This window comes from Musca autumnalis, unplaced genomic scaffold (genome assembly GCF_047663935.1).
Source record: "Musca autumnalis isolate F117 unplaced genomic scaffold, ASM4766393v1 scaffold_3, whole genome shotgun sequence".
Lineage (NCBI taxonomy): Eukaryota > Metazoa > Arthropoda > Insecta > Diptera > Muscidae > Musca > Musca autumnalis.
Genome location: NW_027411866.1, coordinates 95,031,898 through 95,320,255, shown reverse-complemented (window position 1 = coordinate 95,320,255; position 288,358 = coordinate 95,031,898). Strand labels below are relative to the sequence as shown.

Sequence of the window (288,358 nt, the reverse complement as noted above, 5' to 3'; positions counted from 1 at the left end):
AAAATTTGGTTCAAATCGGTTGATCCGTTCGAGAGTTATCATTCGCACCAGCCAGCCAGACAGACAGACGGACGGACATGGCTAAATCGACTACAAAGTATCTGAAATGAATTTCGTCCAAACATACTTGGGGTCTAAACCCATTGTTTCGATGAGGCACATTTTTGGTCGTATCAAAGTGTATATAGGACCCTTTCTACCCTAAGGGCTGAGGGTATAAAAACTCTACGGTCACCATGTGTAGTGGCTGTTGGTGTCTTGGATAAAGTTTGAAGATGGTACTTATCGGTCCACTTCTTCCAACACCTTCCCCACAAAAGCACAAATTTCTGAAAATCCCCCAAATACAAAATTTACGGATTTCGATTTGTCGATAGATAAAATTTAAATTCACAAAGACTGAGGGTATACCCTTTCGGAAATGTCACCTGATACTTTTTTACTTGTTGAGATTTTGAGGAAAAAGGATCGGTTTCCGACAGCTTTGTATGATTTATCTTCGCAAAGTCCTTTACTGAAGAAGGAAAAATGCATCCATTGGAAGCACTCCTTTGTTAGCTCCCTTTTTTACCCAAAATACAATACACTATACATATCTCGAAAACTTATTTGAAATAAAACAAATTTGTAGCAAGAGACCAGAAATTATATAATAAAAAATGTTTGATATAGTTTTTTTTTTTTTTGTAATTTTTAATTGTTAGGATATACAAAATAGTTCATTACAAAAACGTATTCTTTTATGAATTGTTGAATTGCATCTATCACAAATTCCAAACCAAAAAATCGCAAGAATTTTTTCTAGATGTTGTTCGTAATCCAAAGTATTAGATGTTATATGCCACAATCGTCCAAATAATAATGTTTTAATATCAACTATGCAGAAAATTACTCAAAAATTAATTGTTCACTATTTTTATATTTTCTTATATTTTGGGCAATAACTATACAGATAAAGTCAAGTCATTATCTGTAATATTTCCTCTAATACTTTTCATATTTCTTGATAAATTAAAAACAGTTTAAAATTTTGCTCAGAAATTATAAAAATTGTAGCATAAGCTAATATCCTATAAAAACTAAAATCAACAACTTGATATTAGAAATTAAACAATGTTATGATATGATATGCGTTGAAATGATATTTAACATCTCAAATTAACAATTTAAAACCTACTCTTGAATTTCCTCCAGGCAGAGACAAGGTAAATTTCTTAAAAAAAAATCCACAACATACGCCCCTGTTTTACCACAACGCACAGATGACTGTAATACCATGTCCATTTGTTTTTCACCAACAACTGAACCCTATAACAGCAGGGATAAAAATCAATTTTAAGCTTTTAAATAACAATTACATATTGCGTATTGTGTTCGCAGGTTGTATGGGTATTTTTTCGGTTGGCGTTTCTTTTGTTATTATTGGTCGCGAGACCACACTATCATCGGCTGAATATTAAATATGCAATTGGAAGGTTTATTTATCAACGTTTGTGCGTTTTTTTATTGGCAACTATTTTTTAATGGGAAAATGCATCAATAATCGATGGCATCGTTTAATTAAGTTTACATGTTAGTCAAAACAATAGCTCGTGTTGGACAATAGACAATGAAAATATGCGATTTTTTGTAGTAATTTGTTCGGTATTAAATTTCAATAAACTATGTAAATTGCTGCAAATGGACAAAATAATAAAGCGTTTTGAATAAAACAAAACATTATTTACATTAAATTGTTTTGTTATGATATCCTTAATTTGTTTTCAATATCAAAAGAAAATTTAACAAAATGACTAAAGCAAAAATATGCAAATTCATAGTTGTAGTTGTAGATTTAGCTTCAGCTTTACTCGGAAACCGTTGGACATTGTGTTCATCCTGGGAAGGTTGAAGATGATGATAGATTTTTAGGGGTTATTGCATGACGAATTGAAGATGAAATAGGACATACGGTAGTGATTATGAGTTTGTGGATTTTGCTCTTTGTATTTATGATAAAGAAGAAGAGATTACCAGAGTATTGCCGTGTTGTTGATCGATTGTTTTGATGAAACAAAGTGCAAGGAAAATTAAGTAGCTATGTACCTTAGGTGGCCCAAAAAATCACAAATTTGTTAGCGGAAGAAAATGTAAGAAAGATAGGTCTGAACTATTCATCTATTTTATGTAAAATTCACATAAAAACGCACTTGTTATTATAATCACTTCCCGAATACACGCAAAAATCTTGCGGAAGATATGAAAGAGTTAAAGTAAATGTTGGGTCCCTTTTAATAAGGAAGGAAAACTGTGCATAAGCTTATAACTGGTAAAATTCAAAATATTAATCTTGGGATAGCTTAGCGCCTTTGCTCTGAATGTATTCATTAATACAGGTCAATTTTGTTGAAACGCATTTAAGTGCATCGTCAGTACAACTCGTATAAAAATGGAAAAGTGGGATGTACGCCAACCATCAATAGGCTTCTTTCTCTGTGAGACCCCCATCAAACCCCATATATTCGTGAGGATCCGATCAAAATTCCGACCTGTAGTGTGATTGTACAAAAAATGGAAAAAGGGATGCATTGCCGACTATTGCGATATCTCTGTTGTTTGACCACCTGAATAATATCCAACCATTACCAAAATCAGAAGTTTACTCAACTACAGTGAATGTTATGTAATTCAGTGATATCACTTCTGTAAGACCAAAAGAAAGAGTATACAATCGGAAACCCTTATAAATATCTTAACATTTATATTTGTTGTTTACGCGAATGTTTAGGACCCTTCCTTTGTTTTCTACTTCACAATAGTTCAAAATCACTACTTCAATTTTCCACTCTAAGTTTATTGAGTAATTTATGGAAGAAAAATGGGATTAGTAGGTGATTGATTTATGCAGATTTATGTCGCCCAATCGTGCATCTGTCAATAGACTATTTTAGCGTTCAATCGTCGGACTTCTCTTATAGAAATTCTGGATTCCTATCGTGGATTTTCTCATAAATTGATAAGGAACTAGGAAAAAAATTGTTTTGTCAGTCTTGGACACTTTTAAAATGAAATTCTGGCGCCCAAAATTTTAGCAAAAATCCATAAACACAATTTTTTCCACTCTACATTTTTATACCCTCCACCATAGTATGGAGGGTATATTAAGTTTGTTTTTCCGTTTGTAACGCATTGAAATACTCATTTGCGACCCTATAAAGTATATATATTCTTGATCAGGGTAAAATTCTAAGTCGATCTGAGCACGTCCGTCCGTCCGTCCGTCTGTGGTAATCACTCTAGCATCCACAAAAATAGAGATAGGACGCTGAAATTTTGGGAAAATGCGTCTTTTGTTTGCAGGCAGGTCAAGTTCGATGATGGGCTATATCGGTAAATAAACTTATATAACAAAACTTGTGGACATAGGTCCACGTTTTGGTATAGCCCCCATATAACGGTACCCCCCCGATTTACGGTATTTTGACGGGTTTAGCTACATTTTCAGACCGATGTAGCTATAATTTGACATTTGGGGTTCTTAAAAGTCAATAAACTTATATAACAAAAGTTGTGGACATAGGTCCACGTATTGGTATAGCCCCCATATAACGGTACTCCCCGATTTACGGGATTTTGACGGGTTTAGCTACATTTTCAGACCGATTTAGCTATAATTTGACTTTTGAAGTTCTTAAATGTCAATAAACTTATGTGACAAAACTTGTGGACATAGGTCCACGTTTTGGTATAGCCTCCATATAACGGTACCCCCCGATTTACGGTATTATGAAGTTTTTAGCTACATTTTCAGACCGATATAGCTATAATTTGACATTTAGGGTTCTTAAGTGTAACTAAACTTATATAACAAAAGTTGTGGTCCTAGGTCCAAGTTTTGGTATAGCCCCCATATAACGGTACCCCCGATTTACGGCATTTTGACGTTTTAATCTACATTTTCAGACCGATTTAGCTATCAATTGACATTTAGGGTTCTTAAATGTCAATAAACTTATATAACTAGTGGACATAGGTCCATGTTTTGGAATAGCCCCCATATAACGTTACCGCCCGATTTCAGGTATTTTGAGAATTTTACCAACAAGTTTTACCCGAATTATCTGTAATTTGAACATTTGTCATTTCAAATTCTTAGTGGTCACCACACCTCTCCACCAAAAATTGTCAAGAAAGCCCCCATATAACGGTACCTCCCGATTTTCAGTAATTTGATGATTTTAGCTACAATATTAAACCGAACAAGCAGTAATTTGACATTTGAAGTTCTTAGTGGTCACAACAACTCTCCATCAAAAATTGTCAACATAGGTCCATGTTCGGATATAGCTCCCATGTAACGGTACCTCCCAATTTTCAGTAATTTGGCAATTTTAGCTACAATTTTTAACAGAACTAACTGTTATTTGACATTTGAAGGTTGTAGTGGTCACCACACATCTGCATCAACAATTTTTAACATAGCCCCAATATAACGATACTTCCCTATTTTCGGTACTTTGAGGATTTTACTTAAAATGTTTAACCGAACGTAGGTCCATGTTTTTGTATAGCCCCAAAACAAACCTCCCGATTTTCCGTACCTTAGCTTTATTTTTTGGACGAACTTTCTGTAATTTGAAATTTAAAAGTCAACAAAAATTGTTCATTTGAGTTCATATTTTCGTATAGCCCAGATACCTCCGAACTAGCTGTTAATGACATTTGAAGTTCACACGTTATGTACCGATTTTCGATATTTTGAGGACTCTAGCTAAATTTTTTAACCGAATTAGGAGTTATTTGACATTAAAGGCTCCCATCAAAAACTGTCAACATAGGCCCATGTTTTATTATAACCCCTATATAACAGTACCTCCCAATTTCTAGCCCACCAAAAATTGTCAACAGTTAGTTATAGGCACCATAAAAAAGGGTCTCCCGAATGAAGCATTTTATGTACATTATCTGACATTTTAACGTACTCACTTAAAGTTGGGGACAGGAATGAATATTTTATGGTGGAGGGTATGAAAAGTTCGGCCCAGCCGAACTTAATGCTTTTTTACTTGTTTATACTCTCATCGAAATAATTGTTTTAGTGCCAAAGTGTGTTTGGAAGAAATCTGTTTCAGAAAATTGGGAATCGACTTAGCTATGTTCGTCCGCCTGGATAGCTGCCTGGAGAACACGATAATTCTCGAAAAGATCAACAGTTACGGTCCAAAATTTGGCCTCCGTGATATTTTGTCCAAATATCGATCCACTGTTTCAATAACCTTCCACAGAGTATTTCAAATATTTTCAGACAAGTGCAGTTTAAGACCTCTCCGAATAATTTGTAAATACACCTGTGTAAGCTTAAGACCTCAGTAGTCATGGCTTCACTTCCTTTATGCTAATAATTTAGTTATAAGTAAAAATATGAAATTAATAAATAAAAAGACCTCTCTGGAAACGCTTAGCTATTTTGCAATAATTGTTCTCGGATAGATTAAAGTTTCAGTTCACACAAGCTCAGGGTACATTACTGTTTGCAAAGCGGACTGATACTTGTTGAGATCTTGATGAATCCGAATTTGTTTCCGATCAGTTTTTTCTTTCTTTTTTGATTTCGTTTGTCGTTATAAGGTCCTCTGTCAAAGAAGGAAAAAGGAACAATTCTATAAATGTGCATCCATTGAAAGTACTTCCCAAAATATAATTCAAAGAGTAATCGACAGAAAAATCCCTGAAAATGAAATTCAATGTAATTTCCAAATATTGGAAATAATATGCAATAAATAAAATATAATCATTGACCTCTATCACAATAATCTTGATTTTATTAACATTCGAAAGGTCGAACAAAACATAAAACATACGACAGAAAAATTCCTTTTTGTACAATAGACATTTACTAATATGTAGGACGACACTGCGGTGGAATAGAAATTATATCATAAAAAATGGTCCTATGGGGGCAACATCAAAACGTGGACCTATATAAACAAACTTTGGTATAAATGTTTTTTAGCTCTGGAGACATAAGATACCAAATTACAACCAATTCGGTGGTAAAATGGGACAAATATTTTAAAAATTCCTTAAAACAACGACGCGTCACGCCTCACTTTGTATGACCAAAATACCAAATACCAAAGTCCTACGTACATATAATAGAATTTACCAAAATTTCATCCACCTACTTCAATCCGTTCGGACGCTAGAGTGATTTCCACATACGGACAGACAGACAGATGGACGGACGGACGGACATGGCTATATCGATGTAGAATTGCACGCTGATCAAGAATATATATAGTTTGTGGGGTCTACAATGATTATTTCGAGTAATTACCAACGGAATGACAAACTTAATATACCCCCATCTTATGGTGGATGGTATAAAAACATTGTTTGGGGCCTGCGGGTCAATTCTCTTTCTATGAAAATTTCAAATGAAAAAATTGCTTTCATTTACGTTTTCATATTGAATTTTCATAAAATCAAATTTTGTGATTCTGATTTATTTTATGTAAACAATGTTTCAATTCCATGTAGCAATGAAACTTTTGTAATATTGTTCTTCAATGAATAAGCAATCATTAGACAGCGGAATTTTATGCAACCCTTATTTTTGGTCCGATTCATGTCAAATTTTGAGACTGGGCATATTTTTGGCTTCTGATTACATTGCAATCGAAACATATGACATATGCAAAATTATGCAAAATGCATAAATTTTTGCATATGCAAAATTTATGCATTTTACATATTTTCTTATGCAACAAATATTTCAATAATAGGTACAAAAATGTTTGTGTTTAAAATTTTTCTGTTTAAAATTCTCTTCAGACGAGTCAATAAAATAGAGAAATGTATAACCACAGAAACAACCTTCAAAATACTGAAAATCGGGAGGTACTGTTCTATGGGGGCTATATGAAGACGTGGACCTATACCGACAAAATTCAGGTGGAAAGTTTTATACCCACATCGAAGACAAAATGCCAAATTTCAGTCATTTCGGTATGATATTGAGGCCACAACCTTCAAAATACCGAAAATCGGGAGGTACCATTCTATGGGGCCAAATGAAGACTTGGACCTATACCGATAAATTTCAGGTGGAAAGTTGTATACCCCCAACGAAGACCTAGTACCAAATTTCACCCATTTCGGAGGGATATTGAGGCCACAACCTTAAAAATACCAGAAATCCGAAGGTACCGTTCTATGGGGGCTATATAAAGACATGGATCTATACCGACAAATTTCAGGTGGAAAGTTTTGTACCCACAGCGAAGACAAAATGCAAAATTTCAGTCATTTCGGTATGATATTGAAGCCACAACCTTCAAAATACCCAAAATCGGGAGGTACCATTCTATGGGGGCTATATGAAGACGTGGACCTATATCGAGAAATTTCAGGTGGAAAGTTTTATACCCCCAACGAAAACTAAATACCAATTTTCAGTCATTTCGGTGGGATATTGAGGCTACAACTTTCAAAATAGCTAATATCGGTAGGTACCGTTTAATGGGGGCTATATGAAGACGTGGACCTATGCGGACAGGTTTCAGTTGTAAAGTTGCATACCCCTAACGAAGACTTAATACCAAATTTTAGCCATTTTGGTGGGATATTTAGACCACAAATCCTTGAATATATTTTTGCATATGGTTTTGCATATGCTAATTTTATGCACATATGTACAAATATGTCAAAATATGCACGATATGCAGAATATGCAAAATATGCAAAAATTTCTTGGCCTAATTCGTTTTATTTTGTAATAAAACGAGTTTCTGTCTAATCAGATTTTCTCTACGACCATCCTAACCATATATGCATTTGCATAGGATTCCGCTGTCTAGCAATCATCAAACAAATTAGTAATATTTAATTTTTCAACAACAAATTGTCGCGGTTTGACACACCGCTCGAAATAGTAATTGCCATTTTTGATGGAATTTAGCAACGATTTACCCGTCATTTTGGCTCTTTGTGAGCAGGTTCTCGACGAAATGTGTATAACATACATTTGTGTTGTCGTTCGTTTTTTTAAAGTATGACCACAAAGGGTGTAAAATGCGTTTTAGATATTTTACTGATCGTTGTTTATATACACATGTTCCCAAAAACATGCGCAAAGGGGCTAAGGAGATTTTTCTGATACCTATGAGTGGGTGCACTCTATGCGTATTATCTAAATGATTTAGGATAAATTAGGAAGATATTTCATAGTCATATGAAATATTCGATATTTCATAGTCATAGATTTACAGCCTGTTTATGTATTTCGAAACGAAAATGTGTGCGCATGAAAAACTTTAGTTTTGGAAATATTATTTCCTTTGCTTCAAAACAAAAACCAAATTTGAAAAGGACACTGAAATTTGGTAGTATTTCTTATGGATTAATTTTCTTATCGACATACATAAACAGGCCCTTCTTTTTTCACTTAAAAATATTTATGAAAAAAAAAATATTTTCATATGATAAAGTTTTTGAATTTTTATTCACAGTACGTCCATATTTATATTAGGCAATTTTCCTTGCGGCAATTGTCATTTTGTAGGAGAGAGAGGTGAGACATATATAACCCTTTGCCTCTCAGAACCCTCTCTCACCTACAAACTGACAATTGCCGCAAGGAAAATTGTCTAGTGTAAATATGGACTAACATAGAAACGGAATAGCTTTCTTTTTGAAATTGTGAAAAAATTTTCCATTTTCCCATTGTTCCTTTCATATGAAAACAGCAAATAAATTTTCAAAAATTATTATTTTTCTTGTGTTATTTAGTGTAATATACTTTTGTTGAATGGAGCGTGACTACAAAAGTTCCTTTTTTCTTCTTTTTTAACAAATTAAATTGGACTTCCTAGATTCCGAATAACCAAAATTTGGCTGCAACTAGACGCAAGTCTTGCTGATAAATGGAAAATGTAGTTTAAATCCTCAAAATACAAAAAAATAGGGCGGTAAAGTTAAATGCCAAAGCCAAAATTCAACTTATTTGGTCTGAAAATGTGGACAAAATCCTTAAAATACCGAATATTGGGAAATATCGATACTAAATTGTTTACGCCAATATCGACGAATATTTTTTATATCGATGCTACCATTTTGACATCACTAAAGAAAAGCCATAGAAGCAATAGCCAGAAATGTTTATACCCTCAGCTGTCGAGGGCATATACACTTTGATACGACCAAAAATGTGTCTCATCGAAATAAAGGTTTTAGACCTCAAGTATTTTTGGACGAAATTCGTTTCAGACTATTTGGAGTCGATTTAGCATTTAAGGCCTCGTCACATATTCCCCGTCACATAAGCCTGAAGAACATGCAACTTAATGAATTAAGCTAGAAATGCTCCCATGTGACGAGGCCTTTAGAGACCGTCTGTCTGTCGACTGTCGGCTTGTGATCACGACAACTCTCGAATGGATCAATCGATTCGAACCAAATTTTGAATTTCGTAATATTTTGCCCAAACTTAGTTTAAGTTCGAATATGAGCCTCATCGGTCCAAATCTTCAAGTACCTACCCCACAAAAGTTCAACATTTTCCTGTAAAATGGTGTGAACGATGACTATCGAAGAAATCAATCGATTTGTTCCAAACTTTGCACATCGTATGATTCCTTCGAGATATAGATCGGTTCGAATATGAATTATCACGGCTTACTCCTTCAGGTAGCTCCCATAGAAAATTCGGAACAAGTGAAGTTTAAGAGCTCCTCTCGGATCGTTTCGAAATTATTTTCTGCATTTTCTTATAAAGGTATTTAAAATCAACGCGGGATCCAACGAGAAAAACTGCATTTTTTGTGCCAAGTGTTCATGCAATATCAAATGTTAGTTAGTGGAATAAATGCCAAAGGATGCCTTTATGCCACGGTACATAACATGGCGATCTTGTATTGTCCGTTCACGCACGGCTTAGTTTTTTCTTACACAACGACCGTTTTTGGACGACCCTCAAGAACTTCGTTTTTTTTGGCGAATGTCGGCCACGATTGAATTCATTAAACCAGTTTTTCATAGTGATATAGGATGGTCGTTTATTGACATACGAAGATTTAATTTGATCGATGCACTCTTGCCGCGATTATACCCTTCGAAAGTTGTGAAAAACTATCGGACGAATATGTTCACAAGTAAATTCAATTTTTTTATGCAAAGTGATTTTTTTAAGTCACTGTAAACATCACAACAAATGGTCGTATGTCAAACTGTCCTGAGTACGAGTTTGCTAAAACTTGTCACAATTTCCAAAAAAATGTCAAATGGCGACTGGAGACACTCACTGCGCGTTGCTTAGGCCGTAAACGTTTCTAATTCGCATCGTATTTCACTGACATGCGAAATGTAAACAACACACATTTGTCGGCCATTTTGGATTCTAAATAAATAAGAGTAGGAAATCTACGATAGTATCGATTTTATCGATATTTTGAAACGGAAATATCGAAAAAATCGATTGGGGACGATATCGATAGTTTGCTAGCTCTAAGGTACCGTGATGTCCACAATTTTTGGTAGAGAATCTTTGTGACTACTGGGAACCCCAAATACCAAATTACACTTTATTTGGTCCGAAAATGTAGCTTAAATACCCCAAAACACAGAAATCCGGGAGGTACCTTAAAAAGGGCTTTGACCCAAATATAGATCTATGTCCACAATTTTTGGTGGAAAAGTTTAGTGACCACTAGGAACCCTTAGTACCAAATTACAACCAATTTTGAAGAAAAATGCGGCATAAATCCTTAAAATACCGAAAATGTCGATGTTGTGCATATTTATTATATCTATTCGTTTGAATGTTATTAATTTCGCGCCGCTAGATCAGTGATTTCGACCACTGTGCATTGGTTCGCTCCAATCCCTTCTCCTTTTTCAACTGGGCTTTGAACCGGTTTCGACGGAGTTCATTGTCGTATATTAATTGCAGTTGTTTAATTCGCTCTTTCGAAAATTGTTTCTTTCTTATCGTAAAAATTTACACAAAAGTGACAAATATAATTATCTCCACATTGCGATCCTTTACCAATATATTACATAAAAAAGTCTAATAAAATACCTATGTACCTTTTTATTCATTTAATTTTAAAGTCACTAAGAAGCCTTGTCCCGAGTCTTGTTTTACCTTAAGGAAAACTCCAATCAGCCTCTTTTATTAATTGACAGTTTAATCTTGGACTTTTTATCACAGCCAAGGTATAGCTATTCACTTTTTACTGCGGCACACACATACAGTTACATATTTATTGATTTTTCATAAATTTTTATAGAGGACATGACCTCAATGCTGATATGCGCGAACATGTGCACTGTTAAATCCAAGGGAGGAGGGCTCCGTCCGTTAAGATTTTCATTTCCCATGTTTCATTATATTTCCCAGTTTCACATGTATTTTGGAATGGCGGCGGCCAGCAGCAGCCAGCCAACCATATAAAAAAATCGAAGATAATAATAATTTCCAATTGCCATATTGGGCGAAAAGTAATTTCGTACATTTTATATGTTTTGAGGGAACTTTTACAACACATTGCAGAACAACAAATATCGACAGATAATCAAAGATGCTTACCGGGTGGTCGGTAGAAGCAGCACAGTGAGTTGTAAACATTGTTCTGACCTTTAAAACCTCCGGTTTGAGGTAGATGGTTTTAATAAATGACAACGCGTTTGCACAATACACACGGAAAATACATAATAAATTTGGACGTCAGAAGGATAATAACATACAACGAGTCACGTATCTCATAACATAGTTTTAGGATTTCATAGGTGAATCAATTAACACGGAAACACTATTTTCCTGAAAAAACATGTTTAACTAATGTTTTAATACATTTTCGAAGCAACATTTATAATTGGTCACCGTAGGATTTGTTTGAGCTTTTGGGTCATTATGTCGGGAGGCGTGGACTTGCCCACGTAGAAAATCATATCGTTGTATTCAGAATCACATGAACTACTTCGATGAAAATTTTTAAACAATCCTCGAACTCGGAGAGTACCCGATGTTGTCCGATATAGACCTTCTTGGAACATGATGATCGTTTGGAAGAAAATTCGCTATGTGTAATGTTTCGAAAAATGGGAAGTCGTCACATCAATAGTTTTAGCTGGTGCCGACAGGTCTTTAGAGCTTTTGGGCAATTATCTCAGACAATACCGAAAATATCCTGCTGCAAAAAATCAAAACAATTGGAAACACGTCCTTACATTGTACTTGTTCGAAAAACGTTGACATTTTGTGTGGGAGATACCCGAACGATTGCATTAATATTGTTAATAATCGAACCTAATCCATGTCAAAAAACATATATTACGAGAAAACAAAAATGTTTGATTCGTTTGGAAGTGATCGTTCACATCATTATAGCAAAAATTTTGAACTTTTGACATATTCCACTCAACTGGCCCAATTGCTTAATCAAAGCACTCCCGATAACATATCAGCACAATGGGAAAGCTGAAGACGACTGATAGTGATAGCAATAAGAATGGTGGGGACAACCAAACATTTTAGCACGTTGGCGCCCGAAGTTCAAAAACGTTTTATCGTTGCATCTCTTGTGTATATTTTCTGGAATATCCTGTGTTTGCTTTCATCCCCCTTTGCTTACAAAAAATTCTTACATCCGTTCCTATTTGCAAATCAATCGTGCGTAATGGAGCTTTTTCGTTTATTTTCGTCTACGGCATTCTCAATGTTAAGGATTCTTGTAAATTTCCATTTTCTTCATTTTATGACTTTATGTAAATAAAGTGCGTTTTCTTCTTTGGTTGTTTTATGAACCTGGTGTAAAATCATTGCGTGTATATCCTGGGCCGCACAATTTCTTTTACGATTAGAATTAAACAACAAAACCTACCGAAGATGTAAAACAGAAACATAAATGTCTTTAAAGCTTCTTTTTCGAACCCTTTTTTCTTAACCGGAAGGCAGCAACTTTTAGAAGAGCACAAAAGGGATACACGTAGCCTTTAAGTAAGTAAGAAGGCGACTACAATATACATAAAATTCTTAATTTAAGTACTTTTAATTTTTATGTTGGGAAATGAACATAAATAAAAAACAAGTAAAAAAGTATCAGTCGGCTTTGCCGACAGAGGTATACCCTCAGCATGTGTATATTGAAACAATTTTTTCCGAAAATACGTGTGTATTTAGGGGGTTTTAAAAAAGTTGGGCGTTTGAACCGACAAAAATGTTGATTAGGATTAAAGATCAACAGTTTTGCGGAGGAGATACTAAAAGGAATGGATCGACATTGACCATTATGGAAGTGGATCTCCAGCCACAACATATGGTGTCATAGGGGGTTTTCACACTCTTCGGGCTGTTTGCTCAAGAAGTATGGACTTCCCCCTAAAAAAACTTTTAATATCGTAATTGAGGCAGCGAATGCAAGTTGCTTCAACAAAAATCAAAGTGATTCGATATCAGGTCTTAAAGTGAACTTATCCGAAAATTTTGTGTGGGAGGTACCGGATGGAGTGGACAAATATAGTCCATATTTGAACCTGATCTATATCTGGTAGATATATTAGGATGTGTAAAGTATAGACCAATTCGGCCACTCCCTTCAAGAGTTACCGTACGAACAATTTTTCCGAACATTTTTGAACTTTTGTGGGGAAGGTACCCGAAGGAGTGGACCGATATGGCTTATCTTCAACCTTAAACTATGTTTGGACAAAATATTACTAAGGCCATATTTTGGACCGAATCGGCAGATCCGTTCGAGAGTTATCTTGCGCTCCAACCACCTCACACGGTGTCATAGGGGTTTTTCTGCAACTTTCATGCTATTTTCTCAGGAAGTATGGACTTGCCCCAGGTGAAGCTTGTACCGTCGTATGTAGGGCAGTGAATACAAGTTGTTAAAACAAAAATCAAAGCGATTCGAGAGATGGCCCTAAACTGAACTTTTCCGAAATTTTGTGTGGGAGGTACCCGAAGGAGTGGACCTATTGAGACCATATTGCAACCTCATATTAATCTGGTAGAAAGTTTACGCTATACAAAGTATGGACCAAATCGGTCACTCCCTTCAAGAGTTATCGTGCGCACAAACTTTCCGAACATTTTCGAACTTTTGTGGGGGAGGTATCGGAAGGTGTGGACCGATGTAGCTCATCTTCGAACTTAAACTAAGTTTGGGCAAAATATTATGAAAGCCAAAATTTGAACCGAATCGGTTCATCCGTTCGAGAGTTATCGTGCGCTCCAGCCAGCAGGACAGACAGACAGACGGACAGACAGACGGACGGACATGGCTAGATCGACTCCAAATTGTCTGAAACACATTTCGTCCAAACATACTTGGGGTCTAAAACCATTATTTCGATGAGGCACATTTTCATCGTATCAAAGTGTATATACCCTCCTTAGCCTAAAGGCTGAGGGTATAACAAGATGTAACAAAGATTTTCGTTTTGTGGAGAATGAAATGAAAATTATATTTTATGTTCACAACATATTCGCTGCATGGGCTGTGAAAAGATAAAGTTTAAACTCTAAAGGGGCTTAGTAGGTTTATGTTCATTAGAAAATCATTAAATAATTCTAAACACTATAATTCAATTTGAAGCTTCTAAAAATTGGAGTCATAAAGAAAATTTAAATTGTTTATTGTTATTTAAGGTATATTAAATTTAAATACAAATGGATATACAGTAAGTACTTAAATAGTCTGACACAGAAATTTTGTCTCATAAGGCGAATTAATAAAAGATTCCCAAACCCTTCTGGACTGGTTGCGCACATAAATAATCAGCAGACAGGTGAGTAGGTTTAGCTGGGCAGTTAAAATAAGTGAAAATCGTTTAGTACGGTCGGGCCGAACTTTTTATAATATCCACCATAAAATATTGAGAACTAAAATGGATAATTTGTTTTCTTTCCTGTCCACAATTTTAGGAGAAAACCCCAAATATCAAAAACTGCAAAAACATAAAATAGGAAATGTATCTAAAAATTACATCAATCGGGCGGCACTTTTATATGGGGCTATAGCAAAATGTGAGCCTATGTCGACAATTTTTGGTGTAGAGCATCAAATGTCGAACTACCGAACTAACGATCAACAAATGGAGGCGAACTCCTCAAACACACATCTAATCGTAAGTTGACAATTTTTGGTTGAGAAGTTTTGTGACCAATGGCAACTTCAATGTTAAATTAGAACTAGTTCGGTCAAAAACTGTAACTAAATTCATCAAAATAATTAAAATCGGGAGGTATCGCTATATGGAACCTACTATATCAAATCATGGACAATTTTTGATGGAGAAGTATTGTAACCACTGGGCAATTTTAGTGATGAAGTTTTGTGACCACTGGGAACTTCGAATGTCCAATAACAGGTAGTTTGATCGAAAAATGTAGATAATATCTTCAAAATACCGGCTGAAGAATAACAAAGCAGCAGGAGCCGATGGCTTACCAGCCGAGCTGTTTAAAACCGGAGGCGACGCGCTGATAAGGTGTGTGCATCAGCTAGTTAGCACCATCTGGCAGGAAGAACGCGTACCCGACGAATGGAACCTGAGCATCCTATGTCCCGTCCACAAGAAAGGAGATAAGACTGTATGCTCCAACTATAGGGGCATAAGTCTTCTCCCTATTGCCTATAAGATAGTGTCAGGAATATTGTGCGAACGACTAAAGCCATTGGTCAACGAAATAATTGGACCCTACCAATGTGGCTTTAGATCTGGCAAGTCCACCATTGACCAGATATTTACCCTGCGGCAAATCATAGAGAAGACCCAAGAGATGCAGAGCGACACATTTCACCTTTTTGTCGATTATAAAGCAGCATTCGACAGTCCCCTCCGATCAAAGGTATTCCACGCAATGTCTGAATTTGGTATCCCCGCAAAGCTCATCCGGCTTTGTAAGATGACTTTAACTGATACTAGGTCCTCAGTTAAAATTGGAAAGAACCTCTCCGAAGAATTTTGTACCAAAAGAGGTTTCAGACAAGGAGACAGCCTTTCGTGTGACCTATTCAACATTTTGCTGGAAAAGGTAATACGAGATGCAAATGTCAAAAGAAATGGCACAATTTACACCAATAGCCACACGTTACTTGCCTATGCTGATGACATAGACATCATGGGACGATCAGTAAAGGAAGTAACTGATACCTTTAGAAAGATCGAAGCAGAATCTGCGAAAGTGGGTCTGGCGGTAAACGGCGAAAAGACCAAATTGATAGTGTCGACGCGCAAAGCGTCCATAGAGCTCGGACCAACTGTGGAAGTTGGTACCTACAATATTGAGGTAGTTAAAGACTTCGTCTACCTCGGCACTGCCATAAACACAACAAACAACATCAGTTGTGAAATAAGAAGAAGAATTGTATTGGCCAACAGATGCTACTATGGTCTAAGTAAGCAATTTAAGAACAAAGCCACATCTCGTCAAATAAAAATAACACTATACAAAACGCTGATACTACCCGTGCTAATGTATGGCTCCGAAGCATGGGTACTTGCGCAAGCAGATAAGGCAGTGCTTGGTGTGTTTGAGAGGAAAATTCTTCGAAAGATCTAAGGTCCGATTTGCGTTGACGGTGAATATCGACGTCGTATGAACCACGAGCTATATAAGCTATACAAAGACATGAATATAGTTAAACGTATCGAGATGCAAAGATTGCGTTGGCTAGGCAATATCGTGAGAATGAGCGATGATGAACCCGCTAAAAAGGCGTATGAATACATGCCACATGGTGGTGCACGCAGAATCGGCAGGCCAAAGCTTCGATGGAGCATACAAGTGGATGAAGAAATGAAAAGGCGCGGTATTCCAAAAAGTCAAGCGAAAAACAGAGAGGAATGGAGATCTTTTCTTAGTTCGGTCTATGGAACAACTGTTCTGTAATGGGCCAACTAAGTAAGTAAGTATCTTCAAAATACCTAATATCGGGAGGTACCGTTATATGGCGGCTATAGAAAAACAATGACTTATGTTGACAATTTTCGGTGGAGAAGTTTTGTGACAACCGGGAACTTCAAATATCAAATTACAGGCTGTTCGGACAAACATGTAGCACAAATAAATTAAACAGGTAAAGAAGGCGTTAAGTTCGGCCTGGCCAAACTTCTTATACCCTCCACTACGCGTTGTATTGAAGTAAAACTGAACAATAAGTTTCCTTTCGTTTATTATGAAGACTAACTACCATATAACTATCAAAACACCGAAAACTGTCAGGTACCGTTCTATGGGGGCTATATGAAGGCGTGGACGTGTACGGGCAACGAAGACTAAATACCAAATTTCAGACATTTCAGTGAAATATTGAAGCCACAACCCTCAAAATACCGAAAATCGGGACGTACCGGGGGCAATATGAAGGCGTGGACCTATCGACAAATTTAGAGGGGAAAGTTGAATAGCCCCAATGAAGACCAAATACCAAATTTCAGCCATAGAGGACACAAGAATTCAAAATATCGAAAATGGGGGGTAGTTGGGAAGTTTTACACCCCCAACGAAGACTAAATACCAAATTTCAGCCATTTCGGTGGAATATTGTGGTCACAACCTTCAAAATACCGAAAATCTGGAGGTACCGTTATATGGGTTCTATACCAACACATGGACCTATGTTGGCGATTTTTGGTGAACCTCAAATAATAAATTGCAGGTAGATTGATAAAAAATGTAGCTAAAATCCTCAAAATACCGAATATCGGGAGGTACCGGTTTAAGTTTCACTAGTATGGTTAAAAATTGTAGCTAAAATACTCAAAATCCCGAAAATCGGGACGTACCGTTATATGGGGACTATACCAAAACATGGACCTATATTGACGATTTTTAGTGGGGAAGTTTCGAGACCACTAAGAACATCAAATGTCAAATTACACCTCGTAGTAGGTTAAAATTTGTAGCTAAAATCCTCAAAATAACGAAAATAGGGAGGTACCGTTATATGTGGGCCACACCAGTTAATGGTTTTGGTGGACATGTTTTGTGACCACTGTGAACCCTAAATATTAAATTGCAGGTAGATTAGTCAACAAATATAGCTATAAATCCGCAAAATACCGAACATCGGGCGGTACCGTTATATGGGGGCCACACCAAAACGTGGGCCGATATAGCCCATTTTCGAACTTGACGTGCTTATGAAAAAATTACACTCGGGTGCAAAAATACAGCGCTCTAGCTCAATTATTGTGGACGCTATAGTGATTTCAGAATCACCATATCAGAACAGACGGACATGGCTATATCGACTGAAAATTTTATCCTGATCAAGCAGATATATTCTTTATAGCCTCGGAAATGTATATTTCAATGCGTTACAAACAGAAAAACAAACTTAATATACCACATTCTATGGTGGAGGGTATAAAAATCACCTTCATCTGCTCAATATTCTTAAGGAGGTTTTTGCCTCTTATTTAAATAGCAATTTTTGACAAATTGCTGAAGGATTTTTCGTGCCTTAAATAGACATAATAAAGTACATGTCTGACGTACATACACCCAAACTTATTTATCTACATATGTGTGTTTTGACTCTCTATGTTAAATGTGTATCAATTTACCGATACTGCAGATATAAATCTATTTGTATTTTTTACAGCAGACAACTTCAATGATGGGGATGTGCAAATTTATTGTGTCTTATTGGCAGCCAGACACTATTAAATCAATCGAGAAGTTTGTTGACATCCTTTTCTGGCTATACAAACAACAACAAAAAGGAGAGTATTTTATTTTGTCCACAGCTATTTTGTTGGAAATGCATATGCCCTCCCAATAATTTAGATTCACGTGCTGTAAATATTGCTACTGAACGCTCCATTAGAAATTCGGGTAAAGTAAATAAAAAATAGTCTTTAAGTAAAAAAATAAATTGATAGAAAAATAGAAAATTAATAGCCAAAAAAAAATGAAAAGAAATTCAGGATTCTTTTGGGTTATTTTTGCCAAACAAATACTAGCAATTTTTCGTAACGTAGATTGTTTAACCGTAATGGTTTCATTTTACTCAGATGTGTGTGTGTGACGTAGGATAGATTCCAGGATCAAATGCCGATTGGGGTCAGTCCCTTCTTGTAGCAAGTGTAGCAATAAGATAGCAAGAACTATAGGCAGCCGCAGAATACTCGAATCAACTTATCCAACTTCTTAATGAAAGCACTTTTCAACCTACCGAAAATACACTTGGCTATAGGAAGTCTAGGAAACCTTGGTATGGCCAGTAGCGTTGTTGTGCTACCAAAAACGCGACTTATTAGTCTACTCTACAATGGGTAGCAATGGAAAGCACACGGAAGATAGGAAGAGAAATATTTTTCTGCAGAGAATATATAGAAATGGAATATATAGAGATGTGCAGGAGTCCGAATGAAGCAGGAATATTCTACTAAAATGTGAAACATCATATTTATGACTTTGAGGTACTTGCATTCTCCTGCAGAGATGATCACGATAATCTGATAACAAATACAGATAGGGTTTTGAGGGTATGGAGAAAACTTGAACATTACACTCTAGGTTAAACAGACCATTTTAATGGCCAAAAGTCGGATTTCGCACTTTGTATATTCACTTATTTGGTGTTACTTTCTTGTAAGGAACACTTCAAAGATAATAAAAATAAATTTTGTTTTTGTGTAAGGAATTATGCCGTTGCATGACAATCTGGCAAATGTGAAGTATCCTAGTATCTTTAAAAACTTGATAAATAAATATATTTACTTGTATATGCTCAGGGTGAAACAAAATCAAAATATTAATATGAGTAACGAATTGATAATAAAGTATTCGATATCTAGTTATCAAAAATGTGTTTGCATCTTTTCGGTATTTCCAGTGAACCTTGCCTCGACGTACATTTTCGCTTTTTCCTCCTCGTTGTGGAATCTTTCTGCTTTTACCCAGACTAATTGTCGACGGCTTCTACCTTCAGCACACGGACGTTTACGTAAATTTCGGCATATTCTTCACTCGAGCGGTTTCTGATCTTCTTCTCGTTGTAACCCACATTTATCGGTATTTCCACATTGCATGTCCCGATTGATGTCGAAGGCAATCAAGAAGTCTACACCAAGTATAACTTCGTCTACTGAAGGGTGTCCCAACTAGAACGCAATTTTTAATTTTTAAATAGAACTCAGATATTAAAAAAAATCGTGAAATTATATTATATCGTAAAGTAGACAGAATGTGGTTATGTATGGAACAAGATATCGTGCAGCTTTGCTGGCACACACGCGATCTTTTAATGAAATTTTCAATGACTGTTTTGCATAAATGCTGCGGTATTTCATTAATGCAGCGTCCAATTTCCTCTTTTAAGGCTTGAGTAGGCTTATTCGTAAACCATCCACTTCAAAAAACCCAAAGAAAAAAATGTAAAGGTGTTAAATCGGCGGCCAATTCTGGTCTCCAAAACGCGAAAGAACTCGTCCGGGAAATGTCTGATGCAGCAATTGAATTGTTCCTCTAGCTGTATGCCATGTGGCGCCGTCTTGTTGAAACCACATGCCCTACAAATTCATTTCTTCAATTCTATGCAAGAAAAACCTGGTTATCATTTCACGATACCGAACACCATTGACTGTTTGCGCTTGACCAGCCTCATTTCCTTAAAAAAGTCTGCCTATTGACGAAGCCATCAAGATGGAAATGGGCCTCGTCACTGAAGATGATTTTATCGGCAAAATCAGCATTTTCACATTGTCTCTCCAATACCCAATACCCTTCGCTGTCCATGGTCAGTTGGCTTCAGTTCCTGAGCCAATTGAACTTTGTATGCATGAAGATGGAAATCTTTCATTTTGATGAAAGATTTCCTTCAGAAGATTATTCGCTGCATAATAGATTTGGAGACACCAATTTGCTTAGCACGGTGTCGAATCGAGGTGGATGGAGTTTGAGCGACATCATCACTTACAGCTGTGATATTTTCAATAGAAGCACCCTTTCTTTCAGAAATGGTCTATAGAAGCACCCTTTCCTTTAGAAAGGGTCTATAGAAGCAACCTTTCTTTCAGAAAGGGTCTATAGAATCACCCTTTCTTTTAGAAAGGGTTTATAAAAGCACCCTTTCTTTCAGAACGGGTCTATAGAAGCACGCACAATAACAATTGTTTAACTTTATCTATTACCCGCTTTAGTGCATCCTTCATCAGGTCGACAACGTTCTGTGGATTGTTGTCCTCAACTTCCAGTTTCCGCACGTTGTAAGCTTGAGGTTTCATCATAAACTTCGCGGTTTCTTGAGGCAGCGCAAATGACACGGTTTCGCCAAATGTTCCCATCGGTGCGCATATGTCGCAAACTTTATCTCTGGATCACGAATGCCACTAGCAAATGTTTCAATCTTTATGCGGTTTACCAATGGATGTATTTCTCCTGGATATGCTAGCTGCGCCAACCGCTCTACTTCAGCAGCAAAGTCTTGTAGGGTTTCATTTGGCTTCTGGACTCTTCCCCTTAGTTCATTCGGTAGATCTCTTTCTTATGTTCGATACCGTACTTACGTTCGAGTGCAGCAATTATATCTCCACAGTTGTTCCTAGAAGCGGCAGGAATACTCTATAATATGTCAGCAGCATCCCCCTTCAATGCCTGTTTCAAACTGTAATTTAAACATATTAATGAATGTAGACCCGTCGAACTTAGGAGGCTTGATTTTTAGAGTGTTATCAATAACTCTCACTGGACCACCTTTGGTCCAGTCTCTTCTTCTCTAAGTTCACAAACTTCTCGTCATGGGCCAGAACTCTCTCGTCTACAGACAGGATCTTATTATCCAACTCTTTAACTTGTACCTCAACGTTTTCTACTATCTTTTTAATTACTACCGTGATGTTTTCCAGTTTTTCGCCGATTTTTCTAGAGTTTTCTTCTAAATTATATTCAAACATTCTAGAATTCTCTGTCATTAAGTCTGCCTTAATTTCCGTCGTAAATCTTCTGGAATTTTCTTCAAACATTCTAGTATCTAATTTCTCCATCATTTTGGAACTTTCTTCGCTCTTTCAAGATATTTCTTCTAACATTTTACTGGAATTTTCCATCATCATTGCTAGCATTGCTTTTAAATCGTCACCCCCGGCAGTTACCGATAAAACTTCTTCAACGCTGGATTCGACCCTTTCCATAACTCGACTTCATCATTACTGTCGAACTCATATCCGTCGATGTCCATTCTACAGCGCTCGAACTCTTCCAGCAGGCGTTTTTGTAGTTCAGGCTGGTTGCCTGTAGATGACAACTTCCATTTACTGAGCTCCTTCTTCAAGTCTTCCACTCGCAGATCCTTAACACGTTCGCGGGCGTGAATGCTATAGGATTCCGATGCAAAATGACGTGAATGCTATAGCATTCACATTGTCAGCCAATTTTTGTTCATTTACTTGAATACAATCTTAAGTTTTGGTGATTAATATACATAAAACGATTTATTTCAACAACATACATTCTATAATAAACTAGCGGACCCGGCGAACTTCGTCTCGCTATTAAGGAATTAAATTTCATACAAAAACTCAATTTTCGATTTTTCCAATTTTCCGACTTTTCCAGAGAGATTTTCCAAAATTTTCTTCCGTAAAGACCTTCTCCTCGAAAATACGAATAACTGACAACAAATTTTACAGAAATCGGCCTAGCCGTTCTCATTTTATGTATTACTATACATTTTTTACACCATTTTTATATATATAAGATAAAAAATAATAATAATAATCAATAACACTGTGCAACACTGGAAATGCAAACAACTTCTAATGGGTATTTTCTGAAAGTAGATATTGAGACTACAAAAACCTTAATTGGGATTTGTGTTTTTAGATCGGGTTTAGATTTTATGGCCTCATCTAAACCGACCTAAAATGAGCCTTGTTTCCAGTGATCGGACCTTTATCTCCGAAACTAATAAGAATTTTGCTTTGCAGTCTTCAGCAATATTGTAGCCCTAAAGTAGTAGAACCTATGCGTTAAGCAGATGAACTAGGAAAAGCTGCATCGAGCGCATCCAACTCGTTAAAATATAGAAATTTTACATAATTTCTGAAATTCTGGTCAGTAACAACTAAGCTGTTGGAAAACAAAACAAGTAACCATTCTAAAAATGTTCCAAATAATGTGACCATCAATTCTTTAGAACATTCTAAAACTCTAAAATTGTTATTTCACGTTGTTTAAGGGGTATTTCATAACATACCTTTTACAAAACTTATTTCAAACAATGCACGATGGGGCCAATGACAGGTTTTCGAGGCAACAAATCACTGGGGCAAGCTAGACCTTCTAAATTTTGTACAGATGTTTATAATGGGCTTAGAAACTAATATGCCAAATTTGGTTCATATCGGTTCATATATACATATAGCTGCCGTATATATGTTTGCCCGATTTCAAGCAATTGATGTACCAAACACGCAAATTCTGCCCAATTTTTATGCGATTTGGAAAATACCACGGAATTAGGACTACAAATAAGTTTGCCAAGTTATATTGAAATCGGTTCAGATTTTGATATTGCTCCCATATATATTTTCGGCCGATTTTAGGTATTTGGTGCACCAATCCCGCTATGTATGTCCAATCTTGATGAAATTTGAAATGTGTGACGGATTTTGGTCTAGAAACATTTTTGGCGTATCATATAGAAATCGGTTCAGAATTGGATATAGCTCCCATATATATGTTCGCCCGATTTCAAGAAAATTATTGACCAAGCATGCAAATTCCATCAAATTACAATAAAATTTGGAAAATGTTAAGGAATTCGGACTACAAATAAGTTTGTCAAGTTATATTGAAATCGGTTCAGATATAGAAATAGCTCCCCTATATACATATGTTTCAATTTCATGGTTTTGTCTGTGGTTTGTTATAAGTTAATAAAAAAAGGTTCCAAATTTAGTAAAAATCGGCTAAGATTCCGCCACAAAAGCCAAAGTTTGCGATATCTTTGAAATTATATATTATTATTATTATATACGTCTATTAAATTTTTCCGAAATCCAATTGGTAACATTAATGGGTTTCCGATTATTCGCCAACCAAAACATAAAAATGTCCATATTTTTAAGTATTACGACATCTGAAATCAGATTTTTGTGAAAAGGCGCAGATATGCGCAGCTAATTTTTTCACAAAATGATAGTACACATTAATACCTTTCACCACATATATATAATATCCTAGATCTACCTAGATCTCAAAAGTTATACTCCAGAGAACACATGGATAACAAAGCAAAATACTCCAAAAAAGACATAACATCTTAACTCAAAAATACATTTACCACACATAACATTTTTATTATTTGTTAACACTATATTATTTTACATACCCATTGAAGAGCTTTCCATGTTTAAAAAATATAAAAATGTTGAAATGTTCTTTTTGGCGCCTAAAATGCTTTCACTACTTATTTATAATGAATGTCGGAAAATGATGCATAAGAAAATATGTCACCATTGCCAGATCAGTATGTCGCTATGTGATGTTACCAGATTGATTTATTTTTTTATTTTTAGTGATTCAGGGTGTTGGCAATCGAAATCCGTTATTATATTTTTCAAATTGTTCACTTCAAAAATTGACTTTTTGCGTCGAAAACCTGCTATCGGCCCCATCGTGCAATGTTCACACAGGCTGTTTATTCTCATGTTGGGGATTTCAATGAATTATTGAAATATTTACCAAATTGTTGTTGAAAAATTTGCTATAAACAAGGCGATAGATGCATTTTACAACAATATAATGTTCTGAAGAGTTGTGTATTACATTCCAGAGAATATTTTCCCTAAAGGTAACATTAAGAAGAATTTAACATTTTGGGAGATACGTTGCGAAATATACACAAATTATAGAATTTTTAGATATATTATAAAATTTGAGGCAATAAATGCAGTTTTTCGAGTTCACTATTCCTCCAAATATTTTCTTCTTGCTCTTCTCTACAAGTTTGCTGCAGATGTCAAAACAAAATTCGTATTGGTTTCAGAGATACAGCCCAAATTTGTTTTAAAAATTTGATCTTTAACCATGTTTTTAGATGAGGCCATAAAAAAGAAAACAAAACCCAAATATGGTTTTTGTCTATTGGTCCTCTACTTTCATAAAATTCTGGGCAGAAGTTGTTTGCACGCGATTGGCTCAAAAATGTTGCACAGTGTAATCTTTATATATAAAACTCAATTGTCGTTTGTTGGTAATTGAATCAGTTGAAAACGGCTGAAGCGATTTGGATAATTTTTTGTGGAAATATTAGTCATAGTCCAGTTTAGGTTTTTATGCAAAGAAAAATTGGCCACGCCCACTTTTCCGCCCACTTTTATAAATATGTTCTATCTACGAAACTACTCAACAGATTTTCCTGAAATTTTCAGGGAACGTAGATTGATGGCTCCCGATTGAAATAGGCTACATAGTTGGTTGAATTTCGGATCGGGCGGGGTACGTCCCCTATGCCCTATTTATGTAAAAATGCAATATTTGCAACAATTACAAATGTATCGCTTTGAAAATCAATTTCCGAGTCAATGGCGATTGTGTCTCCGACCTTACGCGCTTATTTGGACAAGACTGGACAACGACCACTTTTTTAAATATGTTATATCTACGAAACTACTGAATCTATTTTCCTGAAACTTTCAGCGAATCTACAGGGTTGGTCCCCGATAAAAATAGGCTACACATTTTTGGACTTTCGGATCGGGCGGGTACCTCCCCTATGCCCTATTTTTGTAAAAATGCAATATTTGCATCAAATACGAATGTATCGGTTTCGGAATTTAGTTTGGGACTTAAGATCCGACCATGCTCACTTTCTAATTAGGTTATATCTAAAAAACTACTGTAGGGATTTTCAAGGAAATCGCGATTTGTCTAAACTTTTAAATCTTTAAAAATAAAAATCAAATGTCGTTCGTTGGTCAAGGCATCAGTTGAGAACGGCTGGACCGATTTCGATAATTTTTTCTGTAAAATGTGCTCCATAACCCGATTTGGGTTTTTATGCAAAGAAAATTTACGACCACTTTTTTCAATTTTCAATTTTTATCATTCTACAAGAAATACTGAACCGATTTTTCTGAAATTGCCAGGAAATGTACAAGGATGGCCCCCGCTTAAAATAGGCTACAAATTCAGTTGAATTTGGAAGGGGCGGGGTACTTCCCCTATACCCTACTTTTCGAAAAATGTTATATTTACAATAATTATGAATGTATCTAATCGGAAGATCTTACCCACTTTTTTAGAATCTAATGACTTGACCACACCCACTTTTTAAAATATGTTACATCTACAAAACTACTGAACCGATTTTCCTGAAAATGTCAGGGAATGTACGGGCATATTTTCTTGAATTTTGAAGGGGGCATATTTAAAAAAACGCCTTACCTTTATGAATAAAAATCAAATGCTGTCATAACCCAACTTAGGTTTTTTGGAAAGAAAAGTTTACCACGCCTACCGAAAACAGGTTACATATTTTATTGAATTCCAGAGGGAGCGGGGTACCTCCCCTATGCGATATTTTTAAAAAACGTTATATTTGCAAAAATTATGCATGTATCGGATTAAAAATTTACGGATTAATCTACAATCTAGGTACTTCTTTAGGGTCTATAGGCCCGACCACGCCTGTTTTTTTTTTTTTTTAATATGTCATAACTGAAGGGATTTCTACAAAATTTGCGACAAAAGCTCAATGTTTGCCGTTGTTATGTATATTTTATGAATTTCGGAAGAGGTGGGGTACCTTCCGCATGCCTTTCTGTTAAACGCTATACATATAAGCCAAACGTATGATTATATCGGTTTCAGCATACATTTTGGTAGGCAATGAAGTTGTGTGCACCCTAGGTACATATTTGTAGCCAAAATACCGGACCAGGCCTACTTTTTTTTAATATGTTATATCTTGAAAACAGATGATCACGCCCACTCTTTTCAAAACATTATTTTTCCAAAACTACTGAAAATGTTCAGGAATGTCCCGTGGTCCAAAATGCTATATATTTGTAGACGAATTTCGGGGCCTAATATTTTATAATCACTATATTTGCTAAACTTATGAGTGCATCGGGTTGCAAATTAGTTTTCCTGAAAACGGTGGTTGCGCCCCCGATCAAGAAAAACTATATATTTACAAATTTACTTGAATGGTGAGGATCAACGGTCCATCAGCCATGAAAAGCTAAAACATATAAGTCTCAATAAGCGGGAGAATTCGATTTAACCATTTTTTTTAACTTTTATAATTAGATCGCTTTAGGATAAAGACAGGGACATGGACGATAATAAATCCTAAAAAGCATAAATTGGCGAAAAAATCCGACAAAGTCCGTAAGAGAAAAGAAAGGCTACAGACAAAAAATCCTTCTCGGGTTGACAATGGAGCGAAGAAGTGAGGTAGAAAATACCTATTTTTGAATTGTCAAGCATAAAGTCGATAAAAAGTTGTCATTAAAACTCATTACGACGGGCCAGCAACGCGGACCGGGGTCTGCTAGTTAATAAATAAAAACAAAATAACTTATTTTGAAAATAATTGGGTGTCATTTTTTACACCTCTCTGATTTTGCTTGCGTCCGCGAACGTGTTAAACTTCATTGTAGGATTATCGATTTAGATTTAATTTCTCCGTGTAGACGTTGTTTTATTCCTCGTTACGATTCGTACCAAATAAACCAGGTTTCTTTTTAGAGTACGGTTCTACAATGCTTTATTTACTTTATTACTCTTATTCACAGACGAATTTAATTACTATGCACACAGCGTTCCTTCTCTATTAAGCTCACAGCCTTCCTTTACTTCTTTATCCTACTGTTCAGTTTGACGTCTAAAACACAACTAACTCACTGTTGCTAAATCCCCTTGAGTTTATCCTCTGGTTCCGATATTTCTAGACGGTCTATACGATCTGGTAGCTTTTAGAACACTTAAGCAGTGCGACAAGCACACAAACATGCACTGAGCGTACAACACACATACATACATTGGCGAAGAGCGGTAAATACAAGTGTATCCAAAGCACAACAATGACGCCACTGCTATCAAAACAAACACGAAAGAAAGAACAAGAACAACGATAGCGGATACTAAGCGATAATTGCATGACAGATAAATGTACACCAATAACAAAATGAACATGGAAAGTAAGAACTAGAATGATGGAGAGAATTCTATCTAATAGTTGTTGTTGTAACTCGATTTAGACAAAGTAACTGCTCAATAGAAATCTTCGTTACAATTCAAATTAACGGAAATTCAACTAAATTAACTTAAACATAGCAATTACATTCGTAACAATATTTAATATATATGGAGACCCTATAAAGTATACCCAGCAAAATTTGACGGAAGGGGTTCTTTGCGATGACGTGATTTCATGTCATATTTTGCATTGGTTCAAAGGAAGTCGTGAAAGATCCGATCTTTTCATCAGCATTTGTACCCATTCCATCGATCCAATAGAGATGATGTTTGTGTTTTTATTTACACACCTGTTTATTTTCATTTTGGTATGTTCCAGTACTGCAAAAATCTACTAATTTTTACTATTTTTTCCGATAACATAAAGGAAAAATTGTTATCGTAGTAAAAATAAGTAGATTCTTGCAGTTTCTGGAACAAACCAAAGTTGTTAGAACTGTCGTCGTGATGTTGTCTTACATTTCCTGCATATCAAACAACTAAAACTTCTAAACAATTGGTATTATATGAAGTCCCAACCATCGAGCTAAAAATAGAATCGGACTGCACACATTGCTATTTTGAAAGTTCCCTTGTCTGTTCTAAATCTGACATAGAATGAAATCAATCAAATCTCGCTTCTTGGAATTTGAAAAAAAGTCCGAAACGAAAAGGAACAAGAATCTGAAAATAAAGAAGAAACTACTTTTGGAAAGAAACAATTAAAAATAAATTAATTAAGCATAAATGGTATTTTCCATAAAAAGTCTCTCCTCCCCGTTCGTTACATTTTGTTCTTAGAGATCCCTAAAGCAAGCCGGGTTGTAGATCCCTACATATTTCCGTCACTAAACAAAAGAGTATAAATTACCAAAATGTTGTTATAAAGTAACAAAATTATAAAATAAAAGTAATTAACGAAATAAAAATACTTAAAGGAGTACATTTGGAGTCCATGTTGAAATCTGAACTGGTGATGGGAAGATAATTGAAAAAACCTTTTGTAAGATGAAAGAATATCAGTTGCGGAGAACGGAGGAAGTAATCTTTTGCGTTGCAGCGGTGGTGATTGAATTGCAATTTTGGATGTAAACTTTTGAAAAACTAAACTGATAAATTTATTGTAGCTATTTCATGAATTCGTTTGAATTAATAAAGAGTTTTGTTTTTCATGAAAACCATATTTCAATACAGCATTTCCATTTTCCAAACAAGACATGAAAATTTCATGCCAAGGGGTTGGTGAAAATGACATGCCAAAGCATTGGTTAAAATGACATGTCAAGCATGCATTGGTGGAAATGACATGTCAACCCATTGGTTAAAATGACATGCTTAGGATCCAGAAAAGAACGTCATCTTTTGGGGTCCACGCTCATATAAAATTCATCGATGAAGATGCTAAAAAGATGACATGCTAGATCACTTGCACCCATGATTGAATGTCATCTTTGGCATCGAACATTTTGCTGGGTATATTCTTGATCAACATATGGGTATAAACAAACATATAGCCCCCATGTAACGGAACCGGCCGATTTTTTCGTATTTCGTGGGTTTTCTGTCACATTTTCGAAGCAAAATGTGTATATGTTCCTCCATGGTGAAGAAGCTTAGTATTTTCAATAACTAACACAAGTATAAACAGGACCGAACATTTTATAACCACCTCCATGAAATATTATGTACTAAAATAAAATAATTAAGGAGTTTTCTGGCTGCTGTGAATCCTAACAATTAAAATTTACAGGAAATTTTTCCGTAAAAGTAGAATAATACTATAGAATACCTCAAATCGGTTATATGTATGCTATACCCTATGTCCACAATTTGTGGAGTAGAAGTTTTTAGATCACTGGAAGCCAACTGTCAATTTACAGTCAATTTAGATCGAAACTATAAATACAAACTTCATATTACTTGAATAACAAAACGTGTACAATTAGCGCTGGAGATTTTTTGTCCACAGGGAACCCAAAAGTGCAGCCCATTAAAAAATGTAGATGAAAACATCAAAATACCAGAAATTGGGCGGTACTATAATATGGGGGCTATTCCAAGCCTTGAACCTATGTCCACAATTTTTGGTGGGAAAGTGTTTTGACCACTGTGAACCATAAATGCCAAATTACAGCTAAATCGGTCTGAAAATTTAACTAAAATCTTTAATTGGGAGATATTCTCTCAAATATCAAATTTCAGGTAATTCGGTCAAAAAAATTAGCTAAAATTCTTTATACCAAAAGCTGGGCCTATATTGTTACGGAATTAGGGTTTGAATTTAATGGCGTGAAGACGTTGTTTTATTCCCCGATACGATTTTTACCAAATAAAATAGGGTTCGTTTTGGATTACGATTCTATGATACAATGCTTTATTGACGTTATTCACACAAGACTTTATTTCTCTCCTAGCACACAGCTAACTCTAGTAACTAATAAGCAAACAGCTTTACTATATGCAGGTTACTTCTTAACTTACGCTTACGGTTTAAAGCTCGCGGTTTATTAGCAACTAACTCTGCCCACTCCCGACACACTCGTATTTATACCCGCTTGCGTATCCATAGATCCATAGTTCCAGTCCCCTAAATCTGGGAGGCTCTACAATGATCAGGCGAAACGCTAATGCTTGGCAAATACACACATGGACGCACATACAAACAGACGAATTAATGTAAACAACGCATCAATTGGAGTTGTGCCAAATGAACTATATGGAACTATCTAGTTCCTTAGCAGTTCCAATGGCCCACATCATTTGTATGAACAAAATACGTATACATAATATCACACGTTAGATTTTATGACGTTACCCATACATTTTGGAACTAGTACAGTGAACTAGGAACTAGATTGCCCAACTCTAGCATCAATGCGCCAGCGGCAGTAAATACGAGGGGGTACAATGCCGTCGCAATATCGAAGCATAAATGAATAGTCAAAATGAATGAGAGAAAGAGAGAGTACAAAAACAATTTATTTAAGTAAAGAGCGCAAATCAGGGATGCCAGGATGGTGGTTTTCCCGCTACTTGTGGTGATATTTGACGTACAAAAAAACACTTTTTAGGAGTTGTAGCGATTTTTTATTATAAATCGCTACAGTATCGATCTTGGCTGTTTAAGGTAGTGATTGTAGCGATTTTTACGCAACATTGTTTACTGTCACCACTGTTAAAGCAAAACAAAAATAGTATATTGTGCAGCGAGTGAAATATTCATACATTTAGAGGCGAGATAGCGTTCAAAATACAGAAGAGCATGGGAATTGAGATATTTTATTGAAGAAATGGATAAAACATGTATGTGCGATTTTTTTAAATGTCTCTCCTTCTGTGTAACAGTTGATAATTTCTGCGGTTTTTATACATTTTCGTAGTGCTTTTCGGTCTTGGTCAGTGGAGATTTGTGGTGGTTTTCAAAACAATTTTTCTGTAGCGATTTTTGCTTCGGAACAGTTGGCATCCCTGGTGCAAATTATGACTAAGCTATAATTTCGTGATTACAGTAATAGTTGTTGTTGCAGAAATAAATAAGAGAGAAAACCGAAAGCGTACAACAATAACAAGATCATAGCCACATAGAAAAGTAGTGAATGGAATTCTTATAGACTAATTATTGTTGTAAATTTGATTTAAATAAACTAAACGCTTAAAGAAAATTACGTTACAATTAGGGTTTTTCTTTTCCCGGACTTTTTCAATCTCCGGGAAATTAGAGTTGTGTCGTTCCGGAACGAACTAGTTCAAAGGAACTACTCCATAAAAGGAACGACCGGTCCTAGGTCCGACTATGCGGTTCAGCTAGTTCCTTTTGCTCCCTCGTTCGCTTTTCTCCCATTGTTTTTGCTCTTCTCTTTCAGTTAGTTCCATCAGTTCATTTAACATCAGGTGTCTCTCTCTCCCTGTCTTATTAGTGAATAAGAAATCTCATAGTGTCATTTCGTTTTTCATTTCTTACTAAACTGATCTTTGCCGAATTAAAAAAAAACAATTGAAGTATTTTTAATTAGCAAAACGATTGTAAATTTGTTTCAAATATTTTTAATCTTCCATGAAGAAAGCCGAAAACAATTTATTTTTCTTTTGTTTTGATGAAGAAGAAGAACGAACGATATGAACTGAGTGAACGAGTAAATGTGTGGTTACACATATTAAGGTTGGTACTAAAAGGAACTATGGAACTAACTGAACGACCTAGTTCCTCTTGCGGAACGGAACGGAAAAGACCGAACCGCAAAAGGAACGAGATTGCCCAACTCTACGGGAAATCGGGAAATATTTTTCAATCCCGGGAATTCCCGCTCAAATATACTATAATGATAAATCGCAGTATAAAGGCAATAAAAAGGTATTATCGAATATATGTACCTAAGCAAATTATAGTTTTTTAATTAGCTTACTGTTTATGTCTAAAATTTTTAGAATTATTACAAATAATAACAATCTTTGTGGAGCTTCTGAGCAAATAGGCAATTCATTTAAATACATTTAAAACCACCGGTCTGTTAGACACTAGTCGATTATCCCAATGTCGAGAAGAAAATAAAAACAAAAGAAAAATACCAAACTTTTTTGTTTTTTAAAAGGACTCGATGCATAAGGCATGTCTTTTTTGCTTATTCGAACTACATATGTTGATTTTAAGAATTTTACCATAAATAACACTATGCAACACTGAAAATGCAAACAACTTCTAGTATGGATTTTTTGAAAGTACATATTTAGACTACAAAAAACCTAGTTGGGTTTTGTCCTGTCAGATCCAGTTCGGATTTTATGGCCTCATCTAAACCGGGCTAAATCTAAACTTTTTTGCATTTATCAGGCCTTTATCTCAGAAACGAATAGGAATTTGGCCTTGCTGTCTTTAGCAATATTGTAGCCCTAAACAAGTAGAACTTATCTTTTGAAGAAACCACATAAGAAAAACTCCATCTAGGGCATCAAAATCTATAAAATATAGAAAATTTTACATAATTGCTGAAATTGTGGTTACTAACCGGCTAAACTACTGGGAGTTGAACCAAGTAACCTTCTAAACAATTCTTTAGAACATTCTGAAACTCTAAAATGCTCACTTCATGTTGTTTCAGCGGTATTTTGCATCATATCTTTTATAACACGTATTTCAAACACAGTTCACACCAACAGTTTATTCTCGCATTTCGGATTTCCCTACATTATTGACATTTTTATTAAATCGTCGTTGAAAAATGTACAGAAAACAACGGTATCGAGGCATTTTACAACAATGGCATGTTCTGAAGAGCTGTGTATTACATTCCAGGCAATATTTTTCCAAAGGTAAATGTTCAGAAAAAACTAACGGTTTTGGAGATACGCACAGAGGGGAAATGTGTGTTAAAAGTTGATCAAAAGCCCTAGAAAGCTCATTTATAGTCCGATTGATATAAAATTTTGCAGAAAGCATATCTTCTGTACAAGGATTAATCCTATAGAAAATAATGAAAATCGGTCCAGATTTGGATGCAGCTTCCATATATATTCGCATCTGATATAAGATAAAAATGCACCAAAATCACTGAAAGTTGACAAATGCAACCTGAACTAGCCTTAAAAAACATTGAGCCAATTTTCAAACAAATCGGTACAGATGAATATATAGTCCCATATACATATATTTCATTCCAAATTATATTTTTTGAAACTTACTTAAATTAAATTTTTCTCAATTCACATGAGAAAAGCCGTGAATGTTTCTGAATAATGCAAACATATTTGATAGGTGTTGGTTTAGTCTGATAAATAAGAGCCCCGGTTATAAGGCGGAGCAAAATTTAGTGTGAATAAACCTTGCAATTCCATATAAAAATATTTCATATTTTTGTTGAGAAAAATTCGATTTTTTCGGAATGGCGCAAATATGCGCAATTTTTTATGATTGAATCTGATATTTGAGACTCAAGCGCATAAAACATTAGAAGAAACTATGGTCGGGAAACGACGGGGAAAAAGACTTTTTCACTATTGAAATTGTAGTAATCTTAAAAATTATCATAAAAAATTTTCATAAAGAGGATATGTATCACCATTATTAAAGAGCAAAGATGTAAATTCAATCTGCAAATTTTAAATGCTAATCTTGTTCGGAGACTGTACAAAAACAATAAATCTTGAAAAATATAATTTTTCGCGAAAATAATGTCATTATAATGTTCACCTAATTTCTTAATTTTCGAAAATTTATTTTTTGTTTTCAGTAAGGCTAAGTTCAATCGACTGCTGCATTGGATTGGTTAATCTTACAAAGTCGAGGATGGTTATAGCAAATGTAGAAAATAGTCTGGTTGCCGTTTATCAAAATTTTTTCATAAAAAAACGATTTTCATATATTGAGTTTTGAGCAACTTTAGGCCTATGTTTCCCCTCTGTGATACGGTGCGAAATGTATAAAAACTGTGGAATTTTTGCATATATTTTGAAATTTGAGGCAACAAATGCAGTTTTTCGACTTCATTATTTCTCCAAATATTGTATTCTTGTCCTTATCTAAAAATTTGCTTCAGAGGTCCGAAGGAGATTCGTATTGGTTTCAGAGATATAGCCCCGAATTTCTTTAAAAACTCAATATTTAACCATGTTTAGATGGGGCCATAAAATCCAAACTAGGGTTTCTTGTCGTTTGGGTCTGTACTTTCAAAAAATCCTCAGTTCGAATTGTTTGCACAAGACCACCTTAAAAATGTTGCACAGTGCAATTTAAACAAAAAAGCCGCTTATGTGCCGAGATCTTAAAACTGTATTTTTTCTTCCACTTTCATTTTTTTTTTTCGTTATTAGCTGTTTACATACACTGTGCAACATTTTTAAGGTAATCTTGCAATTTGAACTGTGGATTTTTTGAAAGTACAGACCCACACGACAAAAACCCTAGTTGGGTTTTGTTGTGTCAGATCCAGCTTGGATTTTATGGCCCCATCTAAACATGGTTAAATATTGACTTCTTAAAGCTATTCGGGGTTATATCTCTGAAGCCAATGCGAGGACAAGAATAAAATACTTGGAGAAATAGTGAACACGAAAAACAACATTTATTGCCTCAAATTTTATAAAATATCGAAAATTTCCATAATTTGTATACATTTCGCACCATATCTCCAAAGGCGTTAATTTTTTCTTTATGTTTTCTTTCGGAAAATATTCGCTGGAATGTAGTACACAAGTCTTCAGAACACGTCATTGTTGTAAAATGCCTCTATCACGTTGTTTTCAACGACGATTTAATAAATATGCCAATAATGTGGTGAAATCCGAAATGCGAGAATAAACTGTTGGTGTGAAATAAGTATTGTAAAAGATATGATGCAAAATACCGCTGAAACAACATGAAGTAAGCATTTTAGAGTTTCCGAATGTTCTGAAGAATTGCTGAGAACTTTATTTGGAATATTTTTGCAAAAGGTTACTTGGTTCAGCTCCCAATAGTTTAGCTGATACTGACCAGAATTTCAGAAGTTATGTACAATGTTCTATATTTTATCGATTTTGATGCCCTAGATGGAGTTTTTCTTATGTTGTCTGCTCATATAAGTTCTACTAGTTTAGGGCTACAATATTGCCAAAGACAGCATGGCTAAATTCCTAATTGTTTCTGAGTTAATGTTCAGATAAATGCAAGAAATTGCAGTTTTAGCCAGGTTTAGATGAGGCCATAAAATTCGAACTGGTCCTGACAGGACAAAACCCTAGTGTGGTTTTTGTAGTCTCAATATATACTTTCAAAAAATGCTTACTAGAAGTTGTTTGCGTTTTCAGAGTTGCACAGTGTTATACACAAAATGTCAAAAGTCTTCCCGTATACCACACAATTTTCATCAAAGCAACCTCTAGTAAGGACTAATGTAAACAAGAAGAAAACACGAGATTCTAAGCCTTTTTTTGGTATGTATGTGTCCGGGTTGAATCCACTCCGGTTTCGAAATGTTGAAAACAATGTCTATATACGGTCGGACAGTAAGCCCAGATGACTACTATAATAACTGATAATGTAAGATCTATCAAGTTTACTATCAAAGTAGTAGTTTTATAGTATGTATATGTTTTAACTTCAAACCTGTAATAACTTCAGATACTTCGAGGTGGAACTTCTTGAAAATTTTAGATAGAATTATAAAGAATTTAATAATTTTAATTTTAAGACCAAAACCAAATAAATATTGAAAAATATTTGCAATTTATTTTTGAATATATTCTTTTTACAGCCCGTTTTTAATATATAAAATTTCCCGGGATTAGCAGCGGGATTGCGGGAGTTAAAAATGAGCGGGAAATACGGGAATTACCGTCCCGGGAATTCCCGATGAAAAACCCTAGTCACAATTAAAACTCTCAAATTAACAGAAATTCGTCTAAATTAACTTAAATCTACCAGTTACTTTCGTTACAATATTTACAATTTTTAATCAAGAAGTTTTGTTGGCATTGGGAATATCAAATGCCAAATTACAGGTAATTTAGCTGTCAAATTAGAGTAATCTAAAAATGCCAAAAAATAAATAGCAAAAATGTGAATACCTTAAAATTCCTAAAAAAGGGAGATACGGTTATAGCCCCCCATATCACCGATAATGCTATATGGGGTCTATACCAATACATAGACCTATGTTGCAAATTTTTGATGGGGAAGTGTTGGGACCACTAAGAACCTCAAATGTACATAAAATTACAGCTAGTTCAGCTAAAATTGTAGCTAAAACCCTCAAAATACCAAAAGTCGGGAGGTACCGTTATATGGATACTATATCAAGACGTGGGCCGATTTACCTTTTTCAGAACTTAATGTGCCTATGGAAAAAATATAGCCTTCTATCTCAATTATTATAGACGCTAGAGTATTTACAACAGTCGGACAATTGTATACTTTATAGTGTCGCACATGATTATTTTACCGTGGTCACGAAATTTTTGCATTAAAAATTGCCAACATAAGTCCATGTTTTAGTATAGGCCACATATAATGCCTTTTAAATAAATCGCGATTCAAGTTGACATTTTTAGGGGCTTTTTAGGTCTTCACGATTTTGCTTGGAAACCGCAAGACCTATCGAAATGGGACTAAAAAAGTTTTAACTATGAAAATTCTCTACAAGATTGACCTTTATAATAATATCGTAGGTTTTACCGTTATTGAGATATAGAAGTTCAAATTAGGACAATGCATTGACTGTATCGCCTCCTTATAAAACAATGACATGACTGCAATTTCCCAACTTAAACTTATATATCTCGAAAATGGTTCAACCTAGGAAACAGTTACGAAAACCAATCTCTCTAGTCCCATTTCGATAAGATATACAGTTTTCAATCAACTCGTGAAAACCTAATAAAAAAGCTAAAAATGTGACTTGAACATGAATGTATCTCAAAAATGGTAAAACCTAGGTTCAAATCATATTGGTCAATCCTCTAGAGAATTTTCACAGCTACAACATTTTCTTTAGCTCCATTTCGTTAGAACTTGCGGTTTCCAAGCAAAATCGCGAAAACCTAAAATAAACCTAAAAATGTGAATTTTGACTGCGATTTATTTAAAAATCCCTCCAGCGATTTTTTCTTGTTTTTGGATTTTTCTCACCTATGAACATTGCTGTTTCAAAATCCGCAAAAACTCCCTAGGTGTAAGCGGTGTAGCGGTACAGTCAATGTATTGTCCCAATTTGAACTTCTATGTCTCAATAACGGTAAAACCTACGAAATTATCATAAAGGTCAATCTTGTAGAGAATATTCATAGCTACAACGTTTTCTTTAGTCCTATTACGATAGGACTTGCGGTTTCCAATCAAAATCGTGAAGACAAAAAACCCCTAAAAATGTCAGCTTGAATCGCGGTTTATTTAAAAAGCGCTTGGATGATTTTTTTGCAGATGTAAGCACCTTCCATTTAAAGTTGCTTCAAGATCACCGTGGCCACCGTATAAAGGTTGTGTTCACAAAACAAAAAAACTTATATTCCAAAAATTATATATGTCCATGTTTTGATATTGCCCCCATTGGCATTGGTTTTCAATGGTCACGAAAGTTCTCCACCAAAAATTGTCAACATATCGCTCACTTACTCAAAGAGTGACACATCTCAAAAAATCTTGTTTCGAGAAAAACACATTTTAAGTTGGCGATTGAAATTTTACCCTCGAACTTACAAAGTTTATTACACATAAATACAATAACTTCTTGGACCATATATTGCAAACAGCTATTGCAAACAGTTAGCCAGTGCTAAATTTCTGTGCATGATCAAGCATGATTAGAAGTGTCTTGTGCTTCATAAACTCAAACAACATTTTTGTTAATTTATGCCAAACTCGTAGTAAATGAGCTGTAACTCGATGAGTTTCAGAGATATCAGCATGAAAATTTGACATAAGATAAAGTAGAAGTCTTAGAAAAAATAGAAATTGCTAACTCAGAAAACGCATTTTTTGAGTTATGCCACTCTATGAGTAAATAAGCGATATGTCCATTTCTTGATATAGTTCCAATATAATGGTACTTCTCGATTTTCGGTATTTTATGGAGTTTACCTTCAATTTTAACCGAACTAGCAGTAATTTATCATTTTATGTTCTCAGTGGTCACAATAGTTCTCCACCAAAAATCGTCAACATAGATCCATGTTTTGGTATAGTCTCCATATACTAATGTACCTTCCGATTTTTTGGTTTTTGAGGGGTTTAGCTACATTGTTTAGCGGAACTTGTCGATATTTGACACCGAATATAGGACATATCGTCGAACATACGCTAAGTATGGACAAAATATTACGATACCCAGGATTTGAACCAAATCGATTTGTCCGTTCGATATCGCCAGCTAGACAGACCTAAATCAACTCCAGATTGTCTTAAACGGATTTCGTCCAAACTTGGGGTCTAAATAATTATTTCGTTGAGGCACAATTTTGTTGGAGATGTTTTCTGGTCACTAAATGCTAAATTATAGCATTATCGAATTAAAAACCTGCACACGTTCCTACATATAAACTGCCTTTGAAAGTTAACGCACATGTAGAGAATATCTATAAACGTTATTCTGTTTAGTTCTAGTTTTGTTATTAGCAATCTACTGCAATCTTTATATATCTCTACTACCTCTTTTCCATTTCATATGCAAACTTCTCGGATCCTTTAATATTAAAAGTGAGATAATATTGCAATTAACACACACAGATACAGACGTGTGACCATTGCAAAAAAGCCCTCAGTCCAAAATATGCAAATCTTCCATTCAAATGCTATTCGAACCGTTTAGAAAATCAAATAAACGGGCTTTTACGCAAAACTGAATGAAATTCTAACCAAAATTGAATTTGTGTCAGGGTTACGTGGTTCTATAGCCTAGACAGATGTGGTTGATTTTTTGCCCAACACAAGAGTAACCCAATAGCAAAACATTTAAAATTGTTTTAATGATATAAATTCTTTTCGGTTTTATTTTCTGCAGGACAAACACTTTATCCTTACACAGACAGCCACACGCATACAACCACAACGATATAATCGAGTGTATGTGTATGACTATAATGGGGTTTCTGCACTCACCGCATGAAATACGAACTGGCTTTTGTTCAACTGTGCGTTATGTTTGGTAATGGTATCGTGTGGCATCGATAACAGCATCATTGAAAATCATAACACGTTCATCGCAAAATGAAACACTGGATACAAGGTATGTATGTATTCACTTCCTAACTCTCCATTTACTTGCACATACACACACACACTGAAACGAACAAGCCCCATGGAAAATTGCCATTAAAAGTGGGACAACATAAAAACCAAGTATAGTTTTGTCAATAATACAAACAAATAAACGAACAAATATAGATCCTAGTGAAACTAGCCAGAGGCGGAATAAGTCGGCGGCAGATTATCTCACCTACATTCAGAATATATGATGTACATTTATTGTTAAATTAAAGTTTTGTGTTTATAAACGTTTCTTAGTTTTTTCGTAACGCAAATGTGCGGCATTATTATAAGGAACATTTAAATCAAGTAAAAATGAGTTCATTGCGGCCTATTGAAATTTTTCAGTTTTCTTTTTCTTAAAAAAATCATTGTTCCCTTATAAAGAACTAGTCGAATCGAATATTGGCATAGATTCACGCCTTCTGTTATATGATACATATTTGGTACTGATTTAAAGCCTTACTGATCTTGTTTAATAGCAGCTTACATGTTTTGATTACACTAAGTAGAAGCAGGGATATTTGTCATTTCAATAACAAGTAAAAAGTCGTTAAATTCGGCCGGGCCGAACTTTTTATAACCTCCACCATAAATTAATTTTAATTAAAAACGAATAATTAGTTTTTTTCTTTTAAATTTTAGGCGGAAAAAATGTTTCGACCTCTAATGCATAAATTATCTAATCTAATCTAAAAAATGAGTTCAGCCAGGTGAAAGGTACGACCTACGGTGCTATATCAAAGTGTGGACCAATCTTTAAAATTTTTTGGTGAAAAAGTTTTATAACTACTGGGGGCCTTAAAAATCTAATTAAGGGTAGTTTCTTCAAAGAATGTACCTCAAAATACCGAAAATCGGGAGGTACCGTTATATGGGAGCTATACCACAATATGGACCTATGGACTCACTGAAAGCTTCAAATGTCAAATTACAGCTAGTTCGATTTTTGGTGAAGAAGTTTCTTGACCACTGAGAACCTCAAATGTCAAATTACAGCTAGTTCGGTTAAAAATTTTAGCTAAAACCCTCGAAATACCGAAAGTCGGGAGGTTCCGTTATATGGGGCTATACCAAAACATAGATCTATGTTGACGATTTTTTGTGGAGAAGTTTCGTGACCACTGAGAACCGCAAATGTCAAATTACAGCTAGTTCGGTTAAAAATTGTAGGTAGAATCCTCAAAATACCGAAAATCGAGAGGTACCGTTAAATGGGGGCTGTACCAAAACATGAACCTATGTTAACGTTTTTTCGGTGGAGAAGTTTCGTGACCTCTGAGAAACTCAAATGTCAAAATACAGCTATTTTGGTTAGAAATTGTAGCAAAAATCCTCAAAATACCGAAAATCGGGAGGTACTGTTATATGGCGGATATACCAAAACATTGACCTATGCTCATAATTTTTGGAATATAAGTTTCGTGGTCACTGAGAACTTAAAATGGCAAAGAACAGCTTGTTCGGTTAAAAATTGTAGCAAAGATCTTCAAAATTCCGTAAATCGGGAGGTTCCGTTATATAGAGCTATACCAAAACATAGACCTATGTCGACGATTTTTTGTGAAGAAGTTTCGTGACCAGGGAGAACCGTAAATGTCAAATAGACGGACAGTTCGGTTAAAAATTGTAGCTAGAATCCTCAAAATACCGAAAATCGGGAGGTACCGTTATATGGGGTCTATACCACAACATGGACCTATGTTGATTTTTTTTGGTGGAAAAGTTTCGTGATCGCTGAGTACCTTAAATGTCCAATTACAGACAATTCGGTTAAAAATTGTAGCTAAAATCCTCAAAACACCAAAAATCGGGAGGTACAGTTATATGGGGGCTATACCAAGACATGGACCTATGTTAACGATTTTAATGGAGAAGTTTCGCGACCTCTGAAAACCTCTAATGTCAAATTACAGCTAGTTTGAATACCGAAAATCGGGAGGTACCGTTATATGGAATTTTTATATTTTTATTTTTAGAATATAAGTTTATTGATCACTAGGAACCCTAAATGCCAAATTATAGCTAAATCGGTCTGAAAATGTGGCTAAAAACGTCAAAATACCGTAAATCAGGCGGTACCGTAATATGGGGGATACACAAAACGTGGACCGATATAGCCCATCATCGAACTTGACCTGCCTGCAAACAAAAGACGCATTTTCCCAAAATTTCAGCGTTCTATCTCCATTTTTGTGGATGCTAGAGTGATTACCACAGACGGACGGACGGACGTGCACAGATCGACTCAGAATTTTACCCTGATCAAGAATATATATACTTTATAGGGTCGCAAATGAGTATTTCAATGCGTTACAAACGGAAAAACAAACTTAATATACCCTCCATACTATGGTGGAGGGTATAAAAAGCGTTAAGTTCGGGCCGAGATTTTTATACCCTCCACCATAGTATGGAGGGTATATTAAGTTTGTTTTTCCGTTTGTAACGCATTGAAATACTCATTTGCGACCCTATAATCAGGGTGATCAGGGTAAAATTCTGAGTCGATATGTGCACGTCCGTCCGTCCGTCTGTGGTAATCACTCTAGCATCCACAAAAATGGAGATAGGACGCTGAAATTTTGGGAAAATGCGTCTTTTGTTTGCAGGCAGGTCAAGTTCGATGATGGGCTATATCGGTCCACGTTTTGGTATAGCCCCCATATAACGGTACCCCCCGATTTACGGTATTTTTACGTTTTTAGCTACATTTTCAGACCGATGTAGCTATAATTTGACATTTAGGGTTCCTATGTGTCAATAAACTTATATAACAAAAGTTGTGCACATAGGTCCACGTTTTGGTATAGCCCCCATATAACGGTACCCCAGATTTACGGTATTTTGACGTTTTTAGCTACATTTTCAGACCGATTTGGCTATAATTTGACATTTAGGGTTCCTAAGTGTCAGTAAACTTATATAACAAAAGTTGTGCACATAGGTCCACGTTTTGTTATAGCCCCCATATAACGGTACCCCCGATTTACGGAATTTTGACGTTTTTAGCTACATTTTCAGACCGATTTAGCTATAATTTGATATTTAGAGTTCTTAGTGACCAAAAAACGTATATTCGAAAAAATTATGAACATAGGTACATGTTTTGGTATAGCCCCATAAAACGGTACCTCCCGATTTTCGGTATTTTTAAATTTTTACCTACAAGTTTTAACCGAATTAGCTGTAATTTGAACATTTGACATTTGAAGTTCTTAGTGGTCACCACACCTCTCCCCCAAAATTGTCAACATAGGTCCATGTTCGGATATAGCTCCCATATAACGGTACCTCCCAATTTTCAGTAATTTGGCAATTTTAGCTAAAATTTTTAACCGAACTAACTGTAGTTTGACATTTGAAGGTTGTAGTGGTCACACACATCTGCATCAACAATTTTCAACAAAGCCCCAATATAACGATACTTCCCGATGTTCGGTACTTTGAGGATTTTACTTAAAATGTTTAATCGAACGTAGGTCCATGTTTTGGTATAGCCCCAAAACAAACCTCCCGATTTTCCGTACCTTAGCTTTATTTTTTGGACGAACTTTCTGTAATTTGAAATTTAAAAGCCAACAAAAATTGTTCATTTAAGTTCATATTTTCGTATAGCCCACATACCTCCGAACTAGCTGTTAATGACATTTGAAGTTCCCACGTTATGTACCGATTTTCGGTGTTTTGAGGATTCTAGCTACAATTTTTAACCGAATTAGGAGTTATTTGACATTAAAGGCTCCCATCAAAAACTGTCAACATAGGTCCCCTATATAACGGTAGCTCCCAATTTCTAGCCTACCAAAAATTGTCAACATACATAGTTGGATAAAGGCACCATAAAAACAGGGCCTCCCGAATGAAGCATTTTATGTACATTATCTGACATTTTAACGTACCACTTTAAAGTTGGGGACAGGAATGAAAACTAATTATTCCATTTTAGTTCAGAATATTTTATGGTGGAGGGTATGAAAAGTTCGGCCCGGCCGAACTTAACGCTTTTTTACTTGTTATATATGTAATTTAAATCGGGTGAGAGGTTTTTAACACTAGAAACCAAGGCACATTTATATAAGGTAGATGCATGAATTAAAACAACTAACAATTCTACAAAAACAACATTGTTGTTATTGAAAAAAAATGTCTAAGAAAGTATTGAATAATAGGGTCGTTCTTAAAATTTTCTCAGAGGAAACATGAATACATGCCGAAAATACTCTAAAATTAATATAAAGCATTCACAACTGTCGTAGCACCTTTTTACACCCTCAGCATTCATGCTAACGAGGGTATATACAATTTCATACGCGCAAAATGTGCCTCATCGAAATAATGGTTTTTGACCCCAAGTGTGTTTGGACGAAATCCGTTTCAGACAATTTGGAGTTGATTTAGCCATGTCCGCCTGTCTGTCTAGCTGGTTGGCTGTAGCGCACGATAGCTCTCGAACGGATCAACCGATTCGGCCCAAAATTTGGCTTTCGTAATATTCTGTCCAAACATAGTTTAAGTTCGAAGATGGGTTATATCGGTCCACTCCTTCCGGTACTTACCCCTCAAAAATTGGAAAATGTTCGGAAAATAACGATAACTTTTGAAAGCAGTAACCATACTTTGCACATCGTGAAATTTCTACCAGACTTATATTAGGTTCTAATATAGACCCAATCGGTCCACTCCTTTGGGTACCTCCCACACAAAATTTCGGAAAAGTTCAGTTTAGGACCTGCTCTTTGATTTAATTTTTATTGTAACAACTTGTAATCACTGCCCTCCATACGACGGTACAAGTTTCATCAGGTGCAAGTCCATACTTCCTGAGAAAATAGTCTGAGAGGTGCAAAAAAACCTATAACAACGTGTGTAGTGGTCGTATGGCAAGATAACTCTCGAACGGATCTGCCGATTCGGTCCAAAATTTAGCCTTTGTAATCTTTTGTCCAAACTTAGTTTAAGTTCGAAGATAAGCCAAGTCGGTCCACTCCTTGAGGTACCTCCCCCACAAAGGTTGAAAAATGTTCGTAAAAATTGTGTTCACGATAACTCTTGAAGGGAGTGACCGATTTGGCGCATACTTTACACGTCCTAATATATCTACCAAATATAGATCGGGTTTGAATATGAACTATATTTATCCACTCTTTCGGGTACCTGCCACACAAAACTTTGGATAAGTTCACTTTAAGACCTGCTCTCGAATCACTTCGATTTTTGTTGAACCAACTTGCATTCGCTGCCTCCATTACGACGGTAAAAGTTTTTCAAGGGCAAATCTATACTTTTTGAGAAAACAGCCCAAAAGGTGTAAAAACCCCCTATGGCACCATATGTAGTGAGTGGCTGGAGAGCACGAACTGATCAACCGATTTGTTCCAAATTTTGGCCTTTGTCATATTTTGTCCAATCTTAGTTTCAATTCGGAGATAGGCAATATCGGTCCACAACTTCCAGTACTTCCCCCCAATATTTACAAAAATGGCAATAAAATGCTATGCACAATATCTCTTGAACGGGCTGAGGGTATATCTCCGATACTTTTTTACTTGTTTCTTATATCTTTAAAATTTGTCAATAAAATTTTTCCTATATACCACTGTGCGAAATTTGTTATTTTAACAAAAAAATAAATAAATAAAATATTGCATTTATTAACATTAAAATTAAATGGCAAACAAGGTTTTTATAAACTCCCCCCTTCTCTAACGACATGTACAATAACTTTATTAGGAAGAGACAATCAAAACAATGCATTATAATCATCATTTATTATGCAAAAGGCTGAAGCCACCGTGAGATACCGATTTGGTAGGTATGTACAACTTTCATTAGGTTTGTTTAGCAGTGGCAAAATACCAAAAAAAAAAAACGCTTGCTCCTTTGCAGAAACAAACAACATAACAGAAAAAAAGCGCCTAACATTTATTGTTTGCTTTCATTTAAGAATGCAAATCTACATGTGTTTGTTAGAAAACAGAAGTAAGTTTTAGCATTTTGGCACCATAATGGGATTTTACTTATACAAATCTCTTTTTGGGTTGGCCTAAATGTTTATTCGCACATAAATAATGTTGTGCATAAGTTTAGTGACCATGGATGTGTTACAAGAGAATAGTATTCTGGGTATGAATTTTATTTCATGAATGGAATAGTCATCGTTTTTTTAAGCATGAACAAATATTTACTTTTGAATTAATTTCTAAAAACAATTTGTAATGGAATGCAAATGCAATGATTTAAACAAGAATAATTTTAAACGAAGTTTTATTGCATAATGTTAGCCGACTTTAAGGAAATATACAGTTGTGTGGGAATATATAGAGCACACATGCAATGAACGTTGAAACCTTTCTTAATAATTGGCTTGATGATTATGGGATATTCTTTTATAAATAAAATTATCTTAGTTCTTATCCAACATGAGGATTGACGATATGTAAAGATAGAAAGAAAGCAATAAGTCTCGATTTTGCTTGTCTACTAATGCAAATACCGAAATCGGAATGTACCTTTATATGGGGGCTATACCAAACCAAGGACCGATGTTGACAGTTTTTGGTGGATTACAAATAGTTCGGTTAAAAATTGTTGCTAAAATCTTCAAAATACCCAAAATCGGGAGATACCGTTATATAAAGGCTATACCAAAACACGGATCTTTGTTAACAATTTTGAGTGGAGAAGTTTTGTGACCACTGGGAACTTCGAACGCTAAACACGCTAGCTAAAATCCGCAAAATACCGGAAATAGGGAGGTTATATGGGGGCTATAAGAAACCGTGGACCTATGTTGACAATTTTTGGCGGAGATGTTTTGTGACCACTGGGAACCATAAATTTTAAATTACAGGTATTTCGGTCAAAAATGTACCTAAAATCCTCGAAATACCGAAAATCTGGAGGTACCTTTATACGGGGGCTATACCAAAATGTGGACCTATTTTGACAATTTTTGATGGAGTAGCTTTGTGACCACTGGGAAGTCCAAACGTCAATTCACAGGTAGTTAGGTTAAAAATTGTAGGTAAAATCCTCAAAATACAGAAAATAGTGAGGGGGCTATACCAAAACATGGATCTATATTGACAAGTTGTGGTGGAGAAGTTTTGTGACCACTCGGAACCTAAAATATGGAATTACAGATAGTTAGGTCAAAAATTGTAGTTAAATCTTCAAAACACAGAAAATCGGGATGTACTGTTATATGGGGGCTATACAAAAACATGGACCGATGTTGACAGTTTTTGGTGGAGATGTTTTATAAGCACTGGGAACCTCAAATAGTTCGGTTTGAAATTGTTGCTAAAATCTTCAAAATACCCAAAATCGGGAGGTACCGTTATATAAAGGCTATACCAAAACATGGACCTATGTTGAAAATTTTTAGTGGAGAAAAAAATTTTTTTTAGTGCGAAATGTAGCTATCATCCTCAAAATACCAAAAATCGAGAGGTTATATGGGGGCTATAACAAAACATGGAATTATTTTGACAATTTTTGGAGCAGATGTTTTGTGACCACTGGAAATTTCAAATGTTAAATTACAGCCAGTTCGGTCAAACGTGTAGCTAAAATCATCAAAATACCGAAAGTGGAGAGGTACCTTTATATGGGGGCTGTACCAAAATGTGGTCCTATGTTGAACATTTTTGGTGGATTAACTTTGTTATCGTTATATGGGGGCTATGCCAAAACATGGACCTATGTTGAAAGTTTTTCGGAAGATATTTTGTGATGACTAGGAACCTCTACTGTTAAATGACAGCTATTTCGGTTAAAAGTTGTAGCTAATATCCTCAAAATACCGAAAATCGGGAGGTAGCGTTATATGGGTGTTATACCAAAACATGGATCTCTGCCTATAATTTTTGGGATGTGAGTTTGCTGATCACTAATAACCCTAAATGCCAAATTATAGATTATTCGGTTTGAAAATGTGACTAAAAACGTCAAAATACTTGTACCGTAGCGTTTACACGAAGTGAGGTATTTTATTTTTCCTCAGGTACTACTAGAAGTTTTAGGGAACAGCATGGAACAAAGTTTCGTTTTCGCAGAATAATGCCTGAGAGTGTCTTCTTTTAGCACATATATAAAGGGTGATCCATTTAGAGGTTCCTGCTTTCTTAAAAAAAAAAAAACACAGAAACATCAAATTGAATGGGAAATGTTTATTATTATTTGAAAGAAATTTCGACGACTTTTTTGCAGATTATGTCTAACAAATATTGGCCGAGGCTACGTACCAGACGGTCCATCCGTTGGGTCCAATTTTCAATGACTCGTTCAAGCTTTTCGACTGGTAACTGGCGAATGGCACGTCTGGTGCTTTCCCCCCAAGACCGGAATCGAAGCGGCTTCATGCGCGTATAATTTTGACTTTACATATTCTCACAGGAAAAAGTCTAACGGAGTGATATTAGGCAATCTTTGTGGCAAATCGACTATTCCAAAACGTGCTCACCGAAGTGTTCTTTCAGTAAATCCAATGATTGATGCGATGCCCCTTATGGTCTTTACGTCTAACAGGCACCCTACAAATTTCCTGCTAATCAATATGTGGTCTGTTTGTGGTTACACCGTCTGGTGATTCCCACGTGTACTTATGGATGTCTCGCTGAGGGAATCTAGTTCCACCGACGAAAAGTTGATTGCCCATACACAGGTGTAGAAGATGGTTACTTACTTACTTACTTACTTAGCTGGCCCATTATAGAACATTTGTTCCATAGACCGAACTAAGAAAAGATCTCCAATCCTCTCTGTTTTTCGCTTCGCTTTTTGGAATACCGCGCGTTTTCATTTCTTCATCCACTTGTATGCTCCATCGAAGCTTAGGCCTCCCGATTCTGCGTGCACCGCCATGTGGCATGTATTCATACGCCTTTTTAGCGGGTTCATCATCGGTCATTCTTATAATATGGCCTAGCCAACGCAATCGCTGCATCTCGATACGTTTAACTATATTCATGTCTTTGTATAGCTGATATAACTCGTGATATTCACCGTCAACGCAAATCGGCCCGTAGATCTTTCGAAGAATTTTCCTCTCAAACACACCAAGCACTGCCTTATCTGCTTGCGCAAGTACCCATGCTTCGGAGCCATACATTAGCACGGGTAGTATCAGCGTTTTGTATAATGTTATTTTTGTTTGACGAGATGTGGCTTTGTTTTTAAATTGCTTATTTAAACCATAGTAGCATCTGTTGGCCAATACAATTCTTCTTCTTATTTCACAACTGATGTTGTTTGTCTCACATTATTATCTTAATATAGCAAACAAACAGTCATTAATCGTTCCGAGATTGGTCTTAAGTCCAGCATAGACTTTCGCATTTCATCAGTGAGAGGCAGAGCGTCTCCATTAAGGTGATTTTTCTGATTTCCAAAAGAAAGTGATGGCCCGTGGAAGTTCTCATTTCACCATTATTGTTCCATCTCACTTCACATAATCCTGGGAGGTCTAATCTATATCGACTCATTTCGCGGCATGTTTGAGCCAGCCGAGGTGGTTCCAGTAACGGCCTTACATTCCATGATCCGAATCGTGTCCGTGTTTGAAATCCAATTTGTTTTACCATGTTTACTAATCCATTTCTAATTATTTGTGCTGTTTCGTTGATAATGTATTTTTGTGCTTATCAGGCCTGCAAGCAACCTACGTTTTCCCAGAAGGGATGCGTTGTTTTGCCATTATTTGGCTTAGACACATTTGTATAGCGAGCCGCATGATGCATGGCAAACGCCCGCGTAGTTCATAGCCGCCCCTAACCTGAGAAAACAGACGCTGACCCGAAAGCCGCTCGTTCCGAGACAGACAATCTTGGGATTCAAATGGGATCCGCGGGTTCGTTACGCCCGTCATCCCTTTTGCGTATTTGATGCATCGCAAAGCTGATTGTGTTATCTGTCGAACAAAAAAATATATGAAAATATCTCTATCCTTTCAAAATTTACAGATTTTTGACCAGGAAAAACGATTCTGAACCAATGTGCACCGTTCTTACTTATTTATAGTATTCGTAGAGACTAGATTCCTTTATTTTGCTAGTTCCTACTTATGTTCTGAAATATTGTTCCACTCTTTTGTTTCCAATTCAATTAGAAATGTTAGAAACTAAAAAAAAGTCACACATCAGAAAACTTTAAATCTCATTTGAAACAAAGTTATTTTTACTGGAGTGTTAACATTTCCTGTTTCGAATTGCAACTGTTAAATTTAATTAAATACAAAACCTCCATACAGCAGTTAACTGGAGCTACGCACAAAAGCTTCTCATGGAGAAGGGAGCAAAATCTTATTCAGCCATAAGAAATATACAAACCCTGTTTCTCTTTAAATGCCACAAAACACTACTCTCTTTCCAATTCTCTCTGTTTTTCATACAAAAAATATTCGTTATCTGAATTTTCTTGCTGGGCTTTTCCTCTACCCGGAGTGTTTTGTGTTGGGCAAAACAGAGAAAAGCTTTGACGACATTCAACATGTTTGTGGCCACCGACACAGAACAAATGTACCAAAATGCTGGATACCAAAACAGGAGAAGAGAGGCGGGCAAATGAAAATAACACAGAATTCCATCCATACATAAGTTTGGCATTACACATGCATCAAGTGAAAATCAGTTTTTCCCGGGTATTCAATGCGAAACGATTGAAATTATCCTTTGAGCGGAAGTGTGAGCGAGCAGTTATTGTAGTGAAAGTGTTATATTTCTGTGAGTGGGAATGTGTATTTCAGCCAATATCCTTTTGTTTAAAATATAAAAGTGAAAACATTTGAATTTGAAAATTGTATGGAAAAAATTGTCAAGAAAAATTAAACGTATTAAAATTGAAGCTCTACCTACCAAAAGAATTTAAAAGATTTGTAAACCAAATAAAAAAGCGAATATAAACAAATCTTTGAAAATTGTCAAAAAAGAAAAACAAATCCCACGAAATTTACCTTGGTTCCTTGTACGTAGTGTGGTGTGTGTGTGTTTTGAATGTGCCGTGTTGCTTACTTGCTTGAAATCGTGGTACATTCCCAGTATTAGTGTGTCGACAATTCATTCATTCATCGCCTGGTTCTAAAGGGAATTCTTTTGTCATATCACAACTCACGCCTGGTTCAAAGAGATTTATTATCAAAGGTATTCTGACATTCTTGCTTTTGTTGTTATATTTTTTTTGCATATGTATGCAAATATATTCACATACATTTGAAATTGAATTGGCTAATGAAAAAGAAAACGGAAAACGTTTAGGAATTTTTCATCATATTCTCCTTTTCAGTATTGAAATCCTTTCAAAAGTAAAGAATTTAGAGATGACTTGTTGAAACACGAATTTACATAAAATACGTATAAAACATACAATGTACATTGTATGTTGTATATGTAAATACATATGTATGTATGTACATACAAGTATATTCTTATCAGTTTACGATATATTTAGTCTTGAATGGTTTTAAAATAGCTTTTACCCCTCCTCCTCCTCCAGACGATTAGCAGGCTTATCTTCTGAGAGTTTTGACAGCTTCCCAAACCATCAGACGAATTTGCAAAATGATACATCATCATCGTCATCATCGCCAGGGTTATTATCATATGAAGCCAGTTAATGATGATGTTTATTTTACAGTTGCTACTGAGATTTCAATGCCAACATGTCTTGTGAATGTGTGCTAATGATTAATGAGTTAGTTGATTTTGTGGTTCATCTTTAAAAATAAAATTGATATTTTCAAATTAATTTTAATTTTTTTTAATTTCTATGTAAAAAACTTGATTAGGATTAGTCGCTGATGTCTATCATATTTAATGAGGATTTATAAGACCGAATAAAAAAGATAAAATATATGATCTGGACCCGAATTGCAAGAATCTACTGATTTTTACTACTTTTATTCGATATCAGGTTGCAGGTTCAGAAACAGAGCATATATTTTTTATTTCTTTATAAATTTAACAACTACATAGACCTATATATCGACGCCTCCAAACAATAGTATGCTAAGTCGACTTAGCATGTTTTCAAGTTCTTTACATTTTTATATTTAACGTCCTTTAACTTAAATTCTGTAAAATTTTGGTAATAATCGGACAATCCGAACAGAAGTTATAAACAAATATTGACTTAGCATAGTACTGAAGTTCAAAAAAATTTCCAAACTTTTAGAGCTTGTCCTGCAAAACTCACTGTTCAGAATTAGCAAACTATTATTTGGAGGTGTCGAACGTCCTTTAACTTAAATTCTGTCAAATTTTGGTAATGATCGGTCAATCCGAACAGAAGTTATAAACAAATATTGACTTAGCATAGTACTGAAGTTCAAAAAAATTTCCACACTTTGAGAGCTTCTCCTGCAAAACTCACTTTTTAGACTTAGCATACTATTATTTGGAAGTGTCGATATCATCAGCAGCCAAATGAAGCACCTTAAGGTGGAATCTTATTTGTATTGCATGTCAGTCATACTCGTACTGATACTGAACAAACCTTTTGCCCCACCGTTGAGTTTTTATACCCTATTCCACAATGTGGTAAGGGTATTATAAGTTTGTTTTGCTAAAAATTCATATAACAAATATTCCTCGTAGACCTCAAATGTTATATACCATTTTTCATATCTCGGCGAGATAAAGCGATATAGCGATGTGCGTCAGTCCGTGTGTCCGTCTGTCCGTTATAAATTGTAATCAAACTCCAGGCTGCAATTACGGACCGATCTTCACGAAATTTGGTATGGAGGTCGGTTTCACATCAGAATAGATCGCTATTGTTGTTGATGATGATCGTGAAATATTTAGGGGGTGAAATGGACCAAAAGCAAACATTTTATCCGAATTTGTATCTGCTCTGTAGGTCACAATCATAGTTCGATCAGCGCGAAATTTTAAATATGGTGTGAGCTTATGACAGGAAAGAAGCTTGCAATTTTACATGATGATCAGATAGTTTTTGGCCGAAACTTTTGTGTGAAAATTGGAGAAAAGTAATATATATCTTATATCTTTATTCCTGGTAGACACATTCCGCCCATTTGATTTATTTTTGCAAGACGATCTCTCGTCCTTTGCATAGATGCCAATTATGTTGATGTACGTGCTCAGATAACAGAGTAACAGTCTAGTATATACAGAAGTTCCACAGTTTTAATTGTGTATAGTAACCATAACCACGCTAGAGTTCGCAGTTATAGTTTAATACTGACAACTTTTTACAGAGGTAAGAATTTTAGTCAAGGAAGATGCCGACAATTTTGGATAATGTGCGGATAGTTCGTAGCGGGAGAACTTTCGTGGGAAAAATATCCAATTTCAATTTTTTGTATATATTTTAAATTGTTACAAATTACAATGCTGCACGGGGTCTTGAAGTTTTTGTGATACCTTTGGTAAAAAGTAATGTAATAGTACCTCGAAATATTTGTCTGTTTTTTCATTGATCGATTCGATAAAAATCACCGAAAATTATTTCTAAGATTCTTTTAAGATTATCGAAATAATGATTTTAGACCCCAAGTATGTTTGGACGAAATCCATTTCAGACAATTTGGAGTCGATTTACCCATTTTCGTCCGTCTGTCTGGCTGGTGCGCACGATAACTGTCGAAGGATCAAACTATTTGGATCAAATTTTAGGTATCGTAAATTTTGTCTAAACTTAGTTTAAGTTTGAAGATAGACCATTTCGGTCTACCCCTTCCGTTGATTACTCCCACAAAAGTTAAAAATTTTCGTTAATATTATTCGCACGATAGTTCCAGAAGAGAATAACCGAATTGTTCCAAACTAGGGATGTTGAAATATTACTTCCATGTGCAATTTTTTGGGGAGGGGGGTGGGTCAAGTCCATACTTCCTGAGACGACGCCAACTATACTGACTAGTGCGTAAGATAACCCTTGAAGGGAGAAACCGGTTCGGCCTTAATTTTGTACATCGTATTATTTCTTAGAGACTTGGACTACGTCCGAATATCGGCTACATCGGAACACTCCTTCGGGTGCCTCCCACACAAATTTTGAAAAGAGTGCCGTTTAAGTACTCTTCTCGGATTATTTAATTTTTTTTCATTTTTTGTCTTTGTGGCACTTGTTACGACAGTACAATTTTTTTGGGGGTCAAAGTCCATTCTTCTTGGGAGTTGGCAAAATTAAAAAATAAATAAATTAAAAAATAAAATAGTGCCCAGGTTTAGGGTCGGCCCGGTCCGACTACAACCCTCTCTTAATTGTTAGTAATATTTTTGGTTTAAATTTGTAATTAAAAACTGCATTTTGAGTAGAAAAACTTGCTTCGAAAAAATGACTGGATTAAAAGTTACGAAAACACTACTGCGACAAAAAAAAACTAAGATTTTATGTGAAGATCAATGTCAGAATTGTGTGACAGAATGCGGATGAAGTTTTTAATTAAAAAAAGGAATTACAGATAGTTCAACCAACAAATGTAGCTAAACTCTTCAACAAACCTAAAATCGAGGGGTAACTTTATATGGTGGCTATACCAAAAACATGGACCTTATTCACAATTTTTAGTGGGGAGGTGTTGTGACCGCCATGAACCTCAAATGGCAAAAAAAGGGAAACTTCGGTTTAAAAATGTAGCTAATATACTCAAAATATCGGAAACAGGAGGTACCGTTACATGGGGCTATACCAAAACATGGACCTATATTGAGAATTTTTGGTGGATATGTTTTGTTACAGGTAGTTAAATTACAGGTAGTTCGGTAACAAAATTTGCTGAAATCCTCAAAATACCGAAAATCGGGAAGTACCGTTTTATGGGGGCTACACCAAAGCGTGGACCTATGTCGAACATTTTTTTTATTGTCCATTCTCAATTTACCCGTTTCTTTCTCAAAAAAACCCGTATGTTTATGAATTTCGGTACATTTCGTATGAGTTAATTAAGTATGAAATTCGGATGGTCATAACGCAGTACACTTTTTACATCCCCATATCATATTTTGATGAGCTTTTACATAAGATTAGATAAAAATCTTAATTATTGGGTGAATCAATGAAAATCTAGTAAAGACCAAAACCGATTATGACCAAAACCTTCCATTTTAAGCCAACAATTGAAAATTTTACTTTTTCTATCCATTACCTCCCTAAAATCGAATATTTTTTTACACAGTCGATCTATGAAGAACTGGTCTTTGCTGTCCTTGATAAGCCCACAAAAATATATATTATATTCGAACGAATGCCCTTTCTAAAGAATATGTTAGGTAAACCCAACAGATTAGCCTATATGGGCCCAAACATAGGAACAAGTTAAAAATTTGTACACATTTTATTCATTTTTAGTGGTATAGGAATTTACACTGGGAGTCGACCGGGAGTCGGAATTGGAGACATGATCTTTATTTCCATAGCACATTGTATGGGGGCCAAAGGCGAATTTTCAGAAAATCGATTTACATGTCACTATTATGTTCCAATCGATGAAAAAACTTTACCAGTTTGTTGTTGTGGCTTAAAAACAAATCCTACAAAAATTTATGAAAATTATGGGGGTTATACCAATATGGACCTATGCATATTTTGAAATAAGCTTTAAATTTAATAAATTCTTCAATATCGAAGAATTCTACATAATTCTAATTTAAGATTTTGGCCAAGATGGCGATATTTTAAGAATTTATTTTAGCTTATAAAACGCAAATGTATATGAAAAATGTTTGTTCAAAAATTAAATCAACATTTTTATAAAGAAAAAATTATAAAAAAATATGGCGGCTATATGAAGGCGTAGACCTATACCGACAAATTTCATATAATACACCAAATAAAGACCAAATACCAAATTTCAGACGGGGGAATATTGAGGACACAACCTACAAAATACCGGAAATAGGGAGGCATTGTTCTATGGGGTCTATACGAAGGTGTGGACCTATACAGACAAATTTCGAGGAGAATGTTTTATACCCCAACGAAGACTACATACCAAATTTCAACCATTTCGGTGGGTTGCTGTGGCCACAACCTTCAAAATACCGAAAATCTGGAAGTACCGTTCAATGGCGGCTATATGAAGGCGTGGACCTATACCGACAAATTTCATATGGTACATTAAATACACCAAATGAAGACCAACTAATAAATTGCAGGCATTTTGGAATATTTTATAACTATAACTAGATTAAATAACAAATTTAAGGCTTCCGGTGAGATATTGACGACACACCCTCCAGGATAACTAAAATCGGAAGGTACCGTTCTATGGGGGCTATATCGAAACGTTCTATGGGGGTTATATGAAGGTGTGGATACTTTATAGGGTCTCCGATGAATATTTCGATGGTTTACAATCGGAATGACAAATTTAATTAAACCCTTCACATTACGAAGGAGGGTATAAAAAAGAGAAAATCTAACAAACGTGAATCACGAAATTTGGAAATTATGTTTTTTTTTTATCAGACCTCGAATATGTGCGCTACATCTAAATCTGAACCGATTTGAATATAATATTTTATATATATATATATATATATATATATATATATATATATATATATATATATTTTTAGAAGAATTTCCGTTACACATTTCAAATTTCATTAAAAATGAACGTAAATAACGTGTTTGCTGCATCAAATACTTGAAATCGGCCGAAAATATATATGAACCGATTCTCACCAAATGCAATAGGGTTCGCCTTTTGGACAAACTACTTACATCCTCTATTTTCACTGGGATAGGATAATAAATGAGACCTGTACTTCGACTACAAAAAATACATGGGTCGGACCGACATATTCACATAAATCAACTCAGAGAGTGATTCTTTGTATATCCCTATTATCCCTATATTTCCCCTCCTTATGCACGTCACATACAAATGCATAAAGACGTCAAACGTAGAGTTGTGCCAATATAGTTCAATTAAACTCTATAATTTGCTATAGAAGTTTCTACAAAACTTTTCACCTCTTCGTATTGCACCCATAGAACGGCCTCTCCCGATTTTCGGTACTTTAAAGGTTTCAGCGTCATTAACAAACCGGAATGGATGTAATTTTATATTCAGTATTCGACAGAAGTATAAAATAATGCTGAAGATTATTATCAATACATGTCCACGTTTTTATATAGCCCTCATAGGAAGACACCTTTCAATTTTCGGTATTGTTAAGGTTGTGACCTCAATATCCAACCAAAATGGCTGAAATTTCGCATTTATTCTTCATTGTGGCACAAAACTTTACAACTGAAATCTGTCTGCCCCATAGAACTCCCCCTCCCGATTTGCAGTATTTTGAAAGATGTAGCCACATTATTCAACCGGAATGACTGAAATTTGATATTAAGTCTTCGTTAGTCTTCCTACAATTTTAAAATTTATTTATTTCTTTTGTGCTCTGTTCCAGAACCTTTAAGAATTTACAAATTTTTACAAAGGAAAACAAGTTTTCCTTTACGATAACTAGTAAAAATTAGTATTGTTGTGTATTTTGGTAAGGGTTTTCTAAACAGACCTAAACAATTTTACTATATTAATGAACTAATTTTTTATACCCTCCACCATAGTATGGAGGGTATATTAAGTTTGTTTTTCCGTTTGTAACGCATTGAAATACTCATTTGCGACCCTATAAAGTATATATATTCTTGATCAGGGTAAAATTCTATGTCGATCTGAGCACGTCCGTCCGTCCGTCTGTGGTAATCACTCTAGCATCCACAAAAATGGAGATAGGACGCTGAAATTTTGGGAAAATGCGTCTTTTGTTTGCAGGCAGGTCAAGTTCGATGATGGGCTATATCGGTCCACGTTTTGGTATAGCTCCCATATAACGGTACCCCCGATTTACGGAATTTTGACGGTTTTAGCTACATTTTCAGACCGATTTGGCTATAATTTGACATTTAGGGTTCTTAAGTGTCAATAAACATATATAACAAAACTTGTGGACATAGGTCCACGTTTTGGTATAGCCCCCATATAACGGAACCCCCCGATTTGCGGTATTTTGACGTTTTTAGCTACATTTTTTAGACCGATTTAGCTATAATTTGACATTTAGGGTTCTTAAGTATCAATTAACATATATAACAAAAGTTGTGGACATAGGTCCACGTTTTGGTATAGCCCCCATGTAACGGTACCCCCCGATATACGGTATTTTGACGGTTTTAGCTACATTTTCAGACCGACTTAGCTATATTTTGACATTTAGGGTTCTTAAGTGTCATTAAACTTATTTAACAAAACTTGTGGACATAGGTCCACGTTTTGGTATAGCCCCCATATAACGGTACCCCCCGATTAACGGTATTTTGACGTTTTTAGCTACATTTTCAGACCGATATAGCTATAATTTGACATTTAGGGTTCTTAAGTGTAAGTAAACTTATATAACAAAAGTTGTGGACCTAGGTCCACGTTTTGGTATAGCTCCCATATAACGGTACCCCCGATTTACGGAATTTTGACGTTTTTATCTACATTTCCAGACCGATTTAGCTATCAATTGACATTTAGGGTTCTTAAATGTCAATAAACTTATATAACTAGTGGACATAGGTCCATGTTTTGGAATAGCCCCCATATAAAGTTACCGCCCGATTTCAGATATTTTGAGAATTTTACCAACAAGTTTTAACCGAATTATCTGTAATTTGAACATTTGACATTTGAAATTCTTAGTGGTCACCACACCTCTCCACCAAAAATTGTCAAGAAAGCCCCCATATAACGGCACCTCCCGATTTTCAGTAATTTGATGATTTTAGCTACAATATTAAACCGAACTAGCAGTAATTTGACATTTGAAATTCTTAGTGGTCACAACACCTCTCCATCAAAAATTGTCAACATAGGTCCATGTTCGGATATAGCTCCCATATAACGTCACCTCCCAATTTTCAGTAATTTGGCAATTTTAGCTACAATTTTTAACAGAACTAACTGTAATTTGACATTTGAAGGTTGTAGTGGTCACCACACATCTGCATCAACAATTTTCAACATGGCCCCAATATAACGATACTTCCCGATTTTCGGTACTTTGACGATTTTACTTAAAATGTTTAACCGAACGTAGGTCCATGTTTTTGTATAGTCCCAAAACAAACCTCCCGATTTTCCGTACCTTAGCATTATTTTTTGGACGAACTTTCTGTAATTTGAAATTTAAAAGTCAACAAAAATTCTGCAACAAAATTTGTTCATTTAAGTTCATATTTTCGTATAGCCCAGATACCTCCGAACTAGCTGTTAATGACATTTGAAGTTCCCACGTTATGTACCGATTTTCGATATTTTGAGGATTCTAGCTAAATTTTTTAACCGAATTAGGAGTTATTTGACATTAAAGGCTCCCATCAAAAACTGTCAACATAGGCCCATGTTTTATTATAACCCCTAAATTGTCAACAGTTAGGCACCATAAAAAAGGGCCTCCCGAATGAAGCATTTTATGTACATTATCTGACATTTTAACGTACTCACTTAAAGTTGGGGACAGGAATGAATATTTTATGGTGGAGGGTATGAAAAGTTCGGCCCGGCCGAACTTAATGCTTTTTTACTTGTTTAAATTATATTGGTTTCAATATTAATTTATGTTCTAAGCAATCACTCCGACATTGAATAGTCCTTTTTACAAAATAAGGTACTCATGACATGCAAGGCTTTAAATCTTAAAATTGTTTATACCATACAATTTCCAGTAGATTAAGACAATTTTAAAAATGTTAGTCACATCTTGTCTTCTAAATCCCAGCAAATTTGATGGTGTAATAAAAAATCCATTGGTGGTCCTATGATATTTTCTTTAATTCCCCGCAAGCTTTTATTTTAATCCACAATTTTGTCTGTAACATATTTTCTATAAGTTCCCTGTGGGTTTTTGTTTTAAATACATACTCTACTGTGCATAGATGTACATATGTACATACATACATAGCTATTTGTGTATACGTTTAGGTGCGTTATTTCAACAATAAATAAAATAAAAATATGAAAACCGTAACTGCAAACGACCAACCTGCGAATTCACATAGTATCACAATTTTCTCTTTATCCATACATTGGAGCATATTTATGATAGATATGTCATGGCAATTGTGTTTCCCTTTCCCCGTTTTTCCTTTGATATTTTACGTTACGTTCAAAGAGGAAAAAACGGATCTCAACATTTTGCTGATGGCATAAGAATTTTTAATCCCTTTCAAACTTTTTTTTGCCCCACCCCCAAACAGTTTAAGTGCTGTTGGGTAAGGTGTTGCTGTTTTTTGCTTTTTCTGTGTTGAAGAAAAAAACTTCTGGTGAGTGTTCCTGTCGTATCCGTATTTTATTTGCTTGCCACGTTTCTATTTGCGGTTAGAAAGCAAATTATGTCTTTATTTAACGGTTGGTTTAACATTTTAAATTGATCTGGTTTTTGTACTAAAATCCCAGTTCTTATTTGGGACTTAGTTCAAGATTTCACTTAACATTTCAGCTATTTTGAAATAGAATTTTAAAAAGAACATCATTACGTGAGAAATGTTTTCAATTGTTATAATAAAATGTAAGAAGTTACCTGAAAACCATATCTGTGGTTGGGTTGTGAGAATTTCTATTGCTTAGATGATTTTATGTGGGTTTTGGAATTTGTGAGTTTATGATGCTGTAAAATTTTAGAATATACCATACCGAAATGTTGTAATAATTTCGATGGCAACGAATATTGGAACAAGAAATGCGACATTTTAAAAATGATAACCTTGAAATAAATTTTTTTTGGTTAATTCGCAGGGGTAGTTGATATTCTGGTTGTGTGGGACTAGATTTACATTCCTTATATGCTGGTTAAAATTCTGTATGAGTAATAATTATAGGAGGGTTGGCGTTGGCGTTGGCGTTGGCGTTGTTGTTGTTTTTTTTTTTTTTTTTGGGATGACCACTTATATTTTACTTTTCAAAATAGTCTGGCTAAATCTCGCATTCGTTGTTTTAATATTTTATTAAAACAACTTCATTTTAATAGTGGGAAAATTGGATAAGGAAGACTATAGTTTCCATCTTTTCGCCACAGAACCTCATAAGTTACCTTCTTTGGCACTAACTAAACTCGAGTTCGGTAGTGCCGACGAAATTCTCGATCAGAGTGCTTCTTTGGACACGTATCTATTTCAACGATCAATTTACACATGGGTATACAAAGTTTTTTTGTTGAAAAAAAAAAAAAAAAAAACAAAGAGACTGATGAGGATCTGTGGCGAGATCGGAAACTATAGTCCCTGCCTTACCCTTTGGAAAACATCGCCAATCTTTTCCACTAATAAATCAAAGTTGTTTAAATAAAATTTTAAAACAACGACTATGGGATTAGGCCTGACTATTTTGAAAACCAGAAAAGTAATAGTTATAATTAAGACTAGTGTTTGTCGCCGTCTACCCAACATCAAATCCAGATAAGTCCGAACCACGTCATATATATAAATATATTTTTTATACTTTGGTATGATAAAACATGTAAGACAGGCGTTAAGTTCGGCCCGGCCGAACTTGTTATACTTTCCACCACGAGTTTTATAGAAGTAATACTGAACAATTAGTTTCCTTTCGTTTATGAAGAAGACTAAATACCAAATTTCAGCAATTTCGGCAAAACAATGTGGCTAACCTTCAAAATACCGAAATTCCGGAGATACGCTTCCCTGGGGGCCATATCAAAAAGTCGATCTATTTCTTGCGGAAAGTTTTTAGGCTGAAGAAGACTCAATACCAAATTTCCGATATTTCGGTAAAACCTTCAAAATACCGAAAATGAAGAGGTACGCTTCTATGGGGGATATTAGAACCCGAGGGCCTATACCAATAAATTTCTTCTGGAATATTTTATTACCACGTGGAAGACTAAATAACAAATTTTAACCTTTCGGTGGGATATTGACGTCACAACGTTCAGAATCTAGAAAATCGGGAGGTACCGTTCTATGGGGGCTATATCGAAACGTGAAGCTATACCGACGAATTTTAGTCAGAAAGGCTTTTACTTCCAACAAAGACTAAATACCTTATTTCAGCCATTTCGGTGGTTTGCTGTTGCCACCGTTCTTTGGGGGTTATGCGAAGACGTGGACCTATGCCGACAAATTTTTGGAAAAAAGAGACTAATTACCAAATTTCAGCCATTTCGGTGTGATAATGAGGTTAAACCTTCAAAATACCGAAAATCGGGAAATACCGTTCTATGGGGGTTATATGAAGGCGTGGACCTATACCGACAAATTTCATATATAACGTTTACCTCAAATGCCAAATTTCAGCCATATGGGTGGATTATTGTGACCACAACCTTCAATATACCGAAAATCGGGCAGTACGGTTCTATGGGGACTATATCAAAACGTGGACCGATATAGCCCATTTGCAATACCAAACATCCTAGGAAAAACAGAAAACTCTATACCAACTTTCAAAGCTCTATTAAAAAATTGCGAGCTGTATTTTGATTTCAACAAACGGACGGACAAACGGAAATGGTTATATCGACTTAGAATTTTACCCTGATGAAGAATATATATAATTTGTAAGATCTCCGATGAATATCTCGATGTGTTGCAAACGGAATGACAAAATTAATTATACCCTCCATATTATGGTGGAAGGTATAAAACTAGTAAGAACGGCATTAAGTTTGGTCGGGCCAAGCTTTCTGTACCTTCCACCACGAGTTGTTTAAAAATAAAGTGGAACAATTAGTTTTACTTTCGTTTATCAAAGCAGCCCTTCCGCCACGTCGAAGCTTATTTCGAAGAGAAGAGGAATATTTTAACCGCTTCTCTTTTTGGAATACCGCGTCTTTCCATCTCTTTTTTCGCTCATCCTTATGATATGGCCCAGTCAACGCAATCGTTGCATCTCGATACGTTTATCTATCCTGATGTCGTTGTATAGCAGATACAGCTGGCTGGTTCATACGGCATCGATATTCACCGTCAATGTAGATTGTTCCGTAGATCTTTCGAAGAATTTTTCTCTCAAACACAAAAGCACTGCCTTTTTCGGTGTTTTGTAAAGAGTTATTTTTGTTTGACGAGATGCGGCTTTGTTTTTAAACTGCTTACTTAAGCCAAAGTAGCATCTGTTGGCCAATACAATTGTTCTCTTTATTTCACAACTGATGTTGTTTATTGTGTTTATGGCGGTGCCGAGTTAGATGAAGTCTTTTACTACCTCAAAATTATAGAAATCAACTTCCACTGTTGGTCCGAGCTCTATGGACGCATTGCGCGTCGACAGCATCAACTTTGTCTTTTCGTCTTTTATCGCCAGACCGACTTTTGCTGATTCTTCTTCGACATAGTTATAGTTATCAGATACTTCCTCTACTGATCGTCCCATGATGTCAATGTCATCAGCATAAGCAAGTAACATGTGGCTGTTCCTGTAATTTGTGCCATTTCTTTTGACATTTGCATCTCGAATAACTTTTCTAACAGAATGTTGAACAGGCCACACCAAAGGCTGTCTCCTTGTCAGAAACCTCATTTGGTACTGAATTGTTCGGAGAGGTTCTTTCCTATTTTAACTGAGGAGCTAGTATCAGTTAAAGCCGAATGAGCTTAGAGGGGACACCAAATTCAGACATGGCTTGGAATACCTTTAGGCTGTCGAAAGCTGCCTTATCATCATCAGACATCAGTTTGATGTTTCTCTCTCTGGTAAAACTTTCGGACTTCATTCTGGCTCCTGTACATCTCGACTATTTCACTCCCGCTTTTCAATTTCTCTCTATTTCCTGCGGAAAAGGTATTTTCTTCCCTTCTTTTCTTCCGTTATCTCTTGTGCGCTACATTACTACTGACTGTAGAGCATCACATTCCTGGTCATACCATGGGTTCCTGGGATGTTTTTGGTATCAAAGTAAGGATTTTGCGGCTGTTTGGATGGAGTGGGCAATATTTTGCCATTGTGCTAATATGTTATTTGTGCGAGGAGTGCTTTCATTAAGCAATTGGGCTAGTGGAATATGCTGTAGCTATCTGTTGTGTTTGCAGCTTACCGATGTCCAGCTTCCGTGGTGTGTCTGTTCGTGCTTTATTTGCAACGTTTAGACGGGAACGTACATTTGAAGATTTTCTACCAATTGAGGAACCGATATACCAAGTTAAACTCACTTCAGTAGAAAACTCATTTGACAGACTTCACATCGAGCGGTATTGTTATACCTTCCAATTTGAGAAACCGCAATACCAAATTACAGCAATTTCGTTTGGGACAACCGTTATAGGGGGTTATACCCAATATAAAGGTATGTCTAAAATTTTTGTCTAGCAATCTTAAATAGCAAATTGGAGGTATTTTGTTCGGAAAGTATAGCTAAAGTACTCAAAAGCTAAAATCGTGAGATACCGTGATATGGCAATTATACCAAAATGAGAACACATGTATGGCGCAAATGTTGATTCATTTTCAGTAGGTTGTCCTAGCAGTCCCATTTACAACGGTAAAATTTTTTCCGGAGTAAGTCCATACTTCCAAAAACTAGATATAGATAATAGTCAAATCCAAGCCGATTTTAGCATTTTTTGTAGGATTAGTTTTTTAGCATAGCAAAGAACTGGTAAAACTGTTTTATCAATTGAACAATAAATGTGTTTTCTAGAGCAATTTAGTGAAAATTCGCCATTGGCCTCATACAAATTACTGTGGAAACTTTAAGACCTTAGAGGAACATGTTAACATATTCCGATTGTGATCAAACTTTGGCTATCATAAAATTTTACAACACTAAAAACTTTAGGGGGGCTTCCGCCTAAAAAACCCGACATCGATTGTTTCCCTTTGAGTTAAAACCACATTACGGTACTTACAGATTCCACTTGTTTTGAAGGAAACTCGTGATACAAAATTTGTATACGGCTGATGATATATCTCCGTCAGGTCAGCTGACTGATACTTTCTTAGTTGTTTTTTTTTTACATCACTCACAATTATTCCTTTAATTCTATTCCTCCACTTTTGCCAAATCATGAATCAATTTAATTGAGCGAACCCACGTTAAGTTTCCCACCTGAACACAATTACATTTTACCACGTATAATAGAATTAACTATCACCAAAAACCATGAACGGTAATGTAATTTAATCGCTCACATTGAAACACTTTGTGGCTGAATTTAATGGTAGCAGTGGGTGTAATTAAAAATTAATCGCACATATTGTACTCGTCGCAGAGATGTCTTACGCTACCGCCTACGTGATGTTACATCCCAAAATAAATGTTGGCAATTCTTAACGATTTGGTTGTATCCACTTGGGTGGTTTTAGGAAAAGTAGGAGTAGAGAATCTGGAGATTGGTGCAAGACGATGCTCGTGAGTTTTTATTTTAAATATTTAAAGTCGTAAAGGTAAACATCAATGATATACGAATTAAGGTTTAGACAAGTTAAGTAATCTATTTAAAAATAACGTCTAAGAAAACGTTGGCATTTTATTGTACACAATAGAAAAATAAGACTTTCTTCCAAATGTGGGTGTGCATTCATTTTATTACTAAGAGGTTTTTTTTTAAGGTCAGGCAAGCATTATATTTATTTAATTGAAATTAGCAGTAAAAAGTATTAAAGGTTAATGGCCAAACGTGTTTTGATGAATTAATAGCAAGAGAAATAGGTTAAAGTCGCAATGCGGGCACTGAACCATAACTAAAGCAGTAAGGAACGGATCAAAGCCAGACTAATATCATTGAGATCCGAAATTGTAATAAGTTATATAATAAGTAACAAACATAATCAAAATGTGTATATATCTGAACATTGCTCTGTTCTGATTGTTGTTTTTATATCCTCGAACATTAAGAAAGTAAAGCTAAAGTACTCGTACTCGTGAGATACCGTGATATGGCAATTATACCAACATTTGAACACATGGCGCAAATTTGTCGTCATTCCGTTTGTTATACATCGAAATATTCGACGGAGACCCCATAATGTATACATATTTTTGATCAGCATAAAATACTAAGTCGATATAACCATGTCCGTCTATTCGTCCGTCTGTTAAAATCAAGATACAGTTCGTTTTTTTTAAGATAGAGATTTGTAATTTGGTGTAAAAGTTTATATTATTCTTAAGATGTTTGTTTTGATATAGCTCCCGATTTTCGGTATTTTGAAAGTTTTAGTCTCATTATCCTCCCGACATGGCTGAAATTTGGTACTTAGACTTCGCTGGGGGTAAAAAACTTTCCACCCGAAATTTGTCGGTATAGGTCCACGTCTTCATATAGCCCGCATAGAACGGTAATTCAAAATGTTCGGTATTTTAATTAATATCAAACCGAAATGGCTGAAATTTGGTATTTAGTCTTCGTTTGAGGTGTAAAACTTTCCACCTGGAATTTGTCCGGACAGGCCCACGCTTTAGTTTGGCCCCCATAAGACGGTACTTAAAAATGTTCGGTATTTTGAAGGTTTTAGCCATGGCTAAAATTTGGTATGTCTTCGTTTGGGACGTAAAACTTTCCAGCTGAAATTTGTCGGTATAGGTCCATGTCTTCATATGGCCCCCATAGAACAGTATATCCCTATTTTCGGTATTTCGAAGCCTGTGGCCCCAATATCCCAACGAAATGGCTGATATTTTGTATTTAGTATTCGTTAGGGCTACAAAACATTCCACCTGCAACCTACAAAACATTCCTCCCGAATTTCGGTATTTTGAAGGTTGTGGGCTTAATATTCCTCCGAAATGGCTGAAATTTGGTATTTAGTCTGAAATTTAGTATTTAGTCTGAAATTCGGTATATAGTCTTCGTAAGTATAGTACACGCCTTCATATAGTCCCCGTAGAGCAATACCTCCCGATATTTGGTATTTTGAAAGTTGTGGTCTCAGTATTCCACCGAAATGGCTGAAATTTGGTATTTAGTCTTCATTTGGGGTATAAAAATTTCCATATGAAATTTGTAGGTACAGGTCCACGCCTTTATATAGCCCCCATAGAACTGTACCTCCCGATTTTCGGTATTTTGAAGGTTGTGGCCTCAATATCTCACCAAAAAGGCTGAAATTTGGCATTTCGTCTCCATTTGGGGTATAAAAGTTTCCATACGAAATTTGTCGGTTCAGGTCCCCGCCTTCATATAGACGTCGTAGACCAATACCTCCCGATTTTCGGTATTTTGAAGGTCGTGGCCACAATAATCCATCGAAATGACTGATATTTGGTATTTAGTCTTCATTTGGGGTATAAAAATTTCCATATGAAATTTGTAGGTACAGGTCCACGCCTTTATATAGCCCCCAATAGAACTGTACCTCCCGATTTTCGGTATTTTCAAAGCTTTAGCCCCAATATACCACTAAAATGGCTGGAATTTGGTATTTAGTCTTCGTTGTGGTATGAAACTTTCCGCCTGAAATGTGTCGGTATAGGTCCACATCTTCATATGGCCCCCATAGAACGGTACATCAAAGTTTTCAGTTTTTTGAAGGTTTTAGCCTGAATATTCCACCGAAATGGCTGAAATTTGGTATTTAGTCTTCGTTGGGGATACTAAACTTTCCACCGATTTTCGGTATTTTGAAAGTTGTAGGCTCAATATCCCACCGAAATGACTGAAATTTGTCGGTATAGTCCAACGACTTCACATTGCTCTCATAGAGCGGTACCCTCCGACTGATATTTGGTACTTAATCTTAGTCCAACAGTATAGGTTCACGTTTTTGGTATAGCCCCCATATAAGCGTAGCGACCATTTAAGGTTTTTGTAGAGTTGGGCAATCTCGTTCAATTGAACGATCCGGATCACTGTCCTCATTCAAAGACGAATAAGTAACATCATAAAAACCAACCTGTGAAATTAAGTATACGCAGTTTTGTCAAAGATATTATCGGTGTCTATTGAACGAGATAGTGATCCGGATCGTTCAATTGAACGAGATTGCCCAACTCTAGTTTATTTTTTTTTTTTGTAGATTTTAGTCACATTTTTCTACCGAATTGTTCGTTAATTGAATTGTTGTGTTCCCAGAAGATAGAAAACTTATTCTCAAAAAACTGTCCATATATATCCAGTTTTAAGTCTATCCGGTACTGCCCCATTTTATGTATTTCAAGGGGTGACGCCCTATATGAGCTCTTTTGAAAAGAGTATTATCCTTCAATACAGTTCGCGGTGGAAGATATAAAAAGTTCGGCCTGCCGTTCATACTTGTTTTATTTTAATTTTTCTGTGTAAAAATTACCCAAAGTTTTTATTTAAATTCAACAATTGTCTCGAAACAATACACATTGCTAAAGTCCACAGTGCTTCTGATTTCGATATTGCAAACACCTGCATTATCTAACAGGTTCTATAGAAACTAACGAGGAACAAAAGTCGATAACAATAAACACACTTATTAGGCATTCGAATATTTACATAGACTGATATATTACAACGCTCATTATTTCCCTTGAAGTGCTTTTATTTACTTGCGGCATTTTGATAGTGTTATCACCGCTATTTCATTAATAACAGCAACAAAATGCCCATAAAAATACAATTACAACAACATTGGTAATTTGAGTTCTATGGAATTTGTTAAGCTATTAGCAAATAGAAGGAGGTGTGATAAAAATTAATGAAATATTGATTGGTAATGAATGAGTCACTGACTCGTAAATAACAACAACATGTGAGATGGCAATGGAAGGGGTTAAAAGACACACACACGACCTTTCTATTGATGGATAACAGAAATTAGCAACTCAGAAAATAACAACCTAGTAATAGGGGAACAGTTTTCATAGTTCATATAGTCATGAGTACAACATGCAATTTGAAACACTATGATGTGCTTAAAAAGAAAGGGGTCTATATTGTCCTAAGCAATCAAGCTTTCAAGAGTGAAGGTGACAGTAGAACAAAAACTAGACAATCAATAAATGATGGTAGGACATTGCCTGCATAATGTGAAGAAGCGAAGAGAAACTAGAGAATCACATTTCCTTCCTACATGTAGCACGGCATCAACAAAAACATGAGGTGTTGGAATTGTCTCCCGCATGTTAAATGAGTGCTAATCACTATGTAAGTGTGAAGAATTGATTTCCAACGGTATTGAATGAGGTACTGAAAGTGCTGCAGAAGGCTTAATGGTTTTGTGGGAATGAATGGATAAACAGGGTAAACAGTAATCGTAATACATACATCTACAGGAGTTGAAGTATGGACTTTAGGGTTATGGACTTTTCGACATTATTTCTGCAAAATTATTTCCTGTAGCACGGATGAATGAACTTTTGTCTAATAATCAATCAATTTGTTTATATATAACGTTTATTCCATTGAAATATAAACAAATTTCACGCACAAATCGATTTTAAAAAAATTAATTTTTTGAAAAAATTATGAAATCAAAAAAATATAAAAGTTATTTCCTGTTGCAGGAATGAATAAACTTAAGTCTACTAATAACTAAAATAACGTTTATTCCCTTTAAATATTGAAAAGGTCATGCAAAATTTAGATTTTTTCTTTTTTGTTAAAAAAATATATCTTTGAAAAAAAAAAACGTTTACGGTATTTTCATGATTCTCAGAATTAAAGAAAATTAGTGAAAAACAAATGTTATATCTGTTAGGTTATATCATGTGGCTCTAAAGTTTATTTTCAAACATATATCTGGTCACAGTGACTTCAAAAAATTGCCATAATTCTTATAAATTCAAATTTTAAAATCATTTTGTGCATGAGGTTTTCACCGAGTCACCTAATAGCTAATATTTTATGTAATCTTATGTAAAAACTCATAAATCTCTGACACAGGGATATGAGGTTGTAAAAAAGTCATAACCCTAATGGACATTCATCGTTTTACTACAATCCAACAATACGTAGGTGATGTGTTGTTCCACTGTAACTATTATTCAGGGGAGGGACTTCATTGCGGACGAGGAGCTCACTTTGATTAAAAATAGTGAAAGTTTGTTACTTAAGAATATCCCAGCAAAATAAATTGGAGGTAGTGCAATGTATACTAGTTCTTTCACGGCATGTTTTTATGCAGTTCAAACGGTGTCGTGAAAAAGGCACTCCATTCCTCACATTTTAATCGCATTTGGATGCAATCCAAAGAATCACATCCATTCGTCACATTTTAACAACATCCGGAGGCAGTTCAAAGGAGTCGTGAAAAAGGCACTCCAATTCCTCACAATTTAACAGCATCCGGATGCAGTGCAAACGGAGTCGTGAAAAAGGCACTCCGTTCACTACATTTTATTAGCAGTTGTTAGAGATCCCTACGTGTACATAAATCAGTTTATACATCTCTACAGGCAGCGGAATAAAAGATATAATCGCGTTAACATTTCCAAACATTTTTTAATACAAACTAAATAACATTTAATTTGTGAACATTTTTCCGGTAACTCACGAGAAGAAAATTTCCCAATGGGGTGCTGTTGGAGTACATGTCGAAATCTTAACTGGTGATGGGAAGACAATATCAAACCCATTTAGCAGAAGAAGCAAAAGCACTTAAGCTTGGATTAAATAAAGAGCGAAGGAACACACATGTTTGCTATTGAATTCAATAGAGAATTTTCATAATTTATGTTAATTTAATAAAGTTATTAATATTTTTGTTTTACACAAATAATAAATGCATTTTATTTTGTTATTCAAAACACGTGCTCTGGACTGCCTCCTATTCTACCCTAAAGGGTCAGTTAAAATGCAATGCCAAAGGTTCAGTTAAAATGCAGTGCCAAAGGTTCAGTTAAAATGCAATGCCAAAGGGTCAGTTAAAATGCGGTGCAATGCAGTGCCTCTTTCCGGGGTCACTCCCTTGTAAAAATCATGAGTGAAAATGCATAATTTGATGCACTTCCAAATCACTTGTACATATCATTTAACTGCCTCTTTGGAGGCAAACTTTTCGCTGGGATATTAAAAGTTCTTTAGTCTCCTATTTTATATGAAATATTAGCACAAAGTATATAAATCCAAAATAGAGTTCATAATACCTATGATATAACATAGAACTCGGTACAGAGTTTTATATACATATTAGTTCTTTTCAAAATTGATCGTATCGGACCACTTTCGTTACGGTCCCCAAACAAAGATTTTTCTCGGTTTTTGATATTTCTAGTTTTTTGACCAAAATGTCCTTCAGCATTGACGAAGATTTTGGATTTCGCTAGCTACGAAATCTTTCAAAAGAAAAGTTCCCCATATAGCCCACATTTTCCTACCACACTCGCACATATTCTACTTTATATGTTGGGTTTTAATTCCCATAGAGAATTTCCAATAGCAGGTCCGTTTTTCGGTGACGCAATATTTTCAGTATTTCGAGGATCTTAGCTTAGTTTTTTTTAAGAATATCGACTGTAATGTGAATTTTGGGATCCTTTTTTATGTTAATCTCCAAGCAGAAAATTGTCAAAATAAATACACGTTTTGATGCAATTCTTATATATGTAACTCTTAGTTATATAGGGATTAACCTGACTTAGAGTTCGGCCAGAAAATAACAACCTATTTTATACCCTCCTCATAACATGGTAGGTATAATTAAATTAGCCAGCTCGCAATTTTTAAGATAGAACTTTATATTTTGGTATAGAAGTTTCTATTACTCCTCTGATGTTCGGTATTATAAATTGGCTATATCGGTACACGTGACCTCAATATTCCTCCGAAATGGCTGAAATTTAATATGTAGTCTTCATTTGGGGTACAAAACTTTCCATATGAAATTTGTAGGTATAGGCCAACGCCTACATATAGTCCCCATAGAACGGTACCTCCCGATTTTCGGTATTTTGAAGGTTGTGACCTCAATATTCTTCCGAAATGGCTAAAAATTAGTATTTAGTCTTCATTTTAAAATTGTCGGTATAGTTCAACGCCTTTAAAAAGACGCCATAGAACGGTACCTCCCAATTTTCGGTATTTTGAAAGTTGTGACCTCAATATTCCTCCGAAATAGCTGAAATTTATTATTTAGTCTTAGCTTGGGGTACAAAACTTTGCATATGAAATTTGTCGGTATAGGTCAATGCCTTCATATAGCCCCCATAGATCGGTACCTCCCGATTTTCGGAATGTTAAAGGTTGTGGTCTCAATATTCCTCCGAAATTTTTTACTTGGTCTTCGTTGGTGATATAAAAGTTTCCCCAGAAATGTGTTGATACAGGTCCACGCCTTTATATGGCCCCATAGAACGGTACCTCACCATTTTCGGTATTTTCAATGTTATGGCCACAGTAGTGCATCGAAATGGCTGAAATTTGGTATTTAGTCTTCGTTGAAGGTCTTCAACTTTCCCCTCTAAATATGTCGGTATAGGTCTACGCCAGTTGTAGGTCACGGTGCTCTTGAACCAAATTTAAATGGATGGTGCTTACACCTGGGATGTTTTTGCGGATTCTGAAACTACAATGTTCATATATGAGAAAAATCAAAAGACAAAAACATCGCCGGAGCGCTTTTTAAATAATCGCGATTCAAGTTGAAATTTTTAAGGGTTTTTTAGGTTTTTACGATTTTGCTTTGAAACCGCAAATCCCATCGAAATGGGAATAAAGAAAATGTTGTAGCTATAGAAATTCTCTACAAGGTTAACTTTTATGATATCTTCGTGGTTTTTACCGTTATTGAGATATAGAAGTTCAAATTAGAACAATGGATTGACAGTATCGCCTTCTTATAAAACAATGCCATGACTGCAATTTCCCAACATAAATATCTATATATCTCAAAAATGGTACAACCTAGGAAAACATACGAAAGCCAATCTTGTAGAGGCTTTTCACAGCTACAACATATTCTTTAGTCCCATTTCGAAAGCATTTGCAGTTTTCAAGCTAAATCCTGAAGACATAAGAAAAAAATCTGAAAGTTTGATCTGAACCTCTATATTTCAAAAATGGTAAAACCTAGGAAAATATCAATAGCCAATCTAGTACAGAATTTTCACTGCTACAACATTTTCTGTAGCCTCATTTCGATAGGACTTGCGGTTCCAAAGCAAAATCGTGAAAACATAAAAAAACCCTTAAAAATGTTAACTTGAATCGCGATTATTTAAAAAGCGCTCCGGCGATTTGTTTGTTTTTTATCTTTCTCATCTATGAACATTTTAGTTTTAGAATATCTAAAAACTTCCCAGGTGTAAGCACCTTCCATTTGAATTTGGTTCAAGAGCACCGTGAGGTATTTTGATGCTTGCGATCTCAATATTCCACTGAAATGGCTGAAATTTGGTATACAGTCTGCGTTGAGGTTGCCAAACTTTCCACCTGAAATTTGTAGGTATAGGTCCACGCCTTCACATAGCCCCCATAGAACTTTATCTCCCGATTTGCGGTATTTTAAAGGTTGTGACTTCAATATTCCGCTGAAATGGCTGAAATTTGGTATTTAGTCTTCGTTGCTAGTATAAAACTTTCCTTGCGAAATTTGTGCGTGCAGGTCCACGCGTTTATATAGCGCCCATAGAACCGCACCTTCCTATTTTCGGTATTTTGAAAGTTAGCGACATTGTTTTACCTCATTGCTGGAATTTGGTATTTAGTCTTCTTCATAAACGAAAGGAAACTAATTGTTCTGTTTTACTTGAATACTACTAGTCGTGGAGGATATAACAGTTTCGACCGGGCCGAAATTAACATCGTTCTTACTTGTTCTTCTTTACAATACATTTCGCGACACAGTCTGTGCAGTCAAGCCGTTTCTTATCACACCCTAACTAAAACTTTTTTAGCTGTAATTCGAATAATTTTAGTTGTATTTCGAGAATTTCATTTGTAATTTGTAACATTTTATTAGTAATTCGAGAATTCTATTTGTAATTGGAATCATTTCATTTTATATTCGAATTATTCTATTTGTACTTCGAATTTTTCCATTTGTAAATCGAATTATTTTATTTGTGATTCGAAATATTCCATTTGTAATTCGAGTTGTTCATTTTGTAATTTGTAATCTACAACAAAATATTTTGCAGTGCCCAATACCCTGAAAACACAAAACCGCACTCGTCCGCTATCGTACCGATGACACAACTGTCATCCTTTGGAAGATGATAGATCTTTATTAAACTCTCAATTTTGCCTTTAACGGATTTTGTCTAGCACTTGAATCTTGCGAGAAAATCGGCGCTGGCGTAGCAGCCCCAGTGGCGAAGGCGCCCCATGTTACCATATATCACTAAAAGGCACTATGGGTCTATCTCGCTTCTTTTTGTATGTAACATACAAATTCACAAAAACATAATACCATAATAATACATAATATAACAAGTGAAAAAGTATAAGTCAGCTTTGCCGACATAGATATACCCTCAGCCTGTGTATATTGAAATAATCTTTTCCCGAAAACGTATGTATTTAGGGGGTTTTAAAAATTTTGGATGTATGAACCGACAAAAATATTGATTAGGATTAAAGATCAAAAGTTTTGCGGAGGAGATACTTAAAGGAATGGATCGACATTGACCATTATGGAAGTGGATCTCCAGCCACTACATATGGTGCCATAGGGGGTTTTTACACCCTTCGGGCTGTTTGCTCAAGAAGTATGGACTTGCCCCTGAAAAAAATTTTACCATCGTAATTGAGGCAGCGAATGCAAGTTGCTTCAACAAAAATCAAAGTGATTCGATTGGGAGTACCGGATGGAGTGGGCCAATATAGTCCATATTTGAACCTGATTTATATCTGGTACATATATTAGGATGTGTAAAGTATGGACTAATTCGGCCACTCCCTTCAAGAGTTACCGTACGAAAAAATTTTCCGAACATTTTTGAACTTTTGTGGGGGAGGGACCTGAAGGAGTGGACCGATATGGCTTATCTTCGAACTTAAACTATGTTTGGACAAAATATTACTAAAGCCAAATTTTGGACCGGATCGGCAGATCCGTTCGAGAGTTATCTTGTGCTCCAACTTTCAGACTAATTTCTCAGGAAGTGTGGACTTGCGCCTGATGAAACTTGTACCGTTGTATGGGGGCAGTGAATACATGTTGCTGAAATCAAAGCGATTCGAGAGCATGTCCTAAACTGAACTTTTCCCAATTTTTGTGTGGGAGGTACCCGAAAGAGTGGGTTGAGTTTATATTGGAACCTCATCTAACTCTGATAGACATTTCACGATTTGCAAAGTATGGACCAAATCGGTTACTCCCTTCAAGAGTTATCGTACGTACAAATTTTCCGAACATTTTCAAACTCTTTTGGGAGTTGACCGATATAACCCATCTTTGAACTCAAACTAAGTTTGGACAAAATATTACGAAAGCCAAATTTTGTATCGAATCGGTTGATCCGTTCGAGAGTTATCGTGCGTGAGGGTATAAAAACGTACCGGTACAGATTTTTTATACACTCCACCATGAAATTATCTATGTCCATTAGGGATATAACTTTTTGCACTTTTTTGCAAATATCAAAAATACCACCACATAGCCGTATAGAGCATAAAAAGTTTGGTGGGAAAGTTTCTTGTCAACTTATATAACAAATTCAAAATACCTTAAATTGGATGGTATAGTTATATGGGAGCTAAGCCGAAACATTAAAGCTTTGTTCCTTTACTTTTTGATGATGAATGTGGTAAAAGAGAAAACTGTCAAAGTTGCTTTCTCATGAAAGGAAAAATGGTAGGTCTGGTAAGAATGTCAAGAAGAAACATAAAAATACAATTTTCTTACTTTATTTCACTGTTTTTCATTTTGTTTTGTCAGCGTTCGCTTTTGTTTTTGTTAATTTTTTCTTCATCGCCAAATAATCGCCAAACAAATTTCGAAAAATCAGTTCTACCATATTTACCCGAAAAATTTGCCTGGTAGGCTGTGGTAGAAGAGAATGCCATTTTTGTTCTCTTTCTCTCTCTTAAAAATTGTTTCCAGTTTTTCTATTTTTTTGGGGTTAAGGAACGCTTTGCAGGTTATTGTAAATGGTAAAAAACGTGAGGCAAGTAAAGAAACACAACTTATATATGTCCAAAACTTTGGTGGAATGTTTCTTGATCACCGGGAACCCTAAATGCCAAAATAGAGATTAGAACTTTGAAATAACTGAAATCGTCTGGTATCATTATATGGGGCCGTACCAAAACGTATTCGCAATTTTTGGTGGAAAAGTTGTTTGACAACTGGGACACATAAATGGTAACTTACCAAAACATTGACCTCTGTCCACAATTTTTGGTTAAGCAGTTGTGTGATCAGTACGTACTCTAAATGCCAAATAAAAGCTAATTCGGTTCGAAAATGTAAATAAAAACTTTAAAATACTTGAAATCGGACAGTGCCGTTTTTTTAGCACTTTGAACCCTAAAGGCCTGAACCCTCGCCTGCTTGCCTTGCTTGGCTGCTTCATTTCTGACATATCAAAAATAAAAGAATCAAGAAGACCGATCCAATTTCGAAATACGTTGCCCTTTCTTCTTTATTATTTTATTTTTGGTATGTCCGAAATGAAATAGCCAAGCAAGGCAAGCAGGCGAGACAGCTTATCGTCACATGAAATGCCCAAAGACGTAACACTCAACGTAATACTTTGAGGGTTACGTCTTTGGGCATTTCAGGTGACGTTATGTGTCCAGGCCTTAAGTGCCAAATTTCATGCGTCGAAAAATTCTATAAAAACCTCAAAATGTTTAAAATCGGTGGTAACTTTATACAGGGGCTATACCAAGACGTGGACTCATGTCTACAACATTTTGTGGATAAGTTTTTGGTCTCTTTCAACCTTTAATGTCAAAATGTATATAGTTTGATCAGAAAATGTATTTAGAAACCCCAAAAAACCTGAAATCGGGCGGAACAATTATATGGGTGTTATTCCAAAACGTGGAAAAAATATATGCACAATTTCTGTTGGAGAAGTTGTATAATCGCTAGGATCATTAAATGCCAAATTATGACTAAATTAATTCTTATTATCCAATGCTTCTTTTATATGCTCGCAAATCGTACAAACATAGTTTTGTAATAGTTTCTTTTTGGTGTTATTACGCAACACATAAAAAAACAATTTAATGTTTGCAATTTATGTATGGATTATATTTTAATCGGCTTAGAAAATATTTTTTTTTTGTTTTTGTAAACGTAAGTGTGTATTAAGAATGACAAATTACTCCTACAGGGTATGCAAAGATAACCCAGCAAAGTATTTGAAGTCAAAGAAGTGGTTCGAAATTTCAGCCAACATATTTTCGTGTGAAAAAGTCATGTTTTTAGCAAGATCGTGTTTTGCACTACCGTTCTGGGGAGAATAAAAAGCACTTCTCAAAATTGTTTTTTGAATTGTTTTCTTGGTGCCGGTTATTGTTCAATTAATTTCACGATATTAATTTCACGATTTTTATTTACTATTTCTGCAGCTGCCACAGTCGCCATAATGTGATAGATTTAGGCTAATCAGAGAACTTTGTATGTTTGAGCTGTAATGTGTCCATGTAGATTTCGATATGAGACATGGTGCAGTCTTATATCATCTGATTTTTATTGTGATAGACAGTACTTGAAGATATCATCTTTAACTAATTCCGTTGAGGATATTCGTGCTCTTAATTACTTGTCTGCTTTTTCGTTACCAACAAATCCCTAAAGACCTCGGATCCATGTAAGAACTGATCTAGCAAGACGCCCTAACTTAGTTTTTCCTTTACCTTCTTTAAATCATCATAACTCATGTTTTTCGTTAAGGTTTTGTGGGTGCTTGAGTTGACCCTGACAGCCACTGAACATACATCAGCCTTAGTAAAAACCCTCGTTATACCGTACTCCAGATTTTCAATATTTTAGAAGTTTTAGCCATATTATTATTCAACTAAAACAACTGAAGTTTGGTATTTACACTTCGCTATGGGTACAACACATCCCCAGAAAAAATCAGACAGTATAGGTCCACATTTTGGTACGCCCAATATATAAGGGTGGTACCGATTTAAGCTTTTTCGATGATTTTCGTCAAATTTTTCTACCAAATTGGTTATTATTTGGAATTTTGTGAACCCTTAAAGATAGAAAACTTAGTCGGAAAATTTTTTTTCATAAATATGTTTACATCTTGGTTTTAGTCTAGCTCTCATGAACCGATAATTCCTAATTTTTTGTATTTCGTGAAATTTTCTAATCGATATTGCTATAATTTAGTGTTGCGTATTGTCAGCGGATACAAAAATTTAATTCGGAAAATTGATTACGCTCCATGTAAGCTCTTGTAAAGGGTTTTGCTACTTTGTCCTTCTGAGGTGGTATTTTGAACCCTTAAGGGTAGGACGCCTTCACGCAGAAAATTAGTACTAATATAAAGTAATTTTCATCAGTTAATATATATTACTCCTCCAAAGAATATACCTTAATGTGGGGGAAGGGTTTGATACTTTCATAAACAGACGGAAACCAATTGTTCCTATTTACTTCAGTACGGTTTGGTTAGTAAAAAGTTCGGCCCCACCGAATTTAACGTCGTTCTTACTTTGTATTGTTGTTTGTATCTGAATATTGCCAATTACTTTTGGGTGTAGTCCATTAATTAGAACGTCTAACCAAATAATAAAATATGGATGCAATGTAGACGAGACATATTGGGGGGAATATTCACAAGTTATACAATCCACATTACACGAAATCTATTTAAATTCGCTGGGAAATTTTTATGTAATAAGAATTAGGAAAAAAACTTAACACATACATATGTATAACACTTTTCGCAGCCTCGAGATACAATTAAAAGAAATGTTGCACGACTTGTGATTATTTATTATATCATCAAAAGATAATTGGGGTGTTAATGGAACTACTACTATATATAGTATCTTACATCAAATGGCAAACATTCCAACATCTGCGTGTTAGTACATCTCTTTAATATTTAATTAAGTGTACACTCACATAGCTGCCAACAGAGCAGATAGCTCCATAGGACAAGAAGGACAAATATGAAATTTTAACTATGAAAATATTGTTCCAAAAAATGTTTCCACATTTCAAAATCTTATCACCAACAATTCAAATTGAAAGAAATAATTTTTATAAATGAACATATGCTCTGTTCGTTCATATACTCCCTCTCTATCACTACACATTAACGTATGTGTAATCTGAAATGGCGAAAAAACTCATTAATATCCATTATACGCACCAATGGCAGCAGTAATTAAATATGGATTACTGGCACGCGTTTTACAACGGGAAAATGGTCAAATGATGATTCTTTCGCGTGAATTAACGAATAATAACGAATAACAACAACAATAACAATAATAACATCAACCATAACAATGCATGTATCAACATTTGGTTAGATGTCTCGTTAACAATGGGAATACATTTATGCCAAAAAGCACACACAATAAGCACATTATAGGAAGTTTTTTTTTAACAAAAAGTAATTAAATGACTTAAAATTTTTTCTGCAACTCAATGCTGTTAAAATTCTCCTGAGCATGAAGTAATTTGTCAGTAACGAAATCGCATAAAAATAATTAAGATAATAGTAACAGTTAACGGCAATGACTTCGTCGCACAATTTATGCAAATCCATGAATACGATAATTCTATTTAAATTTTTGAGTAGTTTAAAGAACATTGATTTTCAAACAAGTTACTTATGGTAAATACTTATTTTCTTTATTTTTAGATATAAACGTCAAAACTACATTCATAATACAGGTAATTATTTTATAAGTAGCTCTGATATCGTGTTCATATTCGTACGAGTTATAATTAAATCACAATGTAAATGTCACTTATCCATACACAGAAAAAAGTACTGCATTTTAGGAATAGTGTTCCTAAAGTCATGCAAAGTTTCAAATTTCTGCATTTCATGAAAACTACATTCATAATACAGGTAATTATTTTATAAGTACACAGCAAAAAAAGTCCTCCCAAAATCATGGGTTTTGTAAGGGATTTTTGGCAGCCGTAACTACTCGCAAACCCCCTTTCTTCCCCATTATTTTTACAAGGGCATGTCGCACTTAGTTTGTAGTTATTTTATTACCACTAGAATAACTAGATATTCTGCGGCCACTAGAAGTTGAAAAGTAAGTTGAAAAAAATATATATTTTTAGAACAGTTGATGTAGAGATTTTTTTAATTTCATCACACTTCTTACTTTTATTTTACTTTATTTTATTTCGCTCGCTGTGCGAGTTGAACACACGAACCCTCTGATTTCTAGCCAAAGAAACTACATACTATGCCACGCACACGAACATTAAGGGTTGCTTAAGAACTTAAATATGCAGTGCACATGTTCACCACGAACTGTTATTTTTTAATTAAAAAAACTCGCGTGCCGACAGTGAGCGTTGAACACACAACCCTAGGATTTATAGTCGGACACACACTCACTGTGCCACCGTCCTCATTACTTAGTGAGGAGCAAAGTAAGTAGGTTTACCTTGTAATTTTTTTTAAGAAGTATCCCATTACTTTTCGGATTACTTGTAATGGGAAAAGAAGCTTACATTACTTTGTAATGGGTTACGTAATAACTAATGGACCGAAAGTGTATATGAGAATTATATACACCCAAACCGTTATGTTAAAAAAAAACAAAACAATAGATGTTTAATCACCTAGCTGTTCAAAATATGATCAGAAGATACATAATTATAATCACTTTTCAAACACCTGCACGACTCTTTTTTGATTAAGCATTTTTCAATCTTCAGATGATCAAAATGTGACAATAAATAACGAAAAAATAGTCACATTTTAAACGACTCAATGATTTATTTGTGATTGCTACACATTTGTTGTTGTATTTTAAATTGAACTCTTTTTAATCATTACAGGGAGTCACTTTGGAGTCCCCTTCTGATCATACAAGCGACTTAATCAGTTTTTGATCACGAAAAGGACTCTAAAAAGACTCTGGAATATGATTTTCGAAAAAATAATCTTCCAAATGCCAGAAATAAATGGAATAAAAATTATATAATTTTTGACATCTTGGCATGTCGTCATGGGCCGTTGTCAGATTGTAATTTTTTGGTTTTGAAGGTTTGAAAGTGTTAAGCATGTTGGAAGAAACAAGGTGATACAATAATACCAACTGATGTTTTCATTTGCTGTCAAAACACATTTTTAATCAAAAATAAATAACAAATATTTCGGTTCTATAAAGAATATCTCTGTACAATATCTTTATTTAAGTTTCGCGAAGAATATTTTACAGTTTTCTTCTACCTTTTGTGGATATTTTGCGCAAAAAAAAATGTTGACAGCAAATGAAGACTACGACCTGAATTCGCCATTTGGATCACCTTGTTAAATTCGCCTTGGTGTTATGAATATAATTCCGTATTTTAGGCAAAAAGTAGATTTTTGCACTTTTAATAACGCGAGTTTTCTAATTTGATTCGTAGAAAGAACATGTTAAATTCTAAAGTCACGGTATAATTCGAAGTTAAAATCAAAATTTGGAGGACAAAATAAAAAATGTTAAAAAAGATTAAAACTCAGAGCAGAATTTAAACGCAATTTGTAAGAGTTTGGTTATAATCAAATACATTGATATGATATTCAGTTGAATGGTGGCGACCCAGCTAGCATTTGGAAGACTGTTTGTTCAAAAATCACATTAAGGAGTCTTTTTAGAGTCCTTTCGGTGATCAAAAATTGATTAAGTCGCTTGTTTGATCAGAAAGCAACTCGAAAGTGACTCCCTGTAATTATTAAAAAGATTTCAGTTTAAAATACAACAACAAATGTGTAGTAATCACAAATAAATCATTGAGTCGTTTAAAATGTGACTATTTTTTCGCCATTTATTGTCACATTTTGATCATCTGAAGATTGAAAAATGCTTAATCAAAAAAGAGTCGTGCAGGTGTTTGAAAAGTGATTATAATTATGTATCTTCTGATCATATTTTGAACAGTTAGGTGATTAAAAACCAATTATTTTGTTTTATTTTTGTTTGTTTGTAAATAATTCTCATATACACTTTCTACTAAACTTTGATATAAATGTAACATATAATATTCAGTTTATAGACAAACACAACATATGTTCAGGTTTTGCCAAGTGAATAGAAGAAGCAGTACACTCACCACGCAACATAAAGGATAATTAAAAGACATAACAAAGAAGAAAAGACAACAAAACAAAAAAGAATAAAGAGAAAATTCTTTTATTTTATTTCGTTTAAAAAAAGACTCATAAATGACTCCCTAAAGACTCAAAAACGATTATTAACATGACCCAAAAAAGACTCGAAAAAGAGTCAGAAATTAATCAACAAATCAAAAATAAATGATTGAAATATGACTCGAAAAAGATTTTATATACCATCAGAAAATGGGCAAAAATGACTCGAAACTAATGCAGAGGAAGACTCATTTGTGATTTGCTTAGACGAGTCGTCTGAGGTTATGTTTTCCTACCGACAAAGGAGTCATTTATGATCAGAAAATGAGGTCATATTCCAGCTTTTTAATCGTGCAGTCGGATCAAAAAAGACTCGAATTTGACTAAAATTTACAAAAACTGCTGGCTGGGGAAGTGTACTTTCTGTTTTAAGAAATACTTTTCTTCAAAATGTTTGTTGCAAAACATTGTTCCACAACATTCCATACGGGACAAGGGAGACTTCTCTCATATCACTGAGTGCACCCCGATTCATATTTAGCTCAATGATATGGGACCTACTGTTTATCGCCGAGTCCGAACGGCGTGTCTTAAGACACCACTTGTGGAGAAGTTTTTCAAGGCTGAAATACTCAGGAAATGTCGCCAACATTACTGAGGGGTATTATGCCACCGTTGAAAAATGTTTGATGTTGACTGGCCGGGGAGTCGAACCACCGACCTTCTGCGTGCAAGGCGGGCGTGCATACCATTGCACCACGGTGGCACAGCAGAAAAAATCGTCACAAAATTATAGTTTTATATTATAGACTTTTACAAAATTGTCCAAATTTGTCTGAAATTCTGCCACCGGGAATGTCTTCAGCAAAGGGTTCCGAATCAACTACATAATTACCAAGGTGCGATTTTTTTGCGTTTTTGAGTTATATCACTTTTTTAAAGGTGCACTCCTTGTAGAAAAAAAATATATTTTTCTTAATTTTTTGTTTGGTGAAGGAAATATTAAACACAAAAAGCATCCGATTTGAACTAAAAAGACATTTTCTTTAAAGAAATATTCAACATTTTGGTAGATGATGGTTTGGCTGAAGGTCATTAAAAGGCTGTTGTTTCTTTTTGTTGGTTTAAATTTTATTTATCATTTCCAATATTTCAACTGTCAAACCATAATCTACCAAAAGTAAAATTCAGCAGGTAAACAATAATTATAAAACAAATATTCAAGATGTTTTCTAAAAATGTACGGACGTGTTGTGGTCAAAATTTTTGTTAATTATAGCCGTAGAACGTTCCAACTAGTGATCATGATTGCGTGATTTATTTGGACCTTTTAAAAAATAATATTTATAAAGACCTCTTTGCGAATCAATATTTTAAACATATCAATGTTTAAAAAAATCTTTTGGCGGATCATAATTTAGTTCATTTAATCGCTTTTCTTTAGTTTTAACCGCGTTCATTGGGTTGGAACGAATAAAATAGATAAAATGAGAATAGGAAGTAGGAAAATAGGTAAAATGAGAATAGGGGGTAGGAAAAAGAAAATTTATTCGTTATATCCGGCGTTTGTTATAAACGTGTTCATCTGTAAAATTCGTATTAAAGCATACTTTTAAATATCATATGTTAAAATATTTGAAACAGTGATCAAATTCGTCGCTATCCGCTTGTGCTTTAAAGCGGACCTGTAAATCCTAACAAATTGTAAAAAATTCTACACGCGGGGTAACAATTTTTGTTCGTTATAATCGTGGTCATTTTTAGACGTTGAATATGTGTGCAAATATTAAGAAAAATTCCTTGGAAACACAAAACTTTGTTCGCTATAAACGTAGTTTCTTATAACCGATGTTCGCAATATTTGAATTTTACTGTAAAGCACTAAAAATTTATAAAAAGCCCATAAGCCAGCGCTATTAAGTGTTGCCTCAAAAACAGGCCAAATTTATAGTGCACTGACTTGAAAGAATGACTTTTTGCCTCAAAAACCTGTCATTGGCCCCATCGTGCAATGGGGAAAAATCTGACAAAGTCCGTAAGAGAAAAAAAGGTTACAGACAAAAATCCTCCTCGGTTTGATAATGGACCGAAAAAATTAGGTAGAAAATACATATTTTTAAATTGTCAAGCATAAAGTCTATAAAAAGCATACGACAGGCCAGCAACGCGGACCGGGGTCGTCTAGTAAATATATAAATAAATTTACAACAACTATCACTGTCCCACTTAAACTATTAACTTTGCTATTGTATCAGCGAAAGATGCTCTGAATTTGTTTAACTGTTCTCTGAACACTAGTGGCAATTTTCGTCGTTTTTAGTTGAACAGTAGTAACCTTCCTCGTTCCACTGATATGATTTATGTTGTTGGATAGAGTGGAGTACAACCTCATGTGGCGGTGAATGTGAAGTGGCGCACTGTTGTGTTTGAGAAAGTCAACGACCACAAGTTCATAATTCAATTTTGCAAATATTTACATGCAGAGCCATAAATATGCTCTGCGTTGAACTTTCAACACAGTGAAGGACAGTTTACAATAAAAACAAGTAAAAAAGTATCAGTCGGCTTTGCCGACAGAGATATACCCGATATACCCTCAGCCTGTGCAAACTGAATTACTTTTTTTTAGGGGGTTTCAAAATTTTGGTCGTATGAACCGACAAAAATGTTGATTAGGATTAAAGTTCAAACATTTTGCGGAAATGGTACTTAAAGGAATGGACCGACATAGACCATGGGGGTGCCATAGGGGTTTTTACACCCTTCGGGCTGTTTTCTCAAGAAAAATACCCCTGAAACAACTTTTACCATCGTAATTGAGGCAGCGAATGTAAGTTGCTTCAACAAAAATCAAAGTGATTCAATAGCAGGTCTTAAAGTGAACTTATCCAAAATTTTGTGTAGGAGGTACGGGAGGGTGTGGACAAATATAGTCCATATTCCAACCTGATCTATATCTGGTAGATATTATGAGAATGTGTAAAGTATGGACCAAATCGGTCACTCCCATCAAGAGTTATCGAGCGCACAAGTTTTGCGACAATTTTTGAACATTTGTGGGGGAGGTACCTGAAGGAGTGGACCTATATGGCCCATCTTCGAATTTAAATCGAATCTGGACAAAATATTTCGATACCCAAAATTTGAACCGAATCGATTGATCCGTTCATGAGTTATCGTGCGCACCAGCCAGCCAGACAGACAGACGAACGGACATTGCTCGATCTACTCAAAATTGTCTGAAACGGAAATCGTACAAACATACTTGGCGTCTAAAACCATTATTTCGATGAGGCACATTTTTGGTCGTATCAAAGTGTTAATACCCTCTTTAGCCTAAAGGCTGAGGGTATAATTACAAAAGAGAAAAACAAAACTTAAATAGTCAATAAGTTTGTCGTATACCCTGCACCAAGAAGAAAACTTAGGTCGTTAACACCGACTATTGCATCTCACCCAAAATCTATTACATCTGACAGAAGCTTGGTTTTGGGTGAAAATGCGGATGTGACAAACCGAGCACAAATGTAGTGGTCGTCAACACAGAAAAACGATACAAATACAAACAGCCGCAAGCCGTAACACGGTTGTTGTTTGGTTCCAGGTCAATCCGGTATCGAAGAACTCGTCGCCGTGGGATTGATCTATTTTCAATCAATCAATCAATCAAAATAGAAGTAGGTTGATGAAATTTTGGTAAAATCTATTGTATGTACGTAGGACTTTGGTATTGAAAACGAGCTATGTAGGTCCAGGTTTTGGTATAACCCCTATACAAAGTGACGCGTGACGTGTAGACGTTTTAAGAAATTTTTACGATATTTGTCCCATTTGACCCCCGAATTGGTTGTAATTTGGTATTTTGTGTCTCCAGAGGGTAAAAGGCATTTCAACCAAAAATTGTTTATATAGGTCCACGTTTATATATATATTTAGTCTGGTGTGGTACTACAAAACGTTCTCCCTGAAATTTGTCGGTATCGATCCACGTTTTGATATACCCCTGGTACATCCCAATTTTCGGTATTTTTAAGGTTTTAGCCTCATTATCACACCCAAGTGGCTGATATTTGGTATTTAGTCTTCTTCGGGAAACAAAACTTCCCCCTAGAAATTTGTCGGTATCGGATATACCTCCCACAGAAGCTACATCCCGATTCGATGCGGTATTTTCAAAGCTTTAGCCCCAATATACCACTAAAATGGCTGGAATTTGGTATTTAGTCTTCGTGGTATAAAACTTTCCACTTGAAATTTGTCGGTATAAGTTAACGTCTTCATTTAGCCCCCATAGAACGGTACTTCCCGACTTTCGGTATTTTGAAGGTTGTGGACTGGTTGTTAATTGGAATTTTGTGTTCTCAGAAGACAGAAAACTTACTCTGTTAAAGAGTATTGCTACATTTTCTTTCTTATGTGGATGTAACTTGGTATTTTAGGATCTCAATGGGTAGAAAACCCCCACGCAGAAAATTTTCTGTAAAAAGTGATTACCATCAGTTAGGATATTATTCTCCTCCAACCAATTATACTTAACGTAGAGAAAGAGCTTAGTAGTTACTAGTTGTTTATATTTACTTCAATACAGTGGTGGTGGAGGGTATCGGCTCGGCCGAACTTAACGCCTTTCATACTTGTTATACCCTCAGCCTTTAGGCTAAAGAGGGTATTTACACTTTGATACGACCAAAAATGTGCCTCATCGAAATAATGGTTTTAGACCCCAAGTATGTTTGTACGATATCCGTTTCAGACAATTTTGAGTAGCTCTAGCAATGTCCGTCCGTCTGTCTGTCTGTCTGGCTGGTGCGCACGATAACTCTCGAACGGATCAATCGATTCGGTTCAAATTTTGGGTATCGAAATATTTTGTCCAGATTTGATTTAAGTTCGAAGATTTGCCATATAGGTCCACTCCTTCAGGTACCTCCCCCACAAAAGTTCCAAAATGTTAGGAAAATTTGTGGGCACGATAACTCTTGAAGGGATTAACCGATTTGGTCCATACTTTGCAAATCGTGAAATTTCTACCAGACTTAGATGAGGTTTCAGTATGGACTCAATCGGCCCACTCCTTCGGGTACCTCCCGCACAAAATTTCGGATAAGTTCAATTTAGGACCAGCTCTCTAATCGCTTTGATTTTTATTGTAACAACTTGTATTCACTTCCCGCCATACGACGGTACAAGTTTCATCAGGGGCAAGTCCATACTTCCTGAGAAAATGGCCGGAAAGGTGCAAAAAGACCCTATGACACCTTGTGTAGTGGTTGGAGCGCAAGAAAACTATGCAACGGATCTGTCGATTCGGTCCAAAACATACTTTAAATTCGAAGATGGGCTATAGTGGTCCACCCCTTAAGGTACCTCTCCCACAAAAGTTCAAAAATGTTCGGAAAAATTGTGCGCACGATAACTCTTGAAGGGAGTGACCGATGTAATCCCATCTTTTGCACATCCTAATATATCTACCAGATATAGATCATGTTCGAATATGGACTATATTTGTCTACTCCTTCTGTACCTCTCAAACAAAATTTCGGATAAGTTTACTTTAAGACCTGCTCTCGAATCATTTTGATTTTTGTTGAAACGATTTGCATCCGCTACCTCCATTACGACGGTAAAAGTTTTTTCAGGGGCAAGTCCATATTTCTTGGGAAAACAGCCCGAAAGGTGTAAAAAACCCATATGTCACCATATGTGACGGTCGGAGAGCACGATAACTCTCGAACTGTTCAACCGATTTGGTCCAAGATTTGGTCTTCGCCATATTATATCCAAACTTAGTTTCATGGCAATACCCGTCCACAACTTTCGGTACTTCTCCTCAATATTTAAAAAATGTTACTAAAATGCTAGGACGATATCACTTGGATGGGGCAACCAATTTGGTCCAAACTTTGGATCTCCTAATATTTTATCAAAATTTAGTTTAACTTCTAATATGGCCCATATCGGTCCTCCCTAAGGGTACCTGCCCTACAAAAGTTCAACAATTGTATCTTAGTGCAGTTTCCTAATCCACATTTTTGTCGGCAAGTTCAAATGTCCAAAAAGGGCCACCAAATTCTGAAGAGACCTTAAATACATTCGATCTGTCCGGAGGTGAAAGTTTCGCTTCACATTAGCTGAGGGTATATATCTGTCGGCAAAGCCGACTGACACTTCTTTACTTGTTTTCTAACAACAAAGCTTCATAACTTTCAATGAAGAAGATGGTGCTGTCGTTTTTTCTACGTATTTTAATTTTTGCAATGAATTAACGCAGCCAATGCAATGTGGTCGGGAAAAGCGGCCAAAAATACTTGTTGTGCAGATATCAATACGAAAATTTCAGTAAAGGTTAGTTTAGCAACACAAATGAAAAAAAGCAAAAACCAAAAATCAACATAGGTCCAAATTTAGGTAGCCCCATAGAACGGTACCCCCAGATTTTTGGCATTTTGGGGGTCTTGACCACCCTTGACCCTTGTGTTAGAAAATCTTCTTGCAAACAAATTTTTGAATTGGCTCCACGTTTTTATGTGGCCCCATATAATGGTACAGCCCGATTTTCGGAATTTTGAAGGTTTTATATAAATTATTAATTCGAAATGGCCGAAATGCCATTTAATCATTCCTGGAGGTATCGTTGGGGGGAAAGAGTGGGAACATAACTAAAACGTTACAAGAAATTTAATTATACTGAATTACACTGAAGAAATGATAGAAGTCTCCCTTGTCCCGTATGGGATGTTTGTGGAACAATTATTATTATTAAGAAATGACATTAGAAAAGTACTTCAGCAACCACTGTGCAATGTGAGTACATAAGAAGTGGTTTAAAGGCATGTACCTCCGCAACCGATATCAAAAACTCGTTTGCTAACAGTAATGATCTGTGGCCCAATTACAGGTTGTTATAGTTCTTGTAAATAAAAGTATTACGACGATAAGACGATCAGAATCGATTCGTGGTATCTGTCATCCCAAATATCTTCCACAGTTTTACAAACACTTATAAGAATATTCTCAATTCTACACCAACATATCACTTGCTTTTCTTTAACAAATCCTCTGTCATCAACCAAATGCTTATTTCATTGAATTTACTTCTTCTGTAGCCCAGAAGTAGTGCCTTAATGTTGATGCCCTATGAACATAAGCAGATTATATGCGAGTATATCTCACAAGTCCTATTATTTAAGTTTAGTTTTCAACATATATGTCCCCCATATGACATGTCCTCGAACTCGAATAAACAGTAATTGTACATTTGTGCATTATGTGGGGTGGAAGTTCAACAGCTTCTAGCGACACTTAGGTCACTTGAGGGGTGGTGGTTAATAGCAATTGCAAGGAAGAATTAAGTAAAGTTGGTTATTGGGTATTTCTTGCAATTTGTTAGGGCAAAGATAACAAAGACAGTTGACATTGTACCCCACATTGGATATGGCCTGCCTTAGTTTATGTATGCAATGAATGTACCAAGTGTCTCGTATATTATTATTAGCTGCTATCAAAGAAGTTTAAAAATAAGAATTCGCAATTGTCTTAACATTTGGGGTGTGATCAGTTGGTGTTATAGGTGAAATTGGGGGAGTGAAAGTAATTTTCCTGAGATTTTTTTTTAATAGTTTGATATTGTAAAATATGCCAACTAAAGTATATTCTATAGTTAATGTTCAGACGTTTCAACACAAACGGCTAGTGAACACACATTTTATATATTTTTACATTTGCAACATTTAATAATCATAATTAAAAGTTTTCCAGCCCCAAGGCAACATTGCGCCACTTTATTTTCATTCCCAAAACACATATTGAATACACTTCAGTGAAATGAAAAACAAATAAATACTTCACCCTAAATTACAAAATGTTTGTAGAGTCAAATGTAATTAAGGCCGCAGAACAAACTAGGCCTATGTGAATTTTAATACTGCGTCACTTTCCTTTCTCGGCAAAAGGCAAAAGTTTAGCAAATGCAAATGGTGTCAAAAATTTTCAAATGAAGAATGAACACCCGCAGCAGTTTGTTTTTCTCCCAATTAGCATTAGGCAGCAGCAGGCACCGTGGCATTTGAACGAAGCTTACAATTGGAAAGCACTAACAAGTGTGGAACTTTTTAGTAATTATCTGACATAAAGTAGTTGGGGAAAAGAAATCTCTATGAAATGAAATGTAGAGGTATGTTCTACTAATCAACACTGAACACAAAACATGAATTAACAAAAAATTAAAATATCAGAATTTGCTTACAACTGCAATTATAACTTGCTCATTTGGTTTACTGAGCTCAGCACATGGCTTTTAAAAAAAAAAGTCTTATCGACAATGCCAGGCATTAAATATGTAGGTAAATACGTTTAGTCAACAAAAACAATGAGAAGTATATAGTTCAAATAAAAAGCTACCACTCACTAATTTTTTTCTAGTAAGTTTTGGAGTTTTGTCATAAATAATCATAGATAGATAAATTAATTGTGGTGGAGTGGTTCATAATTTTGCGATAAGAAGCGTCATAAAGGCAGGAAGTTAAAACGAATATGATTCAGCAAGATATAATAGATATGCATGTATGTAGTCACAGACGTCGTCGAAGAGACAACGGAGACTTCTCTCATGATGGTGATAAGGGAGCTATTTTTTGTCGCAAAGTCTGAACGTAATGTTGTCCGACCTGGGAATCGAACCCAAGGTATTTAGTGTGCAAGTTCTTAGTGGAATTCTGTAGCTCATTTCTTGATTACACTATTAATTTTACATTTTGATTTTACCGGGGGTTCTTACCATAGCACTTGACAGGTTTTTAGGCAAAAAGTAGATTTTTGCAATTTTAATAACGCGAGTTTTCTAATTTGATTCGAAGAAAGAACATGTCAAATTCTATGGATGTACAATTTGTTTTCAAAAATATTTAAAACTCGCGGTATAGTTAAAAATTAAATTCGAAGACAAAATATAAAATATTAAAAAACGTTAAAACTCAGACCCTAATTTAAACGCAATTTGTAAGAGTTTGGTAATAATCAAATACATAGATATTATATCTAGTGAAATGGTGGCGTTGTGTACTTTCTGTTTTAAGAAATAATGCTCTTCAAAATGTTTGTTACAGCGGAAAAGGTACACATTTTTTCTAAAAAATTATAGAAATGTCATAAGATTTTCCCGTTTTTATACCTCCACTAGGGTGTCCAAAAAACCGGTTTTTCCAAACAAAACGGTTTTCGGTTAACTGTAATTTTCAATATTTTCAAAAACCGGTTTTCGGTTTTCAAAAATTTTCAAAACCGGTTAACCGGTTTAAACCGGTTTTGTTTAAATAAGTACAAATTTGCTCATAATTGATAAATATTTGATTAAAATTGTGCGGCAAGGGGTAAATTAAGTATAACGACTTCGTTATTATATAATTATCTCATAATATCCTTGTTATTTGACAATAAACCTCGAAGTGGGGACAGCAAAATTAGGACCGAAATTCTGTTCTATGAATAGTAAAAGCTCTTACAAATATAAAATTGTGTACCAAAAGAATTGAGTTTACATTTTATTATGTTCGGATTCTTCGTCTTGCTTTGCCAATCTCAAACTATCGTAAAATTATTGAAAATTCGGCGGCAATTTGATTAATGACTAAGTTGAACCAAACATTCGTTTTATATTGTAGATACTATAGCTATATTTCCTAGTTCACTGCATTAGTTTCAAAATGTATGAGCAACTTCATAAAAACTAACGTGTGATATAACATATACGCAGATTTTTCATACAAATAATGTGTGTACCATTGGAACTGCGTAGTGAATTTAATTGGCACAACTCTACATTTTACACACAATATTTTTCAAATTTAAAGGTATGTGACATTTAAAACTTTGCCGTACCTTGTGTTAGTTAATTTAGTTTACCTTCAAGAATACAATTGTAATGAAATATTAAATATATTACTATTTTTTTAAAACCGGTTAACCGACACAAATAACCGGTTTTTTCGGTTAACCGAAAATAACGTTTTTGGCGAAAACCGGTTTCGGTTTTGTAACTCAAAACCGGGTAACCGGTTAACCGGTTTCGGTTTTGGACACCCTACCCTCCACCATATGTCATTCCGTTTGTAACACGTCGAAATATTCGTCGGAGACCCTATAAAGTATATATATTATTGATCAGCATAAAATTCTATGTCGATTTGACCATGTCCGTCCGTCCGTCCGTCTGTCTGTCTGTTGAAATCAAGATACAGCTCGCAATTTTAAAGATAGAGAGTCAAAATTTGGTACAGAAGTTTTTAGTACTTGCAGGATGGTTGGTATTGAAAATGGGATATATCGGTCCACGTTTTGATACAGCCCCCATAGAACGGTACCTCCCGATTTTCGGTATTTTTAAGGTTTTAGCTTCATTATCCTACCAAAATGGCTGCAATTTGGTACGTTGTCTTCTTTAGGGGTATAAAACTTTCCCCCAGAATTTTGTCGCTATCGGTCCACACCTTCATATAGGCCCCATAGAACGGTACCTCCCGATTTTCGGTATTTTTAAAGTTTTAGCTTCATTATCACACCAAAATGGCTAAAATTTGGTACATAGTCTTCTTTACGGGTACAAAACTTTCCCCCAGAATTTTGTCAGTATCGGTCCACACCTTTATATAGCCCCCATATAACGGTACCTCCCGATTTACGGTATTTTTAAGGTTTTAGCTTCATTATCCTACCAAAATGGCTGAAATTTGGTACGTAGTCTTCTTTAGGGGTATAAAATTTTCCCCTAGAATTTTGTAGGTATCGGTTCACACCTTCATATAGCCCCCATAGAACGGTACCTCCCGATTTTCGGTATTTCGAAGGTTTTAGCTTCATTATCACACCGAAATGGCTGAAATTTGGTACTTAGTCTACGTTGGTGGTATAAAACTTTCCCCCAGAACTTTGTCGGTATCGGTCCATGCCATCATATAGCCCCCATAGAACGGTACCTCCCTATTTTCGGTATTTTGAACGTTGTGGCCTCAATATGCCAACGAAATGGCTGAAATTTGTTATTTAGACTTCGGGGGTACTCAAACTTCCCCTTTAAATTTGTCGGTATAGGTCCACGCCTTCATATAGCCCCCATGGAAAAGTACCTAACGATTTTTCGTATTTTGAAGGTTGTGTCTTCAATATTCCACCAAAATGGCTGAAATTTGGTATTTAGTCTTCAATGTGATATAAAACTGTTCGCCAGAAAAATGTCTGTACAGGTCCACGCTTTCATATTGCCCCATTTCTGACTAAAATTCGTCGGTATAGGTCCACGTTTCGATATAGCCCCCATAGAACGGTACCTCCGGATTTTCGTAATACTGAAGATTGTGACGTCAGTATCCAACCGAAATGGCTGAAATTCGTTATTTCGTCTTCCAAGAGTTATAAAATATTCCATAAGAGTATTATCAGTATAGGTCCACGTCTTCCTATATCCCCATAGAAGCTAACTTCTTGATTTTTAGTATTTTTTTAGTTTTAGCCACATTCTCTTACCGAAATATAGGAAATTTGGTATTTTGTCTTCTTTGAGCCTAAAAATTTTCCGTCAGAAATTTGTCGGTATAGATCGACGTTTTGAAATAGCCCCCATAGAACGGTGCCTCACATTGTTTTACCGAAATTGCTGAAATTTAGTATTAAGTCTTCTTCATACACGAAAGGAAACTAATTATTCCATTTTACTTCAATACAACTTGTGGTGGAGGGTATAACAAGTTCGGCCCGGCCGAAGTTAACGCCTTTCTTACTTGTTTAACAATAAATAAGAGTTAATATACATATGTTCAAAACAATGAGTCTATTAATAATTGCATTTATTTTTGGTGTCATGTATTAAGTTAAGTATTAAGCTGGAGATCCTCGTCAATATACTTCAGAGGTAGGCTTAAAATCACAACTAGAGTATATACATAAGTATCATTCAATTCAGTGATATCACTTCGGTAAGACCAACGTAGTTAAATGACAAAAGAAAGCGAATACAATCGGAAAACCTTAGAAAATATAAGAAAATATCTTAAAAATATTGTTGTATTTGTTTACAAATACATACATATTTATTTCAGCACAGAGAACATAGCCAAAGCGGTTGTAACGCTGTGGAAACTACAACTATAAAATTTTTTAGGAAATCCAATCTTCCCGCAATAATGTACTAAAACGCCACGGCCAAAATTGCGGTAAATAAATACATGTGTCCATGGAATATTTAAGGCCTCGTCGCCTGACTTCCTTGCCGTGCTTTATTTCTGACATAATACAAATAAAAGAATAAAAAAGGTCGAGCCAATTTCGAACAAGGTTGCCCGCCCCTTTCTTCTATATTCTTTTATTTTTATTATGTCAGAAATAAAGCAAGGCAAGGAAGCCAGGCGACGAGGCTTCTTATGTGTCCAGGTCTTTAGATCCTTTCCTTTGAACAAAAGTTCAAAATTACAGCTTCAATTCTTCACTCTAATTTTTTGAGTAATTTATTAGAAGATGTGATTAGCTGAGAATTGATCCATGCAGAGGAAACGTTGAGACATCATGGCGTCATCCACTTGTATTTTTTGTATAGGCAGATAGAATTCAGAAGTTGTGCAGTGATGGGAAAAACGCCGAGACGCATGTCCACTTTGTTGGTCTTTAATCTGTTTCTATTAATATTCCAATCGTTGTTGTTTTCATAAAGAAACCAATTGTAGTTATTTCCCTAAATGCATCTGTCTGTATACCAATTTTGGAGTCAAAATTCCAAATTCTGGTTCCCTATCGTGGATATTTTCCTAAATTGTTTAGAAGCAAGCAAAACTCTGGCAAACACTTTTGAATTCTTCTATCTATATATGTAAATATACAAAAACTCTTAAGCCTTGTAAAAACTTATTCTTTTCACAAAAAATCAATGAACACAATTGTCCCAATATACATTTTTATACCCTCAGCCTCTAGGCACACTTTCATACGACCAAAATGTGCCTCATCCAAATCAATTTCTTTGTCCCCAAGTGTGCTTTTAATCAGATTCAGACAATTTGGAGTCCGTCCGAATCGGATCAACCGATTAAGTCCAAAATTTGAACCTCATAATATTTTGTACAAAAGTAGAGCAATTTCGGGTACCCACCCACACAGTTTAAGACCTGCTCTCAAAACATTTTAATTTTTTTAAAACAAGTTGTGTTCGGGGCCCCTGTTTCGACATTATGTTTAATTCAGGGGCAAGTCCATACTTCTTGAGAAAACTGCTTAGAAGCTATTAAAAACCGCTACTGCCACAATTTGGAATGGTTGTGCACGACAAATTTCGAGACGGGTTCTGCGTTGGTCCAACTTTGTAAGGTTTCAGCGAGTCTTGGATAAAGTTCGAAAATGGTCCACTACATTCGGCACCTTCACCATAAAAGTTCAAACTTTTGCGTTAAAATAGTAGGCACGAGAGCTTTGGTTTTAGTAATATTTTGAGAAAAATCATTTTAAGCTCGCCATATCGGGGCGCTCCTTAGGGTGACTCACCCACTAAAGTTCAACATATTTTTTAAGTGCAGTCTGTCCGAGGATCCTTTAGTTTTTTTCCGATCAGTTTTTTTCTTTTGTCTTCCCAAAGTCGTAGAATAAATAGGAAAATTCCTAGAAATATTATGCATCCATTGAAAGTACTTATTTATTCTATAGCGTCCTATTTTACCCTAGATACAATCATTTTGATTTTCTATGCTAGATGCAGTCGGTTTAAATCAACTCTTCTGCCTTTATTCAAAAAAATAATAAGCAGGAAATTCCTTCTTCGTTCAATAGACATTTTAGAAGAGTGCAAAATAGCGTTTATTTTCTAACGTACGCTGTATCTCTGAAACTTATTCGAAGTGAAACAAAGAGACCAGTTTAACATAATCTTAACGAACACCACTGCGGTGGAACATAAATTATATCATGAAAAATGGTTTATATATGTATATATTTTTTTTTTGCAAATTTTAAGCACAATAAAGAGTTTGTAATTTTTATAATAATCAGAATAGCTCACTACAAAAACGAGTTTATTTATTGTTGAATTAATGTTATCAAACAATTGAAAATCAAAAAATCACAAGAAATGTATTTCTAGATGTTGTTCATAAGCCAAAGTATTGGACGTTTTATGCCACAAACATTCAATAAATATGACATTGTTCTGAAGTCAGTAACACTATAGTCGGTGCAAATTATGATTAGACCCTTCAAAACGACTCTAAACTTGACATCAACTGTGCCGAAAATGAATCATATATTTTGGACAATAGGTATACAGATGTAGTTAAATTATACTCTGTAATACTTCCTCCAATACTTTACTTTTCATATTTCTCGACAAATTTAAAACAGTATAAAGTTTTAGGAAGAAATGAAAAATGTGTGTAGCATAAGCTAATATCATATGCAAACCAAAATCATGACGATCGGTTTATTAGTTTTCGAGCTACAGTTGACACCGCAAAACGCTTCAATAAAAATATTGTTTGGTAGATGGTCAATTGCCACAAAACTACGTAATATTTTTCAACAAGAAAAATTCAGAAAGTAGATTAAGATGTGCTCTTTCAGATGAAAAAAAAAATCTACTAAAAACTTTTCATATTTTTCTTAAAAAAAAAAAAAAATCATGAAAAATGTCTTTAATTGGGCTTTACAACTGGGGTTCACCCCTTAAAAGCGGGCCTGTAAATCCCAACAAATTGTAAAAAATTCTACGCGGGGGTTGACAATTTTTAACCGTGATGGTCGTGTACAAATATTAAGAAAAATTTTTTGGGAAAACAAAACTTTGTTCGTTATAAACGTAGTTTCTTATAACCGACTAGATGCGATGAGTTTTTTAAAATATATAAAAACCTTGTCTTTAAGCGAGACAGATTTTTTTTTAATTTTTTGCCTGACTGTTGGGTAAAGATCGGTCAATTTTTTCGTTAAAATCGAAACAGTTCACATTTCTTTTCATATAGAATTTTTAATTTTTTTTCGCTTAATGACAAGGATATTATGTTCTTAAAACGCCCACAAAAATATACGAAGATCGGCCCATTCGTTTTCGTGCTATCGTTGGCACCACAAAATGCTTTTACAAAAAAAGGGGTTCTAAAGTACCACAACACTATACGATATTTTTCAACAAGAAAAATTCAAAAAGTAGTTTAAGATTTGCACTTTGTGCATAAAATGAGTAGTATTCGGTCTGCACAACTAGGGATAACCCACTAATTGACTAGCTGCCAGCTGCTGACTAGATACTAAGATGTCATCCTCGGCAGCGTTACCGACTGTAACCTAGGGGATTTTGGGGTTTAATTTTTTTAATTTGTATTTTTTACCATGCGTTGTTTTCACGAGTGTGCCGTAAGAGAGTGGATCATCGTACTTAGTGACGACTGGCGTAGACTAGGCTACTTATAATATTGTTCATCAAGATGTGCCCTATCTTTGAAATTTAATATTGGCTTTAAAAGATTTTTCACTAAAATAAAAGTAGTTGATGCTGTAATTACACATCATTGATATACATAATATTATATATGTATGTGATATCACATATTTGTTTACCAAACAACTTGGATATTGTCCATGATAATAGTTATCATTAACTTTCAGCCAGCCATCAAAGAGTACATCACTTGGAGGCTGTAAGTTCAGAGCTAAACTGGCAGAGCAAAAAAAATAATAATGCGAATGTGTTCATTGACTTCAGACATTCGCCATTACCATCATCAGGCAAGCAAGCACTCACTCTTAATGTATAAACATTTTTCGGTAGTTAACTACGTACTAACCAAAAAACCTATAGATGGTTATCCACTTTGCCCGCACCATTTACTGCCTTATTATGGGATCAAACCTCTTTGGAAGAGAGCACACAAAAATGATTTTTTATTATGGTTATTGCGTAAGCTATGGCAGGGATTTGAAGAGCATATGTTGTTGTATTTGGAAAAAACTGATGCGTTAGTATCTCGCATTTATGGCCAACAATGTTTTGGGGCAAAACATTTGGCCAAGTTTGACCGAAATTATGTCTATAAGAGTACACTTAAACAATAATCGTTTATCAGGTATTTTATGCTTATTCTAAGTGTCCACAAAACCAAAACTAGATAGCAAATGGCATAGAGGAATATTTCAAATGAAACGAAAAGAGTTAGGAAATGTGTATATTTTAGGAAAATGATGAACGATATATTTATAATTTTTCAGAGAAAAGAAGCTTTGGAATATCTTTTAAATGTTCCATCATTTTTATATCACTTAAAAAAACTTTAAAATTCAATTCCTTTTTCTATTACCTTTAAAGTAATTAAAAAAAGAATGAAAAAGGAAACTCTTAAAATCATAAACATTAAATTGGCCTATTTGCCTAATTAAATTTCTCTTTCAGCTAAGAGCTGTATTTGTGATTTCGCAGACAATTGTTTGTTTGTTTTCCTTTTGGATTATTTTCGAAGATTTATTTGCGTTGTTGCAATAAATTTTATACAAATATTAAATGATCAAATTACTAAAATAATGGCGTGAATAAAAGAAATAAGTTAATGAGGAATATATTGTTTCGGATTATAATTTTAATCATTAAATAGTTCTTTAAATTACAACTAAAAAAACTGATGAATGGTAGTGAACTACAATCCTTTAATTGAAACAAGGCGAAAAACAATAAGGTGTGATATTTATGATATACATAAATACATAATTCGACGAGAAAATGTAGCTAAAACAAGTAAAAAAGCGTTAAGTTCGGCCGTGCCGAACTTTTTACACCCTTTACCATAAAACCAGGGTTCGGAGTCGAAGTATTTTTGGCTCGACTCCGACTCCAGACAAGTTTTTCACGACTCCGGCTCCGACTCCGCGTCGACTCCGGGTAAATTCCTGTACCATTAAAAATGAAAAAAAAAAGTGCACAAATATTTAACTTTTTCCCATATTTGGGCCCATATAGGCTAATCTGTTTTTTTTCTAATATATTATTTAGAAAGGGCATTCTTTCGAATGTAATATATGTATATTTGTGTAAAAAATATTAGAATTTACGAAAATTATGGATAGAAAAGGTAAAATCTTCAATGTTTGGCTTTAAAACTGAAGTTTTTGGTCTTAAACGGTAAACACAACTTGAAAAATAAAAGAGACTTCGAGACTTCAAAGGATAGTAAATACTCTATAACTTAGCAGAATATATGTACCGTTTGCTTATATGTTTTCGTATAACTTTCTTTTAAAAAAGTAATGATTTTCGAAAAACAATGGTGTCCCGAATTTAATGTTATATTTCTAAAATATAGAAAAAAATTGCCCGGAGTCGGAGTCGAGTTATTTTTTTTTCGACTCAGACTCCGACTACAGCAAGATTGCTCTACTCCGACTCCGAAACCCTGCATAAAACATTAGTTAGTTTTCTTTTCTGTTCACAATTTTATGTGGATATATTTTGTGACCACGGATACCCATATGCCTACATAAATGTATCAAAAAATGTCTTCAATCATGCGACAACTTTATATGGGGGCAATATTAAAGTGTGGACTTATGTTGACAATTGTTGGTGGACAAGTTTTGTGACCACTGGGAACCTCAAACGTCAACTTACAGATAGATGGGTGAACACTTGTAGCTAAACTCCTCACAACACCTAAAATCGGGAATTAACGTCATATGGGGGCTATATCAAAACATGGTCCTATGTTAACAATCTTTTATGGAGAAGCTTTGTGACATCAAACGTTAAATTATAGATTATTCTGCCAAAATACCTGAAATCAGGGGAATCGTAACATAGGGGCCTCACCAACTCATGGACATACATACTTATGGTTGACAATTTTCGGTGGAGAAATTCTGTGACCACTTGGAACCTCAAATGTCAAATAACACTCAGTTCGGTCAAAAAGTAGCCAAAATTCTCAAAATATAAAATCGAAATGGGGGCCATACCAAAACATGGGCCAATATTGACAAATTTCAATGGAGAGGAGTTGCGACCACTGGGAATTTTTTGCTGGAGTAGTTTTGTAACCACTGAGAACCTCAAATGTTATATACAGAAAATCTGGAAGTACCGTTCTATGGACACCATAGTACATAGAAGTAGTTCTGTGACCAATGGAATGGCATCGCTGATGGGAGCTAAACCAAAACACAGACCTATGTTGTCAATTTTTGGTACCGATGTTTTGTGATGGGAACATCAAACGTCAAATTATAGGTAGTGAGGTCAAAAAATGTAGCCAAAATTCTCAATATACCGAAAATCGGCATTTATCTTTATATGGTGGCTATACCGAAACATGGACCTATGTTAACAGTTTTTGGTGGAGGAGTTTTGCTACCAATGGGAATGTACCGAAAATTCAAAATACCGAAATTTGGGATGTACCGTTGTATGGGTCGAGAAATTTTTTCGCCACTGAAAACCTCAGATGGCAAATAACAGCTAGTTTGGTTAAAAATTTTAGCTAAAATCCTCAAATTTCGAAAATCGGGGGTACCGTTATATGGGGGCTATACCAAAACAACGACCTATGGCAACAATTTTTGGTGGAGATGTTTTGTGGCCACCGAAAAACTAAAAAATGTCAGGTAATTCGGTTTAGAATTGTAGCTAAAATCTTCAAAATACCGAAAATCGGGAGATACCGATATATGGGGACTATAGCAAAACCTGAACCTATGTTGACAATTTTTGATGGAAATATTTCGTGTTCGCTGGTAATCTCAAATGTCAAATTACAGGTAGTTCGGTTAAAAGTTGTAGTTAAAATCCTCAAAATACCGAAAATCGTGAGGTATCGTCGTTATGTGGGGGCTATACCAAAATATGGTATAGCCCCACATACCGTTACCGCCCGATTTCAAGTTTTTGTAAGATTTTTATCCACATTTATAATTTAGCATTTAGGATAGACATATGTTCATATTTTGGAATAGTCCCCATTAAAAGATACCAGCCGCTTTTAGGTATTTGCCCGTCATTTTGCATTTACGGTTCATAGTGGGTAAAAACTTCTCTATTAGAAATTGTTGTGGTAGGCCCAATATTGAAAGGGGCAAATGAATTTGCATTTCTTATTGATGTATGTTTTGTCCGTTGACCACTTGTAAGGGATGATATTTTACAGAAACCATAAAACTAACAAAACTTCTGGAAGAGCAACAGACGAATGGATGTGCAAAGAGGAAAGAAACCTCAGCAAACGCCATATTGAAAGCAAACGCCGCATTGGTTATTCCAGCAAACCTGCTGGTGCCATTACTATCCACCCATCCAAGCGGAAGAGGACATTGAAAGCGTTTGCGACAGAAATACCTGATTGTTCCAAAAGTAGCACGGACTCATCCTTGGGAGGATGTTAATACAGGATCCATCAGCAAAAGGAAACATAACCCAACCGACATAACAAGACGCTTTGTTATAAGCTCAAAGTTCACCGTACCCCCATGTTCAACATCATGTGCTGGATCGCGTTCTCCTTGTTGCCATGGAAGATGAACTACATGGGTCGACTAAATCACCAAATATCGAGAACTCGTTTGTGCAGGATTTCATGAGCAATTATGCTCAATTAAAAACAGCCTTCAGCAATGGTAAAACTGAGATTAAAGAAACAGGCGGCTGCAGAGACGTCATGAAATATTTATTCCGTCATTTCACTGAGAGGAGTTAGATCCGTTTTGTATAAATTAACCAGATCTCAAACACCTGAAAACCCAGAACAGATAGCGAAAAATCTGTTCATTCATTTCTTACTCATGGGTTAATCATTGGTTCAGGAGTCTATTGTTCCGCCCTGAATACCAAAAATCCCAGAATTGATCAAAGCAACCAGTCCTGTAAGGACGCGATCAAAGTTATACAAGATTTATACAACTCCCAGAGACAACCTCCCACTGAGATTCGCGTTGACTTTTTTAACTTGTTAAACATTCTGTCTAATCTTAAATAAAAACTCATCAAAATAAGACACCGGGATATAAGGTTTTAAAAAGGGCATCACCCTAAAATGTTCATTATTTTTTCTCAATCTGACATCTTCGTTCCATTTCTTTGTTTTCATCCCCTTTTCTTTCGCTCCTGTATTTCAATATGAAATAAAACTCTTAATGCCAAAGTAGAAAAAAACAAAATACTTACAAAGTTCTCAAGTTGTTTGCAATTGTATTTAACTTTATTATTTAGCTTTAACAGTTATATTTGCTTATGTATTTTTGTTGCTACTGTTGCCTTTTCTCATTTAAATGCTACTCGACATTGTATTTTGGTTTTTCTTCTTTAGGTTCCTATGAAAATTTTTCCCTCCAAACACCAAATAAAAAACAATTTGAACAACAGTTTTAGCATTAAACACGTTTCGGTCAAATAAACGTAATAAAGTTTTCGCATTCTTGGTAAAATAACATTTTCTAACCACCATCCATCCATCTGGAGAGTAGAAGAAGCGAATTAAATCAACAAATTTAATATTCATTCCATTCTTTTAACTGAATTCTATTATTTGGAACCAAACCAAAAAAAATAAACGAATAAGCAAAAACCAAAAAGAAGACAACATCTGTACAAAAAAGATGTAATGATGATGAGTTGATAAGAGACTCATTACAGGGGATTGCCATAAGCGTTGTTAGTGCTTTCTACCTCTAAAGGATTTCTGTTTAACAGTATTGTTTTAAATATATATATATATATTTATAGGACTTGTATAGAAACCCTATATTTGGAAAAAATGTTTTGAATATGTCCACAAAATATTCCATGCCATTTTTTGTTGTTGTTTAACAAAATCAAATGTTTGGCTTAGCTCCAGCCAAAAGACTAACAAATGCACAGACAAACAAACCGTAATAACAATAAAGTACCAATAAAAGAACAAATAATGCCATGTTAAACAAATCTCAACAAAATTCATGAACAAATTTTAGAAATTTCATTATAACATTTAACATACGTAAGGATGAATCTGAATGTGGTAATTTTCTACTTTTAAATGTACTACGCCTGTGGCTTTTGTCTCTTTTTGGTAATTTCTTTTGATTGCTTAACAAAAAATTGAAAGAATTTACTTTACGAACTTAATGAAATACAAATCACAAGGGACCATGTGTTAACTAGCTGAGTTTAAATAACACTGTACAACACAAAAAACAACAAAAATTATTATTCGGCCAGATTATGAAAGAGGACCGAAAACAAGAAGACACGTGCATCGGCGTTTTGAAAGTTTACGTCGGGAAGTAACCTAAATAGGCGTGGCAATTTCCGCCCATTTCAACAGGGTTTGAAATATTCGACATCAGATTCCTTGGAATCCTTGCATTTTAGGTATAAAGTGTCTTTGGCAATATTACCCCCCTTTGGCCCCTTTTTCAAAAACGTTAAAATGTGGTCGTATCAGATCAAAATATTCTACAAAATTATTTGTCATAAATTTTACTATAGGTCCCCGAATACACCAAAACTCTAAATCGTACCTAAACGCCAGGAATCTGCCAAAAGTAAAATCACGGTTTAGGGTTAATGTTGTACTTTATCTAAGTTTTAGTTTCAGAAGATTATGTGTGCTCGATCCAAACTGTTTTTGAAATATCCATGGTGAATATATATAGGGAAAATATCGGTAACCCAGATCGGACTTTGTAAAATTACGTATTTTAGTACTATGAAAATATAATTAATTCAGTCGATTTTATCAGAGCTGGAGTAGCTGCCATCATTATAGTATTTAGGACCATACCAAAATCATGGATGTTAGGACTCTCAGATATATATACACTGGACAATAGCCGTAGACTATCCCCGCATTTGCACATACAATATCAGAAACCTATGACTTATCCTGATGACGTAATATAGTACTAAAATACGTAATTTAACAAAGTCCGATCTGGGTTATCAATATTTTCCCTATATATATATTCACCATAGATATTTCAAAACAAGTTCGGATCGAACAGACATAATCTTCTAAAAGAATTTATAATGAAAAATATCAATAAAATATATTTTGTGGCCGTAGATAACGAAAATGTGAATAAAAACGGTAGAAGATGAAGATGTTAAATTTTATAGCTACAAATCTCTTTTGTTCAGAGAATGAAATGAAATTTGATTTGGAACATTTCTTCTTTTGACATAGTCCCCATAAAATGGAATTATTTTAGGAGATTTTGACTCAGTATAGAATAAATTTTTATTAAGAGTCTAAAAGTAAAAGTAAAAGTCTAATTTTGTAACCTCGTTTTCTTAACAAAGTATTTTACTTAGATATCTAGTTTGTTTTGGTACATACAGTGAAATTTTGAGTAGAATATTTCTTCTTTTAACACCTTTCGTCTAATACTGCATTTCATCTTACTTTCATACATCAACTCGAAAAAAGAACAAAAGAAATTTATTCAAAAACAAGTAAGCAAAGCCTATAGTCTGAGAGAACCGACCATGTGATACTCTACATCACTACCAGTGAGTATTATTATTAAGTAAATCAAAATTCCATTATGGAACAAATAAACTTATTGTAAGAAATTACATTTATCACCTTATCATATCCAGATTACATAAGATTAAAATAATTGTTTCACAAACATCCCTAAATGCCAAAGGAGACTTCTTTCACAACAATGATTGCTCCCCAATTAATTTTGGATCAATGATATGGAGAAGTTTTACATGGCTGAGGGGTATTTTTCCACCGTTGAAAATTTGATATTGCCTGACCCATACCATTGCACCACGGTGGCTCCAATAAATATTGGTACCATGGACATTTGAAGATGTTGTAATATACGCAATGATTTTTTCGCATTTATCATATTAAATGTCTCGAACTTCTATTCCTAAATAATCTGAAAATATAAAATTGCCCATGTTATGACATTTCATATAGGGTTCCTCGGTGATGCAATTGCATGCTGAATGTCCGGGTTCCATTACCAAGCTAGGCCACATCAAATTTTCAATGGCTCCTTTACCTTCACAAAAATTAATATTTCAAAAAAAAACTTTAAAGTTACTGACACCAATAACATTAAAAATTATAGTTGGCGAAGCGAACCCATGCAATATATGTATAAAAGATCCAATTGAACTACTACGATAGGGCTCCACGTAATTTGAAATAATGCAAAAACTGGGAGGAAAATGTGGTTCTATACACAGAACCCATTATATATTAGGCAGTAGGCCTATTATCTATCTGACACATTACTGTAATATGCATCAGGGGAAAGGTAAATAGTTCTTCTTCTATATGTAGACTACTATGCCCTCCAGGAATTAAAATAAGGATCAAAATTTAAATTTTTATATTTTTCATACAAAAGTAATGGCCCATTTCACCCGCTAAATAATATCAAATCATCATCCAGAAGCTGTAGACAACTTCTTCGACCTAAACTCTTACATCGTGCAAAATTTCGTGACTATTGCGCTACAATTGCGACCTCTAGCGTGTTAATCATAAACATTAACACCACAAACAAATAACTGGATATATTAGGCTGTAACTCTGTTATCTTACCATGTAAACTAACACAATTGATATCAATATAAAGGTCAGAAGTTCGCCTTCCAATTACTATTTACGTTGGCGGAATATTTATTTTAGAAATAAATATATAAGATGTATATTAAACATTTTAACAATTTTCACACAAAAATTTTGGTCCATATTATCTGATCACCATGTCAAATTGAAAGCTTCTTCTTTGTCATATACTCTTGCCTTATTTAAAATTTCGCGTTGATCGGACTATTATTGCGACCTACAGAGCCGCTACAAAATTGGATAAATATTATGTTTTTGGTCTATTTCACCCGCTAAATATTTAACGATCACCACAATAAAAATAGGGATCTATTCCGGCCTGGAGTTTGCTTGCAATTTATAATGGACAGACGGACGGATAGACACACATCTCAAAATTGCTTTATCTCATCGAGATATGAAGATTGGTATACCACATTGGGGGTCTCCGACGAATATATCGCGGAGTTTCATGAATTTTTACCAAAACAAACTTATAAAACCCTTTCCACATAGTGGATTTGGATATAAATATGTTTTTAATTACAGAAGCAATAATAATTGTTGATTGTAGCGGCAACTTTATTTTGCTTGCCAACGTACAAATCTTAATCACGGCGCACAGTGGTTTAGAAATCGATTTTCCTGGCCAAAACCCCCATTTTTGCTGTCACCGATTGTTATTTTCTATATGGGATTCGATAGTAAACATATTGAAACTAAGAAAGGCAAAAAATTAGATCAAAATATTGGAAGGTATGGGCGTAGTGTGCTCCTAAAGACGAATAATGTTTCCGAATTTTGGAAAATACGTAATTTTTGCAAATATCTGGAGAAAAAACAGCTATATCGCAGAAACTATAACATATCGTCTGCTCCGTCGGAAAAGGTCGTAAGTCCCTCTGATAAAATTTTTCAGGAGGAAGAAAAAACATTCCAGCGCTTTCTGTATTAAAGATTTTATTATGATGGTAAAGGCAATATTCTTCGTTTATTTATTCCGCTTCAATACCTGTACTTTGTTTGATAAAATTCCGTCGCGTTTGGGAGATAATTGGATGTCTTTGGACTTACGACCTTTTCCTTGTACAGTTTTGTATTTTTGTACGGACTTACGACCTTTTCCTACAATTTACGGACGTTTTTAAAATAAAATAATTATACTTTACAAAACAATGTGGAAAAGGGTATTATAAGTTTGTTTTGTTCAATATTCGTGTAACATCACGAAGTATTCGTCGTAGACCCCCTCCCCTTGCCATTTTTTCATATCTTGACGAGATAAAGCGATCTAGCTATGTGTGTCCGTCCACCCATTAACAATTGTAATCAAACTCCAGGCCTCAATTTTGGACCGATCATCACGAAATTTTGAGGAGAGGTCGGGTTCCGACCAGATATGTTAGTTATGATCGAAAGGTGTGAAATGGACCAAACCCACAATTTTTACCCGACATTGTAGCTGTCCTGTAGATCGCAGTAAAATTCCGATCGGCGCGAATTTTTAAGAATGAATTTAGTTTAAGACAAAGAATAAGCTTGCAATTTAACATGGCGATGAGATAATTTTTAGCGGGTTTAATGGACCAAATCTTTTGTGTGAAATCTAATATATAAAAGACAATGTGTGTATGTTTCTATGTTCCGCATAAATTTAACGGCAAGGAACAACCGTGGTGAAAATAGGCTTTATATTTTTTGAATTTCGGAGGGTGTGGGGGCAGGCCCTATTTTTTAAAGAATGCTTTTTTGCAAAAGTTATGAAAGTATCGGTCAGAAAATTAATTTGCGAGGCAACGGGTGTTTAATCTCCGACCATAAGTACTTATTCCATGTAATTTTCAGATTATCCCTTGGTGGAAGTAGGCTATATATTTTGTTGAATTTCGGAGGGGCGGGTTACACCTTTGCCCTATTTTTTAATAGTGCTATATATAAAACTTCCGAACGATTCGGTTTCCCCAATCCTGGGTACATATTTTAGCAATAAGACCCGACCAGAGTAAAATTCTAAGTCGGTATAACGATGACCGTCTGTCCGTCTTTTGAAATTAAGATACAGCTCGCAATTTTTAAGATAGATCTTCGAGATTCGGTATAGAAGTTTCTATTACTTCTAGGATGTTTGGCATTGACGCCTTCACATAGGCCCCATAGAACGGTACCTCCCGATTTCCGGTATTTTGAAGGTGTGGCCTCAATATTCCTCCGAAATGGCTGAAATTTGGCATTTATTCTTCGTTTGGGTGTAAAACTTTCTCCCATAAATTTGTCTTTATAGGTCCACGCCTTCATATAGCCCCATAGAACGGTGCCTCCCGAATTTCGGTATTTTGAAGGTTAGCCACATTGTTTTACAGAAATTGCTGAAATTTGGTATTAAGTCTTCTTAATAAACGAAAGGAAACTAATTGAAGTAAAATTCAATACAACTCATGGTGGAGGGTATAACAAGTTCGGCCTGGCCGCATTAAACGACGTTCTTACTTGTTATTAATAGTCACTTGCGTATTCCAACTAATTTGCGATGGAAAAATTATAATTGACATAAGAAAAGGTAACCGGTTGGGCTAATATTTAATATAAAACATGACACGTTGTACTTAAGACCTTGTATTTTCGCCTTACGACCTTTTCGTTCAGTTAAATTTCATGATTAATTCCGTTAATGTACGTGGTTTCTTAGCTACCTTGTAATACCAAATAGTGTCATTTTTTGTCTTCCCAAGTATTTCTGCCCCAACTCACTGCATCTTTTGTTTTTGTCTGCAAACCATGTATAATCTTCAGCAAGTAACGTCTTCCTGCGTTAGGAAGTTTATCATCAGAGCTTTCAGAATCACCGTGAAAACTATCGTCTAATTCCATTCCAAATTCTACTGCTATTTGTTAGCAAAAACCATGATGTCTTCTTAGTTTAATAACATTTCAATCAATTATTATTTTAGAATGATTTAATAATATAAACATTGCACTTACCCGTCCCTTAGAAGGGATTACTTTATTAAATTCAGAATACAAACTTATCTCGTTATGTGAATAAAGTTAAGTAAGATATACGACAGAAAAAACAGTAAAAATGTTGATTTTTTTTACAAATTTTTCAATACATGAGGTATTTGAACACATACAGCATCCAAATTTGTATCAATAAAAAGGCCAGAAGTCCATTTTTCATAATCAGTTCGCTTATAGGGGAAAATAGATTTCAAATGTAAATTTTCGTTGCAATATAGAAATTATCACATTTTTGTTCAAAAGTTTGGTCCACAGGCTCCGCCATATATCATCCGATTATCATCCAATGGTGTAGGCTAGTTCTTTACATTGTACCCCAACCATGGATGACGTTAAAAATTATATCTGAACTACATTAGCTGTAGTATTCTTTTAAAGTATATATTTTCTTGTGGACTTACGACCTTTTCGTACTCAAATTTGTACGTTTTGTGGACTTACGACCTTTTCCGACAAGGGCAAAACGTATAGAAAAACGCGACATACTATCATTTTCTTTGTATCCTACGACGTTTTTTGACTTGTATTATCATCCTGTAACAAAAACGCGATTTCCAAAAAAAGTGGACTTACGACCTTTTCCGACGGAGCAGACGATATATTGTGTTCGTTGTTATTTTTTTAGGTAGGTAGGATTGTGCCATCGTGGTGCAATGGTATGCACGGGGTGCACTCAAGAGAGAAGTCACCCTTGTCCCGCCTGGGGTGTTTGTGGAACAAGTATTATTATTATAAAGGATTGTTGCCTTTGGAAGTCGCTTTAATAAATTACCGTAGAATTTATTTTTCCTTAGGTACCAAATTTTGGTGAAATTCCAAGTTTAGTGGACTAGAACTTTTAGGGAACAGCTTGGAACAATGTTCAGCTTTCACGGAATGATGCCCGAGAGTGTCCTCTTTCAGTCCATGTATACTTTTGTAGCAGTTCCGTCCGTTTTACACTATTTTGAATTTATTGAAATTACATGGGTAAAAATGTGTGTGTTTTTCCATACCGTTTCCCATTTATAGGTTTTTCTCACAAATGGACATTTTTTTTAATAAATGAGTTTTTATAAGAGTTTTCTGAAAATCCAAGGAGTATTTTCAACTTTGGAAAAAAATTTAAATTAAAAAAAAAAATTGACATTTTTTATACCCTCCACCATAGTATGTAGTATGTTTTTCCGTTTGCAACGCATTGAAATAATCTTTTGCGACCCTATAAAGTATATATGTTCTTGATCAGCGTAAGATTCTGAGTCGATCTGTCCGTCCGTCTATCTGTGGTAATCACTCTAGCATCCACAAAAATGGAGATAGGACGCTGAAAGTTTGGGATGATGCGTCTTTTGTTTGCAGGCAGGTCAATTTGGATTATGGGCTATATCGGTCAACGTTTTGGTATAGCCTCCATATAAAGATACAGCCCGATTTCAGGTATTTTGCCGTTTTTAGTCACAATTTCAAAGATACCTCTGATTTCAGGTATTTTGCCGTTTTTAGTCACATTTTCAAACCGAATTAGCTATAATTTGATATTCAGCGTTCCTAGTGATCAACAAACTTACATTCCAAAAGATATGGGCATAGGTCCGTGTTTTGGTATAGCCCCCATATAACGGTCCCTCCCGATTTTCGGTATTTTGAGAATTTTAGCTACATTATCTGGCCGAACTACCCGCAATTTTACATTTGACGTTCTCAGTGGTCACAAAACATCTCCACCAAAAACCGTCAACATAGGGCCATGTTTTAGTATAGCCCCCATATAACGATTCCACCCGATTTTCGGTATTTTAGAGATTTTAGCTACATTATTTGACCGAACTGCAATTTTACATTTGAGGTTCCAAGTGGTAACAAAACATCTCCACCAAAAACCGTCAACATAGGTCCATGTTTTAGTACAGCCCCCTATAACAGTACCTCCCAATTTTCGGTATTTTGGGCATTTTAGCTACATTATTTGACCGAAATTCCTGGAATTTTACATTTGAGGTTCCAAGTGGTAACAAAACATCTCCACCAAAAACCGTCAACATAGGTCCATGTTTTAGTACAGCCCCCTATAACAGTACCTCCCAATTTTCGGTATTTTGGGCATTTTAGCTACATTATTTGACCGAAATTCCTGGAATTTTACATTTGAGGTTCCCAGTGGTCTCCACAAAAAACCGTCAGCATAGGTCCATGTTTTAGTACCAAAAACTGTTAATCTAGGTTCAAATTTTGGTGTAGCCGCCATATAGTTCCAAGTTCACGTATACATATATACATATATATAAAATATAAAATATTTTAGCTAATTTTTTTAAAGGAATTACCTGTAATTTAACGTTTGAAATTCTCAGCGGTCAAAAAACATATCCACCAAAAATTGTTAATATAAATCCAAATTTTGGCTAGCCCCCATATAACGGTCCCGATTTTCGCTATTTTGATGATTTTAGCTACATTTTTTGACAGAACTATCTATAATTTGACATTTGAAGTTCCCAGTGATGACAAGACGTCTCCACCAAAAATTGTCACTGTTTTGCTATAGCCCTCATATAAAGGCTTCTCCCAATTTTTGGCATTTTGAAAAATTTTTCGCACACTGAAAATTGTCAATACAGAGCTATATTTTTGCTAAAAGTCCCCATATAAAGGTACCTCCCGACATTGGGTGTTTTGGGGATTCCATCCCCATCTACAGTATGCAAAGTTCATATTCGTACACCCCTAAAAAATGTATAAAACCGTTATTAATTCCATATTTTATGTGCAAATATGAAATAATTGATAGGAATTACCATAACGAAGAAAGATTTAAGAATAACAAAACAAATTTTTAATTTATTCCGTCATTAAGGTATAGCTGGCGCCTGTGTGGTGGCAAAATTCGTATTCGTACACCTATAAGCACTATATATTTGGAGTTTTTAAGGATTTTCAAAACAAAATACCGCAAATTTTTGTTTTAGTCCTCTTTTTGAATCCCTCTGCTATAGAAATATTTAAAAATAACGGTAATTTTATTAAAAATGTTGCATGAATAAAAAGTCGGAGGAATATTTAAAATCCTTAAGAAAATTGTGCTAGATATGATTAGCTATTGCAATTTATTCCCGAATTTTTGACGAAAATAGCTAATAGCAGTCCTTCTGTAACAATATTCGAGGTCTAATATGAAAATAAATGTTGTAAGCGTTTGGAAATGCAAAGAAACGTAATGCGGGTTTAGGTAAAGTAAACACATTTTTCATTTTTACTTGGTATATATCGCAAGTTTCGTTTTATATTTGACATAAAATGTATTGAAGTTTTAGAATACGGTTTCGAAAATCATTTTATGTCAAGAAATATCGGAAATTACTAGGAATAAAAAAAATGTTAAGGAAGAAAATTTTCCCAGAAATAATGCATTTCTTCAAAAGGTTACCCCACGCTCCTTCCTGGACAATTTACTTCATTCTTTTGACATTTTTGTACTCATTATGGATCCTTTGTTAAAAAATATAATTCTCAAGAAGTAAAAACCATTATATACGCAATTCGGCAGCCATAACCCTCGTTCATTGTAAACGTAGAATTTCAGTCGTACGCAGACAGTATGAAAACTTGTACAGTTTCATTTTTCTTCATAATTTCTCACAGTTTTCAGCATAAAATGATTTTCGAAACCGTATTCTAAAACTTCAATACATTTTATGTCAAATATAAAACGAAACTTGCGATATATACCAAGTAAAAACCAAAAATGTGTTTACTTTACCTAAACCCGCATTACGTTTCTTTGCATTTCCAAACGCTTACAACATTTATTTTCATATTAGACCTCGAATATTGTTACAGAAGGACTGCTATTAGCTATTTTCGTCAAAAATTCGGGAATAAATTGCAATAGCTAATCATATCTAGCACAATTTTCTTAAGGATTTTAAATATTCCTCCGATTTTTTATTCATGCAACATTTTTAATAAAATTACCGTTATTTTCAAATATTTCTATAGCAGAGGGATTAAAAAAGAGGAATAAAACAAAAATTTGCGGTATTTTGCTTTGAAAATCCTTAAAAACTCCAAATATATAGTGCTTATAGGTGTACGAATACGAATTTTGCCACCCACACAGGCGCCATCTATACCTAAATGACGGAATAAATTAAAACTTTGTTTTGTTATTCTTAAATCTTTCTTCGTTATGGCAATTCCTATCAAATATTTCATTATTTGCACATAAAATATGGAATTAATAACGATTTTATTCATTTTTTAGGGGTGTACGAATATGAACTTTGCATACTGTATATGTTTTCACCGAGCTATCTGTAATTTCACCTTTGAATTTCACAATGGTCACAGAACTTCTTCTCCTAAATTTATTATGGTCCATGTTTTGATATAGCTCCATATAAATTTGCCTCCCGATTCAAGACATTTTTAGATGCATTTTTTACCCGATTTTAAGGTTTTTGAGGAGTACAGTAACATTTGTTAACCGAACTATCTGTGATTCGACATTTGAGGTTCTCAGTGATCACAATACTTCTAAATCAAAAATTTTGAACACAGGTCCATACTTTGATATAGCTCCATATAAAGGTGCCGCCCGATTGAAGACATTTTTAGATGCATTTTAGGTATCCGTGGTGACAAAATATTTCCACCTAAAATTGTGGACAGGAAAGAAAATAATAATTTAGTATCAGAATATGTTATGGTGGAGGGTATAAAACGTAACTTTTTTACTTCTTTTTTAATTTCCATTTTTTTAATTTATAGAGGGTATATTAAGTTTGTCATTCCGTTTGTAATTTGCGACCGTCTAAAGTATATATTCAGCATAAAATTCTTAGTCGATTTAGCCCTGTCTGTCCGTCCGTCCGACTGTTGTAATCACGCTATCTTCCGAATGAGTTGAACAACACCGATGAAATTTCGTACACATATGTTTTTGGTCTGAACTTAGATAAAGTTCGAAGATGGGCTATATCGGTCCACGATATAGTATAGCCCCCATATAACGGTACCGCCCGATTTCAGATATTTTGACGTTTTTAGCCACATTTTCAGACTGAATTAGTTTAAATTTGACATTTAGGGTTCCCAGTGAGCAAAAAACTTCTCCACCAAAAATTATGGACATATGTCCACGTTTTCTTATAGCCCCCACATAGCAGTACCGTCCGATTTCCCGTATTTTGAAGTTTTTAGCTACATGTTCTGGCCGAATTGGCTATAATTTGGCACTTAGGGTTTCTTGTGGTCAAGTGACTTCTCCAGCTAAAATTGTGTGCATAAGTACTTTCGCAACAGAAAGAAAACTAATAATTCCATATTAGCTCAGAGTATTTTATGGTGGAGGGGATAAAAAGTTCGGGCGGCCGTACTTAACGCTTTTTAACTTGTTAAATAGTTAGAACATATAAAAACTCAAAAACACTCATATTTTGATGCACAATATAAAACAACTTTTACCTTAAATTTCTCTGCAACCGATAGAATTTGATTGCTTTTAATGTGTCGGAAAACTGAGTGTTATCTGTCGAACAAAAAAAAAATAATTATGAAAATATCTCTATCCGTTCAAAAGTTACAGAGTTTTGACCAGGAACACGATTCTGAACCACTGTGCGGCGTAAAGTTCGGCCGGGTCGAACTGTAAATAGAAACAATAAGATCCCTTTCGTTTGTGAGGGTACTAAGCTCTTTCTCCCCGTTAAGTTTTTTTCTTTGGAGGAGTAGAATATCTTAACTGATGATATTCAATTTATCTTGATAAATTTCTGTGTAGAAGTTTTCTATTCTATCTGTGTAGAAGTTTTCTATCTATACAAGTTACATCCACTTCAGAAGTAAAATGTAGCAATGAGAGCTCACATAGGGCGTTATCGTTTTTCTTTCCAAAACATGGACCAATATTTACAATATCTTCTGAAACTGAACTTTTGTATCTTCTGACAATACACAATACCAAAATAACAGCAATATCGGTTTGAAAACTCTCGAAATACTTAATATTAGGCAATACCGGTTCATGGGGCATAGACTAAATCGTGGCTACATATGTATAGTTATTCGCGTGTGAGTTTTCTATCTTCGCGGAACACAAAATTCCAATTATTAACCAATTCGGTAGAAAAATGTGATTAAAATCTTCAAAACATTTTAAATCTGGTCGTACCCTTATAACGGGTGATCCAACAAGAGGTACTTTTTTCAGCAGCCTTTTTTGACAGATCACCCGTGTGTAGGGTCACGTGTTCATGTTATTTTTGTTAAGTACTGTTTGACATTTTTTCATGGAAAGCTTATGAAAATTCGCGTTATGTGGGGAGTGTGTTTCAAGCCTAATTTTGCTCAGTGATGAGACACATTTCTGGCCTTATAGGTATGTAAAGAAAAAAAATTGCCACCTTTGGGAAGAATAACAACTTAAAGAGATTCAATAGCTGTCATTTCATCCAGAAAAAATTACAGTTTGTGGGTCGGTGGAATCGTTAGACCCTATTTCTTCAAAATTATGGCGGTTAAGACTTCATCGCAATGCCGACCGGTATTGCGACAATGGATTGATTGAAAGAACACTTCGGTGAACACGTTTTGGACCAGTCGATTGGCCACCAAGATTGTCTCATATCACTCCGTTAGACTTTTTCCTGTGAGAACATGTAAAGTCAAAATTGTTTGCGGATAAATTCGCATCTATTCCGGTTTTGGGGGAAAACTTCAGACGTGCCATTCGCCAGTTACTAGTCGAAAAGCTTGAACGAGTCATTGAAAATTGGACTCAAAGGATGGACCGTCTGAGACGTAGCCTCGGCCAAAAAATAAATGTCATCGAATATTCTTTCAAATGATAATAACCATTCCCCGCTCAATTTTCGGTGTTTTTTCTTTAAAGAAAGTAGGAACTTCTAAATGGACCGCCCTTTATAATAAGAGCTGCAACAAAACGTGGAGTTATATCGTATGTTGTTTTTTAATGGAAATTCTTTATCCCTAGCGACACAATTTTGGTGGAGAGACTAAATACTAAATTTCAGACATTTCGATGAGATATTGAGGCCACAATCTTTATAATACCGAAAATCAGGAAATATCCTACTATGGGGTGTATATTAAAATATGAACTTATTTTGATAAAATTCTTCTGGAACATTGAAGATCAAATACAAAATATCATCCATTCATTCCATCCATCCATTCATCATGACGATAAAGCCTTCAAAACACCGAAAATCTGGCTATGGGGCTATATGAATACGTGAACCAATACCGATAAATTTCTGGTGGAAAGTTTTATATCCCCAATGAAGACAAAGTACCAATTTTCAGCCATTTCGATGGGATATTGAGGCCACAAGCTTCAAAATGCCGAAAATCGCAAGGGTACTTTCTATGGGGGCTATGCGAGGATGTGGACCTATACCAAAAAAATCCGGTAGAAAGTTTAATACGCCCTTAAGAGACTAAATACCAAAACTCAGATATTTCGGATATTGGGGCCACCACCATCAAAACACAGAAAATCGGGAAAGACTGCCCGATGGCGGCTATGTGAAGACGTAAATTGTATTTGTATAAATTGTGGAAAATTGTATATCCCCAATGAAGACAAAATTCGAAATGTCAGCCATTTCGGTACGATATTGAGGTCACAACCTTCAAAATACCAATCGGAATATACCCTGTTATACCCCAAGTGGAGACAAAATGCTACATTTAAGCCATTTCGAAGGGATATTGAGACCACAACATTTAAAATATGGAAAATCGGGAGGTGCAGTTCAATAAGGGCTATATGAAGACGTGGTCCCATACCCACAAATTTATGGTGGAAAGGTTAATACCCCAACGAAGACTAAGTGCCAAATGACGCCACAACCTTCACAATACCAGAAATCGGGACTATAAAAAGACGTGGACCTATACCGATATATTTCTGTTGGAAAATTTTATAGCCCCGTCGGAGACTAAATACTAAATTTCAGCAAATTCAAAATACCGAAAATCGACAGGTATCCTTCTATGATAATAAACTGATAATTCACTTTTGATATGTTTAAACCCCCCTTCGAAGCAATTTTGATGGGATATTGATGCCACAACCTTCTAAATGCCGAAAATCGGAAGGGTCCCTTCTATTGGAGCTATACGAAGGCGTGGACCTATACCGACAAGTATTAGGTGGAAAGTTTGATACCCCTAACGAAGACTAAATACCAAATTACAGTCATTTTGGTGACATATTGAGGCCAAAAAATTCGTAACACAGAAAATCGGGTGGTACCATTCTATGGTGGCTATATAAAGGCGTGGGCCTATACTTACAACATTCAGGTGGAATGTTTTATACCCTCAACGAAAAATCAATACCACATTTCAGCGATTTCGGTGGGAAATTGGGGCCACAACCTTTAAAGTACAGAAAATCGGAAGGTACCGTTCTATGGGAGCTATATCAAAACGTGGATCGATTTAGCCCATTTTTAATACCAAACATTCCAGGAATAATAGAAACTTCTATACTAAATTAAAAAGATCTATCTTAAAAATTACGAGCTGTATCTAGATTTCAACAGACGAATGGACGGACGGACGTGGTTATATCGCATTAAAATTTTATGCTGATCAAGAATTCATATACTTTATAAAGTATGCGACGAATATTTCAATATGCTGCAAACAGAATGACAAAGCTAATTATCCCCTCCATATTGTAGTGGAGGGTATAAAAATGAGTTAGAGAATTCCACTACTTGTTCTGTAATTCTAATTCTGCCACCTCGACTGGCTGCACCCATAAGGAATCAGAAGGCAGGTAAGTGGGGTTAGCTGTGTAGCTATAAATGCAGCGTTTCCATATGAAGGGCATATGTTGGGTATCGTGCCATCAATTTGGGCCCAAAGCGATTTGAGGCGACAGCATAGTCCGGATTTTAAATGTGCTGAAACCACACATTTGACTTCTTTTGCTGCAATGGATGGGCGATGCTCTCCAAGTACGGCATCCACACTTTACCTTAGTACTGCTTGCGCAACTGCATCAGTTTAAACGCTATTCAGGCCCGTAGCTTTGGACCTCCCTCTATCTCTCTATATCATGAAGATCTCTCCTCACGTGAATGGGTGGGGGAAGCATTTCCACTAGATTGTGGTAGGAATTTTAGTGACGGGTAACACCCAAACAGTTATTGCATTGACAACATCTTGCCGTGCTTACTCACCTACAAAATCTTCGTCTTCTCATAAGGATTGTCCACTGGTGCCATGAGTAGGCACCCTGTTGCAGTCCTCAAGACGGTATTCCGGCAAGTTTGAATATTCTTCCACTGCGTAGCACTAACACTGCAAATAGCTGTGGCTTGCGCAGACGACTTAAACATTCTATTAAACCTTACACCCAATATTTTGGGGTATTTTGTGGTAGTTTGTGATCGGAATGAAGATATCATGGACTAATATTTTTAAGGGGAGCCTCATTTCAGCTATCCATGTGGGAAAGGTGTGGCTGTGGATTTAGCGGCGAATATTGGCATGTTACTCAGATGGAGGTACTGCACTAAGTCAGCTATGTAGGTATTCAACCTATCACATATCACATCGTCGATCATAAAAGTACCCGACACCAAGATCGTACAATCATGTGCAGACATTACGATCACTATATGGTGTGGAATTTCACAAAGGTAGACTTTTGAGAGCCACTGTGTTGAAGTGGTAAGCATATCCGCTTTGCACTCAAAAGGTCTGCGGATCAATCCCAGACCAGAACACCACAATTTTCAGAGGTGACAAATCCTGGCTTATATTTCCTGTGTATTTCAGCCATGAGAAACTTCTCTACAAGTGGCGTTATAAGATACGCCTCTTGGAATCGACGATAACATGTTGGTCCCATATCATGTAACCAATATGAATCGGTCTGCACACATTGACATAAGATAAGGGAGACTTCCCTTCGGATTTGTAGTGAACACGTATGTAGGTACGTAGTTTACTCAGTTCCGGAGATATCACCCCAACTTTGGAAAACTCTCTGATTAATCTGCGGGTCTTAGACGTATTATTTCTGAATCCCACACCTTCGATAGATCAACAGCCTCCAAGACCGTACGGTCGCACGGTCTGTTCTGATTCGATATGGCGTGTTCTGCTCTTTTTGTACTGTGTATTTGTCGGAAGAGAAGTGTCTCTATTATCTTCGCTACTGACTACAAAAAGGGGAGATCGGTCTGTACGATTCGCCGCTGCTGTTACACGTGCCTGACTTCTTTCGACTGGGCTATGTAGCTAAAGACTATAAGGAACTGCTTACCTCTCTCCAGTTCCATTCTTGCCGCTGGGAAATACTAGCACAGCGTAACTGGGGACATAAGAAAGAGGTTATGGTATTTTTATAAATAGAATAGAATAGAAATAGCTGAAATTTGGTATTAAGTCTTAATATGGAGTATAAAACCACCATAGTACTTTTTTTGTGTAATTTTTATTGTACAATTTTCAAATGTTACAATGTAGAGTTATGCCTCAGCGCCAAAAGGCTTTATAGAGGCTAAATAGGCAACTATTATTAATAACAATGAACAAATTATACAATTAAAAATCAAATTAAACAAGAAGTATTTCCATATTTTGTAATAAATAGTCTTTCAACTTAGCTTTGAATGTAGACAACGCTGCTATTTCTTTTAATTCTGACGACAGTTGATTATACTCGTTTGGACCACAAAATGATATTCGCTGTTTTGTACATTCAAAACGACATCTCACAATACCCAGCAAAAAATGTCATTACCAAATAATGACTTTATTCAGTAAATTTTTGCAGTTGTAACTACTTACTAAATGACCGTAAAAGTCATTATTTTAACATGGGGATGTCATAGGGAGGAAGTACTTCCTTAAATGTGTGTTTTAAGTACATATTTAACCACTTACCAGTAGTAAAAAAAAGCTAAAAAGCATATGTTCTATTTTTAGAACAAATGTGGTGAAATTATATTCAAATTCAACATTCCAATTATTTTTTGTTCTTATTTCTTCTTTTTCTTTTATTCCGCTTCCTGCCGGTGTCGAACACATGAACTTCTGATTTCTAGCCAAACACACTACACACTAGGCCACTCGTACAAATAGTAAGGGTTGTTTAAAAACATCCATGTACATCAACATTTCTTCGTAATTTTGTCAACAAAAAACTCCCATGCTGACGATGAGCTTTGAACACACAAACTTAGGATTTGTAGTCAGACACACTAGCCCTGTGCCACCGTACTTATTCCTTTGTAGGTAAGTAGTAAGTAAGGATGTAAATAGTTATATGTTATCTGTTATATATGTACTGTCTGATAATGCGGAGGGTAATGAGTACGCATTACCTGGTAATGCAGAATGTAATGACATGTGCCTACCAAATTTTTGCTGGGTAGTTAAACTTGCGGCTTGTCGTGTAAATCTTCCCGTTGGAGACATATTTCTTTGAAAAGCGAGAGTTTGTGAATTTATTTCATGAAGGGATTTAAATATATACAACAATAATTGATATTTATAAAGTCCCTTAAGAGGCAAGATGGTTTTGGCGTAATCGTTGTACAGGTCTAACGTATGCGTTCTGAGTGGAAGATTATAAACAATTTTGAGAGCTTTGTTCTGCGATGCCTGCAGATTTTTAAGACTCTGAGTCATCTTGTACCCATAAATTATTGGGAGGTAGGTTAGATGTGCATATACCATTGACTGGTATATCAAAAGTTTTACGTCTGAATTAAGCTTTTGCTTAAACTTGTAAAGAATTCAGATTCCAGAAGATATTTTTGACTTGATATTTTGAATATGGTTATCCCAGGACAAGTTTCTACTTAAACAGATGCCAAGATATGTAACTGACTCTGATTCTTCAATTAAATGTTAATACGGGTTTATTTAACCTCAAATACTCTACAAGAATTGCTGCATCATATTCTATTTCTGCTTGCAAAACAAGCTATAGTTATAAAACAAAGCTATGTCGTCAGCAAACATGAATAGTTTCCCTTTAAAAGAAATATTTTTTAAATCATTAACAAATATCTTAAATAAAACAGGACCCAGTACGCTCCCTTGAGGAACACCAAATTTAACAGGAAGTTTCTTGCTTTTCTTTTCACCTATTTGGACAAACTAAAAAGTTTTGAAAAAACATCAATGTTGTACTTGTGCAGCCAATATTTTCCAACTTCTTAATCAAAATATTATGGTCTACCAAATTAAACGCTTTAGTTAAGTCATAGAAAACACCGGTAACTCCCTTAAACCCCTTATCTAAGCCTGCACAAATGGTATCAATAACCGTTACTAAGGCTTCTTGTGTACCTGAACCTTTTTTAAAACCATATTGATGTTGAAATAGAATGTTGTTTTCATCTAGGTATGAAGATAATTGTTCACATATGATTTTTTCGAATATTTTATCGATGGTGGGAAGGACTGATATTGGCCTAAAATATGTTTCTTTGTTAGATCCACGAATTTTGGGAATTGGAGTAATTTTATGGATTTTTAGGTCAGCTGGGTATAATGAATCCTGTATCATTTTGTTGAATATGGGACATATTCGGTCAGATATTAATGATTGTTTTACTAACAACATTTACATTGTAATGTTGTCATAACCTGGTGATTTGCAATGATTCAGTTCAAGCACAACATTTTCTACTTTTTCTTTGTTTATCCTCGAAAGGGAAAAACTAGTTGAAACGTTAGTTAGCGTGTTAAAAACATTAATATCATCACGACCACTTGTTTCAAATCCACTTCGAATGTTTTGTATTACTTGTGAAAAGTATTTGTTGGAATGTTGAGCTCTACCCATGTCATCAGTTAAAACAGTACCATTTTCCGTCACCAGGGTGTTTTGCCTTTCAATATTTTTACCCAATTGATTGTTTAAGAAGGACCATAGCTTTTTACTTTCTCCACTATACTTTCGTACATTATGGTCGTAGTAACTATTCATTAGTGTCTTGTTACATAATTGTATAATAGTACTTATTCTTCGTATTCTATCTCGCAGAAAGCTATTATTCTTATCTTTTCTCCTCTTCTTTAATAATTTATTTTTATAATTTATAAGGGAAACTAGTTTTTCTGACATCCAAGGGCTCATTCTTTTCCTCACGTCAACGACATTTGTGGTAGTGGTTGCACTAAGACTTTCAGCAGATGAGAATGTATTGTATAAGAGTTTATATTAGGCAGAAGAATCTAAACTATCATCGTAAGTTCCTAACTGCTTTTCTAAGTATAAGGCAAACTTTCTAGAGTCAAGATGGTACTTGTTTTCAATCATAAAATCTCCTCTGCCGCACATTAAATCGATAGCGCAAAACATCATGTTGTGATCGGAGATTGATGTTTCAATAGAATTTATTCAAATTTTATCGAAAATATTACTGTAAATACCATCTATACTAGTTCCAGTTGCTGGTCTGGTTACAAGGTTATGGCAGGAAAATATGCGGTGTTCAGCGAAAATATTAGTAAGCCTCATATTCTCACTTGTATTTGACAATATATCATATTAAAATCGCCAAGAAAAATGCAAGGGTGATTATTTGTTTTTGGTATCAATTGCTCCAGTTTACTAAAAAGGTAAGGATACCATTATAAAGTCTAGGTAATTATCACTACCAATTTCAGAAGCTAATTATTGAATTGAATTATTTATGTACAACGATGTTCCGCCAAACCCGTCTGGTCTACAACAATGTAAAGAATTAAAACCTGGTATAGAGTATAAACGTGAACAGTCTGCGTGGATCCAGCTCTCTTGAACGGAGATAATTTTTGGAATATTACTAAAACTGCAAATTTCGGATTTAAATCTGTTAAATTTTGATATTGAGGAGATACTTCTTGCATTAACAGATATAATGTTTAATGTATTCGGAAGAGAATTAACAATATACATATTCATTGAAGGAATTTATGTTTTGAAAATATTTATTTTTAGTTGACATTGATATAAATATAAAAGTATTTGATCTTAATATGACAAATGCAAAGAAAAAATAATAATTATGTGGAAAATACTAGTTCGACGATTTGTCATCATCACCATCTTCATCATCAGAATCTTCATCTTCAGACAAAACATCTATAATCTTTTTAGATGTTGATGGCCTCGATCCAACTCTCAAGGAATTTTGCAAAATTCTGTCAACCTCATCCAACGATTTTATTCGAATTTGCTTAGATTTCTCATCTTTTTTAACAAATAATGTGCTTCCTCTAACAAAAATATACTTTTATCCAACAGATTTTAATGTTTTAGAATGATTGAAAATGTGCATAGTTTCTCTGCTGACATAGTCATTTATGTAAACAGATTTAAAAGCATCAATATTTTTCAATTTGGATTTATCTTTCATTAAGCTTTTCTTTGAATTTTGATTCATAAATTTCACCACAATTGATTTTTTTATCGATTTTTTATTTAAAAAGTAAGCATCTTCAATTTCATCCTTGGACATCTCGACACCAGATTGCTTTCCTATGTCGATTACCACATCGATTGCAGAAACGGTTTCATCAGGTTTCACTCCATTAATTATACAGTCATTACGGACTTTATAATCATTTAATACTTTTACTGACGTTTTGAGTTGTTCTACTTCTTCTTTCAACGTACAATTTTCTTTCTCTAGTTTCTTTATTTTCTTCTTATTCTTTTCAACGCCTTTTAATATTTCATCATATTGAGTTGACATGTACTGAATTGTGTCTTTTATCTTATCCAGCTGATTTATTTTGTTTTTATTTCTTCGAGTTCTTTTTGCACGTATGCACTCTCATTTGGTGAGCATAAAAAACATTTATATTTGAGAGAGAGATCACTCATTAGCAGAGCTGAGCAAAATCGAGAGAGAGGCAAATTTAAGAGAGAATTAATATTTAATTTTTCTTGATGTTTCAGTACTTATTTCAACATTTTTTAAAAATTAATGTTGTCTAAAATCGTCCACAATGCAAATTATTAAAAAATATAAATAAAAATTTGCATAAACTTTTAATTGTTTATGGTTCACAAAAAACTAAGAGTACGTTTTCACAATTTGGCTGTGTGCTAGCACACAGGCGTGCTCACCCCTACTCATTAGTTTTTGTATTTGCAATTTATCTAGCTTAGGGCACTGGTTGTGGAGAGTTTTTGTTTTGTATAGAATCTTCTTCTTCCATGATTTGAGTCTTACATTGACCACAAACCAGTTTTTTATCTTTTTTATCTTACTAATGCTTTTTCTTGGCATATTTCTTTCTTTTCAGAGAGAACAACAGTTTCTGATTAATATAATATAAGAACCACAGTATAAAAACGTTCAAATTATAGTATTTTTGTTTATTTTCACAAGCGATGCAATGCGAGATGAAATATGTATGTGGTACTCCAGAAATGTGTCGGTACCGGTCTACGCCTTAATATAGCGCCCATAGAACGGTATCTCCCGATTTACGAAATTTTGAAGGTTGTGGCCTAAATATTCCTCCAAAATGCCTAAAATTTGGTATTTAGTCTTCGTTTATGGTATAAAAAAACCCACAGAAATGTGTCGGAACAGGTCCACGTCTTAATATAGCCCCCATAGAACGGTAACTCCCGATTTTAGGCATTATGAAGTTTGTGCCACAATAATCCACCGAAATGGCTGAAAATTATCCTCTATAAAACGTGGTTTGTCATAGACGCGTTTTCACCACAGGCTTGAAATATTTGTAAGTGAAGTGGTAGTTCGAAGGTGGTAGCTACACTGTTTTTGTGACACAAAACAGATTGGTTAGTATCAACAATTAAATGACTTGGAAACTTCAACTTTCATCAACAACTGAAGTACACGATAAACTTAATGAAAGAATAATCACTCTGTCAGCAAAATCCTAATGTCGCAAAATATTTTAATTTATAAAGTCAATGGGGACCACAGAACTTCATTGGCAAATTTTGAAAGCAAAACAACAGCAAATCCATCCGGGGAATATCTATAAACAAAAATTTACAATCAGTTTCAATATTCAACGACCAACTGTGTGGACACCATTAAATACAGCAATTCAAATTTCCTCTAGGATTTAGAAATTTATTTATTTATTTTTTTTATCGACAAGACAAGACTTCATCCATAGATGTACTTCGATCTCTGTGGAATATCTCCCCAGCCTAATGACTTTGTTCACTCTTTGGTTTTTATCTTTTTAGGCCTCTAGGGTTCACATTGTTTACTTTTTTTTGTCCCATTCAAGGAAAATGTTGGAATGCATCAGCAGCTTCTTGTAGTTGCCAAGAAAAACAACTCTCTGTCTTGTTCGGTCGAATCACAAAATACACACAACGAAAACTAAGGATAATAAGTAGAATTCATCTGAAGGCAATGAATGTGTAGCTCTTCGTTAATGAGATGCCTTTGCCTTCCATCAACATTCCATCTAAGTGCTCTTCCAGGGGGGGTAGGGTGGTGGTTTTATCCCTTGTGCATTACATGCTCTTTAAATACAAGAAAATGTCCGTCCCCCAAAACAATGACAACAAGAATTAGTTGAATAGAAATGCCTTGGCAGAAGAAACAAACAAAGCCAATCCAAATAATTTCAACAACAACTACAAACATCGGAATGTGTAACTAATTTCTTTGGTTTGGGGGAAGGATATCCATTCATGGAAAATCATTTTTATGCTTGAGTAGTAAAGTACGTGATGGTTTTTCGGGAAGCTGTTTTGTTATGAGCCCCAAGTATTGTTGGAATAAGAGATTTGCTGTTTTATTATGGTCAACTAATGATTTTGTTGTTATAAAAATTTAATTTAACAAATTAAATGAATAAGGAAGATGTTTTAACCAACTGCGGCGAATTATAATGCTTACTTTTAAAAGGCTTCCAGGAAACTATAGATGTATGTTGAAGTAGAGTATTTACAATATTTACAAGAATACTGATTTTGTTGGCGTGATACCGATGAGAGGAAAGAAGCCCAGAATGAAAGAGAAGAAAATAAACAAGTAACAAGTAAGAACGGCGTTAAGTTCGAGCCTGCCTAATTTGTTATACCCTCCACCACGTGTAAAACTGAACAATTAATTTCCTTTCGTTTATGAAGAAAACTAAATACCAAATTCCAGCAATTTCGGTAAAGAAGTGGCTAACTTTCAAAATACTGATATGCCGGAGGTACCGTTCCATGGGGGCCATATGAAGGCGTGGACATACACCTACATATTTAGTGGGAAAAGTTGAATACCCCCAACGAAGACTAAATACCAAATTTCAGCCATTTCGATGGATTATTGTGGACATAACCTTCAAAATACAGAAAAGCGGGAGGTACCTTTCTATGGGGACTATATGAAGGCGTCTGCCTATATCCGTAACATTCTGTAGACAAGTGTTATGCCCCAACGAAGACTAAGTACAAAATTTCATTGAAGGTAAAATCTTCAAAATACCGAAAATCGGGTGGTACCGTTCTATGGAGGCTATATCAAAACGTGGACCGATATAACCCATTTGCAATACCAAACATCCCAGGAGTTGTAGGAACATCTATACTAAATTATAAAGCTCTATCTTAAAAATTGCGAGCTGTATCTTGATTTCAACAGATGGACGGGCAGACGGACATGGTTATATCGACTTAGAATTTTACCCTGATCAAGAATATATACACTTTATAGGGTCTCCGATGAATATTTCGATGTGTTACAAACGGAGTGGCAAATTTAATTATACCCTCCACAATATGGTGGAGGGTATAACAAAAGACACACGCACAGACGTACGGACATGCATAAATCTACTCAGAAAGTGATTCTATGTATGTCCCCAAAAGGAACTATGGGTCTATCTCGCGTCTTTTTCCATGTTACCCACAAATGCACAAAGACATACTACCCATTACCACAATAGGGTGGCACGTCCGAACTTGTTATACCCTCCACCATAAAATATTCTAAATATAAATGGAATAATTAGTTTTCTTTCCCACAATTTTTATTGGAGATATTTTACCCCAAATACCCAAATTAGGTCAAACAATGTCTCTAATGTCATGTTCACACGAGCGTTTCAATTACGTTGTTCGCCTGTCGAACGACGTACACGAATTAACCCGTTTCCACGACACCATTCGTAATTAACAGAAACATAAACAAAATGTTCTTCATTTTTGTTTCCTTGTTTTCACCAAAATTTAAACCGAAAACGCATAAAATATACATTAAATGAATAGGAAAAGCAATAGACTTTCCTTCAAATGTATCTTCTATATTTAACTACACACATTTCATTCACTTTTTCCATAAATTCTGAATAATTTTAAATTTTCAATATATTTTTATATGTTTCTATTTTCAAAATTAAAGATAGAGAGACATGTCAAAACAATGTTTGTGTATACAGACTTTCAGTTATTTGTTTCCTTTTTGTTTCCGATTTTTTACGCGATTTTGAACTAACGGACAAGAAATGTGTGTGGAATTAAGAAGGAAACACAACCATCTTCCTTCTGCATCTATATAAAATGTTTAGTTCATTAATTTTCATTCATATTTTTCCTTTTTTCTAAAAATTTTTGTATTTTCAACAAATTTTTCAACTTTGAATTTAGCCATGTCATAATTAATGTTTTCGATAAATTCTCTCATTTGTTAGGGATGGGACATACTTATTCGTCGTTCAGAGAGTATTTCTACTCGAACAACGTAGAAAAATCGTCGTTCGTTCATAGAATTTTGTGTGGGGAAATAAGTAATTTATTCGTAGTTATGCGTCGAACAACGAATAGAGAACGAACGACGTACCGTGGAAACGGGCTATAAAACTTTCTTCAATCTGGCGGCACATTTATATGTGGGCTACATTAAAATCAGGACTTATGTTGAACAATTTTGCTGGAAAAGGTATGTAAGTAAAGGGAACTTGAAATGTCAAATTACAGATAGTTTGATCAGCAATCGGTACTTCGAAGCGTTTAGCCGCATTATACAACCGAAATGAATGAGTATTTATTCAGTCTCCGTCGGGGGTATAAAACATTGCTGAAAAAATGGTGGGCACAGGTCCACGTTTTAATATAGCTCCCATAAAATGGCACCTCCCGCTTTTCGGTATTTCGTAGCTTTTATCCACATCCATTTAACATAAATGGCTGAAATTTGGTATTTAGTTACAAAGCTCTCCGCCACCTTAGGGAACTTCCTGCTTAACTCTACATGGCTTCTTGAATTCAACGTACCTGAACGTCCTGAATTCAACGTACTACTAACGCCCACATATATAATTGATTATGCAACGTTTCAAACTTGGCCGGAGTGAAGTCTGCCCAATGTCCTTAAACACCATGGAGTGCTTGTCAATATCAAAGACTTTTGAGAGGTCGAGCTCCACCTATTGGCGGTGTCCTATCGAACGGCTTGCTCTGGTCGAGTCCTCGACTAATACGTGTGGAGGTGGCATGAAGGGCTGTTGGCGTGCTTTGCTGCTTACGGAATCCATGCTAATGATTGGCAACTGCATGGCCAGTTCTGAGGCTGGGGAGGAGTAAAGCCTTTGCTATGGGCAAGTAAAGGAACCACGCTGCATATTTTCACGACTACGGTAACGATCTGGATGGATAGCGACATATTGAAAACTTTGGTGAAATACTCGACTCCCAGCACATTTCAGCATTACCATGGAAATTCCATCAGGGAAAACGCTTTGGATGATTTAGCGTTTCTAATGACATTTGGAGCATTATCCATGGCAAATAGTGGTGCTCGCTCTCCGGTAGCGCTATTATTATTATTATTCATTAATAGATTGACAAAAAGATTCGCCAATCGATTTGACTGAAGACATGTCACCTCAAAATGAAGCTATAACAATGTCAAACGGAGATATGGAGCTATTTTACCAAGTATTATAGGGAAAAAATCAAAAACTTCATCGCGCGATATCTCAGAAACTTGACCTATGGCGAAAATTGCCTCTGCCTTTATATTTAGTCTCACATTGGGTATTCGGCCAGCAGGTATATCATAAGCGGCTGCCTCAGTGATGATGTCGGAACGTGATATCTACTACCCAAACATCAGAAGGGTTGGACAGATCTCTGAAGCGTTAATTACCGAACTCTCTGAAGCTAGACCAATTAGCTTTCCCATGTTCGATGAAAGTGCAGCGTTCAGAGGTAATGAAATCTACTGATGGAGACAATTCTGGGGAGATTTTCTGATCCAAGAGAAACGCCGCGTTGCCAGGTAACGCCATTTGTCAAACCGGGTGAGACTATGGTTATACATATCTGGCGAACGTTGACACTCTCTGCTTATTCAGCTAGGTGCGTCCTCACTGACCGTGAAAAACGTTGAGCTATTAATCTGCTCAGCCAGCATTGTACCCTTATAGTCATTTCCGAGAACCGAATACCAAACCTCATGATGAATATTAAAGTCCCCCACAACCAGCCGGTTATGACCTTACAAAAGCGAGCTAATGTTAGGCCTATAACCAGCAGTAAAACTATTAATTGGCGGGATGTATGTAAACGTTAGGCAAATCTACCTCGGTAGCTTCACACCTGACTGCTACCTCCATACATTCCATGTACGGGCCATTAGAGCCAGGTTCAAGCGAGATAAGACTGTATTGAACAGACTGGTGCAATAGGAAAGCTAATCCCCCACTTCCACTTCTGGTGCGTACCTTTCGCAGTCCTTTGTAACGCTGTAAGTTACAGTTGTATCCCACTTTTGGTGATCCTTCTTCGACCTTCTTAAAGGTATCAGTTACTTCCTTTACTGATCGTCCCATGATGTCAATGTCATAAGCATAAGCAAATAACATGTGTCTGTTGCTGTATATTTTGCCATTTCTTTTCCTTTGGACGTAGGGGCTGTCGAAGGCTATTTTGGAATCGACAAAAATGTGGTAGGTGTCGATCTGCATCTCTTGGGTCTTCTCCAACATTTGCCGTAGGGTAAGTATCTGGTCAATGGTCGACTTTCCAGGTCTAAAGCCACATTGACCATAGGCTTTAGTCGTTCGCATAATTTCCCTGACACTCTCTTATAGGCAATAGGAAGAAGACTTATGCCTTTATAGTTAGAGCATACTGTCTTGTCTCCTTTCTTGTGGACGGGACACAGGATACTCAGATTCCAATCATCGGGTACGCGTTCTTCCTGTCAGCATGTCGCCTCCGATTTTGAACAACATCGGCTTCTGCTGCCTTATTATTCTTTAGCTGGTTAATTGCTGAGTTTAACTGATCTTTGCTTGGCGGTGTATATTCAATACCATCTTTGGGATTGAATCTGTGGTATCTTCGTTGTCTTCGCTACTATTGGATACCAACAGTTTGGAAAAATGTTCATTCCATATCCTTAGCACAATATCTGTATCAGTTACCAACTTTCCTTGCTGGTCTCTACAGGAGGATGTACCTGTACCAAAACCATCAGCTTGATGTTTCACTCTTTGGCAGACTCCTGATTACCCCTTTTTTTTCTAACTCCCGCTTTTCCATTTCTCTCTTTTTCCTGCGGAAAAGTCGTTTCTCCTCCCTTCTTTTGTCCCATACCTCTCTCGTGCGCTACGCATTTGCTACTTGTAGAGTAGTGATGCACAAAACAGTACTCTAGCGTAAATTGGTTTTTTATTCTCTTGCGCTCAGTCGTTGGCGAGACGTCAACGAAAGCACACAAGCACGGATGTACGAACTGTTTTCTTTATGTTTTACTTAAATAGTGTTTGTACATTAGTATTAACACTTGTAATTTATTGTATTTTATTTAAAATGACTTCTTTAATATGACCATATCCAACAAATAAAGAAAATCTATTAAAAATAACATGTTTAAATTTTGTGCTCAATCGGAGAGTAAATTTGGTACTCTTACCACTACAATCACAATGATGAACACGAAGAGAGCATTTGTAGGGTGAACCGTACGAAAACGTAAAGGCGAGTGCTCTTCTTGTTCATCTATGTTGTAGAGTTGCCATATATGCCGCATTTTTCTCTTCGGTAGCAGCACTACACTCCTGGTCATACCATGGTTCCCTTGGTGGAGGTCTCTGATATCCAAGTATGGATTTAGACGGTTACGTACCTTTGCTGCAAAAAGGTGGTGGTCCGAGTCTATGTTTGCTCCTCGAAACGATCTTACATCCAACACGCTCGACAAATGTCTTCCATTTATCACAATGTGATCAAATTGATTTCTTGTTCTTTGATCTGAAGACAGATAGGCGTCCTTACGACTATCGAGATGCTTACCTCTAATACTGCTGACTACCATGTTTTTTTGCCGCTGCGTAGTCTATCAGCCTTATTCCATTGTCAGATGTTTCACTGTGGAGACTGAATTTCCCGACTGTTGGGCCAAAGATATTTGCCTTTCCAATTTTGGCATTAAAATCGCCTAGAATAATTTTAATATCATCGGCAGGACAACGATCGTATGTTTCTTCTAACCCCTCGTAGAATATATCTTTGGTCTGCTCGTCCTTGTCTTCGGTTGGAGCATGAACGCAGATAAAGCTAATGTTGAAGAATTTTACTTTAATCCGTATTGTAGCAAGTCTTTCATTCACTGGAGTGAAGCTGGAGACCAGATGTTTTAACTTCCGACCAACTATAAGTCCGCAGCCAAACTCATGTGTCATGGCAGCTATAATACAGTGCGTCACCTTTAGGTGTTGTGTGACGCTTTCCCAATCCATGCTATTTCCTGTATGGCAGTAATGTCGGCCTTGTACTTTTAAGTGCATCTACCAATGCGTAAACTGCACTTTCTCACATGTTAGCTCACTACCTTTAACTGATGTTAAAGGCAGTTCCCCAGGCGACACCACGGGGAGGTCAGTGTCCACTTGAGATGAAAGAGGGACCAAGACAAATCCTGGGCTTTGTCATGGTAAAGCCAGTCAGGACCGTTCCTTGGCAACTTGATCCTCTACGTCACCCGAGCATAATATGTGTATAATATGGAATATGGTAAAACATGGAATCAGTGGAATCTGTCTGAATGCTAGAGAGGTGAACTGATTTAGAGAAAGAACTGTAGAGCACCATATGAATCTACATGTCCTCCAGTTCCCATTAAAACCGACAATAAATATCAACACGTTGCAGAGACAAAGATAAAAATATTTTGCTCGACACCCAACATCTGAAAAAAACCCATGAACTTTTTCCATGTCACTTGATATTCTTAAACCTTAGTTCCCATCTCTACCATTTGGGACTCCTTCATTGAGAATCTTTGTTAAGAAATCTCTCTGTTGATGATGACAACGATGATGATAATGATTCCTATAGTTATGCAAATTTCTTAGTAACATGTGATAAAGATTTAATGTATGTATGTATGCGTATGTGTTTATTATACTATTTATGTTAGTCTGTTTCGAACAGATGTGATTTCATGTTTCCTCGAAATTGTATTTGTTAAATGTCACATTGTTTTGTGGACCAACTGTTGAGTTGAAGACATAAGAAAAACATAAAACAGATATTTGTTGTTGTTGACGTTAGTTAGTGAAATTAGAACAGAATTGTATATTGTTGTCATTGCTAATTTCCATGAACGATGAATAAACAATAAGAATCAAATAATCGAACTTGAATTCGAAACAGTGTATGTAAACTACTCGGAAAGAGGAAAATGTAAGCTTGATTTTCAAGTGCAAATAACTGTAATTTTTTTTTTTAAATACAGTGCTAATTTCAGGTTGTATTAAAAATGTCCGTAACAGTACACTTAATTACTTTTTTAGGGTTCCAATAAAAATATTTGGCCCATTAGCCAAGGGTAAGATTTTCAACCGCGTTAATATTTTATTTTACCTTCCAATTTTACTACCATGTTTTTGATAAATTTGGTCTCTTGGACATGGGCCGTTCGTATTCTGTCAGTACTCTCATTTTAATTTGCCTTTCTAGTGGGACCATTCAATCAGTGTAACTCCAACCATCTAAACAGAAATAATATTAATAATTTTTAATAATTGTTTTATTTTTCGAAGGCCCTTTTAATTGCCGATCTTTCATTGTGGTGGAATATGTCGATCGTTTTTCATTGATTTCTCTAGGATTGGTCGAAGAGTGATGATCTGTATTATTCCGTTGACCACTGGTTCTAGCCGCTCACACGGTACGCTCTTTATATCCGATGTGTAAGATGTTTATGCCTAAAAACAGGTCAAAGTAGGCTATAGTTCACCTTGCTGGGTATACTTTCTGCGCCAAATGTTCCTTCTTAGGTGTGACCTTGGAAAGTTAGATGGGTACGCTGGTGGAGACGTTTTCGTTAACTAAGTTTTTGGGTTCTGATTCCGGTGTTAGCGAGCTGTGTAAGGAAGGGAATTTATGCTTAGTACCACCACAAGCAGCGGCTGACTACGAGTGACAAACTGGCAATGATCTTCGCGTTGGCTTCGAGCTGGTTGCGAGCGACGAGTGATCTTTGAATTTGCTGTAATCAGGATAGGAATGGTGGCTGAGGCTATGAGCAGAGCCATGAGTTGGCTGCAAGAAGTGAATGTGCCACAGCTGAGAGCTGGACTCGTACAAAAGGGTGATGACTTTTTACAACCTCATGCTCATCACTGTGCTCTTAAAACAACTTTAAATGAATAGAGCTTACACCTGTGAAGTTTTTGCGGATTCTGAAACTCCAATGTTCATAGATCTTGAACGCGATCTAATTGGGACAATGCACTGACTGTATCGCCTCCTTACAAAACAATGTCATGTACGGTGCGCTTTAACCAACTTTAAATAAAAACTGCATACATCAGGGAAGTTTTTGAGGATTCTGAAACTACATTGTCAAAAAACAAAAAAAATGGCCAGAACGCTTTTTAAATAAATCGCGGTCAAAGTTCACATTTTTTGAGATTTTTAGGTTTCCACAATTTTGCTGGGAAACCGCACGCCCTATCAAAATGGAACTACAAAAAATTGTGTACCAATAAAAAATCCCTACAACATTGTCCTTTATGATATATTCGTAGGTTTTTACCGTTTTTAAGATATAGAAGTTCAAATTGGGGCAATTCACTGACTATATTGTCTTCTTATAAAACAATGTCATGACCAATGAATGTAAACAAACAAAACGATTCCCGTTCCAATCACACAACGCCACAAACTTTTCAGCTTTTCTGAATCGTTTTATTCTCACAACCAAAACAAAATCACAAACTTTTCAATGTAAAAAGATGAAAACCGTACGATTGCTCAAATGTACTTCGGCTATGCTTTGCCGAGTTGTTTCATTCACCACCGAAACAAAAAGAACTCCGCCAGAGTGGTTATGTTTCGTTTTGTATTGTTCCTATGGAGCTCCATATCTCTGTCTTTTTGTAGAACATTTCATTCTTCTATCTCAATGCCTTTCATGTCCTTTTCGTCCTTTCTTTCTTGAACCGTAGTAAAAGTACCACAAGATGCGATTTTACAGCATCCAAATATTCCACAAAAATATTGCTCAGAGAATTTTAGATACGGTTCTCTTTGACAGCTAATCGATTTTGTCCCGTTTTCATTGTCATATTTGATATTTATTCGGACTTGGTTCAGAATTAAAGCATGTTCTGTTTTTCTGTATATTCGTTATTGGTTATGTATAGGTATGAATACATAACAATTGTTTATTGCTTATGAAAGCGGGACAAAATCGATTAGTTGTCAAAGAGAACCGTACCTAAAATCTTCTGAGCAACATTTTTGTAGAATATTTGGATGCTGAAAAATTTAATCTTGCGAAATTTAAAGGACGAAAAGGACATGAAAGGCATTGAGTTAGAAGAATGAAATGTTCTACAAAAAGATTCACCAATCGATTTGACTGAAGACATGTCACCTCAAAACGAAGTTACAACAACGCCAAACAGAGGTATGGAGCTATTTTCCCAAGTATTATAGGGAAAAAATCAAAAATTTCATCGCGCGATATCTCAGAAACTTGACCTATGGCGAAAATTTCCTTTTGGGTTCTTAGTATATTCATCAAGGGCTTTCACCTCCAAAAGAAAATTTCCACCCCCAGACTTTGAGTTCCTTTTTGCGTCACAGTGTTACTTGTGAAAAAGTAGTTTACTTACATTTTGTAAGCAAATGATTTACACACATATGTATGTACATTTTTGGTATGTCCATAACCATAGACTAATGAATAATAGACAGAGAATTTGTAATGTGTTTGTTTTTTGTAGGGGTCGCCCTTATACTCAATATGGTCTGTGTTCACTCAATTGAATTTTGTTTTGGGGTAAATTGCAAGATTTTGTTGATTTTTTATTTGAGGATGTAGATTCGGCCAATATTACCCACATGTTGTCTTTCACCATAATAAATAGTTTAAAAATGCATAGTTATTGCCATTTAAAAATTTAGCACCTCGTCAACTGACTCAATTCTCACTCAATGAGAGAATTTGACTGAGAGGATTTCTTTGTCTATACATTCATTAGTCGATGTCCATAACTCAAATCAATTCTGTTAAAAATATACGGGTTTTACAATAATCTGTAATAATATTTGAAATTTTTTGGTATGTTTTACAAATAATTGGAAAATGTTTCGATTGATTTTAAAATGTTTACATATAAAAATTAATTAAAGGATATGCTTTGAATTTTATTTTTATCTGATTGCTTGAGTGGAGTATTCCCCCATTGGATCAACTTCATTTATTACCCTCTATTACATTATTTTTATCTTCTTTATTTGCATATCCGTTGTCCGGATGTAAACCGATCACACATTTTGTTACATTCTCATTGGAAATATTTATTTTATGTGGAAAGCGATAGTTGTCTGTTTTTAGCTGCTGTAAGAAGACTGAGTTCATCACGGTATCCGGTCCAGTCTTGAATATTTTTTAGCCAGGACAGTTCTCTTCGACCTCTACAACGTCTTCCTTCAACTTGGGATTTGAGAATTATCTGCAGTATCTTATATTTATTGTTCCTCATCAAGAGTCCCAAATAAGACATTTTTCGGGTTTTGATGGTTTTCATTAACTGTCGTTTTTCATTCATTCTTCTTAAGACTTCGGTATTTGACACTCGATCGATCCATGGAATTTTGAGCACACGTCGGTATGTCCACATTTCAAAAGCTTCCTGTTTCTTCTCGTCTGTTGATTTTACAGTCCATGTTTCAGCACCGTATAATAGAACTGACCATACATAGCATTTGATAAACCGTTTTTTAAGTTCAATATTGATGTCGTGGCAGTTTAGTACTTTTCTATACTTGAGAAACGCTTCTCTTGCCATTTCTATCCGACATCTTATTTCTTTAGAAGACTCCCATTGCTCATTTAATTGCACTCCCAAGTATTTATACGATTTTACTCTCTCTATTTCTGATTCACTGATTTTTAGTGAGGAGTCGTAAACATTGTTACATTTACTAATGATCATAAATTTTGGTTTATTGAGATTAATATATAATCCGTACGAAATACTTGTTTCGTTGAGAGAATTAAGGAGATTTTGGAGGCCACCTAAGGAGCTCGCTACTATCATGGTGTCATCAGCGTATCGTATATTGTTAATGAATTGCCCATGTATTTTTATTCCAATCCTCTTTCCTTCTACACACTCTCAAAAAACCTGTTCCGAATATATATTAAACTAGCGGACCCGGCGAACTTCGTCTCGCTATTAAGGAATAAAATTTCATACAAAAACTCAATTTTCCATTTTTCCAATTTTCCGACTTTTCCAGAGAGATTTTCCAAAATTTTCTTCCGTAAAGACCTACTCCTCGAAAATACGAATAACTGACAAAAAATTTTACAGAAATCGGCCTAGCCGATCTCATTTTATGAATTACTATACATTTTTTACACCATTTTTATATATATAGATAATAATGGTGAGAGTATACACCCCTGTCGAACACCTTTGGATATGGTTATTTCATCTGATGTTTCATCGGATACTTCTACTGATGCTGTCTGGTTCCAGTAAAGATTTTTTATGCATCTTAGTTCTTTGGGTTCAATACCTATTGATGTTAGAATTTCTTTATTTTTATAAGATGTTAATTTTTCATTGAGTTAATTAACTTCTTTTTTCTGATTATCCTACATCATATTATGTTAAAAGTTCATGTTAATATCTTGAAAATATAATGACTTGGTGGCCAATTACTTGAGATTTGCCATAAATCAACGAACTAATTTTTTGAATTTAAGGAAACCGCGTTCTGAAATCAAACCATGATATTTCATATAACTATAATCAATTTTATGAGCTAGGACATTCTTTGAGTTCTTTGAGTGTGTATATAATTATCTATAGTATTATACATCCGAAATCGCATTTCTATACCACTTTAATTTATCATTGCAAACACTTAAAATTCATTTCGTAATAGTGGAAACACTGGACATTTTTCCGACCACTTATTATTGTTTTTGTTCCCAATGATAGTTTTCATTTCAACTGTCATGAAACATGAGCAAAACGAAATGCTACACCCAACCATAAATAATTTTATTCTCAAGTAACAATAAAAACTAATATTTCATATTATTTCAGCAGCTAGAAAAAGTGACATTGTTTTTCGAAACATATTCTGTAATTAAATGTGAACAGTTGTAATAATAATGTTACTTAAATGAAAATAGTTTCATATTTTTGCGCACACAAGTCATTTCATGAAAAAACGATGTTAATAAAGTGACGTTTTTGTTTCCTTATCATACCAAAATTAAAACGTTTATATCCATGAAAGAAAATATATTTAATAAAATGTATTCTAGATAAATGAAGCAGTACAATAGGGTATAATAAGTTCGATGAATTTAAATCATTGCATTGCAGATACATACGTCCAAAAAATCGCATAAAAGATTTTAACCCAGGAAAATGCCCAAATGTAAACAATTATACGAAGATCCAAGAATATTTTTTCGAGTTTTTAGAATTATGCAAAAATATTCGTCCGATAACCTATAGAGAAAATAATTATTGATCCGCCTACAATTCAAAGTCGATATAACTATGTCCGTCCATATGTCGGCTAAAATAAAGATAGAGCTCGTAATATTTAAGATAGAGTCAAATAACATGATACAGAATTTACAAGTTCTGCTAAGTCCACGATTTGATATAGCCCTCATATACCTGTACAGCCCGATATTTTTTAGAGTTCTAGCCACATTATGAAACTAAAATCACTAAAATGTGGTATTTAGTTTTTGGGTAGCGGTGCTGTCTATTCCTACGACGAGGAATTATCAGAATTTCACCGTATAAACATTTGTACGTCCCAGGTTTCGTATGCTGTGTCAAATATAAATTCACATAGTACTCATACGTCACTGTTACAATTTCCAATATTAGTCGATTGTAAGCTTATATTTATGCCCTCCACCATAATACGGAAGGTACAGTCGAAATCGCTTATAACGTCGTCGTTTATAGCGTCATATCGCTTATAACGACGAAATCCAAAAGTCCCGAATTTCTGCCCTTTATAGTTCACACAAATGAATATCGCTTATAACGTCATCGCTTATAACGTCATCGCTTATAACGTCATATCGGTTGTAACGTCGATTTTTTGTGAAATATTTCAATTTTCCTATCGGTTATAACGTCGAATCATACGAATAAGAAATTTTTCTCTCAATATTTTGTTGCAAGTATATTTTTTTCAAACTCAAACAACAACGTACTAAACATATTCACAAAATGTTCGAAGACGGGGTTGGATAACTAAATTATGACTCATATGTAGGCGGTCTCAAGTCAATAAAGCTAGACTTTTTGCCACCCAATATCACATCTATTCTACAACTCATGGACCAAGGTGTAATAAAATCATTAAAATCGCATTGTCGGAATAGGCAAATATCCACTATCATGGAAAGGATAGAAAAGGATCAAAATGCAAAATAAAATGTGTTGGATGCCGTGTTTGCTATATGAGGTGTCAGTGGCGTGTCTAGCTGTAGAAACTCTTCACAAATTTATTTGCTCAGAAGATGCTACAAGCCAACACTGCGTTTTGAAATCTCAGATATGAGTTGAATTTAAAACTTATATTGGAATTCTAAGTCCAAACTAAAAAAACAGACTATTTTAAATAGAACCATATTCTATATTAACGTAAAATATCTGCTGAAGAATGAATTTAATATTGTTATTTTTCATTATTTTGTTTTTAAGTAATTTCTAGAATGTATATAGAATGAAAAAGTAAAAAAAATTTAATTGAATTTATTTATTTCCATAGCAAAACAATGTAGTTATACCCAAAAGTCAGGATACATAATATAATTTCACCTCTTTTATAAATATCGTTTATAACGACTATCGCTTATAGCGTCCGATTTTGGTCGGTCCCTTGACCGACGTTATAAGCGATTTCGACTGTATAATTAAATTTGTCATTCCGTTTGTAACAAATTGTCGAAGACCCTACAAAATTAATATATATTCTTGATAAACATAAAATACTAACTAGATATAACGATGTTCGTCTATCCGTTTATCTGTTGATATCAACATATAGCTCGCTATATTCAAAATATACAGTGCTGCTCAAAATATTTGCAACTCAGATTCTTATATAAGATTCAATCTATTTGGGACATTTTGGGTTTTGGAATAAATTTGTTTTTGCTACCTGGTTCTTTATTGACCCTATTTTCAAGATTTAAAAATGATTATTCAGTTATGAACACTTATGTTACAAAAATGTGTGAAATATCGTAGGAAGACATGTTTTAGCCTCTCTCAAAACACTTGCAACTCCGTGGTACGAATATCTATCATATCTATAATATCTATCTATACTTAAATGAAAATAGTTTCATATTTTTGCACACACAAGTCATTTCATGAAAAAACGATGTTAATAAAGTGACGTTTTTGTTTCCTTATCATACCAAAATTAAAACGTTTATATCCATAAAATAAAATATATTTAATAAAATGTATTCTAGATAAATGAAGCAGTACAATAGGGTATAATAAGTTCGATGAATTTAAATCATTGCATTGCAGATACGTCAAAAAAATCCGCATAAAAGATTTTAACCCAGGAAAATGCCCAAATGTAAACAATTATACGAAGATCCAAGAATATTTTTTCGAGTTTTTAGGATTATGCAAAAATATTCGTCCGATAACCTACAGAGAAAATAACACTGTGATACAAAAGTGGACAAAATTTTTTTGCAGGATTTCTGATGCACAAATTCGGTTTTGTGGGAGTCCATAGAAGACGAAAATACCTTTGGTTTCTTTGGGTCACTTCGGGTTTTGATTTTATAACGGTAAATGTAGTAAAAATGGGATTTCTTGGATTTTCAAATTTAAACGGACATTAATTCTTTTTTCCAAAACCGATTTGCACACACTGTTTTTCATTATAAAGGGGAGAGTAATAGTACGTTTATATATAACCGGATTTAACAAACCCACTGGGTTTCAAATATCAATTGCTTTGCGTATACGTCAAATAAATCCTCATTAAGAAGGTTAACCCTGCAAAAAGCTGTAATATAAACATGGCCTAATGTCTTTCGAACAAGCCATAGATTTTTAAAATCGGTTAACAAATGGCTAAGTTATAGTGGTTTAAGTGTGACAAAAACGCATTAAAAAACAGTAAAATGTTTTTCCTTGTGCTGTAGGCTGCGTAAACGACACCTAACAGTACAATTATTTACTGTTAACAAGTAGGAAATTTAGTTGGCTTTCCAAAATGGGGAAAAACAACGAAATCGGTTGAAAAATGAATGCGTTAATGCATTTTTTGTGTTTCAACTTTTTGGTTTTTTTTCATATTTTCCTCTATAAAAGATGGGTATCTTTGCATGTATGATTCTAATTGTGATTATCCTGCTTAACAATTACGCACAAGGTATCAATGTTTTATAAAGGAAAACATGAAAAAAAAAAACCAAAAAGTTGAAACACAAAAAATGCCATAACGCATTCATTTTTCAACGGACTTCGTTAGTTTTCCCCATTTTGGAAAGCCAACTAAATTTCCTACTTGCTAACAGTAAATAATTGTACGGTTAGGTGTCGTTTACGCAGCCTAGAGCACAAGGAAAAACATTTTGCTGTTTGAAAATCCAAGAAAGCCCATTTTTCACTACATTTATCGTTATAAAATGGAAAACCGAAGTGACCCAAAGAAACCAAAGGTATTTTCGTCTTCTGTGGACTCCCACAAAACCGAATTTATGCATTAGAACCCCTGCAAATTTTCACTGTAGCACAGTGTAATTATTGATCCGCCTACAATTCAAAGTCGATATAACTATGTGCGTCCATATGTCGGCTAAAATAAAGATAGAGCTCGTAATATTTAAGATAGGGTCAAATAACATGATACAGAATTTACAAGTTCTGCTAAGTCCACGTTTTGATATAGCCCCCATAGAACTGTACAGCCCGATATTTTTTAGGGTTCTAGCCACATTATGAAACTAAAATTTGGTATTTAGTTTTTGGCTAGCGGTGCTGTCTATTCCTACGGCGAGGAATTATCAGAATTTCACCGTATAAACATTTGTACGTCCCATGTGTCGTATGCTGTGTCAAATATAAATACACATAGTACTCATACGTCACTGTTACAATTTCCAATAGTAGTCGATTGTAAGCTGATATTTATACCCTCCACCATAATATGGAGGGTATAATTAAATTTATCATTCCGTTTGTAACAAATCGTAGAAGACCCTACAAAATATATATATATATATATATATATATATATATATATATATATATATATATATATATATATATATATATTCTTTATAAACATCTGTCCGTCCGTTTATCTGTTGACATCAACATACAGCTCGCAATATTCAAGATGTACAGTGCTGCTCAAAACATTTGCAACTCAGCTGCCTATATCAGATTCAATCTATTTTAAGGGACATTTGTGTGAAATATCGGAGGAACACATGTTTAGCCTGCTCAAAACATTTGCAACTCCGTGGTACGATTGTATTGATTGGCATCAGATTGTTTCTAATCAGAAGAAGGGGACAAAAAGCTTTCGCGAAGCAGACATTTTATCCCACCTAAGTTTACATTTGACAGACAAGTACGCCGAAAACAAGACATGTCTAATTTTTTTAACAAAAACTTAAATTATGACCATAAATTTATTTCAAAACTTTGCTAAAATTGTAATTTTGAAAATTGTGGAACCAATGAAGTCCAAAAATAAATATAGGAACAGCACAATATCTAAAACAGAGCTGGATTCTGCGTAAAAAGAACTAAAATCGCCATAAGATGGGAAGGAGGTGTACGGACAACAACATCCCCTGCAGGAGATAATCAAATAATTATGTGAATTATTAAGCAGATCTCTCAGAGGTCATCAACAGATGTAAAAATAAGTCTTGACACAGATAAATCTATACAAAGCCCTCCGATACATACACGCAGAAAAATTTATGTTGGAAATATGTTTGGATCCAAACAAATACATGTTTGGGACCGGTTGCAAACAAATATATGTTTGGATCCAAACATAATATGTTTGGGTCCAAACAAATATATGTTTGCAACATTTTGTAACATATCCAGCGTTGCCGAAAATCGTCAAAAAAATCGTCAAATCGTCAACAAAAATTGGGAAATCGTCAAAAAATCGTCAACATGGTCTAAAACTAGGTTTGGTTACCGTTTTATGCGATTTTTTCGCTGATAGTTTTGTCAATGAGACTGACAACATAGAATATACAACCCACAGCAATAAATCTAACCCAATCTCTCATTTAGTCAGGACTATATCTTCCAAACCGTTAGGAAATTTGAATTAATCTCAGAGGCAAAGTTGTAGCTTTGTAAGGTCTAAATCACCATGGTAAAATTTCTTTTAAAATTTTTTCTCATGTTTTGTTATACAGCTATTAAACCGATCAGATTTGAAGCAAACAACCAACTACAAAAATGCACCTCAGATCTCAATAAACATCTTTATAGAATATACGAACCCTGAAGGAATAGGTCTTAATGGTCAAAATAGCAAAACAATTGCGATTTTTATCCTCTTTTCTCGGCTTCTGCTCCATAGATATTAAACCGTTCAAAATTCAAGAAAACAATCAACCACAATAATGTAGCGAAGTCATAAATAAACAACTTTCTGTAACATGTCAAATGTCTATGAACGGTTCTTAATGGTAAAAATAGCAAAAATCTTTTGAAAATATTCAATTTTTACACTTTTTTCTCCGATTCTGGTCCACAGATACCGAATCGCCCAAAAATTATGGATACCGTCAACCACAAAAATGTACCTAAGATTTCAATAAACAACTTTTTACATTTCAATAAACAACTTTAGTTGGTTGTTTGCTTCAAATTTGATCGGTTTGATAGCTGTATAACAAAACATGAGAAAAAATTTTAAAAGAAATTTTACCATGGTGATTTAGACCTTGCAGATGAAGTTTGATTTGTTATATTATTTATATTTGTTCACAATTTTTGTTCTTTAAGACAAGAGCTACAACGTTGCCTCTGAGATTAATTCAAATTTCCTAACGGTTCAAACTTTTGGAGGCTTATAACCGCGAAAGTTGATAAGATACGAAAAAACGGCGAGACACGTGCCCTCTCTTTTTTGGTCTTCAATCACACTGCGGTGTCAGAATATGGTTAATAATTTTCGTGTTGCACAGTGTTATCGAGTTTGCAGTAATGCAGCAAGGTGTAGCTGGGTACTCGTTGTCAGTTTTGAATGACAACTTATAGTTAGAATGTCGCTTGCTTGACAGTGTGACCAAAATGAAGATGAGGAAAAACTATGAAAACACCTGTTTTCCAGATATGTGCTAAATATAGCCAAACAGTCTGGAAATTGCTATAATACATTAAAAAAGCTCATAAAATCGAGTTTGGAACATTGCTTTCCTTAAAGTCGATCGTGAAATTTTGGCCAAAATATAGTTATCGCCTTTTATAGCATGCAATTCTGGATTACGTGAAAAATCGTCATTTTGGACTATAAAATCGTCAAATCGTCATTTTTCAATTTTGGGCCAAAAAATCGTCAAAATGACGATAAATCGTCAAATTCGGCAACACTGAACATATCTCAATTTGATATGTTTGGGTGAAACATATTTCCTATGTTAGAACATTTTTTCATGGGTGGAGAGAGGATGTTTGTCAACGAGAGTAATAACAGTGCTCTCGCGGCTGTGGAATGCTGTTTTATAATGAAGAGTTGTGTGTATTGTATAATAGAAGACGTAGAAGCGAAGAAGGGGGCTTTGGTGGCATGTATGTGTCAAACTCGTGTGTCTCTTGTTTTGTTGTTCTGAACCAACTTAGCTGGCGAAGAAGAAAATAAGAAATGATATGAATTATATTTTTTTTCTTTCTTCAGTGTTTTAGTTACCTTTGTAGAGTCAAGACGGTAAAGTGAGTGAATAAATCAGGTTTTTGTGTTTTCTTAAAGAAATTGTGCTTTTTAGTAAATTAAACAACAAACATATTTTGCAGCAAACATGTATTTGTTTGCATGCAGTCCCAAACATAACACATGTTTGGGTCCTGCAAACAAATAATTTTTGGGTGCAAACAAATTATATGTTTGGGTTCAAAAAAATACAAACCCAAAATCTACAAAAAAAAAAAAAAAAAAAAAAAACACATGCATCAGTGGGCGGTTACTCAGAGCAAGGGAGCGTAAATTTCAATGTAAAACACATTGAAATGTATGCTCACTTGCTCTCAGTAAGCGCTCACTGGATATCTGTAACATATACACACCTTTATAAATAATGGTGGTTGTTTATTGAAACGCATGGAAATAAGAAACAACAGATACATAGTTACATAAAAAATTCCAAAGAAATACATAACAGACTTTAATAAAAGAAAAACGGAATGAAATTATTTATATAAAGTTACACTTTTAAAAAGAAATTATTATATAGAAACATCGATGAACGCTTCTCCTTAGTTGTGAAATAAAACACATTTTCCTCGAAGTTGAAATCATCAGCGGGAAATCGGTATCAGGAATTAAATGATTACAAATGTAATAAATAGGTACATCCATTTTTCAAATATGCATATGAATGTATGCATATGAAAAATGTATTGATGTAATTACCAATATAAATGCGATTTCTTCCATGTCCGATAAAATATTTCCATTCACCTTTTAGATTCAATTATAAAATGTCAAATTATAAAATGTAAAATGTAATGTAAATGTAAAATGTATTGGGCAATTAATTTACTAAAAAGCGTAATTTCTTTAAGAAAACACAAAACACTGATTTATTCACTCACATTACCGTCTTTACTTTGCGATTTTATTTAGACAACTGAAAAAAACAATAACATAATTAATTTTTTTCTTTTCCTCTTCGCTTGCTACGTTTAGCCAAAACTTCTGCGTCTCCTATTACACCATACCCACAGCTCTTTGTTATAAAACAGCATACCGCCCTGTAGTTACTCTCTTTGACAAAAATCCTCTCTCCACCCATAAAAAATATGTTCTAACATAAAAAAATATGTTGGTACCCAAACGAATAAAATTGAGATATGTTACAAAATGTTGCAAACATATATTTGGACACAAACAAATTATGTTTGGACACAAACAAATTATATTTGGATCCAAACATATATTTGTTTGCAACCAGTCCCAAACAAATATTTGTTTGGATTCAAACATATTTCTAACATATATTTTTCTGCGTGCAGGTCGAAAGATAATAGAATTTTGCCCCTTATACAAAAAATTGGACTCGAGACGTATATATAACCACGTAAAACTAGTAAATTTTTACAAATATATCTAAGTTCTTATCGAACCCGATCAGCTTAAGAAATCTAAATTCATATAGGAGGTTCCGGGGACCTAAAATGACTATTAAATATCGAATAAAAGCTTGGTGTTCAACAATTATCCTTAGAGACAGGATTTCAAAGGATATGTCAATTTATTTAGATAAATGGATAACTTTATGATGTGTCCAGATAATAAATAAAATTTTTAACTCACAATATATTATCATTTTCTCAAAGTAGACATTCCAGTTGCAAATGTTTTGCGTAGCTTTATAATTTTCTATTTCTTAGGATGTTTGGTATTGAAAATGAGCTATATCGGTCCACGTTTTAATATAGCACCTAAACAACGGCACCTCCCGATTTTCGCTATTTTGAAGGTGAAATGGCTGAAATTTGGTATTAAGTCTTCGTTAGGGGTACTCTAATTTTCTTCCAGAAATTTGTCGGTGAAGGTCTACATAGATATAACCCCCATAGAACGGTACCTCATGATTTTTGGTACTTTGAAGGTTATGGCCTCAACATCTAACCGAAATGGCTGAAATTTGACATTTAGTCTTCATTTGTGGTATACAACTTTCCACATGAAACTAATTCCACGTTTTTATATAGCCCACGCAGTCTACCATTTAGCCTTCGTTGGGGGTATACAACTTTCCACAAGAACTTTTTCGATATAGGTCCACGTTTTCATATAGGCCACATAAAAGGGTACATCGCAATTTTCGGTATTTTAAAGTTTGTGTTTTCAATATTCAAGCGAAATGGCTGAAATGTTACATTTAGTCTTCGTTAGAATTGACATTAAACATTCCACCTGAAATTTATCGGCATAGGTCCACGATTTCATATAGTCCCCGTAGAAGCCCACATCGGTATTTTGAAGGCTATGGCTTCAATATCCATCCGAAATTGATAAAATTTAGTATTTCATCTTCGATGGGTGCATAAGTCATTCCACAAGAGAATTAACAGTGTAGTCCATGGTTTCATATAGCCCCCATAGAAGGGTACCCCCAAGTTTTCGGTATTTTGCAAGCTGGGACTTCAATATCCAACCGAAATGGCTGAAATTTGGTACTTAGTCCTCGTTTGGGGTATAAAACTTTCCACCTGAATTAATGTTGGCATATAGACTTCATAGAACCGTACCTCACGATTTTCGGTATTTTGAAGGCTGTAGTCTCAATATCATTTTCCATTTAGTCTTCGTTGGTTGTAACTTCCCCCCAGAAATGTGTGGATAAAGGTCCACGGTTTCATGTAGCACACAAAGAACGATACCTCCCGATTTTCGGTGTTATGAAAATATTCGACCGAAATGGCTTAAATTTGGTACTTAGTCTTTGTTGGGGTATAAATCTTTCACCTATGTTACCTCCCGATTTTCGGTATTTCAAAGGTTGTGGCCTCAATATTCCTCTGAAATGACTGATATTTGGTATTAATTCTTCGATGGGGGTATAAAACTTTTCCCCAGAAATTTGTTGGTACAGGTCCACGCCTTACTACAGCCCCCATCGAACGATACCTTCCGATTTTCTATATTCTTAAGGTTATGGCCACTGTTCTTTGATTTTTTATAAAAACAAAGTACCCGGCCGACGGTGAGCGTTGAACACACAACCCTTGGATTTGTAGTCGGACACACAAGCTCTGTGCCACCGTACTCATTACTTAATAAGGAGTAATATAAGTAGTTATATTTGTATACATTACTTTGTAGTGGGTTACATAATGACTAACGGATCCGAATTTTTGCTGGGTTAACGTAGAGAAAGAGCTTAGTTCTTTCACAAACAAAAGGAAAGCAATTGTCCCTATTTATTTCAAAATAGTTGGTGGTGGAGGGTATAAAAAGTTCGATCTGGACAAACTTAACACCGTTCTTACTTGTTCAAACTTTTGTTACCTCAAATTACAGTACGTTAAAAACTATAAATATTTGTACTGTTTACTTACAATATACAATTTTAGATTTTTGCATTCCCTTCAAAGCTTAACTTTTTCTTGTAGAAATAAACACCAGCATTTAATTTTAATTTGAATTGAAGCCATTAAAACCATTCGCTACTCATTTCTTCATTCTTTCCTTCAATCATTTATTGGTTCTTTGTCCCATTTTTATTTGAGATAATAAAATGTTATTTTGTCTGTTGTTGTTGTTCTCTACTCTAGAAACACTTTTTGTAATAAATGTTTTTGTCCTAAGTACACAACAACACAATAACAACTCATTAAATGAGCTTTTATAAATAATGACAATGTCTGTCTGGATGGCGTTAAAAATACCCTTGTTTTTTGTGTGTTAATTTGCAAAACAATTAATTTTACTCAAATGTTTTTTTTTCTTCTGCAAATGCTGCTGGTAGTAGCAGTAATGTAAATAATGACGATGTTTTTTTAATGGCTTATTTGCAAGCATGGAATCATTAATATGAACGTTCATAGTACCAAAAATAAGCGCGTACCATACAAAATCAACAGTTAATTATTGAAAATGAAACCTTAAAAAACTCTTTAATTAAGATAGAACAGAGGATGCATAACTTTCTAAAAAAATGTGGGTTTGTAATGGAGGCAAAATATAACAGGGCGGCGATATAGTTATAATAATATATTTGGAGGATAGGATTCTATAAGTTGACAGTGTTCAATTTAAAAATAAAAAAGACTACTCGATTCTCTACGATGCTTTCCTAAGTAAAAGTAGTGTTACTATTTGGTTGAATTTGGCAAACTTATTGATTTATTACTTAGCTGGCCCGATACAGAAAACGTGTCCCATTAATCGACCTTTTGGGTAAATTGTATTATTTTTCCCATATTAAATACCAAGCTTTTTTGTCTCATCGGTCACTTATTTAGTCCATTCATCCACATTTTTATGATATGACCTAGCTAACATAACACAAAAGCTAAGAAATTGTGCTACTAATTCTATCAGAGTTAGAGCATACAGTCTAATCTCCTTTCTTGTGGACGGACTGGGGTGGCCCAAAAAAGACAAAATTGTGTTTTTTTTTTTTTTGTTTTTGAAACGCTTACCCCCTAAACTTTTTCCATTTGATCCGAAAACCTCATATATCGTCACCATAAATGCCGGAAGACGTAACCCACAAAAATAAAACTTTACAGGAGAAGCAAAAAACGTTATAAAATGAAAACGGTGTTATAAAATATCGAAAATTTTTTGTATCGTGTTTTAAGATAGAGAAGAAATACATTTTTGGAAAAAATTTAATTTTTTTTCCAGAATGTTAGAAGCTGTGTGGGTTACGTCTTTTGGCATTGTATTTTTCTGAAATGCAAAAAGACGTAACCTACAATTTATTGAGTATACATGTAAAAAAGCTAGTATAAATGAAAAATTATAATCAAATTAGAACTGACTTGTTGGCCTACGCGGTTAAACGAACTTTAAACTAGCAATCTGAAGGTGTTGGGTTCAATTCCCAGTCTTAACGGTGATATTTCAATGGACCGCAATTAGGTGAACTGTCTATTCCAACCGGTACTACAATTACTTATAATTTCAAGTGTATTAGACGATATTGAAAACAGCAGATCCAGAATATTATATTTATTATGGTATTTATCGTAAGTCAATTTATCGACAAAATATAGTTAATATAATTTAAGTGATGTGAAACAATTAAAATTTAACTTTTAATTCTCATAAGGAATGTTGCCATAAACGTAATGACAATCACTTGGTGTTTTAAGTCTAGTAGGTGCTGAAATTTCTTTTCTCTGGAAATTGTGTCTGGTAGAGTCTGGTAGATATCTTTTATACCAGTTTTAAAATATTTATTTATTTATTTATTTAGAATTTATCTTATATTTAATATAAGATAAATTGGGGGAATAGCATTAGCAGCATAGGCGATCAGCTAAGTTTTAAAATAGATTATGCCGCTAAGATCGAACGCCAATGTTTGCAGTTTATTGAATCTCCTGTCTATTTGCATAAGTAGACAAGACAGAAAAGCTGCGTTTTTCTCTGTACCTATTTGAATAACATTAAAATCAGTTGAATTTATCCAATCTCAAGGCATTATATATGTTATACCACGGATAGATAAGAACATTTTCGGCAAACTTACACTATAATCGTAGTTGTCTTTATAAAACATCTTTGTGTTAGACCGACGAGAATTTCGATTTACGTGACAAGTCTTATAGCCCGAAAACGTTTATATGTTTTCGGGCCAATGCCTCATAAGACTTGTCACGTACATCAGTTTTTCTTGCCCTTTGCATTGCATTGCCTTCAAAATAACCACTTACTTTTGTCCGTTTACTTTATATTGTTTTAATCTTTTTTGCTGTTCTTTGGAGGTTTATTTAAATCAGGGCATAGGTCGGTCTTTGGACATCATCTTCAATTGGACACTTCCATCACTTTTTTATTAAAACTATCGAGATTTTACCAAACCTGGGTTTTGGCTATGACATACATACGTATAATGGGGAAATATCAAAAATTCCCACAAATCAGAATTTTGGTGCAAAAAGTTATTCGGGTTACAAAAACCGCCTTAAGTAAAAGTTGTATTTAAAAATTAGCAACAAGAATGGTCTGTACAATTTTTAAAACGGAATCACCATTCATGAGATACCGTCACCTGAGAGTTAAATTAAACATATGGAGAAATAAGCCGCATATAAGGCGAACCGGTTAAAATAAACACAACATGTGATAGGTATTTCTATAAGCTTCCAAACGACACCCACTTTATAGTAATAGGTTCAGTAGAACCGGGTCTAACCCGGTATTTGAATCTGGACTTTCGGGACTAATAACCGGATCCGCCCCAAAGGAAATTATACATTTCCGTAATCAGCTCAATATACCCCCTCTGGCATTATAATTGCTGCTAAAATCAAAGACTAAATTGTTTGTACCGCTGTTTAATTTTCAAATAATGTGGGTTACGCCTTTTGTGTTTTATGAAAATTACAGCATGTTGTTACGTCTTTTGGCAGTTCTTGAATAGGATCGCTATTTTTAAACGCAGAATTTTAAAATTTTACCAGAGCATGTATTTTAGCTTAATGTATCAGATTCCACCAAAAAACGAATTTCGATTTTCATGTCGGTTACGTCATCCGGCATTTATGGTGACGATATGCAATTTTTTCGCCATCGGTTAAGGTTAACCCCGTTAGATGTTTGCTTTGCACTATGCAACACTGAAAATGCAAACAACTTCTAGTATGCAACTTCTAGTATCCTAGTTGGGTTTTGTCCTGTCCGATCCAGTTCGGATTTTATGGCCTCATCTAAACCGGGCTAAATCTACACTTTTTTGCATTTATCAGGCCTTTATCTCAAAAACGAATAGGAATTTGGCCTTGCTGTCTTTAGCAATATTGTAGCCCCAAACTAGTAGAACTTACCTTTTGAAAAAACCACATAAGAGAAACTCCATCTAGGGCATCAAAATCTATAAAATATAGAAAATTTTACATAATTGCTGAAATTCTGGTCAGTATCGGCTAAACTATTGGGAGTTGAACCAGGTAACCTTTTGCAAAAATCTTCCAAATAAAGTGCTCAACAATTCTTTAGAACATTCCGAAACTCTAAAATGCTTACTTGATGTTGTTTCAGCGGTATTTTGCATCATATATTTTACAACACGTATTTCAAATACAGTTCACACCAACAGTTTATTCTCGCATTTCGGATTTCACTACATTATTGGCATTTTTATTAAATCGTCGTTGAAAAATGTACTGAAAACAACGGCATAGAGGCATTTTACAACAATGACATGTTCTGAAGAGTTGTGTACTACATTCCAGGGAATATTTTTCCAGAAAATATTCAGAAAAAATTAACGGTTTTGGAGATACGGTGCAAAATGTATAAAATTTGTGTAATTTTTGCATATATTTTGAAATTTGAGTCATTTAATGTAGTTTTTCGAGTTCATTAATTCTCCAAATATGTTATCCTTGTCCTTATCTACAAATTTGCTTAAGAGGTCAGAAGAAGATTCGCATTGGTTTCAAAGATATAGCCCCGAAATTCTTTAAAAACTCAATATTTAATCATGTTTAGATGGGGCCATAAAATCCAAGCTGGATCTGACACAACAAAACCAAACTAGGGTTTCTTGTCGTTTGGGTCTGTACTTTCAAAAAATCCTGAGTTCGAATTGTTTGCACAAGATCACCTTATTAAAAATGTTGCACAGTGTTATTCTAGAACATGCAATAATCTACTATTTTTGAATTCTTTTTTTTTTTTTTTGACAAATTTATAAAGGAACGAATTAGGAAAATTTAAAAAGTAGTAGACTCTTGCATGTTGTGGAGCAGAGCAATAATGCAATAGCGTATCAAAATCTGGAGTAATTTGTATTGTATAATTACATGTGTATAATTATACCTCAACCTTACGCTAACGAGGTTATATACACATTGAAACAATAAACATGTGCCAAATCGAAGTAATGGACAATTTGAAGTCAAGGTAACCAGTCTGTCCGTCTGTCTCTCTATATGTCTGGTTGGGGCACATTATAACTCTCGAACGGATTAACCGATTTGGTTTAAATTTTAGATCCCGTTATCGTTTGTCCACACTTAGCTTAAGCCAACTTCTTCCGGTACCTCCATCACAAAAGTGAAATATTTTTCGATAACATGGTACGCACGATAACGCTCTACGGAGTAATCGATTTGGTTCAAACTTTGCACATAGCAATACACACCAAATTTCAGTTTACGCGAAACTTTCATACCGTAAAATTACTTCAAAACGAGCTTTATCTTGATTTCAACAAACAGACGGACGGACGGTCGGACGGACGGACAGACGGACATGGTCAAATCGACATAGAATTTTATGCTGATCAATAATATATATACTTTATAGGGTCTCCGACGAATATTTCGATGTGTTACAAACGGAATGACAAATTTAATTATACCCTCCATATGGTGGAGGGTATAAATATATCACATATATTATATATATCAGATATATGTATCATATATCTATATATATATATATATATATATATATATATATATATATATATATATATCATAAAAATATGATGAGATGTAATCGTGGGCACCATTTTAGCGGAAATTTTTGAACTTTTGTGTGGAAGGTACCAGAGAGAGTGGTCTTCTAACTTACAATATTTTTGGACCAAACTTTGTACGAAATCGATTGATCGGACTGGGCTAAGCCCAATTATCTGCAATGTATTTTGTCCAAGCGTACGTGTGAACTAAAAGCATAATTTCGGTGAAGCACATTTTTTTCGTATCACAGTGTATACACCCAGCGAAAAGTTTGCCTCCAAAGAGGCAGTTAAATGATATGTACAAGTGATTTGGAAGTGCATCAAATTATGCATTTTCACTCATGATTTTTACAAGGGAGTGACCCCGGAAAGAGGCACTCCATTGCACCGCATTTTAACTGACCCTTTGGCATTGCATTTTAACTGAACCTTTGGCACTGCATTTTAACTGACCCTTTGACATTGCATTTTAACTGACCCTTTAGGGTAGAATAGGAGGCAGTCCAGAGCACGTGTTTTGAATAACAAAATAAAATGCATTTATTATTTGTGCAAAACAAAAATATTAAAACTTTATTAAATTAACATTATGAAAATTCTCTATTGAATTCAATAGCAAACATGTGTGTTCCTTCGCTCTTTATTTAATCCAAGCTTAAGTGCTTTTGCTTCTTCTGCTAAATGGGCTTGATATTGTCTTCCCATCACCAGTTAAGATTTCGACATGTACTCCAACAGCACCCCATTGGGAAATTTTCTTCTCGTGAGTTACCGGAAAAATGTTCACAAATTAAATATTATTTAGTTTGTATTAACAAATGTTTGGAAATGTTAACGCGATTATCTCTTTTATTCCGCTGCCTGTAGAGATGTATAAACTGATTTATGTACATGTAGGGATCTCTAACAACTGCTAATAAAATGTAGTGAACGGAGTGCCTTTTTCACGACTCCGTTTGCACTGCATCCGGATGCTGTTAAATTGTGAGGAATTGGAGTGCCTTTTTCACGACTCCGTTGAACTGCCTCCGGATGTTGTTAAAATGTGACGAATGGATGTGATTCTTTGGATTGCATCCAAATGCGGTTAAAATGTGAGGAATGGAGTGCCTTTTTCACGACTCCGTTTGAACTGCATAAAAACATACCGTGAAAGAACTAGTCTACATTGCACTACTTCCAATTTATTTTGCTGGGCACATACCCACGCCAGCCTAAAGGCTGAAGGCATAAAAAATTGTGTGTTTGTCTCATGCTAAAGGGTAAGTTCCACCCAGCCTAATTTAATACCTCATTTACTTTCCAAATCTTAATTATTTTCTATTTGAACTTCGTTATTTAAACAAATGTGCCCGTGTAAAAGATTTTCAAATTTACAAAACATTTTTAATGTTTATTGCCAGCATTTCCTCGAACAATAAAAAGAAATAGTAACAAAAGAGTACTTTTTCTTCTTTAGAACTGGTTAAAAGAAATATTAACACAAACAATCAGAAAATAGGCAGCGAAGAAACTCCCAAATCACAAAGGTAAATGAACGCAGCAAATCCCCTGACACGTGAAAAATAAGTTGAATACCAAAATATTTTTATATTGAGCAAATGTTGACATATCACAGAGTTCATTGTCTATAAATGCCCAGGGTAGTTTGCAAGTTGTTCAGTTTATTAATGTATGTGTGTCGAAGGAGAAATATACAAAAGGACTTAAGAAAATATGTGTGTATAGCTCGGGGGCATATAGCAAACATCGACGACGAAGATAATTGACAAAACAATTAATTGTTGCAATAAATTGAACAATAAGTGGTGATCAGACTCTTGTTGTTTTTATTATGTTTATATAGAAACAAAAGTTCTCACCCCTTGATATATACAACCACATTGAACCCCACCCAGTTTAGCCCAAAGCTCTCCATGAAATAAAATTCGCCGCAAAACTTTAAATAAACGGGAGACAGTTTTAACAAATGAAAACTTTAATCAAGCGAATAAAGTTTTTTTGCCAGTGTGATTTTATACAAAAAAGTTTTATTAAATTTGTCAACTAAACCTAAAGAAAACACTTTTGATAAATGACTCCTCTGTTTTGTTTCCTCTCATTTCAGAGCTCAAAATTTAAGACATTTAATAAATGCATGAAAGCAAACCGTGATCCAAACGCCAAGACAAAAACAAACCAACCTCACTGGAAATGGAAACTTTGTCAATGTCTCAATTTTAAGTAAGTGAAAGATAAACGCCGAAGGATAATACGTCATTTGTGTCCTGGTTGTGTTGCATTCAGTCCAGCCAGCCAACACTGCAAAAACCTTGGCTCAACTCAACAAACATCCAACAGCAACAGGGAGCAGTAACATCAACAAAGCCACCACCAAGCAAACTTTGTTGTCTCAAATGTGAATGACAAGAAAAATGTTCTAAATAAATTTTGAAAAGAATAGAAGACCAAGATAATCCAACACGTCAAGGAAAGATTTTACACGACATTAATTTATTACAAAGACAAAAGGAAATTCCCCTTGTCGTTCCTAGAGAAAAATAAGTGAAACACAATTGTCTCAGATTGTCACCATTAACGACATTATAAAATCTCTTGGTTAAGAATTTTAAATTTCGTCCAACAAAAAGAAGTGAATTGCACAAGAAATTTGCTCTTGTTTTTAAAGTACTTCGTAAATTAACACATCTAAACATAATATTACAAAATGAGAGGCCGTCATTTACGTAGACGTTTCAGTTTACAGCCATCCTTTATGAAGGATGACCATGCTGAAGATAAAACCAAACGTGACAAGTAAGTAATGTTTTAAATAAAATACAAAATTTTATTGTTTCCATATTCATTTTGAAGCTGATGTTTACATTTTTTCAGTCATTTTTAAAAATGATCAAAAATATATATCTTTATAAATGAAAACCAAATGTCGTTCGTTGGTAATGGCATCATTTGAGAACGGCTGGACCGATTTGGATAATTCTTTTTGTGAAATGTTCGCCATAACCCGAAAATTTGACCACGCTCACTTTTACACCCACTTTTTCAATTAACAATTTTTATCTATTCTACAAAAACTACTGAACCGATTTTCCTGAAATTGTCAGGGAATGTACAGTGATGCCCCCGGTAAAAATAGCCTACAAATTTAGTTGAATTTACTATTTTTTAAAAATGCTATATAATTACGCATGTATCGGGTTGGAAATTAATTTGCGAGACAATTGTGGTTGTGTCTCCGATCTGACGTACTTAATTTGGATCCAAAGACTTGATAACGCGCACTTTGTAAAATATGTTACATCTGCAAAACTACTGAATCGATTTTACTGAAATTTTCCGGGAATGTATAGGGATGGCCCCCGTTGAAAAAGGGCTGCATATTTTGATTGATATTTAAAAAAATGCTACATTTGCAATAATAACGAATGTATCGGTTTGAAAATTTCCGAATTTATTTAGAATCTAGGTACTTCTTTTGGGCCTAAAGGCCCGACCACGCTTACTTTTTTAAATATTTTATATCTCCAAAACTACTGAACCGATTTCCATGAAATTTGCAGCAAATGCTCAAGGTTTGCCGTGACAATGTATACTCTTTGGATATCAGAGAAGGTGGGGTACTTTCCCACGCCTTTCTTTTAAACGCTATATGTATACTCAGCATTAATTTTGGGAGACAATGGGGTTGCGTCCCTGCCCTTAGGTACGTATTTGGAGCCAAAATACCGGACCACACCCACTTTTTTAAATGTCTTATATCTTGAAGACTGATGACCACGACCACTGTTTTCAATGCATTATTTTTTCAAAACTACTGAACCTAATTTCATGAAATTCTGAGAAAATGTTCAGGAATGTTCCGTGGTCCAAAATGCTATATATTTGTTGATGAATTTCGGGGGCCTATTACTTTACCTTTGAATGCATCGGCTTGCAAATTAATTTTCGAGACAATGATGGTTGCGCCCCGATCAAATCTTCTTTCTTGGTGCCCGAAGTCCCGACCACGGACAGTTTTTAAGTATGTTATATCTCAAAAACTGACAAACCTATTTTCATGAAATTTTGTGGAATGTGCCGTGGTACACGTAGGAATGAAAATCTGAAACTATTAAGGCGTCAAGGCTTATACCCACAAGAAGTGGAATATGCTAACTATATTTTAAACAAGGTTTAATACCAGTGAGACATCGGGTTTCTACCCATTCAGAAGCGGAAATACCATATTACAGTTATTCCATTTCGACGATGTGTGGACAACTGAAAATATGTACTTGCACATATACAAACATATTAATCTATACCGATCATTTTCTGTGAAGAGGTTTTCTACCGATTTCTGCGGGTTCAATACATATTCAATGGGAGCTATATTAAAACGTGCATTTATATCCACAATTATCTGTAAGAATGTTTTAAACCCATTTGGTACATAGTAGCCAAATTTCATTCGTTTCGACAGCATAATGTGGTTAAAACCATCAAAATAACAATCGGGTGGTATATTCTATGGGGCTATATCAAAACGTGGATCTTTACCGACCATTCCCAATGGAAAATATTTTGTACCTCCAACGACGACTAAATACAAAATAAGACATTTTGGTTATAATATGTGGCTAAATCGTTCAAAATCCCGAAAATTGGAAGGTACCTTCTAGGAGGTTACATGAAAACGTAGACCTATACTGACAATTCCTGACAGGAATGCTGTATATCACCAAGGTTTTTCGGTCCCCAAGAGGACAAAGTAAGCTTCTATGGGGGCTATATGAAGACATGGACCTATACTGATAGTTCTCTTCTGGAATATGGAAAACGAAATACCAAACTACAGCCATTTCGGTGAGATATTGAGGCCACAACCTTCAAAATATGGGGACAATACTCAAAAGGACTTATACTTAAAAATGTTGGGTAGAAAATTTAATACCTCCAACGAATACCAAAAACCAAATTTCAGTCATTTCGGTATGATATTAAGGACACAACCTTAAAAATGCCGAAAATCAGTACGTACCGTTCTATGGTGGCTATATGAAAGCGTAGACCTATAGCGACAAGTTTCAGGTAGCCAGTTTTACACCCATAACGAAAACTCAATTCCAAAATTCAGCCATTTCGGTGGGATGTTGATGCCACAACCTTTAAAATACCAAAAATAGGATGGTACTGCTCTATTGGGGCTGTATGATGGCCTGGACCTATATCGATAAATTTAAGGTGAAAAGTTTTATACCCATAACTAATACCAAAAACCAAATTTTAGTCATTTCGGTGGGATATTGAGGCCACAAACTTCAAAATACCTTGAATCGGGAGGTACCGTTCTATGGGGGCTATATGGAAGCGTAGACCTATATCGACAAATTTCAGGTGGAAAGTTTTACACCCATATCGAAGACTAAATACCAAATGTCAGCCATTTCGGTGGGATATTGAGGACACAACCTTTAAAAACCCGAAAATTGGATAGTACTGCTCTATGGGGGCTATATGAAGGCATGGACCTATAACGAAAAATTTTAGTTGAACAGTTTTATACCCATAACTAATACCAAAAACCATATTTCAGTAATTTTGGTGGGATATTGAGGCCACAACCCCCAAAATACCAAAAATCGGGAGGTCCTTATAATAATCCTTTCCAGGAATGCTGTATATCCCCAACGAAGATAACATACCGAATTTTACATGTTCCTGTGGAATAATACTGCTAAAACCTTCAAAATACCGAAAATCGTGAGATACCGTTCTATGGTGGCTATATCAAGTGACAAGTTTTATACCCCTTCGAAGACTAAGTGCTAAATTTCAGCAATTTCGGTGGCCACAACTTTCAAAATACCGAAACTCGGGAGGTACCGTTCTATGCGGACTATATCAAGACGTGGATCTATATAGCCCATTTTCAATACCATACACCTTATGAGTAATACAAACTTCCGTACCAAATTATAAAGTTATATCTTAAATATTTCGAGCTGAATCTTGATTTCAACAGACAGATGTTTATATCGACTTAGAATTTTATAATGATCAAAATTCAGAGATTTGTAGGTTAAGATGATGTTAATAGTCCATGTGACTTTACTCTTACATTTTATTTTGTCAAATCCAATGTTGTCTTTATTTTCAATAGTATTGGTTTGATCTTCGATTGTTCTATCCGTGCAACCGGGGAAGTGCGTCGTATGAAGGATATCAAGAGATTCGGCAAAGTTTTCCTACCAGGTGCCGAGACACTTCCCTAAACAGAACTTGAAAGAACAATTTTGAATTATGTGTGAGGAGTATCTGAAGGAGTGGAATATATCGGTCCACTCATACTCCAATCGATAGTGGACATTTTTTAATTTTTGTGAAGGAGGTATCCGATGGAGAGGCCCTTTCATAAACTGTCCAATTCTATTCATAAACTGTCCAATTTTCCTTTCTTTGCCCAAAAAGGATTAAATCATATTTTGAGAATTCTGTAAGCTCAATTCTTAGGTAATCCTCCTCATTAATTTTTATCCATGCCATGGCAATCATTGTTTTAGCTACATACATAAGTAGTTGCACGCCCCTTCATTCTAATAATTACAGCGAAGTAATAAATTGTCCCCATGATCCTATTGTTTTTGGCATTATGGTGGGATTTTATTTAATGCCCATTTGAATTTCCTATTCTCCATCCTTCCCCACTTCCTTCCTGCTTCTCTCATCATAATTATATTCCTCATCAACATATTCCCAACTAAGCGTCCCCTTGAAGTAACCTTGAGAAACATTGTTGCTGTTGTTGTCATTGTCCCCCTGTTGAATGTTAAGGCCACAATTTGTAGCAATTAATTTGGGTGTTTATTGTTGGTAGGATTCACAGAATTCTAATGTAAAAAAGAAACACACAAGAAGAATATAACCTGCGATAGACAATAAAACCCAACCAAACAAAGATGAGTTACTTTTCAACACTGTTAGGCTGTCAGAATCGCTATACCAAATAAGCATAACCATAACCGAAAAACCAAGCTCATAAATTATGCTTGAAATCAGACCGCAATAGTTAAGAACAATGTTTGTTTTGTGCGGTGGTATGGGTGGCATATTAAGCGACAAAAAAACACAGGCTATTCTGTTCTTAACTGGTCTTATTGTCTATAGCTTTTGTGAATTGCTGCAGATTCGTTGTACTAATGAATATTAAAAGGATGAAAGTGCAGGAGAGTGGTATTGTTCAATTCTAAGAGTTGGAAATAAATACAAATTGTTGATGACAAAAAATGTAAAAGAGTGGAATATGAAACAATGTAAGAGAATTTTCTACTACTACTTATTATTTATTCATTTCATGTTCAGCAGAGAATAGCTGACTTTTAATAACATTAATTTGAGCATAATAATAACGACACTGGCTAATATAAATGTCAATGAAACCATTATTTACCCTTTGCGGTCAATAAACCTTGTGGCATACCTTATGGCAGGGGAATGTTCTCTGTTAAAATCTATAGTAGATATTTTTATTGAATTTTTTGGAGAAAATTTTATTCAAATTCTCATAGGTATTGAAGAGATTTAGTGGTGTTTTTCGGGGGAAGAACCTATATAATACCCTGAAGTGAAACCGTTACAAAATTGTGTGAGCATAAATATTTTATATTCGGCAGAAATTATAGACCATCATATGAGAAAAACAAGAAAGGCCGGGCCGAAGTTTGCATTTCCCTCCACCATTTCGGTGTGATATTGAATCAACAACCTTAAAAAACTGAAAATCGGCAGATACCGTTCTTGGGGGTTATACGAAAGCGCGCACCTATACTGACAATTCAGGTTTTTTTCTTACTCGATTCATTTTGTTTGACACTTACCGCTCAGCTATTTATATCTGTATGCGTGTCGTCTGTGCTTTCTCGGACTTTCGCACATTTCTTTTGTTCAATTCTAATTCACTTTCAATTCAACCATTGTTACGTATGGTAAGGATCGATCTCCACAACTATCTTTCCAATTTTCAATAAAAGAAGATTTACTCTCAGTTCAGTTCAAATCCTGATTCCTTTTGTGCTTTTATTTTCTTTTACTTTCACGCAGTCCAATCTGGGAGAAAAATTGTGTTTTCAGCAATATTTCTTTGGGGTTTTGGCCAGGAAATTGTAATTATTTCACATGAATAAATTTCCAAGATTTCGACCTTGTGTTCTTTCCACCGAACAGTTCTGTACCACACTTAAACGATTATTAGACAAACTTGATAGTACAAAAAACGGATAACCTTCACTGCCAGCGAAACCCTACTTTATACCCTTCACCATTAATTAGTCCAGTCAAAAATAAACATTGAAATAGCAAAAATTCCCACAAAGCTGAATTTTGGTGGATAAGCAATGTCCTAAAACTCCCCATCAATCCCATGTGTGCAAAAATAGTTATTCGGGGTCAAAGATCAACATTTATGGATTTTTTAGGTTTTCGTTTTTCTTGAAAACGGTGGGTCTAATCAAAATGACTAGAGCAAATGTTGTAGACAGAAAAATTCTTTATAATTTTCTCCCTAGAAGATACCATTCTTGAGATATAGCGGTGCTAAAAACATATATTTTATATGCACCTATAAGGGAAATGCGCACATTAGGGTTATGACTTTTTGACCTTTTTTCTCAAAAACGATATCTTGTATCGGGAATGAATGAAATTTTGACTAGTAATCGCCAAACTAACGTTTAATCCATTAAAATATAAAAATGTTCAGGCACAAATCGATTAAAAAAATATTTTTTTTGAAAAAATGTATGAAATGAAAAAAAATCTCAAAAATTATTTCCTGTTGCACGAATGGTTAAACTTAAGCCTACTAACAGCTAAAATTCCATACAAATATTGGAAAAGGTCATGCACCAACCAATTTGAAAAAATATTGAATTTTTTTTTTTGTCAAAAAAATATATCTTTGAAAAAGCGTTAACGACATTTTTAAGATTCTCAGAATTAAAGGAAATTAGTTGAGAACCAAATGTTTTGTCAGTTTGGATATCTCGTGTGGATCTACAGTTTATTTTCAAATATACTCCGGTTCATCTCAATAGAACCAAACAATATTTGCCGTTATATCTGACGACAGGAGAGGAATTGTAAATGATATTTTTGTGGACATGTAGAGTATATAGTAGCCGATATTTTCAATACCTAACATGTTCCACATATGCATTTTAACGGTACTTTTTACTCGCTTTATGAAAAAATCTCAAAATATTAACATATTTTAATGGTTCACCAGGATAGAAACACCCTAAGAATTTACACAAATTTATAATTATAAATAGTTTTTTGTAAAAGTTTACCACATCCGACAAAGGATTTGTGTAAATTCTTAGGGTGGTTCTATCCTGGTGAACCATTAAAACAAAATGGGTATCGTTTGAAAGCTTATGGAAACACCTAACACATTGTTATGCGTTGTTATTTTAACCGGTCCGCTTCATGATGTTCTTACAGGGCTTACTTCTTCGCATGTGTAATTTAACACTTATATCACGATATCTTAATAATGGTAACTCCTAATGAAAAGGCATAAAGATCATTCTTGTAGACAATTTATAAGTCTCTCTGATAAGTCTCACCGGTTTTGAGAAAAATCAAGAAAACTGAATAAGGCCTCCAACAAATGGCTTTGCTCCTGAATAACTTCGTTTGCACACATGGGATCGATGGGGAATTTTAGGGCGTTACTTCTAATGTCAAACCCTAGCTTTCCACCAAAATTCAGCTTTGTGGAAATTTTTGATATTTCCCCCATATTTTCACCATAAATGCCAAAAGTCGTAACTAACAAAATAATAATTTTACAGTAGAAGCAAAAAACGTTATAAAATGAAAAACTGTTTTATAGAATATTAATCTTATGAAGGCGAGTATATGGGATATTATCAATCATATACGAATGGGAGTAAGTAATGAAACCAAAACCGAGGAAACGCTTGGTTTTAGGATCCGTCATTACAACAAAATCTGTTATCCCATTTTCCGAAATGCCTTTTCTTGAATAGGATCGGAATTTTTTAACTTGAAAGCTTGACATTTTGCAAGAGCATGTATTTTAGTCTTATGTATTAGATTCAATCAAAAAACTAATTTTGACTTTTTTGGAGATACGACTTCGGGTATTTATGGTGAAGATATACTATATAGGGTCGCAAATGCATATTTCAATGTTTTACAAACGGAAAAACAAACATAATGTACCCTCCATATTATGGTGGAGGGTATAAAACAGCCAAACATACGAACGATGGACAACGGAATAAATGGGTCATTTCAATGAGACAAAGCCACCATTGACTAGATCATGACCTTGCGGTAAATCCTAGAGAAGACTCAAGAGCAGCAGATCAATATTTACCAAGTTTGTATGGACTATAAAGCTGCATTTGACATCGCTTTGCCGCAAGATTGTCACAGCTTAGTAAGATTTCATTAACTGTGTTGCTCGTTTAAGATAGAAAAAGGACATCTCCGAACAGTTCTTCACAACACCATGTTTCCCGTGTTATTGATCTGAGGTGATAAAACTAACCACAGATTGTAAAAAGTTTGGTATTGTCGTTGTGATTGTGTGTAAACCGTTAATAATTTATTCAAGTCCATTTAATCAACAAAGAGTGTTGCTAGCCCCTATAATTCATCATTAATTCTTTATGCGTTCGCCACTATTCCCAATTGAGAGTACTCTCATTTGTAGCTAATGTATGTATGAGTATGTGTGCGGTAGATGCCATGGAATCCATGTGATGGGTTTGATTGAAAAGGACCCTTTGTGCGACATAAAACTTTCTGTCTTTAATGTATTCCATTGATGAGAATAACATTATTTACAGAATGTATAAAAATTCCATTGCTCCCCCGTCCAATTAGATTCTGTACTATCCTGTTGAAGGATAAATTTAGTTGTATGTATTTTTTTATTTTATCCCCAGCACGCCTTGTTTTTCTATTCTTGGCCACAGTTCAGAGTATACAACAAAATGGAATATGAGGTCAAATGTTAATTAATTTCGGAAGCACCAATGAGTGACATTTTATTGTCTCAATCAGTGGGACCGTCAATCAGTCATTCACACAGTCCTATAGAAGTGAAGTAAGAACCATAACACAACAACAACTAAATCAATCATTTGCTTGTTTTGTATGTATTCTGTCTAGCCATGTCCTTCGACAAATTGCATGGGTAATACTTAATGATGACGAATGGATAATTTGTTGGATTCATTTGATTTTAAGTAGAATTAATGCAAATTGTGTTTGCTCTCTAGAAGCGTTCTTATCTTAAATGAAAATTAAAGGAATTTACACACCAATACATGTACATTACTGATTGATCAATAAGGCGCTAACGATTGAAATGATTTAATTAAGAAATGTCAGTGCTAATAAAATGAAATGAATGAAGTTGAAAAAAAAATTCTTAAAAAATTCAGGGTTTGAAGTCTAATAAAGGTTGAAAAGTTTTTCTTCAGCAAATCCACGATTTGAGATCTGACTGACGTTGGCAACAAATTCTTAAAAAAATCCATATTTTTAAGTCTGAAATTGAAAATTTTTTCTGCAAATATTCCATTTTTGACGTTTGGTAGACCTTATTTTTTATAGATGTTAACATTCTCCACATTTTGATAAACGTTAAAAGTATTCTGTAAAATCTCCCTTTTAAGGTGTGATAGACGATGAAAAAATATCCTGTGAATAACTCTGTGTTGTTGTAGCAGATTCTACGTGTATGTGTATGTCGTCATTTCATACATTAGGATCTGCTTCCAACTCCAAGTTCAGAAAAGACGCTACCTATGTAGGATTAGTCCAAAGTGAGAGTGGAGTTAGGTGAGTTGGGTTGGCTGGGCAGTCAAAAAGTTGCAGCGTAGTCTGCGGACCGGTGCCGCATGCTGGCCAGATGTCCTGCGTGCCATCAATTTTAGCCCAGTACGAATTGAGGCGGCTACACTAAACAGATCTTAGTTGCACCAACACCACTCTCGTTTTACTTGGCAGATATTGTTCTTCAGCTGCCACGGATGGTGGATGATCTTAGAGGACGACATTAACACTATAGGCATCTAAAGCCTCAACGATTGCATCAGACTGAATATCTCTCAAACCTGTCCGGTAAGCTTGTAGATCTGCTTACAAAACATTTTCAACACGGATTTATGTTTCGATGTAGCCCCTTTTGTGGTACCCCCGATTCGTTGAATTTTTACTTGTTATCCCATATTTAATAACATATTTTGCTATAATATGGTATTATAGGGCACCGACGTAGCCGGGCCACCCCCCCCCCCCCCCCCCCCCCCCCCCCCCGAAATGATTTTCGTTCCCATAGGCTATATGATTATGTTACACATTTTTTAATTTTTGAGTAACATTTTTAAACTGTTTTAATTTTTTTTAAGAAATATGTAAAATATTTGCAAGAAGTATTACAGAGAACTATTTAACTACATTGGTATTATTGTCCAAAATATTTGAAAGTATACATATAATGAACAATTTAGGTTTTTTGAGCAATTTTCTGCATAGTTGTTGGTAAGTTTTAAAGTGTTGTTTAAGCATTTAATTAATTTTAAGCTGACTGTAAGTGTCACTGGGTTCAGTACAAGACTTTATTTGTATTTATTGAACGTTTGCAGCATATTACTTCCTATTATTTGGCTTATAAACAAAAAACATTCTTGCGATGTTTTGTTTTTGAAATTTTTTATAAGAGCAATTCAACAATAAAAAATAAAATCTCTTAATTTTCGTGGTTTTATACTTTTGTATATAGTCTCTAACAGGTTTTTATAATGAACTATTTTGAACATCATAACAATTACAAATTCTTTATTATGTTTGAAATTTGCAAAACAACCTATGTATATCAACCATTTTTATGATATAATTTCTGTTCCACCGCAGGGTCGTCCGTTGAGATTATTTGAAACTGGTCTCTTGCTACAAATTAGTTAATGTCTATTGTACAAAAAAGGATTTTTCTGCCGATTACTCTTTGAATTGTATTTTGGGAAGTACTTTCAATGGATGCACTTTTCTAGAAATATTCCTTTCTCCTTCTTCGGCAAAGGACTTTGTGGCGACAAACGAAATAAAAAAAAAACATAGATTCTTCTTCGTCAAAATCTCAGCAAGTATCAGTCGGCTTTGCATACAGGAATATACCCTGAGCTTGTATGAACTGAAACTTTCATCTATGGATAGAACGACTAGTGGCTACACATCAAAATCCTTCAACCCAAAGCTATGTATAAGGAGATTTTCAGAATTGTGTAGCCATTTTCGGACGTATGAACTTGACAACAAACGGAATTTATCATTGATCACATGTGCTGCGGAGGAGGTTTCTGAAGAAATGGACCGGAAGTATATCTTATTTTGGGAGTCATTCTTTTAAAGGATATTGCGCCCACCAGTCAATTCAGTTCGAAGGTCTGTTAGGGATGTACCCAGTATGGTCCATTTTCGAGCTAAAACAAAGTTTGGACAAAATATTACTAAATCCAAATTTTAGGCCAAATCTGTTGCTTCGTTCAAGAAAATTCGCACATACCACTTTAGCAGAAACAAAAAAATTTCAACGGTGACAAAATACCCGTCAGTAATGTTGGCGACATTTCCTGAGTATTTATGCCATGAAAATCTTCTCTACAAGTGGTGTCTTAAGACAAGTCGTTCGGTCTCGGCAATAAAATGTAGGTCGCATATCGTTGAGCCAATATGAATCGGGGTGCACTCATTGATATGAGAGAAGTTTCCCTCGTCCCTTCAGGGATGTTTGTGGAACAATTATATATATTATATATACCAGAAGGACCAATCCGAAAATCACCATCTTCGAACTTTATATAAGGCTCGCCGAAATATTGCGATAAACAAAGTTTGGACCAACGCAGTCTCCATTTCGAAAGTTGTGCGCATCAGCCACTACGCATGATTGCATTTTCTCTGGAAGTATGGACTTGCCCCTGAAATTTTGATATTTACTAATTATCCAGAGAACTCTTAAACTGCACTTCTTTGATTTTTGAAATACTCTGTGGAAGGTTACCGAAAGAGTGGATCGATATGGTCCATCTTCGAAGTTGATCAAAATTTGGACAAAATATCACGAAGGCCAAATTTTAGACCGAATCGGTTGATCTGTTCGAATTATCGTGTTCTCCAGGCACCCACTCAGACGGACGAACATAGCTAAGTCGACTCCAAGTTTTCTGAAACAGATTACTTCCAAACACACTTTGGCCCTAAAACCATTATTTCGATGAGACACATTTTGACTAAAGAATGTATATGTGTATAGACCTTGGATTGGGCGCCAGAATTTCATTTTAAAAGAATTCAAGACAGGTTGCCAGATTTTTCCTTGATCCTGATTCATTTATAAGAAGAACCACGATAGGAAACCAGAATTTCTATAAGAGAAGTCAAACGATTGGACTCCAAAATTAGTTTATTAACAGATGCACGATTGGGCGACAGAATTTGTCATTTACATACCCGCGATTGGGTGCTAGAATTTCATGACGGACATCCTCACTATTGCTCAGCACTAGTTCTCTATCAAGAAAACCACTATCGGTCTTCAGAAATTCTTTGTGATAAGATCTACGATTGGACACCAAAATATCTTTACGGAAATAACTACAATTGGGTTATTTACGATAATAACAACGATTGAACACCTGAATTTCCTAAATTGCTGCGTTTTTTTCCTTCATTTATATAATTCCTAAATTCTACCTGTAAATATAAAAAATAATTGTGGATAACGCCATGATATCCAAACGTTCCCTCTGCATAAATCAATTCTCTACTAATCCCATTTTCCTTCCATAAATAATAATAATAATATAATAATAATTGTTCCACAAACATCCCACAAGGGACAAGGGAGACTTCTCTCAGAGAAGAAGTCCTTCCATAAATTACTCAATAAAATTGGAATGGAAAATTGAAGCCGAGATTTTGGACTTTTGTGAAGTAGGAAACAAAGGAAAGGTCCTCAACATTCCATCTAAACAATAAAATTAAATGTTAAGATATTTCTAAGGTTTTCCGATTGTATACTCTATCTTTTGGTCTTACCGAAGTGATATCACTGAATTACATAACATTTACCGTAGTTGTGAGTTATTTGATAAATGATACACCCAAAATATGTATGAGATTATTAATATATACATTGTTTTGAACATATATTAACTCTGATATATTGACACCAAAGTTCTGAAAACGAGGGGTAATTGGCCAAGAAGTCTTACGTCATTTTAATTAAAAATAGTAATGGAAATTATTTCATCAGTAATACAAGTCTAAAATAAGGTTTAAATCATTGCTAAATAAGAAATTTTCGCTAACATAAATTTTCAAAATTTTGGTCAGTTGGCCTTTGAATTTCTCTGCAACTACCAAACCGAACTTGACCGCTTATAATTCGTCTGAAAGCTGACTGTCTAACAAAAAAAGAATTATGAATATATCTTTATCCGTTCAAAAGTTACAGAGTTTTGACCAGGAAAACGATTCTGAACCACTGTGCGCCGCATAGAATACCACAGACCGACCGATCGCGTTGTATGTGGTTAACAAGGTTTCTTTATCCGCACCCCAAGTGCTGCCAGCTAGCGACTTGAGGATCTTGTTGCTGTTTCTCATCATATCGCAGATAGGTGCAGTATACGCGGACGACTTATATATACTATCGAATGTGGCCCATAAGTTTTTGGGGTAGTTTGTGGTCGGAGTTATTTAACCGTCGACCTGCACATTCAGGGCGAGCTTCATTTGCGACGTCCATGTGGTGAACAGTTTGGCTGTTGTCTTAGTGGTGGATATTTTCATATTAATCGCGTGGAAGAACTCAACAAGATCAATGAGATAGGCTTTTAGCTTGTCACAAATGTTATCAACGGTGGGACCTGACGCCATGAGTGTACAATCATCCGCGTACGTAATTACCACAATGGCGTCGGGTGGGCGTGGAATTTCTGAAAGGTAGAGGTTAAATAGTTCCGGAGATATCACCCCTCCTTGGGAAACTCCCTGCTTCACACTATGTAGTTTAGGCTTCTCGTACCTGATTTCCACGTATGAGTGTGAGCCAGTCTTTCAGACAAAGCCGGAGGGTAGTATTCTCAATATCCTCGAACAGCCTATCATTACTGGCCCTGTCAAAAGATTTGGTCAGATCCAATGCTCCTCGGCTAATATACATACGTGGAAATGGCGTGCACTGCTATGGTGACACAAAGCTGCTTCCGGAATCCGTGTTGATGTTCCGCATCTGGATACCACGTTCTGATGCTGGGTAGGGGTAACACCTCTAGTATCTTTGCTACAGCTGATAGAAGTGAGATCAGACTGTATTATCCAACTTTGCTGACATCCTTGCAGGTTTCAACAGCGGGACCAACCTGCCCATCTGCTAGGCTTCGGGAACTGTTAGGTTGGCTAGCGATAGGGTTTAATGTCATAGCTCATGATGCGCATTGAAATATCTTGGGCCCGGCACGGACCAAAAGAATCCAGAGCAGGTATTCCGGGACATACCACATCTACCACGAATATGTAGATGCTGGGGTGAATGTCCCTGGCCGAGAAGATGTTTCCTCGGGTCAATCCGGTACATAGAACAGGCCGTAGCGCTATTGTACTCTCTGTGTATGTCCAGTTGTTGTTGAAACAGTGTTTATATGTGTGTATGTTCATTTTGCATCCGAGTGTCTTTTGTCCATGGCAGGTCAAGTTCGACGATGGGCTATATCATGTTTATCCCCCAATTTTAGGTGTTTTTACATACTTCCCGATTTTCGGTATTTTGAGAATTTTAGCTAAAATTTTTTGACCGAACTACCTTTGATTTTGCGTTTGAGGTTCCCAGTGGACACACAGCTCCTCCATCAAAAATTGCCAACGTCCATGGTTTGGAATAACCTTCATATAACGGCGTCTCCCGGTTTTCGGTATTTTGAGATTTAAGTTAAATTTTTTTGAACGAACTACCTTCAATTTGACGTTCCCAGTGGTCAAAAAATACTTCAATAAACATTATCAACATTGGCCCATGATTTGTTATAGCCCCAAATATAACCGCACATTCTGTTTTCGGTATTTTGAAGATTTTAGCTACATTTTTAACCGAATTACCTGTAATCTAACATTTGAGGCTCCCAGTGTTCACGAAACTTCTCCATCAAAAATTGACAAAATATCCATGTTTTGGTTTAGCTCCCCATATTATGGTACTCCCTGTTTTTAGGTATCTGTGGTCACAAAATAATTATTCCATTTTAGTTTAGGGCATTTTATTGTGATTTTATTATTCTGCTTAATGTAGCTCTGGGTCTATCCCCAATTCTAGGAATGCGACTGTTTCGACGGGATGTAACCACAGATCTACTAGAGTCAATTTAGTATGTTTGCCATGCTGGGCAGATTTTATGCACAGTGTCATCGATCATTGCCGATATGCGACGGCATCAGTGTGATTACTATTTAAACTTGCGTGATAGGCTTGTTGATCTAGGTGTTCTCTCTTATAATGTTGGAACTTTCTTTATAAATCATGAAAATCCCTCCTGACATGCCTGAGTGGAGGTCCTATCCACCATATATGGCAAGTACTGTCATTGTGTTGCTGTAGACATGTAGAGGCACCTTGTTGCAGTTCTCAGGGAAGCATTCTGACAGGTTTGAAAATTTTTCATTGCGTTGCTCATATATTCGCAGACCTTGTTTATACATTTCAGCATGTTACATATAGCTGTGGCATGCTGTCGAATGTGCCCTCTAGAATTATGGGGTAGTTTGTGATCGGAATTCTGCTGCAATCGATCATTATATTCAACTCTATCCTCACCTCTGCCGTCCACGTGGTGAACAATCACGGTGCTCTTGAAGCAACTTTAAATGGAAGGTGCTTACACCTGGAAAGTTTTTTCGGATTCTGAAACTACAATGTTCATAGATGAGAAAAATAAAAAAAAAATCGCCGGAGCGCTTTTTAAATAAATCGCGATTCAAGTAGAAATTTTTAGGGGTTTTTTAGGTTTTCACAATTTTGCTTGGAAACCGAAAGTCCTATCGAAATGAGACTAAAGAAAATGTTGTAGCTACGAAAATTCTCTATAAGACTGACCTTTATGATAATTTCGTAGGTTTTACCATTATTGAGATATAGAAGTTCAAATTGGGACAATGCATTGGGTGCCACAGTGGTGCTATGGTATGCACACCGGCGTACAGAAATAAAGCCCCGTGAAATAACACCCCAAATTGAAAATGAAAATAGGCCCCAAACAGGTATATGGAAAACAACAACAAAGCTTTTGGGGCCTATTTTCATCCTTCTGGGACCTTTTTTCATTCGGCTGTTGGGGCTAATTTGTCTGCACAACAAGTAAATCAAAATTTGAAAATCAAATTGGGGTGTTATTGCACTTTCCTTTGGGGCCTTTTTGCACATGTTAAGGGCCCAAATACAATCCAATGTTTAACTGAAACAACAAATTGGGGTGAATTTTCGAAAGCTATTATTAAGAAAACGAAGAAAAATTAGGGTGTAAATTTTATTAAGAACAAACCATAAATCGGTGCCCGGACGTAACACCCACGGACGTAACTCCCAAAATTCTTTGGGAGTTTTGTCCGTGAAGTAAAGCGATTTAACTCCCAACGATTTTGTTCTTAAATTCAAAGTTATTTTTGCTTTTCGAAATTTTTCATTATTTTTTATTGATCACAGAACTGTTACAAATTTTAGAGAATAGGTTAGCATATAAAAGGAATTGTACATTTGGCCTTCCCAAATGCACCACCGTGGCACCCAATGCATTGTCCCAATTTGAACTTCTATATCTCAATAATGGTAAAACCTACGAAATTATCATAAATGTCAGTCTTATAGAGAATTTTCGTAGCTGCAACATTTTTTTTAGTATCATTTCGATAGGACTTGCAGTTTCCAAGCAAAATTGTGAAACCCTAAAAAACCCCTAAAAATGTCTACTTGAATCGCGATTTATTTAAAAAGCTCCGCCGATTTATTTTATTTGTGTCATCAATGACATTGTAGTTTCAGAATCCGAAAAAACTTCCCAGGTGTAAGCACCTTCCATTTAAAGTTGCTTCAAGAGCACCATGATTGTTCACCACGTGGACGGCAGAGGTGAGGACAGAGTTGAATATAATGGTCGATTGTAGCAGAATTCCGATCACAAATTTTTTTGTCAATTTTTGATGGAGAAGTTTCGTGAACACTGGGAGCCTCAAATGTTAGATTACAGGTAATTCGGTTAAAAATGTAGCTAAAATCCTCAAAATACCGAAAAACAGAATGTGCGGTTATATTTGGGGCTAAACCAAATCATGGACCAATGTTGATAATTTTTATTGGAGCATTTTTGTGAAGGTAGTTCGGTTAAAAAATTTAGCTTAAATCTCAAAATACCGAAAACCGGGAGATGCCGTAATATGGAGGTTATTCCAAACCATGGACCTATGTTGGCAATTTTTGATGGAGGAGCTGTGTGTCCACTGTGAACCTCAAACGCAAAATCAAAGGTAGTTCGGTCAAAAAATTTTCCTGCTGGTCGAATACCTGAAATAAGACCTAATTTTCCAGCAGAGGCGAAGGGTTTAGCAACCTTAGTGAAACCAGAGTCAGAGAACTGACAGTGGAAGTCAATAGCGGAAAAATTGTCTAGAGCGTCTGAAGTGCTGCGATATTGTAATCGGTTGCAGTAAATTGAGGACATCGGTTAAGGCGCTATCGAACTGGTAAGAAGGATGACCGGAAATCGGATTTTTTACAGAAATATTTTCGCCTGCGGCGCTTCTCGGTTTTATAAGATTATTTGCAATTGTTTAAAAAAACTGTGTAATTCCAAAAATGTGAAAATATTTTTGTAAAATATCGCGGCATTTTTCAAAAATATTTTGGTTGCGGCACTTTTCGTTTTTATAAAAGTATTTGCAATTTGTTACAAAAACTTTGTATTTTCTAAAGTGAAAATAAAAAAGTGAGAAAAGGCTATAGTCGGTACGGGGCCGACTATGTGATACCCTACACCACTACCTCTGTGCATAATCTTTTCACTCGAAATCATTTCTTTTAGGGAGATACGAAAGTTTTCACCTATCTGGCTTTTATACCAAATGACTTAAGGCAAACTGAACCAAAATAATTAATATTTAATTTTATATTGGACTACTACCGACATCACCAACATCAATATTCTTCTATCTCTGTGAGAAAATTTCGTGATAATCGGATCAAAATTCCGACGTGTAGAGTGATTGCAGAAAAAGTGAAAAAAGGGATGTATTACCGACTATTGCGATATCTCTATTATTTGACCACCTACGCCAACTTACTTTGCATAATTTTAAAGATGGGATTTTCTACTTTCTTAGTCGGGCTTTGCTTTTAGATGGTCCCCAACCAAAGGTGTGATATGCGTAATTATAACTAAAATCGCAAAAATGAAAAGTTGGGTTCTATTAGCGAATATTGCGATATCTTCGTTGTGTGACCGCCTACGACAACCTACGATACATCGTTTCCAAGGCGATATTTTCTACTTTCATTGCCAAGTTTTGCTTTTTATATACCCCTTATAGATGCTGAGATATTTGCTTTGGAATAAAATGTAGACTTTTTCTCCAAATAACTTTTTTGCTCATTCCGACCCCTAATTATTATCCGACCATCACCAACACCCACCGTGATTTCCAAAAAAATTATAAAAATGAGATGTATTACCAACTATTGCAATATCTCCGTTATTTGGTCCCCTACGCCGACCTAGTTTGCATCATTGTAAAGATGGGATCTTCTACTTCCATACTCAGGCTTTGCTTTTGAAAAGTCTCTAACCAAAGCTGTGATATTCGTCATTATAATTAAAATCGCAAGAATAAAAATGTGGGTTTTATTTGCCACTATTGTAATATCTCCGTTGTTTGATCACCTACGAGAACTTACTTTACATCATTAGAAAGGTGATATTTTCTACTTTTATTGTCTTCCTTTTGGTATACCCCATATAGAAGCTGAGATATTCGCTTTGGAAAAAGACGCTGTATTTTTATCCACATAAGTTTTTTGCCCATTCCGACCCCTGAACTTTATCTGATCATCACCAGAATTAATAGGCTACTTCCCCTCCGGGACCCTCATCAACACCCGAAATTTCGTGACGATCCGATCAAAGTTGCGACTTGTAGCGTGATTACAAGGTTTAGATGGACAGACGGACGGACACACATAGCTAGATCGACTCAGCTCGTCGAGACATTCATTTTGGTATATATAAGTATGGGTCTACGACCATTATTTCGATGCGTTACAAACAATACGTTACAAAACTAAATATTTTCGCCTGCGGCGCTTTTCAGTTTTATAAAAGTATTTCCAATTGTTTAGAAAAACTTTGTATTTAGTAATACTGTGAACATATTTTTAAAAAAATCAATTCAAACAGAATTAGAAAAAAAATGGAGAGTAGAAGTTTCAATATGTTAAAATTATAAAAAAGTATAACCATCTATTAGTTACATACATATTACAAACTATTGAATGAACATCTTTAAAAATCTTTTTTGAAAATACACCCCAAATTTAGGGCTTCATTTACACTCCAAATTTAAGTGAATAAATTTTTTGGGGCGTAAATGGATAGTTTGGGGCCTAATTATATTTTTGGTGTTTGGGGTGATATTGCATTTGCTAAATGCACCTCAATTTCAAAAATGCATTTAGACCCCAATGACATTTTGGGGCATAAACGTAATAATTTTTTGGGGCCAAATTTCTTAGTCTGGGGAGTTTTTGTATTGGGTTCATTTTTCAAATTGAAAAAACACCTCAAAAATTGGGGTCAATTTTCATTTCCGTTTGGGGTGCTATTTTATAGGGCCTTATTTCTGTACATCTGCACACCCGCCTTGCACGCAGAGGGTCGTGGGTTCGATTCCCCGGTCAAATCAAAAAATTGTCAACGGTTGCACAATACCCCTCAGTAATGTTGGCGACATTTCCTGAGTATTTCAGCCATGTAAAACTTCTTTGTAAGATACGCCGTTCGGACTCGGCAATAAACTGTAGGTCCCATGTCATTGAGCTTGATACGAAAGAAGTCTCCCATGTCCCGCATGGGATGTTTGAGGAACAATTATTATTATTATTATTATTATTATATTATTATGAACATTGTAGTTTCAGAATCCTCAAAAACTTCCCAGGCGTAAGCACCTTCCATTTAAAGCAATGTACGGCCACAGTTATTAAGGATATTTGAAAATTTCCCGCATGGAAAAAGACAGTAAGATCACTCAAATAGGAGTTCAGCCATTTACAAACCTATGCTGATGATCGGCAACTGGGTATCTATTTCTGATGCTGGGGAGGAATAAATTGCCAAAAGTTTTGCAACGGACGACAAAAGAGAAATCAGTTTGTACGTTTCACCTTTTCTGGCATCCTTGCCTGTCTTCAGGACCACGCTGCTCATTCCCAGACTTCGGGCACGATGAGGGTGGTTAGCGACAGACGGAGAACTTTAGTGAGATACTCGACACCTGGCGCATTCAGCTGTTTCAGCAGATCTAATGCGACGTATTACATTTCTCTTCGCCCTGTCATTACCGGGGTGCACGTATCTGAGGTCTTATCTTTCTTCTTACCAGGGTTAGACGATTTAACAACTTGTTTCGCTTATGGTCACCGACCAACCTGTGAACTTCCAGTGTCAGCTGCCTCACTCTGTGATCAGCACGACGAAGCTCATCATCCCCATTTGCTAAGTTTGGTCTCACTTTGGGTATTCGACCAGCAGGAATGTGGCGATTGGCTGCAACAATGATTATGTCTTGGAAGTTCCATTCTGTTACCCAAACATCAGAAGGGTTGGGCATATCTCTGACAATTAGGTTTGCCATGATTGATGGAAGTGTGGCGTTCAGTGGTGACGAAATCGGGCGGTCTGCTTATGGAGAAAATTTTGTGTAGATAGTCTGACCGAAGAGAATCAACGAGTAGTCAGGTGACATTATTTGTTTGACCAGGTCACACCATGGTTATATCTGGCGAACTGTGACACTCTCCACTAATTCCGATGGGGGCGTCCTCATTGACCGTGCAAAACGTAGAGCTATCAATCTGCTTTGCCAGCAATATTCTCGTGTGGTCATTTCCGTGGACCGAATGCCATGATGGGCATTAAAGTCCCCCAAGACCAGATGGTTATGACATTCCGAAAGCCGGAGTACAATTATTTATTTATCTATTTATTTATTTATACCCAACACATTCCACTCGCGGGTCATTAGAGCCAGACTCAAGCGAAATAGGAAAGCTAATCCCCCAACTTCACTTCTGGTGCGATCCTTCCTCAGTATGTTGTAACCATCGCAGCACTGTAAGCTGTAGTTTTTATTGTAGAGCTGGCAAAAAATCGATGTCGCTATCTATAATATCGATTATTTTTCAAAAATTAAATATCGATATATAATTTTTTCTATCGATATTATCATATTAAAAACCCATAACCTAAAATTCATTGAAACAAGTGAGCAAAGGCTATAGTCGGGACGGAGCCGACAATGTAATACCCTATATGATTACCCCTGTGCATAAGCTTTTCACTGGTAAACATTTCTTTTAGGGAATATAATCCGACTACAACCAAACATAATATGCCTCGTTCTCTCTGGGAACGCCATAAGCAACCAAAATTTCGTGACCATCCGATCAAAATTGCGACCTGTAGCGTGATTGCAACAAAATGGAAGAATTGGATGCATTAACAAATATTGTGGTATCTCCTTGTTTGACCACCTTCGCCAACCTACTTTACACCAATGTAAAGGTAATATTTTCTTCTTCAATTGACAGGATTTGTCGTTGGAACACCCCTACTAGAAGCCGATATATTCATAAAGAATAAAACTTTGAATTTTTCTCCACATGAGTTTTCCCCATTTTGACCCCTAAATATTATCCGACTTTCACCAAAATCAATAGGTTTTTTCCTCTGTGGCGCCCCCATCAACCCCCAAAATTTCGTGACTATCCGATCAAAATTCCAACCTGCAACGTGATTACAAAAAATGGAAAAAAATTGATGTATTACTGACTTTAGTGATATCTGGGTTTTTTTGCCCACTTACGCCAACATACTTTGCATCAATATAAAGGAGGTCTTTTCTTCTTCCATTGACGGGCTTTCCTTTTGGAATACTTCTACCAGAAGCGGGGATATTCGCATAAGAAAAAACGTTGACTTTTTGCACATAAGCTTTTTGCTTATTCCGACTCCTGAATATTATCCGGCCATCACCAAACTTAATAGCCTTCTTCCTCTGTGGGACCCACATCATCGTGACGATCTGATCAAAATTGTGACCTGTAGCGTGATTACAAAAAAATCGGAAAATGGGATGCATTACCGACTATTGCGATATCTCTGTTGTTTGACCACCTACGACAACCTACATTACATTGTTGTAAAGGCGATATTTTCTACTTTCCTTGCCATGTTTTGCTTTTGATATTCCTCTTAAAGAAACAGAGATATTGGCTTTGAAATAAAACTTTGACCTTTTCTCCAAATAAGTTTTTGCCCATTCCGACCCCTGAATATTACCCGAACGTCATCAAAATCAATAGGCTTCTTCCTTTGTGGGACCACCATTAACCCCAAAAATTTCGTGACGATCCGCTCAAAATTGCGAGCTGTAGCGCGATTTCGAAAAAAAAATTGAAAACTGTGATGTATTACCGACTGTTGCTATATCTCCGTTATTTGACTATCTACGCCAACATACTTTGCGTAAAGGTGGGATATTCTACTTTCATAGTCAGGCTTTGCTTTTGGAAGCTCCCCAACCAATGCCGTTATATTCGTCATTATAATTAAAATAGCAAAAATTAAAAGTTGGGTTGTATTAGCAACTATTGCGATATCTTCGTTGTTTGACCATCCACGACAACCTACTATACATCGTTGTAAAAATGACATTTTCTACTTTCATTACCAGGTCTCGCTTGGGGTATATCAACCCTTATAGATACGGAGATATTCGCTTTGAAATAAAACGTTGACTTTTTCTCCAAAAAGGTTTTTTACCCATTCCGACACCTAAATATTATCCGACCATCACCAAAATCAATAGGCTTCTTCCCCTCCGGGACCCTCGTCAGTACCCAAAATTTGGTGATCAAAATTGCGACCTGTAGCAAGGTTTAGATGGACAGACGGACGGGCGTATATATACATAAGTATGGGTCTACGACCATTATTTCGATGCGTTACAAACTTTTTGGGCAAAACCAACATATATTACCCTCCCCACATAAAAAATTTCGAAGCTTTTCAGTTTTGTGTATGTGAGAAAGTAAGACCGTATTCACACGTATACATTTTTCGGAAAAGTAAACTGTAGTTTTATGCATTTTTATTAAATGAAAGTAATTGTTTTTTTTTTCCTTTATATTTCTGAGAACTACCTGTACAAAATATCAACAAAAGAATAGACATTTCCGCCATTTTCATTTCCAAATTAATGGTGATGACAAATTAACGATAATATCGATAGCAATCGATTTTTTGAAATGAAATATCTAATGCTGGGACAAAAGAATAGACATTTCCGCCATTTTCATTTCCAAATTAATGGTTATGACAAATTAACGATAATATCGATAGCAATCGATTTTTTGAAATAAAACATCTAATGCTGGGAGTATCGATAGTTTGTCAGCTCGATGTTGTTGAGCTTGGTTTATTGCACTGCAGCGACCATGATATTCTTCCGACTTATGAAATCCACTACTTCCTCAATTTTACCTCGGAGTATATTGCAATCAAATTGGATTTCCAGGGATTGGAACAACAACGGCTGGTGTTAAGAGCTACGACGACTCACTGGGGGCAGTGTTCATGCAGCAAGCAGCGACATAGAACAACACCTGAGTGTGGTGGATTCGGATGTAACCAACAGAGCATAGATAAATTAGTCCTGGGGGTACCCGTCGCCGTGGGATTGTATGTCCAGCGGACAGGTTTAGAAGTCTGACAGTCGTTCCAAAAACAAAAATACTTTTCAAATCCGGGTTTATTTTGTATCACCATTTAGAGCTCTAAATGATAAATGTATCTTCTTTTCTTACCGTTGATGCCCAATATGTCTGAGGACATTCAAATGCTTTACGAAATCCATAGCTTAGCGATTCCTCCATAAAAAAGCAGCTTTATTTTAACGAATTTTTATTGTCTTTTTCTCTCTCTTCCTCTTACCATACTAATGTGATTAATTATAACGTGCTGGATGAAAATGAATGGAGTGCGCTTAAGAGTATGGTTGCCGAAACGTAGCAACGATTTGGCTCATTGACATTTTCATTCATGGAAGCGTCTGCCGTTGTCGTTGCTGCTGTACACTGTCATGTTTATTTATTACGAACAACCTCAAATTGATGACTGTAATTTGTCATTTCATGGAAAATGTTAAAAGCAAAATATTCCCAAAATGAAATGAAAGTGCTGTGAAGTAGAAAATTGTATAGGAAATATAATCATAAAGCGAAGAGATTTCTCACTTAATGATGCGTCGTCCTTTAATCAAGTTAATTTAATGAAACAGGTGATGATAGTCCTTCTGTATTATCGTTTTTTATGTTAACAATAGGGCATACCATGCACACCTAGGCATGCTAATAAAAATTAAATTTAATCCTAAAACCAGATTCATATTGTATGGTTGTACGTGTTTTCTCTCAACTGTAATTTTTTCAAGTCATAACTTTTATTAACTCATTTTTAGCTTGGAATAGCACAAGCCAATTCCATTTAGGTCGTATTATTTACGGTTCCACAATACAATTGTGTATTGTTAGAGCCCAACAAGTTTTATTTATCAGAAGTCCAAATTATGATGGCCTCCTACTTTTAATATTATCACAAATTTACACCTAACTTCAGAGGATCATATATTGTTGGTTGGTTTACGTGGTGGTTATAACCTTCATAGCCTCAATTAGTATGTTTAATATACCATTTTGAAAACCACACCACTCGGTTAATGATTGCAATTTGCATTATAATATGTTAGCAATTAAAATCAGCCTGATACATTTAAAAACTTCTACCAAGCCTAGTTTTTATGTTTGACATTGTATTGTTTCAGTCTTATCTAATCTGATCTCTGCTTGTTATACCCTTAGACTTTTGGCATACACTGTAATACGATGCCTCATCGAAAAAATCGTTTCAGACAATTTACAGCCTGTGCTTCGGAAGTGGAAAAAAACATTTTCTGTTCATGTAAACACCTTCGAAACGAAAATCTATGCGACCGACAAGCCATACGAGATAACACGTAAACGTACACTTTTTCATTAAATTTGGGTTTATGTATTTCGAAAGGACTGTCTCTTATAGAAAGATAATGTCAAAATCACTCACTTGCTTTATAGCTGTCGAGTAGAACGTAAAATCGCGAATAACACCTAAAATCTTAAAACAAATTTATGCAACACATTCTTGAAACAAAATAAAAATTTTACAGACACGTTTTAATGGCCGTTTCATTCATTATTTTGAAGAAATCAATTAAATAAAATAATTCAAAATACCGACACATTTTATTTTTCAAACAAAACAAATCACACATATTCCAATGTTTGTATGTATATGTGGATTTTGTTTTCATTTCTCATTTGGCTCTCATTTATGGAACATAGTTGTACAAATGTACATTCAAATTAGTAGTATTTCGCATAGGATACGTAACGGCAGTCGCATGATAGTTTGCAAAATACATGAACGCATTTTTAGACGGAAATGAGTGACTGCTTTCCTTTCGTACAGGTTTCCGTGCGACATACATGAACAGGTGGTTAGAATCGATTTAGCCATGTCCGTCTTGCCTGGATGGTACAAGTCCATACTTCCTGTGAAAATGGCTTAAAAGCTTCGGTCCAATAAAAATTGCAAATCCGCAAAAAAACTCTCGCGGGGAGTCTGTGCTTGGTCCAAATTTTGCACATCATATTATTCCATATAATCATGCATCAGGTTGGAATATAAACTATAAGGAAATTTGGCATTAAACAAAATTTGGGAAAACTGCATTTTAGTTTTGATTTTTTTCGGAAACTTCTTCTTGCGGACCTTGTTACGATGGCGCAATTTCTTTCGTGGTCTAGTCTATACTTCCTGAGATAATGACCCAAAATCTAAAAAAACCCTGCCGGCACCATCTAAAGTAGGTAGTACGTAAGATAACCCTCCACGTGAAAAACAGATTTGGTCCAAACGGTTTACATCGTATTATTTCTTACATCCTCGAATTATGTCCGAATATTAACTATATCGGACCACTCTTTCGGGTACCTCCAACACAAAGTTTGGAAAGAGTATATAATGAGAGTATAATTATATATACATGCTAATGCTAATAGTGTATCCAACCGAAGTCTAAGATAAGGTATCCTCTCCCTTTGTCTGAGGCTGAGCAATACTGACTGCTCCATTAGTCGACCTTTTCTACCATCTACGTGCGGTATGTCGGTCGAAGTTTTCGTTAAGGTGTCCAAGTAAAGTAAAGCAACAAAACCTACCTTCTCAGACACATAGCTATTCTGGTGGTTTCAAAGTAACTGTTGCCCATCAGTCTTCATCTATCCATAACATCTTCTCTCAAAATAAAGGGCCGATCGACAATTGCCGACTAACACTCATTCTTGACATGCGACTGGTATCATTGGATCAATGTTTTCAACTTGTCTTGTCCATGACAGTTGTCTCTTTAATTATCATAGCCAAATTTGGTATTTCGTCTTCATTTGAAGTATTATACGTTCCATAGGATATTTGTCGGTATAGGTCCACGCCCTCATTTAGCCCCAATAGAACGGTACCTCCCGATTTTGGGTATTTTGAAGGTTTTAGCCTCATTATCACACCGAAATGGCTGGAATTTGGTACTTCTTCTTCCAGAAACTTGTCGGTATAGATCCACGCCTTCATTTAGCCACCCAGAGAACGGCACCTCCCGATTTTCGGTATGGCTGAAATTTGGTATTTAGTCTTTATTGGATGTAAAAGCATTTGTGACAGAAATTCTTCGATATCGGCCCACGTTTCGATATAGCCCCCATAGAACGGCACCTCCCGATTGAAGGTTTTACCGAAATATCGGAAATTTGGTATTTAGTCTTCTTTGATTCTAAAAACGTTCTGCCAGAAATTTGTAGGTATAGATCGACGTTTTGATATAGCACCCATGGAACGGTACCCCACGAATTTTGGTATTTTGAAGGTTAGCCATATTGTTTTACCGAACTTGCTGAAATTTGGCGTTTAGTCTTCTTCATAAATACAACTCGTGGTGGCCTGACTGAACATAACGCAGCTCTTACTTGTTTCCCTTTCATCTAATTTGATTCAATAGTTATTCGATAACCTTACCATCTGAAGGAAAAATTCTGCCAACTAATGCAATCATCAACGACCATGACTAATTCTCTACGATCTAACTGGATTAGATGCTACAAAACCGCAGCAAATGGCACAAACCACATTTGGGGATAAACTTGTTTCAATACCTCGGTTGAGGTTATTTTATTATAAATTTATTTAACCACCCGGTACTAAATACGAACACACCCATATACATCTTCGCCATGAATGACGACGACGACAACAATTATAATTGAATTTGTTTGGCTGGGGAGAAAGAAAAAAGAACATGCCACAGCAACCACAGCTGAAATGCCAAATACAACAACAACAACATCCCTGTCTAAAAACGACAACGAACATCCAACCAAACGACCGACCGAACGACCAACAAAGTGAAAACAATCTAAAGCCATTATGAAACCATTCAGCAACACGGAACAATATATATATACCAAACCATTGCTTGACACACCCAAACACACGTTCACACCTATATAACCCCATTCAAAATATGCTGCCAATGCACCGGCAAGGCTATAGTCACTCTCTTCAGTTGCTCTTTGTCAGTCATTATACTATCACCCACATTTACATGTAACTGAGTTGAACGTTCATCCAAGTGAACATCAATCTCTATTATGAACGGATTCGTGTGTGTAGTAGCTGATGTAGCCTGTCAGCCAGCAGCCAGGCATACAACAGCTGACTTTCCGGTTATCCATTTTCTAATGCATACGCATTAGTGTGTATGGGTATTAGACTGACATATGCATTTGACAAGAATTTGTAAATATTAGGTCGTCCCGATTGGTTTCAAAGATAATTTCCCTTTGTTGGAAAAAAAGAAAACAAAAATTGAAAAGGAATACGAACTGCAGGATACTTGGTGTTTCCTCTGTGATGTAGCAGCATTTACTAGTTGAAGATATCAGGGAATCCAAGAGTATCTCTCTTCCTCATTCCTTCCAGAAGCTACATATAAAGCATTCATAGCTTCTCTGAGAGGAATGAGGAATATAGTCATCGAACGCATTGTTAACCATTTTGCTTCTGAATTGCTCTTCATTTTTATCTTAGTCAAATCTGTGTCCTATGAACAGAAGTCGCAAGACAATCAAGGTTCTATCTACAAAAAAAAGAAAAGAAAAAACATTTGTAAAGACGCCGAAATTGCGTTTCGAAAAAGAGAGAAATAAAAACACGAACGTTTTAATTTTCAAATAATAAAAAGTATAAGCCTTATTAAGTATTTGGTAATAACTAAATAATTATAAAAGGAAAATTGAAGAACAGATTATCTGTGTTACAAGTGGCGATCGAAAACGAAGTGTCAGTAATAATGCCGAAAGGTCGCGTAGACGCAAAAACACTCGTTAGAAAACTGGTGACAGATCACTGAGAAGTGACACAAAAGAGAAGTAGACCGTTTTCTAACGAGTATGCAAATTGAACACAATGAATGTAAGGCGAAAAGCGAGCATTAAAAACAATGCAAATTTATATCAAATATTAATTCTTACTTAAACAACATTCTTAATCTAATATTTACATTACACCCTTTAAAATTTTTGAAAATATCCATACGAATGTCATCTACTATCCGATTGTTAACATGTTTGTTTCTTTGCAGAGTTGGCCGGAATAATGCTGTGGACGATGCCATCGGCCCGTCAAATGCACGTCACAAAATCGTTGTTATGGGCGCTGCTAAAGTCGGCAAAACCTCAATAATTACACAATTCCTTTACAACACATTTACGACCAAATACAAGAGAACCATTGAAGAGATGCATCAGGGTAACTTTTCAATAGCCGGCGTCAGTTTAACATTGGATATTTTGGATACAGCCGGTTCATATGAGGTAAGTGTTTTCAAGGATGAATATATGAAGATAAGATATAAAATAGAATGGCAGTAAAAACAAAGAGAGCTGAATAACCCATTATAAAATAGTGCAAACAAGCTAACTTCATTATCAATAGCTTAAAAATATTAGTTTATAATAATAATAATAATAATTGTTCCACAAACATCCCATACGGGACAAGGGAGACTTCTCTCAAAACTATTAGTTTATTTCTTTAAAATTTTACGACATAAAACTAATTATTTTACTAATTACCATGTAAGTATTGCGGTGGAAAATTTTACTCAATTTGGTCTAGCAAAAATGTCGCCAAATTATATTAAAGACGTGTTGGTGTAGGGTATCATATAGTCGGCCCCGTCCGACTTTGATCCTTTCCATACTGGTTTACGTTTTGCTCTATTGTAAAGTCTTCGGACATCTTTGCCCTTGATACGAATTTCCACTGTCATCCAGGGGGTTTCGTAGGCAGAATTCCTTTCTCGAAGTGGACAACTTTCTTTGAAAGACCTTACTAGTGCCTCGGTGAGTTTATTAACATTTCTGTCTAACATTTCTGTCTATTTCTTCCTTTTTCTTACTTTATTTCCGAACATAGCCCAATTTGTTTCTGGACGTTATCGGTACCTGCGGTTGCCTAGATATTTTAAACCTAATATACCTATGGTCTGAGAAGGTGTGTTCCTCTGAGACCCTCTACTCATGTACTCGGCGAGTCGAACGGCAGATATATTGACGCTAGGTGTATGAGTATATTTCCATTCCCTTGCTTTATTATTGTGTCGTCTGACATTTACAACTCTGAAGCGAAAAAAGTGGCAAGTGATGCAGGTCTTCGGTCGAGTTCCTGTGCTAGCGTAAAAAGTTAATAATTTCAGGGTCAGTCCGGAGACCTTGTTCTTTGCGGTCTAACGTTCCTGGATGAAACCAATATGTATATTAAATTTGTTTATTTTCTCCGTTACGACTTGAGTTGTCGTTTTAGTCGGATGTAGGTTTATCTGGATGACCTCAATCATAGGTTCTCCAGTAAGCGGACCTTTTGGAAGGCGTTGATGCTTTCGACCCTCTCTTTATTGTTGCACGGTTGTTTAACCACCTGGCTGGTTTTTGGGCATCATCCAATCCCTGCCCTTCCGACTTTGATGGTGTCAAGTGAGAGGTCGTCAAGTCCCACCACAAGGAGGTGCCGTACTGTTTCTCCTCCCTGTGGAAAACTTCACATCTCTTCACTTTCAAACTCTCATTTTGTTTTGAAAGACCACGAGCAACCCTTGACGTATACCGCCACTTTGGCCAGGTGAGACACTTCGTGCGTCCTCAATAGTTTCAATTTGCCACCTTCCCAAGAAGATGGTGCACTGCTGCGTACCTTCCCGATTGGGGTTGGGTTCGCATTCGGGCCCAAGCATGTGTTCCAATATTTTGTCGCTGACGATTTTTCCACTTGCCTCCTGATATTCTTTGGGTAGTCTACTGGACCCTTTACTGGTGTCTATCACCGCATAGCACAGCTCGTCCCTGGACTTCTTCTTTATTGGGGTTTTTCTACAACAGTGTTGTTTATTTTGCTATTAGAGTCGGTTTCGGAATCAGGGTCTCTCACAGTCTCTGAGGGTTGGGTCAAGTTAAATCCCTTCCTAAGCTTCCCTGTCTCCCCCTCCATTTTCATTTAGGTTGTTTGTTTGTAGCTGTACCTTCGATTCGCCATTACACTTGTTCCACCACACTCCAGTCCTACCGTTTTACTATAATTAAATAGAAAAATTAAATTAAAGCTCTTCCTAGCTACTACACCAGTCCTCACCTTCAGAATTCGCTAGGGACAAGAGTAGTTCAGCGGCTGAGGCTTTACAACGATTCGTAGCACTCTTCCCTTCGAAATGCAAGTTTCCCCCTCGTTTCCTCAAATACTCCTTGCCTATAAAGTCGTGAGTCTGAAGCCCCAACATTTTTAGTATTAGCTCCTTGTCTACCGTAGGTGGGGGAACCCATGCTGGTAACACCTTTGTGAATGGCATTTCAGATATGGAGACCGCAGCAAGATTCGCCCCTTCCCAAAGTTCACCAATCATTAACAGCCTGAACAAGGAAATCTCTGCGTTTTTTTATTATGACAGGGTATGACGTTGAAGGAGGGCGCTGCCGAACTGACGTTCACCCTGATTTGACAACCAGTGACTTTAGCTTATTCTCCCTCCGTGGTCAGCACTGTCGATGCTTGCCACTTGATGGTCGTCAGCAGGCATCGTTAGGACTGGTCTAGCATAAGTCTTTTTCCATGTGCCTTGGGGGATTCTTTTCCCGAGCAAGGGTCTACCATCTCAGTACTGGGCTTATTCACCTTGGCTTTAATTTCTTAGTCGGCCTAATTACCTCGGCTTATTTGCAGCCTACGGAAATTCCTAGAACCTCTTTACCCTTGTCTTTCGTCTTTGAATAGGGCTTAGAAATAATTGGTCTCCTTAACGGATGTAGATGGTTTTATAGGTAGTTTATTTAGTCTTTGCCATTCCCTTCCGTGGTGGGTTCGGCTTCGGAACGGAGATAGACTCCACCTTGTTGCTTTCGGCAGTAGGTTTTGTATTGTCTACTTGTTTGCTTTCGGACGCGGTTTCTTTAGCAGCTTTGGCTTCTGATGAGATGGTCTTGTCCACCTAAAGTTCGCGTCGAGGTACATGAGGGTAAGTTCTCCCGAGAGGAAGATAATGTCCAACTGAAATCCACTTCGAGGTACACGAGGGTAAGTTCTCTCGAATTATCTAATGTACCTGAGCTTGTTTCTGATGAAGAAAGCCTTCTTCTCAGAAAGGGAATTTCGGATCTCTTCCCACGAATTTGCGAAGATACATAGCAGCACGATTGTAGTGTTTTGTATCTTTCACTCCTCTGACAGATCTGTACTTGGAAACATTGACTGATGTTTTAATTTTCTTGAGGAATCTGGTGAATCTCCCTGGGAAATCATAAGTCAATGACCCTGGGACATCCTCTGAGGTTTGTAACCGACATGTGCCGATACAAAACCAGCTGGAACTGGGATTGCTGCCAGTTGAGCTTCTGCGTCCATACTGCCACCCTCCATGTCACTGTCATATTTCCTTGTAGACTTGGCTGAGACCACCGTGGTGTTCAGTTCGTCGTCGGTCAGGGTGAATATGAGTAACATGTACTTTGTGGATATTAGAGTGGTTTTAAAAAATCGATGTCGGATTTTTTTATGCGGTAACCTCCTAAAATGTTTAGTTTTGTTAAAAATTAAGATTGCCTCAGTTTGAGCTAAATCGGAGTATGTTAACACGTGCCACTGGGGCCTCAAAGATTCCATGGGCCTATATATATCTAAAATTAAAATCTGACCCGAGTTTGAAAATTTTTTATAGGATTACTTGTTTAGCCACTACAAAGAACTGGTTAACTGTTTTTATCGATTGGACAATAAATGTTGTAACTTTATTCTTCCCCATCCTAGTTGTGTTTTTTAAGGAGAATATCCCGATCCATTTATTGACCACGAGGGACCTAAAGGATCCGCAGTATACAGAGGAGAATCGAATATCCTTTTGAGATAACTCTCTATTAGATGCCCCTTTGTGACGCCAATATACCGTGGGTTCATGAGATCTCCAATGTCAAAAACATCTGTTGAATCAGGTCTGCTGCCAAGCAACCGGGAAGACGAGAAAAATTACATTTCCTTTGGGATGAGCAAAAATAGTGGTGTAGGTATCACATGACCGGCCCCATCGGACTACAGTTTTTATACCCTCAGCATTTATGCTATCAAGGGTAGAAACACTTTCATACGGGCAAAATGTGCCTTATCGAAATAGTGGTTTTAGGCCCAAAGTATGTTTGGACGAAATCCGTTTCATACAATTTGGAGTTGATTTAGCCATGTCCGTCCGTCTGTCTGTCGTATCAACCGATTCGGTCCGAATTTTGACATTCGTAATATTGTGTTCAAACATAGTTTAAGTTCGAAGATGGATTATATCGGTCCACTCATTCCGGTACCTCCTCCACAAAAGTTCGAAAATGTTTGGAAAATTCGTGCGCACGATAACTCTTAAAGGGAGTAACCGATTTGGTCCATACTTTGTACATCGTGAAACTTCTACCAGACTTAGATGAGGTTCCAATATGGTAAACTCCTTAGGGTACCTCCCACACAAAATTTCGAAAAAGTTCAGTTTAGGACCTGCTCTCGAATCGCCTTGGTTTTCATTGTATTCACAGTCCCCCATACGAAGGTATAAGTTTCATCAGGGGCAGGTCCATACTTCTTGAGAAAATAGCCTGAAAGTTGAAAAAACCCCTTATGACGGAATGCCGATTCCGTCCAAAATTTGGCCTTCGTAATATTGTGTCCAAACTTAGTTTAAGTTCGAAGATAAGCCATATCGGTCCACTCCTTCAGGTACCTCCCCCACAAAAGTTATAAAATGTTCGGCCGATTTGGTCCATACTTGCAACATCCTAATATATCTACCAGATATAGATCAGGTTCGAATATGGACTATATTTGTCCACTCCATCCGGTACCTCCCACGAAAAATTTCGGACAAGTTCCCTTTAAGACCTGCTATCGATACACTTTGATTTTTGTTGAGGCAACTTGCATTCTCAGCCTCAATTACGATGGTAAAAGTTTTTTCAAGGTCAAGTCCATACTTCTTTAGAAAACAGCCCGAAGGGTGTAAAAACCCCCTATGGCACCCCCATGGTCTATGTCGGTCCATTCCTTTAAGTACCTCCTCCGCAAAACTTTTGAACTTTAATCCTAATCAACAATTTTGTCGGTTCATACGCCCAAAATTTTGAAACCCCCTAAATGCATACGTTTTTTGGAAAAAACAATGTTTCAATTTACACAGGCTGAGGGTATATCTCTGTCGGCAAAGCCAACTGATACTTTTTTGTTTTTTTCTTACATCTTTTTATACCCTCCACCATAATATGGAGGGTATAATTAAATTTGTCATTTCCTTTGTAACACGTCAAAATATTCATCGGAAACCCTATAAAGTATATATACATATATATATTCTTGATCAGGTTAAAATTCTAAGTCGATATATCTAGTCGATACAGCTCGCAATTTTAGAGCTTAGTAATTTAATATAGAAGTTTATATTAAGTATTGCAAATGGGATATATCGGTCCACGTTTTGATATAGCCAACATAGACGATACCACACGATTTTCGGTTATTATCATTATTACACCGAAATGGCTGAAATTTGGTATTTGGTCTTCATTTGGGGTATTAAACGTTCCATATAAAATTTGTTGGTATAGGTCCACGCCTTCAATAGCCCCCATAGAACGCACCACCCGATTTTCGGTGTTTTGAAGATTGTAGCCTCAATATTCCCCAGAAATGGTTGCATTTTGGCATTTAGTCTTCGCTGGGGGTAAGAAACTTACCCCCAGAAACTTGTCGGTACGGGTCCACGCCTTATTATAACCCCCATAGAACGGTACCTCCCTATTTCCATTATTTTGAAGGTTGTGCCCTCAATATTCCACTGGCTGAAATTTGGCTGACATTTTTCGATATAGGTCCAGGCCTTATTATAGTGCCCATAGAACGGTACCTCCCTATTTCCGGTATTTTGTAGGTTGTGGCCTCAATATTCCACTGAAATGGCTGAAATATGATATTTGGTCTTCATTTGGGGTATTAAAAGTTCCATATTAAATTTGTCGGTATAGGTCCACGCCTTCATATAGCCCCCATAGAACGGTACCTCCCATTTTTCTTCATAAACGAAAGGAAACTAATTATTCCATTTTACTTCAATACAACTCTTGGGGGAGGGTATAACAAGGTCGGGTAGCCGAACTTAACGCCGTTCTTACTTGTTATTTTTTATTTTATTTTAGTTTATTTTATTTAATTTTTTTTTTTTGTGTGGTAATAACAAAGTTTATGTATTTCAGATATTTTCATAATTCAAGCAGTTTCCTGTCACTTATTTCCTAAATTGGAATACTACGGACACATTCAACTTACACCCGACTTTCCAATGCCATTCACACAGATTTATATTCCCCCGGTAACAATTCGAATACCCTTATTGGTGTCATTATTATTTTTTGAACGTTAATGACTTACTTAAAAGCTTGTAATCAGCATTGCTAATGGCAAATGTCCAGCCAGCATCAGCTCTGCATCCTCTGTGCGTTAAGCTTGCTGATATCCTGTGCTCTATTTAATGAATTGTTGTGACAGCTGACATAACAAGCCGGAGGTGGTTTTTAACAAGCCATGATTCTGTTGTCTGTTTGGAAACATTTTCCTCATTGTTATTTTTATGAATTTATTTTGCTACCTCCCATCCATTCAATGAGTTTCCGGCGGTCTCTTTAAAATCATGCAAAATAAAATAATGATGATACGAAAAAAAGCACAGAAGACCAAAAGATTATTTTTGTAGTTTATGTGGGGAAAAATAAAAATATGTTTGTCTATTGAAAATTACGGAGGAGTTTTTTTAATCTTTCGAAGGATATTAATAAAACTTAGTTCATTACCACTATATTATATTGTAGTTTTGGATGAACTTTTTTCAAATACATATATGAAACTACCTTTAATGAATAATGGTGGTACACCTTTGCAATCAATTTCATTGGTTACCAAAATGTATTATTTATGGTCAACAGAAGAAGAAGAAAAAGATTCTAATAAGTAATGTTAATGTAATTGACAGCATATTATTCTCTTAACGAGCATTGCTTTGCAAGAATATGAAATACAATTCAGCTGGCTATGACAGCTTTGAACCTACAATTACCAGCAATAACTTATATTTAACGGCATAATTTTATTTGTCCTATTATTGTGAATATTTCTCTTCATGGTGCTGAGGATGGATGCTTATTAGCGTACATTCTTTGTTTATTTTCATTTGAATGCATTGCATTACCAATTTCGGGGCAACAACTTTTATTTGTTTCTTACTTCTTTCTTGCAATGAACTCAGCAAATATTTTAATACTAGCAATATGTCCGCTACTTCGTATGCGGAAAGGGAATATGGTAACATGGGGCGCATGATAGCGGACGCACGGGAATATGATAGCGGAAGCACGCGGTTTTGTGTTTTCATGGTACTGGGAAAAATAATTATGGTAGGTATTTTTTGTGATATCTTCTTTATCTTTTGTGATATCAAAAACACATTTTATGCCGTTAAAAGACAACAACTGAAGAATATAAATCGCAATAATTCGCATGAAAAAAACAATTGCAAATGTCAATATATTAATATTATGAAATATGTAAGGGGTGGGGTGCCTACGCAATGATAGGGGCGTGGTGGGTTAATGTTAGAAATTTGTAACATTTAACTTAAATTCTTTACACCATAGATATACCACACTATAATGTGAAGTTAAAAACAAATATTATCCTAAACGTATCTTATTTTAGTTATATTATGATTTTTGCACCTAAATTCAAGGTATCTACTTCAATTTACCGCTAGAATCAGTTACTTTTTGTGAATTTTAAAAACATTTTTGATTATTCATTAGAAAACACGTTCCTTTTTTGCATAATGTTGATATTTAAGGAAGAAGTATGGTAAATTACAGTTTTAGAGTCTGTTGGAGAATGTTCAATGTCGATGGCGAAGCTGCCCCATAGGTGGGGAGGCTTCGCCACTTTTTAGACATTTTGTAAATTCTCAAAAATAATATTTTAGAAACAAAATTATAACCATTTATATATCAAAAACTTATAGTCAAGATTCGCTAATATTTGTACGAAAAATAATATTTGAAAATACTTCAACGGTGTCGGTATGAGAACATTTTGAACAAAAACGTGGCGAAGGCGCCCCATGTTACCATATATACAAACAATATTTAATATGAAAATAGTACACAGTGAAATTTTTGATGTACTAATACCCATTTTAATTGATATTTAATTTCATATTAGTACTATTCGTAAAACTTTAGTTCGAATGTTCATTTCGCACACCTGGACATCAACAGGATATTTGAAGGGTATTTTTGAAGAAGTAGCTGTAATTTCTGAATTTGTGATATCAAAATGGAAAAAAACACTTTGACATGGCCTCTATATAATAGTTAATTTTTTGAGTCATTTTAATTGTACCAAATTTAGTACCTAGCTTTATCTACCTCCATATCGCAATCCTACACTTCAACATAAATCCAAATTTCAGGTTTCCAGCTCTATCCGTTCACCAGAATCCAAACTGTACTAAACTTAGTACCATTTAGTACTTTTCGTACACATGAGTACGAATTTCCAAAACCATTTCCTTTTATAAACACCACTTCCTAACCTTGATTTTCATACCAAATTCCAAGATTCTAGCTATATCCGTTCAAAATTAACAATTGGTACTAAATTTAGTAACTTTTAGGTCGAATTTCCAAAAACCTTTTGGTACATCTTTCTAACTCTCCATCAGTGACCCTCATTCCAAATTTCAGAATTCTACCTCTTTCCGTTGTCCTAATACAAAGGGTACCATATTTAGTACCTTTTAGTACTTATCGTACCCTCCCTGTTCGGATTTCCAAAAACACAGCCTTATTTCACCCCTACATACCAACAGCAATCCACACTCAAAAAAAGCTTCTAGCTTCAGCCGTTTCGTCTGGGCGATGATCTGTCAGTCACTCATCACTAAGTTCTTTTATATACATAGATTTGGTGGGACGTAAGATTACAAGCAACTGTCCCGATCCGCTTTAACACGGCAACGCCCAGGACTTTGTGACTCGTTCATATCAAATCAAATCATCATTCACCCAATACACCCAAATCACAAAATAGATCAAAAAATGTATGTAGCAAGTAAAAAATTATAAGTGTGTGAATTGAAACACTTATTTCCACAAAAAATTTCATGTTTTAATGGGGTCTTCAGAATTTTGGGCGTATAAACTTGCAGACAAAGATATGAATTAGGTTAGAATCTCAAAACTTTAGCGGGGGAGGTGCCTTAAGGAATAGACCGACTAGTAAATTTTGGAAGTGTGTCTTATTTTGGGAGTTATTCCTCTCGATAGGAATATTATATTAGAAAACATTGACTTGCCCGCTAAAAAAAATATCATATCGCTGTAAACGGGATTACTAGGAGTACCTTCGGTAGACATTTCCAAAGGATTTTAGCACAGACCTTTAACCGCACTTAAACCAAAATGTTGCACATTTGTGTGGATGGTACCCTAACGTATGGACCGATAGGGCCCATTTTTTACATTATATAATTTTGGAACAAATATTTCGAGATCCAAAGTTTGGCCAAATTAGTTGCTCCGGTTATGAGATATTTCGCTTACCATTTTAGCGGATATTTTCGAACTTTTGTGGGGGAGGTACCGGACGGAGTGGACTATATATGTCAACCTATAAGCATCATCTTCGAATTTGATCTAATATTCGAAGAAATATTACGATATACAAAGTGTGGACCAACGCAGTATTCTGTTCGGGAGTTGTCGTGCGCAACAGCCACTACACATGCTGGCTGTAGATATGTTTATTTTATTTTCTCAAGAAGTATGGACTTGCCACTGAAAAAACTTGTACCATTGTAATAGGGGTCTTGTGTGCAACCTGTTGCAAGAAAAATCAAAACTATTCGAGCGGAGGCCCTAACCTGCACTTTTCCGAAATTTGGTGTGGGAGGTATTCGAAGGAGTTGACATATACATATAGTCCATAATCTAACCTGATCTATGTCTCATAGAAATATTACGATGCCTAAAATATGGACCAAATCGGTTATTGCCTTCAACAGTTATCATGCTCACGATTTTAGCGAAAAGTTTTGAACTTTTGTGAGGGTGGTAACCAAAGGAATGGACCCATAAGGCCCATCTTAGAACTTGATTTAACTTTGAGCAAAATATCACGATTGCCATATTTTGGATCGATTAAGTTTTTCTGCTCGAGAGTTACCGCACTCCATCCACAACACATAGTGCTATAGCGGGTTTTTACAGCTTTTAGGCCATTTTCTCAGAAATTATGGACTTACCGCTGAAAAAACTTGCACCGTGGTAATGGGGGCAGCGAATACAATTTGCTACAACAAAAATCAAAAGGATTCGAGAGAAGGTCTTAAACTGAAATTTTGTTTGGTAGGTACCCGAAGAAGTGAACCCATATAGTCCATATTCGAATTTTATGTCTGGTAGAAATATTACGATGTGTAAAGTATGGACCAAACCGGTTAGACCCTTCAAGAGTTATCGTGCGCTTAATTTTTGCGAAAAAATTTGAGTTGAGTGGGGAGGTACTCGAGGGAGAAACCGATATGACCCATCTTCGAACTTAAACTAAGTTTGCCTCTCGTATAACCTTTTCCAGCAGGATGTTAAAGAGATCACACAAAAGGCTGTCTCTTTCTCTGAACCCTCTTTTGGTACAAAACTGTTCGGAGAGGTTATTTCCTATTTTAATTGAGGATCGAGTGTCAGTTAAAGTAATTTTACAAAGCCGAATGAGCTTTGCGGGGATACCAAATTCAGAAATGGCTTGGAAAACCTTTGAACGTAGGGGGCTGTCGAAAACTGCTTTATAATTGACAAAAAGGTGGTAGGTGTCAATCTGCATCTCTTGGGTCTTCTCCAGGATTTGCCGCAGTGTAAATATCTGATCAATGGTGGACTTGCCAGGTCTAAACCGGCATTGGTATGGTCCAACTATTTCGTTGACCATAGACTTTGAATACCAACAGTTTGGAAAAATGCTCTTTCCAAATCCTTAGAATCTCTACAGGAGGATGTTTTGTAGAACTTTCAGACTTTATTCTGGCTTCTGTACCTCTCGATTTTTTACACTTCAGCTTTCCTATTTCTCTCTTTTTCCCGCGGAAAAGGCGTTTCTTCTCTCTCCTTTTCTCTCGATACATCTCTCGTGCGCTACGCGTTGTAAAGTAGCCCTATATGCCACATTTTTTCTTCGGTAGCAGCACGACACTCTTGGACATACCATGGATTCCTTGGTGGAGGTCTCTGGTATCCAAGTATGGATTATGCGACTGTTTGCATGGAGGGGGCAATATTTTTTCATTGTGCTGATATGTTATCGGGACGAGGACTGCTTTCATTAAGCAATTGGACTAGTTGTGTCTATCTATTTTGATTGCAGCCTACCGATGGTCCTTAAAACGTTTGCGGGGGTCGTCAGCTTTAAAGGGGATTTTATTTTCTATTCTTTTGTTTTTTTTTTTTTTTAACCCTACGCCCAAACCCAAGTTTTTAACGTTCTTATGGGCGAACGCGCGGCTCATGTTATCTCACTACCTTTAACGGGTGTTAAAGGCAGCTCCCCAGGTGACACCACGTGGACCAGGACCGTTCCTTGGTATCTTTCAACCCCCTAGGAAAAAATCGAAATGTCGTATGGAACACCTATTTATGACAACGCCGATTTGTGTCTCGGCTCAAGCTGTTGTAGTTTGTGTCTCATTTTCGCGCACATACTTTCTTCTTAATTCCTACATTGTATAATATTCGAAAAAATACAATAGAATTCAACGGAAACTATTTTTTCTCTCTTCACATGCCCAAGTAACAGAGTGGCAAAAAACCGTCCTGTTTTAAATTTCTATTCCTTTTTTCCTGTACTTTTTCAATTCCATTCATTTATTGCGACGGAAATTAATGTTTGCCATTCATATTGAATATTTTTTGTCATCTGTTTTGTGTTTTTGTTTTGTTGATGCTGACTTCAATGGGCATTGTAAAATACTTTTACACTCAAATGGTTTTACAGTAGCGTAAGCGACAATGGGAGGGGAAAGAGAGGGAAGTCCATGAGAAAAAATAACTACTTAATACAAAAGACTTTCTACACAGCTGCAATCTGCTACAGGATATAAAATCCTGTAACCAGAATACAGGTTATTCAATTCACAAAACCACCTGGCAATTGGCTTGCCTGTGGTTATTACAACAGCAACAAAAAAGGAAATTACCACATCTGCTGTTGAAATTTAAAATTGCAAAAACAAATGGGGAAGAAACTTAAAAAATATTGTGAGAGCCATCCAATTAAATTCAAAATAGCGTGAAGTGAAAAATAGTGAAAATGACAAAAATATATACACTAGGGGTCATCTGAATAGGTTTGAATTTTTTTCTTTTTATATGTTAAGGTATCTTCTGATGTGTTGGTATTACAGATCCATACTATTTACTTTTTGAGAGTTCTATACTATGCCAACATTCCCAAGAAAAAACTTGACGGTGTTGCCATATTTTCGGAAAATATCCCAATTATGATAAAAAATGTACAAAAAAGTGTCCAATTTTTGCGATCATCAGAATAGGTTTGAATCAAATAAAATTAAGAAATTGTACTATCCTTGCAAATATTGCGCAGTTTTTTGGTATAGTTTAGTAAAATGGAACATTCTGATAAATCTTACAACAAAGTTGACCCGCTTTATTAGGAACGTGGGTTCAATTCTCAATCTGGAAAAGTTACCAAGAACTTTCACATAAAATCATGAAATATTCAAACCAAAACGTTTTATAAACTTGATTTAAATGATTTTTTTGATTTTGTTAGATCTCTTCTGAGCTTCGAAAATTGTCGAAAGCAAATAGGAAGTGTAGATATATTATTATGATCGATAAATTAGAAAGGTCATTGAAAATAGTTGGTATTTTAGTTCAAGTTTCATTTTTTAACTATCCTTGCAGTACAAATTTAAGTATTATCATGCTCACAAATCCACCATAGTTGACCACATGTATCATAAATGTTCGAAAATTGGTCTGGAAGAATATTTCTTCGACGACAATAAAGTAGAAAATTGTAAATCAAACTTAAGTCAAAGGGGCATGATATCGCCGACTTTTATAGTGCTGTAATACCTATATAGTCAGGTCAACAAGTTTTTTTCTGTTAACAAGTCATAAAACAAACACGAATAAGTCCAAAAGAATGGACTACTTAGGTTGTACAGCACTATAAAAATCGGCGATATCATGCCCCTTTGACTAAATTTGATTTACAATTTTCTACTTTTTTGTCGTCGAAGAAACATTCTTCCAGACCAATTTTCGAACATTTATGATACATGTGGTCAACTATGGTGGATTTGTGAGCATGATAATACCTAAATTTGTACTGCAAGGATAGTTAAAAAATGAAACTTGAACTAAAATACCAACTATTTTCAATGACCTTTCCAATTTATCGATCATAATAATATGGCAACAATTCGTATTTGCTTTCAAACAATTTTCGAAGCTCAGAAGAGATCTAACGAAATCAAAAAGTCATTTAAAGCAGGTTTATAAAACGTTTTTGTTGGAATATTTCTTGATTTTATCTGAAAGTTTATTCTGAAAGTTCTTGGTTGAGAATTGAACCCACGTTCCTAATAAAGCGGGTCAACTTTGTTGTAAGATTTATCAGAATGTTCCATTGTACTAAACTATACCAAAAAACTGCGCAATATTTGCATGCGTATTACAATTTTTCAATTTTATTTGATTCAAACCTATTCTGATGATCGCAAAAATTGGACACTTTTTTGTACATTTTTTATTATAATTGGGATATTTTCCGAAAATATGGCAACACCGTCAAGTTTTTTCTTGGGAATGTTGGCATAGTATAGGACTCTCAAAAAGTAAATAGTATGGATCTGCAATACGAACACATCAGAAGATACCTTAACACTTAAAAAGAAAAAAATTCAAACCTATTCAGATGACCGCTAGTGTATAACGAAGTGGTGGTATGCAATGGGTGAAAGTACATATGGAAGCTTGTTTACTTAGTTTGATGTCTTTTATTCTGAACAAAACGTTTTGTTCCGTAAGACCAACTAAGAATAGGTTTCCAAACGCTCGTTACAACTCGACAACTACATATCTCGATGTCGGTCGACTCGTACAGTTCTTGGTTTCTTTACTTAGCTGGCCCATTGCAGAACATTTCGTCACCTGAAATGCCCAAAGACGTAACCCTCAAAATTGTTTGTTGCTTCACTATTTGGAATACCGCGTCTTTCCATCTCTTTTTCCACATGTTCGCTCCATCGAAGCCTTGGTCTGTCAGTTCTGCGTGTACCGTATTCATGTGGCCCGTATTTATACGCCTTTTTAGCGGGTTCATCATCGCTCATTCTTATGATATGGCCTAGCCAACGCAATCGTTGCATCTCGATACGTTTATCTATACTGATGTCGTTGTATAGCCGATACAGCTCGTGGTTCATACGGCGTCGATATTCACCGTCAATGTAGATGTGCCCGTAGATCTTTCGAAGAATTTTGCTCTCAAACATACCGAGCAATGCCTTATCAGCTTGCGCAAGTACCAAGGCTTCGGAACCATACATTAACACGGGCAGTATCAGTGTTTTGTAAAGCGTTGTATTTGTTTGACGAGATGTGACTTTGTTCTTAAACTGCTTACTTAAGCCAAAGCAGTCCTGCACATCTGTTGGCCAATACAATTCTTCTCTTTATTTCACAACTGATGTTGTTTGCTGTGTCTATGGCTGTGCCGAGGTAGACGAAGTCTTTAACTACCTCAAAATTTTAAGAACCAACTTCAACTGTTCGTCCATGCCCTGTGGAAGAATTGCGCTTCGACAACATCAATATTGTATTTCGCCGCCAGACCCAATTTTGCTGTTTCTCCTTCGACCTTCTTAAAGGTATAAGTAACTTCCTTTACTGATCATCCCATGATGTCATTGTCATCAGCATAAGCAAGTAACATGTGGCTGTTGCTGTAAATTTTTCCATTTCTTTTGACTTTTGCGTCTCGTATAACCTTTTCCAGCAGAATGTTGAACAGAACACACGAAAGGTTGTCTCCTTGTCTGAAACCTCTTTTGGTACTGAATTGTTCGGAGAGGTTCTTTCCTATTTTAACTGAGGACCTAGTATCAGTTACGATTATCTTAAAAAGTCGAATAAGCGTTGCGGAGATACCAAATTCAGACATAGCTTGGAATACCTTTGAGCGTAGAAAGCTGTCAAATACAGCCCTTTAATCAAGAAAAATGTGGTAGATGTCGATCTGCCTCTCTTGGGTCTTCTCCAGTATTTTCCGCAAGCTAAATATTATCTGGTCAATGCTGGACTTGCCTAGTTTAAAGCCGCATTGGTCTGGTTCAATTATTTCATAGACCATATGCTATAGTCGTTCCCATAATATCCCTGACACTGTCTTGTAGGCAATAGGGAGAAAACTTATGCCCCTATAGTTAAAGAATACAGTCTTATCTCCTTTCTTGTGGACGGGACACAGGATACTCAGGTTCCAATCGTCGGGTACGCGTTTTTCTTGCCGGATGGTGCTAACTAGCTGATGCATACACCTTATCAGCGTGTCGACTCCGGTTTTGAACAGCTCGTCTGATCAGCCACCGGCTGCTGCTGCCTTATTATTCTTTAGCCGGTTTATTACCTCATCTTGGCTAGGCGGTAGACATTCAATACCATCTCCTGGGATTGGATCTGCGGTATCTTCGCCGTCTTCGCTACTATTGGATAGCAACAGTTTGGAAAAATGTTCTTTCCATATCCTGAGAACTCTATCTGTATCAGTTACGAAATTACCTGGCTGGTCTCTACAAGAGGATGTCCCTGTACCAAAGCCATCAGTTTGACGTTTTACTCTTTGTTAGAACTTTCGGACTTAATTCTGGCTTCTGTACATCTCAATGTTTTCACATTCCCGCTTTTCAATTTCTCTCTTTTTCCTGCTGAAATGACGTTTCTCCTTTCTCCTTTGCTCCAGAAACCTATACCCTATATGTCGCATTCTTTCTCTTCGTGCCGTAGCACGACACTCCTGATCATACCATGGATTTCTTGGTGGAGGTCTCTGGTATCCATGTATGGATTTTGCGGCTGTTAGCATGGAGGGGCCAATATTCTGTCATTGTGCTGATATGTTATCGGGGCGAGGAGTGCATTCATTAAGCAATTGGGCTAGTTGAGTGGAATATGCTGTGGCTATCTGTTGTGTTTGCAGCCTACCGATGTCCAATTTTCGAGTTGTATCTATTCGTACCTTATTTGCTACGTTTAATCTGGTACGCACCAATGATGCAACAACCCAGCAAAATTTGACGGAAGGGGTTCTTTGCGATGACGTGATTTCATGTCATCTTTGGCATTGGTTCAAAGGAAGTCGTGAAAGATCCGATCTTTTCATTAGGATTTGAACCAATGCAAAGGAAGTCGTGAAAGATCCGATTTTTTAATCAGCATTTGTACCCATTCCATCGATCCAATTGAGATGATGTTTGTGTTTTTATTTCTTCTTCTTCTTTATTTGCATATCCGTTGTTCGGATGTTAAGCGATCATACATTTTGTTACATTCTTATTGGAAATATTTATTTTATGTGGAAAGCGATAGTTGTCTGTTTTTAGCCGCTGTAAGAAGATTGAGTTCATCACGGTATCCGGTCCAGTCTTGAATATTTTTTAGCCAGGATAGTTCTCTTCGACCTCTACAACGTCTTCCTTCAACTTGGGATTTGAGAATTATCTGCAGTATCTTATATTTATTGTTCCTCATCAAATGTCCCAAATAAGAAATTTTTCGGGTTTTGATGGTTTTCATTAACTGTCGTTGTTCATTAATTCTTCTTAAGACTTCGGTATTTGACACTCGATCGGTCCATGGAATTTTGAGCACACGTCGGTATGTCCACATTTCAAAAGCTTCCAGTTTCTTCTCGTCTGCTGATTTTACAGTCCATGTTTCAGCACCGTATAATAGAACTGACCATACATAGCATTTGATAAACCGTTTTTTAAGTTCAATATTGACGTCGTGGCTGTTTAGTACTTTTCTGTACTTGAGAAACGCTTCTCTCGCCATTTCTATCCGACATCTTATTTCTTTAGAAGACTCCCATTGCTCATTTAATTGCACTCCCAAGTATTTATACGATTTTACTCTCTCTATTTCTGATTCACTGATTTTTAGTGAGGAGTCGTAAACATTGTTGCTTTTACTAATGATCATAAATTTTGTCTTATTGAGATTAATATGTAATCCGTACGAATTACTTGTTTCGTTGAGAGAATTAAGGAGATTTTGGAGGCCACCTAAAGAGCTCGCTACTATCATGGTGTCATCAGCGTATCGTATATTGTTAATGAATTGCCCATGTATTTTTATTCCAATCCTCTTTCCTTCTACACACTCTCGAAAAATCTGTTCCGCATATATATTAAATAATAATGGTGAGAGTATACACCCCTGTCGAACACCTTTGGATATTGTTATTTCATCGGATGTTTCACCGGATACTTCTACTGATGCTGTCTGGTTCCAGTAAAGATTTTTTATGCATCTTAGTTCTTTGGGTTCAATACCTATTGATGTTAAAATTTCAACCAGTTTGTCGTGTAGAACTGTGTCAAATGCCTTTTCGTAGTCCACGAAACAAATAAATATGTCTTTTTGGACATCGCGTGTTTTTATTTACACACCTGTTTATTTTCATTTTGGTATGTTCCAGTACTGCAAAAATCTTCTAATTTTTACTATTTTTTCCGATAACATAAAGGAAAAATTGTTATCGTAGTAAAAATAAGTAGATTCTTGCAGTTTCTGGAACAGACCAAAGTTGTTAGAACTGTCGTCGTGATGTTGTCTTACATTTCCTGCATATCAAACAACTAAAACTTCTAAACAATTGGTATTATATGAAGTCCCAACCATCGAGCTAAAAATAGAGTCGGACTGCACACATTGCTATTTTAAAAGTTCCCTTGTCTGTTCTAAATCTGACATAGAATGAAATCAATCAAATCTCGCTTCTTGGAATTTGAAAAAAAGTCCGAAACGAAAAGGAACAAGAATCTGAAAATAAAGAAAGAAACAATTAAAAATAAATTAATTAAGCATAAATGGTATTTTCCATAAAAAGTCTCTCCTCCCCGTTCGTTACATTTTGTTCTTAGAGATCCCTAAAGCAAGCCGGGTTATAGATCCCTACATATTTCGGTCACTAAACAAAAGAGTATAAAAATAACCAAAATGTTGTTATTAAATAACAAAATTATAAAATAAAAGTAATTTACGAAATAAAAATACTTAAAGGAGTGCATTTGGAGTCCATGTTGAAATCTGAACTGGTGATGGGAAGATAATTGAAAAAATCTTTTGTAAGATGAAAGAATATCAGTTGCGGAGAACGGAGGAAGTAATCTTTTGCGTTGCAGCGGTGGTGATTACATTGCAATTTTGGATGTAAACTTTTGAAAAACTAAACTGATAAATTAATTGTAGCTATTTCATGAATTCGTTTGAATTAATAAAGAGTTTTGTTTTTCATGAAAACCATATTTCAATACAGCATTTCCATTTTCCAAACAAGACATGAAAATTTCATGCCAAGGGGTTGGTTAAAATGACATGTCAAAGCATGGGTGAAAATGACGTGTCAAAGCATTGGTGAAAATGACATGTCAAATCATTGGTGGAAATGACATGTCAACGCATTGGTTAAAATGACATGCTTAGGATCCAGAAAAGAACGTCATCTTTTGGGGTCCACGCTCATATAAAATTCATCGATGAAGATGCTAAAAAGATGACATGCTAGATCACTTGCACCCATGATTGAATGTCATCTTTGGCATCGAACATTTTGCTGGGAAGGTGTTGGTCCGAGTCTATGTTGGCTCCTCGGAACGATTGCACATCCAACACGCTCGATGAATTTAATCGTGCCATCTATCACAACGTGATCAATTTGATTTATTTTCTTTGATATGGAGACAGCCAGGTGCCCTTATGAATATCGAGATGCTTAAATCTGGTACTGCTAACTACCATGTATTTTGCCGATGCAAAGTCTATCAGCCTCATACCGTTGTCAAATGTTTCACTGTGGAGACTGAATTTCCCGACTGTTGGGCCAAAGGTATTCTCCTTTCCAGTTGTGGCATTAAAATCGCCTAGACTAATTTTAATGTCATGGGCAGGACAACGGTCGTATGTTTCTTCTAAGCGCTCGTTGAATATATCTTTGGTTTGTTCGTCCTTGTCTTCTGTTGCAGCATGAGCGCAGATAAAGCTAATGTTGACGAATTTGCTGTTATCCGTATTGTAGGAAGTCTTTCATTCACTGAAGTGAAGCTGGAAACCAGATGTTTTAACTTCCAATGAACTACAAATCCGCAGCCAAAGTTTTGAACGTTATGGGTGAACGCGCGGCACATGTTAGCTCACTACCTTTAAAGGTAGCTCCCCAGGTGACACCACCGGAGTTCAGTGTCCACTTGAGATGAAAGAGGGACCAAGATAAATTCTGGGCTTTGCCATGTTAAATCCGGTCAGGACCGTTCCTTGGTATCTTTCATCCCCTACCTCACCCATTCTGTGAAAAAATTTACCTAAGACCTTCAAAATAGCTTACATTTTGAGGTACCGTTATTTGGGGGATATGTGGATAATTTTTTGTAGAGAAGTTTTGTGAATACTGAGAACCTCAAATGTCTAAGTACAGCTTGTTTGGTCACAAAATATAGCTATAATTCTTAAAATACCTAAATCCGGAAGGTATATCGAAAAATTTTAATGGAGAATTTTTGTGACCACTGGGTGTCTTAAAAATATAACTTAACAGGGTGTTCGCTCAAAAATGTAGCAAAAAAATACTTAATCCGGGAGGTACTGTTCCATAGGTTCGATACCAAAACACACAATTTTTGACAATTTTTGATAGAGAAGTTTTGTGACCACTTGGAACCTTAAATGCCAAATAACAGGAAATTCGGTCAAAAAATTTAGATAAACCCTTCCAAATACCGAAAATCGGGAGGTACCATTATATTTGGGATGTACAAAAACACAGATATGTATTGGCAATTTTTGGTGGGGAAGTTTCGTGACTATGAAAAGAAACATTTGGGTGCAAAAAGTTCAGTGTACTTGGACGCTCATTATACCCTCCATACTACTCCACCATAGTATAAAAGACCCCAACGACCAACTAAAATATCGAAAGGTGTGACTCCCAAATTTAGATCAAGTTTCTCTCCTTCAGGTACCACCTCCAAAAAATCAACACTTTTTACTATTAAATTCATTTCAATTCAATTTCTTAGAATTAGATTTTTTTGAAATTTTAAAATCAATACTTCCTTAGAAATTGATTTTATAATGTCCCAATATTTACAGGCACTCCTTCATACAACTTCCTGGCAGAAGTGCAGTTAAGTCAAAATTTTTTACTTTAGATAGAATAAATACAATGCTATAATTTTATTCTCCGCACTTCCCTAGATAATGGGCCGAATGTTCCAAAACCCCGATCAAGGGCTGTTATTGTATTATACGAAAGATTGAGGATTTTAATTGTGTAGACAGTGTTGATTAGATCATCTAATTTAGTTCAGACCACCTCCCCATAATTGTCTCCATCACCTTTGAACGTTCACTAATAATCGCTTCAGAGATCTGCCCATCACTTCTTATGTTCGGGTAGCATAGAGGACGTTCAGTGGTATCATCATCATTGCTGCCGCCCATCGACATATGTATACTTGGTGGTTGAACACCCGAAGTGAGACCAAACTTCCTTGCAGATGCAAAAACGCCTAAAAATATTATCTGGAAACTTTCAAAACTTTTCTTGTCTTTGAAATTAGGGATCTTCCATAGAATATTTAAGTCTACTACTCCTATTATTGTTTGATTTGTGCAGTCATAGCGTGAAGGAATTTAACTGCCAGCAACCGACTGATTCCTGTTTACTTATTTTTTCAATTCATTACGCCCGAAAGGGTATATCAAAAACGTTTAAATCCAATAATTGAAATAGAAACAGCTTAGCACAGATTTACACCGATAATGGACATACTTTGTGTACGTTCGAAAATCTCCATTAAAACCTAATTGGGCATTTTCCGCACACACAGAAACTATTTCAATTTTACTATTAGGCTTCGTAAATATTTCTGCTTCAGTTATTAAATACAATTATAAACTAAATACGGTTAGGGCCACAGTCCGGCACAAATTTCATTGGAAATATACTCACAATTGTGTATTGCTCTGCTGATGTTTTTATTTTTGATTCCAACACAACATGGTCATGACCTCAGGATACGAATATGTATTCATTTGGGGATTAAGAGCAAAGCACATGCACGCATACAAATTTCCAAACACACATATACCATAGCTATTCAAAACGAATGTCACATGAATGATTAGTTCATTTTCGGTATAGCAAAACGAATTAAATTGAACAAAAACATTGTGCATGGAAAATATGGTATGGAACCGATAAAGTAATCACATTTATAAATGGTTTTGATTGGGAATTTCATTAGAATTTGTTCATTATTTTGGAAGATTCACATGCATTTTAAGAGAATTGTGAAACTAAAGAATAACAAGCTTGAATGGAAATTTACATTTTTATAAAAAATTTTGAACAAACGCTACATAGCAACATATATTTCCTATAATTTACTTACACAGTATCATTTCAATGGCAGAGAATATACAACTCCATGCAAAAGGACAGACAACCTATACTTCGGTAGCAAAAGCTTTTGAACCTACTATTCGTAGGGTTTTATATGAAAAAATGCGGCAGAAATGCTTCTATACATGATTTCGAACTGAAATTGTTATCAATGGTTGTTATCAATGCGACTTGGCAACACCGAAAACACCAAGGCCAACCAACTGGTGGTCAAGAATCTGCAAAGTAAGAGTGTAAAGTGACAACATGATGACGTACATGACATAAGAACACATAATATCGGCTACCAACTAACACAATGCAGTCATCCTGAACAGCGCTTTGACAACACTCCACCATACATTAGTTCTACCTGACTATACCAGGTCACACAATGGTAAATTTCTTTCTTTCCAGTAAATTTATTTTGTATCCATCGTCGTCAGTGCTTAGGGCAAATAATTCGCATTCGCCTCATACTTCGGATTCCTCAAGTTTTTCAGAAATACATGCTGAGTGCGAGCTGGCTACTGCAGGGAGTTAGCTACACGGGTTTGAACATAATTCTGTTGTAAATCCGCCAACGTGCACCTTGGTGTTACATAGTTGGAAATACTTGTTGGGAGCTGCCCATTAATTTGTGGTGACTAATACATTCGGCACTGGACCTTTGGATTTTTCAGCTCTAGAGCTCCTTCGGGTCAACTGTTCAATTCGGTACGGGACCTTCGGGATTACAGTTCTACAGGGCATTCGGGTCAGTTGTTCAATTCGGCACTGGACCTTCGGGTTTGCAGTTCTACAGGGCCTTCGGGTCAGCTGTCACAGTTTGGGTAATAGTAGTACATTGTAGAAACTTGAACGTAGCCCTAGACTAACACCGATACCCGATCGCCGAACCCCTTGCAGCAGAACGCCGAATCCATAGTGTCCCCAACATCAACAGTCGAACGCCGAATCCATAGTGTTCCCGAACATCAACAGCTGAACTCCGAATCCATAGTGTTCCCGAACATCAACAGCCGAACACTAAATCCATCAGGCTTCCCAAGCATCATCAGCCGAACGTCGAATACAACGTAATCCCGAACATCAACACTTAGGCATCAACCAAACCCAAATCCAAATCTGTCCATAATCCATACCCATTAAGCAGATTCTTATCGTATTCAATCCTGAGTAGATTTTAAACTAATTTTTTAATCAACAAAATACATATTAACACCCAGGAAAGGGAAATACCGGTTTTCTCATTTCGTAAGGTTTAGTGGGTCCATATGGAGACCCTGAATGCGACTGAACTTACTCCAGCCAACGAGAAAACCACCTTACAAGACGCCTAGTTGACCGAATAAAATAAATTTACACGGTCAATGAGGACGCCCCTACCACCATTAGCGGAGAGTGTTACGGTGACGGGATTAGCAAATGAGCGTGATGAGCTTGGTCGTACCAACCCCAGTGACCCCAGAGTCAGGGAGCTGACACTGGAAGTTAAGTGGTTGATCGGTAAGCACAAGCGGAACAAGTAGTTAAATCATCTGAAGAGTTGCAACATTGGAGCCGAAATAACTGAAATGTGGGCAACGGTTAAGTCACTTTCGATCCCTGGAAAAAAGGAAAATAGGACCTTAGTCACGTTTGGCGACGTTACGCAGACTGATCCGAAGAGGTACGCAAGTTATTTGAATCGACTGTTTGTCGAATACTCTGGGAGTGATAGGCCTGCCGAGGATGAACCACCACAATAGAGTTCTGCCAGGGGAAATATATGGAACCATCTAGTTCACTTTGCAGTTCAAAGGGCCCACATTTTTTCTTTGAACAAACTGTGTATACTTAATATCAAACAAACATTGTTCCACAACATCCCATACGGGACAAGGGAGACTTCTCTTAATATCACACGTTACATTTCATGATGTTACTCATGCGTTTTGGAACTAGTACAAGCAACTAGATTACCTAACTCTACACCACAATTAACAATAGATGGCGTTGCGAATGTCATGAGGAACGCTAAATCATCCAAAGCGCTTGGGTCCTGATGGAATCTCCATGGTAATGCCTGGCAAGGAAGTCAGCAATGGTGAATCTTACAGACCAATTTCGCTTTTGTCGCCCGTAGCAAAGACCTTGAGGCTTTAGTCCACCCCAGCGTTAGAAATAACTATCCAGTTGCCAATCATCATCATGGGTTCCGTAAGCAGCACAGTACGACAACAGCGCTGCATACCATCTCGACACATATTAGTCGAGGACTCAACCAGAGCTTGCCGTATGATAGAGAAAAAGCCTTTGATACCGTTAAGCACTCCATGCTGTTTGAGGACATCGAACAGACAACCCTCCGGCCAAGCTTGAAATGTTGAATAATTAGTTATATATGTATGCGTGTGGACTCCATTCGTACGTAGATTTCAGGAACCAGAAGTCCAAACCCCGTAGAGTGAAACAGGGAGTTTCCCAAGGTGCGGTGCTATCTCCGGAACTGTTTAACCTCTACCTCCCCTGTATTCCACCCCCTCCAGTCGGCATTGAGATCGTAACGTATGCGGATGATTGTACGATATTGGCGACAAGTAACTTCACGGATGTCATTCGTAAAAGTCTGAACCTCTATTTGACTGATCTTACCACCTTTTTCCACACAAAGAATATGCTAATATCCGCCACTAAATCTACGACAACTCTATTCACCATATGCACGGCAGATGTGAGAACTAAGTTGCATGACATGGTCGATGGTAGCAGAATTTTGACCACAAACTACGCCAAAATTCTCGGGCTCACAGTCGACAGCATGTTCACGTCGCACGCGCTGACCACAGCTATCTGCGACAAGCTGAGAGGTAGGAACAAGGTCCTCAAGTCCCTTGAGGTGCAGATAAAAAACCTTATTTTTGGAGGTGTCTCAATCAAGCCACTATAAACAACCCAATACATGGTCGTATATCAAACTGTCCTGAGTACGCTTATGCTAAAAACTGTCAAAATACGCCTGGCATCACTGCGTGTTGTCTAGGCCAGAACGTTTTTAGTGCCCCTCGTATGATCCGCAACTGGATAAAACTCTCTGATGCTGGGAAGGAGTAACGCCTACAGTATGTTTGCCAGTGGTGACAAAAGTGAGACCGGTCTGTAAGATTCACCTTTGCTGGGATCCTTCCCAGGTTTCAGTAAAGGGACCACCTTGTCCATTTTCCTGTTTTCGGGAACTATTAGGTTGGCTAGCAATAGGTTAAGGACCTTGATCAGATACTCGACTCCTGGTTCATCCAGCTGCTTTAGGATCACCATTTAAATTCCGACCCAAGCACTTTGGATGATTTTTCGGGAACTATTAGGTTGGCTAGCAATAGGTTAAGGACGTTGATCAGATACTCGACTCCTGGTTCATCCAGGTGCTTTAGGATCACCATTTAAATTCCGACCCAAGCACTTTGGATGATTTTGGCCTCGGATAACATCTGCACGACATTAAGAGATCGCAAACAACGTAAAGTACTTCTTCATATCGCCTGCTCACTATCGGGGTGTTCAATGAATTGCCAATCTGCCACCATCACGCCGTTAAACATGACAAATGTCGGATCATCCTTTTTACCAAGACAACAGCTTTGGCGTTAACAAAGCCTTAACCGTTGTCCACAATTTACTACTACCGGTTCCAATGTTGCAGCATTTCTATTGTCAGTTCTCTGATATGGGGTCGCTAAGGTTGGCACGGCGGAAGTCATCGCTCTCATTCGCTACTCCCGTCACCTCTGATGGGAAATTAGGTCTTATTTCAGGTACCTGACCAGCAGGAATATGGCAAGCGGCTGCAGTAGTGATGATGTCTCGAAAATTCCTCTCTGTTAACCGAACATTAGAGGGATTGGGCAGTTCTCTGTAGCGTTGCCAATTAGCTTTCCCATGGTCAAGGAAATTGCGGCGTACAGAGGTTATGAAATCGCGTGATCTATTGATAGAGATGAATGGGCTGACTCAAGGGAAACAACGTTTTACCAAGTCACGCCATACGTCAGACCAGGTGACACTATGGATATGTCAGGCGAACTATAACAGTCTCCTCTAATCCTGATGGGTGCGTCCTCGTTCACGGTTCAAAACGTGGAATTATCACTTTCCTCAGCCAACGCTCTATTCATTCTCTGGTAATTTCCTAGTGTTGAATGCCACAACTCATGATGCGCATTAAAATCTTCTAGGACCAGCCGGTTATCACCTTCCAACAGTGGCCTAATGAAGAATAACGCTGGACATAGCTATTAATGGGCGTGTATATCCACATTTGGCAATTCTATCTCGGCGGCGAGAGAGGTCAGACTTGTGCAACAGAATTGCAACTGAAGTACGTTGCATCCATCCCAACTCCAAAGACTGCGGTGTTCGGCTTCGTTTCCCGAATCGCCGCGTGCAGTATACTTCGTCGACTCATAAAATTCACAATCTCTTTGATCTTGCCACGAAAACCACGCAGTTAAACTGCAGTAATTTTATATTGTCCGGAAGTGGAAAAAATACACGGTGTTAAAGACTGGGGCTGGTACTGCTGTTGGCGATAATCCGATGATGACAACGAAGAATCAATGAGGACCAAGTTCGAGCAAGGTTCAGGACTGAACAATTTCGGAAATGTACTGTAGTGGATGAGATGGTGACAATCGGAGCAAATATATAGTCCGGGGTTACTCTGTATCCCTTCACGGACCAGAAGAATCCCAAGCATATATTCTGGGACATACCGCTTCCAAAATATACATAAAGACGAAAGCGAACATTTAGTTGCTAGGGTGACGGCCCATGACCGAGATGATATTCGGTTCTATTTACCTAGGATTGACCTTGAGGTTTTGGCTCCTTATGCGTTCCTCCTGATAATTGCTGCTAGCCAACCGATGCAAACTTCTTATCAATATGTAAACATTTTGGCTGGTTCCTTTGAACCTAAATCCTCCCTATCACTGGAACCCTGTTTGTCCTTACAAGTCTGCATCAAAGTCATCAGTTCGTTTCTTCACTTTTTGAAAATATTTTCGGAATTCGCTCTGATTGCTCGAATTTTTCTTTGTGTACTAAGTGGTTTCTACCATCAGTTAAGATTTTTGCTCAACGGATCCAGCTATCGATGACTAGGTTTTTTGTGACTTTATCTGGTGATCAACTACAAGTGTAAAAATTTAATTGACTGCTAGTGATAGCACCAGATGGCACTTCCGACTGTATCTTTCAAGTGTTGGTTTTGTCATCGCCAGCTAAATAAACAGTTTGGGGCATATCGCAGCCAAGTAACTCATATCAAAAAGAAAAAAAAATTATCTTTGCGGATATAATAAATTATCTCTTTTCACCAAATTTTGCGAAGTAAATCATGTGGATAGGCTCCTATCTCCCTTCTCACTAGGTATTAAAAGATTGTTTCCTCCTGACAAATAACAATATGATACATGACAACATCGTTAGCTCATGTCATTTTCATTTTTTTATTTGACAGTTTACTTCTCAAGTTCGTAAAAAGCCTTACAAGAATTGTTTTTAATCTTTTTTTGTTTTTGTCACAACTACATATTTTCTGGTGTTAACAAGAAAAGTTTACCAAGTCCCGTTCCTTCTTAAAACTTGAAAGTAAACGAAGAAAAAATAATAATGACATCAGCAACGATAAATGCTGCAATTGAATTCAACACGAAAACAACAAAGAAAGTTTACGAAAAGTAGTTGTCTTTTTCGTGGCAGCATAATGAACGTGTGGAATTGCGCAAAAATAAAAAATACATTTCCAAAGAAAGGATTTACTAATGCGGACTGCGTTGATTAAATTTTTTACCATCCTCTCAAGCACGTTTATCGCACACATGCCCATGTATGTAGGTTTTAACAATTGTCTTTAAAAAGATAAAGTTTCTGAATCTTTTGTAGGTGACATAATTTTGTGTCGTTTGTTAATGATGACAATAAATGGTCTGTTCCCGTACTTTATAAAGTGGTAAAAGTCGTAAACGATTTTCATATAAATTTTGTGTACGGGAACGCAAAATGTGTAAAAGTGGTAAAAATTGTAAAAACTTTTTAGTTCTGGAACAGAGCCAAAATAAATATGAAAACTCAATGAATGACATAATTGAAAATATGTTTGTCTCTTAGGTAGTGAAATTCAGTTAGGCCGGGAAAGTTTATATGTTTCAGGTAGTCTAATTACTTTTGTCAAATAAAATTATTCTCTGTTTGACTGATAAACCTAAATTACGACGGGACGTACACAAATATTTCACCATTCTACCACAACAACGCTCTATGAGCGTCCGTATTACCCAAATACGTTGAGTACAAAATCACATTTAAAACACCAAATCCGCGACCAAAACATATTTAAATGTTTTCATTCGTAAAATAAATAATTTTCCTTTTCAATTAATTGGATTTCAGGTTTTGTTGGGCTTTTGTTTTCAAAATACAAAATTCACACATACATGCATACAAAACATTCTGTCATAGTTGAATTTGTTCAACTTATAAAAATATACGCTCGACGTATTTCGGTAGTTCTCATACGAATACATGTGTTCTACTTTTTTCATCACACACGCCCTGGGTATACGGACGTATATACTCGTGGTATGGGCCTGAAGATATACACTCTTTTGGTGCTATTAGATAGTTGTGTCCTTGGTTAATTAAAAATATCCCACCACAGGTCCATGTTTTAGCATAGTCCCCATTTATCGCAAGGACAAAAAAGGACTAAAAGGGTCCTTTGTCGAGGGGAGGGAATTTTTCATGCAAATGCAAAATTAAATCTGATTTTAATCAAATCAATAAGTGAAATGGTGAGGTGGTTGGACTCACCGATGTTCTTGCATTTTATTTCACAGTGCACAGTGGTGGCACCTACATGGGAAGATGTGACAAAAAAAAATAAAATAGATGATATATCGAACTGACATTTTTTATCAATGGGTGATAGTGACTTAAAAACACTGTAACAAAAATATTGCGGCCCTAGGTCCAAGTTTTCATTATCTTGATTTGAAGTATTTTACAGTTACCAACACATTGCACGGTGCTCTTGAATCAAATTTAAATGGAAGGTGCTTACACCTAGGAAGTTTTTGCGGATTCTGAAACTACAATGTCCAAAGATGAGAAAAATCAAAAAACAAAAAAAATCGCCGGAGCGCTTTTCAAATAAATCGCGATTCAAGTTGACATTTTTAGGGGTTGTTTAGGTTTTTGCAATTGTGCTTGGAAACCGCAAGTCCTATCAAAATGGGGGTAAAGAAATTGTTGTAGCCATCAAAATTCTCTACAAGATTTACCTTATTGATATTTTCGTAGGTTTTACAACTTTTGAGATATAGAAGTTGAAATTGGGAGAGTTCAAATTCAATTCAATTCTGTATCGTCTCCTTACAACACAATGTCATGATTGCAATTTCCCAATTTAAACTTATATATCTAAAAAAAATGGTACACCCTAGGAAAAATTACATTACCCAGTCTTGTAGAGAATTTTAACAGCTATACGATTTTCTCAGGTCCCATGCCGATAAGACTTGCCGTATTCAAGCAAAATCGCGAAACCCTAACAAAAAACATATAAATGTAAACTGATCTTCTTTATCTCAAAAATGGTACAGCCTGAGAACAAATCATAAACGTCAATCCTGTAGAGAATTTTCACAGCTACAATATTTCCCCTGTTTAAGCGGTTTTCATTAAAAGTTAGTTAAGGCGCACCCTTCATGACATTGTTTTGTAAGGGGGCGATACAGTCAGTGCATTGTCCCAATTTGTACTTCAATATCTCAAAAATGGTAAAACGTACGAAAATACCGTAAAGCTAAATCTGGTAGAGAATTTCTATAGCTACAACATTTTCTTCATTTTCATTTTGATAGGACTTGCGGTTTCTAAGCAAAATCGTGAAATCCTAAACAACCCCTAAAAATGTCAACTTGAATCGCGATTTATTTAAAAAGCGCTCCGGCGATTTTTTTTTTCTATGAACATTGTAGTTTCAGAATCCGCAAAAACTTCCCAGGTTTAAGCACCTTCCATTTAAATTAGACTCAAGAGCACCGTGATTGTTTAACCGATTTTGCTGTAATCCGGTACCAGGAATTCTTAGTGCGAAAAATTTTAAGTATTGGGCAATGATTTCGTATACTCCAATATGTATGAGTTATATTTCGATTTATTTTGGCAGATTTTAACCAAATATTCAGACCGAATAGGTTTTAATAATAAACTCAGAGTTCAGAACACCACCTTATACAGTAAGGTGATATCGGTCCACTTTTGACCACAGCCTCCATATAGGGTTCCCATCAATTTTTCGGTACCTTATAAGATTTAATCCCCTTTTTCTGCAGAATTACTTGTAGTAATGTATTTTTGGTTCTCAGACTTTCGAAGTTTTGGCTTGGTCCTACATTAGATTGTCCCAAAACAGAAAAATTATTTATTAAAGTGAATACCCTCAAAACATTTTCTTTTTCTTTCACGAGTTTTCAGTGCGACTTCAAGTTAATATGATAATGGAAATCGCTAATAGTACAAAAACATTATATTGAACATACATAACAAAAAGGATAATAAAATTACTTAAAAGTACTCCAAAAAATATAAATTCAGAACTTAAAATAACGAAAATCGGAAGTACCGTTCTATGGAAGCTGCATATAACGTTGACTTGTACCTAGTAATTTTTGTAGGAAAGTTTTGTAACTCCAACGAATACTAAATACCAAATTTCAGTTATTTCGGTGGAATATTGAGGCCACAACCTTCAAAATACCGAAAATCAGGAGGTACTGTACTATGGGGGCTAAATGAAGGCGTAGATCTATACCGATACAATTCAGGTGGAAATTCAAATATCGGGGTACGAGGGCTATATTACGACGTTGATCAGTACCGGCAAATTGCAGGTGAAAAGTTGTATACCCCAACAACGACTAAATATAAAATGTCAGTCATTTCGGTGGGATATTGAGGTAGAACATTTTATACACCCTATGAAGACTAAATACCAAATTTCAGCCTTTTCGGTTTGATATTGAGGCTACAACTTTCAAAATACAGAAAATCGGGAGGTACCGTTCTTTGGAGGCTATATGAAGGCGTGGACCGATATAGCACATTTTCAATACCAAACATCCTGGGAGTAACATAAACTTATATACCAAAAAATAAAGCTCTATCTTATAAATTTTGGAATTGTATCTTGATTTCAACCAATAGATAGTTATATAGACTTACAGAATGTTTATGTATGTCCACCGAAAGGTTTCTTGCGCTTCGGAAGTGGAAAAAATCATTTTCTGTTCATGTAAATACCGTCGTCGCCAGGCGTCATTAGACTTTTTTTGGAAAATTTGACAGTTTTTGAAGTCTTTTACAGCATCTTCTGGGAACGAAAATCATTAACTACGCCTTGATTTCTTGATGTGCTGCAATCAAATGAAGTCATTGGCTGTACGTCACATGACCCATCAATTCCACGTTTTGTCCGGTCAAACAGGCGCTGCACAGTGTTGCCGCTTCCATACAAATGTGGACAAAAATCGAAGGCGTTGACCTAGGTTGATGAATTTTTGCACAAGTACTTATGAGGGCACAGTAATGGAAAATATCAACTTTGGTCCATATTGGTTCAGATTTGGATATAGCCCCCATATATATCTTTCCCCGATTTAGCTATAACTTGGTCAAGTTTAATCGAATAGGCTTCAAATTTAATATGTGATATTGTCTTAGGCTCCTGAGTAGTTTTACCGATTTTCGTAATAATCGGTTCAGGTTTGGATATAGCTCCTATATATATCTTTCCCCGATTTTGCTATAAATCACTTAATTTTTGATGAATAGTCTTTAAATTTAACATGGGACGTTTCCCCAGGCCCCTGTTCAGTTTTACCGATTTTGATTTGATTTCGCAAAAATCGGTACAGATTTGGATATAGCCTCCATATATATCTTTCACCGATTTTGGTATAAATCGGTCAATTTTTGAAAAATAACCTTCAAATTTAACATGGTATGTTTTCTTAGGCCTGTACCCTCATAAGTACTTGTGCAAACATTCATCAACCCAGGTCAACGGTAAAACTGAACAGGGGCATGAGGAATGAGGAATTTGAATTTGATTTTTGCGAAATCAAATCAAAATCGGTAAAACTCAACAGGGCCTGGGGAAACGTCCCATGTTAAATTTGAAGTCTATTCATCAAAAATTAAGCGATTTATAGCAAAATCGGGGAAAGATATATCCAAATCTGAACCGATTTTTGCTAAAATCGGTGAAACTACTCAGGAGCCTTAGAAAATATCACATATTAAATTTGAAGGCTATTCGATTAAAGTTGACGGAGTTATAGCAAAATCGGGGAAAGATATAGGGGTTATATCTAAATCTGAACCGATTGTTGTAAAAATCGGTGTAGTTACTCAGGGGCCTAAGAAAATAGCACATACTAAATTTGAAGGCTATTCGATCAAAATTGAACGAGTTGTAGCAAAATCGGGAAAATATATATATCGGGGCTATATAAAATCTGAACCGATATATCTCAGAAGGTTGCAGGGATGGGCAGAATGTTTTTACACATTTTGATTTGGAAGAGATGTTCAATTAACGGAAAACACGATCCAATGTGGCAATAGGTGGCAATCAATAGATCTGCTCTACTAAATATTAGGAATTTTGAATTTTTTTATCAAATTTAAATTTTGATTTCTTGATAACGGTACATTGCCCATGTGCAATTAATGTCAGCTTTTTGTACTAAAATGTTATACTTATAGTCCGCTCATCAAATCCCCATCCAAAACTTTTAGTATTATCAACACATTTTTCAGAAAATGTTATTTTAAATGTCGTCTAATTTTCATATGATTATCGCATTAGATTACCTGGCAAATATTTTTCATATTAAAAGAGCTATAACTTCATTATGGATGCACATATCGACAAACTTCTTTCAGATTCCTTGTATCGGATGTGTTTACTGTAAGAAAAAAAAAACATAAACATATGTAAAAGTTAACATCACATTTTTTGATTTTTGTCCACGCGGCAACACTGTGCGCTGCACGTTGGGGCAAGATTGAAAAAACGGGTCTTAATTGAAAAATTGAAACACAAATTTTTGATAATCTGTCTTGACAGGGTTAACGAGTACAAAATTCTGCCTCACTAGCCAAAATAGCAAAGTCGTATGTTGTTTACTTTTCGTGTAGCACAGTGTTGAAGTAGAACATATTTTTAAAATTTAAGAAACATGTGAAAAGTATTAAATGTTGCTGCTTTAAATCGCCATAACGTAGTTTTTGCTACATAAACTTGGCATTTTCAAAATGGATATTTCAAACAGAGGTAATTCTTAACATTTCTAAAAAAGTCTTGTAGAAATGTATTTAAAAAATGTGTCCAGATTTTGCATAATTTTGAAATATATTGGAGTATAAAAAAAGAGTGTCGAGAAGGTCGTGAGAAATTTGTTTGTATTTTTATTTTGATTGTTGTCTTTAAGTTATGCCAAAAATGGTGGAAATAGCCTTGGGTCAAATTTTTGCATTTTGGGGGTTTTGCCTTAATTTTCTCTATTATTGTTGTACAGTATGTTGTGTTTTTGCTTAAGGTCTGTGTTCACCCCACATAAGACAAAGTGTGCACGTCCACCATTATGTTATAGGTACTATATATAATGATTTTTATTAAACGATGGCGATGCACAAGGCGTGAAATCGCAAAAAAAATGGAGATTAATTAAAAAAATTCGGTTTTTGGTATAACTGTCGTTACATGGTAATATGGTACAAAATTCTACAGTTACACTGTGTTAAAGCTAAACAATTTTTATAATTTGTAGAGCACCATAAAATATTAAATTTTTTTGGTGTATAAAGTGTAATATTTTTTTAGGCATCAAAAGTGGCCATTTTAGAATGGAATCGCAACTTCAGGTAAATGTCAGAATCTTAGAAAAATATATTTATGCCAAAAGAAGTTTAGAAACATATTAAAAATTAATTTAAAATGTATAAATTTTTTAACTATTTTTGAAAAGTATTTAAAGTTAAAAAAGTAGCGGAATATTTTATATGGAGGTTATTCCAAAACAAGAATATATGGAGATGATGTTTCATAAAAATATGTTCAATCCCTTCAAAATGCACAATTCACAATTTGAGACAGTTTAGTTGCAATATATGCCTATAATGTTCGAAAACCCCCAAATTTGAATGTACCTCTATATGGAGGCTATACCAAAACATTAGCCTATATTTACAAATTTTCGCACGATGAATTCTTAGGCTTTCAGAACCATAAATCCTAATTTACAGATAAATAAACTAAAAAATGTGGTTAAGAACCTCGAAATACATAAAATCGGGAGATACCCTTTTATGGGAGCTACACTAAAATGTTGACCGATCTTAATAGTTTTTTGCCAAATATATTAACCAATAACACTGGTCAACACGACATTTGTTTCAACCGAAGTTATTGTTGTTTCTAAATGAAATCGGTGAGTTATTTTCAAATCCCGTCACGGTTTTTCTCCATCAGCTCTTGTTCTTGAGATATGTTTTCTATATTTTCTTGATATATATTCACAATAATTATTTCAAAATCTGTTTGTATCGAACGTACAACATCTCATTAATATATTAGTGCCGAAAAACCCTCAAAAAATATTTGTTTGTATCCGGAAATAACGAAATTCTGGGTAAAACTCGTAAAAACCGATTTTGAGCTATATCTCACAACAAGAGCTGATGGAGAAAAACCAAGACCGGACTTATACTACTCCAATCCCTTAATTTTCGCCAAAACTGTGTTCCGTTATATTGATTGAGGTGTAAACATTCGGAAAATATTAACATTAGATCACCCAAATGCTTCCCTGAATTAATCTAAATTTTTTGAAATCTTGCCCCAATGTGCGCTGGTTTGAATCGATGTGTGAGAGCTCTCATTGTCATGATGCGATTCGTCTTCTCTTGTTCGTTTTTCGAATTCCTCAGGAGACTTCAGACCAACAAATTGTAGTGTAACGCTCAAAATTGACCGTCCTACATTTCCCCCAAGGTCTTCTTCCATGAACAACTTTCGTTGGATTTGGAACGATTTGGAAGACCCAAACGGTCGATTCCTGTTTTGTTTCGAGCTCCTAAGCATAGATCCAAGATTCTTCATCTGTGGCGTTCTTATAAATGTCGTTTGAAGTACCGCGATTGTTATTATTCACAATTTTTTTGCACCAATCTACAGGAGCCTTTTTTGTGCGATTGACCAAGTTTGCGGATCTAGCGAGAAAAAAAAGTAAATTCCATTTTTTGGCTTAGTGATTTTTTTAAGTCACTATAAACAACCCAACACATGGCCGTACGTCAAATTGTCCGGAGTATGCTTAGGCTAAAAACTGTCAAACATTCCAAGAAACAAATGTCAAATGACTCCAGGCGACAGTGCTTGTTGCCAAGGCCATAAGGTTTTCTATTCCCCCTCGTACCAATTTTCGGTATTTTGTTGGTGGTGGCCTCACTATTCCACCGAAATTACTGAAATTTGGTATTTGGTCTTCGCTGGGGGTGCAAAACTTTCCACCTGAAATTTGTAGGTATAGGTTTACGTCTTCACGCCTTGCACGCAGAAGGTCGTGGGTTCAATTCCCCGGCAAGGCAACATCAAATTTTCAACGGTGACATAATATCTCTCAGTAATGTTGGCGACATTCCCTGATTATTTCAGCCATGTAAAACTTCTCTACAAGTGGTGTCTTAAGGCACGCCGTTCGGACTCATCGTTAAAAAGTAGTTCCCATATCATTGAGCTAATATAAATCGGGTTGCACTCATTGATATGAGAGAAGTCCCAATTGTCCCGTCTGGGATGTTGGGGTGCAAAACTTTCCACCTAAAATTTGTCCGTGCAGGTCCACGCTTTCATATAGCGCCCATAAGACGTTACATCAAAGTTTTCGTTACGTTTTACTGAAATTGCTGGAATTTGGTATTGAGTCTTCTTCATAAGCGAAAGGAAACTAATTGTTCCATTTTACTTCAATGCAACTCGTTGTAGAGGTATAACAATTTCGGCCCGGTCGAACTTAACGCCGTTCTTACTTGCTATACCCTTAGCATTTATGCCAACGAGGGTATATACACTTTCATAAGGCTCATCGAAATAATGGTTTTAGAACCCAAGTATGTTTGGACGAAATCCGTTTCAGACAATTTGGTGTTGATTTAGTCATGTTCGTCCGTCTGTATGCCTGTAGCGCACGAAAACTCTCGAACGGATCAACCGATTCGGTACAAAATTAGGCTTTCGTAATATTTTGTCCAAACTTAGTTTAAGTTCGAAGATGGGTTATATCGGTCCTTTCCTTCCGGTACCTCCCCCACAAAAGTTCGAAAAAGTTCAGCTTAGGACCTGCTCTCGGATCGGTTTGATGTTTGTTGTAACAACTTGTATTCACTGCCCCCATGCGACGGTACAATTTTCATCAGAGGCAAGTCCATACTTCCTAAAAAATAGCATGAAAGGGGCAAAAAGACCCCTAAAAAATTTGGCCCTCGTAATATTTTGTCCAAACATAGTTTAAGTTCGAAGATATTCCATATCGGTCCACTCCTTCAGGTACCTCCCCCACAAATGTTCAAAAATATTCGGAAAAATTGTGCGCACGATAACTCTTGAAAATAGTGACCGATTTGGTCTATACATTACACATCCTAATATATCTACCAGATATAGACCAGGTCCTTCGGGTACCTATCACACAAAATTTCAATAAGTTCACTTTAAGACCTGCTTTCGAATCACTTTGATTTTTGTTGAAGCAACTTGCATTCGCTGTCTCAATTATGACGCAAAAAAATTTTAGCGGCAAGTCAATACTTCTCGAGAAAACAGTCCGAAAGGTGTAAAAAAACCTTATGTCCAAATTTAGTTTAACCTCTAAAATGGCTCATATCGATCCCGTCCTTAGGGTACCTCCCCAACAAAAGTTCAACATTTGGGTCTAAGTGCAGTTTAGGATCTGTTCGAAGATCCTTTGGAAATGTATGCCGATTATGTTCATTGTGATCCTGTTTACAGCGATATTATGTTTCCCGTGGACAAGTCCATGCTTCCTGTCATACTGGTCCATAGGTATACGATGACCTGAAAATGACTAGTGAGCGCGATATCTATCGAAAAGATATGACTCGCAAAATAAGACCCACTTCTATAATGGACTAGTTCGGTCCATTCCTTCAAGTCCTTTCTCCGCAACACTTTTGAACATTAATCCTACTCCACATTTTTGTCGGCAAGTGTAAATGTCCAAAAAGGGCCACGAAATTCTGAAAACAATCTGAATACATTCGATCTGTCCGTAGATGAAAGTTTCAATTCACATAGGCTGAGGGTATATCTCTGTCGGCCAAGCCGACTGATACTTTTTTACTTGTTTTATTTTTATTGTAAACTGTCCTTCACTGTGTTGAAAGTTCAACGCAGAGCATATTTATGGCGCTGCATGCAAACATTTGCAAAATTGAATTATGAACTTTTGGTCGTTGACTTTATCAAACACAACAGTGCGCCGCATCACATTCACCACCCCATGAGGTTGTACTCCATTCTCCATCCAACAACATAAATCATATCAGTGGAAAGAGGAAGGTTATTACTGCTCAACGAAAAACGACGAAAATTGCCACTGGTGTTTAGAGAACAGTTAAAGGAATTTAGAGCATCCTTCGCTGCCATAATAAATCACAGGCAAAAATGTGTTAAAAGTGAACAAACTTTTTTGGAGGACCATAGCAATTGTAGTAGTTTAAATGGAACAGTGATAGTTGTAAATTTCAGCTGAAGTTGTTATAATCATGTAAAGTTTTAAAGAATTTTAGATACTTTCATATCACGTAAATTATTCAATAGAATTTATTATTATTGAAGAGAAATATGAATTTATGTATATTTAAAGATTTCAGTTAATTTAAGCATTTCTTAATTTTCCTCGTTTACAAATAACCTCTTTTGCACTTCTCTATTCCATACATAAATTGCATTTCTGGACAGTTAATGGACAAATAAAATTATCTGTGTTCAAACAACCAGACCATCTGCACCACAAGTATGTTTGTACACTTATGAACTGTTGGTGGTGACTGGTGCTAGTCTGTGTTCAAGAACTTAAAACAGCTCAAAGATAAAAAACTTTCGCTTAAAGTTAATGGTTCATAAAAATGTTGCAGATCTTAATGACCCAATGTATGATGACACAAGCATAAAAAACTGTTGGGAAAATTAGCGTTATTGAAGTATTTACGCACCATATGGTGGAGCTAATGGGTTGGAAATTTGAATTTGTGTGATTGATAAAGGGGTACCCATGGTCAGAAGAAGAAAGTTTTGAGTTATGCACATTCACATGGCTCCCACACCGGCCAGTACGGATACGTAAGTCGAATTTCTTTTCATCGAATATTATTTTTTGAGTTGAAAAGACTGTCTGTCCACTTGAAGATATACATATGAAGAAAATCGAAAAGTCGAGTCTCCATGATCGATGTTTGATTTTCCTACAAGCAATTGTAATTAAGAAACGTTTTAAAAAGACGTCGCGTTGACAACAGAAAGTAAAGAAAAAGCTCTAAAATCGATCATGAATCGGCTCAATCGATTAGTTCAAGATAAAAATCGAATGATCAAAAACACGACTTTTGTTTTCGATTATGTATCCCTAACGGCAAATTTTCATAAACTCTCTCTTGTGACGTATTATTAATGACGACACTTATACGCACCGGAAACGAATTCAAATAACTTTTTAGCGGGAACACTCTCAGTTATTCCTACGGTATCCGAAAACGAGGCTATTTGCGTGCACTGGCATGGAAAACTATTACCAGGTCTTCTCAAAACAGAGTAGAAAGAACGGGTTGCTGTTCTGGTATCGCATGGGGGTAAAGAACAACTCCTAGGCGTTCCTGAAACTGACAGTAGCTCAGGGGAGAAACAAGACAAGAAGGGTCTCACCAGCTCGAGCAGATGTTAGGTCGAGAGCTGCTGTACCTGCGTTCAGACTTATTAGAAGTATTGTTGAGAGGGATTTTTGACTGCAAGTTTGGAAACAGATCCAGACATCAACCAATCATATTCACGCGATTTTTATAAGAATAGTCTGCGATTGACAAATACAAGTTCGATGTAGGCGAGAATGTTTTAAAACTACTTCCCAGCTGACTTCCCAAGAACAACAGGCCGTAGAAGCATTTGGGGGTTTAAAGCCCCCAAAACGTTGTTTTATTTTACTTATTTATTTAGAATCACACACGACAACTAAGTGTTATAAATGAGGCTGTGGGTTATTGATTTTACAAAACGTATAATGAACCAGATAATTTTTATATAAATATAATATAGGATAGATTGGGTAAACATAATCAATAGGTTGAAAAGGCATAGAGACAATAGATTGAGTTTAATATAAAAAATAGTGAAAACGATATTCAGAAATATTTTTAGGTCCAAAACAAGACCTAAACCGCATTCGAAATTCGAAAGGCATTTACAAACAAATATCAGATAAAGGAAATAACAAAATTGCATTAATTGATCTGATAGTGCAAACCACAGTAAAGAGCCAAATGCGACAAAAAATCTTAACAAAGCAAGCATAAGAAGATGGAAATTTCTCCAGAAATATTCAAACCATACTAACAAAAGAACAACTGACAAAATTCCTAGAAAAATATCTACAAGGCATAATTACAAGAGAGACTTACTTATTGTTCAAGATATTAAACATTTGCTCTGTTCCGTTACGTGCAAGAATCTTCCAGTTTTACCACTTTTTACTCAGCGTTCCTTTACTTCTGACACCATACAATTCATATGGAAACAGTTTACAACTTTTGCCGGTTTTACCATTTTCAAAAGTAAAGGAACGTACCAATTAACCCCGAATTTCTTCGAAAAAAATCTGGCAACTCTTGTTGTGTTTAGTTGTGTTATTTTTGTGTGGACAATTTATTATAAAATTTTACTAGTTTCAGTGGTTTTTTGTGTTTGATTTACTGAAATAATAAAAATATATAATTAATCGCTTTAGTGTTCAGTGAAGTTCTGTTTTATAACACATTAGTTTAAACAGATAGCTTTAATCATTCCAGAGATATGGGTCGCCGAAATCGCCAAATAACCAAAAAATTGAGATTTTCTTTTGATTGCTTGAGTGGAGTATTCCCCCATTGGCTCAACTTCATTTATTACCCTCTATTACAGAGAGTAATGTTTTTCAAAACTAACTGACAGTGTTGCAAAATTTTACTGATCGCTACCAATATCATGATTTCATCCCGGCGAAGGGAATTATCAATTGGCTTCTCAGTTTTTGAAATGATGCCTTTTTAGCGAAAAACCGAACTCTTTAAGTGTCTAGTATTCCCATATGAATCAGAATCACACTCACTTTTCGGCTTTTCCAAAGAAACACCAAAATCAAAATATTCTGCAACATGTCAGCACGTATCAACTAAGAATTCGTCGAATTCTGTGAGTTGAAAATAACATCACCACAGTTGCCTGTGAGGTTGTTTTTGGAATTTTGTTTTTAACAAATTTCCTTTTGCGCGTGCCTCCGCTGTTTTTTGTTTGTTTTGTTTATTGTTGAAGATTCAATCTCATTTGATTGCTTGAGTGGAGTATTCCCCCATTGGCTCAACTTCATTTATTACCCTCTATTACAGAGAGTAATGTTTTTCAAAACGAACTGCCAGTGTTGCAAAATTTTATTGATCGCTACCAATATCATGATTTCATCCCGGCGAAGGGAATTATCAATTGGCTTCTCAGTTTTTGAAATGATGCCTTTTTAGCGGTGATGTTATGTTATGTTATTTTCAACTCACAGAATTCGACGAATTCTTAGTTGATACGTGCTGACATGTTGCAGAATATTTTGATTTTGGTGTTTCTTTGGAAAAGCCGAAAAGTGAGTGTGATTCTGATTCATATGGGAATACTAGACACTTAAAGAGTTCGGTTTTTCGCTAAAAAGGCATCATTTCAAAAACTGAGAAGCCAATTGATAATTCCCTTCGCCGGGATGAAATCATGATATTGGTAGCGATCCGTAAAATTTTGCAACACTGTCAGTTCGTTTTGAAAAACATTACTCTCTGTAATAGAGGGTAATAAATGAAGTTGAGCCAATGGGGGACTACTCCACTCAAGCAATCAAATGAGATTGAATCTTCAACAATAAACAAAACAAACAATTTAGATTTTCATAACTTCGACGCCCTAGTCGCACGTGTTAACATATTCCAATTGTGCTCAAACTTTGGCGATCTTGGAAAATCATATATCGATTTTTTCCCTTTGAGTTAAAACCAGCCTAATGCAACCAATTAAGACAAAGAAGATATTGAATTTTAGATAAAATATTTGACAATTTAACAAATTTTATATTTTTGCATAATTTAAAAATAAAAAAATGTTATTACAATATACGTATAACCATATTTTTATACCCTAAATGACTGTGTAATATTGCACCTTCATCGAATCACTTTTTTAAATTGATGAGTTCTCATGAGGCTAGAAGACGGTAGCATGCATAGTCCACGGCCTTATTGTTCGTCGGAAAAGGGGGGGAGTTCATTGTTTCTAGCAATCTGGAGTGAATTCTTGGCAATATTAAAAGTTATTATAGTTTACGTGCTTAAATGAGGTTCGAGAGAATAGATAACAGAAAAATAAGGGAATTATGCCTGCGTAAAATAAGTAATAGTACCTAAGTTATAGTACCTAACTACCCTCCCACCTGTATTACCCATTAGTCAGTAAGAGATTATTTCTCGGTAATACCCAAACTACCAGCCTATCAGTTTATACAGTTATATCCTCAAACAGACAAGGGGGTATTTAGTTCGAACTCATGATGAGTAATTTTATTTCGAAATATTTCAGTTTATACATTTGCAATCTGATAGCCCTAAGACAAGGAAGTAGTAAATCACCATTTCACTTAATTAAGCATAAAGAATACTGTATGGGCTAAATACGCCAATGGATCAATCCCTAATAACTAGTAATAATTCAATGATCGTAATCAAAATGTGGTTATAATATAATTTCGCTTAAAATTTGCCCATACTATACATCATAAAAATCGCATGCAGATAAAAAAAGTACTGAATATAATTTAACTTAGATGGACAATTCAATTTTAAGATTATTCAATGAAATTTGTAGTTGTTACTGAAGTTAATTAAACACGTAATAATGATGATAATGTTTTAAATGATAGTGGACTTATTTCTAATTAACTCCAAGCACAGCTCTAATGTGAAAAGGATTGGTAGTCGAATTTCTTAACACCTTCTGGTAAAAATCAGGGATTTTAGGCACACTGTCGGAACATTGCAGAATATATTTATAACGTGAATATTTCTTATATTCCAAGCGGCATGGTTACTTTGTTGCACATTTGGGGAACATTAATTATGTCTGCTATCCGGTCTTTATAGTCACACTTCGATATAACCGCAAGGTTTGAACACTATTTTCATGTATAATCAATTATTTGGCCTTACACTGATTTTTCTTGCTACTTGAAGCGGTTATGGTGGGCAAATATCGCACTTTGCAGTCAAACATAAGAGGTTTCTGTGGTTTGCTTTACACCGTAGTAAATGACAGACATGTGAACAGTAGGGCGAATACATTAAATTAAAGGTTTTGGCAATGGTGTTTAATATTTTGTTCCATTTCCATTATGTCTCCAGAGAATTTTTGCTCCCAAAACCTCTGACAGATACCGCTAACCCAATGAACTGGTCAATCTGCTATAGAGTGAAGAATTAGGAAACAAGGAAACCTAAAGTTGTGATCGTATTACCTGGACCGAATATGTTAACCAGCAGAATAAATTTTTACAACTGAATTGGGCATATAATACAATAAAAATGACCACCAATTATGCAAAATCAACTAATAAATAAATTTATTGTCATTATTATCTGATTATCTGCTGAATCCGATACTAATACTCACAAATGCGTTTAATACATTTCAATTTAAAAAGGTTATGATATACAACAAGTTAAAATATTATATTAGTTTAACTTTGAGTATCGACTTAACTGTGGGATGACAACCGGCAAAATGGCAGAATTTCCTGCACTTTGGTGCAACGAAACCATGACTATGTGCAAAACGTACATTGGCCTTCCAGGCCTAAAAGATGATGAATTTGCTCACAAGTAGAAAACGTTAATAAATGTGGTGTGGGGGAGACTATAAGAGGGGAACGATGACCAATAGATGTCGCTAAAGGCAATAAAACCGCTTATAGATAACAGTAGCAATTACTATCAGGTATTGAGAATGAAAAAAATATAAGGTAGTTGCATACTACAACTGCTGAATTGTTTAAAATTCAACGTATGATCAAAACTGCAGTTTTATTTTCCACAGAAGAGCTTCTATGTATAAAATACCCATAATTGTAAATACCCGGAAAATCGTATCCAATAACGTAATTAACTTATTATAATTAACAGACACTTTTTTAAAGGAGAACATCATAGGAAGTTAGTGTGACTACATATGGGGATTTCCGAGTGTAATAGTACACTTTTTCAAAAAGTGTTTTTTATTTCCTTTATTGTTTGCTGTGGCGGTGCTCCTCTTCAGCGAAATATTTTAGTATATTTTTAGATCTTTTTGACTAACGGTTCCAGAGGTATCGCGCCTTGAAAAAGTGGAATTCTGTAAAAACTATATGCAAAGAAATACTAATAACTTTTTTAATATTGGTTCAAATTAATTTTTTTTGTTTTTCTTTTTTTTTTTATCAGCTATCTAATAAAAACTGAAAAAAATTGCACAGTGGTCTTGGATAAAATTTTCGCGATTTAATATTTAAAATCAATTTTTTTGATTTACTTAAAATTGGTTAGAATTAAAGTACGATTAATTACAAAAATTTAAGTCCTATTTGGTAGTGGAATTCGAATAGACATCCAAGCCGAAAAATGTACCGAATATTAAAGTGATATTTTCTTCAGAAGATGATTATTTAAATACGAAAGAGGAATTGAATTTAATATATGCAATGATCAAACCTATCACGACCACATAAAAATTGCATTAAGTAGTTCCCACTAATACTGGTACACTAATTGCTAAACAATTCTTAAAATCGCCAAATAAAGAAGTTTTAAAGATGTTTGAGATAAATTCTTAACTAAAACATCAAAACAAGTCTTAATAAACTAAACTTTTTATTTTTTGGTAGAATAACAAATGTTTCACACTGCTGTAAAGGAAATTTTTTATTGACAAATTTATTAATTATTCAAATCCCAATATCAAATAGGACTTAAAATTTTTATAATTAATCGCAGTTTAATACAAAAAAATAAGAAAATCGAAAAGTACAATCATTGATAAAAATTGTTTTTTAATATTAAATCGCAAAAATTTCACCCAGTCCACTGGGCAATTTTTTTATATTTTTTAGATAGCTGATAAAAACAAAAAATCGCTTATAACGACTGTCAATGGACCGACGGAATCGGTCGCTATATGCGGTATGTCGTTATAAGCCATATTTGTTTTGTGTGAGCTTTAAAGTGCCGCAGAAATTTGGGAATTTTGGATTTCGTCGTCATAACAAATATGTCGTTATAAACGGCGACTTTATAAGCGATTTCGCCTGTATTTCTTTGCCTATAATTTCTACAGAATTTGGCTTTTTTAAGGCACAATATCTCTGGAACCCTACGTCAAAAAATCTGAAAATATATTGAAATGTTTTGCTGATGAGCAGCATAACCACAGCAAAAAATAAAGGAAATCATAAACCACTTTATAGAGTTTCCGACGAATATTTCGAGGTGTTACAAACAAAATGACAAAGATAATTATACGCTCCATTTTATTGTGGAAGATATGAAGAGTTGAAAGGAGCTATGTCATAATTTGTATGTGTGTGCGTAAAATATTTAAACTAAATTATTCGGCTTATGTATTTTCTGATTTTTTTTTTTAATTCAACGCACCGACTGCCCTTTTTAACAACCTCATATATCTCCCCATCAGTGTCCATTTTTCGGATATATCGATTGCTGACAAACTCTTCAAAAACGGTCACACTGACAAGCATCGCCATAGCCAGGGGAGGCCCGGGTTGCGTTCGCCAGAATTTTTATTTTTTTAGACATTTTGTAGTATAATTTACTCACAAAACATAATATCTCAGCCAATTTTTGTCCGATCGACTCGAATTTTTTTGCAATTTTCCATACCCCCGTTAAATCGTGAATATAAGGTTCGATAAGGTGATTCGATAAAAAAAACCTCACGCACAAATATTTCGAAAATATTTATTTGTGTTTTTTGACAAGTTTTGAATCACTGTAAGCAGATATGTATATAATAAAACACAGGCTTTATTTACAAGGAACATTAAAAACACAAAGACACAAGGATCTTTGAACTTACTATCACAGCACTGGTTACTTCCAGCAATATTGATTGGAGATTTATTTTTTTTTTTTCAATGAGTATTCATGCATTCGAGATCATTTAGGTAGTCATTCAGAGTTACAGATAGTTCTTCGAAATCTTCAACGCGGAACAATTGACTGCTGAACCAATGATCATCCAATAAGTAAAAAATTAATGAACCTGTTCCAGGTTTCGGGTATCAGAATAAACGCAAGACGAACTAGAATGACACGAGACCTCCCACGTGCATTGCAGATGCTTGGGATCGGCCTTAACTTTACATAAGAGTTCTCACACCTCTCAGTGAAATTACAGAAGAGAAATTTCTTGTCGTCTCTGCAGCTATCTGTTTTCTTAATCTCAGTTTTACCATTGGTGAAGGCTGCTTTCAATTGAGCATAATTGCTCATCATATCCTTCGAAAGAAATTCTCGATGTTTGGTGATTTAGTCGACCCATGGAGCTCATCTTCCTTGGCAACGCGAAAAAGGCAATCCAGCACATGATACAAAACTTAGGTGTAGGGTGACCTTTCTTTTCGAATATTTGCTGCAGTCGAACTACATCATTTAGCTGGTATTCACGCTTGCAGAACATGCGAAGAGGTTTCTTTGATGTGTGGTGAATGGCCACGTGTCGGAGATGTCAGGATTCAGGAGGGAGAGATAGCTATTTAGGTACATAGAGCTGTCAAAGTGAAGTTAGGATAGTTTTGGGTGGGGGTCTTCCGCCAAGCACAACACTGCTGGGGGAGTCATACACCAACCTTGTGTGTACCTGCTTCAAGGGATTTTGTATGTAATCATGCGGGGGGTCTTTGGGAAATTTTGTGGGATGTTTCGGAGCTCCTTACGAAAATTAAATCTGATTGGGACCTTTTATTCTGAGGGGGGTCTGGTGCAACTAGCGTTATTGGGATTGTTAATTTGCTAATTTGTTGCATTTGATAACATGCTTCCTCCTTAGTAATGGGCAGCGGGATCTTACTGGAAATATTTTTGCTTCGTGATGAATGTGTTCTTTCGGAGCATTGGCAATACGCAGTACAGCCCAGCCACCATCTCAGCATGTTCACAGAAAAGGTACAAATTATCGAAAGTTAAAGGGTTTTTGGTCGTCAGAATAATCGGCACGCGGATAAGGATATTTAATTCGACGTTTACCTCTTTTGTCCACGATACTTACTGATGTGTGAATCTATGTCATTGATGTCCCATGCGATTAGATGTACTGGCGATACGTAAACTTTGAAGAGCAAGGGAAATAGTACGCCACCTTGAGGTACCCCTTGTTCGTTTTTTCTTGAGGAAACTTTGTATACTCTAAATTCGAGTTAGGACTGTCTACTGGCCAAACAATTTGACATCCTTCTCTTGGGGTGGTTGGGGGCGTTCCTCAAGATAGGGGAATGGTTCACTATGTCGAAGGCTTTCGACAAGTCTACCACCAGTAATACAGTTCTATTATGCGGCCTGGTGCGGTTCAGCCTTCCGATATCCTTGCTGTAACTTCACAGTGGTCTGTGATCGTGCTTCTTCCAGCTCTGAAGCCATGTTGGAGGTCGGCCAGGTGGAAATGCTAAATGAAGTATGACAGTAGTATGAACACGAGAACTTTCACTAATGGTGATAATAGTGTTGTGGGGCGGTGTCTTTTTCCCAAAATTTCTTTGAGAACTCGTTTATGCATTTGATGACCCTGTTACAACGATGCACTTCGCTAGAGTCGAAATGGGGGAAAAGGATAATCAAACATGTTCCATATCTTGTTCATTCCACATTATCCCATTCCGCATTGGTGATAGGTGACAATCTTCTCTCATTGTCGTTGGTCACGGTGACCATATACCGTTATTTGTTGTTAATTAAGTATGTCGTTAACTAATCACACTACAGGCTTTTCATTCTTTACTAATTTATATTAAATTTCCAATTCATTTCCCATCCTTTTTGTTATTTTCTCAAAACAATTTCCACATGTGTACACAAATTATTATTGCAAACTCATTTCAACTCTTTTCATTTCAAAGGAAGTTAAGAAGCTTAGTGACAAGCGCTATAATCACAACAAATTACCCAAGGGAAATTTTGTTATATTCCAAGTATAAAACTACTTTTTTAACATTGAGTTTTGAACTTTTGAGTTGTGATTTAACCACAAATGAAAAACCATTAGCCTTTTTTGATATAAGGCTTCATATATTGCAAATAAATCCAATAATATCATATCTTGGCATATTCGGTGTCAGAGAATGAAGAAAATTTGAAGATTGCTTCTTCTTTCTTGCGGCCACATTATCGCCAGAGTATTCGTTGAAGAGGATGTGAATGAAGTGGAAAGAAATTCATGCTGATTTCTCAGTGGTATATTCTTGGTGGCCCAACAGAGGAACAATAACTGCAAGATTAAAATAAAATATAGACCAACTGTAACCATCAATAGCATTCGCTATTCTACTAACGTCCTTGTGAGCGCGAATATGTTCGACAATGTTTTTTGCAAAATTTAACAATTTTGAATTTATTTTTTTTTTTTTTTCTTGAAAAATAACGAACACTCAATGTGACCAGAGTGGTTATGCTAGAGAATTTTTGTCGTTGTGTGTGTGTTTTTAATAAAAGTGAATTGGTTTTGCAACAAATTGCACTGGCAACAGTGAATGGTGGTTTGGTGCAATGTGGCGTATATGTGGTGACAACAAGTAAACGCAGTGGTGGTAGTATAGAAAAAAACATTACATTGCAATTTATATATTTCTTTACTTTTGCGTAATAATAAACCACAAAATCAATTTAAAACAGACTAGTAAAAAATCGTTGAGCTTGAGCGGACCGAACATTTTATACCATAAAATATTTGGAACTAAAATGCAATAACTACTTTTCTTTCCTGTCCACAATTTTAGGTTGAGAAGCTTTCCGAACACGGATACCCTAAATGCCTTAATTAGGACAGAAGGGTGGTACCCTTTATATGGCATTGACATTTTTTGGTGTAAATGTTTTATGACCACTGGGGAGTTCAAATAGTTAATTACAGATAGTTCGGTTAAAAAAATTATCCAAATTCCCCAAAGCACCGTTATATGGGGGCTATACCAAAACATGGATCTATCTTAACAATATCTGATAGAGAGGATTTGCGGTTCCCTCAAGTGTCAAACAACAGGTAGTTCCGTCAAAAAATGTAGCTAAAACCGTAACTAAAATCATAAGGTTCCATTATATGGGGGCTACACCAAAACATGGATCTATGTTAACAATATTTGATGGAGAATTTTTGTGATCACTGGAAACCTCAAGTGACAAATAAGAAGTAGTTCGGTCAAAAAATTTAACTAAATTCCTCAAAATACCTAAAATCGGGAGTTACCGTTATATGGGGGCTATACCAAAACATGCACCTATGTTGACAATTTTTGGTGGAGAAGTTTCGTGACTGCAGATAACCTCAAATATCAAATTACAGGTAGTTCGGCCAAAAAATTTAGTTAAAATCCTCACAATACCTAAAATCGGGAGGTTCCATTAAAAGGCAGCTATTCCAAAACGTGGACCAATGCCCAGAGTTATTGGTGGAGAAAATCCTTGACGAACTGGGAACCCTAAATTCATGTAACATCCAATTCAGACAGTCGACATCGATAACAACATTGTCGGGAATGTTTTCTGACCACTGAAAAACCGAAATGCCAAATTACGTCCAATTTGGGCGAAATCGGGCAGTACTGTCATATGGGGCTTTTCTAAAACGTGGCCCTATGCCCAATATTTTTAGTGGGGAACCCCAAATACCAAATTACATCCAATTTGTTACGAAAACGTCGATATTAACTTGAAAATACCTCAAATTGGGTACTACCATTATATGGAACTATTTCGAAACGTGGACCAATGCCACAATTTTCTTCCCAACCGAAAGTTATTTGTTCTTTGATGACTGGAAACCCTGAATGCCAAATTACATTCAATTTGGGACGAAAATGTTGATATAAACTTCAAAATATGTACCTGAAATAGGGCTGTAATGTTATAGCCTATCTTCGACCCTATCATGCCTACAAACAAGAGAAGCATCTGTGCGAGTCCTATCTCAATCTTTCTGGATACTAGAGTCATTACCCCAAACGGAACGACGGACATATACTTTATAGGGTCACAAATTATTATTTAAATTCGATATAAACGGAAAAACAAATTGAATATGCCCTCCATAGGCGAAAGCGCTTTCTTGTGTACAACAAGGGGCACCTAAAAAGTAGATGTACGACTGCTGTTGTTGTAACTGTGTTGAAATGCTTGTTTTCGTGCTTAAGCTGGCTCTGGTTTATCTCCAGTTCTATGAATGTGTCCGTATCGATGGGATGTAACCAGAGATCTATTGGAGTTCAATTCAATTCAATAAACTTTATTTTTCAATTAATAATAATATGTACATTTAGTAATATCTACAAAGTTGTGTGTTTTTGCATACATAAAGTTTTACAGCATGGTTTAAATTAAAACCGTCTGCCGGAATAATGAGTGTTATAAACATATTAATGATTGTATTCGCTTATTAACATTTGTCTATATTTTAACGCTTCTTTTATGTAATAATATAAATTTGACCAGCTATAATTTTCACCACCGTTTAAAACATTGATTATTTCACTTTCTGATAATACAGATTTATTAAAATAATGTTTTCTAATGTTTTTAAATATGGGACACCTTCCCATGAAATGTTGTGTAGTTTCTATCTCACTAAGATTGCATATAGAGCATAGATTGTATGGTTCTGATCTGAAGTTGTTGCAGTTTAGTGCGAGCATACCAGCTCTTGCTTTCATTATAAATGATATTTGGTTTTGTCTATATCTGTCGTTGCAATATGTTGTACCCAACTGAGGATTTAGGTGTCTGTAGATTCGATGCTGACTTTCTTGAGAACTTTGAATGTGTTGTATAAAGCTCGTATTCCTTACTTCCCATACTAATCTTTGGCATGTACTATACCACCTTTCTTTATCCATACCAACACTTCGATAATCAATATTGTGGTAATTCAAGCGATCTATATAATCCTTGTACCAATAAGCATTTCTTTCAATAGCTTTTTTGGCAAGTATGTGTGGTAGTCTGTTAATATGGTATTCAAAAAGTACTTTATTTATATATTTTAGATGGAGTGTATACGTATACATATAACCAGGTTCGTATCCGGTCTCTAAGGCTAATATGTAATTAGGAGTATTATCTGGTAGCCTTAATATGCGTTTGATAAAATACCTGTAGAGTTTTTCTACGTCTTCAAAGTAGTTGCTACCCCATATTTGGGCACCGTAACTCTGTATGGAACGGCATACTGCTAGGAACATTTTCCACTTTGCGCTAAGAGAAATGTTAGGCTTTCCAATAAAATTTTTCCACGTGACATTTAGACAAGATTTAGCTGATTCGTTTTTGATAGTTATGTGTTTTGTAAAGGACAGTTTGGGAGTTAATATGATTCCGAGATATTTATATTCATTTGCTATGCGAAGTGTTTCTCCTTTATATATCCATTTGTTGCTTGTTGATATTCTGCCTCCTTTTCTAAAAATCATTATCTCAGATTTATCTTTGTTGACTTCCATACCCCATTTGTCACAATATATAGCTAGATTATTTATCATGTTTTGTAGTATAAGTGGATCATCTGCAAGGATTACAATGTCATCCGCTTACATTAATATCCTGATATTCATATCATCTATGTATAAGCCACCATCAAGCGCATTATGCAAATCATTCAGATAAGGCGAATAAAGTTGGAGATAATAAACATCCTTGCTTTACACCAGATTTTGTCTCAAAAAAAGAAGAGAGAGATTCTCCTGTCCATATGGCCGATTTGGTATCTGTATAGACTTTTTCTATAAAATTCAGTATTTTGTTCGTGAGTCCACTTTCATAAAGTTTGTATATTAATAGACTTCGTGGCACCCTATCAAATGCTGCCCTAAAATCTACAAAAAAGGCATAAACTTTTTTATTTTCCGTTAATTTTAGGTTTATGATTGACACCAAGTTGAATATATTATCCGTTGTTGAGTAACCTCTGCGAAAACCTGCTTGATATTCGTTTAATATCTGGTATCTATTTAGCCAAACAGTTATTCTGTTGTTTATCATTCCCATCATGAGCTTAGCTATACAATTCATAAATGCAATTCCTCTATAGTTACAAGGATCGTTTGGATCTCCTTTCTCGTAAATTGGAAATATGATGCTTGAACGAAACGTGTCAATATCTCCGTGACCGTTATATATATTTGAATATGCGTTGCATAGCGAAGTTAAAAATTCATTGGTTGCATGAATGAAAAACTCATATGGTATTCTGTCCATACCAGGTGCCTTGTTTTCTTTGAGCGTTCTTAGTAGTTGCCGTATCTCGGCTAGAGAAAAATCGCTGTCCAACAAATCATTTTGTACTTTATTTTGTGCATAAAACACCGTTGGTGATTGAATGGATGGGTTTAGAAGCGAATCAAAATAATCTTTTAACTCCTCTGCCATGATATTGCATCCTATTATGTTATCTTTCTGCCTTATTTCCTTAGCAAATTTCCACCAAGTTTTGCTATCGTTTACGCTATCAAGCCTGGCCTCAATTCTGCGGTAATAGTCCCTTTGTTTCTGTTCACATAATTTGAGTAGGCTTGACAGGGCAGTTGAAAACATGACATGCCTAACCTCCCAGGTCCTAACCACTATATAGTGGATAGGACCTGGGAGGTTAGGCATGTCATGTTTTCAACTGCCCTGTCAAGCCTACTCAACTAACTCCAATAGATCTCTGGTTACATCCCATCGAAACGGACACATTCTCATGGTAACAACTGCAAAACTTTTGCCTCCTCGTGTAGATGGTCCACTGAAAACATGAAGAGACACCTGTTGTAGTTCTTGAGGCGGCGTTCTGTCAGGTTTGAATATTTTTGCATCGGCAAGTGCTGCCGGCTAGGGACCTGAGGACCTTGAACCTACATCTCAGCTTGTTGCAGATAGCTGTGGCATGCCTGGACGACATGCACATGATGTCGAATGTGACCCCTAGAATTTTGTGGTTGTTTGCGGTCGGAATTCTACTACCATCGACCATGACATTCTAATCTGTTCTCACCTCCGCCGCCCATGTGGTGAACAAAAAGGTCGTAGATTTAGCGTCGGATATTTGCATATTCCTCGCGTGGAGCAATGTGGTAAAATCAGTCAAATAGGAGTTCTGCCTTTCACCAATGACATCAGGGGAGGTATCTTACGCCTATATAATACATACTAGCAAAGTGCCCGCTACTTCGTATGCGTTAAATATACAAAACAAATAAACAATATATAATATAGAATGGTGGAAACATTTGGTGTACTAATACGTACCACTTTAGTTCGATTTTCGTCACGCCTACACATCAAGAGCAATCCACATTTTTTGAGATATTTTAATTGAGGTTCTCAGCGCAAATACATAAATACGAACCTCCTCCTATTATTTCAAAATTCCCTTTACACAATAACAAATTGTACCAAATCCTGTGCCATTGACAACTTTTCGTATATTTATGGCACATATTTCTTAAATCGGACGTTATAAGCAAATGATAACAGTAATCTTAATTCCAAATCTCACGAATCCAAATCTATCCGTTCATCCAATACAAAATTGTACCATACATGGAACCATTTCGTACCCCTAAGTGTACCTAATTCCACATTTTAGGATACGAGCGCTATAATTTCACCCAAATCCTAATTGTACAAAATGTAGTACTTTTTGTAAGCATAAGGCCATGTTTATATTATAGCCTTTTGCTGGGTTAACCTTCTTTATGAGGATTTGTTTGACGTATATGTAATGGAATTGACATTTAACCCTTTCGGTGATTCTATGCCATATGGCATAACCAGTTTTTGAAGCCCGTTTTAAGGCAAAATACTTATGGGCACTCTTTTTTTAATAATTTTGTATTTTTCCCTGAAGTGTTATCTAAAAATAATTCGACAAAAATTTTTGATTGGTGGACCCTATACATTGTTATGTAGCAAAGAGCAAGCGCTCCTCGTTCGATTTAAAATTTGCATGAAAATACCATCTTATAATTTTATATATTTTATTAACAAAAATATTTTTTTTGTTAACTTTTTTTATTTAATTTAGTAGATAATCATTGCCTTAATAATTAAAACGAAAAAAAGATCCGAAATATAGTTCAATGGAGCTGCCAGATTTTTTATATTTCATACTATGCCATATGGCATAGATTTTTCCCAACGGAAATGTTTCACTTTGTTTGACTCCCAGATCTTCTATTGTAAAACCCCTAGATCTTCTATAAGAAGACCTCCAGATCTTGTATAAATAGACCTCCAGGTCTTCTATAAGAAGACCTCCAGATCTTGTATAAGTAGATCTCCAGGTCTTCTATACGAAGACTTCCAGGTCTTCTATAAGGAAACCTCCAGATCCACCATAGGAAAACCTCCAGATGATGTATAACAATTCTTGCAGATTTTCTAAAATAACTCCTCCAGATATTATATTAGATGGCCCCCACGTCTTTTACAAGCTGACCTCCAGCCCTTCTATAGGATGACATTTAGGTGTTCTATAAGAAGTCCTCCGGTTTTTTTTTATAAGAAGGCCTCAAATCTTCCATAAGAAGACCCTAGGTTTTCTATAAGAAGACCCTAGCTTTTCTATAAGAAGACCCTAGGTTTTCTATAAGAAGACCCTAGGTCTTCTATAAGTTGCTTTAAATATTCTAAAAGAAGACCTCTAGATATTCTATAAGAAGACCTTCTATGTGAAGACCCCCAAATCTTCTAATAGCAGACCTCCAGATATTCTATGAAAAACCTTCATGTCTTCTATAAGTAGACCTCCTGGTCTTCAATGAGAAAATCTTATGTTTTTCTATAATAAGGGCCCCTGCTCTTCTATGAGAAGACCATCTGGTTTTTTATAAGAAGGTCTCCTGCTCTTCTATGAGAAGACGTCCTGCTCTTCTATGAGCAGACCTCCTGCTCTTCTATGAGCAGACCTCCTGCTCTTATATAAGAAGACCTCCTTCTCTTCTATAAGAATACCTCCTGCCCTTCTATATGCGAACGTCCTTCTCTTCTACGAGAAGACGTCCTGCTCTTCTATGAGCAGACCTCCTGCTCTTCTATGAGCAGACCTCCTGCTCTTGTATAAGAAGACCTCCTTCTCTTCTATAAGAATACCTCCCGCCTTCTATATGCAAACGTTCAGCTCTTCTATGAAAAGTCGTCCTGCTCTTCTATGAGCAGACCTGCTGCTCTTATAAAAGAAGACCTCCTTCTCTTCTATAAGAATACCTCCTGCCCTTCTATATGCAAAAGTCCTTCTCTTCTACGAGAAGACGCCCTGCTCTTCTATGAGCAGAGCTCCTGCTCTTGTATAAGAAGTCCTCCTCCTCTTCTATAAGAAGACCTCCTGCCCTTCTATATGCAAACGTCCTGCTCTTATATGAAAAGACGTCCTGCTCTTCTATGAGCAGACCTCCTGCTCTTGTATAAGAAGTCCTCCTTCTCTTCTATAAGAAGACCTCCTGCCCTTCTATATGCAAACGTCCTGCTCTTATATGAAAAGACGTCCTGTTCTTCTATGTGAAAACATCCTGTCCTTCTATGAGACGACCTTTTGCTCTTCCAGGAGAAGACATCCTGCCCTTCTATGAGAGGACCTTCTGCTCTTTTATGAGAAGATGTCCTGCTCTTCTATAAGAAGACCTCTTCCATTTCTATAAGGCCTACTGGTCTTCTATAAGATGAAATTTAATTAAAAACTTGAATATTTTAGTTTTGTTTTTTTTTTTTTTCATCTTTGTGTTTATTTCAGCTTTAGTCCATATTTTGTTGTAATTCAATTGTTTGAATAACAACAAAATATTTTAAAGTGGACATGAAATTTTTTTTCCTTTAAATTCATTCTATGCCATATGGCATAGTGTCCAAAAACCACTTTTCCAAACAAAATGTTAAAAAATTAGTTTTGATTATTCATATAGTGGGCTTAAGTATATATAAAATTGGAAAAATATATTTTTCAGATCAAAAACAAAAAAGAAGCACCGAAAGGGTTAAAACCCAGTGGGTTTGTTAAATCCGGTTATATATAAACGTACTATAAGTACGCAATTCCAAAACTAAGTACGCATTTCCAAAACTAACCCCAACAGTAATATTAACTCCAAAATTCAAGATTCCAGCTCTAACCGTTCGCTCAAATCCAAGTTGTGCCAAATATACTACCGTTTAGTACTTTTCGTACATATAAGTACGAATTTCAAAAACTTCCTCAATCCTACATCCCAACAGTAATCTTAATTCCAAACTTCAAGATTCCAGCTCTAGCCGTTCGCTCAAATCCAAATTGAACCAAATTTAGTACTTTTCGTACTCATAAGTACGAAATTCAAAAACTACTTCCATATCTCAGTCCTGCACTCCTACAGTAATCTTAATTCCAAATTTCTTGATTCCAACTCTATCCATTCGCTCAAATCCAAATTGTACCAAATTTAGTACAATTTAGTACTTTTCCTACCCATAACTAAAAATTTCCAAAATTTTATCAATCCTAAAATTCAACATATATTTTAATTCCAAACTTGAGGATGGCAGCTACATCAGATCACCGAAATCCAAATTGTACCAAATTAAGTACCATTAAGTACTTTTCGTACCCATAAGTACAAATTTTCAAAACTACCACAGTGCTATGTTCAAACAATAAGCTTAATTCCGAATTTCAGGATTCCATATATATCCGATAACTCAAATCCAAATTTGGTACCATTTAGTACTATTCGTATCCATAGTACGAATTTCTAAACCTACCTCTATCAACACTCCAACATCAATTTTAATTCCGAATTTCACGATTCCAAATGTATCCTATCACTGAAATCCAAATTGTACCAAATTTAGTACTATTTAGTACTTTTCCTACCCATAACTACAAATTTCCAAAACTTTATCAATCCTACACTCCAACAGTACTCCTATTCCAAATCTCGGGTTTCCAGCTATATCCGTTCACCAAAATGCAAACTGTACCAAATTTGGTACCATTTAGTACTTTCGTACCCATGAGTACGAATTTCTACAACTACCTCAATCCTACACGCCAACAGTAATCTTAATTCCAAATTTCGGGATTACAGCTGCATCCGATCACAGTAGTCCAAATTGTACCAAATTTGATACCATTTAGTACTTTTCGTATCCAAAGTACGAATTTGCAAACCTCCCTCTTTCAACACTCCAACAGCAATTTTAATTCCGAATTTCACGATTCCAAATGTATCCCATCATTGAAATCTAAATTGTACCAAATTTAGTACTTTTCCCACCCATAACTAAAAATTTAAAAAACTTTATCAATCCTACACTCCAATAGTACTCCTTATTCCAAATCTCGGAATTTCAGCTATATCCGTTCACCCAAATCCAAATTGTACCAAATTTGGTACTATTTAGTACTATTCGTACCCAAGAGTACGAATAACCACAACTACCTCAATCCTACACGCCAACAGTAATCTTAATTCCAAATTTCAGAATTACAGCTGCATCAGATTACCGTAATCAAAATTGTACCAAATTTAGTACAATTTAGTACTTTTTGTTCCCATAGGTCCGAATTTCCAAACCTACCTCTATCCAGCACTCCAAAAGTTATCTTAATTTCGAATTTCAGGATTCCAAATGTATATGATCACCCAAATCCAAATTGTACCAAATTTGGTACCATTTAGTACTTTTCGTTGCCATAAGTACGAATTTCCAAAAGTATCCCAATCCCACACTCCAATAGTAATCTTAATTCCAAATTTCACTATTCCAGCTCTATCCGATCACTTAAATTCATATTGTACCAAATTTGGTACCATTTAGTACTTTTCGTACCCAAAAGTACGAATTTCCAAAATACCTCTATCCTACACCCCGACTGTTATCCTAATTCCAAATTTCAGGATTCCAGCTGCATCCGTTCCCCCAAATCCAAATTGTACCTTATTTGGTACTATTTAGTACCTTTCGTACCCATATGTACGAATTTCGAAAACTACCTCCATATCTCAAACCTATGCTCCAACAGTAATAGTAATTCCAAATTTCAGAATTCCAACTTTATCGGTTCGCCCAAATTCAAATTGTAGCAAATTTAGTACCATTTAGTACTATTCGTACACATGAGTACACGTTTTCAAAACCACCTCCTTATATCAACTCATCTTCTAAACCTTGATTTTCATTCCAAATTTCAAGATTTTAGCTCTATCCGTTCACGTAATACCAAATAGTACTAAATTTAGTAACTTTTAGTACTTTTCGTACACTTATAGTTCGAATTTCCAAAAACCATTTGGTACACCTTTCTAACTCTCCATCAGTGAATCTCATTCCAAATTTCAGAATTCTAGCTCTTCGCGTTTGCCTAATACAAAGGGTACCATATTTAGTACCTTTTAGTACTTTTAGTACACTTCTAGTTCGAATTTCCAAAAATCCAGCCTTATCTGACACCTTCGGACCAAGAGTGACCCTCACCCAAAATTTCAAGATTCTAGCTTTAGCCGTTTAGTCTGGGCGTTGATTATCAGTCAGTCAGTCAGTCAGTGAGTCAGTGAGTCAGTGAGTCATCATTACTGAACTCTTTTATAAGTATAGATAATAATAATTGTTCCCAAAACATCCCAGATGGGACAAGGGAGACTTCTCTCATATCAATTAGTGCACCCCGATTCACATTAGCTCAATGATATGGGCTGTTCTCTTGAGCCTGCCTACTTATGTCTGGCGAACTGTGACACTCTTCGCTAATTTTGGTAGGGGCATCATCATTGACAGCGCAAAATGTAGAGCTACCAATCTGCTCAATCAACGCTATACCCCACTTGTAATTACCTAGGACAAAATGCCACAACTTGTGATGAGCATTAAGTCCCCTAAGTCCAGTCTGTTATGACCTTCCAAAAGCGGACTAATGTTGGGCCTATAGCCTGGAGTACAGCTATTATTATCGACAGGATGTATACCTCTGCAGTTCCACACCTGACTGCTGAACACATTCATTCCATGTACGGGTCATTATAGCCAGACACAAGCGAGATAGGTCTGAATTGAACAGACTAGTGCAACAGGAAAACTAGCAGCTCAACCTCCACTTCTGGTGCGATGCTTCCTCAGTACGTTGTAACCATCACAACGTTTTAAGCTGAAGTTGTTGTTGAGCTAGATTTACTGCACCGCCGCGACCACTATATTCTCAAGCCTCATGAATTCCACTATTTCCTCGATCTTACCTCGAAGTTCATTGCAATTAAACTGCAAAAATTATGAATTTACAGGGATTGGAACATCAACGATTGCTTTTAAGTGCTGAGTGTTGGGGGTACTCGTAGACTATAACACATTAGGGGCAATTTTCTCACAGCCTGCAGCAACGTATCGTAGTCCCTCACGAAGTTTGAATGTGGTAAATGCAATGTTGGTGGTTTTCCCGCTACTTGTGGTGAATTTTGAAGTACAAAAACCACTGCTTAAACAGGAAAGCCAACTGATCCGAGGTAAAAATCGCTAAGAATCTATGGTCTGTAGCGATTTTCACCTAGGAACGTTGACATCCCTGTCCATTCCCCTCAAATGATGTTATTCGTTGAGTATAGAGAGGTGCCGAGGTAAACGATGTCTTTAACTACCTCAAAATTGCTGGTACCAATTTCCACAGTTGGACCGAGTTCAGTGGACGCATTTCGCATATATACCATCAGCTTGGGATTGTCGCCGTTTGCTACCAGACTCTCATTAGCAGATTCTCCTTCACCCTTCTTAAATGATCTTTTACAGATCGACCTATGATGTCAATGTCGTGAGCGTGGCTATTGGTGCATACTGTGCCATTTCTTTTGACGTTTGCATCTAGTATAACCTTTTCCAGCACAATATTGAAAAGATCCTTTTTTGAAACCTATTTTGGTTCTGAACTGTTTGGAGGTTCTTTGCCGTATGTTTCTATACACCCTTTCTGAAAGAAAAAGTGCTTCTATATACACTTTCTGAAAGAAAGGGTGCTTCTATACACCCTCTCTGAAAGAATGTATGTTTCTATACACCCTTTCTGAAAGAAAAAGTGCTTCTATATACACTTTCTGAAAGATACGGTGCTTATACACACCGTTTCAGAAAGAAAGGATGCTTCTAGACACCCTCTCTGAAAGAAAGGATGCTTCTACAGACCGTTTCTGAAAGAAAGGATGCTTCTATACACCGTTTCTGAAAGAAAGGATGCTTCTATACACCCCTTCTCAAAGAAAGGATCCTTCTAGATACCGTTTCTGAAAGAAAAGGTGCTTCTATACACCCTTTCTGAAAGATAGGTTGCTTCTGCACACACTTTCTGAAACATAGGGTGGTTCTATATACCCTTTCTGAAAGATATGGTGCTTCTATACACACTTTCTGAAAGAAAGAATGCTTCTATACACCGTTTCTGAAAGAAGGGGTGCTTCTAAACACCATTTCTGAAAGAAATGACGATTCTATACACTGTTTCTGAAAGATAGGTTGCTTCTATACACCGTGCTTCTGTACACCCTTTCTGAAAGATAGGATACTTCTATACACCCTTTCTGAAAGATAGGATGCTTCTATACACCCTTTCTGAAAGATAGGGTACTTCTATACACCCTTACTGAAAGATAGGGTACTTCTATACACCCTTACTGAAAGATAAGGTGCTTCTATACACCATTTTTGAAAAAATGGTGCTTCCATACATCTTTCATCCCCTACGTCAACCCACCCATAAACATACCAGCTTTAAATTAATTTCATTAAATTCTTTCCTAAAGAATTTTCTAAATCTCCGAAAACAACTAGTTTGCATTTAAACCTGATATTTTCATACTCTCTCTTCCGTTCCCGCTCCCTCTGTAAATTCTGATTTAGTATGATTTCAAAGAAATGTTGAAAAGTTGTTAAACTGTTTGGCAATCACCAGGGACAACTGTCGCCATTAGTTGAACTCTACATTTTCACCGAATATGATTGCTGATGTTTAAGACGGGAAAGCAACGGAAGGTCTCAAGAGTGGAATGAACAACATCGAACTGCTGCCAAAGTCAACGACCATAAAAACATAATTCAGTTCTCTAAGTGCTGCCCTGTTAGCATACAAATGCAAAACATTGCACTTTGCTACAATAACAGAAAATGTAAAAAAATAAAAACTGGGACTGGAAAATTCAAAATGTTTCACAAATGATGAAATTATTTTTTATTTGAGCAATACACCCATTATTATAAGTCTTCTTTTGTTATAGTTTGGATTTACAGAACAGATTTATAGCGATCGGGTTGACTTAAAGTTAAAAGTGATGATTGAATTTCAAGGAGGAGCTTTTCAGCATTTACTTTTAATGTGAAAATTATATTTGTATTGCCTCCAAATTGGTTTATTTTGCGTTTTCAAATCCATCCGATAGTGAAAGAAAACATATAATAATGACCCATAGAGTCAGTTGAGCAATAGTGATTTGGATAATCCCTATGTTTTAGGTTAATGATATTTTTTAGTTTAATTCTGGAAGATGTATTTTTTGATTGAAAAAAACATTATTCGATGCTTTTTATCTGATGTTGTAAATTTTAAGACTGTGTCGTGTAATTAATGTCAGTTATTATACGCCAATGAAAATTAATGGTTTAAATAATTAATTTGTTGAAGATTTTTTAAATACGAATTTTGTCCATTTTTTATTCTTACAGTTTCCTGCCATGAGAGCCCTATCAATATCCTCAGCAGATGCATTCATTTTGGTCTATGATGTCACAGATGCAACAACGTTTGAAGAAGTCCGCATGATACGTGATCAAATCCATGAGACTAAGGGCACTTCAGCTGTCCCAATTGTGGTTGTGGGTAATAAAATAGATTTACTAACGGAAAACAGTGATCTTAGAGAGGTGAGTTGAAAGAACCTTAGAAACAAAGTATAACAATATTTAATGAAATCTAGAACCGGACTTTCCAACTTTATTATTGTCCTCTATAAAAAATGCATATTCAAATTCTTCATAAGTGTGTGTGCTAGGGTGACCTTTTGCCTTTTTTTTCAAAAACTAATGCCTAAAATAACTTTTATTCCATTTAAATATTGACAACGCCTCAGCATAAACCACTTTGGTCAATAGAAGTAATCCTTCTTTCAAAATGGGTCTATGACAGAACCCTTTCTTTTAGAAAGGATCTATAGAACAGCCTTACTTCCAAAAAGGGTCTATAGAAGCACCCTTTCTTTTAGAAAGGGTCTATAGAAGCACCTTTCCTTTCAGAAAGGGTCTAAAGAAACACCTTTTCTTACAGAAGAGGTCTAAAGAAACACCGTTTCTTACAGAAGAGGTCTAAAGAAACACCCTTTCTTACAGAAGAGGTCTACAGAAGCACGCTTTCCTTCAGAAAGGATCTATAGAAGCAACCTTTCTTAGAGAAAGGGTCTATAGAAGCAGCCTTCCTTTCAAAAAGGGTTTAAGGAAGCAACCTTTATTTTACAAAGGACCTACAGAAGCACCCTTTCTTTCAGAAATGATCTATAGAAGCACCCTTTCTTTAAGAAAGAGTCTATAGAAGCACCTTTTCTTCCAGAAAGTGTCTATAGAAACACAATTTCTTTCAGAAAGGGTTTATAGCAGCAACCTTTCTTTCAGAAAGGGTCTATAGAAGCACCCTTTCTGAAAGGAAAGGAAGCAACCTTTCTTTCACAAAGGGTCTACAGAAGCACTCTTTCTTTCAGAAAGGGTCTGTAGAAGCAGCCTTTCTTTCAGAAATGGTGTATAGAAGCACACTTTGTTCATCATAGCTACCATGTCATAAAGCATGAATTTGGTTGCGGATTTGTAATTGGTCGAAGGTTAAAACGTCTGGTCTCCAGCTTCATCCAAGTGAATGAAAGACTTGCTATAATACGGATAAAAACGAAATTAATTTATTTGCGCTCATGCCCCCACTGAAAACAAGGATGAACAGACCAAAGATATATTTTATGAGCGCTTAGAAGAAACTTATGACCGTTGCCCTGTCCATGACATTAAAATTATTCTAGGCGATTTTAATGTCAAAATTGGAAAGGAGAATATCTTTGGCCCAAAAGGCGGGAAATTCAGTCTCCACAGCGAAACATCTAACAGTGGTATGAGGCTGATAGACTTTACAGCTGCAAAAAAACATGGCTAGCAGTACCAGATTTAAGCATCTCGATATTCATAAGGCAACCTGGCTGACTCCCGATCAGAAAACAAGAAATCAAATTGATTACGTTGTGATACATGGGAGACATTCATCGAGCGTGTTGGATGTACGTTCTTTCCGAGGAGCAAGCATAGACTCGGACCACCACCTTGTTGCAGCAAAGGTACGTACCCGTCTAAACGTAGCGAATAAAGTACGAACAGACATACAGAAATCCCACTAAACTGGCTCAATTGCTTAATCTAAGCACTCCTCGTCCCGATAACATATCAGCACAATGGCAAAGTATTTCCCACTCCATGCAAACAGCAGCAAAATCTTCACTGGATACCAGAGACCTCCACCAAGGAATCCATGGTATGGCCAAGGGTGTCGTGCTGCTACCGAAGAGAAAAATGCAGCATAAACGAGAGAGGTATCGGGAGAAAAGGAGAGAGGAGAAACGTCTTTTGCGCAGGAAAAAGAGAGAAATGGAAAAGCGGGAGTTTGAAAAAATCGAGATGTACAGGAACCAGAATGAAGTCCGAAAGTTCTATCAAAGAGTGAAATATCAAACTGATGGCTGAGGTACAGGCACATCCTCCTGTAGAGACCAGCAAGGTAATTTGGTAACTGATACAGATAGTTTGCTCGCGATATGGAAGGAACATTTTTCCAAACTGTTGGTATCCGATAGTAGCGAAGACGGTGAAGATACCACATATCTAATCCCAGAAGATGGTATTGAATGTATGCCGCCCAGCCAAGATGAGGTAAAGACAGCAATAAACCATCTGAAGAAGAGTAAGGCAGCAGGAGCCGATGGCTTACCAGCCGAGCTGTTCAAAACCGGAGGCGACACGCTGATAAGGTGTATTCATCAGCTAGTTAGCACCACCTGGCAGAAAGAACGAGTACCCGACGATTGGAACCTGAGCATCCTGTGCCCTGTCCGCAAAAAGGAGATACGACTGTATGCTCTAACTATAGGGGCATAAGTCTTCTCCCTATTGCCTACAAGATATTGTCAGAGATATTATGCGAACGACTAAAGCCTACGGTCAATAAAATATGCGGCTTTAGTCCAGGCAAATCCACCATTGACCAGATATTTACCCTGCGGCAAATCCTGGAGAAGACCCAAGAGATGCAGATCGACACATACCACCTTTGTGTCGATTACACAGCAGCCTCCGACAGCCCCCTATGTTCAAAGGTATTCCAAGCCATGTCTGAATTTGGTATCCCTCCAAAGTTCATTCGGCTTTGTAAAATGACATTAACTGATACTCGGTCCTCAGTTAAAATAAGAAAAAACATCTCCGAAGAGTTTAGTACCAAAAGAGGTTTCAGACAAGGAGACGGCCTCTCGTGTGACTTATTCAACAGTCTGCTGGAAAAGGTTATACGAGATGCGACGGTCAAAAGTAGTGGCACAACATATACAAACAGCCATAAGTTACTTGTCTATGCCGATGACATTGACATCATGGGTCGACCGGTAAAGGAAGTAACTGATACCTTTGCAAAAATCGAAAGGGAATCTGCTAAAGTGGGTCTGCCTGTGAACGGCGAAAAGACAAAGTTCTATATAACGACATCAGTATAGATAAACGTATCGAGATGCAACGAATGCGTTGGCTAGGCCATTCATAAGAATGACCGATGATGAAAAGGCGTATAAATACGTCCCACATGGCGATGCACGCAGAATTGGAAGGCCTAAGCTTAGATGGAGCAAACAAGTGGATGAAGAGATGTTTTATGCCCCCAACGAAGACTAAAACACCAGCCATTTCGGAGAAATATTGACGTCACAACCATTAACATACCGAAAATCGGGAGGTACCGTTCTATGGGGGCTCTATGAAGTCGTAGTCCTACACCGAAAATTTTCGGATAGAATTTTTAATACTTCCAACAAAGACTAAATACCAAATTTCAGCCATTTCATAGAATATTGAGGCCACAACCTTCAAAATACCGAAAATCGGGAGTTACCGTCCTATGGGGGCTATGTGGTCCTGTGGTCCTGCGCCGACAAGTTTCAAGTGGAAAGTTTATTGCCACCAACGAAGACTAAATACCAAATATTGAGGCCACAACCTTCAAAATACCTAAAATCGGAAGGTACCGTTCTTTGGGGACTATACGAAGGCGTGAACCTCTACCGACAATTTTCGGGTAGAATTTTTAATACTTTCGACAAAGACTAAATACCAAAATTCAGTCATTTCGGAGGGATATTGTGGGCACAACCTTAAAAAAAATATGGGGGTACCGCTCTATGGGGGCTATTGAGGCCACAACCCTCAAAATGCCGAAAATCGGTATGTACCGTTCTACGGGGTCTATATCAAAACGTGGACTGATATAACCCATTTTCAATACCAACATCCTAGGAGTAATATAAATTTATATACCAAATAATAAATCTCTATCTTTAAAAATGCTTGATTTCAACGGACGGATATGGTTACATCGACTTAGAATTTTATTCTGATCAAGAATATATGTATATACTTTATAGGGTCTCCAAGAATATTTCGATGTATTACAAACCGAATGACAAATATAATTATACAGACGGCTGCAGCGACATGAAGTTTCTCCACTCGTATCTTCCGTCACTTTACTGAGAGGAGTGAGATCCCTTTTGTAAAGTTTAAGCCGGTCCGAAACCGTGTCATCCTACCTCTTCTTGTGCTTCTTGCACAACTTATGAAACTCATACAAGAAAAAGGGCAACTTTGAACATTTTGGCGTGAGGTTTTTTTATCGAATCTTTAATTAAAACTTATCAAATTATGGTGCATGGATATAAGGTTTCAAACAAGTTATAACCCTTTTAGTTCTCAGGAGTTGCGTTGCACCAATATACTCGTAGCTTACCAAATACCAACTTATCGCTGGTTAGGAATTTGTTTACCATATCTGCATCGATATCATACACTTATTATATCAGATGCCTATTCTAAGTTCTGAGCTACCTAAACATGTAAATGGCTTTTGGGTCTTGCTAAAAATCTTTAAAGAAATACACATTTATCGGGTTTTTTGCTCTTTCTGTAGCATATAAATAAGTTCACATTATTTGTTTACATTTCTTCGGAACAACACCTACCAAACAATTCAAGATTTCATCTTTAAAATGGTCTCTGTGGCTACGGCAACAAAACATAAAATAGCCACAAAAAACTGCCTCCAAGATAAATATTAACACCTATTTGGGTCTTTGGCAAACAAGTAAGTCCTCGCACATCAACACGAACAAAACCTGCGCAACAACACTAAACAAACAAGAAATGGACGAAACGGAATGTGTGCTAGACATTCCATCATCATTTCAACGTTGATTTTTGCGTATTTTACCTCCGTAGAATTGCAATAGAAAAGAATGGACGAAAATTAGCATCGGATTGTATGAAAGGAATGCCAGAACGACTAAAAAATACAAGCCCACTCATCCAATGTCCTTTTGCACAGCGACCGATTTCATTTTACGTGTACGTGTAAATTCTTTTGCATGGCTAGTCATAGCTGAAATTGGGAAAAAATAACTTTCCACACGAATGAAGAGCCATGACTCGTTGTTCGTTAACATCAGTGAATGTGGAGAGGGAATTTCCACCCACCCACGTATTCGCTATTATCCATCCATAACCACCAATGACATTATAGGGGCAGGTAAAAAACTATGGCAACACATTTTAAGCGAAAGAAAATTGATTTTCTTCGTCTCAACTATTTACAAGTTTTTTGTTTTTGGTCCCATGTTTTTGAATTTTTTCCATTAAAATGCTTGATGACATTTCATACAAAAATATACGCATGAATGGGGGAAATAGTGTTTACTCCTCGAAAAAACCGCACAGCCTACTACATGCATATTCTGGTAACAATGAGCAGAACAGTATCCATTTATTGTCAACGACAATGTGAGATTTTTGTGTCAACATACATACATGCAGTAAATTTTTTTGAAATGATAATTTTTTTTATGAAAACTAAATTATAAATTTATTTTTTATTTTTCTTTTTATTTATTTATATCTTTATAATTGAAAAATACAAAAATAAGGAGATCAGAATTTAATAAACAAAAGTTAAAATTCAAAAAACATTTTAGGTCGAAAATATAAGCGGACAAAACTAAAGCACCCCCCCATTTGAGGTACAGCAAAAACTATTGAAATCAATATTTCGTTGCATATCCTCTATTCTGGATGACACAGTCACATCTTTTAGGCATAAAGGAAACTAAATTATTAATTATTGCAGGCGAAATAATCGGTTTTCGGAAAATTTAGCTTAAATCCTCAAAATACTGAAAATCGGAAGGTACCGTTATATGGAGGCTATACCCAAACGTGGACCCAGGTCCACGATTTTTGGTGGATATGTTTTGTGACCACTAAGAACCCTAAGTACCAAATTACAGCTAATTTAGTAGGAAAATGTGGCTTAAATATCCGAAATACCGAAGATCGGAAGGTACCGCTATAGGGGGGCTATACCAAAACATTAGCCGATATTGTTCATATTCATCCAAAAATGATGTTAAATCCTAAATATTGCAAAGACTCTGTAAAACATGGAGGCGGAAGGTTTTTTGCTGGTCGTCGACTGAATAAGCCAGCGTCTATCGTTCTTCTGCAATTCGTTCTTTTGCTAATTTTTAAACGTTAGCGTATTGTATTTGACTAGTGGATGCTGTAGTATCATTTTTGGATGAATATGAACAATATCGGCTAATGTTTTGGTATAGCCAACTTATAGCGGTACCTTCCGATCTTCGGTATTTCGGATATTTAAGCCACATTTTCCTACTAAATTAGCTGAAATTTGGTACTTAGGGTTCTTAGTGGTCACAAAACCTATCCACCAAAAATCGTGGACCTGGGTCCACGTTTGGGTATAGCCTCCATATAACGGTACCTTCCGATTTTCAGTATTTTGAGGATTTATGCTAAATTTTCCGAAAACCGATTATTTCGCCTGCAGTAATTAATAATTTAGTATCCTTTATGCCTAAAAGATGTGATTGTGTCATCCAGAATAGAGGATAAGCAACGAAATATTGATTTCAATAGTTTTTGCTGTACCTCAAATGGGGGGGTGCTTTAGTTTTGTCCGCTTATATTTGCGACCTAAAATGTTTTTTGAATTTTAACTTTTGTTTATTAAATTCTGATCTCCTTATTTTTGTATTTTTCAATTATAAAGATATAAATAAATAAAAAGAAAAATATGAAATAAATTTATAATTTAGTTTTCATAAAAAAAATATCATTTCAAAAAAAATTACTGAGGGGGTGCTTTAGTTTTGGCCGATACTGTATATACCATAGGTAAACAAGTAAGAACGCCGTTAAGTTTGGCCAGGCCGAACTTGTATACTCTCCACCACAAGTTATATTGGAGTAAAATGGAACAATTCGTTTCCTTTCATTTATAAAGAAGACTAAATACCGGGCGACGTAGGGGATGGAAGATACCAAGGAACGGTCCTGACCGGCTTTAACATGGCAAATCCCAGGATTTATCTTGGTCCCTCTTTCATCTCAAGTGATCTCATGATCTGCGAATCTGGAATGTTCGCACTCTTTATAGAGAAGGTGCAGTTTACGCATTGGCAGATGTACTTGAAAAGCACAAGGCCGACATTACTGCCATGCAGGAAATACGATGGAACGGGAAAGGCGTCACAACAACACCTAAAAATGACGCACTGTATTATTATAGCTGCCATGACACAAAGCACGAGTTTGATTGCGGATTTGTAGTTGGTCGGAGGTAAAACATCTGGTCTCCAGCTTCATCCCAGGGAATGAAAGACTCGCTGCAATTCGATTAAAAGCAAAATGCTTAAACATCAGCTTTATTTGCGCTCATTCTCCCACTGAAGACAAGGACGAACAAACCAAAGATGTATTTTACGAGCGCTTAGAAGAAACTTATGACCGTTGTCCTGCCCATGGCATTAAAATTATACTAGGCGATTTTAATGCCAAAATTGGAAAGAAGAATATCTTTGACCCAACAGTTGGGAAATTCAGTCTACACAGTGAAACATCTGACAATGGTATGAGGCTAATAAATAGACTTTGCAGCTGCAAAATAAATCGTAGTTAGCAGTACCAGATTTAAGCATCTCGATATTCACAAGAGCACCTGGCTGTTGCAGATCAAAGAACAAGAAATCAAATTGATCACGTTGTGATAGATGGAAGACATGCATCAAGCGTGTTGGATTTACGATCGTTCCGAGGTGCAAACATAGAATCGGACCTCTACCTTGTTGCACCAAAGGTACGTACCAGATTAAACGTAGCAAACAAAGTGCGAACAGACACAACACGGAAGTTGGACATCGGTAAGCTGCAATCACAACAGATAGCCACTGCATATTCCACTCAACTGGCCCAACTGCTCGACCCAATAACATATCAGCACAATGGCAAAACATTGCCCACTCCATGCAAACAGCCGCAAAATCAGTACTTGGATACCAGAGACCTCCACCAAAGAATCCATGGTATGAACAGGAGTATCGTGTTAGTAGCAATGCGTAGCGCACTAGAGAGGTAGCGGGAGAAAAGGAGAGAGGAGAAACGTCTTTTCCGCAGGAAAAAGAGAGAGATGGAAAAGCGGGAGTGTGAACAAATCGAGATGTACAGGAGACAGAATGAAGTCCGAAAATTCTACCAAAGACCGACAAACCGATGGCTTTGGAACTGATACAGATAGTGTGCTAAGGATATGGAGCATTTTTACAAACTGTTCGTATCCAATAGTAGCGAAGTCGACGAAGATACCACAGATCCAATCCCAGAAGATGGTATTGAATGTATACCACCGGAGGCGACACGCTGATAAGGTGTATGCATCAGCTAGTTAGCTCCATCTGGCAGGAAGAACGCGTACCCAACGATTGGAACCTGAGCATCCTGTGTCCCTACAAGATAGTGTCAGGGATATTGTGCAAACGACTAAAGCCCATGGTCAACGAAATAATTGGACCATACCAATGCGGCTTTAGACCTGGCAAGTCCACCATTGACCATTTGCTCTGCGGCAAATCCTGGAGAAGACCCAAGAGATGCAGATCGACACATATCACCTTTTTGTCGATTATAAAGCAGCCTTCCACAGCCCGCTGCTTATTCCAAGCCATGTCTGAATTTGGTATCCCCGCAAAGCTCATTCGGCTTTGTAAAATGACTCTAACTGACACAAAATCTTCAGTTAAAATAGGAAAGAACCTCTCCGAAGAGTTTTGTACCAGAAGAGGTTTCAGACAAGAAAACAGCCTTTCGTGTGATCTTTTCAACATCCTGCCTCTCGTATGCAAACGTCAAAAGAAGTGGCACAATCTACACCAATAGCCACATGTTACTTGCTTATGCTGATGATATAGACATCATTGGACGATCAGTAAAAGAAGTAACCGATACCTTTATGAAGGTCGAAATGGAATCTGCTAAAGTTGATGTTGTCGACGCGCAATGCGTCTATTGAGATCGGACCAACTGTTGAAGTTGGTTCCTATAATATTGAGGTAGTAAAAGACTTCGTATACATCGGCACCGCCGTAAACACAACTAACGACATCAGTTGTGAAATTAAAAGAAGAATTGTATTGGCCAACAGATGCTACTTTGGCTTAAGTAAGCACTTCAAAAACAAAGCCACAACTCGTCAAACAAAAATAACGCTTTACAAAAAACTGATACTACGGGTGCTGACGTATGGTTCCGAAGCATGGGTACTTGCGCAAGCAGATAAGGCAGTGCTTGGCGTGTTTGAGAGAAAAATTCTTCGCAAGATCTACGGACCAATCTGCGTTGACAGCGAATACCGAAGTCGTATGAACCACGAGCTGTATCTGCTATACAACGACATCAATATAGTTAAACGTATCGAGATGCAGCGATTGCGTTGGCTAGGCCATATAATAAGAATGAGCGATGATGAACCCGCTAAAAAAGCGTATAAATACGGGCCACATGGCGGTGCACGCAGAATTGGCAGGCCAAAGAATAGATGGCGCAAACATGTGGATGAAGAGATGACAAGGCGCGGTATTCCAGAAAGCGAAGAACTAAACAGAGATAATTAGAGATCTTTCCTTAGTTCGGTCTATGGATCAAATGTTCTGTGATGGGCCAGCTAAGTAAGTAAGTAAGACTAAATACCAAATTTCAGCAAGTTCGGTAAAACAATGTGGCTAACCTTCAAAATACCGAAATTCCATGGCGGCTATATCAAAACATCGATCTATACCTACAAATGTCTGGTGGAATGTTTATAGACTCAAAGGTAAAACCTTCAAAATACCGAAAATCAAGAGGTACGCTTCTATGGGGGGCATAGAAACCCCAACACCTATACTGATAATTATCTTGTGGAATATTTTATAACCACATGAAAGACTAAATATCAAATTTCAGTCTATCGGTGGGATGTTACGTCACAACCTTCAGAAATACGAAAATCAGGAGGTACCGTTATATGGGGGCTATATCAAAACGTGGACCTATACCGACGAATTTCGGTCAGAAAGGCTTTTACCTTCAACAAAGACTAAATACCAAATTTTAGGCATTTCGTGGCCACAGCCTTCAGAATGCCGAAAATCGAGAGGTGCCGTTCTATGGGGGCTATATTAAGGCGTAGAACCATACCGACAAATTTCTGGGAGAAAGTTTTATATCCCCAACGAAGACTAAGTACCAAATTTCACCCATTTCGATGTGATAATGAGGCTAAAACCTTCAAAATACCGAAAATCGGGTGGTATCATTCAGTGGAATATTGACGCTACAACCTTCAAAAACCGGAAATAGGAAGGGTAAAGTTCTATAGGTGCTATACTAAGGCGTGGACCTGTACCGAAAAGTTTCTGTTGGAAAGTTTTATATCCCCAACGAAGACTAAATACCAAATTTCACGCCAAAGATTCAGTTCATGCAGCCTTAAATGTTCGGCACATAAGCCGCTTTCGTCCGAGTTGCTAAGAGATGTTTTTTCCACATGGCTCCTAATATTGAAGTCGATTAGTCTTTCGAGTGTCTTGAAGCGAAAGGAATATAAATTAAAAGGTATGTACCCTTTCGGTGCAGAATGGCTAGGTTTCCCTATTTTCGAGTTGTATGTGGCTTTAACCTCTTTCCACAGATCGGGAACGCCCGAAAACGACAGACTGCCTTATATTCGAATTGGAGCATTACCGGTTTGGAGTTCCCTTTCCCGATGAGGTGGCTAGTACTAATTCCCAGTACTAATTCTAATTTTATCCCTGGTCAAGGACAGCTACATAGGAGGTCGATGAATTAACCGCTTGAGAAATCATTATCTTCTTGGGCGAAGGCTGAGGGCCTTGGAAGAAAAGAACACAGTTTTTTGTGGTGGAACTTTGTTCGTCTTCTCAGAAGATGAAGTTTTCTCAGAGAGCTCAAGTGATGAAGTAATCTATGAACGAATATATCTTTGAAAATACCATAATTTTGATAACCCTACTGTAATTATTTTGTTTCAGTTAGGCTAGAGTCATCTGCCAGGTTGATGAATATCTTTAGTACCTCACCAAAAAATGTTAATCTGGGAATATGCATTATACACAAGCGTAGTGATGTAGGATAATACACGATTGGTCCCTTTCTGACAACAACCTTTATTAACTAAGCTGGCGGTATATTTTTACTCCGAGGACAGCACTCACACGATCGTTGTTTATGACATTCGGGTTAACAGGCTTGCTGGGCTAAGGGTTATCTCTTGTAACGTTGGACCTCTCTTCCTATATCGAGGAGATTACTCCTGATATGCCTGGGTGGGGGTTGTATCCACCATAAGGTGATTAAGATGACTCTCACGGTAACACCCGAGCAATAACTGCAACGATAGTATGCCATCGTGCGTAGATGGTCCACTGAAGACATGGGGAGGCACCCTATTGCAGTTCTCAGGGCGGCATTCTGGTTGTTTTGAATATCTCTGGCGCCGCATAATTTACCGCAGACCGATCTATAGCATTATTTGTGGTCAACAAGGTTTCTTAATCTTCACCCTAAGTCCGGCAGCACTAGGGACTTGAGTATTTTGTTCCTACATCTCAGCTTGTCGCTGATAGCTGTGGAATGCGCGGACGACTTGATCATGCTGTCGAATATCGTCCTTAGAATCTTGGTAGTTGTGGTCGGAAGTCTGCTACCAACGACCGTGACATTCAACTCAGTGCTCACCTCTGCAGTCCACGTTGTGACAGAATGGCCATAGATTTAGTGGCGGATATTTACATATTCCTCGCGTGGTGAAAGGTGGTAAGATCAGTCAAATATGAGATCAGCCTTTCATCAATGACATCAGGAAAGGTAATTGCCGCCAAGATCGTACAATCATCTGCATACATTCCGATCTCAATGCCGTCTGGATGGCAGAGGTAGAAGTTAAACAGTTTGGGAGATATTACCCCACCTTGGGGAACCCCCTGTTTCACTCTGCAGGTCTTGAACTTATTGTTCCTCAATTCCACGTACGTCTGGCGTCCACACATGTAATTGTTTATCCAACGTTTCAAACTTGGCCCGAGGGAAGTCTGCTCGATATCATCAAACAAAGTATAGTGCTTGACAGTTTCAAAAGGTTTTGAAAAGTCGAGCGCCACCAACACTGTCATGTCGCACGGCTTGGTTGAGTCCACGACTAATATTTATAGTGATGGCGTGCAGTGCTGCTAACTGAACCAATGCTGATGATCGGCAACTGAATAGCTTTTTGACGCGGAGGAGAACTAGTGCCTCAAGGATCTTTGCTATGGGCGACAAAAGCGAAATCAGTCTGTATGATTCACCTTTGCTGGCATCCTTGCCAGACTTCAGTATCGATATCACCCCGCCCATTTTCCACACTTCGAGAATGTTGTGGATGGCTAGCTATAGGTTGGAAACTTTGGTACGATACTCGACTTCTGACTGTGGGTGGCTACAGACAAGATAAGAACTGTGGTGATATACAAAATCTGCAGGTTCTTCCAGCAGTTTCAGCATTACCACGGAGATACCATCGGGACCCAAGCGCTTTGTATAATTTAGCGTTCTGATGGCATTTGCAACAACATTCATTGTAAAATGTGATGGTTCCTTATAGGAAAAAAAGAGATCTAATGTGAGGTAAAACTTTTCCCTTCGCTCTGGTTCGCCCACAATTCACTTATTCCGGCTCCAATGTTTCAAGTCTTCAGATGATTTAGCCACCTGTTCCGCTTATGCTCACCGACACAAATGTTAACTTCCAGTCTCAAGTCTCTGACTCTGGGGTCACTGGGATTGGCTCGACAAAGCTCATCACGCTTATTTGGTAATCCCATCGCCTCTCCATGGAAATTTGGTCTTTCTTCGATTATTCGACCAGCAGGTATATAACGTCATCACTTCTACCCGAACATCAAAAGGGTTGATCAGATCTCTGAAGTGGTGATTAGTGAACTCTGTGAAACTTCAATCGGCTTTCCCATAATTGACGAAAGTGCGGCGTTCAGAGATTATGAATTTGGCCTATCTGCTATTAGAGAAAATTATGGAGAGATGGTCTGACCCAAGAGAAACGACGGATTGCCGGGTGAGGTCATACGTTAGGCCAGGCGACACAATTGTTATATTTGGCGAACTGTGACACGCTCCTTTAATTCTGGTAGGGGTGTCATCATCGACCGGGTGAAACGTGGAGATATCAATCTGATCAGCCAGCGCTATACGTTCCTTATAATTGCCGAGGACCAAATGTCCAGAAATTATTCGTTATAGGTCCACGTCTTTGTACAGACCCCATAGAACGGTACCTCCCCATTTTTGGTATTTTGAAGGTTGTATCCTAATATCCCACCGAAATGGCTGAAATTTGGCAGCCATTCTTCGTTGAAGGAACAAAACTTTACAACTGAAATTTGTTAGTATAGGTCTTCGTCTTTATATGGCCCCATAGAACGGTACCTCCCGCTTTTCGGCATTTTCATGGTTGTGGCCTCAATATCCCATCGAAATGACTGAAATTTGGTATTTAGTCTTCGTTGGGGATATTTTCCATCTCAAATTTATCGGTACATGTCCACGTCTTTATACAGCCCCAATGGAACGGTACCTCCCGATTGTCGGTATTTTTATTTTGATGGTTTCAAAGTCATTATCAATCCGAAATTGATAAAATGTGGTATTTAGTCTTCGATGGGATGTACATATTCCAGAAGATAATTATCAGTATAGGTCCACGTTTTCTTATAGTCCCCATAGGAAGGTACCTCCCAATGTTTGGCATTTTGAAGGTTTTAGCCACATTAACTTAACGAAATGTCTGCAATTTGGTATTTAGTCTTCTTTGGAGCTACAAAACTTTCCCCCAGAAATTTGTCAGTACCGGTTCGCATTATCGTCATTATTAAACCGAAATGGAAAATGGATGAAATTTGCTACTTAGTCTTCGATGGAGGTATAAAGCATTCCAGAAGAGAATTATAAGTATAGGTCCACGTTTTTATATAGCAACCATAGAAGGATTCTTCCCGATTTATGGTATTTTGAAGGTTGTAGCCTCAATATCCAACCGAAATGGTTAAAATTTTACATTCAGTCTTCGTTGGGGGTAAAACGATTTCCACTTGAATTTTGTCGGTATGGTTTCACTTCTTCAAAAAGATCCCATAGAAAGGTCCCACCCGATTTCGTAATTTTTCCGAAATTCAAACCATAATAGATGAGACTTATCTGTATTTGTGCATGTTTTCATATACCTCCCGATTTTTTTGTATTTTGAAGTTTGTTGTCATGTTTTAGTATTCGCCCTGCAAAAAATCCGACAGTATAGGTCAACGTTTTGGTATAGCCCCAATATAAGGTTTTTGTCACATTTTTCTGTGGAATAAATAAAAATTTAGTGTTCCCAGAAGATAGAAAGTTTTCCCGAAAAAAAAACAATACATGTATATTCTGGTTTTAGACTAGCCCCCATGTAAATATTGGTCCATGCTTTGGAAAGAACAACGATTTGACGCCCCATGTGAACTCTTCTAAGGGGTTTTGCCACATTTTCCTTTTGAAGTGGCTGTAATTTGGTATCTTAGAATCTCCGTCGGTAGAAAACCTCCAAGAAGAAAATGATTACCAACACCTAAGATATTCTGCTCCTCCAAGAAAAATGCCTTAATGTAGAGGAAAAGCTTAATACTTTTATAAACGAAAGGGAACTAATTGTTCCTATTTACTTCAATACAGATCGTGGTGATGGGTACAAATTTCGGTGCGGCCGAACTTATCGCCGTTCCTACTTCTTTTCAAATAGTTTTTATTTTAAATGATATAAAATGTTTGTCTTCAGGAGTACGCTAAGACCTAACAACTACTTAACCAAACTTTTAAGCTACAATTTTTAGTCGAACTAGCTTCAATTTGACGTTTGTGGTACCCAGTGGTCACAAAACTACTAAATCAAAAATTGTCAACATAGGTCCATGTTTTAGTATAGCCCCCATATAATGATACATTCCGATTTTCGGTATTTTGAGAATTTTAGCTACAATTTTTAACCGAACTAGCTATTATTTGGCATTTGAGGTTCAATCGTCAACATAGGTCCATGTTTTGGTATAGCCCCCATATTACAGTTCCACCCGATTTTCGGTATTTTGAGGATTTGGATTTTAGCTAAAATGTTTAACCGAAATATCTGTAATATGGCATTTAAGGTGGGCCAAGAAACTTCTCGACCAAAAATCGTCAATATAGGTCCATGTTTTGGTATAGCTTCCATATAACGGTACATCCCAATTTTCCGTATTTTGAGGGTTTTAGTTACAATTATTAACCGATATAGCTATAATTTGGCATTTAAGGTTATCTGTGGTCACGAAACTTCTTCAATAAAAACCCTCAGCATAGGTTCTTGTTTTGGTATAGTTCATATAGCAGTACCTCCCGATTTTCGGGATTTTGACGATTTTAGCTACAATTTTTAACCGACCTAGCTGTAATTTTACATTTGAGGTTATCTGTGGTCACGAAACTTCTTCACGGGTTCTTGTTTTGGTATAGTCCCCATATAACGATATCTCCCGAGGATTTTAGATACATTTTTTGACCGAACTTCCTGTAATTTGACGTTTGAAGTTCCCAGTAGTTACAAAGTATCTCTACCAAAAATTATCAACCTAGGTCCATGTTTTGGTTTAGCTCTCATATAGCGGTACCCGATTTTCGGTATCATAAAGATTTTATCTACATTTTTTGACCAAACTACCTACAATTTGACATTTTGGTTCCCAGTGGCCACAAAATATCTCAACAAAAGAGTGTCAACAAAGGGCCGTATTTTTATATAGGCCCCATATAAAGGTGCCGCCCGATTGGAGACATTTTCTGACTTAATTCAGGCGTTTGGGGCACCGTGATCATAAAATATCACCACCTAAAATTGTGGACAGAAAAGACTACTAACTATTTTTTCTATTTTTGTTCAGAATATTTCATGGTTAGGCCCGGCTGAACTTAAAGCTCTTTTTTTCTTGTTCACTTTTTAAATCTTTGCCCATTATATTGAAACTACAATATAACAAAATGTCATAAGATATAAACTTCAACTAACACTGTTCTGCAAGAATTTATTTTGTTCTACTCATTTTATCTCACAACGTTCATCCTTCCCTTTAACTTGTCGCTGTAATAAAATACCTTCAAGTAGTTTGTAAATAAAATACAAAATTCATCAACTTAGCCATGATATTGAAATATTAATTTTGCTATTATTTACATTATTTCAAGGGTGTCTTCAATACAAATACAAATTTTTTTATTGCCTATTGTCCATCTGGAAATGTTACTCAAGTACACTTTTCGATAGTCAAACACTTGTTTAATATTGAAAATAAATCTCAGATATTTTGCATCTTATTCTTCGTCTTCTTGTTCTTCGTCAAGCTTGTTAAATTAAAAATTGTTGCTGTATTTAGACAAGCTATCAAATTATTTGATTTTATTGAAAAAAGTCCTCACTTCAGACGGAATTTGATTGGATAACAACACCAACAACAACTGTGGCAACAGTGACAAAGAGACGCGTTAAAGCAACAGACGACGCCTAGAAGGGTGATGATGGAAAGACAAAGCTGTTTCAAACAGGGGACACGAAAAATGTCACACAAAAAACGGCGAAACACTTATTGCTTCAAAAAAAAAACTCAAAAGAATAGCAATTGCAAAGAAATTTTGCGGGGTGGGTGCGTCCTGAGGAACATACATACAGTGGTTCAATGTGGTAAATGTTTAGTGATATTAACCTTCAATGGGGTTTTAAAAAACTGTCAATATTTTCACTGTGACAGCACTACTTTGACACACACAACTACAATATACATACAGTTAGTCAAATAAATTATTGCAAAACCAAAATATTCACAAAATTTTCAACAAAACAATGTTTTTTGGTATTAATAAATAACATTATTACTATATTTCTTAACAGTTTAATTCTTACACATGTTTATTAATAAAATAAAATAAAATAGAATAAAATAAAATAAAATAAAATAAAATAAAATAAAATAAAATAAAATAAAATAAAATAAAATAAAATAAAATAAAATTTCACTGAAAATGTTCCTAACATTAATAAAAACAAATAAAAAAGTATCAGTCGGCTTTTTCGACAGAGATTATACCCTCATCCTATGTGAATTGAAACTTTCATCTACGGTCAGATCGAATGTATTTAGGGTCTTTTCAGTACTTTGTGGCCTTTTTGAACTTTCCGACGAATATATGGCTTAATATTAAAATTCAAAAGTGTTGCAGGAGGTACTTAAAGGAATGGACCGACATTATAGAAGTGGATCTCATTTTGGGAGTCATAACTTTTGGATAAACATCGCGCCCACTAGTCACTGAGTCATCGTATAACTTTTGAACCTGTATGCCACGAAGCATGGACTTGTCCACGGAAATATAATATCGCTGTAAACAGAACCACAACGATCGGTGTACACTTCCAAAGGATCTTCGAACAGACCTTAAACTGCACTTACACACAAATGTTGCACTTTTGTGGGGGAGGTACCCTAAGGTACCTCCATTTTAGCAGTTAAACTAAATTTGGACAAAATATTAGGGGATCCAAAGTATGGACCAAATTTGTTCAAGAGATATCGGGCATACCATTCAAGTGACATTTTTAAATATTCGGGGGAAGTTGTTGACCGGTATTGCCCATCTTCGAACTAAAACTATGACAAAATTGACGAAGGCCAAATTTTTAACTAAATCGGTTGATCAGTTCGAGCGTTATGATGCTCTCCAGTCACTACATATGGTGCCACAGGTTTGTTACACCTTTCGGGCTGTTTTCTCAAGAAGTATGGACTTTCCCCTGAAAAACTTTTACAGTCGTAATTGAGGCAGCGAAAGCAAGTCGCTTCAACAAAAATCAAAATGATTCGAGAGCAGGTCTTAAAGTGAACCTCCCCGTAATTTTGTGTGATAGGTTTCCGAAGTAGTGGACTAATATAGGCCACATTCGAACCTGATCTATATCTGGTAGAAATATTAGGATATGTGCAATATGGAATAAATCGATCACCCCCTTCAAGAGTTATCGTGCGAACAATTTTTCCGAATATTTTTGAACTTTTCAGGGGGAGGTACACGAAGGAGTGGACCGATATGGCTTATCTTCGAACTTAAACTATGTTTGGAGATAATATTACGACGGCCAAATTTTGGACCAAATCGGTTGATCCGTTTGAGAGTTATCTTGCGCTCCAAATACTACACACCGTGTCATAGGGTTTTTTTGCACCTTTCAGGCTATTTTCTCAGGAAGTATGGACTTGCCCCAGACGAAACTTGCACCATCGTGAGGGGGGCAGTGAATACAAGTTGTTACAACAAAAATCAAAGAGATTCGAGAGCAGGCTCTAAACTGAACTTTTCCCAAATGTTGTGTAGGGGGTACCCGAAGGAGTTGATTGATTGCGTCCATACTAGAACCTCATCTAAGTCTGGTAAAAATTTCGCGATGTGCAAAGTATGGACCAAATTGGAGACTCCCTTCAAGAGTTATCCTGAGCACAAATTTTCCGAATATTTTCGAACTTTTGTGGGGGAGGTACCGGAAGGAGTGGACCGATATAACTCATCTTCGATCTTAAACTTAGTTTGGACAAAATATTACGAAAGCCAAATTTTGGATCGAATCTGTTCATCCGTTCGAGAGTTATAGTGCGCACCAGCCAGCCAGACAGATTTTCGGTATTTTGAAGATTTAAGCCTCATTATCACACCGAAATGGCTGAAATTTGGTACTTAATCTTCGTTGGGGATATAAAACTTCCCGGAAAATTTGCCAGTATAGGTCCACACCTTCATACAGACTCTATAGAACGTGCCTCCTGATTTTTGGTGTTTTGAAGGTTGTGGCATTAATATTCCTCATAAATGGCTAAAATTTGGTATTAAGTCTTCGTTGGGGGTATACAACTTTCGATATGAAATTTGTCGGTATATATCCACGCCTTAGTATAGCCTCCATATAAAGGTATCTCCCTATTTGCGGTATTTTGAAGGTTGGCTGACATTTGGTATTTAGTCTTGGTTGGAGGTATAGAACTTTCTCCCAGAAATTTGTCGGTATATATCCACGCCTTCATATAACCCCATAGAACAGTACCTCCCGATTTTCGGTATTTTGAAGATTGTTGTTGGAGGTAAAAGCCTTTCTGACTGAAATTCGACGGTATAGGTCCACGTTTCGATATAGCCCCCACAGAACGGTACCTCCCGATTTTCGTAATTCTGAAGATTGTGACGTCAATATCTCACCGGAAGACTTACATTTGTTATTTAGTCTTCCATGGGGTTAAAAAAATTCCAGAAGAAAATTATCAGTATAGGTCCGCGAGTTCCTATATCCCCCATAGAAGCGTACCTCTTGGTTTTCGGTATTTTGAAGGTTTTACCGAAATATCGGAAATTTGGTATTTAGTCTTCTTTGAGTCTTAAAACTTTCCGCCGGAAATTTGTAGGTATATATCGACATTTTGATATAGCCCCCATAGAAACGTATCTCCCAAATTTCGGTATTTTAAAGGCTGGCCACATTGTTTTACAGAACTTGCTGAAATTTGGTATTTAGTCTTCTTCATAAACGAAAGGAAACAATTGTTCCATTTTACTGCAATACAACTCGTGGTGGAGGGTATAACAAGTTCGGGCCGGCCTAAATTAACACCGTTCTTAATTGTGTCAATTTCACTTTTCACCATAAATTATGAAAATAGTTGTGAGTAAGATCGAGTTGCACTTTGCACCCTATCACTTCATAAAAAGGAAAGAGTATTTTTACCAATTTCCATCGAAACATCCTGCACAAATTTGTACTTTTTGTTTCTATGAGATATTTTGTCTTGTAGTTATATATATGGAAATTTTTTCTTGATTCAGAATTTCAGAACATAGTATAGGGTCACTTCCTGCGTTCAGGTAAAATTTCGATTTTTTATGTTTTCTGGGACCTATAGTAGGGGCGGGGTACTTCGCCTGTACCCTATTTCTTTAAAAACGCTATAAATATATGAATAAAAATCAATTGTCGTTCGTTGGTAATGGCATCAGTTGAGAACGGTTGGATAATTTTTTTACATGTTCCTCACTTAGGTTTTTATGCAAAGAAAATTTGATAACGTCCACTTTCTTCAATTTAATTTTTTTCTGCATAAACTGCTGAACCGATTTTCCTGAAATTGTTAGGGAATATTCAGTCTGCATATTTTATTGAATTCCAGAGGGGCGGGAGACCTCCCCTATTTTGCAAAAATTACTCATGTTTCGGTTTAAAAATTTATGGATTACTCTCCAATCTAGGTACTTTCTTGGGACCTAGAGACCCGACCACGCCTGTTTTTTTTAATTATTATATCTCCAATACTACTGAACCGATTTCCATCAAATTAGCAGCAAAAGCTCAATGTTTGCCGTTGTTATGTATATTTTATGAATTTCGAAGGATGTGGGGTACCTCCCCACGCCTTTCTTTTAAACGCTATGGGCCATTATTATATGTGTTCCTTTACTATCTGATGGATTTGAAAACGCAAAATAAACCAATTTGGAGGCATTAAAAATATAATATTTACATTCCCAGCAAAATAAATTGGATGTAGTGCAATGTGGACTACTTCCGTCACGGCATGTTTTGATGCAGTTCAACCGGAGTCGTGAAAAAGGCACTCCAGTCCTCACATTTTAACCGCATTTGGATGCAATCCATAGAATCACACCCACTTGTCACATTTTAACAACATCCGGATGCAGTTCAGCGGAGTCGTGAAAAAGGCGCTCCAATTCCTCACAATTTAACAGCATCCGGATGCAGCCCAAACGGAGTCGTGAAAAAGGCACTCCGTTCGCTACATTTTATTAGCAGTTGTTAGAGATCCCTACATGTACATAAATCAGTTTGTACATCTCTACAGGCAGCGACATACATTTTCCAAAAAGAGATAAGCGTGTTAACATTTCCAAACATTTGTCAATACAAACTAAATAATATTTAATTCGTGAATATTTTTCCGGTAACTCAAGAGAAGAAAATTTCCGAATGGAGTGCTGTTGGAGTACATGTCGAAATCTTAACTGGTGATGGGAAGACAACCCATTTAGCAAATGAAGTAAAAACAGTTCAGCTTGGAACAAATGGAGGGCGGAGGAAACACGCATGTTTGCGATTGAATTCAATGGAGAATTTTCATAATTTGTGTTAATGTAATAAAGTTCTTACACAAATAATAAATGCATTTTATTTGTTCTGGCATATTTTGTAATGGCTTGCACAATTTCCGCAGAATGCCTGTATCAAAACACGTGCTTTTGACTGCCTCCTATTCTACCCCAAAGGGTTAGTTAAAATGCAATGCCAAAGGGTCAGTTAAAATGCAGTGCCAAAGGGTCAGTTAAAATGCAGTGCCAAAGGGTCAGTTAAAATGCAGTGCCAGAGGGTCAGTTAAAATGCAGTGCCAAAGGGTCAGTTAAAATGCAGTGCAATGGAGTGCCTCTTTCAGTAGTCACGCTCTTGTAAAAATCATAAGTGAAAATGCATAATTTTATGCACTTCCAGATCACTTGTACATATCATTTAACTGCCTCTTTGAAGGCAAACTTTTTGCTGGGTTGAATGTTAATGCCAAGAATCTCCTCTTTGAAATTCAATCATCACTTATAACTTTAGTTTAATCTGGACGCTTTAAATCTGTTCGGTAAATCCAAAATATAACAAAAGAAGACTTATAATAATGGTCCCAGCAAAATAAATTGGAAGCAGTGCAATGTGAACTAGTTCTGTCACGGCATGTCTTGATGCAGTTCAAACGGAGTCGTGAAAAAGGCACTCCAGTCCTCACATTTTAACTGCATTTGGATGCAATCCAAAGAATCACATCCACTTGTCACATTTTAACAACATCCGGATGCAGTTCAGCGGAGTCGTGAAAAAGGCACTCCAATTCCTCACAATTTAACAGCATCCGGATGCAGTCCAAACGGAGTCGTGAAAAAGGCACTCCGTTCGCTACATATTATTCGCAGTTGTTAGAGAACCCTACATGTACATAAATCAGTTTCTACATCTCTACAGGCAGCGACATAAATTTTCCAATAAGAGATAAGCGTGTTAATATTTTCAAACATTTGTTAATACAAACTGAATAATATTTCATTTGTGAACATTTTTCCGGTAACTCAAGAGAAGAAAATTTCCGAATGGAGTGCTGTTGGAGTACATGTCGAAATCTTAACTGGTGATGGGAAGACAACCCATTTAGCAAATGAAACAAAAACTGTTCAGCTTGGAACAAATGGAGAGCGGAGGAAACACACATGTTTGCGATTGAATTCAATGGAGAATTTTCATAATTTGTGTTAATGTAATAAAGTTCTTAATATTTTTGTTTTACACAAATAATGCATTTTATTTGTTCTGGCATATTTTGTAATGGCTTGCACAATTTCCGCAGAATGCCTGTATCTAAACACGTGATTTGGACTGCCTCCTATTCTACCCCAAAGGGTTAGTTAAAATGCAGTGCCAAAGGGTCAGTTAAAATGCAGTGCCAGAGGGTCAGTTAAAATGCAGTGCCAAAGGGTCAGTTAAAACGCAGTGCAATGGAGTGCCTCTTTCCGTAGTCACGCTCTTGTAAAAATCATGAGTGAAAATGCATAATTTGATGCACTTTCAGATCACTTGTACATAACATTTAACTGCCTCTTTGGAGGCAAACTTTTTGCTGGGGTGGTATGTGTATAAACCAAACTTATTTTATCGATTTCAGTATAAATTTTCGTAGGCAATGTGGTTGTGTGTACCCTAGGTACTTATTTGGAGCCAAAAACGGCACCGCGCCCACTTTTTGAAATATGTTACATCATGAAAACTGATGACCACAACCACACTGTTCAATACATTATTTTCCAAAACTACAAAAACTAATTTCATGCAATTTTCAGAAACAGTTCAGGGATGTTCTGTGGTCCAAAATACTACATATATTTGTAGACGAATTATTTTATAATCGCTACATTTGCTAAACATACGAGTGCATCGGCTTGCAAATTAATTTTCGAGATGACGGTGGTTGCGTCCCGATCAAGAAAAACGATATATTTACAAATTTCCTTAAATGGTGAGGTTCAACGGTCGATCAGCCATGAAAAACTAAAACATATATGTACATAAGTCTTAATAAGCGGGAGAATTCGACTTAACCATTTTTTTTAACTTTTATAATTAGATCGTTTTATGATAAAGACAAGTGACATGAACGGTTTAATAAATCCTAAACAGCATAAATGGGCGAAAAATCCGACACAGTCCGTAAGAGAAAAGAAAGGTTACAGACAAAATCTGTTTATAAATTTAAAATCGTCCTCGTTTTGACAATGTACCGAAGAAGTGAGATAGAAAATACCTATTTTTTGAATTGTCAAGCATAAAGTCCATAAAAAGTTGTCATTAAAACTCATTACGACGGGCCAGCAACTCGGACCGGGGTCTGCTAGTGTAAAAATTTTGGAAACTTGCCACCCAATTTGTTCTCGTTTTTATACCCTACATCACACTGTGGTAAGGTGTATTATGTCTTTGTGCATTTGTATGTAACATACAAAAGGAAACGAAATAGACCCATAGTTCCTTTTAGGGATATATGTACATATAATCACTTTCTGAGTCGATTTTTGTATGTCCGTCCGTCTGTCCATATATTTTTGTTCGCAACGTTCAGGTCTTATTTTTTGTCCGATTCAGCTGAAAATTGGGTAATATAATTTTTGTAGCCATGGGAAAACTCCTATTGGTTTTGGTGAAAATCGGTTCAGATTTGGATATAGCTCCCACATATATTTTCGGCCGATTTGACGTATTTGCTGCACCAAACACGCTATAAACGACCGAATTTCGATTAAATTTGGAATGTGTGACTAAATTCGGTCTAAAAATAAATGTGCCAAATTACATCGAAATCGGTTCAGATTTGGATATAGCTCCCATATATATTTTCGTCCGATTTGAGGTATTTGCTGCACCAAACACGATATATACGTCCGATTTTGATGAAATTTGGTCTAAGTTCGGTCTAAAAATAAATGTGCCAAATTACATCGAAATCGACCGAATTTTATTAAATCTGGAATGTGTGACTGAATTTAGTTTAAAAATAAATGTGCCAATTTGACGTATTTGCTGCACCAAACACGCTATATACGACCGAATTTGATTAAATCTGGAATGTGTGACTGAATTCGGTCTAAAAATAAATGTGCCAAATTACATCGAAATCGGTTCAGATTTGGATATAGCTCTCATATATATTTTCGTCCGATTTGATGTATTTGCTGCACCAAACACGCTATATACGACCGAATTTGATGAAATTTGGAATTTTTGACTGAATTCAGTCTAAAAATAAATGTGCCAAATTACATCGAAATCGGTTCAGATTTGGATATAGCTCTCATATATATTTTCGTCCGATTTGACGTATTTGCTGCACCAAACACGCTATATACGTCCGATTTTGATGAAATTTGGAATGTGGGACTGAATTTTGTCTAGTAATAAGTTTACCATATTATATAGGAATCAGTTAAAATTGTGTATCTCTTATATTTTACATATTCACAGTGGTTTAGGGTATCATATAGTCGGCCGCGCCCGACTATGACCCTTTCCTTACTGTTTTTTATACCCTCCACTATAGTATGGAGGGTATATTAAGTTTGTTTTTCCGTTTTTAACTCATTGAAATACTCATTTGCGACCCTATAAAGTATATATATTCTTGATCAGGGTAAAATTCTGAGTCGATCTGCGCATGTCCGTCCGTCCGCCTGTGGTAATCACTCTAGCATCCACAAAAATGGAGATAGAACGCTGAAATTTTGGGAAAATGTGTCTTTTGTTTGCAGGCAGTTCTATGATGGGCTATATCGGTCCATGTTTAGGTAGAGGCCCCATATAACGGTACCGCCAGATTTACGATATTTTGACGTGTTTAGCTACATTTTCAGACCGATTCAGCTATAATTTGACATTTAGGGTTCTTAAGTGTCAATAAACTTATATAACAAAACTTGTGGACATAGGTCCATGTTTTGGTATAGCCCCCATATAACGGTACCCCCCGATTTACGGTATTTTGACGTTTTTAGCTATTTTTTCAGACCGATTTAGCTATAATTTGACATTTAGGGTTCTTAAGTGTCAATAAACTTTTATAACAAAACTAGTGGACATAGGTCCATGTTTTGAAATAGACCTCATATAACGGTACCGCCCGATTTTCAGTAATTTGGCAATTTTAGTTTGAATTTTTAACCGAACTAGCTGTAATTTGACATGTGAAGGTTGTAGTGGTCACGTATATAACGGTACCTCCCGATTTTCGGTACTTTGAGGATTTTACTTAAAATGCTTAACCGTGGTTTGGTATAGCCCCAAAACAAACCTCCCGATTTTCCGTACCTTAGCTTTATTTGTTGGCCGAACTTTCTGTAATTTGAAATTTAAGAGCCAACAAAAATTCTGCCCACATATAGCGGTACCTCCGAACTAGCTGTTAATGACATTTGAAGTTCCAACTGATCACAATCCACTAGAAATATTCAACATAGGTCTATGTTTTTGTATAGCCTACATTTAACTTTATGTACCGATTTTCCGTATTTTGAGGATTTTAGCTATAATTTTTAACCGAATTAGGAGTTATTTGACATTAGAGGCTCCATCAACATACTTCCATGTTTTATTTTAACCCCTATATAACGGTACCTCCCACTTTCTAGCCCACCAAAAATTGTCAACATACAAGTTCGACACGGCCGAACTTAACGCTTTTTTACTTGTTTTTACTTTTTTTGCAAATTGATACTGATATTTCCTTGGTAGGTAATACAAATAGAGATTTCCTTTCTTTGGTCACTTATAGTGAAATTTAATGGAGAGCATTTTTGTCTTTGACATAATTCTTCTCAAATAATGATTTGTGGAAAAAATTTGCATAAACGACCTTAACCCTAAAATGCGTCTTTGATTTTTACATATTTCTGGAGTTTAAATAAAAGATAGAGTTTTGATGTACTATAGTAACATTTTATGTTGAACAAATATGTAGAATATTTTGATCCGATACGATCACATTTTATAGGAGAAGGGAACAAAAAGACCCCTTTAATAATATGAAAAATGAAATCAGCGACCCAAAAAACATATGTACCCAAGATAAGTTCAAAATCCATCCATTTTTAGAGTTTTAGCCAGGTTTTTCGAAAAATTGGCCACTGTGCACTGTGACACCACTACTTTGACACACATAACTAAAATATATATATGTACATAGGTTAACTGAGTTTTTTCAAGTGTTTAAACGTGTGTATGTGTTTGCAAGCGAAAATGGCTTGTAATAAAAATGCAAATTCTTCTGCTACGCCTCCAACATCTCCTTCTCCACCTCTCCACCATCACCACCACCCAGTTTACAAAGTTTATTAGTATGTGTAGAAGGCACAGCATCAACAGGACAACAAACAACAACAAGCAATAAGAAAATATTGTATTTACCACCAGCATAAATGCCAACCTATTGTAATCCTTGCTTGATTTGCTCGTTCCACAACAAACTTTTTTTCTTGTTATTTCTTTAGGTTATAAAAAAATATATTAGAATATAAATTGAAAAGCTGGAGTATTTCTTTCACACAAAAAAAGAATAAAATGTATGTAAAACGAAAAAAGCTGTTGATGTGTTGGAATGAAATGTGTAGAAAATAAATGACCCAGATGTTGAAGAACTTTTAAACTTTTTTTGACACTTCTTTTCTTTCTTTTAGCACAACATTCATTATTTGATTGAGTGCCAAAAGGAACACTTACTCCGAATGATCATAACAATGAAATGAATCGTTTAATATGGAAATGGAACGAATTCAATTTAATGACTTGGCGGGATTTTGACAAACATAAACTATCAAAAAAATATGTAAAATAAGATTTTTGTCAGCAGAAAGGGGGGGAGAACATTGTTTGGAAAAGCGACTTGGCCTTTGTCACAATCGTTGATGTCTGTCAACTAATTTTACATCAATGTCAAACGGAACAAACCCTAGATCCAATTGTTAACGAAATAATTCTGCCATTCAAATGTAATTTCAGATCTGGCATATCCTCCCTAGATAAGATTTTCACACACGCAAAGACCAAGAAAAAATCCAATACATAATATTCTTTGCCCAAGAAGATCAAGAAATTTTCAAGTCAAGTCAAGTAATAGAGGATATTTACTGCTACAACATCTTCTTTAGTCCCGTTTCAATACGACTTGCCGCTTCCAAGCATAATCGAGAAAACCTAAAAATATGAACTTTGACCGCGATTTATTTAGAAATCACTCCAGTGATGTTTTCTTCTTTTTTAATTTTTCTCATCTATGAACATGGCTATTTTAGAATCCGCAAAAACTTCCCAGGTGTAAGCGGTTTTTATTGAAAGTTGATTAAAGTGCACCCTACATGACATTTTTTTATAATTGTATACAGTCAGTACATTGTCCCAATTTGAACTTCTATATCTCAAAAATGGTTAAACCTACGAAAATACCTTTAAGATCAATCTTGTAGAGAATTTTCACTGCTAATTTTCACTCTCGAGTATTATTTCGATAGACCTTGAGGTTTCCAAGCAAAATGGTGAAAACGTAAAAAAAACCCTAAAAATATGAATTTTGACCGCCACCACAATATGGAGGGTATAATTAAATTTGTCATTCTGTCCGTAAAACATCGAAATATTCATCGGAGACCCTATAAAGTATGTATATTCTTGATCAGGGTAAAATTCTAAGTCGATATAACAAAGTCCATCTGTCCGTCCATCCGTCCGTCTGTTCAAATCAATATACAGCTCGCAACTTTTAAGATAGAGCTTTTTAATTTGATATAGAAGTTTCTATTACTCGTAGGATGTTGGGTATTGCAAATGTACTATATAGGTCCACGTTTTGATACAGCCCCCATAGAACGGTAACCCCCGATGTTCGGTTTTTGAAGGTTTTAGCTTTATTATCACATCGAAATGGCTGAAAGTTGGTGCTTAGTCTTCCTTGGGGTTATAAAACTTTCCCCCAGAATTTTGTCGGTATAGGTGCACGCCTTCATATAGCCCCCATAGGACGGTACCTCGTGATTTTCGGTATTTTGAAGTTTGTGGCATCAATATTCAACCGAAATTGTTGATATTTTGTATTTAGTCTTCATTTAGGGTATAAAACTTTCCACATGAAATTTGTCGGTACAGGTCCACGCCTTCATATAGCCCCCATAATACGGTACCCCCCGATTTTCGGTATTTTAAAGTTTGTGGCATCAATATTCCACTGAAAATTTTGAAATTTGGCATTTAGTCTTCATTTGGGGTATACAACTTACCCCTAGAATTTTGTCGGTATAGGTCTACGTCTTCACATAGCCCCCATAGAACGGTACCTCCCGATTTCCGGTATTTTGAAGGTTGTGGCCTCAATATTCCTCCGAAATGGTTAAAATTTGGTACTTAGTCTTCGTTGGGCGTACACAAATTTCCACCTGAAATTTTCATATTGCCCTTAAAGAACGGTACATCCCGTTTTTCGGTATTTTGAAGGTTTGTGTCCACAACCATCAAATACCCAAAATCAGCCACTGAAATTTTTTAAATTTGGTATTTAGGCTACGTTGGAGGTAAAAACCTTTCCGACTGAAATTCGTCGGTATACGTCCACGTTTCGATATAGCCCCCAAAGAACGGTACCTTCCGATTTTCGTAATTCTGAGGGTTGTGACCTCAATATCCCACCGAAATGACTGAAATTTGTGATTTAGTCTTCCATGGGGTTATATGTAGATATTCCAGAAGAGAATTATCAGTATAGGTCCACGTTTTCTTATATCCCCATAGAAGCGGACCTCTTGATTTGCTGTATTTTTAAAGTTTTTGATTGATACAACAGCTTTTCCGAAAGTTTGACTGGGAAGTACCCGAAGGATTGGATCGATTAAGTCCATATTGGAACCTAATCTAAGTCTGGTAGAAATTTCACGATGTGTTTGAACTTTTGTGGGGGAGGTAAGGGAAGGAGTGCACCATAGGTAATTTGGACAGGTTTTTGGGCAAAAATCGATTTTTGCACTTTTAATAACGCGACTTTTCTAATTTGATTCGAAGAAAGAACGTGTCAAATTTTATGGATGTGCAATTTGTTTTCAAAAATATTCAAGACTCGCGGTATAATTCGAAGTTAAAATCAAAATTTAAAAAAAGATTAAAACTCAGAGCAGTGTTTAAACGCAATTTGTAAGAGTTTGGTAATAATCAAATACATAGATATGATATTCAGTGGAATAGTGGCGGTGTGTACTTTCTGTTTTAAGAAATAATTTTCTTTAAAATGTTTGTTACAGCAGAAAAAATCGTCATATAGGATACAATCTATTAACAAAATTATAGTTTTATGTTATAGACTTTGTTTTTGCGCATAATAATAAAAACACTTCAAATTAACCGAAAATAAAACTGTACAACACAAAAAATAATTACAAGATAATTCGACCAGATTATGAAAGAGGACCGAAAAAAAGAAGACACGTGTATCGGCGTTTTGAAAGTTTACGTCGGGAAGTAACCTAAATAGGCGTGGCAAGTTCCGCCCATTTCTACAGATTTTGAAATAGTCGACATCAGATTCCTTGAAATCCTTGCATTTTAGGTATAAAGTATCTTTAACAATATTACTGACAACAATACGGGGTATCTTTTTATGTAAAAAATTAACCCTCATGCGAGTCACTAAAGAGGTCTTTTTGGTCTCTTTTTCAAAAACGTTTAAAAACTCCTTTAAAATGTGATTGTATCAGATCGAAATATTCTACAAAATTATTTGTCATAAAATTTTACTATAGGTCCCCGAAAACACCAAAATCGTACCTAAACGCCAGAAATCTGCCAAAAGTAAAATCAGGTTTTAGGGTTAATGTTGTACTTTATCTGAGTTTATTAAGTTTTGTCCCACAAAACTTCATTCTAGATAGAAAACGTCAAAAACAAAAATAATCTCCATCAAATTTCAATATAAGTCGCCAAATAAATGAAATATGTATTTACAATATATATCAAGAAAATATATACATCAAGTTTGCCAACAAAACACCCAAATATTTTTGAATAAATTTGTTTTGTTCTTTTTCGAGTTGATGCATGAAAGTAACATGAAATTTAGTTCTAGACGAAAAGTGTTAAAAGAAAAAATATTCTACTCAAAATTTCATTGTAAGTCCTAGAACAAACTAGATATCTGAGTAAAATACTTTGTTAAGAATATGACGTTACAAAACTAGATATTATAGGTAGAAATTATTTGTTACACTTTTATACTCTTAATCAAAATTAATCCATACTGAGCCAAAAACTCCTAAAATATCTGACTTTTTGGGGGTTGTGTCAAAAGAAGAAATGTTCTAAATCAAATTTCATTATGAGTCTCTGAACAAGAGAAATTTGTAGCTATAATATTTAACATCTCCAGAAGCTTTCGCTTTTTATATATGATTTAGGACCATATTCTATCTTTTTTATTCACATTTTCATTATCTGCGGTCACAAAATATATTTTATTGACGTTTTTTCATAATAAATTCTTTAAGAAGATTATGTGTGCTCGATTCAAACTGTATTTGAAATAATTATGGTGAATATATATAGGCAAAATATTGATAACCCACATCGGACTTTGAAAAATTACGTATTTTAGTACTATAAACTAAAATAACGTCATCTGGATAAGTCATAGGTTCCTGATATTGCATGTGAAAATGCGGGGATAGCCTACGGCTATTGTCCAGTGAATATATCTCTGACATACGAGTCCTAACATCCATGGTTTTGGCATGGTCCTAAACACTCTAATGATGGCAGCTACTCCTGCTCTGATAAAATTGACTGAATTAACCCTTGAAATCGAAGTAACTAGCCATATCCTAACTAAATTTGTTACGATCATTCATGATATACACATGTATGTCAGTTCCTAGGGTTAATTCAGTCAATTTTATCAGAGCAGGAGTAGCTGCCATCATCATAGCTATGTGGGAGCTATGACAAAAAATTGATCTATTTTCAAAAAAAAAAAATATGAAGTTTAAGGGAAATCGTCCGATTTCAGATATTTTGTGGATTTTAGCGACACTTTATGACCGATTCGGCTGAAATTTGGTATTTCGACCTCTTGGAAGGTATGAATCCTTCGTACCCAAAAATTATTAACATAGGTCAATGTTTTTGTTTAGACCCCATACAATGGGACCACCCTGTTCAATAAATTTTGACAGTTTTTGGTCAGTTTGGTTGATAAAACGTAAGAGTTGCTGTTTTTACACATTTACTATAAATAATAATTAATTTCAATACAAAATGGACGTTGAAATAGTTTTGGCCAGAAAATTTTGATTTGAGACCATAGTGCCCCGGGAATATCTTCAGCAAAGGACTCTGAATCAACTACATAATATACCAAGTTGCGATTTTTTGCGTTTTTTGAGTCATATCACTTTTTTTGAAGGTGCCCTCCTTGCAGAAACAATATTTTTTTTTAATTTTTTGTTTGGTGAAGGAAATATTAAACCCAAAAAAGCATACGATTTGAACTAAAAATACATTTTCTTTAAAGAAATATTCACCATGTGTTCTAACAATGTACAGTCGTGTCGTGCAGTTACAGATTTAACTCTTTAGAGTAAATCATAAATAAAGGAAACAATTGTTGTTCCGTTTATGAAGAAACGAAAAAGACTTTATTTCTTTGTTGTGTTCTTAAGACTAAAATTTCTTGATACCGTAAAAGGTATATTCATTTATTGGTACATTTAGTATTTGTTGAATCAGCAAAAGCCAGTAGTAGCAACGTTCGATGCTTAGCGTTGGCTTTTGGAGTTCAACGTACTCGTATTGAATTTTATTTTAATATTGACTCCTCAAATATTTTTTGGGAATACACATTAAATAGAAGGGGGATTGTATACAACCCTATCTTACTCCTTTTGAAATTGGAACATCGTCGGTAAGCTCGCCACCTATTTGAATGTTGGCTATCTATCTATTGCCAGTACAGGTTTCTGTTGCATTTTATATCGCCTTCCTCTAGTCCAATTGAAATCAAAATTTCTATCAGTTTTGTATGAGTAAATTCAAACTAAGTAGGGCCTCTCGAGTTCCCATACCTTCCCTGAAACCAAATTGCGTTTTTCCCATGTGTGCTTCGCATTTTGGGTATATACGCGTATGTATTACCTTTAAGAATAGTTTTAAAGCATGGCTCATAAGTCTTAGTAATCTATAATCTCCGCACGTCTTTGCATTATTTTTCTTGGGAATCGTAATAAAAGTAGATTTCCTGTTTCGTAAATTTGGTTGTATAATTTTAACAATAATTGTGTATTTCTTTCATCTAGTAATTTAAATAATTCTGATGGGACTTCATCCTGTCCGGTAGCCTTGTTCTTTTTCATTGAATTTATGGCCACATCTAATACGCTTTTTGTAATGCGTCTTCCTCTAAAATTGGTTTCTCTTTTTGTGTTATTTATTTCTGTTCTTGTGTTGTCTGTAAAGAGAGTTCTAATATAATTTTCCCAGTGTTTCTTCTTTTCTGTGGTTTCGTATATTGCGGTATTATTCTCATCGAAAATAAATGAAGTCGATCTTTTTGAAAATATTCCAGATGCCTCTCTTAACTTTTTGTGGATATTGAAATCGTCATGTAGGATTTGTAGTCTTCCAATTTCCTAGCACTGTTTAATTAATTGCGCATTTTTTGCGGTCCGAGTTGCAACTCTTATTTCTTGGTTAATTCCCCAATATCGTTCATAGTTTGAATTCTTATGTTTGCTCCTTTCTATGCGAAGTTTGCGTATCTCGTCCGTCATCCATGTGTCCTCTCTTTTAGATGTTGTAGTTCCAAGGATATTGCTGGGTATGGTATTCATGGAGTTTTTTACATTGTTCCATAAATTCTCGATATCTTCTCCATCAATATTGTGTTGTTCTGCATTAAAGTGATTTTTCATGGTTTGTTTAGTGGAAGGATCGTTTAATTTTTCTTTGGTAGTTTCTTTCGGATGGTAGTTAGCTTTATCTGTAATTTGCACAGCAGAAGGTTATGGTCCGAGGGGACATCAACTCCTGGGTACGTAGAACATTTATTTATGCAGGAGGAATATCGCTTATTTATTAAAATGTCATCAATTTGGTTTCTAACAATGTTTCTGTTATTGTCTTGTGGCGATTTCCATGTGTAAAGTCGTCTGGGATGGAGGCGAAACATTGTATTAGCAAACATAAAACTGTGTTCTTGACAGAATTGTATCAGTTGTTCTCCTCTTTCATTCCGTTGTCTTAAGCCAAATTTTCCTGTGATTCCGGGTGTTTCTTCTTGTCCAACTTTAGCATTAAAATCTCCCTGGATTATGGTAATGTCGTGTGGTTTTGTTATCTTTAATAACTTTTCAACGTCGTAATAAAACTGTTTCAATTCATCGTTATTGCTATCGCATGTGGGCGGATATACTTGTATTATGTTCATGTTTATTGGTTTTGCAGATATTTTTATCAGCATCACCCTATCAGAAATTGGAACATATCCAGTGACACAGACGTCCTTTCTGTGAATTCCCTCTCTGTATCCGGAATGATAAATTTTTGCGTTCTGGGAACTAAATTCTGCATTCTCCGTCCACCACGTTTCACTGATACCCAGGATATCAATTTGTAGTCTTTCCAATTCACTTATGGTGTTGTCTAGTTTTCCAAGCTCATGAAGGCTTCTCACATTCCAAGTTCCTATCTTAAGTTTGGTTTCACCTCCGGGGATTCTTAGCACCCTCTGATTACCGGAGACTGAGGGGCGTAGGTTCCCCTATCCGTCCGATGGCGTACCTGTACCAAACAAATTCTGGGGAAAAGTTTTATACCTCCAACAAAGACTAAATACCAAATTTCATCCATTTCGGAGGAATATTGAAGCCACAATCATCAAAATACCGAAAATCGGGAGGGGCCTTTCTATGGGGGCTATATGAAGCCGTGAACATATAACGACAACTTTCTGGAGGAAAGTTTTATAAACCCAACGAAGACTAAGTAGCAAATTCCAGCCATTTCGGTGTGGTAATGAACCTAAAACCTTCAAAATACCGAAAATCGGGCGGTATCGTTATATGGGAGCTATATCAAATCATGGACCGATATAGCTTATTTGCAATACCAAACATCCTAGGAGTAATAGAAACTTCTATAACAAATTACAAAGCTATATCTTAAAAATTGCGAGCTGTATCTTGATTTTAACAGACGGACGGACAGACGGACATAGAATTTTACCCTGATCAAGAATATATATACTTTATAAGGTCTCCGATGAATCTTTCGATGTCTTACAAATGGAATGACAAATTTTATTATACCCTCCATATTTTGGTGGAGATAAAAAAATGACTCCGCACGAAATATAAAGCATTAACAAGTAAGAAAGGCGTTAAGTTCGGCCGGCCCAAACTTTTTATACCCTCCACCGGAATTTGTATTGAAGTAAAATGGACGAATTAGTTTCCTTTTGTTTATGAAGAAGACTAAATACCAAATTTCAGCAATTTCGGTAAAACAATGTGACTAACCTTTAAAATACGGAAATTCGGGAGGTACTGTTCTATGGGGCCTATATCAAAACGTCGATCTATACCTATAAATTTCTGACGGAAAGTTTGTAGACTTGAAGAAGACTAAATACCAAATGTCCTATAATTCGGTAAGAAAAAAACCTTGAAAATACCGAAAATCAAGTGGTACGCTTTTATGGCGGATAAAGAAAGACGTAGACCTATACTGATAATTCACTTCTGGAATATTTATAACCCCATGGAAGACTAAATAACAAATTTCAGTCATTTCGGTGGAATATTGACGTCACAACCTTCAAAACACCGAACATCGGGAGGTACCGTTCTATGGGGGCTATATGAAGGCGTGGACCTATACCGACAAATTTCATATGGAATGTTTTATACCCCAAACGAAGACTAAATACCAAATTTCAGTAATTTCGGTGGATTATTGCGGCCACAACATTCAAACCGTTCTATGGGGGCTATATGAAGGCGAGGACCTATACCGACAAATTTCATATGGACAGGTTTATACCCCCAACGAAGACTAAATACCAAATTTCAGCCATTTCGATGGATAATTGTCGCCACAACCTTCAAAATACCGAAAATAGGGAGGTACCTTCTATGGGGGCTATTTTAAGGCGGGGACCTGTCCCAAACAAATTCTGAGGGAAAGTTTTATTCCTCCAACAAAGACTAAATACCAAATTTCAGCCATTTTGGAGTAATATTAAGACCACAACCTTCAAAATACCGAACATCGGGAGGTACCGTTCTATGGGCGCTATATGAAGGACCCATACCAACAAGATTCTGGGGGAAAGTGTTATACTACCAACGAACACTTAATACCAAATATCAGCCATTTCGGTATGATAATGAAGCTAAACCCTTCAAAATACCGAAAATCGGGTGGTACTGTTCTATGGGGGCTATATCAAAACGTGGACTGATGTAACCCATTTGCAATACCAATCATCCTAGGAGTAAAAGAAACTTCTATACCAAATTTCAAAGCTCTATCTTAAAAATTGCGAGCTGTATCTTGATTTCAACAGACGGATGGACGGACAAACAGACAGATGGACATGGTTATATCGACTTAGATCAAGAATATATATACTTTATAGGGTCTCCGATGATTATTTCGATGTGTTACAAACGGAATGACAAATTTAATTATACCCTCCATATTATGGTGGAAGGTATAATAAATCCGCACGAAGTATAAAGCATTAAAAATGTATAAAAAGCCCATAAGTCCACCGCTAATAATTTTTGCCTCAAAACCAGGCCAATTTACCTATAGTGGAGTGGACCGATATAACCCATCTTCGAACTTAAACTTAGTTTGGACAAAATATTACGAAAGACAAATTTTGGACCGAATCGGTCAGGCAGATTTTTCCCGTATGAAATTGTTAGCATAAATGCAGAGGGTATAAAAACGTTTAATATTCCTTCTTTAATAACACTGTGCAACATTTTTAAGGTAATATTGTGCAAACAATTTAAGCTTAGGATTTTTTGAAAATGCAGACCCAAACGACAGAAACCCTAGTTGGGTTTTGTTGTGTCAGATCCAGCTTGGATTTTATGGCCCCATCTAAACATTGTTAAATATTGACATTTAAAAGCAATTCCGGGCTATATTTCTGAAACCTATGTGACCTCCGAAGCAAATTTATAGATAAGGGCAAGAATAAAATATTAGGAAAAATAATGAACTCGAAAAATTACATCTATTGCCTCAAATTTTTAAAAATATCGAAAATTTCCACAATTTGTGTACATTTCGCACCATATCTACAAAACCGTTATTTTTTCTGAATGCTTTCTTTTGGAAAAATATTCTATTACGTTGCTTTCAGTATATTTTTCAACGACGATTTAATAAATATGCCAATAATGTGGTGAAATCCGAAATGCGAGAATAAACTGTTGGTGTGAACTGTGTTTGAAATACGTGTTGTAAAAGATATGATGCAAAATACCGCTGACGCAACATGAAGTAAGCATTTTAGAGCTTCAGAATGTTCTGAAGAATTGCTGAGAACTTTGTTTGGAAGATTTTTACGAAGGGTTACTTGATTCAACTACCAATAGTTTAGCTGATACTAACCAAAATTTCAGCAACTATGCAAAATATTCTATATTTTATCGATTTTGATGCCCTATATGAAGTTTTTCTTACGTGGTCTGTATAAAAGAAAAGTTCTACTAGTTTAGGGCTACAATGTTGCCAAAGACCAAATTCCTAATCGTTTCTGAGATAAAATCCCGATAAATGCAAAAAACTGTAGTTTTAGCCCGGTTAAGATGAGGCCATAAAATCCGAACTGGATCTGACAGGGCAAAACCCTACTATGGTTTTTGTAGACTCAATATTTTCTTTTTAAAAGAAATGTTTGCATTTTCAGTGTTGCATAGTGTTATTATTCATTCATTCTTCATTTTAATACCCTACAAGTAAGTCAACAATATGGACATAGTATAGATACATACGTGCCTGTGACTTATGTACATACATAAATATCATAAGCACATATCTTCATATTCACTTATGATATAATGTGTTGTTAAACTATAACAGCTTTATCATGTCGGGTTGTTAAACATCATAAACCAATTTCTCCCCTCTTCTCTCCTCTTTATTATTGCAGGTTGAATATGCTACCACAGAATCGGTTGTAACAGTAGACTGGGAAAATGGATTCGCTGAAGTGTCAGCGGCAAGAAATGAAAATATCACTCAAGTAAGTAACCATTGGCAACATAGAACTATGAGATTAACAAGGTCTACATCAAGTCGTCCACTTCGACTACTTTTGACAATTTTACATTACTGTAATTTGAGTTTATTTGTATTTTAAATGACAATAATGTAATTTGACAGCAAACTTAATAGGCACCTGGGCTCACTGTCCGGCCTTATATAGACCTTGGAGATTATTATTTTATAAAATATACAAACAAATACATGTCTAACGATTGTTTTTTTTTTTCAATATTCCACCAACATTGTTTTCCAACTAGGTCTTCAAAGAGCTATTATCACAGGCGAAAATCACGTACAATTTAAGTCCAGCACTGCGGCGACGCCGTCAATCGTTACCACAACAAGTGGGCAATAATGGTCCTGGTACACCGACACATCATAATCATCCATCGTCACATCATCACAACCATCCAGCCTCGTCATCGTCATCATCATCCGCCTATGGTGGTGCAGCTGCGGCTCATGCACCAACGGCAGCCCAATTGCAACATTTGCAGCGAATACAGGAACGCAGTTTGGGTAGCAAACGTAATTCCTGTACAATTTCCTAAAAATGTCAACAAAATCGAAAATAGCAACAACAACCACAACAAAAGCAGCTGCAGCCACAGCAACAACAAATGCTACCCAACCAGCATTAACAACAGCAATCAAAGTAAATTAAACCAACAAGAACAGTAACAACAACATCAACTAAAGTGTTTACAAAACGGATACAAAATCCTTTAGATACTTGCAAAAGCATACATCCATCCATATATAAATACAGAGATACATACATACATGGTTACAAACTTTGTATACATTTTAAGTACATTTATCAAATGAACAAGGTACAGCGATGACAATTTAAATAGGAACACATAGAGTCAACTTGGTGTTTTATATAAAGACCTAAACTTATTCTATGCCTGAGAGGCCTTATGGGGTCTAGTTTAAGAAAACTTTATAGAGATCTCCTATGAAGAGAAGAACTCATATTGTTCCCTTATATCCAGAAGACCTCACTCAATAAGGCCCTATGCATATTCGTAGATGATCTTTATGAGATATTTAATTTATAGCAGATATACTTTCGGGTCTTTTATATATACGAGCCCTATGGTTATTCTATCTAGAGAGTAGTTTTTAACCTCACGTAGATCTCTTATATTTCATAAATTGCTTTTAATTCCCAATTTTTATACCCTCCACCATATTATGCAGGGTATAATTAAATTTGTCATTCCGTTTGTAACACATCGAAATATTCATCGGAGACCCTATAAAGTATATATATTCTTGTTCCCGGTAAAATTCTAAGTCGATATAACCATGTCCGTCTGTCCGTCCGTTCGTCTGTTGAAATCAAGATACAGCTCGCAATTTTTAAGATAGAACTTTGTAATTTTGTGTAGAAGTTTCTACTAATCCTAGCATATTTGGTATTGCAAATGGGCTATATCGGTCCACGTTTTAATATAGCAACCCATAGAACGGTATTTTGATGGTTTAATACCCCAAATGAATACCAAATACCAAAATTCCAGCCATTTCGGTGTGATAATGAGGCTATAATCACACCGAAATGGCTGAAATTTGGTACTTAGTCTTCGTGGGGGGTAAAACACTTTCCCCATAAAATTTGTAGGGGTCCACGCCTTTACATAGCCCAATAGAACGGTACCTCCCGATTTTCGGTTTTTTGAAGGTTGTGGCCTCAATAATCCACCGAAATGGCTGAAATTTTGGTATTTGGTCTTCATTTGGGGTATTATGGTGGAGAGTATTAAAATTTCGGCCCGAAAGAACTTAACTTTTTTTACTTGTTTACATGTGGGTATATGACATGCCTACTGATGCACGTTTTAATATAGCCCACATAGAAGAAGTATTGCGGATTCTGAGAACGGAAGGTACTACGATATCGCTCGGTAGTGTAGTGACTGTAACTTGGTATTTCAGATTCTCAATCGGTAGACAAGCTTCACGAAGAAAATGATCAATATTGATTCATATTTTGATATATTCTCAATATTTTTTTAACTCCTATCACCTAATTTTTTCTATTTGATCCAAAAACCTTGTATATGGAATTTTATGGCGATCGGTTAATGTTAAACTGTGCCAATCGAGCGATCTTTATTTCCATAGTAATTTTAAAGATGCATTTTCACGAAAATTCTCTTAAGGCCGCATTAATAATTCAATCGATGAAAAACTTTACCAGTTCATAGTTGTGGCTAAAAAGCGAATCCTATAAAAATAATGAAAATTGGATCGGATTTTTATATAGCTACATAGGACCAAAAACACCCAAAATCGGCCAAATGAGCGCGGGGGAAGAGCTTAGTACTTTCTTTGTTCCATTTTACCTCAATACAATTCCTGGTGGAGGGGGTAAAAAGTTCGACCCGGCCGAACTTAACGTCGTTCTTATTTGCTTTCTAGTGGGCTGTTTATATAGGGTGGGTTACTAATCCGGTACTTATGGGTGAAGGCGCGGCACATTTTAGCTCACTACATTTAAGGAGTGTTTAAGGAAGTTCTCCGGGAGACACCACGCGGAGTTCGATGTCCACAAGAGATGAAAAACGGAAAGGACGGACCGTTCCTTTGCGTCTTTGCTATGTAAAATTCTGGAAAATTTCGTAAAATATCATTAGATGTATTAACGGAACGAAGCCACACAAAGTTGCTTATTATGTTTGTGAGTTTCTGTTCGTTTCGTGTCCATTACTGATCTATTGGAAGATCAAAACCAAAGTTCCTATGTATACCTATTTAAATTTCCATCACTGTCTTAAATATTTATTACCCAGAAATCGATGTTAACATGTGCATATGTGTGTGTGTGAATATATCATAGAAAATGAATCAAGTATTGTGGTATAGTAGAAGTACTTTACAATGTTGTAGTCTGTCTATCTGTCTGTCTTTCACTCTGTCAGTTTGTGTTCTATGATATCGTTGTCCTTGATGATAATCTTGTAAATAATGATGACGATGATGATGATACGTTCCAAATATTTTTTTTAACAAATTTCATATGTATTCGTATTAAAGAGAAAATATTTAAATTCGTGTGGTTTTCCATGGAATACATAGTTGTCAGAACTCTGTAACATTTTAAACAGAAACACAGAGAAGCAGATGCAGTATAAACACACACCGCAACTGAATACATATTTTGTATATGAAATAACATCAATTAATGTTTTCAAATAGTTTTATTTTGTACTAAAAAACTTCTTCTGAATGAAATCTAAACATAAGTACTAGGGATTTAAAATATAAGCTTGAACATGAAAATATTTTTATTATTTATTTATTTTATTTATTATTATCTTCTACTATACTCGTATCTACTATAATAAAAATAATACAAAGTGTATTAAGATTTTACAATAAATAATAACGAAAATGTAAATTTATATAAAGACATAGACAGACGGAAGCATTAAGAGCATCTAATAGTAGATTTACATTTAAGAAATCCTCTGTATTTTAAATACCAATTCTCTAGCGTATACGTCAAATTAGATTCACTAGATTTAATACTAGGATTTATTTGACGTATACACAATGTTATCGATACTTGAAATTTTGTAAATCTAAATGTAATATTAAGCAGTACAATTAAAAGGTCACACGAAAGGCTGTCATCTAATTATACCCTACACCACATTGTGGTAAGGTTAGGGTGTTATATGCATGGAAGTAATATTTCCACATCCCTAGTTTGGAACAATTCGGTTAGTCCCTTCTGGAACTAACGTGTGAATTTTATTAACGAAAAAATTTGAACTTTTGTGGGGGTAATTAACGGAAGGGGTAGACTGATATGGTCCATCCTCGAACTTAAACTAAGTCGGGGCAAAATTTACGAGACTTAACATTTGAACCAAATAGGTTGATTCTTCGAGAGTTATCGTGCTCACCAGCCAGCCAGTAGACGGACGGACATGGGTAAATCGACTCCAAATTCTCTGAAATGGATTTCGTCCAAACATACTTGGGGTCTAAAATCATTATTTCGATAATCTCGTTGGCCTAAATGTTGAGGGTATAAACAAATATTAAAAGAATTCTAGAAATTGTTTTCGGTGATTTTTATCGAATCGATCAATGAAAAAAGACAAATATTTCGAAGTACTATTACATTACTTTTTACAACAACTTCAAGACCCCGTACAGCATTGTAATTTGTAACAATTTAAAAACCTGGGAATCCTTCTTTCATGATTTGAATACTTTTCTATCATTATTGCGACATTTTGTGTGGAATTAAATGTAGTTCTATGCAAGAAAATCACAACAATAAATAACCACTTATATTTTAGGCACAAATTCTTACCTTGTGTAAAAAGTTGTCAGTATTAAACTATAACTGCGAACTCTAGCGTGGTTATGGTTACTATAAACAAAATTAAAACTGTAGGATTTCTTTATATACTATGCTGTGTTATCTGAGCACGTACATCAACATAATTGGCATCTATGGAAAGGTCGAGATATCGTCATGTACAATTGCAAGCTTCTTTACTGTCATAAGCTCGAGATATCGTGTGTACAATTGCAAGCTTCTTTACTGTCATAAGCTCACACCTTATTTAAAATTTCGCCCTGATCGGACTATGATTGCGACCTACAGAGCAGATACAAATTCGGATAAAAATTTTGTTTTTTGTCCATTTCACCACCTAAATATTTCACGATCATCACCAATAACAATAGCGATCTGTCCTGATGTGAAACCAACCTCCATACCAAATTTCGTGACGATCTGTCCATAATTGCGGCCTGGAGTTTGATTACAATTTATAATGTACAGACGGACACACGGACGGACACATATCGCTTTATCTCGTCGAGATATAAACAAATGGTATGTAACATTGGGGATCTACGACGAATAATTCGTGGTATTACATGCATTTGTAGCAAAACAAACTTATAATACCCTTCCCACATTGTGGAGTAGGGTATAAAAATTCTGATGTTTGAACCGATATTCGAAAAATTATCGGACGTTTGATCTGATATTCAGGAAACAATCGGAATATTTTCAAAAGTTTTATCCGAAAATCGCAACAAATTTTGGTGATTTATACGAAATTCGGAAAATTTTTGGATGTTTGATGCGAACTTCTCAATAAGAAAATAATCTTTATTTGTTGAACTTTATTAATTGGATTTAATAGTTTTCATTATAAAACACAGCATTTCCTAACAAAGTTTTGATATCCCAGCTAAAATTTTTTTCCGAATTCGTTTCGAATTCGGACAGAATTTCTGAAAAAATATCCGATTCTGATTCCTACCGAATTCGATACGAAAGTTGTATGGACGTAGTCACCGAATTCGGAAAGAATTTTCTAAGGAAATTCTTAAAAAATATTAGAGTTTCGCGACGAATTCCGTCCGTATTCAGAAGTCAATTCTTGGAAAATTCGGAGAAAAATTTTGATTTTCTGACAGAATTCGGTCCGAATTCGGAAGAAAATTCTGGAAAATTCGATGAAAAATTTAGATTTTCTTAAGAAAATCCGTCCGAATTCGGAAAGAAATTCTGGACAAATTCGGAGAAAAGTTCAGATTTTCTGAAAAAATCGGAAACCCCACTCAGAGACAATTTTCTTTCAATGCAGAAGTATACTTCTACATGCATGTTGAAGCTATCAACACTAGCTTGAATTATTATATGTAGCATTTATATTAAAACAAAATTTAAAATTGTATATGAGAATTTTATGACCAGTCATTTTGTTCTTCGACATCAAACGAAAAAAAAATCTCTTAGAAAATCCATTAGAAATCGGAACGAATTCGGAATGACGATTCTTTAGAAAATGTGTAGAGATTCTTAAAATAAACTTATAGAAAATCGGTCAAATTTCTAAGAAAATATTAGAGAAATCGGCCACAATTCTAAAAAATATTCAGAAAATCTCAGAAAAAAATATTGTTAGCTGGAAAATATTGTTAGCTGGGATGCCATCGTGATGTTGTTCTTTATTTGACGTATCTAAAACACAGCCGACCAAGAAGAGGGCACACAAAATTTTGAATATTGGCAACTTTTGACAGTGTGTTAGTAAGGTTGTATGCACGCATGCTGCAAAACAAAAACAAATCAAAACATTTGCTCTCTTTTGTTTGCTCTTTTGTTGCGTTCGGGTCGTGTGAGTGTGAATTGCCGAAAAACTTCGTAACTTCAACAATACCAAAGAACGGCGTTGATCTAAAAAACAGTTAACAATTAATAA

At 35.8% G+C, this 288,358-nt stretch overlaps 1 protein-coding gene across 5 annotated transcripts; it reads left to right on the top strand.

Annotated features, from left to right (window-relative positions):
• Positions 1–50,417: 50,417 nt before the first annotated feature.
• Positions 50,418–282,890, top strand: LOC141397052 (ras-related protein Rap-2b). 5 transcript variants are annotated; one of them, XM_073972884.1, is made up of 7 exons: positions 50,418–51,037; positions 79,472–79,539; positions 154,507–155,195; positions 183,528–183,759; positions 244,598–244,795; positions 281,995–282,087; positions 282,368–282,890. In XM_073972884.1, exons 3-7 carry the CDS (start codon positions 155,107–155,109, stop codon positions 282,659–282,661), a joined length of 906 nt encoding a protein of 301 aa, XP_073828985.1. In that variant the 5' UTR covers positions 50,418–51,037; positions 79,472–79,539; positions 154,507–155,106; the 3' UTR covers positions 282,662–282,890. The 5 variants fall into 5 exon arrangements, with proteins under 5 accessions (XP_073828985.1, XP_073828984.1, XP_073828987.1 ...); XM_073972883.1 differs by having other exon boundaries at positions 79,508–79,539; positions 282,368–282,875; XM_073972886.1 differs by lacking the exon at positions 79,472–79,539 and having other exon boundaries at positions 282,368–282,875.
• The last annotated feature ends 5,468 nt before the right edge of the window (positions 282,891–288,358 follow it).

What these genes read in the sequence shown, in the direction of transcription:
- LOC141397052 (XM_073972884.1), top strand. Translation starts at nt 155,107, where the DNA reads ATGAGAGGCCGTCATTTACGTAGACGTTTCAGTTTACAGCCATCCTTT. An exon ending in GATAAAACCAAACGTGACAA is followed by an intron (nt 155,196 to 183,527) that starts GTAAGTAATGTT and finishes GTTTCTTTGCAG; the next exon opens with AGTTGGCCGGAATAATGCTG. An exon ending in GAAATGAAAATATCACTCAA is followed by an intron (nt 282,088 to 282,367) that starts GTAAGTAACCAT and finishes TTTTCCAACTAG; the next exon opens with GTCTTCAAAGAGCTATTATC.